The sequence below is a fragment of the Canis lupus genome, chromosome 16 (genome assembly GCF_048164855.1).
Source record: "Canis lupus baileyi chromosome 16, mCanLup2.hap1, whole genome shotgun sequence".
Taxonomy (NCBI): Eukaryota; Metazoa; Chordata; class Mammalia; order Carnivora; family Canidae; genus Canis; species Canis lupus.
The window spans coordinates 13,616,791-13,903,337 of record NC_132853.1 but is presented as its reverse complement, the minus strand read 5'-3'; the positions used below and the strand labels follow the sequence as shown (position 1 = coordinate 13,903,337).

Here is a 286,547-nt window from a genome sequence, read left to right as displayed (position 1 = left end):
GTTTAGAATATCTTGCAAAATCCTTGTCATGCATGTCCTCTTGCCCTGTCTGAACAGTCCCTAATGGTCTCTCACCCTTTTTTTTCCATCTCATGCTCTCTTGGCCAGCAACTGACCTCTTTAGACCCTGAAGACATCCTCTTTTCTATACAGGTTCATTTTACATGTGCAATTAAGGCAGAGTAACAGCTGCAGATGTGCAGGGGCAGTTGGTAAAGAAAGCCTCAATGCCAGAATCCAAATTAGATCTCTACATTGTGGTGGCTGTCAGTTTTAGTGAATGCTGCATAGAAGATTCCATGTGGGTGAGAAATTTGATGCATTGTCTCCTAAGTTCTTCTAGAAGCTTAGAAATCCATGATTTCTGTTGAGTCACTCTGTGGGTCAAATTATAGACCTAGACTCATTCAGTATATACTGTATGATTTGACATTGATAAGAGCAAAACAGCTCTCTACACATAGTATATAATTAAGAAATAAACAGCCTTCCGAATGTCCTCTTGCATCTACTTGAACTTGCATTTTAAGGTGTTACACGCTTTGATCTCATAGTTCCCTATTTTTGCTCAAACTGTTTTAGCTGGAATGTCCTCTTGCTAACTCCAAGTGCTCAAATTCTTTAAGATTTAACTAAAATGTTTCTCTTCTATAAAAGTTTTCCTGATCCTTCCCCATCTGAAGTTCCTCTGCTAAACTCATGCAACACTTTAACTGCATACTTTATGACACTTCTTTCTGTGATTTTCTTGCCAGGTAATTTCTCTCTAGAGATCACTAATTCTCTGCCCAGTGTAAATAGCTTCAGGACAGATTGTCTGATGCAGCTTTGCATTCTTATTGCCTAACATCACATTTTGCATACAGTAGGTACTCAATATTTCTGAAACAAATAAATGAACGAACCGGGCAACTTTGACCATAAGATCAAAAGTTTTTGGTGAAAAGAGACATGATATTGGGTTGTAGTAGTTGGGAAAGATTTTCTGGATAAGCTGGAATTTTTGCAAGACCAGGAATAATTAACAGAATTTGAAGGAAGTGTAAGTTTGAGTAAAATGTACAGAACTACTGCTGTAAGAATCTCTGCTCTCTTTATCCAGATGGGGCACTGAGAACAGTTAAGATAGTAGTTAAAACAATCCCTTCACTGACATAATGTCTTTTCTTGAAAACAGCTCCAAAGACTTTGGCAGTTAGGAGGGGTATACCCTATGAATAAATAAGTCTGGGCAAGATAAGTATACCCCACAAGATGCCATGTGACCCTCATTCTATACAGGTGAAACTCACCACCACCAAGGTTTTACTACTGTAACAGCGATCCAGCTGGTCTTAAGGGTTAACTTACTCCCAGATAAAACACTTCTTACTTGCTGGCCTAAGGCCCTTGATTTGTAACAGAACTAATTTACTTTCTGTGAGACGTGCCCATGACTTGCCTTGAGGAGTGAAGAACCAGAAACTTCACAGGCCGCAGAAGCCAGCAAGTCTGTCTGAAGCTGCCTCAGTTTTCTGATTAGCCTAACAATGTTATTTGTGAAATGATTTTCTTTTTCAGGTCACACAAATGATTTTACTAGCCTTCTTTTGTGTATTTGTAGACCTGACCCTCTGCAGAAAGAACACAGTACTCATGCACATCACAAAACAAGAACCGGATTCCCTTGCACAACCCCCAAGCACTGAGATAACATTTGTAGCTGGCACTATGCAGTCTGCCCGTGATAAAGAAATGCAGCAGGCCACTGTACTTTTTTTGCTGATTAACTACCCTAAACCCCTTTTAAATTCCTGGGCCAGGCAGAAACCTAGGAGTTGGCCTTTGGACAAGAGTCTGCCTTCTCACGTGGCCAGCCTCCTGAGTAAAGCTCAAATTCCTTTCCAATCAAAACTTGTCTTTTGACCTTTCAGGTGTCAGGCAGCTGAACTTGGGATTAGTAACAGGATGACTACTAGTCTATGCATCTAGGAAGTCCATCTTAAACAAGATCACCATGGACACCTCAACTGAAGAGATCCTCCTAGATAACCATTCTTGGATGAGCCCCAAGCTATCCTTGCTGAGTGTTCACTACACCTTGCTCAGATATTCCAACTGAAAGCTTTATGCACCTGATGATGAAGACACACTCAGACCATCTGATGTAGGGGTCTGGCCCAAGGTTACTTCCTACGAAATGGATCCAACAGGAAGACTGGATTAGATTAATGCCCTCATACTCCCTCCAATAAACACAGAAGGCAGGCTTTGTCCAAGAATGACAGGTGTTGGCAAAATGCCCTGGCATAGGAGAGCCCCAACCCTTTCCCTCATTTGATATATTACCCCAAATAAGACTATCTTTACTGAATCCTCTATGAAATAGGAGATTTTACATGCTTGGTAATAACTCGGGTTGTCTTATATGTTATTAGGAAGCAGACAGAGGACCCTGGAGAATCCTCACCTTGTTACAGGTACAGAAGCCAAAGAAATTTCTGATGAAGGGAGTGAAGAGGGTGCAGTGCTCTGCAGGCCCTGGTCTGGGAGAGCCTGGAAGGGGCCATATATAAGAAAATGAGTAAAAGATAGATGAGATCACCTTTGTTGTGGGACTCTATCCACTGCAGTGCCATCCCCTGCAGACCTCAAAAATTAGTCCTCCTAGGAAAGAGTGGGGCTTTGGGGAGCCACAAACTGATAAATAACCCAAGGTTTTAATGAACCCAATAATGATGCTTCACTCTGTGATGTTTTTAATTTTCTCAAAAAGGCCTCACATCCAAATCCTTACTCCACCTCTCATATCGTTCCATGAGGGTGTTAGGAATTCTATTTATCTCAGAGGACAGTGAAGTCCAGTAAATGTATCCATCCATTCTTTTTTTTTTTCCTTTCTTTTCAAAAAGTTTTAAAATTCCAGTTAGTTAAAGTACAATACAATGTTAGTTTCAAGTATACAATATACTGATCCAACACTTATATACAACACCCAGTGCTCATCACAACAAATGTACTCCTTAATCTGTATCATCTATTTAACCCATCCTCCCATCCATCTTCTTTCAAGTAATCATCAGTTTGTTCTCTAATAGATAAGAATCTGTTTCTTGGTTTGACTCTCCTTTTTTTCCCCTTTGCTCATTTGTTTTGTTTCGTAAATCTACTGATGAGTGAAATCAAAATAAAAGTGGTATTTGTTTTTCTCTGACTTATTTCACTTAGTATAATATTCTCTAGCTCCATCCATGTCATTGCAAATGGCAAGATTTCATTATTTTTTTGTGGCTGAGCAATATTCATATATGTTGTTAATTATAGCCATTCTGACAGGCATGAGGTGATATCTCTTTGTAGTTTTTATTTGTATTTCCCTCATGGTCACTGATATTGAGCAACTTTTCATGTGTCTGTTGGCCATCTGTATGTCTTCTTTGGAAAAATGTCTATTCATTAGCTAAAATTAACAAGTCAGGAAATAGCAGATGTTGGTGGGAATGCAAACTGGTGTAGCCACTCTGGAAAAAAGTGTGGAGGTTCCTCAAAAAGTTAGAAATAGAGTTACCTTATGACTCAGCAATTACACTACTAGGCATTTATCCAACGGATACAAGCATAGTGACTCAAAGGGGCACCCACACCCTAGTGTTTATAGCAGCAATGTCCACAATATCTAAAATATGGAAAGAACCCAGATGTCTATCAAAGAATGGATAAAGTGGGATGCCTGGGTGGCTCAGCAGTTGAGTGCCAGCCTTCCGTCCAGAGAATGATCCTGGAGTCCTGGGATTGAGTCCCACATCGGCTCCATGCATGGAGCCTGCTTCTCTCTCTGCCTATGTCTCTGCCCCTCTCTCTGTGTGTTTCTCATTAATAAATAAATAAAATATTTTTTAAAATAATGCATAAAGAATAAAGGATGCATAAATGGATAAAGAAGATGTGGTATGTAATGTGTGAATGTATACACACACAAATATACACAATATTACTCAGCCATCAAAAAGAATGAAACCTTGCCATTTGCAATTACATTGAGGGAACTAGAGGGTATTATGTTAAGTGAAATAAGTTAGTCAGAGAAAGACAAATACCATATGATTTCACTCATATGTCATATTTAAGAAACAAAACAGATGAACATAGGAGAAGGGAGGGAAGATTAAAACAAGATGAAATCAGAGAAGGAGACAGACCATAAGAGACTTTTAACTACAGGAAACAAATTGAGGGTTGCTGGAGGAGAGCTGTTTGGGGGATGGGGTAATTAGATGATGGGAATTAAGGAAGGCACTTGAAATAATGAGCACTGGATGTTGTATGCAATTGATGAATCACTAAATTCTACCCCCTGAAACTTATAATACAGTATATGCTACCTAAATGGAATTTAAATTAAAAATATATCTACTCATATCATTTGCTCATTTTTAATGGAATATTCATTTTTTGAGTGTTGTGTTTTTAAGTTCTTTATATATTTTGGATACTAACCCTTTATCAGATATGATATTTGCAAATATCTTCTTCCATTCTGTAGGTTGGTTTAGTTTTGTTGATTGTTTCCTTCACTTATTCCTGAGTTGCAAGTGTGGTTCAATATTCACAAATCAATCAACATGATTCATCACATTAATAAAAGAAAGGATAAGAACCATATGATCATTTCAACAGATGCACCAAAAGCATTTGACAAAGTACAACATCCCCTTATGATGAAAACCCTCAACAAAGTAGGTTTAGATGGAATATACCTCAACATAATAAAGGTCATCTACAAGAGATTCTTAGCTATTATCATTCTAAAAGGAGAAAAACAGAGCTTTTCTTCTATGGTCAGGAACAAGAAAAGATGTCCCCTCTCACCATTTTATTTAACATAGTACTGGAAGTCCTAGCCACAGAAATCAGACAACAAAAAGAAATAAAAGACATTCAAATCAGTAAGGAAGAAGTAAAAAGAAGTATTTGCAGATGACATGATACTCTATTTAGAAAATCCAAAAGATTCCACCAAAAAATTCAATAAAGTCACAGGATACAAAAATCAATGTACAGAAATCTGTTGCATTTGTATAAATCAATAATGAAGCAGCAGAAAGAGAAATTAAGGAATCAATCCCATTTACAATTGCACCAAAAACCATAAGATACCTAGGAAAAAACCTAACCAAAGAGGTGAAAGGCCTCTATACTGATGAAAGAAATTGAAGAGGACACAAAGAAATGGAAAGACATTGCATGCTCATGGATCAGAAGAACAAACATAGTTAAACAGTCTATACTACCCAAAGCAATCCGTATCAAAATACCAACAGCATTTTTCACAGAGCTAGAACAAACAATCCTAAAATTTATATAGAAACACAAAAAAGCCCGAATAGCCAAAGCAACCTTGAAAAGCAAAGCAAAGCTGGACAAATAAAACTTCTGGACTTCAATTTAAATTACAAAGTTGTAGTGATCAAGACAATATGGTACCGGCACAAAAATAGTCACATAGATCAATGAACAGAATAGAAAACCCAGAAATAAACTCATAACTATGTGGTCAATTAATCTTTGAGAAAGCAGGAAAGAATATCTAATGCAAAAAAGACAGTTTTTTTCACAAGTGGTATTGAAAAAACTGGACAGCAACATGCAAAAGGATGAAACTGGACCACTTTCTTATGCCATACACCCTATTTTTTATTGGAACATTTAGTCCATTTACATTCAAAATAATTATGGATAGATATGTATTTATTGCCATTTTATCACTTGTTTTGTCATTGTTTCTGGAAATTTTCTCTAATCCTTTCTTGTCTTTGTCACTTTTGGTCTCTCTTTTAAAACCCTAAGACTCCTCTTTAATATTTCTTGCAGGGCTGGCTTATGGTCATTAACTCCTTTAGTTTTTGTTTATTGTGGAAACTATCTCTCCTATGCTGAATGACAGCCTTGCTGGACAGAGTATTCTTGGCTGCAGATTTTTTCCATTCAGCACTTTGAATATATCATGCCACTCCCTCTGGCTTGCCAAGTTCTGTTGAGAGATCTCCTGCTAGCCTTATGAGTTTTTCCTTATAAGTTAAAGACTTCTTTTGTCTTGTTGCTTTAAGATTTTTTCTTTATCACCATATTTCACAAATTTAGTTGCAATAAGTTGTGATGTTGGCCTGCTTTTGTTGACATTGATGGGAGTTCTATGTGCCTCCTGAATCTGGTTGTCTGTTTCCTTCCCCAGATTACAGAAGCTTTCTGCTATTATTTTCAAATAAATTTTCTCCTCTGTTTTTCTCTCTTCTTCTTCTGGGACTCCTATAGTATGAATGTTATTACATTTGATGGAGTCACTGAGCTCCCTAAGTCTGTTCTTGTGTTCCATAATTCTTTCATTCAGTTGCATTACTTTCCATTATTTGTCTTCTAGGTCACTAATTTCTTCCTCTGCTACTTTTAGCCTGCTGTTCATTGCATCAAGCCTGTATCCAATCTCATTTATTGCACTCTATCTCTGATTGATTCTTTTTTTTAATAATAAATTTATTTTTATTGGTGTTCAATTTGCCAACATACAGAATAACACCCAGTGCTCATCCCGTCAAATGCCCCCCTCAGTGCCCATTCACCCCAACACCCCGCCCTCCTCCCCTTCCACCACCCCTAGTTCGTTTCCCAGAGTTAGGAGTCTTCATGTTCTGTCTCCCTTTCTGATATTTCCTACCCATTTATTCTCCCTTACCTTCTATTCCCTTTCACTATTATTTATATTCCTCAAATGAATGAGACCATATAATGTTTGTCCTCCGATTGACTTATTTCACTCAGCATAATACCCTCCAGTTCCATCCACGTTGAAGCAAATGGTGGGTATTTGTCGTTTCTAATGGCTGAGTAATACTCCATTGTATACATAGACCACAGCTTCTTTATCCATTCATCTTTTGATGGACATCGAGGCTCCTTCCACAGTTTGGCTATGTGGACATTGCTGCTATAAACATCTGGGTGCAAGTGTCCCTGCTTTTCATTGCATCTGCATCTTTGGGGTAAATCCCCAGCAGTGAAATTTGCTGAGTCGTAGGGCAGATCTATTTTTAACTCCCTGAGGAAACTCCACACTTTTCCAGAGTGGCTGCACCATTTCACATTCCCACCAACAATGTAAGAGGGTTCCCTTTTTTCATACCCTCTCCAACATTTGTGGTTTCCTTTCTTGTTAATTTTCCCCATTCTCACTGGTGTGAGGTGGGATCTCATTGTGGTTTTGATTTGTATTTCCCTGATGGCAAGTGATGCGGAGCATTTTCTCATGTGCTTGTTGGCCATGTCTATGTCTTCCTCTGTGAGATTTCTGTTCATGTCTTTTGCCCATTTCATGATTGGATTCTTTGTTTCTTTGCTATTAAGTTTAAGAAGTTCTTTATAGATCTTGGAAACTAGCCCTTTCTAGATACGTCATTTGCAAATATCTTCTCCCATTCTGTAGGTTGTCTTTTAGCTTTGTTGACTGTATACTTTGCTGTGCAAAAGCTTCTTATCTTGATGAAGTCCCAATAGTTCATTTTTCCTTTTGTTCCTCTTGCCTTCGTGAATGAATCTTGCAAGAAGTTACTGTGGCCAAGTTCAAAAAGGGTGTTGCCTGTGTTCTCCTCTAGGATTTTGATGGAATCTTGTCTCACATTTAGATATTTCATCCATTTGAGTTTATTTTTGTGTATGGTGCAAGAGACTGGTCTAGTTTCATTCTTCTGCATGTGGATGTCTAATTTTCCCAGCACCATTTATTGAAGAGACTGTCTTTTTTCCAGTGGATGGTATTTCCTGCTTTGTTGATATTAGTTGACCATAGAGTTGAGGGTCCACTTCTGGATTCTCTATTCTGTTCCATTGATCTATGTGTCTGTTTTTGTGCCAGTACCACACTGTCTTGATGACCACAGCTTTGTAGTACAACCTGAAATCTGGCATTGTGATGCCCCCAGATATGGTTTTCTTTTTTAATATTCCCCTGGCATTCGGGGTCTTTTCTGATTCCACACAAATCTTAAAATAATTTGTACCAACTCTCTGAAGAAAGTCCATGGTATCTTGATAGGGATTGCATTAAACGTGTAAATTGCCCTGGGTAGCATTGACATTTTCACAATATTAATTCTTCCAATCCATGAGCATGGAATATTTTTCCATCTCTTTGTGTCTTCCTCAATTCCTTTCAGAAGTGTTCTATAGTTTTTAGGGTATAGATCCTTTACCTCTTTGGTTAGGTTATTCCTAGGTATCTTATGCTTTTGGGTGCAATTGTAAATGGGATTGACTCCTTAATTTCTTTCTTCAGTCTCAGTGTTAGTGTATAGAAATGCCACTGACTTCTGGGCATTGATTTTGTATCCTGCCACACTGCCAAATTGCTGTATGAGTTCTAGCAATCTTGGGGTGGAGGCTTTTGGGTTTTATATGTAGAGTATCATGTCATCGGCAAAGAGGGAGAGTTTGACTTCTTCTTTGCCAATTTGAATGCCTTTTATTTCTTTTTGTTGTCTGCTCAGGCTAGGACTTCCAGTACTATGTTGACTAGCAGTGGTGAGAGTGGACATCCCTGTCTTGTTCCTGATCTTAGGGGAAAGGCTCCCAGTGCTTCCCCATTGAGAATGATATTTTCTGTGGGCTTTTCATAGATGGCTTTTAAGATGTTGAGGAATGTTCCCTCTATCCCTACACTCTGAAGAGTTTTGATCAGGAATGGATGCTATATTTTGTCAAATGCTTTCTCTGCATCTATTGAGAGGATCATATGGTTCTTGTTTTTTTCTCTTGCTGATATGATGAATCACATTGATTGTTTTACAAGTGTTGAACCAGCTTTGCATCCCAGGGATAAATCCTACTTGGTCATGCAGAATAATTTTCTTAATGTATTGTTGGGTCCTATTGGCTAGTATCTTGTTGAGAATTTTTGCATCCATGTTCATCAGGGATATTGGTCTATAATTCTCCTTTTTGGTGGGGTCTTTGTCTGGTTTTGGAATTAAGGTGATGCTGGCCTCTTAGAACGAGTTTGGAAGTATTCCATCTCTTTCTATCTTTCCAAACACCTTTAGTAGAATAAGCATAGTTTCCTCTTAAAGGTTTGATAGACTTCCCCAGGGAAGCCATCTGGCCCTGGACTTTTGTGTCTTGGGAAACAAGAGCTTTAAATGATACACTGGACCAGGTGGATTTCACAGATATTTACAGAACTTTACATCCAAATGCAACTGAATACACATTCCTCTCAAGTGCACATGGAACTTTCTCCAGAATAGACCACATACTGGGTCACAAATCAGGTCTTAACTGATACCAAAAGATTGGGGGTTTCCCCTACATATTTTCAGACCATAATTCTTTGAAACTTGAACTCAATCACAAGAAGAAATTTGAAAGAAACTCAAACATGTGGAGGTTAAAGACCATCCTGCTAAAAGATGAAAGGGTCAACTAGGAAATTAGAAAAGAATAAAAAATATTCATGGACACTAATGAGAATGAAGATACAACCATTCAAAATCTTTGGGGTACAGCAAAAGCAGTCCTGAGAGGGAAATACATCGCAATAGAAGCATTCCTCAAAAAATTGGAAAAAACTGAAATATGCAAGCTAACCTTGCACTTAAAGGAACTGGAGAAAGAAAAGCAAATAAAACCTACACCCAGCAGATGAAGAGAGTTAAAAAAGATTTGAGCAGAACTCAATGAAATCTAGACCAGAAGAACTCTAGAACAGATCAACAAAACCAGGAGTTGGTTCTCTGAAAGAATTAATAAGATAGATAAACCATTAGCCAGCCTTATTTAAAAAAAAGAGAGAAAAGGTTAATTAATAAAATCACGAATGAAAAATGAGAGATCACAACCAATACCAAGGAAATACAAACGACTTAAAAAACATATTATGAGCAGCTATACGCCTATAAATTAGGCAATCTAGAAGAAATGGATACATTTCTGGAAAACCACACACTACCAAAACTGGAACAGGAAGAAATAGAAAACCTGAACAGGCCGATAACCAGGGAGGAAATTGAAACAGTCATCAAAAATAAATAAATAAATAAATAAATAAATAAATAAATAAATAAATAAATAAAACAGTCATCAAAAACCTCGCAAGACACAAAAGTCCAGGGCCAGCTGGCTTTCCAGGGGAATTCAATCAAATGTTTAAAGAAGAAACAATACCTATTCTACTAAGCTGTTCCAAAAGGTATGGAATATTACCAAACTCATTCTATGAGACTAGCATCACCTTAATTCCAAAACCAAAGACCCCACCAAAAAGAATTATAGACCAATATCCCTGATGAACACAGAAGCAAAACTTCTCAACAAGATACTAGCCAATAGGATCCAAAAGTACATTAAGAAGATTATTCATCATGACCAAGTAGGATTTATCCCCAGGATGAAAGGTTGGTTCAGCACTCATAAAGCAATCAACATGATAGATCATATCAACAAGAGAAAAAACAAGAACTATATGATCCTCTCAATAGATGCAGAGAAAGCATTTGACAAAATATAGCATCCATTCCTGATCAAAACTCTTCAGAGTATAGGGATTGAGGGATAATTCCTCAGCATCTTAAAAGCCATCTACAAAAAGCCCACAGCAAATATCATTCTCAGTGGGGAAACCCTGGGAGCCTTTCCCTAAGATCAGGAACAAGACAGGGATGTCCACTCTCACCACTGCTAGTCAACATAGTACTAGAAGTCCTAGCCTCAGCAATCAGGAGAGAAAAAGAAATAAAAGGCAAAAAAAAAAAAAAAAGAAATAAAAGGCATTTAACTCTCCCTCTTTGAAGATGACATGATACTCTACATAGAAAACCCAAGAGACTCCATCCCAGGATTGCTACAACTCATACAGCAATTCAGCAGCATGGCGGGATACAAAATCAATGCCCAGAAGTAGTGGCATTTCTATACACTAACAATGAGACTGAAGAAAGAGAAATTAAGGAGTTAATCCCATTTACAATTGCACCCAAAAGTATAAGATACCTAGGAATAAACCTAACCAAAGAGGTAAAGGATCTATACCCTAAAAACTACAGAACACTTCTGAAAGCAACTGAGGAAGACACAAAGGGATGGAAAAGTATTCCATGCTCATGGATTGGAAGAATTAATACTGTGAAAATGTCAATGCTACCCAGGGCAATTTACACATTTAATGTAATTCCTATCAAAATACCATGGACTTTCTTCAGAGAGTTGGTACAAATTATTTTAAGATTTGTGTGGAATCAGAAAAGACCCCGAATAGCCAGGGGAATATTGAAAAAGAAAACCAGAGCCAGGGGCATCACAATGCCAGATTTCACGTTGTACTACAAAGCTGTGATCATCAAGACAGTGTGGTGCTGGCACAAAAACAGACACATAGATCAATGGAACAGAATAGAGAATCCAGAAGTGGACCCTGAACTTTATGGTCAACTAATATTTGATAAAGGAGGAAAGACTATCCACTGGAAGAAAGACAGTTTCTTCAATAAATGGTGCTGGGAAAATTGGACATCCACATGCAGAAGAATGAAACTAGACCACTCTCTTTCACCATACACAAAGATAAACTCAAAATGGATGAAAGATCTAAATGTGAGACAAGATTCCATCAAAATCCTAGAGAAGAACACAGGCAACACCCTTTTTGAACTCGGCCATAGTAACTTCTTGCAAGATACATCCACGAAGGCAAAAGAAACAAAAGCAAAAATGAACTATTGGGACTTCATCAAGATAAGAAGCTTTTGCACGGCAAAGGATACAGTCAACAAAACTCAAAGACAACCTACAGAATGGGAGAAGATATTTGCAAATGACGTATCAGATAAATGGCTAGTTTCCAAGATCTATAAAGAACTTCAAACTCAACACCAAAGAAACAAACAATCCAATCATGAAATGGACAAAAGACATGAACAGAAATCTCACAGAGGAAGACATAGACATGGCCAACATGCACATGAGAAAATGCTCTGCATCACTTGCCATCAGGGAAATACAAATCAAAACCACAATGAGATCCCACCTCACACCAGTGAGAATGGGGAAAATTAACAAGACCGGAAACCACAAATGTTGGAGAGGATGCGGAGAAAAGGGAACCCTCTTACACTGTTGGTGGGAATGTGAACTGGTGCAGCCACTCTGGAAAACTGTGGAGGTTCCTCAAAGAGTTAAAAATAGACCTGCCGGACGACCCAGCAATTGCACTGCTGGGGATTTACCCCAAAGATACAGATGCAATGAAACGCCGGGACACCTGCACCCCGATGTTTCTAGCAGCAATGTCCACAATAGCCAAACTGTGGAAGGAGCCTCGGTGTCCATCGAAAGATGAATGGATAAAGATGTGGCTTATGTATATAATGGAATATTACTCAGCCATTAGAAACGACAAATACGGCGCGCGCCCCGGGGTCGCCCCGGCTCCGGCCCCGGCTCAGGCCCCGGCTCCGGCTCCGCGCGCTGTGCGGCCGCGGGGCCCAGCGCGTGCCCGGCCCGGGGCGGGGGGGAACGGGGAGCGGGGAGCGGGGAGCGCGGCGGGCGCCCGGGGCGAGCAGCTGGGGCGCCGGCCGCGGAGCGCGGGGCGCGGGGCGGGGGGAGGAGCCTGAAAAAAAAAAAAAAAGAAAAGAAAAGAAACGACAAATACCCACCATTTGCTTCAACGTGGATGGAACTGGAGGGTATTATGCTGAGTGAAGTAAGTCAGTCGGAGAAGGACAAACAGTGTATGTTCTCATTCATTTGGGAAATATAAATAATAGTGAAAGGGAATAGAAGGGAAAGGAGAATAAATGGGTAGGAAATATCAGAAAGGGAGACAGAACATAAAGACTCCTAACTCTGGGAAACGAACTATGGGTGGTGGAAGGGGAGGAGGCCGTGGGGTGGGGATGACTGGGTGTCGGGCACTGAGGGGGGCACTTGACAGGATGAGCACTGGGTGTTATTCCGTATGTTGGCAAATTGAACACCAATAAAACATAAATTTATTATAAAAATTATTCTGAAATGTTAAAAAAAGATTATGGACAAAGTAAGGAAGTTGGCACTCATAACTGCTTTTTAACACCATTTTGGAATTCTAGTTAGTACAACAAGGCAAGACAAAAATAAAAGTCCTCCAGATTTGAAAGAGGATTAAGATATTTTCTTTTTTTAGAATCCCAATCTACCAAAATCTACTAGAACTAATAAGTGAGTTTGGGGGTTATTCTGTATGTTAGTAAATTGAACACCAATAAAAAATTAAAAAAAAAAAAAGTGAGTTTGGTGAGGTGAAAGTATACAGGGTCAATACATAATATATGAAACAGAATACATAAAAATCAGTGTATTTCAATATACTAGCAAAAACTTTGAAAATACATATTAAAACAATACCACTTAAATATTATTAAAAATATGAGATAGGAATAAATTAAAATATGTGCAAGACTTAATACACTGAAAACTACAAAACATTGTTGAAAGAAATATAGAAACACTAACTGAATGGAGAGATATGTCATGTTCATGGATCAGAAAACTCAGCATTGTTAATATCTCAATTCCTCCCAAATTGATCTATAGATCTTGGCACATGTTTTATAGAAATTGGCAGGCTGATTCTATGTTTTATATGTAAGAACAAAGAACGTAGAGTAGCCAAAATAACTTAGAAAAAGAATAACAGTAAAGACTGCTAACTCTGGGAAACGAACTAGGGGTGGTAGAAGGGGAGGAGGGCGGGGGGTGGGAGTGAATGGGTGACGGGGTTATTCTGTATGTTAGTAAATTGAACACCAATAAAAAATAAATTTAAAAAATAAAAAAAAAGAATAACAAATTTGGGGGACGTAAACTACTTGATTCAGGACACACTATAAAACTGCAGTAATCAAGACCATGTGTATAGGTGTAAAGAAAACACAATGATCAATGGAATGAAATAGAGTTTGGAAGTGCACCCAGACATATGCGGGCAAGTGATTTTTGTCAAAGTTGCCAGAAAATAGTCTTTTCAACATATGGTGCTGAAACAACGTGCATCCAAATGAAAAAAAATTGTCAATCCAATCCTTGTCTGGCACCATATTTTTAAAAAGCCATCCGCTTCTAAATGGATCCTAGATCTAAGTGTAAGCACTAAAACTATAAAACTTCTGGGAAAAAATAGGAGAAACACCTTTGTGACTTTAGATTAGACAAAGATTCCTTAAATAAGACACAAAAAGCATCAATCAAAAAGATTGATAAATAGTATATCATCAAAATTTAGATGTCAATTATTCAAAGGAAAGTGTTAAGAAATTAAAAAAATAAGACTGAGGGATCCCTGGGTGGCGCAGCGGTTTGGCGCCTGCCTTTGGCCCAGGGCGCGATCCTGGAGACCCGGGATCGAATCCCACGTCAGGCTCCCAGTGCGTGGAGCCTGCTTCTCCCTCTGCCTGTGTCTCTGCCTCTCTCTCTCTCTGTAACTATCATAAATAAATAAAAATTAAAAAAAAAATAAGACTGAAAAAATATTTGCAAAACACTTACCTGATAAAAGGTTAGTATCTAGAATATACAAAGAATTCTTACAATTCAATAAGAAGTAGAAAACCACCCAGTTTGGATGAGGGACAAAATATTTAAATAAACACTTCATCCAAGATATATGATGATGAATAAGCACATGAAAAGATTCTCAATATCACTGAGGAAATACAAAGTTAAACCATAATGAGATACTACTGCACATCTAATAGTTAATGTTAAAAATTCTGATATTAAGTTTTGATGAGAAATGGAATCTTTTGCCCATTTCATGATTGGATTGTTTGCTTCTTTGCTGTTGAGTTTAAGAAATTCTTTATAGATCTTGGAAACTAGCCCTTTATCTGATACATCATTTGCAAATATCTTCTCCCATTCTGTAGGTTGTCTTTTAGTTTTGTTGACTGTATCTTTTTGTTGGTGGGAATGTGAAATGGTGCAGCCACTCTGGAAAACTGTGTGGAGGTTCTCAAAGAGTTAAAAATAGATCTGCCCTACGACCCAGCATTTGCACTGCATTGCACCCAATGAAACGCCGGGACACCTGCACCCCGATGTTTCTAGCAGCAATGTCTACAATAGCCAAACTGTGGAAGGAGCCTCGGTGTCCATCGAAAGATGAATGGATAAAGATGTGGTTTATGTATACAATGGAATATTACTCAACCATTAGAAACGACAAATACCCACCATTTCTTTCGACGTGGATGGAACTGGAGGGTATTATGTTGAGTGAAATAAGTCAATTAGAGAAGGACAAACATTATATGGTCTCATTCATTTGGGGAATATAAAAAATAGTGAAAGGGAATAAAGGGGAAAGGAGAAAAAATGAGTGGGAAATATCAGGGAGGGAGACAGAACATGAGAGACTCCTAACTCTGGGAAACAAACTAGGGGTGGTGGAAGGGGAGGTGGGTGGGGGGTGGGGGTGACTGGGTGATGGCACTGAGGAGGGCACTTGACGGGATGAGCACTGAGTGTTATTCTATATGTTGGCAAATTGAACACCAATAAAAAATAAATTTATAAAAAATTAAAAAAAAATAAAACCTGAAAAAAAAAAAAAGAAATGGAATCTCACACTTTGCTGGTAGGAATGCAAATGGTACAGCTACTTTGGAAAACAGTTTGTTTCTTAGAATAAATAATATCCACCTACAAAGAGTTCAGAGATTATACCTGGTATTATCCAAGGGGAAATGAAGACATATATCTACACAAAGAACTGTATTCACATATTTATTGTAGATTATTTGCAATGGCTACAATCTGGAAACAACCCAAATGTTCATCAACTAAACAAATTGCTATGTATCCATACAGTGGCATACTACTTAGTGAAAAAAAAGGCTGGACTGCCAGTATAGCCAATATGCATGAATCTCAAAAGGTTTATGCTAATTGAATAAATCCAGTTATAAAAAGTCTGCATGCTGTATGATTTATGACAGCCTGAAAAAGGCAAAAATATAGGGACAGTAATTAGATTAGAGGTTACCATGAGCTATGGTAGACAGGATTGTCCACAAGGAGGCAGAGGGATCTTTCTGGAGTGGTTGAAATGTTTTATATATTCATGGAGATGGTAGATACATGATTATATACTTTTATCAACATACATCAAAATTTACTATTGAAATTATACTTTAGTTAACCCAACTTTTTAAAATTATACCTTGAAGAATCCAATGTGAAAAATAAATGAGAGAAAAAGTACCAGAATCAGCTTAGCTGGGGCCCTGCCTGAGCTCCACGACAGCCCCACTCCCTGGCCTTGGCAAATCATCTAAGTCCTCTGGATCTTATTTCCATCTGTATCATGGTGACTACTATCTTTCCTCCTTTCTTTGAGACATTGGGAGCCTGGAATGATGTCATAAACCTAATATTTCTTTAACAGAATCTGAAATATTAGGCAGATGAGAGAAACCCTTAAGGACTGAGATTGCTTGTCTGCCTCTGGCTTCTTGTGCAACCCCTGAGAGAGTTCATTTTTAGAGCCTCTAGGTGCTTGTTAGCTGCCAAATAGAGAGAGTCCCAGGATAGACAACCTGGGCTTCTGCCTCACACCTTTTATAAAACTTTGGAGACAGGCCACCTTGGGTCAGTTTAGCACTCATCTCCATCTCTACAAGACCCCAGTCAGGAGTAGTACCCAGAGTATTCACAGAAAGGTAAGCCCCACCAGGAGACTTCCCATGCTTCAGAGCTCCTAGTTTCCTTCTGTCTTGAGTAAGGATGGTTGGAGATCATTCATGGTCTTCATGTGGCTTTTTCCTTGTTGATAGAACAAAGAACTGAGTGATGCTTGGATTAAGGAAAGGAAGGGAAATATCATGGTGAGGTTTTCCACTATGAGTGACTAAAAGACTGAAGGTCAGAGCTGGCAAATAGGAGGACATGAGAGGAAACTGACTGGGGTAACGGTGGGGGAAATGAAGAGTCTGGTAGAGCCAAGGAGGCTATTTAGGTTGGTCAGGACAGATCCTATATTTACAGAATCTCATACCTGTAAGTGAACCTAGAGATAATGCTAAATACTCCCTTTCATACTACAGAAGAAAAAAGGGATGGATGGATAGATGGGTGGATGGATAGATGGATGGATGGATAAATGGCAAGGGCCTTGGGAAGCATGGATAATGGAAAAAAGGGATGGATGGATGGATGGATAGATGGATGGATGGATGAATGGATGGATGGATAATGGCAAGGGCCTTGGGAAGCAACAGGGGCTGGCAGGAAAAGAACAAGTTCTCCCATTTAGAACAAATTCTTGCATATATGAACTTTGACAAGTTAAAATTTTCAAGCCTCATCTTTCTCATTTGTAAAATGATTACCTATATTCAAGAATGTTTGCAAAGTTTAAATGTAACATATAGTGTAGTGACATATAATGAAGTATTATGTAAACATTAGCTTTCTGTTTTATTTTTCTTTTCATTACTTCTTTTCTCCCTCCATCCATCCTTCTTTTTTCCTTTCTCCAAGGTCTCAATGCTAGTAGAAACTTGTTTAACACAAATAACATAAGCACCTGGACTCCAACTCCACAACTCTTTCTACTGTGCTGAATTGCCATCCTTGTAAACCAGAAGAATGGGAGAGGGAGGGGGAGAGAGATAATAAGAGAGAGAGAGAAGAAGAAGAAAGAAGAAGAAGGAGGAGGAGGAGGAGGAGGAGGAGGAGGGAAGGAGGAGAAGGGGGGAAGGGGAAGAGGAAGAACGGGAGAGAGTGAGAGTGAGAGACTGACTGTGCATGGCTTTGTGGAGAGAAAGAATGACATATGGCAAATTGGAACAGAGAGCCTGAGGGGAACTGACCCTTGTATGAATAGGCAGGGTGGGAGATGTTTGGAGAAGTGGGGAATGATTTCCTTGAAGGCAAGAATGCCTTTTCTCCTTACATTGCTGCTTTTACGACACTCTGGCCAGGAAAGCTATATTTGATGGAGAAACCATGATCCTTACCCTACCTCCAGTATTCTGGAGGGCTGTATCCAGGAGATAAGTATTTCCTGTTTAGGGCAAGGGAGGCATTGTCAATCTGCTCTTGGTCTGAGTGTAGCCCTTGATAAGGCTAAAGTTTGCCTGAGACTGAAGTTGTGATAGAAAATATAACCCAAATGTACAGTGTCTGAGAGGTTAGTGGCTGACTTCCCACTGTGGGGATCAGTGGTAATCCCATAAGGGAGGTAGATTCTGGAAAGGAAGGCATAACCTGTAAGAGGCTAGCAGTCTTCTTTCTCCCACTGAGAGTCAGCATTGCCCAACAGAGCTTGAGCCCAACACATTGCAACAGTTTTCATAGGAAAGGACAGAATGGAGGTGCTAAATGGAATGCAGAGTCTCCTGCGGTAGGCTACTAGCATAATCTACATTTTTTGTCTTTTGCTATTGATTTTGAGTGACTTTCAGTGTGACTTTGAGTAAGTTACTCCTCATAACGGTTCAATTCTATATGTAAGTGCTAGAATGATCCAGTTTATTAATTGTCTCATCATAGGAAGGAAAGATCAATTAAAATTTTGGGCATAAGGAGGACTTCCTTGAGATGATGGGACAATGATCCAAGACTGGGCCTTGAAGGATGGAGTTTTGATGTGTGGAAGGGAAGAGTGTTCTATTTAGAGATGAGTACTAGCACAGTTATGAACAAAGGGTGGCCTAGCAGAGCAAGAGTCCAGCAGAAGGGGGCCCCAACGTTATCTTTCCAATATTGATGCAGTCACACTGAAGAACTTTAGACTTCATGGGTTCATTCCTCAGTTGTCCAGGCACTTGTTGGGTAAATCAAACTGCTACCATGTGTAACTGAGTGGAAACTAGCTAAATGTTCTCTGGGCCTTCAACTCCCCTCTTTTCCCTTGGGAAATCTCCTGATCTCCCACCCCACCCCTACAAAAATCATCAGTCTTCCCCATATCACTTATTAGCAATTCCAGTTCTCAGGCCGGGAATCTTGGAATCATCCCCTACCCTCTCTTTCTCTCACACCTCATGCCCAATCTATTAGTTCCACCATCAAAATACATGCAGAATTTTTCTACATTCAACAAATAGACAATTACCAAATAGAAGAATGGATGGGTGGAAGGGATCTTGACTTCTCTGAATAGCTGTAGTGATGCCAAGACCTGGAGGCTTAGGAATATCTTTCTTTGTTACACACAAGATCATTTATAAAGCCTCAGTAACAACATATCCAAGTTCTGTAAGAGATAGTAAAATGTTAAAGTGTGAATCTGGGGACTCAGACAGTCCTGGGCCTGAGATTCAACTTTACAATACTAGGTTACTTATTTAACTTTTTAAAACCTTGGTGCCCTGATCATATAGATATAATAGCAGTTACCCCATAGTGCTCTGTGAAAATTAAATAAAAATCAATATGAAGTTCTTTTTTTTAATTTTTATTTATTTATGATAGTCACACAGAGAGAGGGCGAGAGAGGCAGAGACACAGGCAGAGGGAGAAGCAGGCTCCATGCACCGGGAGCCCGACGTGGGATTCGATCCCGGGTCTCCAGGATTGCGCCCTGGGCCAAAGGCAGGCGCCAAACCACTGCGCCACCCAGGGATCCCCAATATGAAGTTCTTAGCAAAATATTCATAGTTTACATTTTAAAAATGTTGTCAGTGCTTTCTTAAATCGCCTTCGTGTCTTCCATATTTAGCCTTTGAGTATTTCTGTACTTTGGTCTGCTCCTGGCTCCTCTCTTTGCTCACTCTCTCTTACATCTCTTTTTGATCTCATAAGATCTTGTCCTCCTACCTTTCTTTATGTTGTTACTACTGTCTCATATTGTGATTTTTGAACCTCATACCTTCATCTATTCATTAAGTTGGTCAGAACTGCTATTCAGTCACTATATACACTGATATAATCTTAATAGCTATTAAAATGTTGTTAAATAAATGTCCTGCACCCTAGAGTAGTTTCTTCTACCCCAGCCCCCTCTCTGGCATCCCCTGGATCTCAGCCCAAAATAGTAATTTAGGGTTCATGTCTGGCATCATGGGGGCCTCCATGAGACTACTCAAGCTCTAAGCTGGTAGATGATTGCATCACATTCCCCAACATCCAGTAGACTCAGATTAGGTGTCTACTATGTGTCTCTCTTCCCCTTTGGCAGGTTCAGGTCTTCTCCTCCCACTACAGAACTTAGCAGTAGCCTATGGAGCCAAGTGCCTGGGGGAACAGGACAACTGTCACTGAGTTCATCCTTCTTGGCCTGACAGAAAACATAAGACTGCAACCCATCCTTTTTGTTGTCTTCCTTGTTGCCTATTTAATCACTGTTGGAGGCAACCTCAGCATCCTGGCTGCCATCTTTGTGGAGCCCAAACTCCACACACCCATGTACTACTTCCTGGGGAATCTGTCTCTGCTGGACATTGGATGCATCACTGTCACCGTCCCTCCAATGCTAGCATGTCTCCTGGCCCACCAGTGTAGAGTTCCCTATGCTGCCTGCATTTCACAGCTCTTCTTTTTCCACCTCCTGGCTGGTGTTGACTGTCACCTCCTGACAGCCATGGCCTATGACCGCTACCTGGCCATCTGTCAGCCCCTCACCTACAGCACCCGCATGAGCCATGAAGTCCAGGGTGCCTTGGTGGGCATTTGCTGCACCATTTCCTTTATCAATGCTTTGACTCATACAGTGGCTATATCTGTGCTTGACTTCTGTGGCCCTAATGTGATCAACCACTTCTACTGCGACCTCCCACCCCTATTCCAGCTCTCCTGCTCCAGCATCCACCTCAATGGGAAGCTGCTTTTTGTGGGAGCCACTTTCATGGGAGTGTTCCCCATGATCCTCATCTCAGTGTCTTATGCTCACGTTACAGCTGCAGTGCTACGAATCCGCTCAGCAGAGGGGAGGAAGAAGGCCTTCTCTACATGTGGGTCTCACCTCACCGTGGTTTGTATCTTTTATGGAACTGGCTTCTTCAGTTATATGCGTCTGGGCTCAGCGTCAGTTTCAGATAAGGACAAGGGGATTGGGATCCTCAATACTATCCTTAGCCCCATGCTGAATCCAGTCATCTATAGCCTCCGGAACCCTGATGTGCAGGGGGCCCTGAAAAGAGTGCTGATGGGGAAGCAGCCCCCTGAGTGAGAAGGCGGGGCATCAAGATGCCCCTCCCTCCTAGAGCACCCACTGACTTCCTCATGCTGAAGGTGTGTATGTGGGCAGCAGGTGTCTTTAGGGGTGGGTGGAGGGATGGATTGAGTAGATAATATGGACTAGAGTAGAATATGGTTTACCTTGGACTATGGAGAAAAGCTAAAGTTTGTAGAAGATAGATTAAAGACAAGTGGGAGAAAATGATAATGTGGGTCAGGAAATGGGACACAAATTAAATTTTTTAAATTTAATGTGTTAAATTGAAATATATTTAAATACTAATAAAAGCAAAATGTTTAAAGTAGAGTATAAAAAAATAAAGTAGAGTATATTTGTACTCAAGTATGGGTGTGATTTTTAAAAGATTCTTCTTCAGTAAATAAACCCAGGACTGTGAAACTAAATTGGGGTTTGGCATAGCCTAGCAATAGGGTGTCAGAACACTCTTCCAGAATCTTCTTCAAAGCAATATTACCAAATACCTGTTTTTGAAGCCAGTGTCCCCATCCTGAGTAGTCATTCCAGAGAACATCACATTTTCACGTCTACATGTAAGCTGACTCACAACTTCTGCATCAAAAACACGAGGATGGGGGGATCCCTGGGTGGCTCAGTGGTTTAGCCCCTGCCTTTGGCCCAGGGCGCCGTCCTGGAGACCCGGGATCGAGTCCCGCGTCGGGCTCCCGGCATGGAGCCTGCTTCTCCTTCTGCCTGTGTCTCTGCCTCTCTCTCTCTCTCTCTCTCTCTCTCTCTCTCCATGTCTATCATGAATAAATAAATTAAATCTTTAAAAAAAAACATGAGGATGGATCATCACATGTTTCAGGAGAAGAAGCACTCTGAATAGCAAGGTGTTTTTTTAATTGGCAAAATACGCTGATATGTAATGGGCATTCTGTTTAATATGTGTGGATACATAGTAAAGGTGAGGAAGGAAAAGAAAATAGAGGGAAATAGTGTTTACAGTTTACCAGTAAATGAGTATTGGAAATCAGGATTTTACCAAAAAAGGCAAAACTAAGGCAATCCAGAAAAGCACAGGGACTAGAATAGTAGCCCATTTCACATGCTGTCATGGCCATTTCTAGAATTTTTTCTTTGAACCATTTCAGACACTTTTTGGCCCAGGAGTTGGAAGTCTGAGAAGAGTGACCTTCATGCTTATTAATTGCTTGAGTAGGGCAGCATGGAACCCTGAAGAAGATTTCCCAGTCAAATGGATCTATCTGCCAGGTCCAACCAGGTGGCCAACCACCTGCCAGGTCCTGCTAGACAGTCTCTAATACTCTCTTATACCTACACTCTTGTCGCTCTGCAGACAGTGCTTCCTGATTGAGGCCCATGCTATCCAGTCCCACAAGGGCTCCCACGGTGGCCTCTGCACCTGTGTCCCTCCTCACTCATTGCTCTCCACACTGCCAGGTTAACCCCCGGGAGCAATATCTGTCCCATGTCATTCCATCCTGAAAGGCCACTGATTTCTTTCTGACCACCAGAGCACATCCAGAACTCTTTGGGGTGTGCATGGCCCTCCGTCAAGCCTCTCCACTCAAGCTTTACCTCTTAGCCATAGCCTCTCATTCTGGAAGGCCACTCCTTGCTGTGGGACTCCTCTGAAACAGTGTGGCCTGCAGAGCAAGACACCATCAGAATCTCTTCTGGATTCCTTGCAGCTTCTCTTGCTTTTCCCAACTAGATTATAAGCTCCTGAAAGACAGGACCCATTTTAAATATTATACTGTGTCCTCCAAACACCCAGCATAGTGCTGAGTGCAGAAAACAATCTTGCAGATCGATCGATTGATTGATAATAGGAAGCATGACATATGAAAAGAAATTTGTTTCCTACATGGGAGGTCAGTGAAACTGCTAGATGTCTTCAAAATGCCAAAGGAGCCTGGCGATCTGCTGGTTTCCCAGTGGCCGAGGCCCAGAGGCCCTCTGTGTCCCACAGCTAATGGGTCACTGCCTGGGAGGATAGCCAGAGACCCCCGGCTGCAGCTCAGGACAAGGTAGTCCACTGCCAGCTGGGTGCACTCAGGGTCACCTTCAGGTGCAAGGTGTGTTTTCCGCATCTTCCGTCTTCATGAATCTCACCCACAGGGCTATATTCCAAATGAGGGTAACGTGCTTCCTCGATTTTTGATGCAAGATTAACACAAGCGATGGCAACAATCTGAAAGAATCCATAATTCGGTAAAAAGTTGTTAGATTATAACACTATCAAATAAAATTAGGAAAGCGTGCCCCTCTCAAAGTTTAACAAAATTATTCTGATGAAGAAATTTTAAGACACAACTGGGACAGCTTTTGGCAAAATAAAAGAACTACAGACATTTCTAGGCCAAATGATAATAATAATAATAATACCCCAACAGGCTCAATATTTGGAAGGTATAGATATAAAGGAAAAGAAAAAAGAAACCTTTTTTCTTTTTTTATTAAATAAAGACAATCACTGAGTTTAACATAAAAGAGAGAAAGAAGCTTTCCTGACTGCATGTCAACTGATATGATCTCTCCTCAAAACTAAGAGAAACTGCCTAAAGCCAGTACCAAAGAAATGTCTCCTTCCTGCAGAGAATTAGAAAGAGCATTTGGTTAGCGCAAGGCGAGCATAGAGCCAGGGTGTGAAATCTGGTAACACCCAGAAACCATTTAACTTCAGGATCCACTTACTTCAAGCAAGCACATTACAGAAGAGGGCTAATAATAAATAAATAATCATATTTTATGACAAAGTGTTTTTCTTATATTCACATTTTAAAGTTAGCTTTGTGCAGTGGCAGTATCATAGCCAATGAGGTTTATCCAAGGCGCGATTATTGCTAATTGAAAACTAAAGTGAATAGGTTGTTTTAGGACTACCTTTAGGTATTGTGACTATTGTTATTTACCCCTAAGTCTTATCATGTTTCAGAAAGCTACTTCTTCCCCAGTGAATGCTGAAGTGAATAGCTTTTAACTTTGCTATGTAAATATGGGTACATAGTATATGTAAATATTTTCAATAAAAACAATGGAATATTACTCAGCCATTAGAAACTACAAATACCCACCATTTGCTTCAACGTGGATGGAACTGGAGGGTATTATGTTGAGTGAAATAAGTCAATCAGAGAAGGACAAACATTATATGGTCTCATTCATTTGGGGAATATAAAAAAATAGTGAAAGGGTATAAAGGTGAAAGGAGAAAAAATGAGTGGGAAATATCAGGGAGGGAGACAGAACATGAGAGACTCCTAACTCTGGGAAACGAACTATGGGTGGTGGAAGGGGAAGTGGGCCGGGGGTGAGGGGTGACTGGGTGACGGGCACTGAAGGGGGCACTTTGATGGGATGAGCACTGGGTGTTATTCTATATGTTGGCAAATTGAACACCAATAAAAAATAAATTTATTAAAAAATATAAAAACAAAAAGTATTTTTTGTTTAAAAAGAAGTGTGAATGAAAAAAAAAAAAAAGCAGTGTGAATAGGGACGCCTGGGTGGTTAAGCATCTGCCTTCAGCTCAGGAAGTGATCCTGGAGTCCCGGGAGCAATCCCACATCGGGCTTCTTTGCAGGGAGCCTGCTTCTCCCTCTGCCTATGCCTCTGCCTGTCTCTATCTGTGTCTGTCATGAATAAATAAATAAAATCTTTAATAAAATAAAATAAAATAAAATAAAATAAAATAAATAAAAAGAAGTATGAATGTATTGACAGGAAAAGCTGTATACCATCTATTGCTAAATTTCAGAAGTGATGATAATGTGATATGTGTATATGTATGGGGCAAAACAAAAAAATCCCAGATAGCAACATCCAGGCTGTAGATGGTGATTCCCTCCATGTAAGAGGATAGGACTGGAGAGAGCTGTGGAAAGTGAAGAAGCACTTTGCTTTTATTCTATGTGCTTTTATTTGAAGTTTTTCAGTGGGTTCTATAAAAAAAAGGTAAATTTTTAAAAGTGCTAATGGTGACAATGTGGAGTTGGGAGGACCAGGTGAATTAATACGTTCCAGATGTCATCAGTTACTTTGTGAACTTTTGAAGATATCCAGGATCCGCCTGTCAAGCTCAGAAGACGTCATTTTATGCACATGGGGCATCTACACATGAGTACTTGGAGATGCTTTCATATACATCCCATGATGCCTCCTTCCCCACATCCATCCTACCATCCAGAGGCTTAACCTTTTGTGCAGCACAGATAAAGGTACTCTTAGGATTCAAGAGAATTATAACAGTATGTCATTTTCTTTTATTATTCTATTAGCACATAACAGTATTTATAAAGGGCTTTGAATTTAGTTCTCATCTGAATATTGCAACTACATAGTTGAGTGTTACCCACAACCAGGGCCAGGATTGTAGAGTAAGAAAGCCAGTTTCTATTACCCTCACTTTGCAGATAAAAAAAAAAGCAAAGGTGCAGACAGGTTAAGTGATTTTCCAGAGACCAGAGACTTAGTAGGTAGGGTAGCCTGCAAGTGCCAGCTCCCGGCCCAGTATCTTTGCCTCCCTCCCCACCTGCTTCTAGTAAATCACCAAAGAATTCAAGACTAAACAGTGATACTAACTCTAGGTGCAGTGAGTCTCCGAAATGGGAAAGGCAGTATGGTTGAGTGAAGAGAGCCTTAGACAGAACATCTAGAGACCTGGGTTCTAACGTAGCCTTTTCTATTTTAGGCTCCATGAACTTTCCAAGCATCAATTCCTTTTATCTGTAAAAGTAGTCCCTTCCAAATATCTTGAGCTTTTTTCACACACGTTCTACGTAATAAATACTCAGACACACATAAGATGCCAAAGGCTGAGGGAAAATAAGGGACTATGGCTAATTACAAGGACAGGAGAGAAGGTTGAGAACAGCTGTGCAAAACCAGGAACAATTAATTCATGCACGGTGGACATGTGATGGATAAATGTTGGTTCTTGGTATTCAGCAACTGGAGAGATACCCAGATTGAAGGCGGTAGAGACAGGCAGAGACATGAAGGCCTGAGAGCTAACAATAATTGAAACAGGAGGAAAAGAGATTGGGAAGGAGCTTGGGACATCAGACGGCAAATATTTAACCTCGTTTTCTGAGTTTATGTTTGCAGGATCTGGGGAGACAATGAACGATATCAGGGCCTAAAAGACTTCAGACCTTTACCTGGTACTGGTAGCTAGTTGTCCAGGCAAAGGTATGAGGAAGCAAATATGAAGCAAGCATCTTCTACGTGCCAGGCAGCAAGCTGAGAAGCCCATGCTCCTCGTTGAATTGAATCAGCTGTGGTCAAATGGAGACAGCACTGGACAGAGAAGTCGGGAGACCCGGCTTCTGGGCTCATACCAGCTCATACCTGCTAGCTATGTAACACCTGACAGGACAGTTCCTCTCTCTGGGCCCTAATTTTCTCATCAGTGAAATGGGAATGCACTTCAAATGATTATTCTGAAGATTAAATGAATTGAAATACAGAATTATTGAGTTGGTAAGTGCAGTGTGAAGGTGATGCTAAAATTCCATTGGGTTTCCAGTAGAAGGCATTGCCATATTTCTAGAGTTTGTGTCCTCTCTGACACAAGGACCAGAGCAGATTTCCCCCTAAAATTCCAGATTTCCCAGCCAGTACTATGCCCTTTCTGTTGCACTGGCCTTCGCCTCCCTTGAATGAGTCCCTGATGAAAGACTCAGCCCTGTAGAAACTGCTGCCCTGCACCACCTCCCCCCACACCGTGGGTACTGGGAAGGAGCATGATTACTCTCTTGGGTCTCAAAACACCTCAGTATCTTCCGGCCTATTCAAAGAGGAAACTAACGGTTAAACTCTGCCAACTTCCCCCCATCTCTGCAGGACCTCGGGAGTCCCACCCAGCCAGCAACTGCTCTGCTGAAGGTCCCCACAGAGGTAGCCAGGGTGAGGATTGGGGAATGTAGTCCTTCCAAGTTCCACAAACAGAAGCTTCTAATTAGTTCCCAAATGAGAGTTCAGGATAATGCAGCCTAGGGGCTAAGGGAAAGTGCGATTTGCTGACTGTCTCCTGCAACTCTGCTAATAAGGCCAGAGGGAAGGGATGCCCAGAGAAGATTTTCTTTCTTTTTGGTCCTCAAGTCAGAAAGAAACTAGACCTTAGGGAGGTTAGTGGAGGAGGCCAATTAGTGTTGGGTGGTTGCAATAGCATCATTAGCAAGACTCGTTAGCAAAGTTGTGAGTAGAGGCAAGATGTATTCAAACCGGGAATGCCTGGCCAGGAGTCTCAGCCTCCCTGTAAACACTGGCCTCCCATTTCTTCACTGTCTATCTGATTTTCAGCATTTTGTTCTTCCACCTTTTTCACACCCACAACTCTCTTGTTCTCCCTCTCCTTCCATCACAACCTACTCATTTTCAATCTCATGTTAATAAATGCACCTATTTTGTGGTAAGAATGTATCATTTTATAACTGCACCAGGATTTCCTTCATCAAACTCTTGCCTTGACTCTTTAGGTTGTTTCCAGTTTTTCACTCTTGTAAAGACAAGGCTTTGATAAGTTTTTGCACAGCTCTTTTCTTTAATGGACCATATTAATGTATATATTTTCAACATTTTTATGAATATTGACAAATTACCAATAGATTGCACCATTTGACTTTTCTACCAATTCAATGCAACAAGGCTACTTTCCTAGTCCTGACCAGCCCTAGGTATTACCATTCTTAAAAATCTTTACAATGTGGTGGGTGAATCACTATTTCCCATTACGGTCTTAGTTTGCATTTCTTTGTGAGAGACAATGAACTGTCCTTCCTATATTAATGTAGCTATTAACTCTTTTTCATGTATCCTGCAAATGTTTTTCTTTTTCTTATATATTTTTTATTGGAGTTTGATTTGCCAACATATAGCATAACACCCAGTGGTCATCCCGTCAAGTGCCCCCCTCAGTGCCCATCACCCAGTCACCCCATCCCCCTGCCCCTTCCACTATCCCTTGTTCCTTTCCCAGAGTTAGGAGTCTCTCATGCTCTGTCTCCCTCACTGATATTTCCCACTCATTTTCTCTCCTTTCCCCTTTATTCCTTTTCACTATTTTTTATATTCCCCAAATGAATGATGTTTTCCTTATTTATATTTGTGTCTCAGTGCTACTGATGTTTGTGACATACAGACTTTTAAAATTTTCTATAGCCACTTATATATTTTACTTTATGATTTCTAACTTTGCTGTCACACTTGAGATTATTTTCCCTATCTAAAGTTTATGTAAATATTCATCTATATTTTCTATTTACATTATATTATTTTTTATATTTTATGTTTTATATTTTTACATCTCAAATTCATTTTTCATACATGATATGACATAGTGATACAGCTTTATTTTTTAATTCTATAACTTAGGTCCCAAGACTTTTCCCAATAATTTGAAGTACCTCTTTTTGTCAAACATTAACTGTTTTTGTGCACTTGAATCTGCTTCTGGGCTTCCCATTCTGTTCATACCACAATCTTTCAACCACTGTAGCTTTACAGTACAGTCATACACATCTCATTTTAGAAATCACCATATTCAGGTCGCATTCTTGTAGATCTCTTTCTTCCCAAATGGACTTGATTAGTCTCATATGTTTAACTATAGAATCATGTTTCTGATTGGGATATTCTACTTTTGGAATTTTAATTAGAATATGTAAAATTTATAGATGATTTTGGGAGAATTGACAGTTTTCCAATATTATATCTTTCCAGATAGGGACATGGTATCATCTGTTGATTTATTCAAGTATTATTTCTAAAGAAGAGTTTTGAAAGCTTTTAAAAATGAGAATTTCCACCTTTCTATTAAGTTTATTTCTAAATAAATCGTAGTTTTTCTTACTATTATGAAGTAAATATTTTAACATAAAATATGAATATTTTTGGAATTTTAATATATATTGTTAAACTACCAACAGGAAAGTGACAGTCTCAATTTAGAAATAATCCATGTCCATATCATCATACCATCACAAATACTGATTTTTTTATCATTTCTAATTTGAGAGGCAAAAATATGTAATGATTTTACTTTGCTTTTTCTGCTTACTAGTAAAGCAGAGTATTTTCTTCTGTCTGTTAACCATGTTTGCATTTTTCTATTTTGTAAATTACCTTTTATGTTCTTGGCCTATTTATCTAAGGAGATCTCAGTGTTTTCACTTCATTTTTTAATTTTTTGATTTTGTTTTGTATGCATTTCTAATAGATCTTTACAGGGTAAGTATATTAACCTTTTCATATTTTCTGCAAATATTTCTCAAAGTTTGTTGTCTTTTAATTTGAGTAACTTTTTACATAAGTTTTTTAAAACGTTCATGTAATCAAATCTTTTGATCTTTTCCTTTGAGTCTTCTTCCATTCTATGTGTTCCTAGGATATCTGCCATCATTGATGGTTGATAAATTCTTCTATGTTCCTGTGTACATTTTCAATTTTGAATTTTGTGTTTAACTCTTAAACTCATCCTGCATTTGTTTCGCCACATTGTATATGTGTATATACACATATACATAGTATATACATAGTATATACATCTGAATGTCTTTTTTTCAAATGAACTATCAATTGATTCAACATTATTTATTGAATATTCTACTCCCTGTCCCACCTATTTGTAATGCTTAATTTATGTACATATTAAATTATGAAATTATTATTAAATTATGAAATTATTATTATAAAATTATTATATTATTATAAATTATTATAAAACCCAAAATGTGTTCATGGTCTGTGTCTTCCATTCTACAATCATCTATTTCTGAATAAATATCAGTGTTTTTTTCATCCTTAAGACAATTTTTTTAAAGATTGATTGATTGATTTAGAGAGTGTGCATGAGCAGTAGAGAGAAGCAAAGGGAGAGAGAAAGGGAGAGGAATCCCAAGCAGACTCCCCAATGGGCACAGAGCCCGACATGAGGCTCACTCTCAGGACCCTGAGATCATGACCTGAGCCAAAACCAAGAATCAGACACTCAACCAACTGAGCCACCCAGGCTCCCCTCATCTTCAAGACAATTTTTATGACTAACTCACCAGATCCTAAAAAGAATTTTTTATAGTAGAAATATCACTTCTTTAATGTATACACATTTCAAGGGTTTTCCCACATTAATTGTTTTTGTTAATAATTTGGAGGCTTAAAAATTATTCTTGATTTTAATGTCATGATTATCTATTAAAATGTTCTTTTATATCTTCTTTCAGTATGTTTTTATTATTGTTAGTAACAACCCCTATTTATTTCCATTTATTTAGCAACTAGCCAGAGACTAGGGTTTACATACATCATCTTGTTTAATCCTTACCATAAAAGTCCCATGAAATAAATGTCAGAATTTTCATTTTACACAATTTTTATTTCACAGACCCAGCAGGAAAACTCTGACAGAAAATACCCTGTAACATTTTCCTTTTTTAAAGATTTTATTTATTTATGAGAGAGAGAGAGAGAGAGAGTGAGAGAGAGAGAGAACAAGCAGGGGAGGGGCAGCGGGAGCAGACTCCTGGCCAAACAGGAAGCCTGACATGGGGCTCGATCCCAGGACCCTGGGATCATGACTTGAGCCAAAGGCAGATGCTTAACTGACTGAGCTACCCAGGTGTCCCTTTTTCAGTTTGTTTAAGGGTATATCACCTGTTTTCTCTCAATCTCTGGCTGATCTTACTTAGTGCCCTCAAGACTATGCACACTGCCTATCCTGCCACACCTCCTAAATTGGATCAGTCACCAAATAAGCTGAAGAACTGCCAGTGGTGCCAATGCATAACAAATGCTAAGACATTGCTGCAACATTTCCACTCAGAGTTTCTTATGATACTTCTTTCACAACTGGCAAGAAGCAAACTCACTGACTTCCTGCTGAAATATGCAAAGTCTTTCAGTGTATTTCCAATGGAAGATTTTAAAACTCTCCTTGCCATCGACCTATGTTTGATCAATATTTTGTGACATGCATGTGGAAATAAAGACATGTAACCAGCCTTGACATCAGTCAGGTTTTGGTCATCTGGATGTATAGGTGAAGTGGGCTAAAATTCTAAAACTGAAAAATTCACAGCATAGCATTTTTTAGTGAGAATAAATGAGGTTTTTTCTTTTTTTAATTATCTAAATTTTAAGCACTTCAGAAGGGATGTGCAAGCCAGGAAAAGAATAATTTTTAAAGCAGGTTAGAGTAAGTGGTTTTATTTCATACTGCTTCAGAGGTTCAGGTATCTGGGGGTAAATTGGGTGGTTCTTGTTCAGGGTCTTGAGATTGTAGTCAAACACTGTTGGCAGGGCTACAGCCTCTGTAGACTTGACTGGAACTGGAAACTTCCATTCATCACTGTGTAGTCCTCTCCATAGGGATGCTCTTGCCATGGCTTCTGCCAGAGTGAGTGATGAGAGAAGGAGAGTAAGAGAGACAGAGAGAGAACACTGAAGATGGAAACCACAGAACTGAATCTTGGGAGGGACATCCCAGCACTTCTGTGATATAGTGTTTGTTAGAAGTGAGTCATCAAGTCGAGCCCACTCTCACAGGAACAGAAATTCCTTCTGGAGGAAGGGGAGGTGCATCAAAGAATTTGCAGACATATCAGAAAAGACTAATTTCCAAACATTTTAACAAAACTTTAAAATCATATTCATATAAACTTCCTCTGTGTTTTAAGAATGTAACTAGTGGTGTTCAGCTATAAATAGTGGAAGAAGCATGAAATAAAAGAGAATTTTATTATCTGACTGGTAGCATCTTGAATGACCTTTATTTTTTCTTTATTCATTTCTATATTTTCTAATAATCTTATGATAAATGTTGGTCAGCATAATAAAAAATAAGCTAAAAAAAGAATTTTATTTTATTGAATCAAGGTATGTTCAAGCAAGTATTAAGTTCTTTAATGGTACCCTAGGGAGAGAGATATGCAACTTTTATTAATTAAAAATCCATTCTATACTCCACAATAAATTAAATTTGAGGAAATGCATACAAATATCAATTTGAAAATGTATCTAAGTATTACACTGTCTGGGAACCCAGACACCTCCGTTTAGCTGTGCTCACTCTGGGGATGTCTGTTTAACTCTTACGCCTCCTAGACTGGACAGAGTTCTCCACAAGATCAAGAATTTGTGTATTATTTCTCGAAATTTCCCCAGAACCAGGCACACATGGTAGCCATCAGTAAATATTGTCTGAATGAACAAATGTTGCATCTCTCCTCATTCCTACCCTAACCCCTAACTCACCTTCTCAGGAAGAGTGATTACTTCTCCCCCTTGAGTGTGTAGTATATACATCTAAATGTGTTCTGTATCTTGTGAAGATAGTTATGCAAACAGCTAGATTCTGGATTAAATTGCAAATGTGGGTTCTAATATCTGTGTCTAATTTCATTCCTCTTTCTATCTCCAAATCCCAATCAGACAGTTAGTTTCCAGAAAGCATAGCACACATTTCCTCATATGAAAATCTAATGTAAAGACAGTAAGAATTTGACTTTCTGACCAAAACAGGCTCAGTATACCCTACCCAATGATTCACTTTGGAGACTGCTAAGGTTTTAGTATGCTTCTTCTTACTTTCATTTACTTGTGGCCATGGATGACAGTGGATGGTGACAAGAGCTGCTTAGTCAAGGACCAGTTCTCAGTTACACACCAGGGTGTTTCAGAGCTACCTGGCCAACTTGAAGGTGGAGCTGGCTCTGTGGGACACAGCTGGCAGGATGACTATGGCCTCTTGAAGCCTCTCTCCTACCCAAATGTCAACATGATATTTACCTGCTTTTCTATGGTTTCCCCTAATAATTTCCAAAATAACCCAGTAAAATGGACCCCAGAGATCAATCATTTCTATACTGATGTGCCCATCATCCTGGCTGGGAATAAGAAGGACCTTACTTATTAAGAATGCAAGAAGTAGGAGCAGTAAAACCAGATATTTTAAAAGAGGACTTTAATACCTGAATAATAAAAGTTGCCTGGAGAGAGAGTAAAGAAAATGTGATGGGGGAAGGGGAAGTAATAGTTTTTTAAAATTTCCATATCTCAAGAAAATGCCCATATTCAAAGCATAATGGATGAAGATAGATCTACCACAAGGCAATCATTGTGAAATTTCAAGTCACTGGGATTTAAGAGAATGTCCACAAGCTTTCAAAGTGAGGATGGGAGAGAAAGGAATTGTCAGTTCATATATGAAGGATAAAGATTCGGATGCACTTGCACTTCTTACAATGGCAGGTGAGGTAACTTGGACTAAGCCTCCCTATCCAGACAACTATAAAAACTGGGCAACATATTTTTATTTTTTTTAAAAGATGTTATTTATTTATTCATGAGAGACACACACAGAGAGAGGCAGAGACCTAGGCAGAGGGAGAAGCAGGCTCCATGCAGGGAGCATGACACGGGACTTGATCTCCTGTCTCCAGGATCACGCCCTGGGCTGAAGGCAGGCGCTAAACTGCTGAGCCACCCAGAGATCCCCTGGACAAAATATTTTTAAATATATTATTGAAGGTATCAGAGAGCTAATTTAAAAAAGTGCATAACTGCTAGGACAGAACCCAGAGGGAGATCCAGTCCCACAGAAATGAGCCCATCCAGGCTTTTTTCCCTGGAGCCCCTCACTGATTTCAGAGGGGGCAGATCAGAAGCTCAAGATCACCCAACCAGACCTTGGGGCCAGAGATAATGTGGACCTGTGCTATAGTCTCTGCCAGGGCCTGTGTATTTTCAGTTTACACTTTGCTATCAAAATGTAGCCTTTCTGCATCCCAACCCAAATAAAGGGGTTTTATTACTTTCTGAATGCTAATCCTTTTTCTCTAGGACCTTGAAGACTGAAAACTGTCAAAAGCACTTAAAGGCATATTAGGAAAGAAAAACTTTCAATATCAATACACTAAACACCCACCTTAAGAAGTTTAACATAAAAAAGAACAAGTTAAACTCAAAGAAGGAGTAAAGGAAATAATAAAGATGTGAGTTAAAATCAATAAAACGAAAGAATATTATCACAGAGATCAAGAAAGCCACCAGTTGTTCTTTGAAAAAATTGACTAATAAAATTGATATACTCTGACAAGGCTTATCAAGAAAAAAGAGAAGGAATCAATATCATCACAGATACTCCGACATTAAAAAGGTTATTTAATAAAAACATTAAGAAGATTATTTAATAAAAACATTAAAAAGTTTTTGGGAAAAAAACGTTTTTGGAAAGCTTTATTCTAAAAAAGTTAAAATTTTTGAAAGAAGAAATACGAAATCTGAACAGTGCTGTAATTATTAAAGAAATTAGATCTTTAATGAAAAACCTTTAACACAAAAAAAAAGCACCAGGTGAATTTCTACCAGATAGTTAAGGCATAAATAATGCCAGTTTTACACAATCTTCTCTACAGAATAGAAAAACAATTCATTTCCCAATTGTTTTATAAAACTTGAATAGTTTTGATAACAAAACCTGTCAAGGATATGAAAAGAAAGAAAAATTCAGGCAAATGTCATCATAAACATTATGGAAAAATCTTAAATAAAATAACGTAAAATAAGTCATTCATTTATAACATAGAGGCTTCAATACAATAGGGTGGATTTATTCCAGGGATGCCTAAGTGGCTCAGTTGGTTAAGCATCTGTCTTCGCCTCAGGTCATGATCCCAGGGTCCTGCGATTGAGCCCTGCATCGGGCTCCCTGCTCAGCTTGATTCTGCTTCTCCGTCTCTTTCTGCCTCCTCTCTCTCTCTCTCTCCCTCTCTCTCTCTCTCTCTCTCTCTCTCTCTCCAATTAATAAAACCTTTAAAAAGTAGGTTTATTCCAGATATGCAGAGTTGATGTGCCATTCAAAGATCAGGGTAATTCACCAAATTAACAGAGTAAAGGGGGGGTGGGAATCAATTGATCTTGTCATTAAATACAGAAAAAACATTTGGTAATATTAAATATCCATTCATGATAATAACATGGATAAAAGCATAAAAAGAAGGAAATTTCTTTAATCTAATGAGCAGTATCTACCAAAATGTACAGCAAATATCAAGCTTGCTGTGGACTGAATGTTTGTGTCACTTCAAAATTCATACCTTGAAATCTAATTCCTAACATGATGGTATTTGGAAGTGGGGCCTTTGGGAGATGATTAAGTCATAAGGTTGGAGACCTCATGAATAGGATCGGTGCTCTCGTAAGAGACCCCAGGGAACTCTCCCACACCTTCTGCCATGGAAGGACACAGTGAGAAGATGGGAGCTAGGAGGCAGGTTCCCACCAGACATCAATTTGGCCAGTGCTTTATTCTCATACTTCCCAGACTCCAGAACTGTGAGAAATAAATTTCTCAGTTATTCATAAATCACCCAATCTATGATATTTTGTTACAGCAGCCCAAACCAAGAATGTTGCAAGTTTTCCTTCTAAGTACAAAATCAAGCGCTATATCCACTTCTATTCAACATTGTCCTAGAGGTTCTTGCCAGTTTGATAAGGCAAGATAGTAATAATGATTATAATAATGAGAATAAAAGGAAGAACTACAATGATCACTTTTCATAAATTATATATTTGTATGTTTAGAAAATCTAAAAATTATATGCTAAGCCATTAAGATTAATAATTGAGAGTAGTAGGATTGCTGAGTGCCAACTCAGTTGCACTTCTATACACCAGCAACTTACACAAAGCTAAAAAGATAGCACTTAACAATAGCATCAAAAATATCAAATGCCCCAAAATATAGTTGATAAAAGATGTGTGAAACCTGAGTAGGAAATCATACAACAAAATGAAGAGAAAATTTAAACGACCAAAATAATTGAAGGGCTATTCATTTTCATGAACTGAAAAATATAATACATGAAGAAATAAATTCTCTCCAGATTGATCTATATGTTTAATTCAATCCCAGTTGAAATCTCAACAGGTATGTGTTGTGGGGAGGAGGGAAGCAGGGATACTGGAGAAGCTGATTCTAAAATTTTTCTGGAAAATGCAAAGGCCCAAAAATTGCTTGAGGAACAAGCCAGGATGACTTTCTCTACTGGATATTGAAATTTATTTGTAATAGCAACTAAGACACATGGTGTGGATACAAAGATAAGCAAATAAAATAATAAAACAGAATCCAGAGATCCCTGGGTGGCTCAGCGGTTGAGCATCTGCCTTCAGCCCAGGGTGTGATCCTGGAGTCCTGGGGTCTAGTCCCACACATCGGGTTCCCTGTATGGAGCCTGCCTATGTCTCTGCCTCTCTCTCTGTCTCTCATGAATAAATAAAATCTTAAAAAAAAAAACAAAACAGAATCCAGAAGTAACTTCAGTCAGATAGACTTAGGTTTGCAATAAAAGGTGGCATTTCAAAGCATTGGGGAAAGGATGGTCTTGTCAATGAATTGTATGGCACAATTGAATATCTAAACAGAAAACTGAGAAATTTAACCCATATCTCACACTACACACAAATGTGGGTTCCAGGTAGACTGTAGATCTAGTTATAGAGGCACAAACAACAAAGCTTCAAGGGGAAAATAAGGCAAAATATCTTTAGGACTCAGGATAGAGACAATTTTTTTAAGACAAAAACAACCATCATAAAGGGAAAAACTGAACAAACTGACTACATTAAAATAAAGAACTTCTGTTTGTCAGAAGATACCAATGAGAGAATGAAAAGGAAAGCCACAACCTGAGAGGAGAGCGCTCACACACACACACACACACACACACACACACACACACACACACACAAAACAACTCACTTCTCACTCATTAAGAAACATGTACAAATTAACCCAACACAAAAGTGGGCTTGGATACCACACAAGAAGACATCCTCATGGTCAATCAACTTATGAAAGCGCAGCTTCAGTAATCAGGGAAGTGCACACTCAGGTGGGCATTCTTCAAGACCTCACGGGCAGGCAGAGCTACTCCAGGAAGGAGAGAGGGATGCCAGGGCCAGGTCACTGGCCATCACCTGGGGCCAGATCCCCTTCCGCCAGGTGGCAGCCTCAGCACAAGGAAGCTGGGAGACTGCTCCTGGGCGTTTAAGGAGCCCTCTGGGACCCGGTCAACAGGTCAGGTATCCCTATGTGTGAGTGGGCGCTGGCCACCGGCCACAGGAAGCTCATGCCCATGGGTTGGTGACTGTGGATGTGGCAAGAGCTGCTTAGCCAAGGACCAGTTCTCAGTCACATGCCAGGTTGCCTGAGCGCTACCTGGACGACTTGGAGGAGGAGCTGACTCTGCCAGACCCAGCTGGGCAGGAAGACGAGCCTCCTGAGACGTCTCCTACCTCAATGTCGACGTTATACTGATCTGCTTCTCCATGGTTGCCTTTATAGTTTTCAAAATATTCCAGCAAAATGGACCCCAGAGATCAATCATTTCCACCCTGCTGTGCTCATTACCCTGGTTGGGAACAAGAAGGACCTTACTTATGATGAACGCAGGAGCCAGTGAAACTGGAAGACATCCCAAAATGGTCTGTAGGATGGGAACACCTTACTACCTGGGGTGCTTAGTAAGACCAAAATTGGGATGAGGGAGATTTTTGAGCTGGCTACACAAGTGGCTTTGTAAACCAGAAATAAGAAATGTGCCCTCAGTTGCCTGGGTAGCTCAGTCAGTCAAGTACCTGCCTTATGCTGAGGTCATGATTCCAGGGCCCTGGGATCCAGCCTGGAATGGAGTGAGTTCCCTGCTCAGCAGGGAGGCTGCTTCTCCCCCACCCCCTAACCCCCCTGGCTTATTCTCTCTTATTCTCTCTCTCTCTCTCTGTCTCGTTTGTGGATAAAAGTCTTAAAAAAATAAGTGCTTTGTCTTATAAAACCTCACTCTCCCACATGATGAAGCCCTCATATGGTTATTTTTACTTATTACTGACCTTAATTTATCTATCATCTATTGACCTAATATTATAAATCACAAGTCTTCTTGCCATCAGTATGTAACAGCCAACAGTGGTTATTAATGACTATCTGTGTCCAGCAGGCCCCTGTGACAAGCCTCCTCTAGACTCCTGCTCAGCACATCTGGTGCTAGGACTTTCATCTGGTGCTAGGACTCTCTCTTAATTTCTTGATTCTCTCTAGAAAAAGAGAAAGCTCCTGAATCCAGTAAATTAAACTGTAGCTATGTTATACATGCCATTATGGTCAATTTTAAGTATCAACTTGACTGGACACAGTGTGCTCAGATTAAATATTATTGTAAGGATGCCTGGGTGGCTCAGCGGTTGAGTGTCTGCCTTTGGCCCAGGGGGTGATCCTGGAGTCCTGGGATCGAATCCCTCATCGGGCTCTCTTCATGGAGCCTGCTTGTCTCTCTGCCTGTGTCTCTGCCTCTCTCTGTGTCTCTCATGAATACATAAATAAAATTTTTAAAAATTTATTATTGTAGGTGAGTCTGGGGGAGTGTTTCTGGATGAGACTGGCATTTGAATCAATTGACTGAGTAAAGCAGATGGCCCTGTCCTATGTGTGTGGGCCTGAATAGAGCAAAGAGCAGAGGAAGGAAGAATTTGCTCCTTTTTCTGCTTCACATTGAGCTGGGACATCTCATCTCTTCTGCTTTGGGGCTGGGATTTATACCACTGGGTCCCTTGGTTCTTAGCCCTTTGGAATCAGACTGAACTGTATACCATTGGCTTTCCTAGGTGTCCAGATTGCAGATAGAAGATTATGGGATTTCTCAGCCTCCATAACCTTTTATAATATACAATATTTTATGTATATATATATACACATATATGTATGTGTATATCTATGTATATGTATACATGTTTCTCCAGAGGAACTGAAGCTGGAGCCATAAGAGATACATACATAGTTACATGCATAGGTACAGAGATATACAGAGATACATAGATGGTAGGTGGAGAGACATGGTTCTACATCTCTGCAGAACCCTGGCTAATATACATGCCTGCTTATATTTCAGCTGCAAAGCACTCCATCGAAGGGCCGAAAAACTATTTCACTGACATAGCTCCATAGTTGTGATTATTTTGAAAATGCACTCTGCCCAGAAAGGCCTGAGTTCATGTGGCACAGTTTCTTTTCTTTTCCTTTTTTTTTTTTTTTTAAGATTTTATTTATTTACTCATGACAGAGAGAAACAGTGAGAGAGAGACAGAGAGAGGCAGAGGCAGAAGCAGGCTCCGTGCAGGGAGCCCAACGTGGTACTTGACCCCGGGTCTCCAGGATCACACCCTGGGCTGAAGGCGGCGTGAAACCGCTGGGCCACTGGGGCTACAGAACAGTTTCTGTTCTGTAATTTCTTTTTGTTGTTATTGTTTCAAGTTTTTATTTAAATTCCAGTTAGTTGCCATATAGTATAATACTAGTTTCAGGAATAGAATTTAGGGATTCACACTTATATATAACATCCAGTGCTCATCACAAATGCCCTCCTTAATACCCATAATCCATTTAACCCATCCTCACACCCACTTTCCCTGCAGCAACCCTCAGTTTGTTTTCTATAGTTAAGAGTCTTTTTACGGTTTGCCTCTCTACACCTCCCCATGTTTATCTGTTTTGTTTCTTAAATTCCAAATATGCATAAACCCATATGGTATTTGTCTTTCTCTGACTTGTTTCACTTAGCATAATACACTCGAGCTCCATCCATGTTGTTGCAAATGGCAAGATTTCATTCTTTCTGATGGCTGAGTAATATTCAAATTTCAATTCAGTAGTCAATATATACATATTGCAAATATCTTCTCCCATTCTGAAGATTGCCTTTTTAAAAAAGATTTTATTTATTTATTCATGAGAGGCACAGAGAGAAAGAGAGAGAGATAGAGAGGAAGAGACACAGGCAGAGGGAGAAGCAGGCTCCATGCAGGGAGCCCAACGCAGGACTCGATCTGGGTCTCCAGGATCACCCCCTGGGCTGAAGGGGGCACTAAACCCCTGAGCCACAGGGACTGCCCAATTGCCTTTTAGTTTTGTTGATTGTTTCCTTCACTGTGCACTATTGGATGAAATCCCTAGTTCATTTTTTTGCTCTTGTTATCCATTTAATTTCAAGTTATTACCCTGTGATTAGTGCTTCTGAAAATGTTACCCAAATCAGCATATTAACCCCGGCTTAGAGTATTTTTGTATAGATTTTCTAATAACCAATATTTTGTCTGTACTAAAAGAGTCTTTTAAGAAAAAGAGGGGGAAAGTACTTGAAAAGAAAGTAAGATGGAAAATTTATTTTTAAAGTTCTTTTTCTCTTAGTTTCCCTCAGAGAGACAAGCCATACAGTTGTCACCCCTAAACCCTGTCACTGGAAAGATGGCTCAACCTGCCTCCCTATAATGAGAGGTGTCCTAGACCAGGCCAGTGTTACTTTGATGTGCATGCAAAGAGGTTGGGGTTCTTATTAAAAAGCAGATTCTGAGCCAGCAGGTCTCGGGTGGGGCCTGAGAGTCTGCATTTCTAAGAAGCTCCAGATGAGGCCAGTACTCCTGATAGGTGGACCACACTTCTGTTAGCACATCTAAACAATATTGTTCTTTTCTGTCACTGTAACATGGCATTTCTCTACCATGGGAACCTTTCAGTTCTGCATTATGTGAAAGCTTGTTCAGAATCACAGGCCCTCCCAGATGTACTAAATCAAAATCATTTATGTAAGATTTTCACATAACTGTGTGCGTGGTAAAGTTGGAGAAGTTCTAGAAGTTGGTTCTGGAGTCTTACCTGATTTTCTACAGTAATAACCCTATTTTTTTTTTATTTTAAAAACTGATGAAGGGGTTTCCCAAAGTACTCTTTCCTGTTGAACCCCTTTCTTTACAAACCCCTCTCAATTTAACAAGACAGTATCTTTTAGGATCTCAATGAGAACATGCCTTAGAACTTGCAGGCACTCTCCTGCATCCTTTACAAAATCTGTTCCAGTGAGAATGATCTACTCAGATTATTCAGCTTGGCTTTCCCTCCTAGCTGTCTACTAACTTTCCTTCATTCATTAATCTTTGTCTGTGTGAGTTGAAACTTACAGCATTTTGAGCAAGTATGAGTTCCTTGAGCTTCTGGGTAGGTCCCGCATTAGGGGTCTCGGTTGGGGTGAAGTGATGGTAAGATATAAAGTCTGGAAACACCTCTGATGAACAATATAGGGAAAGGCCTCTGTGTGCTCAAGATTAGCCTCAGTTGAAAATCTCAACTCCAGGCTATTGGAGCTCCTTCCTATGACTCAAAGGAGGGGAATGTGGTCCCAGGGAGGTCTGAGGATGAAAGCACCTGTTCTGGTCTCCTGGGTGGCTCAGTGGTTTAGCGCCTGCCTTTGGCCCAGGGCGTGATCCTGGAGTCCCAGGATCAAGACCCATGTCGGGCTCCCTGCATGGAGCCTGCTTCTCCCTCTGCCTGTGTCTCTGCCTCTCTCTTTCTCTGTGTCTCTCATGAATAAATAAATAAAATCTTTAAAAAAAAAAAAAAGCATCGGTTCTGTGTTACCTTCTTTATTTGACAGTTTATATGCATTTATACCTCCTTTACGTCTTTTTTTTAAGATTTTTTTATTCAGGTTGTTTCCTGGAATTCAATATCTCTTATGGTTTGCCTCCCTACCCTGAGTTTTAAATCTTTGGCCTTGAGTGCTTCTGAGACATCTGAAAAGCATGAATTCCTGGGCCTAGTACAAGGTTCCTGTGGGCAAGTGGTAAGTCCATTCCAGAGGTGTAACATTGAGCCCTCCCAGCCAGGTTTAAATTTTCCTTATGGAATTTTTCAAGCTATATGTAAATCTTTTATTGGCTACACCAGTATTAATCATCTAATAAGAACATACCAACATAAGATATTGTTCCAAAGCTTCTGTTCATGTCTTATTAAACATCAGATTATTTTAATGAGGGTTATTTTCTAATAATTTAGGTAAAGACCTTTGTGGGAAATAAGGGCTATTATTTTTAAAATACAAAGAAAGAATAGCTATGATTCTCCTATTATCATTTTGGTATACTACATTCTTTTTTTTCAGTTTTATTGCGATATGGCTGACATACACATTACATACATACATATGTACATACATATATAATGACTTTTTTAATAGTTGGTTCATTGAGATGTCAGCTGGGAGATCCTAATAAAATTGCCTACATCTTTCAAAGAATACAGCCAGGGCAAGTTGTAAGTACTCCATAAGACTTCTGAGGCTTCCTGAGAGACTTTTCAAAATGCTCACTTCCCCTGGGGCCCTACTTACAGATATGCAGCCTTTATGCTGCATTCCATCACCTCAGACCTGACCCTGGATGCCTCTTGATTTCCACATTCTCAACTCAGTATCTGAAAAAGTATCTGTTAAACTCTCCAAATTCAGATGTTTTATCATTCCTGTCATTGAAGGGTAATTTCATCTTCTTCTTCTCATACTTTCCCCTATTTTTCTATTCATTCCAGTCTCTTTTCTCAAGCCTGAGGATGGTCTTATTCCAAAAATATGCAGTGGTACAAAGTCTAAGACCCTCTGGAGATGATTGGAATGGGGTGTGTGTGGTCATGGGCAGTGGGGTGAACAAGGAAAGCAAAAAGAAATCTTGTAATATTGGGATCAGGCATTCCATTATAAAATTAATCTCTCAGATCTCAAAATAAATAAAACCTACATTGTTAACACTTTATATACTTTTAATCTTTGAAGTTTAAAAGTTCTGCATTAATTTTTCACTGGTAGGTTCTCATTAAGTACTACCAAAACTTATGGGCCATGATTTCAACCATAACCTTGACTAAGTCTGAATCAAAGAAGATGGGGCTCAAAATCATTTTTGCAATGTCAGGATGAAAATCAATCCATACTTAATTATGTTCTCTTCTCTCCCTGCTACAGCAGCTCAAGAGGGTGCCTGCTAAAGCAGACAAAGCATATTTGTAGCCTTACATACAGCAGGGGTTCCCAAACTTGGCTGCATATTCCACCTGACTGCATAGGTAGTACTGATATGACCAGTCCATGAACTAGCAATTGGGAACCACTGGGCTACATTATACCCACAGTGTAGACTGAAAACACTTACTTGGGATGAAGTGAGAGCTGATTTCTCAAAGTCTCCAGTGTCTTCTCAAGGGGTGTTTCACCTGGCCCAATTACCTAATCCTTGGCATGAGGACCAAGGGCCTCCAGTTTCTTGTAATTCAGACCAACCCCCTCAATGAAGACAACTAAAAAAGCCAGATGAAATGTTAAAAATGTCTTTTTTAAAATTTTTATTTTATTTTATTTTATTTTATTGGAGTTCAACTTGCCAACATATAGCATATCACCCAGTGCTAATCCCATCAAGGGCTCCCCTCAGTGCCCATCACCAGTCACCCCCACCCCGCACCCACCTTCCTTTCCACCAGTCCTTGTTTGTTTCCCAGAGTCAGGAGTCTCTCATGTTCTGTCTCCCTTTCTGATATTTCCCACTCATTTTCTCTCCTTTCCCCTTTATTCCCTTTCACTATTTTTTATATTCCCCAAATGAATGAGACCATATAATGTTTGTCCTTCTCTGATAGACTTACTTCACTCAGCATAATACCCTCCAGTTCCATCCACGTCGAAGCACATGGTGGGTATTTGTCGTTTCTAATGGCTGAGGAATATTCCATTCATCCATTTTGAGTTTATCCTTGTATATGGTATAAGAGAATGGTCTAGTTTCATTCTTCTGCATGTGGATGTCCAATTTTCCCAGCACCATTTATTGAAGAGACTGTCTTTTTTCCATTGGATAGTCTTTCCTGCTTTGTCGAATATTAGTTGACCATAAAGCTGAGGGTCCACTTCTGGATTCTCTATTCTGTTCCATTGATCTATGTGTCTGTTTTTGTGCCAGTACCACACTGTCTTGATGACCACAGCTTTGTAGTACAACCTGAAATCTGGCATTGTGATGCCCCCAGATATGGTTTTCTTTTTTAAAATTCCCCTGGCTATTCGGGGTCTTTTCTGATTCCACACAAATCTTAAGATGATTTGTTCCAACTCTGAAGAAAGTCCATGGTATTTTGATAGGGATTGCATTAAACGTGTATATTGCCCTGGGTAACATTGACATTTTCACAATATTAATTCTTCCAATCCACGAGCATGGAATATTTTTCCATCTCTTTGTGTCTTCCTCAAATTCTTTCAGAAGTGTTCTGTAGTTTTTAGGGTATAGATCCTTTACCTCTTTGGTTAGGTTTATTCCTAGGTATCTTATGCTTTCGGGTACAATTGTAAATGGGATTGACTCCTTAATTTCTCTTTCTTCAGTCTCATTGTTAGTGTATAGAAATGCCACTGACTTCTGGGCATTGATTTTGTTTCCTGCCACGCTGCCGAATTGCTGTATGAGTTCTCGCAGTTTTGGGGTGGAGTCTTTTGGGTTTTCTATGTACAGTATCATGTCATCTGCGAAGAGGGAGAGTTTGACTTCTTCTTTGAGAATTTGGCTGCCTTTTATTTCTTTTTGTTGCCTGACTCCTGAGGCTAGGACTTCTAGTACTATGTTGGATACATATACTATGTTGAATAGCAGTGGTGAGAGTGGACATCCCTTGTTCCTGATCTTAGGGGAAAGGCTCCCAGTGTTTCCCCATTGAGAATGATATTTGCTGCGGGCTTTTCGTAGATGGCTTTTAAGATGTTGAGGAATGTTCCCTCTATCCCTATACTCCGAAGAGTTTTGATCAGGAATAGATGCTGTATTTTGTCAAATGCTTTCTCTGCATCTAGTGAGAGGATCATATCTTAAAAGCATCAAAGAATAAGTCATACAGAGAAGGGTAAATACTGTATGTTTCCACTTATATGAGATTCCTAGAATAGTCAGATACATAGAGATGGAAAACAGAACAATAGTTACCAGGAGCTGGGGAGGAAATGGGGAGTTATTTTTTACTGGGGATAGAATTTAAGTCTGGGAAGATGAAAAAAGTTCTGGAGGTGGATGGTCATAATGGCTGCACAACACAATGAGGGTATCTAATGCCACTGAACTGTAAACTTAAAAATGGTAAAAACTGGGGCATCTGGGTGGCTCAGTCAGTTAAGTGTCTGTCTTCGGCTCAGGTCATGATCCCAGGATCCTGGGATTGAGTCCCAAGTCTGCTTCTCCCTCTTCCCTTCCCCCCACTCATTCTCTTTTGTGTGCTCTCTCTCTCAAATAAATAAATAAAATCTTTTAAGAAATGGTAAAATTTATGTTATGCATATTTTACCAAAATCTTAAAAAGATTTTTAAGACAACTACCAGGCTGTCGGGGTTTTCCTAGTAGACACCAGGAGTGGACCAAGCCCAGAGAAGTCACTTAGCAGTGGGAGCCTACACACCTGGAATTGCTTTTTTCCTCCCTAGAGGCATTTGCTGATCCAAGGAGGCCTCTGAGAAGGCTGTTTGACCTGGGAGGACAACAGTGAAACATTTTCACTCTGAGCTGTGTTATAATCCTATAACCACTAAAATATTAAATCAATAATTAAAAATCGTCTCTCTCTCTCTCTCTCTCTCTCTCTCTCTCTGTCTCATGAAAAAATAAACAAAATTAAAAAAAATAGTTAAAAATCTTCTCACAAACTCTAGACCCAGGTGGTTTCAATGATGGGTTCAATCAAACATTTAAAGAATAAACAGGGCAGCCCGGGTGGCTCAGCGGTTTAGCGCCGCCTGCAGCCCAGGGCGTGATCCTGGAGATCGGGGATCGAGTCCCACATCGGGCTCCTGGCATGGAGCCTGCTTCTCCCTCTGCCTGTGTCTCTGCCCCTCTCTCTCTTGCTCTGTATCTCTCATGATTAAATAAAATAAAAATCTTTTAAAAAAGAATAAACAAATCTAATATATGCAAAGCTTTCCAGAGAATTAAAAAAAGAAGATATGACCCATGATTCATTTTATAGTTACAATAACTTTGACACCTAAATCTGAAAACATCAGAATGAGAAAATAAAGGTAGAGCCCAATCTCTCATGAACATAGATACAAAGCTCTTACACAAAATATTAATAACTGAATCAAGCCACATGCATGAAAGATAAGACATCATGGCCAACTTCAATTAGTCACAGAAATGCAAAGTTGGCTTAACATTAGAGAAGCAATGTAATTTTTCACATCATAAAGGAAAGAAACATGTAATTAATAGAGGAAGAATATTTGACAAAATTCAACATTCATGCATGACTTAAAAAAAGAAATCTCCTGGCAAACTAAGAATAAAGTTCCACCTTCTTTTTCCTTTAAAAACTTTTTTATTTTACAGTTTTATATTGGTTTTAGGAATGCAATATAGTGATTCAACACTTCAAAACAACAGCTTGTTCTCATCACATGTGACTCCTTAATCCCTATCAACCTATTTAACCCAACCTGCCACCCACCTCCCCTCTTAGTCATCAATCTGTTCTCTATATAATTAAGAGTCTATTTCTTTCTCTCTCTCACTTTCCCTTTGCTCATTTATTTTCTTTCTTAAATTCCGCATCTGAGTGAAATCATAGGGTATTTTTCTTTGTCTTATTTTGCTTAGCATTATACTCTCTAGCTCTATCCACGTCCTTGCAAATAGCAAGATTTCATTCATTTTTATGGCTGAGTAATATTCCATCGTATACATATGCCACATTTTCTTTGTTCATTCATCTATCGATGGACACTTGTGCTGCTTCCGTATCTTGGTTATTGTAAATAATGTTGCAGTAAACAGAAGTGCATGTACCCTTTGAATTAGTGTGTTTGTATTCTTTGGGGAATACGCAATAGTGCAACTGCTGGATTGTAGGGTAGCTCTATTTTTACCTTCTTGAGGAAACTCCATATTGCTTTCCAGAGTGGCTGCAGTCATTTTTTTTTTTTTGAAAAAGAAATCTGTTTTATTCCTCTGAACAGAGCTGGATGTGAAGGTGGCTATCTCTTGACTCCATATATCTCTGACACAAAAGTGCCCCCTCAAATATGCTCAGTTACTCGCCCCACTTCAGTCTTGGAGAACTGACAGTTATTGGGTGGGAAGGAAGGCTTAAGTCTCAGGAAGGTTTTTTTGAGACATTTTTGTGGGAAGTTTTGGGTCAAGGGGAAATATTAGACCCAAGAGTGGGTGTTCTATCCTCCATCTTCCTGGGGAAATCGAAATCCCAAAGGTCTTCTGAAAAAAAAGTCACCTCTCTCAGCGACCTAGGGAGGGAAAGAGCCCAGACCTACTGCCTGGATGTAAGGCTAAGGCAGAGAGAAGGACTGCATTACCAACAGGGCAAAGGGTTCCCTTTCTCCATATCCTCACCAATACCTGTTGTTTCTTGTGTTGTTGATTTTAGCCATTCTGGCAGGCATGAAGTGATAATTCATTGTAGTATTGATTTGCATTTCCTGATGTTAAGTGATGATAAACATCTTTTCATGTATCTGCTGGCTATCTGGATGTCTTCTTTGGAGAAATGTTTGTCCATATCTTCTAACTATTTTTCACTGAACTATTTATTTTTTGGATGTTGAGTTTTTTTCAGTTCTTTATGTATTTTGGATACAAACACTTTAATGGATATGTCATTTGCAGATAGATATCTTCTTCCATTTGGTAGGTTGCCTTTTAATTTTGTTGATTGTTTCCTTCTCTGTTCAGAAGCCTTATATTTTGATGTAGTGTCTGTATTTTATTTTTTATTTTATTTCTTTTATCTCAAGAGATATATCTAGAAGAAAGTTGCTACAGCCATGTCAAAGAGGTTACTGCCCATGTTCTCTTCTAGGTTGCTAATGGTTTCAGTCTCACATTTAAGACCTTAAATGGTTTTTAGTGTATTGTTGTATATAGTGTAAGAAAATGGTCCAGTTTCATTCTTCGTGTTGCTGTCAAGTTGTCCCAACACCATTTGTAGAAGAAATTGTCTTTTTCCCATTGGATAGTCTTTCTTACTTTTTCAAATATTAATTCACCATATAGTTGTAGGTTCATTTCTAGGTTTTCTATTCTGTTCCTTTGAAATATGTGTCTATTTTTGTGCCAGTGCCATGCTGTTTCAATCACTACAGCTTTGTAATAGAACGTGAAGTCTGGAATTGTTCTGCCTCCAGCTTTGCCTTTCTCTTTCAAGGTTACTTTGGCTATTCAGGGTCTTTTGTGGTTCCATACAAATTTTAGGATTGTTTGTTCCTGCTCTGTGAAAAAATTCTGTTGGTATTTTGATAAGGATTGCATTAAATGTGTAGATTGCTTTGGGTGGTAGAGACATTGTAACAGTATTTGTTCTTCCAATCCATGAGCATGGAATGTCTTTCCATTTTTTGTACCTTCTTCAATTTCTTTCATGAATGTTTTAGAGTTTTGGAGTACAGGTCTTTCACCTCTCCAAGAGGTGAAAGGTTTATTCCTACACTTACGTTTATTCCTAGGTATCTTATTATATTTGGTCCAATTCTAAAAGGATTGTTTTCTTAATTTGTTTTTCTGCGGCTTCATTACTGATGTGTAGAAATGCAAGACTGCTCTACTTTGATTTGTATCCTGTGACTTTACTGAATTTGTGTATCAGTTCTAGTAGTTTTTTGGTGGAGTCTTTTGGTTTTTCTATATAGAGTATCATGTCATCAGCAAATAGTAAAAGTTTTACTCCCTTACTGATTTGGATGCCTTTTATTTATTTGTTGTTGTCGTTGTCTGATTGCTGTGGCTAGGACTTCCAGTGCTATGTTGAATAGAAGTGGTGAAAGTGGACATCCTTATCTTGTGTCTTGTTCCTGACTTTGAGGGAACAGCTTTCAGTTTTCCCCATTGAGAATAATGTTAGCTTGGGTTTTTCATATATGGCCTTTATTATTTTGAGGTATGTTCCCTCTAAACCTATTTTATTGAGGGTTTTTATCACGAATGGATGTTGTACTTTGTCAAATGCTTTTTCTGTGTCTATTGAAGTCATCATGTTTTATATACTGTCTCCTATTGATATGATGTGTCATGTTGATTGATTTGTGAACATTTAACTACTCTTGCAACCCAGGAATAAATCCCACTTGACATGGTGAATGATTTTTTTAATGTATTGTTTGATTCAGTGTGCTAGTATTTTGTTGAGGATTTTTGCATCCACGTTCACTAGGGATATTGACCTGTAGTTCTTGTTAGTGTTGTCTTTACCTGGTTTTGGTGTCAGTGTAATGCTGGCCTCATAAAATGAATTTGGAAGCTTTCCTTCTTTTTCAATTTTTTGGAATAGTTTGAGAAGAATAGCTATTAATTCTTCTTTGAATGTTTGGCATAATTCACTTGTGAAGCCATCTGGCCCTGGACTTCTGTTTATTGGGAGATTTTTTATTCTTGATTCAATGTATTGATTATCAGTCTGTCCAAATTTTCTGTTTATTCCTGTTTCTATTTTGGTAGTTTATATATTTGTAGGAATTTATCCATTTCTTCCATTTTGTTGGCATATAGCTTTTCTTTTTTTTTAATTTATTTTTTATTGGTGTTCAATTTACTAACATACAGAATAACCCCCAGTGCCCGTCACCCATTCACTCCCACCCCCCGCCCTCCTCCCCTTCCACCACCCCTAGTTCGTTTCCCAGAGTTAGCAGTCTTTACGTTCTGTCTCCCTTTCTGATATTTCCCACACATTTCTTCCCCCTTCCCTTATATTCCCTTTCACTATTATTTATATTCCCCAAATGAATGAGAACATATAGCTTTTCATAATATTCTCTTATAATTGTTGGTTGTTATTTCTCCTCTCTCATTTTTTGTTTCATTTATTTGAATCCTTTCTCTTTTTTATTGATAAGCCTGGCTCAAGATTTATCAGTTTTATTGATTTTTTTCGAAGAACCAGTTCCTGGTTTCATTGATATGTTCTTTGTTTGTCTGTGTTTTTGTTCCTGTATCATTTATTTCTGCTCTAATCTTTATTATTTCCTTTCCTCTGCCGATTTTAGGTATTGTTTGTGTTTTTTTTTTCTAGCTCCTTTCAGTATAAGTTTGGGTTGTTTAATTGAGATTTTTCTTGCTTTTTGTGGTGGGCCTGTATTACTATAAACTCTTAGAACCACTTTTCCTGAATCCCAGAGGTTTTGCACTGTTGTGTTTTCATGTTTCCATGTACTTTTTGATTTCTTGGGGGAGAGTGTCACACCACACCTGAATAACAGCCCCCAGAGAAATGAGAAACATCCCCCTGTAACTTGCACCCAGAAACTCATTCCACATCCATTACAGGGATGGTAGGGTAACACGCCTTGTGAACAGCAATGCACACCCAAGTCTGGAGGCTGTCCCCACAACACAGACCCCAACATACAATTGGAGCCCTGCCACAGTCCCAGTCACCAACCCTGCTGAGATCCTCATCACCCTCCTTCCCACTTTCTCCCTCCTCCTTCCCACCTCCTTTCACCTCCTTCTCCCTCCCACCTCCTCCATCCTACCTTCTCTGTCCTATTGTTTAGGAGCATGCTATTTAACTTCCATGTGTTTGTGATCTTTCCAGATTTTTTCTTGTGGTTGAATTCCAGTTACATAGCACTGTGGTTAGATAAGATGCATGGTAGGACTTCAATCACCTTGAATTTGTTGAGGCTTGTTTTGTGCACTAATATGTGATCTATTCTGGAGAGTGTTCCATATACAGTGTAAAATTGTATTCTGCTGTTTTAGGATGGAATGTTCTGAGTATATCTGTAAGTCCATCTGGTCCAGTGTGTCATTCAAAACCATTGTTTTCTTGTTTATTTTCTGGTTACATGATCTGTTCACTGATGTAGGTAAGGTGTTAAAGTCTCCTACTATTATTGTATTAGTATCAATGAGTTCCTTAATGTTTGTTAGTAACTGTTTTATGTATTTGGGTGCTCCTATGTTGGGTACATAAACATTCGAATTTGTTATGTCTTCTTGTTGGATTGTTTGATATATTTGTTTGTTTGTTTGAGAGAGAGAGAGAGAGAGAGCAGTGGGAGGGGCAGAAGGAGAGAGAATCCCAAGCAGACTCTATGCAGAGCATAGAGCCCAACATGGGGCTTGATCCCACGACCTTGAGATCATGACCTGAGCCAAAACCAAGAGTCTGACACTTAACCAATTAAGCCAACCAGGCACTTTTGCCCCTTTATATAGTGTCCTTGTCTCTTGTTAGAGTCTTTGTTTCAAAGTATATTTTATCTGAAATAAGTGTTGCTACTCCGGCTTTCTTTTGACATCCATTTGTATGATAGATGTAGAAATGGCGACAATTTCAATCTGCAGATGTCTTTGGGTCTAAGATGGAACTTTTGTAAGCATATGGATGGGTCTTGTGATGTTGTTGTTTTTTAATCCATTCCATCACCCCATGTCTTTTGATTGAAGGAGTTAGTCCACTAGCATTCAAAGTAAGTATTAATAGATACGTGTTTATTGCCATTTTATTACTTGTTTTGTAGTTGCTTCTGACAATTTTCTCTGATCCCTTCTTGTCTTCTGTCTTTCACGTTTTGCTGATTTTCTTTAGTGATATATTTGGGTATCTTTCTCTTTATTCTTTGCATGTTGATTAGTGGGTTTTAATATATGGTTAGCATTAGGTTTGTATATAACCTCTTCTGTATATAGCAGTCCATATTAAGTTGATGATCATTTAAATTTGAACCCATTCTTTTTCTCTTCTCCCTATGTTTTAGGTATTTGTTACTATATTTTATATCCCTTTTTTGTGAATTCGTTGACTGATTTTTACGGAAATATTAATTTTTACTCCTTTTGTTTCCTTTTTCCCTTTTGTGTCACTTTTGGTCTCTCCTTTACACTCAAAGAGTTGCCTTTATTATTTCCTATAGGCTTAGTTTGATGGTCATGAATTCCTTTAGTTTTTGTTTGTCTGGGACACTATCTTTCTATTCTGAATGATAGCCTTGCTGGATAGAATATTTTGGCTGCATATTTTTCCCATTCAGCATTTTGAATATATCTTACCACTTTCTTCTGGCTAGCAAAGTTTCCATTGAAAAATCTTCTGCTAGCCTTATGGGCTTTCCCTTCTAAGTTAATGATTTCTTTTGTATTAATGCTTTTAAGACTTTTTTCTTTATCACTATATTTTGGGAATTTAATTACAATAAGTTTTAGTATCACCCGCTTTTGTTGATTTTGGTGGGAATTCTCTGTGCCTTTTGGATCTAAATATCTGTTTCCTACCCCAGATTAGGGAAGTTTTCAGCGATTATTTCTTCAAATACATTTTCTGTCCCCTTTTCTCTCTTTTCTATTTCTGGGATTTCTATAATATGAAGTTTATTGTGTTTGATGGAATCACTGAATTACCTAAATCTGTTCTGTTTTTATATAATTCTCTTTTCTGTCTTTTGTTCAGCTTGACTACTTTTCATTCTTCTGTCTTCTAGGTCACTAATTCTTTCCTCTGCTTCTTCCATTCTGCTATTCTTTGCATCAAATGTGTTTCCCATTTCATTTACTGAGCCCTTTATCTCTCCTATGTTATTCCTTGTATCTCTGTTAAGGGTCTCACTCATGTCTTCCACTCTTTTCTGAAGTCCAGTGAATATCCTTATGACCATTGCTTTAAATTCTCTACTAAGCATGAGAGCTAAGTTTTGCTTTGATCTCTGGCTGTGGTCTTGTCTTATTCTTTCATTTGAGATAAATTTATCTCTATTCTCATTTTGTCTGCCTCTCTGTGTCTATGTCTCTGTGTTAAGAAAGTCAGCTATGCCTTCTGCTCTGGAAAGTAATGACTTTATGAAAAGGAGTTCCTGGAGTACTCTGCAGGTGCAGTGTCCCCAGTTCATCAGAACTTGGCCTTGGCCCTTCAGGAGAGTGTCCAATATGTGTTTTTTTAATATAGCCTGCTGTTGTCTCTAAGTCACTTTTTCTTCCAGTATAGTCACCTGCATTAACTCTGCCTGTTGTGGGCTCTGCTTACTCTCTGTGGCATTTGTAGGACCCAGGCAGGCCAGCTTTGAGGGGGCATGCCTGCTCTGCCAGCTTTGAGCAGGGCTGCAGTGTGGGCAAAATTTGAGCTGGACCAGTAGTCCTATGCCAAATCCCCCAAAGTGCTATGGCAGCTAGGAGCTGCCCACTGGGGGGCCAGAGACTTACTGCTGGGTGCAGCTGGCAGGCAAGGGCTGGGCATGGCCAGACAGGATGCATGATGGTGGCTGGAGGTGTAGTAGAAGCTCTCTCTGCACCTTATGGCTGGGCACTGCATGTATAGAGCTTTAATAAAATTTGCCTTGATCTGTAGGCTGAGGCCAAAAGTGTCCATACAGCCCTGAGTCCTGGTGGTTCTGTGTTTATAGTAGGGGACAGTGAGAAGAAAATGGCACCTGACATTTTCCTCATTTTTGGAGAAGTCCCCCAACAGATTCTGAAATCAGTATGAACAGATCTGTTCCCTGTTTGCCCCCAGTATTATGTAAACTGCCATTTTTATGTTGCCTCACCACACAGGCTGCTATCTTTTTAAGGGCCATGACCCAGCTATCACTCATCCTCCCAGTTTGCCCAGTGCTGGGTCAGCTGGGGAAACTGAGTTTTAAAGTTCCAGGCTCCAATTCTCACTCTTTATCCAGAGCCAAGGAATTCAGTCCCTTGGGTTTTTAAAGCCAAGTGTTATGGGAATAAGTCTCCCCCCTGTGATCTGATGGCATGAGGGCCTGTTTCTCTGCCCTCTCCTTGTGCACAGCTCCCTCCTTCCTGCCAGCCAGCCTCCCTCCAACTTTCTGACCTCCCCAACCTTTCAGATGCAGCTTCTTCTCTATGTCTAGTTGCTCTGCCAGTCTTCAGATCTCTCTCTGGTTTATTGACTTGGATGTAGATAATATCTAGTTGTAAACGTGGGGTAGCATGAGCTCAGGGTCCTCCTACTCTGCCATCTTCCCAAGCTTCTCTTTTTTCAGAATCAATACTGTTTTTTTTATTATTTTTTCTTTTTTTAATAATAAATTTATTTTATCAATACTGTTTAAAAGCTATGGTCCTAAAATAATTGTAGCACAAGAAGCGGATAACTTAACATACTTAAAAAAATTTTTTTTACCAGTATGCAGAGCAAGTCACTGTTAATGAAAAATAAGTAAATAAAAAATTAAAATAAATGTTGGGTTGAGGAGATCTCTGGGTGGCTCAGCAGTTTGGCACCTGCCTTCGGCCCAGGGCATGATCCTGGAGTCCTGGGATCGGATCTCACTTCAGGCTTCTTGCATGGGGCCTGCCCTCTGCCTGCGTCTCTGTCTCTCTCTCTCTCTCCCTGTGTCTCTCGTGAATGAATGAATAAAATCTTTTTTAAAAATGTTGGGTAGAAATTTCTTTATTCTGTCTAGAGAATACATTTTTAAAGAATAAGCAGCAAAAAATGACAATTAAGAAAGTATCTAACTAAGCCCAGACGATACCCTGAGCTGATAAGACCCTCTCCATAATCAAAGTCATGGAAACAAGTGATACTTTGACCCCAAAAAACTCTAGATAGTGTCACTACAGTCATCAGGTCATTGAAAACAGTGTTATAACTCCTTGAGAAATCTGGGGAACAGCTATTCATTCTATAAATATTCATTGTTCCATGCTCACAGTATGAAATATGCTGTGATACTACAGAAGATAAGATGGATATAATGCCTTGCTACACAGAGTTTTTACCACCAAGGCAAACATAAAATTTAGGAGTACTCTGAAAAACAGTATTGGATCTGATGATTCCTTTCCAGAGGAAGCAATAATTTTTGTTGGGGAAGTGAAAGAAATTGAAACAAAGACAAATGTTCTTTTGTGAATGTGTGTCAGAAGCCACAGCACTGAATTTGTCACATTTTGTTTCTATCAATTTGTGTTCTCTTTTAATAAGGATAAGGTTGGCTATACTGAGATAACAATTACCTTCAAAATCTCAGGAATTAACACAACAAAGTTTATTTCTCAATCATGCTGTATGTCCATATGTCATGAAAGCTCTGCTCCACATATTCAAGAACCCAAGTTGACAGAGGCTTTACCACCTTGAACTGAGAACTCAACAACTGAGGTCCCTGAAGCAGGGAAGAGGGGAATAGAGGAGGTACATAGGTCATTAACTTAGACCAGAAACGACACAACACTTCTGCTCATAACCTGAACCTAAGTGTAGGGGAGACTGAGAAATGTAAAGGAATACATGGTGGTCCCTACTGATTCTTTACAAGTAACAGAAATCAACTAGTTTCCTTATGCAGAGAAAAAAAATATTGGAAGGATATGAGTGAGATCATAGTATCAAAGAGACAATGAAAGACTATCTTTGCATAGATAGGGCTCTGGAAGCCTCACAGGTTCTTGAGGACAGAGAGTCCCTGAGTATCTCTCCTGGGTACCACCACTAGAATGAGTGACTCTAGTCTTTCTTCAGTTCTTATATATTTCCACTCAGGAGTCAAAGTCCCAGAGACCATGTGGGAAGCATCCTCCAATTATCCCTTCAATTTAATATAGTGCAAAGTCAGGACATCTGAGTTGACTGCCCCAAATTAAGATCACATACAATGAGATGAAGGAATCTTTCCAAAGGGAATTAATAGCTCTGTTATAATTGGAGAATGGATATAGAGTAAGCATTGTGTTGATAGTGTCACTTTCATCTTTATCCAGGAAGTTCCACTTACTTCTTCCACACTAACTAAGTCCACAACCCTCCTATGAATACTGATCACTGTTTAAAGCAAGAAATCTAGGCTTAGAGAAGACCTTTTCTAAGAATTACTTTATCTTAGATGGAACTGGTGAGATTTAAATGGGTCAGGTAAAGAATCCCACCTCATGTCCAGGACATTAATGGGTCATGTGTTTCTCTCACTAGTCAGATAGCTAGTGGAGGCTCTAAGAAATCTGAATGCTAAACTCCAGAAGAAAGTCTCTGGGAAACAATAGTGAGAGTGCTACCCTCCTTAGAGTCTGAAAGACCTGGTACAAATCCCGTATCTTCCTTCCACTTACAAGCTGGGTGACATTAGGCAATTTATGCCTCAGCCTCAGTTTTGTCATCTCTAAAATGAATAAACAAGCCCAAATTTATGGAATTCTTGAGATATTAAATGACAATATATGTAAGCAATAAATGTTATGCCCAATAGGTATTCCATAAGGGTAGCTGCTATTATTATTATTATTACTCATTTTATTAGTTTCATTTTATCTCTTCCTTCCCAAGGTTGCATTCTTTGCTCATCTCAATGAACCCATGAAAAAGAGATTCTGGCCTTGAGATCTCTTCCCAGAGAGTCTTTTATGCCTTTGTTCCTGGGGCATTTTCACTGTGTACAAAACAGTGGTTTCTGGACTCCTCTACTAAGCTGCCCCATAGACCAGGGAGATGACAGCAAAGTGAGAATCTCTGGTGTCTCTCTTAGGAAAAAAAAAGACTGAAGACAGCTGATATAATACAGATAAAGAAAAAGATGTCAAAATATAAGAGGGCTGTAGAGTGGCTAAAATTAAAAGACTTACAATACTAAGTGTTGATGAGGATGTGGAGTATATGGAACTCTCAAATATTGAGAGTTGAGAACATAAACCGATACAGCTATTTTGGAAAACTATCAGGCATGGTCTAAGAAAGTTAAACATACTCTACCTTTTGGCACAGCAGTTCTCCTCCTAGGTATACATCGAGAAAAATGAAAATATGTCCACAAGAAGCCTTGTATAAGAATGTGCATGGCAGAAAAAAGAAATTGTGCATAGCAGCCTTATTCACAGTTGCTGAAAACTGGACATAAGCTAAATATTAATCAATAGAAGAATGAATAAGAAAAAAATTATCACTGTAAATCCATACAAGTGAATATTACTCAGCAACAAAAAAGTAACAAACTACTGACACATACGTCAATATAGATGAATTTCAAAAACATTATGTCGAGCAAAAGGAACCAAACCCCAAAGAGTACATACTATGTACATAGTGTATAATTACATTTATAAGAAGTTCATGAACAAGTAAATCTAATCTATGGTGATAGAAATGAGATCAGTAGTTGCCTCAGTGTGGAGGATGACTAGAAAAGAGCATGAGGACCTTCTGAGATAGTGAAAATATTAAGTATTTTGAGTAGAATGATCATAATATGATAATATGTAATACATTTTGTCAAAACATACTGAACTTACTGATCTATGCAGTTTACTGTATACAAATTATATCTCAATAAAGAAAAAAAAAGAAATATAAGGGCTAAAACACTCCACCAAGAGCAAGGGAAGAGACTCATCAAATTCATGTTAGAGAAAAATGCTTTCGTCATGGTCCCAGATCACAAAAATAGTCAGGGATGATGTTGTAGAATATGAGGAAGGTGTGGGTCTTGGCCGTGAGGCACGTAACAAGCAGGCAGCACCTGTGAAAGCATGGGGGGGCGGGGAGGGCCCAAGGGTGAAAATCGTGTAGTGGAGAGGGTGGTAGATGGCCATGTAGAATTCATAGGCCACTGTGGCCAGGAGAAAAATGTCTATGTTTCTTGCAGTCAAGAAGTAGAGCTGAACCAGGAAGCCTGTGTAGGAAATGAACCTGTTCTGAGTCTGGATATTCACCAGGGCCTTGGGCACAGTAGCGGAGGTGAAAAGGATGTCTGCACATGGCTGGTGAAGGAGTAGTACATGGGCATGTGGAGATGTGCATCAGTGTCAATGGCCAGAAAAATGAGCAGGTTTCCAGCCACAGTGACCATGTATATTTGCAGGAACATCAGGAAGAGGATGTGTTGCTGTTCTGGCCACTCTGAGAGTCCCCAGAGGAGGAAATCAAAGATGTTGGTCTGGTTCCCTCCTGTCATCAGCGCAGAAGCCAGAGAAAGAGACCGCCAGTGAGACCCATTAAAACTCTAAGCATACTTCAGGATAAATTAGAAATATACTTGCAATTGAGGTTAAAGGAAAAAATTATTTTTTAAACTTTTTGTTTAAACTCCAGTTAGTTATCATACAGTGTAATATTAGCTGCAGCTGTACAAGATTTAGCGATTCAACACATCCGTACAACACTGGTGCTCATCACAAGCGCACTCCTTATCTCCATCACCTATTTAATCCACTCCCACCACTCTCCTCTCTGGTAATCATCTATATAGTTCTCTATAGTTAAGAATCTGTTTCTTAGTTTACCTCTCTCTCCCCCGCCCCATGGTTGTTTGTTTTATTTCTGAATTTCACATGTCAGTGAAATCATATGGTATTTGTCTTTCTCGGACTGACTTCTTTCACTTAGCATAATACTTTGTAGCTCCATCCATGTCATTGCAAATGCAAGATTTCATTTTTATGGCTGAGTAATATTCCATTGTGTGTGTGTGTGTGTAATCACATCTTCTTTATCCTTTCATCAGTAATAAACATTAAGGTGCATGTGTAAAAAACATCTCCCAACAAAATCCAGGGCCACATGGCATCACAGTCAAATTCTACCAAACATTTAAAGAAGAGTTAATAATTATTCTTCTCAAACTATTCCAAAAAATTGAAAAGGAAAACTTCCAAATTTATTCTATGAGGCCAGCATCACCCTAACACCAAAACTGGAAAGATTCCACTAAAAAAGGGAACTACAGGCCAGTATCCCTGATAAACATGGATGCAAAAATTCTCAATGAAATACTAGCTAACTGAACCCAACAGTACGTTAAAAGAATCATTCACCACAATCAAGTGGGATATATTCCTAGGTTGCAAGGGTGGTTCAGTTTTTTCAAATCAATCAACGTGATACACCACATTAATAAAAGGATAGGAAACATATGATCACTTCAACAGATGTAGAAACTGAATTTGACAAAGTACAACAGCCATTCATGATAAAAACTCTTAACAAAATTTTAAGAGAACATATCTCAGCATAATAAAGGCCATATACAAAAAACCCACAGCTAATATCATCCTCAATGGGGAAAAATTGAGGGCTTTTCCCTAAGGTCAGGAACAGGACTACTCACTCTGCTTCTATTCAACATAATACTGGAAGTCCTAGCCACAGAAATTGGACAACAGAAAGAAATAAAAGGCATCCAAATCAGTAAGGAGGAAGTAAAACTTTGACTATTTGCTGATGACGTGATACTCTATATAGAAAAGACTCCACCAAAACCTGCTAGAACTGATACACAAATTCAGTAAAGTCACAGGATATAAAATCAATGTATAGCAGTCTTGCATGTCTACACATCAAAAATGAAGCAGCAGGAAAACAAATTAAGAAAACAATCCTTGGGCAGCCCAGGTGGCTCAGCGGTTTAGCACCTGCCTTCAGCCCAGGGCGTGATCCTGGAGACCCAAGATCAAGTCCCACGTCAGGCTCCCTGCGTGCAGCCTGTTTCTCCCTCTGCCTGTGTCTCTGCCTCTCTCTCTCTCTCTCTCTCTCTCTCTCATAAATAAATAAAATCTTAAAAAAAGAAAACAATCCTTTTACAATTGGACCAAAAATAATAAGATACCTAGGAATAAACGTAAGTATAGGAATAAACCTTTCACCTTTTGGAGATGTGAAAGACCTGTACTCCAAAACTATAAAACATTCATGAAAGAAATTGAAGAAGGTACAAAAAATGGAAAGACATTCCATGCTCATGGATTGGAAGAACAAATACTGTTACAATGTCTTTATGACCTGGGGCACCTGGGTGGCTCAGTCAGTTAAGCATCTGCCTTCAGCTCAAGTCACCATCCCAAGGTCCTGGGTTGAGTCCCCACAACAGGCTCTCTGCTCCCACTGAGCAGGGAGCCTACTTCTCCCTCTCCTGCTCCCCTTGCTTGTGCTTTCTGTCTGTCTGTCTGTCTGTCTGTCTCTCTCTCTTTCTCGGGCAAATAAATTAATTTTAAAAATCTTTTTAAAAACTGAAAAGAGTCTCTACTACCCAAGGCATTCTACACATTTAATACAATCTCTATCAAAATACCATCAGCATTTTTTCACAGAGCTGAAACAAACATTCCTAAAATTTGTATGGAACCACAAAAGACCCTGAATAGCCAAAGTAACCTTGAAAGAGAAAGGCAAAGCTGGAGGCAGAACAATTCCAGACTTCACGTTCTATTACAAAGCTGTAGTGATCGAAACAGCATGGCACTGGCACAAAAAATAGACACACATTTCAAAGGAACAGAATAGAAAACCGACAACTATGTGGTCAATTAATTTTCAACAAAGCAGGCAAGACTACCCAGTGGGAACTGGGCAGCAACACAAAGAGGTACAAAACTGGACCATTTTTTCACACCACACACAAAAATAAATAATATGCTAACTGAAATAAGTCAGAGAAAGACAAATACTGCATGATTTCATTCATATGTGTAATTAAGAAACAAAAGAGACAACCATGGGGGGAGGAAGAGGCAAACCAAGAAACAGACTCTTAACTGTAAAGAACTACTCTCCAAGAAATCTTGATTTCTATACTCCATGTTTTCTATCCCTGATGGTATGCTTTGTGCTATGAGTTTTAAAGATGCTAATACATGTTCCTTACTGTATGTATGGTTACCAGTGACTATAAAATAGCAGTTCACGGGTGCCTGAGTGGCTCAGTTGGTTTAGTGGGTGCCTTCAGCTCAGGTTATGATCTCAGGGTCCTGGGACTGAGTCCTGGGTCTGGGCTGACTGCTCAGTGGGGAGTCTGCTTCTCACTCTGCCCCTCCTCCCAACTTGTGCTCTCTCTCAAATAAATAAATAAAATCTTAAAAAAATAAAATAGCAGTTCAAAAAAATAAAATAGCAGTTCAAGCCAATGGCTGGCTTAGTTAGGCATCAGACTCTTGATCTCCGCTCCAGTCTTGACCTCAGGGTCGTGTGTTCAAGCCCCATGGATGTGGAGCCTAAACACACACACACACACACACACACACACACACACACATATCCACACACAAAATAGCAGTTCAGGAAGCAGGTATACATACTCTAAAATGTTGGACTTAACTTATTTAGAATCTTTTGGGCCAGAAGATCTAAAGATTGTCTTAAGAAGAGGAGTGCCTAGGTGGCACAATCGATTAACTGAGTAACTTGGTTTCAGTTCAGGTTGTGATCACAGGGTAGTGAAATTGAGCCCCACAGCTTGAGGCACTCTCTCCCTCCCCCTCTGCCCCTCCCTGCTTCACTCTCTCTCTCTCTCTCTCAAAAATAAATAAATCTTTTTATGACAACAAAGTAGAGATTGCAACATTCATGTAAAATTTTTGGTCCACATTTGCAAATTAGTGTTCTCTTGGCCAAGAACCATACGTATACTTTATCTTAAAGTCTTTTATGTTAATGCATAACAAACTAAATATGTTCTTAATTTAACAATATTATAATACCAAACCAACAATGCTAATTTTATTTTTTAAATAAAATAAAGTATATTCTAACACAATAAATTATTCAATATAAATTCTTGCCCCGTAACATTTCCAGCTGCATATAAACTTCTCAGCACATGAAAGGTCCTTAAAAGAATTCACAATGAAAATTTAACAACCAGAGTCCAAGACTCCTGGAGGTGGCTCAGTCAATTAAGCAGCTGCCTTTGGCTCAGGTCATGATCAGGGGTTCTGAGATCAAGCTCCACATCGAGTCCCACATTAGCTCCCTGTTCAGTGGGGAGTCTGCTTCTTCCTCTTCCTCTGTTCCCCCTGCTTGTGCTCACTCACTTGCGTGCTCTCTTTCTCTCTAATAAATAAAACCTCAAAAAACTAAAATAAAAATAAAACTTGTTTCCAATGGTTTATGCTGAAGAAAAAGTGCAAACATTAAATGTCTCATTTTATAGCTTAGTACTTCTCAGGTGCAAGGGCGAAGTCAGGCCACGACACTGATTTGGAATTGGCTATCCCATGCTGGAACGAGACAGATAAAGCTAAGCTCAGTGAGCACAGCTACACATCAGGTGATTATAGAGAAATGCACTCAACAGTCAAAAGAGATGAAAACAAGGTTCTGTTTTCACAGAGACAAAATGAATAAAATAGCTAATACTAAAAATCATGATAGTATTTCACAGGGAGGAGAAGGGACATTCATCACTGCTGAAGGCAGTGTGATTAGTAAAAAGGTTTACTTGAAGAATTTCTTCTCCACATTTGTCAGGAGTTAGAGAACTGCTCACCTCTTTGACCCTGGATTTTCTCTGCAGGGTCCTGAGAGATTGTCAAGGAAGAAAAAAGGCCCGAGTTGATATACCTTCTTAATAATTTGTTCAAAATGACAATAACAATTAAATAATTTGTGACATATCCACATCATGAGCATGCAGTTATTAACATTAACACCATGTAGTTTATTTTTTAAACTTAAGTGTGTGATTGGAAATGAAAAGGAAAATTTTTTATATTTCCACAATGCCTAGCATTGTGTGTATGTTGGAGGGGAATAAATGAAAATACTTGCTTTACTAAAACATAAAACCCTTTGCCAATATCTCTACATATTTTCTTTATACTTATCTTCTCTTTATACTAAATGTATATATTTTTAAAATTTTATTTATTAATTCATGAGAGACACAGAAAGAGAGGCAGAAGCATAGGCAGAGTGAGAAGCAGGCTCCCCACAGGGAGCCAGATGTGGTATTTGAACCCAGGACCCCAGGATCACACCCTGAGCCAAAGGCAGACACTCAACCACTGAGCCACCCAGGCATCCCAAAAATATATACATTTTAAAAGAATTTTATATGTATGCGTGTGTGTGGATAGATGGATGATGGATAGATGGATGGATAGATAAAGTTTGTATGACCTGGAAGGAAAGCATGGAACCTGGCTGTCAAAGCTGATTACCTTATAAAGGTGGGATATGAGAGGAAGTCAGGAGAGATTTTTTTTCTTTATATATCTCTGTATTTTTTATTTGTTATAACAAGTAAATATTACCCTTAGAATAGGGGAGAAATTGAAATAAAGAAATTTTAAACGTAAGGAGGTGAGTAAACAAGAACATTTTTTATTTTTAAGAAAAAATAAATTAAAAGGAAAAACAGTACTTAATACCACTAACATGTACACTTAAACATAGTTAAGATGCAATAAACGTAGGAGTGCATATGTCTTTTCAAATCAGTGTTTTCATTTTCTTTTAGGTAAATATCCAGTACTAGGATTGCTGGATTGTAGGGTAGTTCTAGTTTTAACTTTTTGAGGAAACTCCATACTCTTTTCCACAGTATGTATCCCCAACATTGTATGATGGTTCCTTTTTCTCCACATCCTCATCAACAATTGTTATTTCTTATGTTTTTTATTTTAACCATTCTGACAATGTAAAGTTGATGTTTCACTGTGATTTTAATGTGTATTTCCCTGATGATGAGTGATGCTGAGCATCTTTTCATGTGTCTGTTGGTCATCTGTATGTCTTCTTTGGAGAAAGGTCTATTCAGGTTGTCTGCCCATGTATTAACTGGATTATTCATTTTGGGTTGTTGTATTGTGTGTGTGTTGAGTTGTGTAAGTTCATTATATATTTTGGATATCAACCTTTTAGTAGATATATTATTTGCAAATATCTTTTTCTATTCACTAGGTTGTCTTTTATTTTGTTGATAGCTTCCTTTAGTCTGAACTCCTATGTTTATTGCAGCATTATTTACAATAGGTAACAACCCAAGTATCCACTGATAGATGAATGAATAAATCAGATATGATATATATGTACAATGGAATATTACTGAGCCATAAAAAGAATGAAATCTTGCCATTTGCAACAACATACATGGACCTAGAGGGTATAAAGTTAAGTGAAATAAGTTAGAGAAAGAAAAATACCATATGCTTTCATTCATATATGGAACTTAAGAAACAAAATGAATGAACAAAGGAGAAAAAGAGACAAGCAAAAAAACCGGACTATTAAATTCAGAAGACAAACTGGTGGTTGCTGGAGAGGAGACAGATGGAGGGATGGGTGAAACAGATAAAATGGGATTCAGAATACACTGATCTTGATGAGTACTGAGAAATGTATAAAATTGTTGAATCATTATATTGTACACATGAAACTAACACTGTGTTAATTATTCTTGAAGCTTATAGAAGTTGTTTAAAATGGTTAAGGTGGTAAATTTAATATGTATTTTATCACAATAAAATCTTTTGAAAAAAAAGAAAAGAAAATCATGCCTTAAGAATGTATATCTAGCAAGTCTCTGAAGAATCCCTTTGATTTAGTTACTGCCATTTTTCCATGGCAAACGTGTTTCCATTGTGTGGTAGTAGTTAGCATTGTTAAGCAACAGGAACAGTACATAGAACAACATATTATCACATGCTGTAACAACAACGATATTCTTAGGTCATTGGTCAGTATCCCCAGATCGATTTGAAACAACTACTAGCAACATGAGGAAAAGTGCCTCTTTATCATTGAGCTACAGTTATTTCATGTTTATCAGGGGAATGGAAAGACCAAGATGCCTTCTTAAAAAAAAATACAGGTCAGAAGGGCACAAGAACAAACCCTAGGACACCTAACATACAGTAACAGCCAGCATGTAGCCTTGGTTTGCTGAGGGCCCGGGGTCGGGCGGGGGGGGGGGCACTATTGCAAAGGCTTTATGTTCCTCATAACATTCCTATGAAGCAGGTTCTATTATTTTCCCATTTTACAGATGAGACACTGAAGTACAGAAAATTTGAGTAACTTCCCCAAGGTCTGTCTCACAGCTAGCCTTACTCTAAGGTCAGGATGAAGCCAGAGAACCCGGGGAGTGGATGCATGGACCCTCTCCCTACTGGAAATTTGTACAGGCAGTCTTTCCCTTCCATTCTGCTTCCTGTGGCTCCTCTGCATATACCGTGCCCCCCAGGTCCCTGGATTTGTCCACACTGCTCTCCCACACACCCACATCCTTCCATTCTTCTGCCATTTGAACCCCACTTCCTCCCAGAAATACTCCCTGAACACCCAAGCCACAGGCACAGCTTCTACTCTGGCACACACTGCCCAGCATTGCACTGCCTGCGCCTAAGCCTCCTTCCCTGGATCTGAATGTTAACTATCCACATGTTCCATTCTCTAACGTGAAAGGATCATCAGACCGTATCAATTCATCCCTCTCAATTTGCTGATGAGGAAACAAGCCCAGAGGAGAGAAGATACATGCCCAGAGTCCCACAGCTGACCAGGACTTGAACCTCACTCATTTCGAGACTGCTCTGACACTCCTGAGAGCCCAATGGGGCCAGGACCCCATGGACAGTGAACAATGTTTTCAAATGACTGAATAGTTGAGCTGGAGAGGTTCATCCCCTGAGACGTTGCTACCAGTTAGTTCCAAAAGTTTTACTGCCTCAGAAGAAATTGATGAGCCTGGGAATTAAGTTGCCCCTCAGATGCAGGAGGGCTGCTGCTGTCAGGCCAGAGGACAGAACAGTCAAAAGGCTTTGGAACAAGGAGCAGAAATCCTCTTGCCTTGGCTCTAGCTGGGCAGGGCTGAGGTCCTAGCATCTCTGACTAGGGCTGTGGGGTGACAGAAGGCAGCACTCCTGAAGCCCATCAAGTGGAGCTCCACAGGCACTCCCTGAGCCTGCTGTCCTGGGATGAATCTGCCAGTGGTTTTAACCCCTCCTCTCTCCCTAGACTTCTAGGTTAGGTGGGACTTCTGGGGCTGAGGTGGGCCTGGGGCTCAGGGAAGGGCTTTGGGTGCCCAGAATGGAAGACTGGGCATCGAGATCCCCAGCTCCACCTTGTCACTTTCCTAATGGCAGAGTCAGAAGAAAGAGCTCTCTCCTAACAGAGGAATCACAGTGAGGTCACAGCTTTAGGGTGATGGTTACAGGTCAGCGTATGTACAGCCAGGGAGAACAGTCCTTGCTGTGATTGTCAACAAGCCCTGTCCCTCTCGGGCCATTAGCACACCCTTTTAGAAAGAGGCAGAGGGGTGATAGCATCCTCTGAGCACAGGAGGTCACCACACCGAGGGGTGTCTTTCTCAATTCTGGATTCCCAGGTTCTTTGCTTCCCTCTCTCTTATTCAGTCTTTCTAGAAGGGTAGGAAGAAGACACCATGCTGGCTGATGGCTGAGGGGTCCTCATGAAGCCAGTGGGAGCAGAAGCCATCCTTCATGAAGTTTCCTAGTTAGTTAGTGAAACTGTGCTCCCAGCCGGCATGCCACTCCTCTCACTTCTGTTGAGGTAAATCTTCTTCAGGGCATATGTGCCTTAACTCTCCCCTTGCTGGTAGCAGATCAGCCTCTGGTATACAGTGTGGAAGACATAGGTAAGTGGTCAGGCAGGAGACTTGCTGGTACAGAGCAGAATAATCAATGGCAGAAAGGCAAGGGGTTAAATCAAGGGAGAGAGGGAGAGAGGAAAATGAGAAGTACCTGTCAACATGTGACAGAGAAGATGAGGAAGTGCACAACACTATAGTTAGAGTTCAGAGCCCTGGATTCAGAGCCGGATACTTGGCTCTGTCCTCAAGTTGCTGAATGACTTCAGACACAGTGTTCTCTGGGCCTTGCTTTCCATTTGTGACATGGCTGTTGGATTAGGTGATATCTTAAAATCATTGCCAGTTGCTGATACCAAGATAGGAAGATTAACTCTTTGATCGTGTTTTATTCATAAAGCTCTGAATGCCCTTCCTGCCTGGTGCTCAAGTACCTGCCTGGCATAGAGTAGATATAACAGGTAAGATTGCTGTGTAAATTATTAAAGAGAAATGAATGAGGAATTTGCAGAAAAAGCAGAGGAAGGAGCAAACCGTTGGAATGGGAAGGGCTCCTCTTGGGTTACAACTGGTTGAAGAGAAGGCTATTCAGGATGTCACTGAGAGAAGAATCTGGGCTGACTAGCAAGAGACTGGGGTCAAAGGGTTGAACAGAAATTCCCAGGGCTGAGGGGCACCAGAGTGGCTCAGTTGGCTAGGCATTCAATTCTTGATTTTGGCTCAGGTCATAATCTCAGGGTCATGAGATGGAGCCCTGCATCAGGCTCTGCGCTGGGCTTGGAGCCTGCTTAAGATTCGCTCTCCTTTCTGCCCCCCAATCCAGCTTGTGCTCTCTCACTCTCCCAAGAAAGAAACGAAAGAAAGAAAGAAAGAAAGAAAGAAAGAAAGAAAGAAAGAAAGAAAGAAAGAGAGAGACTATCTCCCAGGACTGAGAGTACTGGGAGCCAGCGATGGCTTCCCTTGTTTGCCACTGCCCATGCCCCACTCTGATAAGGCAAATGGAGACCTTCATCAAGAGTGAGAAGGAGGAAGCTGTTGGTGTTTGCATGTTGACTCCTGTGTGCCTGGAGGAATCCATGGAGGTCTCTACATCTCTGGCATTTTGGGGTGTAGGGGTCTGGGTCTTTGCGTGTATGTGGTATGTATGCCTATGGATCGATCTGTGTATCTGTCTACACTTCTGTCTAAATGACTGTTAGCAGGTGTCCATGTGTGCCCATGTGTATCTGTTCCTGTCCTGGTGGATGTGTCTGGTACATCCATGTGACTGGATTTATCAGGATATGTCTGCATCTCTGCACAGGTTCATATCTCTGTGTACTTCTGAGTCTTGTGCATCTGAGTGTTTATTGCAAAGGTGATCTTTCCTGCAAGCTGCCTGGGAGATGAGATTTCTGATTCTACATCCTATGTATCTCCACCTCATTTAAATAAGTCCAACACCTGCCATGCCTGGGCCTTAGGCAGGGGCTCTGAGTCAACAACAGCAGCTCTGCATGCAGAGGAACCAGTTCTGTGCCAGGTTTTCTGGGGGAGCCAATACAAATTTAGCTGATTTATCTCCCTTCACCATAAGTGTTTAGGGGCTGGGTAGAGGAGGAATTTGACACAAGAGATAGAGGAAAGAGGTATTTGCATGGGCTGGAGAAGTTAAGAAAGGAGGTGGGGCTTCTTAGAGGAGGTAGAGCCAGAGTTGGGCATTGGGAAACTGTAGGAAGAGCATTTCTGGTAAGCAGCAGTTCATGGAAAAGGCATGTGAGAAAGGTGTAAACGAGATATGGTGATGCTGCTGACCTGGCTAGAGCGGGGAGACGGAGAAGCATGTGGAAGCAGTGGAAGCTGAGACCACCAGAGGACCAAGTTGGAAAGCTTTGGCTGCCGGGCTGAGCCATTTGCACTGTACCTGATGGGCAGTGGGAGAGAAGCAGGGCAATAAACTGAGTAGAAAGAGCATGACCCAAGAATTCCCAGGGCCCTTATAGCTCTGGCTTTCTGTCTCTTTAAGGCTGCTGTCCTAGACCACAGAAAGCACACTGAATGTCTCTGGGTGAAGATGGATGATAATACATCTGTCCTTAAGACTGGGGACTTCTGGTCAGGAAGGAACTAAGCCCACAGACTCTGCAGACAGTACTGAAGCCTGGCATGCTCCCCTGCAGGTGAGAGAATTCAACATTCCTCTGCTGTCTTCTTGCCTTGGGTCCTATCTTCCTCCCTACCCCACTCCACTGGGCCTTACAGTGGAAGGGAGGAAGAAGCCACATTGTCAGCTCTCCCCACCCACAAAACACCGTTCTGCTTCACATTCTGTCCTCTGAATCCCCTTCCCACTCCCAGGTCTCTATCTGGTGATATCCTCCTTATTCTTCCAATTCCAGTTCAAATCTCACCTCTTCTTTGGAATCTTCCCTGAATCAGCCTAGCAAAGGAAATTACTCCTGCTTTGCCCATACAGTTAGTGTAGTGTTTATTATTGTGCATGGATAAGGTCAAGTACAATGGCTGACCTACTTGTATAATCTTAGAGACCAATACAAAGCCTGACCCAAAGCAGATACTCAACAGAGAGATGCGAAGTGTACAGTTGAACTGTTATACTGTCCCCAGGTAACTCCACACAGCCCAACCCCAGCAAGACCACTGTATCCAATTCCAGTTAAGAAACAACAATGACAAAGCAGAGGTGATCAGAATGGAAAAGGACCTGGAAATTAGGTCCTATAAGGAGGAATCTAAGGCACCAGGGGCTTTTGGGCTGGAGGAAAGAATACTTAGTAGACTTAGAATGGATTTTTTAAAATATTGTGTGAAGAGCTTCAGAGAAAGGAGATGAGTTGTTTAACTCCCAGTGGCCAAAACTGTGATAACTTGTAGAAGTTACAAGGAAGCAGGTTTCAGCCGAGATTCAGAAAGGCATCTTTAAATAACTACAGACTTCCATCAGTAGACTGGATTGCTTCTAGTAACCTCAGGGAACAGGGAGAAAGAGTCAGAAGTTGATGGAAAGGGAACTAACATCTACTAAGCATTACCTACTACAGACTTATATGTACATTGAGTACATATGTACTTGGCATCGTTTCATCTCATCTTGGCATCACCATGCAGGGAGGAATCATCAATATTTCCATTTTATAGATGAGGAGAGTAGAGATGAAATGAAGATGAGTTGATGTTTACAAAGCCAATCCAGATTAAAACCCAGGTGGCTCTTTCTGCAAACCCGGTCACCTTTCCTCTACATCACACAGCCACCCATCTGGAGGTGGGGAGGGAAGGTCAGGGGCTCTGCAGAGAAGAATCCTGTACCTCAAAAGGAGATATATGGCAGAGGTGCCAAGGCCCTGTCTCTTCAACACTTCGGCTCTATGCTGGGGAAAAGGATGGAGTTGGCATAAGTGGATGACTCCCTGGGACAGCCAATGGGTGACAGTGATAGAAAAGCAGAAAAATGGAAAAAAAAAAAAAAAAGGCTGTATCTGAGGCTTCTCCTGGGAGGCAACAAGAGCAGACCCTGCAGTTTGCCCATTCCCTCCTCTCTTTCACCTTCCCTTCCCCCTTTTATCTCTCATTGCTCTTTAAAAAGTTTCTTTCAACAAATACTTATTGGGTGAATTTTTATGCATAGGTCACTGGCAAGATGGAACAAACACAGGGCCTCCCTGCTAAGAACTCGCTAAGTCTAGTCTCTGGGATCTCGCCAAAGCCGGGCACTCTTTCCTGCGGGGGACAGACGAGGCTAGTAATGGAACATTTATAGAAACTTTGGAACAGTGGGAGAAAATGTGTTTCAAGGAAGAGATTGAGGGGGGGACAAAACCAGTGCCTTGTTTCTGAGGTTATTGAAGTCACTTGGTTAACTGAGAAACTCTGAAGTTTTCTGTCCGTTGAGGTCAGAGCAAAGACAAACCTTGCCCCAGTATCATAAGTGAATTTTACCTTCTTCATTCCATGCTTCCTCTACCAACAACAACTCCATACAAACTCTTTCCCTTGTCTGGATGCCCCCCCCCACACACATACACATACACACCCGTAACATGTCTGTAGGATAAACCCCTATTCATTCTCTAAGACCCAGTTCAAATCCCATCTCTTCTTTAAATTCTTCCCAGACTCCTCCAGCAGAATAATTTACTCCCATGTGGTTCATAAAATTAATAAACTATGAAACACCGCCAGCTGCCCTAGGTCAAACTGTAGGCAAAAGCTAAGACTTACCCTGTTCCCCATAGCACAAGGGTCAGCAAACTATGTCTTACAGACCAAATCTGCCCCCCTTTTCCTCTTTTGTAAATGAAATTTTATTGGAACATAGCCATAGCCATTCATTTATATACCATCAAAGGCCTTTTTCATGCCGCAATGGCAGAGCTGAATACTTGCAATAGAGACCGTGGTCCACAAGCCTGAAGAGTTTATTCTAAGATCCTTGACGGAAAAGCTTAATAATCCCTGAGTTAACACACAATGTGTGGTGAATAAATGAATGGCGAATGCTATAGGGTGTTTTATGAAGAAACTTCAGCTGGCATTCAGATGGTCTGGGTCCCAGTTCTGCCCCAACCTCTTGTTTGACTAAGCAAATGATGGTGCATGGTAAGCACATAGATGGCAGATAGGTAGACAGGTAGCAGTTTTGTATGCTGGGTGCTGTGCTAAGTATTTTAAAGTTCTTATCTGCTTTAGCTTCACAACCCACCCCAGGGGTAGGTAGCTGTTAGGATCTCCCCCAGTGAAAGAAGAAGAAACTGAGGCTCAGAGAGGTCGCACCCGGCCCAGTGGTAGAGACAGGTCTCAAAATCAGATTTGATCCACTCCAAGCTTGAAACTACCCACTACCTTCTGAAATCCCCTTTCTTCATGAAACGGGTGGGCAGTGTGGTCGCCAAGCCTTTTCAGCGGCAATTTAAAAACAGGACGTGGAACCCCACCACGCGGACGTCTGCCTAGAGGTGCCAGGACCCCGGCCCGCTCCTGGTCTGTGGCGCCCGCGCCTGTCCAGCTGCCCCATGGCCCCGGGCAATGCCACGGCAGCCGCCGAGTTCCTCCTCCTGGGCCTGCTGGATGGAGCCGACGTCCACCCGCTGCTCTTCCTGCTTTTCCTCGGTGTCTACTTGCTCAACGCGCTGGGCAACCTGACCATGGTGGTGGTGGTGAGGTGGGATGAGGCCCTCCGCTGCCCCATGTACTACTTCTTGGGCCACCTAAGCCTCGTGGACGTGTGCTTCGCTAGCGTCACGCTCCCCAGGCTGCTGGCCGGCCTGCTCCACCCGGGCCAGGCCGTGTCCTTCCAGGGATGCTTTGCCCAGATGTACTTCTTCGTGGCCCTGGGCATCACGGAGAGCTACCTGCTGGCAGCCATGGCCTACGACCGCGCGGTGGCCGTCTGCCGGCCGCTGCACTACCGGGCGGTGCTGACGCCGGGACGCTGCGCCGCGCTGGTGGCCGCGTCCTGGGCGGTGGCCCACCTGCACTCGCTGCTGCACACGCTGCTCATCTCCGCGCTCTCCTACCCGCGCCCCGCCGCCGTGCGCCACTTCTTCTGCGACATGACGGTGATGCTGAGCTTGGCGACCTCGGACACGGCGGCCGCGGAGACTGCCGTCTTCTCCGAGGGCCTGGCCGTGGTGCTCACCCCGCTGCTCCTCGTGTCGCTCTCCTACGCGCGCATCCTCGGCGCGGTGCTGGGACTGCGGTCGGCCGGGGGCCGGCGCCGCGCCTTCTCCACCTGCGGGGCCCACCTGGTGGTGGTGTCGCTCTTCTTCGGCTCTGTCCTTTCCGTCTACTTCCGGCCCTCGTCCGCCTACTCAGCGCGCTACGACCGCCTGGCCAGCGTGGTCTATGCGGTGCTCACACCCACCTTGAACCCTTTCATCTACAGCCTTCGCAACAGGGAGGTCAAGGGCGCCCTGAAAAGGGGACTCGGGTGGAGGGCTGCGTCCCAAGACTTGTGAGGGCGGGTCCTGATTCACTGGCGTTTCCATGATAAGAACGATTACAAAAGAACCTCTGCCCCTTCTTCTGGCTTTGCACAGCACTACTAGCATTTTGGATCCTACAGCGGCTTATTTCTGGATAAATTAAGAAATTAGGCCTGAAGCAAAGGTAACTGTGCTTATTTTACAGGGATGGGTACATAGCAATAAGCTAACTTCATTTCTGCATTGTCTGAACGTTTGAAATACAGGTTACTCTTAAATTTTGGAACAAGCAGGGGACTGGGGAATAAGCCTGGTAGCCTCTGGAGAGGAAGAGGAAGGAGTGTGGCCAGCAGCAACACAGTGGATGGAGAAGAAGCCAGAGAAGCAGTGTAGATGTAACAAGGATTTCAAAGAGGTTTTGTCTGTCTGTCTGTCTGTCTGTCTGTCTGTTTTTTAGGGGGAGAGTGTGCTACAGTATAGACCACACCCTTTTCAGACTGCTTTTCTGGAAACTTCAGAAAAGATCTAGTTTTTATAAAATTTTTTAAAATTCTGTTCCCTAGATAATATATCCACCATTTTCATGGCAGGAACTCAAAAATAGAAATAAAGATAAAATTCTCCTTGACTGTCACTCAATCCAACCTCCACTTCCATCCCAGTTACCAGCTCAATACCTCTTCTACCTTTCTCTCTCCAATTTTGACACATAAATAGTATCACTCTCTATTATTCTGCGCTTTTCCTTTTCATGAAATAATAGGCTAGAAGATCTTTTCTTATCCCTACAAATAGAAATTCTTCATTTTTATCTTCATGGTATAGAACCCTATTCTGTGATATTCCACAGTTTAATATTCTTTTATTGATAGATAGGCTTTCCCAGTGTCTCATTATTACAATAGTGAATGATATCCTTTTAATAAAAATAAGAAAAGATAACAATTAGTAAGGACTTACTATGTGCTAGGTACTGTCTTAGGTGCTCTACAATATGTTTCCTTTAAACCTTACAAGATTCCAGGAGGAATATATTATTATTATTCTCATTGCACAAAAGAGGAAACAGGCTCAGAGAAACCAATTCTGTTAGAATCAGCTATGTCTTCTATCTAGTTCTGGGCTCTGACTTGAGCTGCTGCTACATGGTCTTCTCACTCATTGTCCTGATAGCCTTAGGAGACACACATTAGCTCTCAGCTTCATCTGGACTCCACCAACGTGTGTAAGAACTTTTCAGATCTTCATGGCCCAACACAGTTGAGAAGATTCACATTTGTGTGCATGTTGAGGTAGAAGCAGAATTTTCGAGACTCTTCCCTAGACCAGTGCTGTCATGATATGACTGCCCCCACATAGTCGTGGGCCTTTCTGCAAAGTGCCTTCTCCCAGAGTACTACCAAACTAGTTGGGAAAGTCACTATGCCCTCCAATGTCCAAACCTATTTGAAGGTTCTATAATCCCCTCTACTTGGTTATTGAAGGATAAAGAGCAGGGCCTCACACTAATATCTGAACTCTCCTTAGAATCACTATTATTTTACATTATTCTTGAAATGGTATTCAATGCAATTAGAAAAGAGAAATAACAGAACTAAGTATTTGAAAAAATATGCATACTTATCAATACTGATGTTAGCTTTGATTGTGTATCTTTAGTACTAAAGATATTTAAGTGAAAATCCTAAGAAATTTAATAAGGTGGACTACTGTAAAATTATTATACAAAACAGTAACTCCTCTATGTACAAAAAAATTACTTCTCTAAAAATACAATAGCGACCCCCTCAACAGTTTTTTAAGTGTAAAATACCTATGACTAAATGTAGAAAGTAATATACAGTAATATACCAAATTAAGAAGTTTAGAAAGGAGAAAAAATGAGTGGGAAATATCAGAAAGGGAGACAGAACATGAGAGACTCCTAACTCTGGGAAACGAACTAGGGGTGGTGGAAGGGGAGGTGGGCGGGGGGTGGGGGTGACTGGGTGACGGGCACTGAGGTGGGCACTTGACGGGATGAGCACTGGATGTTATTCTATATGTTGACAAATTGAACACCAATAAAAAATAAATTTATAAAAAAAGGATGTTAGGAGCTATGTCTACAGAAAAAAAAACAAATTAAGCAGTTTACAGAATTCAATTGTTAAATGAAAACTTGAGTGAATAGAAAGATATTTGTTATTTATAGTTTGTAAGACTACTGTATAAATAGCCCACTCTAATTCCTAAGTCAATGTAATAATTCACTGTAACTCCAGTTAATTTACCAACAGATTTTTTATTGGAATTTAACAAAATAGATCTAAAGCATATCTGAAAGGATATATGTGTCAGGAGAGTTTTGGAAGAGAAGAATATAGAGGAGGGCTTATCACACCTTACTTAAAATTCACTGTTATAAATAGGATGACACCAACATAGCAGTCCAAAATGAAGTAATAATAATATAATAAAAAGGTATACATGAGTACTTAGGACATTGTAAAGGCAGTTTTTCACATCCATAAAGGTGAAGACAACTCACCTGCTGAGGAAGGGGGGAAGAGAAAAGAGGCAGATGCCCTTAAACAAAATTTTGGATTGATCAAAGGTGATGTGGAAACTAAAACTGCACAATAACTAGTAATATAATAATAATTGTTATTATTTATTATTATTATTGGATAGAAAAGCCCTTTTCAAGCATGTCAAAGAAAAAAAACATTATCATGAAGTAAAAATCCACTTATTTGTCTACTTTGAAGTTTTTGATCCTAGTAAGGAAAAAACACATCACTACCAAAGTCAGAAGTTGAATAACAGACGGAGGGAAATGTGGCTTACAAGATAGATAAAGTGGTATCATAAGAAAAAAGAAAATTGACTTAAGGCAAAGGACACGCACAAATAACATGCCAAAGGAACAGTGGCTAATCAGATGTTTGACCTCACTGATATATATATAGAGAGAGAGAAATTCAATTTAAAAATTGTAAAAATTTTGGGGCACCTGGGTGTTTCAGTCAGTCAGGTGTCCGGCTCTTGATTTGGCTCAGATCATGAACTCAAGGTTGTGAGAATGAGCCCCTGCTTTGGGCTCCACACTCAGTAGGGAGTCTGCTGGAGATTTTTTTCCCCTCTGCCCTTTCCCCAGATCATGAGTTTTCTTTCTTTCTTTTGTTCTTTCTTTCTTTCTTTCTCTCAAATAAATAAATCTTTTTTTTAAAATAGTAAAATCTCTTATTTTGATATCAGGTTGATAAATATTTGGGGAACAAAAAATCCAGTTTTGGTAACATGTAAATAAACAGCCTTGCTTATTCACTTTTGGAAAGAGTTTACCTTAGCAGAATTCCTTGGAGTCAATTTGGCAACTTCTATCCAACTATAACATGTTCTTGATGTAATAACAACCATTTCTAAGAATGTGTTCTTAGAAACAAAGAACAAGTTCACAAGAAAACATATGGACCTGGGATGCCTGGGTGGCTCGGTGGTTGAGTGTCTGCCTTCGGCTCAGGGTATGATCCTGGAATCCTGGGATCGAGTTCCATGTCAGGCTCCCTACATGAAGCCTGCTTCTCCCTCTGCCTATGTCTCTGCCTCTCTGCCCCATCCCTAGCTAAAGATACTCTCTGCCCCCCACCTCATGAATAAATAAATAAAATCTTATTTTAAAAAAACAGAAAACATATGGACCAGGAAATAATAAAGTCAAAGTATTGTTCAAAATAATAAAAAACTGAAAACAACCCAGATTATTTAAATAAATTATGGCAAATGCATCCATTCAACAAAAGACTATACAGATTCTAAAAGGATTCTATGTCTTTATATGAAATGATGAATTAAAATATATTTTATGTAACAACATGAAAAAATGGTATATATAATTTAGTCATACTCGTTACATGTAAAGTTGGTCTATACATAGAAATATTCTATGCACATAGAATATTCCTCAACTTTTAACTGCCTTCATAAGGGAGAGCAGAACTTTGGGGGACCCTCACATTCTCACTTTATTTATTTCTTTATTGTTTGGATAATTTTCAATGAGAATGTATTCTTTTTGTAATCAATAAAATTTTTTGAAGAAGAAATGAGATCAAAATTGGCATTATTATGAAGACTTCTTTTAATAGATGAGATGTTTTTAAGGCACACAATTTCAAGAAACATATGATAATATATTGAAATAAAATCAATTATTATTCTACATCTAGCAAATACAAGGCACTGAACTCATCACTGAAGAAATGAGAGAGCACCTGTCTTCAAGACACTTATAATTTACTTCATAAGAAAAAAAAGCAAACAAAGAAAGCATCACATAATTTTAGCATAATATTTAGGAGGAAAAAATTCTACTTAGGACTCATAAATAGATTCTAATCCTTCTGTCATTATTTGTGCTACCTTAGTCTATATATGGGCCACCATTTACTGCCCATAAGTCAAACAATTCATAACAGAATCACACAGTTCATTCCATATCATATGATTTTAATTCAAAATACAAATTATATTCCAAAATATAGATATTATCAAAAGATGTAATCTGTTAGTAACTGATAAGTGGTTGGTAAATCAAAGGGAAAAGAAATTGTAGAGTGTGGTAATTAAAGAGGTGACTCAATCAACACCTAAAATGAAAAATTAAGAACTGAATAGGTTAGCAAGGGAAGAAATGATGATCCTTGGAGAGTGAAAAATTACAAAACGATGTACGTAAATTGGGAGATATTCTTCATGGAATAAACATGTTTGGCGAAGCAAAGCAGTGAAATGGCTGAGAAATTTGGATTTATTTCTTAGAGAATTAGCAACTACTATGCATTTTTGTGTGCAGTAAACACTAAGGTTAAGTAGTATTTATTCAAATTTGAAAAATAATTACTAAGTGTACACTATGTGTCAGTCCTTGTGCTACGTCACCCCCAGAAACCGGGTAAGCCCAAGAGGCACGATGGACCAACCCCTAGTGACATGTGGGAAAACCCTCTGGAAGTGCTATTAGGGCAGTATTAGCTTGGGTACTACTAGACTTTACAGAATACTATTCATTGTCAATATTACACCTACTGTTTGAAAACATACTTTAATCTTTATTTTTTTATTGGTGTTCAATTTGCCAACATATAGCATAACACCTAGGGCTCATCCCGGCAAATGCCCTGCTCAGTACCCATCACTCAGTCACCCCAACCTCCCGCCCACCTCCCTTTCCACCACCACTTGTTAATTTCCCAGAGTTAGGAGCCACCCTCTCTGAAATTTTCCACTCATTTTCTCTCCTTTCCCCTTTATTCCCTTTCACTATTTAGCTACAAGTCCCTATCCCAAAGAAAGCTGAATTGTCCACTTTGAAAAGACTCTTCCCAAGGCTCCTTTTATGTCCTGATTCCTCAGGCTGTAAATAAAGGGATTCAGCATGGGGGTAATCACAGTGTACATAACAGCCATGATAGTCTCCTTAACGGTAGAATTATTAGCTGAGGGGCACAAGTAGAGACCAATGATTGTCCCATAGAAGAGAGACACCACTGAGAGGTGGGAGCCACAGGTGGAGAAGGCCTTGCAGATGCCCCTAGCAGAAGGGACTTTGAGGATGGAGGACACAATCCATGCATAGGATAAAGAGATCAACAGAAACGGAACAAAAATGATGAGCCCTCCCAAGACAAATATCACCATTTCATTTATCTGAATGTCAGAGCAGGCCAACTTTAGCAGAGCTGACATGTCACAGAAAAAGTGAGGGATCACATTATCAGCACAGAAAGATAGCCGAGCCATGAGTAGGGTGTGCAAAAGAGAGATAAAAGTGGTCAGCACCCAGGACAGCATCAACAAGGAGAAACAGAGCTTGGGGCTCATGATGGTGGTGTAGTGCAGGGGGAAGCAGATGGCCACATAGCGGTCATAGGCCATGGCCACCAGGAGGAAGCTCTCCAGGTCTGCAAAAAACAGGAAGAAGTACATTTGGGTCAGGCAGCCAGCATAGGGGATGGACGGGACTTGGCTCTGCATGTTCTGCAGCAACTTGGGCATTGTGACAGAAGAGAAGCAGAGGTCAGAGAAGGATAAATTGCTGAGAAACAAATACATGGGTGTGTGGAGGTGCGAGTCCAGCTGAATGAGGACAATGATGAGTAGGTTCCCCAGGACGGTGGTAACATACATGGCCAGGAACAGGGCGTAGAACAGGTCTCGCTGATCTGGATCAATGGGCAGGCCCAGCAGGATGAATTCTGAGATGACAGTTCCGTTGCCCATTTTCATGTTGTTTCTGTTTTACCTTTTTAAGATAATTTATATGAAAGTGTTAATGCACACACACACACACACACACATATGCCTGAGCTGCCTCTCCACCAGCTTTAATAGTACAAGGAGCAAGGAGTGTGCAAACCAAGTGGGGCTCTACCACAACATACCCATCAGCAGCTGAATCCTTCTCTTGATCTGCATCCAACACTCCTACTCTAAAGAAAAGCCCATCTATTTGTCTGTCCACCCAGCTTATACAACCCCTCAGCCACCCACCTCAGTGGTGCAGGAAGGAAGATGATGAGCCAAAACTGACCTGAGCCCATGTTCTGCATCTGCCTCAGGCTGGGGGCCACTGAGAACAGTGAGCATTTCCCCAAACTGCAGAATGACACAAAGGTCCGAGTTGCTGCAGATTCTCTATCATTGGCAAGCACTAGAACCCAGACCCTAGAACTTCAGATCCAATTGCTAACACTGAACTACCAGAAAAATGCCTCCTCCATTCTAATTTCTTTGTTACCTAGATTAATAATATCCCAACCCATGTGAAAGTCTTGTCTCTTTTCCCTTTTAAGACTTGACTGACCCAGGGACATTAGCTGGACAAGCAAGAGTTAGAAGGGAGTAGGAATGAGATGGACAGCAGGAGAAGCGGCTGAGATTGGGAAGACCCCAGTGTGCATACATAGCATTTAAGTGCCGGGCCCTTGAGCCAGTCATCCTGGGATCAACTTATACACCCATACCTGCACCATGACCTCGGCCAAAAAATTTAACCTCCCTTAGTCAGTTTCCTAATATCTTAATAGGAACACAACAGTACCTAATTTATTCAAAGGAAGTGAGGATAAAGTGTGGCATTGGTAAGACTTACCACTGTTATCATTAAGTTCTGTGAGGTTGCAGTATTTTCCCAAGTACCGCTATCCTCATCTCCACCACCCTGCACCACCACCCATGAGCACAGCACCTCAGTCAGTGCAAGTAGAGAAAATGGAAGGAGTTCTGTGGGATAGAAGAAACTACTGGTCCAGAAAGGACAGACATTTACAACCCAAATAGTGAGAATGTCCTTTCAAATCATGAGTCGAATCTATCCCTAGATAAAGATACTAATATTAGGATAAATTGATGGAGGGTGAGGAGAGCTAGCTTCATGGAAAGAGGCTCCCAGAATGGTCTCTTACATTCTGTTTACTGCACCCCCAAGCAAAATATTCAGGAGCCCACAGGAGTCAGACTCCATCATTTACTGGCTTGCGACCTTGGCAAATTACCAAATTCTTCCAACCTTACACTTCACCGTCAGTGGATCTTACATGTCTCACAGAATTGTGGGTTTGGAATGATTGATACTTGCAAAGTATGAAGTTCTCCACAAACACACAATTTATTTGTTCCTGTTAATAGCGCTGGTGACTCCCAGTTACACTCAGAGAGGTGAATCACTGTTGAAAGAGGAAAACGATGAGGCTGATGACTTCTAAACTATCCTGCAAGAGTTGTACTATAGAAGTACGGAATCTTAATTTAATCTGCCAAAGGAGATTTCAGAGTAACTACTTCTTCTGAACCCCTTCCCAGCTTACCCAGCTTGTCTCAGTGTGGCTCCAAAGCCTTCTTCATATTTGTTACTTCCCCATCATGCGTGTTCAGCTGGAGTCCCTACCATTGTCTTGTGACTCCTCTCTTCTACAATACTCTGACCCCTGGGATCCGTGGATCCCAAAGAAACTCATTAGTAACAAACACACTACTTGCCTCCACCCTTATTCCTGTACATTTCTGAATAAGTCATGTCCTGAGACAGAATTCTGGGTTTACTTTAAGTCGCATCTTCTCAAGAAAGCTTTCCCCACCCATTACAGGCCATGCTAATATCTCCCTTCTCTTACCTTCTGCAATATCTGGCCTTCTACAACAGTTGTCAGCATCAAATACTGTAGCACTTCGTTACCACTGTTATATATTGCCCAATGATTGCTTCCATATATACCAACCTTCTCCAGTGGTCTTTAATTAAGCTCCATGAGAGCAAGCATTGTGTCGATTGACTCACCCAGGAAATACTTAATCTATTAGTTCATTAATGCATTCCTTCTATAAATATTTACTGGGTACCTACCATGTGCAAGGCACTGTGTCCATGACTGTGGGAAAAACTGTGGCCAAGGTAGACATGGTTCCTGCCCTCAAAGACCATATAGTCTAGCTCATAGACATGGCAACTAAACAAATTGCCATAAGGCATTACAAATGTTATCATAGGAAAAATCAAAGATGTGATAAGAGTGTATATTAAGGACACCTAGCCTTATCCTAGCGTGTCAAGAGAGGACATGCTTTTTTAATGAAGTTTAAGCAGAATCCTTTTTTAAAAGGAAATGAAAGTATCTAGAGAGGAAATAGTATATGGAAAACCTCAGAGGTGAGAGGATCTGGAGCTTTTTAAAAGTAAAGGAAGTTCAGTGTGGCTGAAGTATAGTGCATGTGCTAGGAGGCAGGCAGAAGATGGAGGTTGTTGGGCAGGGGGCAGGTACAGTTTGGTGACTCCTCAAAAAGTTAAATGTAGATTTGCCATATGATCCAGCAATTCCACTTTGGTATATACCTAAAAACACTGAAGTTCTAAAACAAATACTTGTACATGAATGTTCATAGCAGCACTAGTCACAATAGCCCAGTGTGGAAGCCACCATCAACTGATGACTGGATAAAGAAAATGTAGTGTCTCCATACAATGGAATATTATTCAGCAATAAAATAAACAAAGTACTGATACCCACCATAAAATGGATAAACTTGGAAAATATTATGCTAATTAAAAGAAGGCAATCATAAGAGCGACATTATATGTTACTATTTATATGAAATATCAAGAATGGGCAAATCCATAGAGACATAAAGTAGACTGATGATTGCTAAGGAAAAATGGGTAGTGATTGTTAATGGGATTTCTTTAGAGGTAGTGAAAATGTTCTAAAATTGATTATGGTGATGGTTGCACAATTCCGTGAGTGTATAAAAAATAATTTTAGACTTGAATGGGCAAATGGTATGGTATGGTATGGAATTATATTTAACAAATCTCTAATAAAAACCAAGTCTTTATCGTTGGAGAAATTTGCATGTGGATTATATTAAATATATGTATATTGATGTTAAATTTCTCGGGTGTGATAATGGTATTGTAATTATGTATGAAAATGTTCTTGTTTCTAGGAGATCCTGAATGCTGAATTTCGTGGCTAAGTGTCTTGATGTCTGAAAATTATCTCAAATAGATTGGCTATTTTATTAATTTTTAAAGTTTTTATTTTAATTCCTGTTAGTTAACATACAGTGTTATATGTTTCATGTGTGCAGTATAGTGATTTAACATAGATCAGCCATTTTAAAAGAAGAAGAAAAATGAAAGGAGAAGAAGAAAGAGAGGGAGAGAGAGAGGGGAGGAACAGAATAAGGAAGGGAGAAAGAGAGAGCTTGATATGTGCTATAAATATGAATGAATGAAACATGAACAAATTTGAGCAACTGATGGAGTATAAGCAAAACAAACTAATTTGAAACTAAGCTTGGGGATCCCTGGGTGGCGCAGCGGTTTGGCGCCTGCCTTTGGCCCAGGGCGCGATCCTGGAGACCCGGGATCGAATCCCACGTCGGGCTCCCGGTGCATGGAGCCTGCTTCTCCCTCTGCCTGTGTCTCTGCCTCTCTCTCTCTCTCTCTCTCTCTCTCTGTGACTATCATGAATAAATAAAAAAATTTAAAAAAAAAAAAAAAAAAAAAAAAAAAAAAAAAGAAACTAAGCTTGTAGCTTTTGTTTTGAACATTGTAGGTGTGATGACACAGGATTTCATCTTTTAAAATCTCTATTCTCACATCTTGCTGTTAAAATAGAAATTCAATCATTTATAAATCTGTCAATTGTGTGGTCATTCAATTATCAATTCTTATTTTTCCAATTTTCTCTTTCCTCATTAACACTGAAGTTGAACATCTTTTCATACTGTTTATTCTTCATGAATTTTCTGTAAATATTTTTTACGTTTTAAGTTTTTATTTTAATTTCAGTATAGTTAACATACAGTATTATATTAGTTTCAGGTATACAATATAATGATTAAACAACTCCATACATCACCAGTGCTCTTCACAACAAGTGAATTCCTTAAACCCCATCGCTGATTTCACCCATCCTCCCCCTCACTTCCCCTCTGGTGACCATCAGTTTGTTCTCTGTAGTTAAGAGGCTGAATAATACCCAACTATGTATACATATATACCACATCTTCTTTATCCATTCATCTATCAATGAACAGTTGGGCTGCCTCCATAATTTGGCGCTTGTAAAGATGCTGCTCTAAACATAGGGGTGTGTGTATCCCTACGAATTAGTGTTTTTGTATTTGGGGGGATAAATGCCTAGTAGTTCAATTACTGAATCATAGGATAGTTCCATTTTTAACTTTCTGAAGGCCCTTCATACTGTTTATACTGGCTGCACAGTTTGCATTCCCACCAACAGTGCATGAGGGTTCCTTTTTCTCCATATCTTTGCCAACTCTTGTTTCTTGCATTGTTGATTTTAGTGCTCTGACAGGTGTGAGGTGATAGTTCATTGTACTTTCAACTTGCATTTCCCTGATGATGAGTGAAGCTGAGCATCTTTTCATGTGTCTGTTGGCCATTTGTATGTCTTCTTTGGAGAAATGTCTGTTCATGTCTTATGCCTATTTTTAACTGGATTATTTACCTTTTGGGTGTTGAGTTGTGTCAGTTCTTTATATATTTTGGATATTAACCCTTTATCAGATATGTCACTTGGCAAATATCTTCTCCAATTCCGTAGGTTGCCTTTTAGTTTTGTTGATTGTTTCCTTTGCTGTGCAGATGCTTTTTATTTTTGATGTAGCCCCAATAGTTTATTTTTGCTTGTATTATCCTTGCCTCTGGAGACATAGGTAGAAAAATGTGGCCAAAGACATCACTGCCTGTGCCCTCTTCTAGGATTTTTGTGGTTTCAGGTCTCACAGTTATGCCCTCAGTCCATTTTTAGTTTATTTGTGTGTATACTTTAGGAAAGTGGTTCAGTTTCATTCTTCTCCATGTGGCTGTCCAGTTTTCCCAACACCACTTGTTGAAAAGACTGCATTTTTCCTATTAGATATTCTTTCCTCGTTTATCGAAGATTAATTGACCATATAATTGTGGGTTTATTTGGGGGTTTTCTGTTCTATCCCACTGATCCGTGACAGTAACATACTGTTTTGATCACTGAAGCTTTGTAATATAACTTGAAATCTGGAATTGTGATGCCTCTAGTTGGTTTGCCTTTTTCAAGATTCCTTTGGCTATTCAAGGTATTCAGTTTGCTTTATTTTTATATTACTTGTACGTGCTTTTTGTATATTCTGGATTTTCATCTTGTGTCTGTTAGACATTTACTGTCTGTCAATTCTCTTTCAAGTTTGTTTATGCTTTTTTCCTAGATAACTTTCTTCTTTTTATATGGTCAAATATGTCAAACTCACATCACTATGTTTGTCAGTTTCCACAAAAACAATTCCTTTGAGAATTTGACTTGGATTGTACTGAATGTATTTGGAGAACTGATGTTGTTAAAATATTGAGGTTTCAAAATTCACCAAAATGCACAATTTTTAAATGGATTGATTTTATTTTTTTTAATTTATTTTTTATTGGTGTTCAATTTACTAACATACAGAATAACCCCCAGTGCCCGTCACCCATTCACTCCCACCCCCCGCCCTTCTCCCCTTCTACCACCCCTAGTTCGTTGATTTTAGTGTATAAAGATTACTCTTCAAAAGCCATTTAAAATGAGCCACCCCTGTGATTCCTGAGTGGCTCAGCGGGTTTAGCGCCTGCCTTCGGCCCAGGGTGTGATCCTGGAGTCCCAGATTCCGGTCCCACGTCAGGCTCCCTGCGTGGAGCCTGCTTCTTTCTCTGCCTGTGTCTCTGCCTCTCTTTCTCTCTGTGTGTCTCATGAATAAATAAATAAAATCTTTTTTAAAATAATAAAATAAAATAAAATGAGCCACCCAAGGGCAGCCCGGTGGCTAAGTGGTTGAGCACCGCCTTCAGCCCAGGGCGTGATCCTGGAGAACCAGGATCGAGTCTCACGTCGGGCTTCCTGCATGGAGCCTGCTTCTCACTCTACCTGTATCTCTGCCTCTCTCTCTCTCTCTCTCATAAATAAAATTTTTTTAAATTGTTCAATTAATTAATTAATTAATTAAATGAGCAATCCAGGGTCATTGTATATGTCCACCTATTGTGGTATTCTTTTTATCTCTCAGTAAAGTTTTAAAGTTTTCTTCTTATATTCTTGCACGTAAATTTCATTGCTATTGAGAACAGGGTCTATTTTTTCATTCTCTTTTTAATGAAATTTTCATTATAAAAGAAAGTTATAGGGGATCCCTAGGTGGAGCAGTGGTTTAATGCCTGCCTTTCCCCAGGGGCACGATCCTGGAGACTGGGGATCGATTCCCATGTCGGGCTCCCGGTGCATGGAGCCTGCTTCTCCCTCTGCCTGTGTCTCTGCCTCTCTCTCTCTCTCTCTGTGACTATCATAAATAAATAAATAATTAAAAAAAATACAGAAAAGTTATAGAAGAAAGTACATTAATAAAAATATTAATCTTTTTTCTTGTCACTATGTATCTGTTGTATGATGGCACTGAGATTTCAGAATTTATCCATTATAGGAACTAGTGTTACCTTAGCTGTCTCATGCATATAATAAACTATCTCAAGAAATACCATATTAAATGAAAATGTGCCATGCAATATTGTATAATCTACTTCTGTGGAGACACATATATATATACACATACATTTACAGAAGTGGTTGTTCAGGAAACTGGGTTGAAGGTGACATCATAAATGAAGATATAGAATAAAGGACAAAGAGTAGACTTGAGAGAACATAAAGAATCAATATTGTTTGTGCATGTTGAGCTTGAACTGTTCATAGAGCCTCAAGTGGATATGTCCAAAGAGCACATGACAATAACAGTTTGAAACTCTGGAGGAAAGTCTTGGCTTCAGATAGAGATGTGGAGCTCACTAGAATGTATTCGAGGATGAAAGTGGTAGGTTTGGATGCCATCGCTTAGAGGGGACAACTGAGGACACAAATGGACTGAGTTGGAAAACTAGTCCATACCATAAATGGAGATGACGGTTTTGTCTTTTAAAGGCTTCCCTCTTTCTTTCTAAATTGAAAGAGAATGAGAAGAAATCATAGAATCACTTAGTCTGGGATCTTACATAGACTCAACGATTGTCACACTGTGTGACTTGACAAGTAATTGAACATCATGCTTTCAATCTATGAAATTGTACCATATCTTCTCTATTCTTTGGAATTGTCATGAGGTTGAGGGAAGGATAAAAACATAGACACAAACTTCTTTTATAAGGTCCACAACACCAAACAGAAAAGAGGCATCCTTAAACTCTGAACTTGTTTACCAGCTTCCAGCTTCTTTCCCCATTCCTGGGGAAATACATTTTAGGTCCCATGGGTGTTGGTTATTCCCAGGTAAAGGCAAAATATTTTCTTATAGTCAAGGGCTAGAAAAATCCATTTCAGATCAGGCCAGGTCAGAAAACAGAGTGGACATGAAAATAAATATGTGTGTGTGGGGGGGGGGGTATTGTTAAGAGATAAAATGATGTGAATCTTGTGCAGAGAGAGGTAAGTAGGAGACATTAAGAGGGAGGCTGGGAGGTGGAGATGTTGGACCTCATTTAGTATTGATGTAAAAGTATAAAGAATCTTTTTTAAATTATACCACAATCAAAACAGAGTTCTGGCTTTAAAAAAAGTAGTCTCCCCAGAACATAAAGACTCCTAACTCTGGGAAACGAACTAGGGGTGGTGGAAGGGGAAAGGGCAGGGGGTGGGGGTGAATGGGTGACGGGCACTGAGGGGGGCACTTGACGGGATGAGCACGGGTGTTATTCTGTATGTTGGTAAATTGAACACCAATAAAATATATATTTATTTTAAAAAATAAAATAAAATAATAAAATAAAATAGAATCCCATAAATTAGTTAAAGAATGTAAGGCATGAAGGTCATTTAAAACAGGAGTTCTTAAAATACACTTTGCCAGAATCTCCTGGGGAACATAAAGAGGAGAACTTAGCCAGCAGGTCACCAAGACCCCTCTTCCCTAGTTCAGCTCCACAGCTCCACTGTACCTCTTTTACATATTGAATAATTATTTACCGTACCATTTTTACAGGCTTTCCATGGTAAGAGAAAACATCTGGAATAGTATTCCAATATTATTATATCTCCTAGATAGAAATATGTAAAAGTATCAAATGTTACCATCACACAGAGAAGGTAATTTTCTTTCTACAAATGACTCTTCTCAGGGCTCCCTTCATGTCTTTATTCCTCAGGCTGTAGATGAAGGGGTTCAGCATGGGGGTGACCACAGTGTACATCATAGCCATGATAGTCTCCTTAACAGTAGAATTATTAGCTGATGGGCATAAATAGAGACCAATAACTGTCCCATAGAAGAGAGACACCACTGAGAGGTGGGAGCCACAGGTGGAGAAGACCTTGCAGATGCCTATGGCAGAAGGAACCTTGAGGATGGAGGACACAATCCGTGCATAAGACGTGATGATGAGCAGGAATGGGATCACGAGAATGAGCCCTCCCATGATAAATATCACCAACTCATTAACTTGAGTGTCAGAGCAGGCCAGCTTCAGCAGAGCAGACATATCACAGAAAAAGTGGGGGATTGTGTTGGCACAAAAACACAATCTGGCCATTAACAGAGTGTGTAATACAGCATGGAACATGGTCAGCACCCATGACAGCACCAACAGGGAGAAACAGAGCTTGGGGCTCATGATGGTGGTGTAGTGTAGGGGGAAGCAGATGGCCACATAGCGGTCATAGGCCATGGCCACCAGGAGGAAGCTCTCCAGGTCTGCAAAAAACAGGAAGAAGTACATTTGGGTCAGGCAGCCAGCATAGGGGATGGACGGGACTTGGCTCTGCATGTTCTGCAGCAACTTGGGCATTGTGACAGAAGAGAAGCAGAGGTCAGAGAAGGATAAATTGCTGAGAAACAAATACATGGGTGTGTGGAGGTGCGAGTCCAGCTGAATGAGGACAATGATGAGTAGGTTCCCCAGGATGGTGGTAACATACATGGCCAGGAACAGGGCGTAGAACAGGTCTCGCTGATCTGGATCAATGGGCAGGCCCAGCAGGATGAATTCTGAGATGACAGTTCCGTTGCCCATTTTCATGTTGTTTCTGTTTTACCTTTTTAAGATAATTTATATGAAAGTGTTAATGCACACACACACACACACACATATGCCTGAGCTGCCTCTCCACCAGCTTTAATAGTACAAGGAGCAAGGAGTGTGCAAACCAAGTGGGGCTCTACCACAACATACCCATCAGCAGCTGAATCCTTCTCTTGATCTGCATCCAACACTCCTACTCTAAAGAAAAGCCCATCTATTTGTCTGTCCACCCAGCTTATACAACCCCTCAGCCACCCACCTCAGTGGTGCAGGAAGGAAGATGATGAGCCAAAACTGACCTGAGCCCATGTTCTGCATCTGCCTCAGGCTGGGGGCCACTGAGAACAGTGAGCATTTCCCCAAACTGCAGAATGACACAAAGGTCCGAGTTGCTGCAGATTCTCTATCATTGGCAAGCACTAGAACCCAGACCCTAGAACTTCAGATCCAATTGCTAACACTGAACTACCAGAAAAATGCCTCCTCCATTCTAATTTCTTTGTTACCTAGATTAATAATATCCCAACCCATGTGAAAGTCTTGTCTCTTTTCCCTTTTAAGACTTGACTGACCCAGGGACATTAGCTGGACAAGCAAGAGTTAGAAGGGAGTAGGAATGAGATGGACAGCAGGAGAAGCGGCTGAGATTGGGAAGACCCCAGTGTGCATACATAGCATTTAAGTGCCGGGCCCTTGAGCCAGTCATCCTGGGATCAACTTATACACCCATACCTGCACCATGACCTCGGCCAAAAAATTTAACCTCCCTTAGTCAGTTTCCTAATATCTTAATAGGAACACAACAGTACCTAATTTATTCAAAGGAAGTGAGGATAAAGTGTGGCATTGGTAAGACTTACCACTGTTATCATTAAGTTCTGTGAGGTTGCAGTATTTTCCCAAGTACCGCTATCCTCATCTCCACCACCCTGCACCACCACCCATGAGCACAGCACCTCAGTCAGTGCAAGTAGAGAAAATGGAAGGAGTTCTGTGGGATAGAAGAAACTACTGGTCCAGAAAGGACAGACATTTACAACCCAAATAGTGAGAATGTCCTTTCAAATCATGAGTCGAATCTATCCCTAGATAAAGATACTAATATTAGGATAAATTGATGGAGGGTGAGGAGAGCTAGCTTCATGGAAAGAGGCTCCCAGAATGGTCTCTTACATTCTGTTTACTGCACCCCCAAGCAAAATATTCAGGAGCCCACAGGAGTCAGACTCCATCATTTACTGGCTTGCGACCTTGGCAAATTACCAAATTCTTCCAACCTTACACTTCACCGTCAGTGGATCTTACATGTCTCACAGAATTGTGGGTTTGGAATGATTGATACTTGCAAAGTATGAAGTTCTCCACAAACACACAATTTATTTGTTCCTGTTAATAGCGCTGGTGACTCCCAGTTACACTCAGAGAGGTGAATCACTGTTGAAAGAGGAAAACGATGAGGCTGATGACTTCTAAACTATCCTGCAAGAGTTGTACTATAGAATTACGGAATCTTAATTTAATCTGCCAAAGGAGATTTCAGAGTAACTACTTCTTCTGAACCCCTTCCCAGCTTACCCAGCTTGTCTCAGTGTGGCTCCAAAGCCTTCTTCATATTTGTTACTTCCCCATCATGCGTGTTCAGCTGGAGTCCCTACCATTGTCTTGTGACTCCTCTCTTCTACAATACTCTGACCCCTGGGATCCGTGGATCCCAAAGAAACTCATTAGTAACAAACACACTACTTGCCTCCACCCTTATTCCTGTACATTTCTGAATAAGTCATGTCCTGAGACAGAATTCTGGGTTTACTTTAAGTCGCATCTTCTCAAGAAAGCTTTCCCCACCCATTACAGGCCATGCTAATATCTCCCTTCTCTTACCTTCTGCAATATCTGGCCTTCTACAACAGTTGTCAGCATCAAATACTGTAGCACTTCGTTACCACTGTTATATATTGCCCAATGATTGCTTCCATATATACCAACCTTCTCCAGTGGTCTTTAATTAAGCTCCATGAGAGCAAGCATTGTGTCGATTGACTCACCCAGGAAATACTTAATCTATTAGTTCATTAATGCATTCCTTCTATAAATATTTACTGGGTACCTACCATGTGCAAGGCACTGTGTCCATGACTGTGGGAAAAACTGTGGCCAAGGTAGACATGGTTCCTGCCCTCAAAGACCATATAGTCTAGCTCATAGACATGGCAACTAAACAAATTGCCATAAGGCATTACAAATGTTATCATAGGAAAAATCAAAGATGTGATAAGAGTGTATATTAAGGACACCTAGCCTTATCCTAGCGTGTCAAGAGAGGACATGCTTTTTTAATGAAGTTTAAGCAGAATCCTTTTTTAAAAGGAAATGAAAGTATCTAGAGAGGAAATAGTATATGGAAAACCTCAGAGGTGAGAGGATCTGGAGCTTTTTAAAAGTAAAGGAAGTTCAGTGTGGCTGAAGTATAGTGCATGTGCTAGGAGGCAGGCAGAAGATGGAGGTTGTTGGGCAGGGGGCAGGTACAGTTTGGTGACTCCTCAAAAAGTTAAATGTAGATTTGCCATATGATCCAGCAATTCCACTTTGGTACATACCTAAAAACACTGAAGTTCTAAAACAAATACTTGTACATGAATGTTCATAGCAGCACTAGTCACAATAGCCCAGTGTGGAAGCCACCATCAACTGATGACTGGATAAAGAAAATGTAGTGTCTCCATACAATGGAATATTATTCAGCAATAAAATAAACAAAGTACTGATACCCACCATAAAATGGATAAACTTGGAAAATATTATGCTAATTAAAAGAAGGCAATCATAAGAGCGACATTATATGTTACTATTTATATGAAATATCAAGAATGGGCAAATCCATAGAGACATAAAGTAGACTGATGATTGCTAAGGAAAAATGGGTAGTGATTGTTAATGGGATTTCTTTAGAGGTAGTGAAAATGTTCTAAAATTGATTATGGTGATGGTTGCACAATTCCGTGAGTGTATAAAAAATAATTTTAGACTTGAATGGGCAAATGGTATGGTATGGTATGGAATTATATTTAACAAATCTCTGATAAAAACCAAGTCTTTATCGTTGGAGAAATTTGCATGTGGATTATATTAAATATATGTATATTGATGTTAAATTTCTCGGGTGTGATAATGGTATTGTAATTATGTATGAAAATGTTCTTGTTTCTAGGAGATCCTGAATGCTGAATTTCGTGGCTAAGTGTCTTGGTGTCTGAAAATTATCTCAAATAGATTGGCTATTTTTTTAATTTTTAAAGTTTTTATTTTAATTCCTGTTAGTTAACATACAGTGTTATATGTTTCATGTGTGCAGTATAGTGATTTAACATAGATCAGCCATTTTAAAAGAAGAAGAAAAATGAAAGGAGAAGAAGAAAGAGAGGGAGAGAGAGAGGGGAGGAACAGAATAAGGAAGGGAGAAAGAGAGAGCTTGATATGTGCTATAAATATGAATGAATGAAACATGAACAAATTTGAGCAACTGATGGAGTATAAGCAAAACAAACTAATTTGAAACTAAGCTTGTAGCTTTTGTTTTGAACATTGTAGGTGTGATGACACAGGATTTCATCTTTTAAAATCTCTATTCTCACATCTTGCTGTTAAAATAGAAATTCAATCATTTATAAATCTGTCAATTGTGTGGTCATTCAATTATCAATTCTTATTTTTCCAATTTTCTCTTTCCTCATTAACACTGAAGTTGAACATCTTTTCATACTGTTTATTCTTCATGAATTTTCTGTAAATATTTTTTACGTTTTAAGTTTTTATTTTAATTTCAGTATAGTTAACATACAGTATTATATTAGTTTCAGGTATACAATATAATGATTAAACAACTCCATACATCACCAGTGCTCTTCACAACAAGTGAATTCCTTAAACCCCATCGCTGATTTCACCCATCCTCCCCCTCACTTCCCCTCTGGTGACCATCAGTTTGTTCTCTGTAGTTAAGAGGCTGAATAATACCCAACTATGTATACATATATACCACATCTTCTTTATCCATTCATCTATCAATGAACAGTTGGGCTGCCTCCATAATTTGGCGCTTGTAAAGATGCTGCTCTAAACATAGGGGTGTGTGTATCCCTACGAATTAGTGTTTTTGTATTTGGGGGGATAAATGCCTAGTAGTTCAATTACTGAATCATAGGATAGTTCCATTTTTAACTTTCTGAAGGCCCTTCATACTGTTTATACTGGCTGCACAGTTTGCATTCCCACCAACAGTGCATGAGGGTTCCTTTCTCTCCATATCTTTGCCAACTCTTGTTTCTTGCATTGTTGATTTTAGTGCTCTGACAGGTGTGAGGTGATAGTTCATTGTACTTTCAACTTGCATTTCCCTGATGATGAGTGAAGCTGAGCATCTTTTCATGTGTCTGTTGGCCATTTGTATGTCTTCTTTGGAGAAATGTCTGTTCATGTCTTATGCCTATTTTTAACTGGATTATTTACCTTTTGGGTGTTGAGTTGTGTCAGTTCTTTATATATTTTGGATATTAACCCTTTATCAGATATGTCACTTGGCAAATATCTTCTCCAATTCCGTAAGTTGCCTTTTAGTTTTGTTGATTGTTTCCTTTGCTGTGCAGATGCTTTTTATTTTTGATGTAGCCCCAATAGTTTATTTTTGCTTGTATTATCCTTGCCTCTGGAGACATAGGTAGAAAAATGTGGCCAAAGACATCACTGCCTGTGCCCTCTTCTAGGATTTTTGTGGTTTCAGGTCTCACAGTTATGCTCTCAGTCCATTTTTAGTTTATTTGTGTGTATACTTTAGGAAAGTGGTTCAGTTTCATTCTTCTCCATGTGGCTGTCCAGTTTTCCCAACACCACTTGTTGAAAAGACTGCATTTTTCCTATTATTCTTTCCTCGTTTATCGAAGATTAATTGACCATATAATTGTGGGTTTATTTGGGGGTTTTCTGTTCTATCCCACTGATCCGTGACAGTAACATACTGTTTTGATCACTGAAGCTTTGTAATATAACTTGAAATCTGGAATTGTGATGCCTCTAGTTGGTTTGCCTTTTTCAAGATTCCTTTGGCTATTCAAGGTATTCAGTTTGCTTTATTTTTATATTACTTGTACGTGCTTTTTGTATATTCTGGATTTTCATCTTGTGTCTGTTAGACATTTACTGTCTGTCAATTCTCTTTCAAGTTTGTTTATGCTTTTTTCCTAGATAACTTTCTTCTTTTTATATGGTCAAATATGTCAAACTCACATCACTATGTTTGTCAGTTTCCACAAAAACAATTCCTTTGAGAATTTGACTTGGATTGTACTGAATGTATTTGGAGAACTGATGTTGTTAAAATATTGAGGTTTCAAAATTCACCAAAATGCACAATTTTTAAATGGATTGATTTTATTTTTTTTAATTTATTTTTTATTGGTGTTCAATTTACTAACATACAGAATAACCCCCAGTGCCCGTCACCCATTCACTCCCACCCCCAGCCCTTCTCCCCTTCTACCACCCCTAGTTCGTTGATTTTAGTGTATAAAGATTACTCTTCAAAAGCCATTTAAAATGAGCCACCCCTGTGATTCCTGAGTGGCTCAGCGGGTTTAGCGCCTGCCTTCGGCCCAGGGTGTGATCCTGGAGTCCCAGATTCCGGTCCCACGTCAGGCTCCCTGCGTGGAGCCTGCTTCTTTCTCTGCCTGTGTCTCTGCCTCTCTTTCTCTCTGTGTGTCTCATGAATAAATAAATAAAATCTTTTTTAAAATAATAAAATAAAATAAAATGAGCCACCCAAGGGCAGCCCGGTGGCTAAGTGGTTGAGCACCGCCTTCAGCCCAGGGCGTGATCCTGGAGAACCAGGATCGAGTCTCACGTCGGGCTTCCTGCATGGAGCCTGCTTCTCACTCTACCTGTATCTCTGCCTCTCTCTCTCTCTCTCTCATAAATAAAATTTTTTTAAATTGTTCAATTAATTAATTAATTAATTAAATGAGCAATCCAGGGTCATTGTATATGTCCACCTATTGTGGTATTCTTTTTATCTCTCAGTAAAGTTTTAAAGTTTTCTTCTTATATTCTTGCACGTAAATTTCATTGCTATTGAGAACAGGGTCTATTTTTTCATTCTCTTTTTAATGAAATTTTCATTATAAAAGAAAGTTATAGGGGATCCCTAGGTGGAGCAGTGGTTTAATGCCTGCCTTTCCCCAGGGGCACGATCCTGGAGACTGGGGATCGATTCCCATGTCGGGCTCCCGGTGCATGGAGCCTGCTTCTCCCTCTGCCTGTGTCTCTGCCTCTCTCTCTCTCTCTCTGTGACTATCATAAATAAATAAATAATTAAAAAAAATACAGAAAAGTTATAGAAGAAAGTACATTAATAAAAATATTAATCTTTTTTCTTGTCACTATGTATCTGTTGTATGATGGCACTGAGATTTCAGAATTTATCCATTATAGGAACTAGTGTTACCTTAGCTGTCTCATGCATATAATAAACTATCTCAAGAAATACCATATTAAATGAAAATGTGCCATGCAATATTGTATAATCTACTTCTGTGGAGACACATATATATATACACATACATTTACAGAAGTGGTTGTTCAGGAAACTGGGTTGAAGGTGACATCATAAATGAAGATATAGAATAAAGGACAAAGAGTAGACTTGAGAGAACATAAAGAATCAATATTGTTTGTGCATGTTGAGCTTGAACTGTTCATAGAGCCTCAAGTGGATATGTCCAAAGAGCACATGACAATAACAGTTTGAAACTCTGGAGGAAAGTCTTGGCTTCAGATAGAGATGTGGAGCTCACTAGAATGTATTCGAGGATGAAAGTGGTAGGTTTGGATGCCATCGCTTAGAGGGGACAACTGAGGACACAAATGGACTGAGTTGGAAAACTAGTCCATACCATAAATGGAGATGACGGTTTTGTCTTTTAAAGGCTTCCCTCTTTCTTTCTAAATTGAAAGAGAATGAGAAGAAATCATAGAATCACTTAGTCTGGGATCTTACATAGACTCAACGATTGTCACACTGTGTGACTTGACAAGTAATTGAACATCATGCTTTCAATCTATGAAATTGTACCATATCTTCTCTATTCTTTGGAATTGTCATGAGGTTGAGGGAAGGATAAAAACATAGACACAAACTTCTTTTATAAGGTCCACAACACCAAACAGAAAAGAGGCATCCTTAAACTCTGAACTTGTTTACCAGCTTCCAGCTTCTTTCCCCATTCCTGGGGAAATACATTTTAGGTCCCATGGGTGTTGGTTATTCCCAGGTAAAGGCAAAATATTTTCTTATAGTCAAGGGCTAGAAAAATCCATTTCAGATCAGGCCAGGTCAGAAAACAGAGTGGACATGAAAATAAATATGTGTGTGTGGGGGGGGGTATTGTTAAGAGATAAAATGATGTGAATCTTGTGCAGAGAGAGGTAAGTAGGAGACATTAAGAGGGAGGCTGGGAGGTGGAGATGTTGGACCTCATTTAGTATTGATGTAAAAGTATAAAGAATCTTTTTTAAATTATACCACAATCAAAACAGAGTTCTGGCTTTAAAAAAAGTAGTCTCCCCAGAACATAAAGACTCCTAACTCTGGGAAACGAACTAGGGGTGGTGGAAGGGGAAAGGGCAGGGGGTGGGGGTGAATGGGTGACGGGCACTGAGGGGGGCACTTGACGGGATGAGCACGGGTGTTATTCTGTATGTTGGTAAATTGAACACCAATAAAATATACATTTATTTAAAAAAATAAAATAAAATAATAAAATAAAATAAAATAGTCTCCCATAAATTAGTTAAAGAATGTAAGGCATGAAGATCATTTAAAACAGGAGTTCTTAAAATACACTTTGCCAGAATCTCCTGGGGAACATAAAGAGGAGAGCTTAGCCAGCAGGTCACCAAGACCCCTCTTCCCTAGTTCAGCTCCACAGCTCCACTGTACCTCTTTTACATATTGAATAATTATTTACCGTACCATTTCTACAGGCTTTCCATGGTAAGAGAAAACATCTGGAATAGTATTCCAATATTATTATATCTCCTAGATAGAAATATGTAAAAGTATCAAATGTTACCATCACACAGAGAAGGTAATTTTCTTTCTACAAATGACTCTTCTCAGGGCTCCCTTCATGTCTTTATTCCTCAGGCTGTAGATGAAGGGGTTCAGCATGGGGGTGACCACAGTGTACATCATAGCCATGATAGTCTCCTTAACAGTAGAATTATTAGCTGATGGGCATAAATAGAGACCAATAACTGTCCCATAGAAGAGAGACACCACTGAGAGGTGGGAGCCACAGGTGGAGAAGACCTTGCAGATGCCTATGGCAGAAGGAACCTTGAGGATGGAGGACACAATCCGTGCATAAGACGTGATGATGAGCAGGAATGGGATCACGAGAATGAGCCCTCCCATGATAAATATCACCAACTCATTAACTTGAGTGTCAGAGCAGGCCAGCTTCAGCAGAGCAGACATATCACAGAAAAAGTGGGGGATTGTGTTGGCACAAAAACACAATCTGGCCATTAACAGAGTGTGTAATACAGCATGGAACATGGTCAGCACCCATGACAGCACCAACAGGGAGAAACAGAGCTTGGGGCTCATGATGGTGGTGTAGTGTAGGGGGAAGCAGATGGCCACATAGCGGTCATAGGCCATGGCCACCAGGAGGAAGCTCTCCAGGTCTGCAAAAAACAGGAAGAAGTACATTTGGGTCAGGCAGCCAGCATAGGGGATGGACGGGACTTGGCTCTGCATGTTCTGCAGCAACTTGGGCATTGTGACAGAAGAGAAGCAGAGGTCAGAGAAGGATAAATTGCTGAGAAACAAATACATGGGTGTGTGGAGGTGCGAGTCCAGGTGAATGAGGACAATGATGAGTAGGTTCCCCAGGACGGTGGTAACGTACATGGCCAGAAACAGGGCGTAGAACAGGTCTCGCTGATCTGGATCAATGGGCAGGCCCAGCAGGATGAATTCTGAGATGACAGTTCGGTTGCCCATTTTCATGTTGTTTCTGTTTTACCTTTTTAAGATAATTTATATGAAAGTGTTAATACACACACACACACACACACACACATATGCCTGAGCTGCCTCTCCACCAGCTTTAATAGTACAAGGAGCAAGGAGTGTGCAAACCAAGTGGGGCTCTACCACAACATACCCATCAGCAGCTGAATCCTTCTCTTGATCTGCATCCAACACTCCTACTCTAAAGAAAAGCCCATCTATTTGTCTGTCCACCCAGCTTATACATCCCCTCAGCCACCCACCTCAGTGGTGCAGGAAGGAAGATGATGAGCCAAAACTGACCTGAGCCCATGTTCTGCATCTGCCTCAGCCTGGGGGCCACTGAGAACAGTGAGCATTTCCCCAAACTGCAGAATGACACAAAGGTCCGAGTTGCTGCAGATTCTCTATCATTGGCAAGCACTAGAACCCAGACTCTAGAACATCAGATCCAATTCCTAACACTGAACTACCAGAAAAATGCCTCCTCCATTCTAATTTCTTTGTTACCTAGATTAATACTATCCCAACCCATGTGAAAATCTTGTCTCTTTTCCCTTTTAAGACTTGACTGACCCAGGGACATTAGCTGGACAAGCAAGAGTTAGAAGGGAGTAGGAATGAGATGGACAGCAGGAGAAGCGGCTGAGATTGGGAAGACCCCAGTGTGCATACATAGCATTTAAGTGCCGGGCCCTTGAGCCAGTCATCCTGGGATCAACTTATACACCCATACCTGCACCATGACCTCGGCCAAAAAATTTAACCTCCCTTAGTCAGTTTCCTAATATCTTAATAGGAACACAACAGTACCTAATTTATTCAAAGGAAGTCAGGATAAAGTGTGGCATTGGTAAGACTTACTACTGTTATCATTAAGTTCTGTGAGGTTGCAGTATTTTCCCAAGTACCGCTATCCTCATCTCCACCACCCTGCACCACCACCCATGAGCACAGCACCTCAGTCAGTGCAAGTAGAGAAAATGGAAGGAGTTCTGTGGGATAGAAGAAACTACTGGTCCAGAAAGGACAGACATTTACAACCCAAATAGTGAGAATGTCCTTTCAAATCATGAGTCGAATCTATCCCTAGATAAAGATACTAATATTAGGATAAATTGATGGAGGGTGAGGAGAGCTAGCTTCATGGAAAGAGGCTCCCAGAATGGTCTCTTACATTCTGTTTACTGCACCCCCAAGCAAAATATTCAGGAGCCCACAGGAGTCAGACTCCATCATTTACTGGCTTGCGACCTTGGCAAATTACCAAATTCTTCCAACCTTACACTTCACCGTCAGTGGATCTTACATGTCTCACAGAATTGTGGGTTTGGAATGATTGATACTTGCAAAGTATGAAGTTCTCCACAAACACACAATTTATTTGTTCCTGTTAATAGCTCTGGTGACTCCCAGTTACACTCAGAGAGGTGAATCACTGTTGAAAGAGGAAAACGATGAGGCTGATGACTTCTAAACTATCCTGCAAGAGTTGTACTATAGAATTACGGAATCTTAATCTGCCAAAGGAGATTTCAGAGTAACTACTTCTTCTGAACCCCTTCCCAGCTTACCCAGCTTGTCTCAGTGTGGCTCCAAAGCCTTCTTCATATTTGTTACTTCCCCATCATGCGTGTTCAGCTGGAGTCCCTACCATTGTCTTGTGACTCCTCTCTTCTACAATACTCTGACCCCTGGGATCCGTGGATCCCAAAGAAACTCATTAGTAACAAACACACTACTTGCCTCCACCCTTATTCCTGTACATTTCTGAATAAGTCATGTCCTGAGACAGAATTCTGGGTTTACTTTAAGTCGCATCTTCTCAAGAAAGCTTTCCCCACCCATTACAGGCCATGCTAATATCTCCCTTCTCTTACCTTCTGCAATATCTGGCCTTCTACAACAGTTGTCAGCATCAAATACTGTAGCACTTCGTTACCACTGTTATATATTGCCCAATGATTGCTTCCATATATACCAACCTTCTCCAGTGGTCTTTAATTAAGCTCCATGAGAGCAAGCATTGTGTCGATTGACTCACCCAGGAAATACTTAATCTATTAGTTCATTAATGCATTCCTTCTATAAATATTTACTGGGTACCTACCATGTGCAAGGCACTGTGTCCATGACTGTGGGAAAAACTGTGGCCAAGGTAGACATGGTTCCTGCCCTCAAAGACCATATAGTCTAGCTCATAGACATGGCAACTAAACAAATTGCCATAAGGCATTACAAATGTTATCATAGGAAAAATCAAAGATGTGATAAGAGTGTATATTAAGGACACCTAGCCTTATCCTAGCGTGTCAAGAGAGGACATGCTTTTTTAATGAAGTTTAAGCAGAATCCTTTTTTAAAAGGAAATGAAAGTATCTAGAGAGGAAATAGTATATGGAAAACCTCAGAGGTGAGAGGATCTGGAGCTTTTTAAAAGTAAAGGAAGTTCAGTGTGGCTGAAGTATAGTGCATGTGCTAGGAGGCAGGCAGAAGATGGAGGTTGTTGGGCAGGGGGCAGGTACAGTTTGGTGACTCCTCAAAAAGTTAAATGTAGATTTGCCATATGATCCAGCAATTCCACTTTGGTATATACCTAAAAACACTGAAGTTCTAAAACAAATACTTGTACATGAATGTTCATAGCAGCACTAGTCACAATAGCCCAGTGTGGAAGCCACCATCAACTGATGACTGGATAAAGAAAATGTAGTGTCTCCATACAATGGAATATTATTCAGCAATAAAATAAACAAAGTACTGATACCCACCATAAAATGGATAAACTTGGAAAATATTATGCTAATTAAAAGAAGGCAATCATAAGAGCGACATTATATGTTACTATTTATATGAAATATCAAGAACGGGCAAATCCATAGAGACATAAAGTAGACTGATGATTGCTAAGGAAAAATGGGTAGTGATTGTTAATGGGATTTCTTTAGAGGTAGTGAAAATGTTCTAAAATTGATTATGGTGATGGTTGCACAATTCCGTGAGTGTATAAAAAATAATTTTATACTTGAATGGGCAAATGGTATGGTATGGTATGGAATTATATTTAACAAATCTCTAATAAAAACCAAGTCTTTATCGTTGGAGAAATTTGCATGTGGATTATATTAAATATATGTATATTGATGTTAAATTTCTCGGGTGTGATAATGGTATTGTAATTATGTATGAAAATGTTCTTGTTTCTAGGAGATCCTGAATGCTGAATTTCGTGGCTAAGTGTCTTGGTGTCTGAAAATTATCTCAAATAGATTGGCTATTTTATTAATTTTTAAAGTTTTTATTTTAATTCCTGTTAGTTAACATACAGTGTTATATGTTTCATGTGTGCAGTATAGTGATTTAACATAGATCAGCCATTTTAAAAGAAGAAGAAAAATGAAAGGAGAAGAAGAAAGAGAGGGAGAGAGAGAGGGGAGGAACAGAATAAGGAAGGGAGAAAGAGAGAGCTTGATATGTGCTATAAATATGAATGAATGAAACATGAACAAATTTGAGCAACTGATGGAGTATAAGCAAAACAAACTAATTTGAAACTAAGCTTGTAGCTTTTGTTTTGAACATTGTAGGTGTGATGACACAGGATTTCATCTTTTAAAATCTCTATTCTCACATCTTGCTGTTAAAATAGAAATTCAATCATTTATAAATCTGTCAATTGTGTGGTCATTCAATTATCAATTCTTATTTTTCCAATTTTCTCTTTCCTCATTAACACTGAAGTTGAACATCTTTTCATACTGTTTATTCTTCATGAATTTTCTCTAAATATTTTTTACGTTTTAAGTTTTTATTTTAATTTCAGTATAGTTAACATACAGTATTATATTAGTTTCAGGTATACAATATAATGATTAAACAACTCCATACATCACCAGTGCTCTTCACAACAAGTGAATTCCTTAAACCCCATCGCTGATTTCACCCATCCTCCCCCTCACTTCCCCTCTGGTGACCATCAGTTTGTTCTCTGTAGTTAAGAGGCTGAATAATACCCAACTATGTATACATATATACCACATCTTCTTTATCCATTCATCTATCAATGAACAGTTGGGCTGCCTCCATAATTTGGCGCTTGTAAAGATGCTGCTCTAAACATAAGGGTGTGTGTATCCCTACGAATTAGTGTTTTTGTATTTGGGGGGATAAATGCCTAGTAGTTCAATTACTGAATCATAGGATAGTTCCATTTTTAACTTTCTGAAGGCCCTTCATACTGTTTATACTGGCTGCACAGTTTGCATTCCCACCAACAGTGCATGAGGGTTCCTTTTTCTCCATATCTTTGCCAACTCTTGTTTCTTGCATTGTTGATTTTAGTGCTCTGACAGGTGTGAGGTGATAGTTCATTGTACTTTCAACTTGCATTTCCCTGATGATGAGTGAAGCTGAGCATCTTTTCATGTGTCTGTTGGCCATTTGTATGTCTTCTTTGGAGAAATGTCTGTTCATGTCTTATGCCTATTTTTAACTGGATTATTTACCTTTTGGGTGTTGAGTTGTGTCAGTTCTTTATATATTTTGGATATTAACCCTTTATCAGATATGTCACTTGGCAAATATCTTCTCCAATTCCGTAGGTTGCCTTTTAGTTCTGTTGATTGTTTCCTTTGCTGTGCAGATGCTTTTTATTTTTGATGTAGCCCCAATAGTTTATTTTTGCTTGTATTATCCTTGCCTCTGGAGACATAGGTAGAAAAATGTGGCCAAAGACATCACTGCCTGTGCCCTCTTCTAGGATTTTTGTGGTTTCAGGTCTCACAGTTATGCCCTCAGTCCATTTTTAGTTTATTTGTGTGTATACTTTAGGAAAGTGGTTCAGTTTCATTCTTCTCCATGTGGCTGTCCAGTTTTCCCAACACCACTTGTTGAAAAGACTGCATTTTTCCTATTAGATATTCTTTCCTCGTTTATCGAAGATTAATTGACCATATAATTGTGGGTTTATTTGGGGGTTTTCTGTTCTATCCCACTGATCCGTGACAGTAACATACTGTTTTGATCACTGAAGCTTTGTAATATAACTTGAAATCTGGAATTGTGATGCCTCTAGTTGGTTTGCCTTTTTCAAGATTCCTTTGGCTATTCAAGGTATTCAGTTTGCTTTATTTTTATATTACTTGTACGTGCTTTTTGTATATTCTGGATTTTCATCTTGTGTCTGTTAGACATTTACTGTCTGTCAATTCTCTTTCAAGTTTGTTTATGCTTTTTTCCTAGATAACTTTCTTCTTTTTATATGGTCAAATATGTCAAACTCACATCACTATGTTTGTCAGTTTCCACAAAAACAGTTCCTTTGAGAATTTGACTTGGATTGTACTGAATGTATTTGGAGAACTGATGTTGTTAAAATATTGAGGTTTCAAAATTCACCAAAATGTACAATTTTTAAATGGATTGATTTTAGTGTATAAAGATTACTCTTCAAAAGCCATTTAAAATGAGCCACCCCTGTGATTCCTGAGTGGCTCAGCGGGTTTAGCGCCTGCCTTCGGCCCAGGGTGTGATCCTGGAGTCCCAGGATCCGGTCCCACGTCAGGCTCCCTGCGTGGAGCCTGCTTCTCCCTCTGCTTGTGTCTCTGCCTCTCTTTCTCTCTGTGTGTCTCATGAATAAATAAATAAAATCTTTTTTAAAATAATAAAATAAAATAAAATGAGCCACCCAAGGGCAGCCCGGTGGCTAAGTGGTTGAGCACCGCCTTCAGCCCAGGGCGTGATCCTGGAGAACCAGGATCGAGTCCCATGTCGGGCTTCCTGCATGGAGCCTGCTTCTCCCTCTACCTGTGTCTGCCTCTCTCTCTCTCTCTCTCTCTCATAAATAAAATATTTTTAAAATTGTTCAATTAATTAATTAATCAATTAATTAATTAAATGAGCCATCCAGGGTCATTGTATATGTCCACCTATTGTGGTATTCTTTTTATCTCTCAGTTAAGTTTTAAAGTTTTCTTCTTATATTCTTGCACATAAATTTCATTGCTATTGAGAATAGGGTCTATTTTTCATTCTCTTTTTAATGAATTTTTTCATTATAAAGGAAACTTATAGAAGAAAGTACATTAATATAAATATTAATCTTTTTTCTTGTCACTATGTATCTGTTGTATGATGGCACTGAGATTTCAGAATTTATCCATTATAGGAACTAGTGTTACCTTAGCTGTCTCATGCATATAATAAACTATCTCAAGAAATACCATATTAAATGAAAATGTGCCATGCAATATTGTATAATCTACTTCTGTGGAGATATATATATATATATATATATACAGAACTGGCTGTTCAGGTAACTGGGTAGAAGGTGACATCATAAATGAAGATATAGAATAAAGGACAAAGAGTAGACTTGAGAGAACATAAAGAATCAATATTGTTTGTGCATGTTGAGCTTGAACTGTTCATAGAGCCTCAAGTGGATATGTCCAAAGGGCACATGACAATAACAGTTTGAAACTCTGGAGGAAAGTCTTGGCTTCAGATAGAGATGTGGAGCTCACTAGAATGTATTCGAGGATGAAAGTGGTAGGTTTGGATGCCATCGCTTAGAGGGGACAACTGAGGACACAAATGGACTGAGTTGGAAAACTAGTCCATACCATAAATGGAGATGACGGTTTTGTCTTTTAAAGGCTTCCCTCTTTCTTTCTAAATTGAAAGAGAATGAGAAGAAATCATAGAATCACTTAGTCTGGGATCTTACATAGACTCAACGATTGTCACACTGTGTGACTTGACAAGTAATTGAACATCATGCTTTTCAATCTATGAAATTGTACCATATCTTCTCTATTCCTTGGAATTGTCATGAGGTTGAGGGAAGGATAAAAACATAGACACAAACTTCTTTTATAAGGTCCACAACACCAAACAGAAAAGAGGCATCCTTAAACTCTGAACTTGTTTACCAGCTTCCAGCTTCTTTCCCCATTCCTGGGGAAATACATTTTAGGTCCCATGGGTTTTGGTTATTCTCAGGTAAAGGCAAAATATTTTCTTATAGTCAAGGGCTAGAAAAATCCATTTCAGATCAGGCCAGGTCAGAAAACAGAGTGGACATGAAAATAAATATGTGTGTGTGTGGGGGGGAGTATTGTTAAGAGATAAAATGATGTGAATCTCATGCAGAGAGAGGTAAGTAGGAGACATTAAGAGGGAGGCTGGGAGGTGGAGATGTTGGACCTCATTTAGTATTGATGTAAAAGTATAAAGAATCTTTTTTAAATTATACCACAATCAAAACAGAGTTCTGGCTTTAAAAAAAAGTAGTCTTCCCAGAACATAAAGACTCCTAACTCTGGGAAACGAACTAGGGGTGGTGGAAGGGGAAAGGGCAGGGGGTGGGGGTGAATGGGTGACGGGCACTGAGGGGGGCACTTGACGGGATGAGCACGGGTGTTATTCTGTATGTTGGTAAATTGAACACCAATAAAATATACATTTATTTAAAAAAATAAAATAAAATAATAAAATAAAATAAAATAGTCTCCCATAAATTAGTTAAAGAATGTAAGGCATGAAGGTCATTTAAAACAGGAGTTCTTAAAATACACTTTGCCAGAATCTCCTGGGGAACATAAAGAGGAGAGCTTAGCCAGCAGGTCACCAAGACCCCTCTTCCCTAGTTCAGCTCCACAGCTCCACTGTACCTCTTTTACATATTGAATAATTATTTACCGTACCATTTCTACAGGCTTTCCATGGTAAGAGAAAACATCTGGAATAGTATTCCAATATTATTATATCTCCTAGATAGAAATATGTAAAAGTATCAAATGTTACCATCACACAGAGAAGGTAATTTTCTTTCTACAAATGACTCTTCTCAGGGCTCCCTTCATGTCTTTATTCCTCAGGCTGTAGATGAAGGGGTTCAGCATGGGGGTGACCACAGTGTACATCATAGCCATGATAGTCTCCTTAACAGTAGAATTATTAGCTGATGGGCATAAATAGAGACCAATAACTGTCCCATAGAAGAGAGACACCACTGAGAGGTGGGAGCCACAGGTGGAGAAGACCTTGCAGATGCCTATGGCAGAAGGAACCTTGAGGATGGAGGACACAATCCGTGCATAAGACGTGATGATGAGCAGGAATGGGATCACGAGAATGAGCCCTCCCATGATAAATATCACCAACTCATTAACTTGAGTGTCAGAGCAGGCCAGCTTCAGCAGAGCAGACATATCACAAAAAAAGTGGGGGATTGTGTTGGCACAAAAACACAATCTGGCCATTAACAGAGTGTGTAATACAGCATGGAACATGGTCAGCACCCATGACAGCACCAACAGGGAGAAACAGAGCTTGGGGCTCATGATGGTGGTGTAGTGTAGGGGGAAGCAGATGGCCACATAGCGGTCATAGGCCATGGCCACCAAGAGGAAGCTCTCCAGATCTCCAAAAAACAGGAAGAAGTACATTTGGGTCAGGCAGCCAGCATAGGGGATGGACGGGACTTGGCTCTGCATGTTCTGCAGCAACTTGGGCATTGTGACAGAAGAGAAGCAGAGGTCAGAGAAGGATAAATTGCTGAGAAACAAATACATGGGTGTGTGGAGGTGCGAGTCCAGGTGAATGAGGACAATGATGAGTAGGTTCCCCAGGATTGTGGTAACATACATGGCCAGGAACAGGGCGTAGAACAGGTCTCGCTGATCTGGATCAATGGGCAGGCCAAGGAGGACAAATTCTGAGACGACAGTTTGATTCTTTTCTGTCATGCTTTGTCTTCAGTATCTTTAAGAAGAAATTACAGTGTCCATTAAACCTGAATTTAAAAATAAACATATTTCTATGATACATGATCTGTTAAGTGTTCTGTAAAGTTACTTGGTATCACTCTCATCACAATAATTACCATTTATATCCAAAATTCTAAGATCAGAATCTCTATGATCAGAAATGACTTTTCTTCACTTCTCTTTATCAATATTCCACCTTTTATAAAATACTCCTATTACCTCTGAGATACATATATATTGGGTTTTTCTCATACCTAACTGACCAGACATCCTCACTAACTCTAATTACTTTCTGTTTTGTCAGTCTCTTCATGTTGACGTTCCATGGCTTTTTCTTAGACACTGTTCTCTTATAATGCTACATATACCACAAAGAAAAACTCACCTACTCCAAAAGACTGCACTACCATTTAAATGTCAGATGTAGATGACTATCTAATCTATAAAACTGTGTATGTAATTGCTTAATGATTATCTTCTTTAGACTTAGCACATGTATTTTAAGCTCAGAAAATCCTAAAAGAAGCTCATGAACTCACCCTCACCCTGCCCCTCTCCCAATCTGTGCCTCCAAATCTCTCACATATCAGTAAAAGAAACTCAGGCACAAGTCATACACCTGAGAGCTCTCTTTTGTTCCCTACTTTCTTTCATCCTCAATATCTAACCACCCAATATATCCTAAAGATTCTGCTGCATTAAACCTCTTTCTCATCCATCCACTCCTTATCTCAACCATCACTATCCTGGCTGGGCTGACATCATGTCTTGTCTGTACTATTGGAACAGCCTCTTCCCTCTTCACTCATCTCCCTGTTTCCACACTTGAATACCCTCTCCATCAATATCCTTCACTCACACGTTAGCATTCTAAGATGAAAATCTGATCATCATTCTTTCTAAAGTCTTAATGGATTCTCAGTGCTCTTAAGATAAAGGCAAAATTCCTTTCAAAGGAATTGCACAAAACATGCTTCACGACCTGACCCTTGTTGACTTCCACAGCTTCACCTGGCCCCATAGTGACACTCACATTCCCCTCTCCAGAAATGCTAGTCTTGAAAGGACACAATATCTTGCCTCCAGCCTTTCCCACTTGCTGTACCCTCCACCTAGCATCTTCTTCCCTCTGCTCCCTCTTCACCTAGATGCTCCTACTTATCCTTCAGGCATATTGCATGTCATTTACTCAGCTATACCTCTCCTGTTCCCTTCAGACCAGGTGAGACCTGCTGCTATCCACAGCATCCTGGACTTGCCCCTAAAGCACTCAATTCCCAGGGGATTGTTTACAGGGCTCTCCCTAGTGGATTGGAAACATTCAGGGAAGGCCACATCTGCCTTTTTTCTTTTTTCTTTTTTTTTTTTTTAGTGGAAAGATATTTTTTAATTTATTTTTTATTGGTGTTCAATTTACTAACATACAGAATAACCCCCAGTGCCCGTCACCCATTCACTCCCACCCCCCGCCCTCCTCCCCTTCTACCACCCCTAGTTCGTTTCCCAGAGTTAGCAGTCTTTACGTTCTGTCTCCCTTTCTGATATTTCCCACACATTTCTTCTCCCTTCCCTTATATTCCCTTTCTGACAAATACCCACCATTTGCTTCACATCTGCCTTCTATGACTGCAGAAGTGTCAGCACCTGGCACAGTGCCTGGACGTAGCCAACGTTTCATAAATATTTATTGACTGTGCTTCAGGCTGAGACATGCATTCCTTCAACTTTAAAGACAGCAAACTCCTATTAGAATATCTACTCCTACTAAGTCATCTCAGAACAAGAACTTGCTAGTTTTTGACACTTCATCATAGAATTCCCTGACATATCCTCTAACTCATGGAAAACTTGAAATACTTGAACTACACTGCTTTTTAACCTAAATAGACAACTCAGTATAGACATCCACACCATCACTATTTCCTTGTGTTGTATTCACATGATTCAGTGATATTGCTGTAAAAAAACCAAATGTGATGGATAGAGGTTTAGCAATTTGGGGAGAAAAGGAAGAAATAAAAGTAATTTCTGCCCACGAGACCTTACATAGCAATACTTATGAATGCTAGCATTAAAAAGAAAGACTAAATGTAGCTGCTGAGTATCAGCCAAAAATATTTCTAGAATGTGGAGAAGTTTTGGGAGGCAGGAATATGTAGAAGGGGAGGGTTATCATACCTGAATAACTATCCTACAGAACGTCATACAACCTGGGAAAGCAAGACCCTTGGGTTGGACGGACCCTAACAGACAGGCTCATTCACCCTCTGCCCAACTTACCCAGGGTGTCTGAGAATGACTCCAGCACATTAACCTAAGGTCCTGTTTCCCTTTATTTACTAAAACATGTGAAGTGACAGTCTCTGTAGTCATCACCTGTGTCTGCAATATCCCTTCTCACATTTCCTGTTCTATGTATCCCTGGGCCTGAGAGGCTCTGGGTCCCAGAGGCGTCTATATCCTAAAGGAACTCATTAAAGTAACAGAAATTATCCAAGACCCTTAGGACTAATGCTCAGAGTCCTGGAGCAGTGACTGATTACATCACTGATCACACCTGACTATACTTTAGGGGAAGGCGGGGAAGGAGAGAAGTCCATATATGGATGCTTAATCACTGCCTGTTTAGGGAATGGACAGTAGTCTTGTGGGGCTGTAACCTACATTTTGGGAGGTGAAGGAGGATGGCTGGAGAAGCCCTAGAAAGGAACAGGGACTGTGAATATCCTAAAACATCTAACAGTGTAAGAGGTTTTGTCTTATGGGCAAGAAGTCATCTGTGGTCTTTGAACAAAGTGCCACGAAAGACACATATTTTGGAAAGATTCCCAGGGTGGCATAATCTCTCACTGCAACCATTTCTCATAAACGTACCCAAGGGTAGGGACGCCTAGGTGGCTCAGTGGTTGAGCATCTGCTTTTGGCTCAGGGCATGATCCCTGGTCTGCAGATGGAGTCCTGCATCAGGCCCCCTGCAAGGAACCTGCCTTTCTATGTGTCTCTCATGAATAAATAAATGAAATCTTAAAAAACAAAACAAAACATACTCATGGGGAGACACAAACCTACAGCTAAAAGAAATTATAGATCTCTATGAACCAATCATCAGCAGATGCATAGAAAGTACTGGAATAAAAGATAAATCCCCCAGATTATTTTCTATTTTTTCTCATGCAGAGATAGAAACCTAGATTTTCATTCCACTGAGGTATGTTTAGCTTTTTTAAATCTCTGTAGGAAACCTTAATAGCACCCTGCCACCACTCTCCACATGTCAGATTACCTCCTAGTTTCCAGCTTTCTTACTCTGTATTGATCATAAGTCCGTAGCCAATATTTATAACTTTTTCCATACTTCCTCTACGGTTTACTTCCTCTTCAGCCACATGGTCTTTTATTTCATTCAGTCTTCATTCCTTAGGAGTCCAAATCCTCAGTGTTCTTGCTTTTATTTGGGTTGTTACAGTTTTCCATTAACTTTTACCAAGTAGTACTCCAAAGAATCTCCTGGGCACCAGGCATGGTCTTTCCTTTTTGTATAGAGAAATCCAATTTTCTATTATTAATTTGGATTGAATTACCCTAGACAATATGGTAACTCCTTTATTTGTCTGTTGGTTCAGTAACACACACACACAAAAAAAACTAAAATGGCGAACTGGCAGTGCCAGCTTCCAGTAGAATAGAGCCATTAAAGCAATCCTGGTAGAAGCATTCCTTAGGCGCTATACCAGAACCTTCGTGTACACTATTCCAGACTCTCAGACATCTTTCATTTCAGCTGCAGTAACCAGTTCTGCAGACTTCAACAAGCTTCAGAGAGATACAATCTAACTGTATTACCTTACCTTACACCTGCTCCACCTGTTTATTGCATCCTGCCATAGGGTTTTTCTGCTTTCATGGAGTAGAATATCACTAGTAGCCATTTTAATACTGATACATACACAACCTGAGAATGTAAGAGAGTTTAGAACCCATGTGCCAACCCTTAAAAAACAAGTGGCAAGAGGTAAGGAATATATGCTTCCCATTTTCACTAAGATGGATGGTTCTATGATGCATTTCATCAAGCCTTATTCACTCCAGTAGTGGCTAGCTTAAAAAGCCGCTCCAGTTATCGGTTCTCCTTTCTTTGCTATTTACACTCCTTTGTCTCTTCCGGTGAGAAAAAAATTTCAAATAAACTACTAGCAAGTAAGACTTTGTCCGCATCTTGGGCAACCCAGTCTACAGCGAAAATAAGAACTCTAAACCAGCAGTCCAAAATTGTTTGGTGGGAAGCAAAAACGTTTTGAGTACATTACTTGGTCTTAGATGACAAGTCAGTCCTGCTACCACCCCTTGAATCCCAGACTCATGAATCATGGCTCTGGAAGAAATAGCACCATATGTAGGTTCTTGATTAAAAGTATATACCATATTCTATAGGTGTGTACACCAATCTTTCCGGATGTGATCTCCCAACTGGCATCACAACTGAATCTTTGGTGTAAGGCAGATGCATTTTAGAAGGACAGATATAAGGAAACAGAGAATTAAACGCAAATTATATACAAACGTGTATATAAATATATACATAAAATACATAGTACATAGGTTCACCAAATATTTGAAGTAATTAAATGACCAGCATAGACTGGCAACTCCAGTGTAATACTTAGTAGCAGTACTTGGCACCCTTGTCATACTCCTGACTTTAATGGGAATGTCTCTATATTTTTCCCATTAGGCTTAATGTTGGCTTTTGGGCTGATTCAAACACACTATTACATCATGTTAACTACCTATTCCCATTACTTTGAGCATTTTTATCTATAAATGGTTTAATTTTAGCAACTGTACCATTTTCATTTAAAAAAAACTCTTTCCACATTTAAAATGATTGAAATATTTTAATTCAATAAATGAAATACAAAAAACCTCAGTAGCTACAACCATGGAGATGATCATTTAAACAATAAGAGGAAAATGCTTTAAATTATACTATTTAAACTTCCTTCATCACTATTTAAATTTCATTCATTATATAGCACTTCATCTCAGCATCCACAATTTTAACAAATGCTTGGAAAGATTTTTGTTCAGAAACAGACGCTGGTCTGACAGAAACACATTTGAAAATATTCTTTTTCTGGTCATAGTTTCCAACACACCTATGAACTCGGCCTCTAATCAGTCTTGGAAGTTCGCGATCCTGTTTTTTAAAAAAATAAATATCAATGGAGTTATTTACTTCATCCGAATTTCCATTTTTTTAAACTAGTAATATGACCAATTAAATATGAATCACACCAAAATGCTGTAATTCCCTCACCTGATTTAGGGCCCCACCACTGATAAGACCATTACAGCTAGGCATATATGGGTGCCTTATCACAGAGGAAGGATCTTCCCTTGGGTAGAGCTTCTTACAAGCTAGTGGGCTGTTGTTTCTTAAAAGACTGAGTAACTCCCAATGTAATGGTACATGAATTATTCACTTTATTAGACTGCTTAGAGTTCAACTTCCAGTAGACAGCTGACCAAGTAGTTCAGACCAAGTCTGAACAGCTGGATGAAATATTTTAAAATCTTCTTCTAGATACTAGAGAGATATCAATGCAATGAGGGATTAGAGAGGCTCCAATCTAGGAAAGTACAGGAGTCCAAAATGGGACTTGACACTTAGGGATGTTTCCCCTGGAGGTTATCTGTCAAGGATAGTCAAGGCAACTGAGAGTATAAGAAACTGAGCAGACCTTTGACAGGCTCCTAGGACTGAGTAATAAATAATGGAATCAGAGGCTACCAAGGAAGAGAGATTCTAGTCACCACTCCCACCCTCATCCCTGGCTTAGGGGTTGGGACCCACAAGTGCTATGCCTTAATGGGATCAGTAAAATGGAAAAAGACCAGGCACCATCAAATCCTCTCAATCATGAATAAAAGTAAAGTATTCTGGAATTACTTTCCCCAAATGTCATAAAAATCACTAGTTATAAAAGGTAGTAGTGGTAATTGCTAAATTGCTAATTGTGTATGTTTATATACATGCTCTATGATGCAGTGATTTTACTCCTACATATATGCTCAACAGAAATGTGTGCATATGCACAAGAGACATATATAAGAATATTCACAGAACATTATTCATAACAGCAAAAAATCTGGAAACTCGAATGCTGCCAACAGTAGAATGAAAAGCTAAAATGCTTTACAATGGAATATTGTGAATGGAAATATAAATAAATGGACTATAGTTACATAAAACAACACTGATGAATCTAACAAACATTGTGTTGAGGGAAAGACATAAAAGATGTATCATATAATAGTATTTATATAAGATTCAAAACTAAATAGAATTAATTTGTGATACTAAGTCATGATAGTAGTTGCTTTCAGGTAGGAGACAGGACATAGTGAATGAGAGGAGACACAGGATGAATGGGGTGACAGCAATGTTCTATTTCTTAGCCTTGGGAATGTTCACTTTGGGATATTTTATAGGTACTTCTTAGAATTGTACAATTCTGATTTGTATACTTTTAGGCATATGCTATACTTCAATAAAAAAATTAAAACTTAATAGACTAGAGAAAAATAAGCATTAAAGGTATTATAGAAATTAATAATATAATTACTATTTCTTGATCATTTATTATGTGTCAGATGCTGTATATTCCTATGTTTTATTATCTAATCTCCAAAATAATCTTTTAAAGTAGGAATTAGTCTCTCCATTTTACAGATTAAAACAACTCAGGAAATTAGTAGCTTACTCAAGGCCGCAAAGCTAGTAAATGGTGGAGTAAAAATTGGAATACAAGTCTGATTTCAGAATTAAGGGCTTTTTCAAAATTAATACCAAACTCTTCTACAAGTATGTAAATCTTACAAAATCCCCAGCCTCCTTGGTCACCTGCAGACTTGTCACCAAGAGTCTTTCCTATAACCCAGCCCACTCCTCGCCTTCCTCCAATTTCAGAACCACTATCCCTGCACACTCTGGTGATTATAAACTACTTACAATTTCCTCTACAATCCATGCTTTCTCTCAACATCATGTCTTTGCATATGCCACCCTCTCACCTAAGAATGCATTCCTCCCACCTCTCTCCTCCCCCAACCAATTTTGGTTTCATTTAGTACTCTTTAAATACGTAAGATAAGATAGATTACATTCTTCGAAATCTTTCTCTGATCTGCCCATCCTTCCTATCTTTTATATTTATAGCACATGGTACATACCTTTACCATACCATTTATCATACCACAGTATAACAATTATGTAATTCTTTCTGAAATTATAATAAACTCTTTGAGAGGAAGAGCTATTTAGCACTTTTTATATTATATCCCACTTTGTATCCCTTACATCTAGCACAGTACCTGGCATATAGCAGATTATCTATATTAACTGAACAAATAAACTTTAAGGTAAGAACTGAAGCCAAACAAAATGTTGAAAGTACTACTAAATTGTTAACAGAATTTCTACTGCAATGGAATTACAGCCCACACTTGTATGTTTTGTTGGCACAGGCTTTGCAAGGAATATTTGACATACTTACTATTTCATAAAATACACAAGACAGAGTATTTTTCCCATCTCGCATAAGGAAATTCTTCGAATAATATGGACCAGGTGTAACGGCTGAATCGAGAACAGCTAAGCAAAATTAAAATGGGGGTAGGGAGAATCAGTGCTGGTAAAATGTAAATAAAATTTAACAGTGAAGAGTGATGTTTAAATAACTATTCCTACACCAAACTCTTCTAGTTTTATTTATACAATAATAAAGATAACATCTTTAGAGGGAACAATATTTCTGAAACTGTTTTATACTAAGGAAAACAATATTTCTGGCCCTCCCCAACTCAGGCATTAAGTCAGAGCCCTTCTAACAACCTTTCCAGTTTTAACATTATCAATTTGAAGACTACTACCATAAATAACCAAATAAATCTTAAGTCACACAAATCAATGACATATCCAGAGTGAAGAAAATCCTAATAAACCATAATCTCCTTTTGCAACTGTTATTTTTAAGATCCTCTAGGTACTGGAATGCGTGGGTGGCTCAGTTAAGCATCTGCCTTCACCTCAGGTCATGATCCCAGGGTCCTGGGACTGAGCCCCACATTGGGCTCCCTGCTCAGAGTGGAGTCCGCCTTCTCTCTTTCCTCCTCACTCGTGCTCTCTCTCACTATCTCTGTCTCTCTCTCAAATAAATAAATTAAAAAAAAGATTCCCCTAGGTATTCCAATAGACATTCAAAACTATTGTTCAAATAGTATTACTGAGGTTTTTTGAAGTACTATACCTACCCAATATTTCAAAAAGAAGTACAGTTTTCTGTGCATGTTCACGCCAGTACTTCATGCTTTCAATAACTGCAGATATAATTCTTAAAGAATTATCTTTTTCCTTAAGCTTTAACTGGTATAATGAGCTTCCCTTTTGAAAAATAAAAACAGCATTAGAAAAACTTCTCATTTTTTTCATCATACTCTTTAACTTTCCACGTAGAGATTCTAGGTCCTTGTGTATAAAATGTATAAAGTATGTTTCAAAAACTATTGAAAATTTTAGTACATCCTTTAGTACATTCTAAATTAAAGACATTAGCACTTTATAGGAAGAGAAACCAGGATATACTTGGAGAAAATCAAGAAGAGAATTGTTTGTGTGGACATTCACTCACTCATTTATTTATTGAATTTTTAAGATAATTATTTATATGGACATTCATTCATTTATTAAATATTTTTAAAGCATTGTGTGCCAATCTTGTAATAAACTCAAGTAAGTAAAACATAGTTCCTTTCCCTAATGTGTCCACACCCTAAGAGGGGGCCAGAAACATTCACTCATTCATTCCAAAGGTACTTACTGGCATTTACTACGTGTCAAATGTGGGTAATGAGGAAATAGCACCGTACTTGAAACAGACAAGATATCTCATAGATTTTGCCCTCTAATGGAGGATTCAGAAAATAAATACATAATAGAATATCGGGAATTGATATATACTATGAATAAAAAAACAGGGTAAAAGGATAAAAAGAAACAGGAATTAATACTTTAAATAGGTTATTAAGTGAGGACTAAGGGAATAGCAAAGTTAAAGACCCTGAGATGGGAATGTGTTTGGCATTTTTAAAGATGAACTAAGAATACAGTATGTTAAGGTACTAACCTGCGGGGGTAGCACACTTCCTTTGTGAGGGTGGGGGCACATCAAACAACACTTGGTGGGACTTTTTCCAACTACAATTACCTTCCTTCCTCCTCCCCTTCCTAACCAAGACATGAATGCCTCCCATTGAGAGCTACTGCCATAATATGCAGCTGTTACTCAGGTAACTGTATCATATCATTCTTGTGTCCAAGGAAACATAAGGTTGAAAGCCACTATGATATATGCTGCATTAGTCAGGTTTCTAGCAAAAAAAAAATTTACTCCAAATGGCTTGTTGAAAAGACTTCTTATGGGTATATGGGCAGAACAAATACAGGGTATTTAAGCCCTCAAACCTAACAACAATAAGAGACTTCTGTCATTCCTAGGCTGAAAGGACAAGGGAAGAAAATAAAATCACATCTGTGAAAGCTGGACTCATGGAGGGGCTATATCATTTAGGAACAACTACTGCCTACAACATAACATTTAAAAAGGGAGAAAATGGGAAAACCCAACCTCCTCTCCACCCTCTGATTTCCTGCCAGTGACTCTCACTGGCTGACCCCTAACAAGAGCTAGCCTAGTGACCTCAGGATGATGCACTATGCAGGACAACTCATCTTTCCAGAGCACAGAGAAGACAGAGAGTAAAAAATCTATTGGACCAGGGGACAAGGAAAGAAGGTAGTGAACAACTAGCATACATAATATATAAAAGATATTTACAAAGAACAATTGAAGAAAGGAGTGGTGAGAGGAGGAAGTAAGACTGAAGTACAGGTATAGGGAAAAATATAAACCAAAGCAGAGTCATATTACAATGCATATCATGTTCAGAGAATCGTGAAGGGTCTGAAATGACTAGTCTATTAGAGAATTTGTAGATTATGGAATATGAAGCTGGAAAGATAAAATAAACTGTGGCCTGCAGTCCAAATCTAATCTGTTTTTGTAAACTTTTATTGGAACACAGCTAAGCCTATTCATTTATATATTGTCTATGGCTGCTTTCAAGCTACAATGGCAGAATTGAGTGTATAGCTAAGAAAGGCCATATGACCCATGAAGTAAAAAATATTTTCTATCTGACCCTTTATAAAAAGAGTATGCTAACCCCTGTTATATATAAAAAAAAAACTTAGACTGACATATGAAGAACTGGGAGAATTTCTGTAAGTAATGGATAAACTCTTATCATCTCCATAATCAGTCAACAGTGAAATTCAGAACCCGGTAGGACACTCTAAAGCAACTATGAAAAGGACCAGCCACTCACAACCTCTAAGGAAATATTCTGGAAACATTTATATACACCAATGAAACTAGATATTTGTCTTTATCATGAAATACATGCCATTACATTGATTTTAAATGCTCTTATCTTTGTTACCTAAATATTTCATATGTTTAAATGTAAATATTCCATATTTAAAAGTTTACCTGGAGAGTGCTTTTTTCTGGAATATCATCCAACATTTTCTTCTTAAACTGATTTTGTTGAAAGTTAGGCTTAACTGCCTGTAATGCACTGTTTTTGTCTAGACCTCCCATTGTAGAGCCAGGTATTTTTGAGGAATGTGCTTGTCTGAGTACTTCAGTTTCTCTTTGGTGAGATGAGTTAAGAGGTTCTGATACTCTTAACTGCTTCCCTTGTTGAGTTCCCCAACTCCTTGGACAAGAATTTATTCCATCATTTGCCACCAAGTTTGTTCTTTCGCACTGAGGCCTAACATCATTTCTATCCCAAGTTTTCCAGCTGGTCTTTTTGTTGCCATCTCTGAAGCTGTAATAGTTTGTTTTTAATATTAGATTTGTTTCTATATATTTTTATTTTAAAAAATTAATAGTGAAAAATTGTGGATTATAAAGTACTTTGTAACTACTGACTAGTTAGAAATTCCAAATACATTTTCACAACAACCCTACAATACATTATACTTCTCTTTTTGGGTGAGGAAACTGAGAGAAGGAAGTAACTTGCCTGATATTATACAAGTTACTATCAATCTGGAACTCTGAGAATCCTAGTCTCCCAACTCAGAGCCCAATGCTAAAAAGTATATTTTTAAACTACATAAAAGCTTTAATACGACAGTGGTTGTCTCTGAGTGGTAGGAGTCTAAGGATATCTGCCTACTTCCTTATATGTTTATTTTAAAATTTTCTACAAAGTAAAATTTTAATAAGCTAAACTATGGCTTAAAGGTGATTTTAAGTCACAAGGAGACACTGGGTGTTATACTGTATGTCAACAAATTGAATTTAAATATTTTAAAAAATTAAAACAAAACAAATCATAAGGAGAATAAATATAGACAGTGTAGATAACATTTGATTAGAAATTTTGTACTTTTACTATATAGCTTTAAAGCCTGACTTATGAATCTGTTGCAACATTTTAGCAGCTACATTAATCTAAGTGAGTTACATTAGGTGATGAGAACATGAAGTTAATAAGGCCAAAATCAGAAGTATAATCTCTAAGCAGATTAGTTAAGAGTTCCACAGGGAGAAACTAGTCCAGGTCACAAATTCTTATTTCTGAATAATTTTCCTGAAAAATATCACCAGTATCACAAGGGGGCAAATAATACAACTCATCCCTTGTTAAAGAAAATAATCCAAAGAAAGGTCCAGGTTCCCTAGCTACCAGGCACAAGTCCAGACTGTATGGGGCCTGAAGCATGTAAAATGTGGCCTTCTTAATTAGGTGCAAAATTAGGTATGAAAATAATGAGAAAAGAAATCACAAATAATTTCAAACTTTTAAAAGTTGATGGATATCACAAACATCACAATATCCAGGAAAAATACTACTAGTATTTTTATTAATTAACTGCCTGATACACCTCTATAAAAATTCTTCCTACATTGATAACCTCTTCACATGACAATTTTATTTTCAATAGAAAGAACAGAAACCAAAATTTACCTTTCCTCTTTTATAGCTATGAAAATTACATTTCTTATCAGTTTAGTAAAGTTTCTTTCCGCTTTACAACTCATTGGTAAACAGCACATCTACAAGTTCCTCCACATTTTTGTCTAGGAGGTGGTCCTGGCGTGGGGACAAGTCCTGGAAGAACTACAGTCCTTTGTTCTTCCTGGGTGAGCACACAGAACATCTGGCTGTTTCAGCAGCCAATTCAGCTCAGCCAGGTCCTCAACATCCCAACCAGACCATGAAAGGTGCTTAAGTTGTAGTGGCTTCTGAGCAGGGCAGAATAGTGTTTCCCTTGGATCCTTCTCCTTGGATCTAGGCATCCAATGAGATCCCCCAAGAACAAACTCTTATTGGGGCTACATGGATATGAAGGTAAAGCACAGGTTCTAAACCTAAGCACAGAACGAGTTAAAAGAGCTTCAGCAGATAACCAGCTGCCTAGTTGGGTTTTCTACTTTTAGAAAGTTGCTCCTGGATTTCTGTTGTTATATTCCAACTGTCTAGTAGATTATCTATTATTTCAAAGTGGAATATCTGATACTGTCTGTCCAGATTACAATCTGTTGCCTAACTCTCTAATGCCAGTCAAAAATGGATTTTCTTGTAGTACCTGCAGCTGAAACTGTGCCTCCAAGGACCATCTCAAATCACTGAATGGCCTAGTTAATAAGCCCTGGTCCTAAAGAAAGTAACTAATTGGTTCTGAGGAAATTAGCGTGATCAAAACTAATTTTAAAAAATACAAACTGTTTTGATGTATTTATTAACCATTAAAAGTTTCTCCCCTTTAAAAAATATGGTATCTCTAATAAAAGTGAAGATAATATTAACTTTACAGGATTGCTGTAAGGATTATTAAAATAACGTATCAAAAGCACTAAACAAGACTGAAACATGATATATATTTGATGTTGTTTTTCCAATATTTTGTTCGCAAAATTAGTTCCTTCAGTAGTTAGTAGTTACTCAATACTAAAATCCAACCTAACCAATAATCCATATCCTTTTCCTATCTATTTTTAATATTTAAGGATTAAACTTAGATCCTTATGGCAATGATCCAGAAGATGGTCCTCTTCATTTCCTGTGTACCTGCCATTGTTTATGCATATGCATTTTGATCATCTTTCTTTCTTATTCTGTTCTGTTTACCATGGAGCTGACTGTCTTACTAGGGTAAAATTGACTATTCTATTTGGTTGTCAATTTCTGAGTATATCCAACACTAAAAGACAATTATTCCTGACTCTTCACCTATTATCAATTATATTATTAATGATTCATAGCAGGGTGATAAATATTGGCAGAAATTTCATTATAATATGAAGAATTCTTTGGAAACATACTGACAAATTACCTATTTTTAAAGTTTTATATACCATTTTTAAAATTCTTTTATAAAAACATAGCTTATACTGCTATGGCTAGTTACTATTAAGTATAAAAACTTCCTAAATGTAATTTTGTCTGAGAAAGGAAGAAGAGAAGGAGGAGAGGGAATGAAGGAGATAAAAGGTGGGGAAGGAGAAAGTATCGAAAAAAGAAATCTTAAGTAAACTCACCTCCAATGACTTTTGCTTCTTTCAGTATTTGATTGAATAGACTTAGACACAGAATCTTGACTTCTCAGAGGATGAGAAACTGAATGTGGTATTACCCTTTCAAAGAAACATGTCTTATTAAATATTAATAGTTTGTTTCCAAACTAAGAAATGTAAAATATACACTGAAGAATAACATCAGTCAGTAACAGATACATAGAGTCACTGGTACATATTTTTCCACCTACCCTGTGTTCATTGTTTTCATTAAAGGAGGCAACTCTGGATTCACAGCTTCCCAGGCCCAATCTCAAAAGATACAAGTAACAAAGATAAAAAGTAAGATAGGTAGCCTTTTAAAAAAATAATTAATTCATACGTATTTAATTGGTGGGAAACTAAAAGTTTGAAGAAAAGGTCTTGAAAATATGGATGTGTTCAACAGTACTTTGTTGTGGAATCTGTCACAACCTACCTTATTAATTTTTATAGGTGTCTTTCTTCCCCATTGTATTTTAAGCAAAATTAATAGTTTGTATCTTTTCCACGATCAATTCTAGTGCAGTATCTTGTACTTTGTAGTATAAATTCATTGTAATCAATGTTTCTTAAATTTTTTTGACCCCAACCCACGGCAAAAAATAATTCATAAAAAAATACATCATAGCCCAGCACATATGCGCGCGCGTGCGTGTATACAAAGGAGTGATGTGTGATGCACTCTGTGTGTGATGCACTCTGCATTTTCTATTCTCTTCTATTTCTTTCTTTAAAGAAGCAGAGCCATATATTAGTAAGTTTTTTGAAGGCAGAGACCATATCTATTACAGACATAAATGTTTCCTGACCAGACTAATGGATCAAGATAAAACTTGAAAAACACTGATCTAGCCTTATCTCTTACCCAATGTAAGACTCTCATTACATCTCTGACAGATAGTAATCCTGCTCAGTTGGACAGTTCAGTACTTCAGGAGGATGAACATTTCCCTATTGAGTAGCTTCAAATGTTATTTTTCTAGGACAACATTCATGCTATTCACAAAAACATTTTAAATGTCAGAGAATTTTTTAGATGGCATAGGATAACTAGATAAATGCCCATTTATGCATATCCATGTGAATTTTTATGTTTTATCCATAAAAATGAAAATAATCTTTTATCCATAAAAATGAAAATAATATAAAATTCCTACTATGAATTCCTCAAATGTAGAAGAAAAGAAAAGAATCATAGCTTTACAAGCAGACTAAGGCCTATGGTTGCATGCTGGATGGAATTAACATATATATATCTCAAATATATATATATTTTATTAACATATATATCAAATACATATCAAATACGTATTTGTTAAGTATATATAAAAATATAACATATAATATATAGAGAGAGATTGATTTTAAAATTCTAGTTGCAAAAGATCCTATGAAAGATTTTTAAAGTATGTTCAAAAACCTATAAATGTATATAACCAGCATATATTAAGTATATTTCAGAAAGCCTGCCTGTCCATGCCTTGTTCTGAATAGAAATAAAAGGTCAGCAGATATTAAGACCTCTCAGCACCCACCACCACAGCTAATTGTTGCAGAGATGAGAGGCCTAATAATAAAGCTAAACTAGAATTTTAATGACCTTAACTGAACCAAAGCTATCTCTAGAATTTAATCAAAAGATATAGAAGGCAATCAACAGTGGACTCTGAGAACTAGAACTCAAAGGCTATGTTGACTCCCAGCAAGGACATGGGCTAGTTGAAGTTATAAGGAAGCCAACTCGATGAGAGAAATGAAGCAACAAATGAAGAAAGGCAAAAATGTTATCAGAAGAGAAAAAGGCCAAGCAGTAAAAATTTCAGGTTTCTATCCTTCCTAAGGTCTAAATTTTCTCTCATTTTTCCTGTGCTCACATGCACCCATATCCCAATTCCTGAGATAACCCGAGTGTCCCCATTCTTTATCACCACATGCCTAAGCCACAATATCCATATAACTTGGAAAAGAAAAAACAAATCTTTACAATGTGAGCTACAACTTCATTAGAACAAAGTCTCCAGATCTAAGATACTCCATTTAAATGCGAAGCCACCCTTGTAGACAAGGAAACTCAAACTACTGTACTGGAATGTTCAGAAAGAGCCAAGTAATCCCTATATTTGGATAGAGGAAAGAAGAAAAAAAATAAACTTTCTATTTCCATTATAATAAAATAAAAATGGTAATTTTCTACATTCCTAATTCTTATTTTCTGAAAATTTTCACCTTATTTTCTTACCTGGTGGTAGAGGAGGGAAATCATAACTGTCGGAAGCAGTACTGACACTTGGATCATTTGTAAGTGGATTGGAAGTTAATGGCTGTCTATTCCTCTTCTTCTGATTGAACAATGGTACAGGCAAACAGCCTAAATTCAATGTACCAATAAATTAGTACAAAATAGGCAAATAATCAGGTCTAGTTATAGGATAACTGAGTATAACAACTACTTTGTCTACTTCTATGTGTTATTTTATATTTATTACAGATTTATTTCTACATCTTTGAATTGGTCTTTACATTCTTTTTAAGGTCCCAAATAACCTCATTTGTCTCTGTAACAACTCCTTTCCTGTTCTACATTAACACTGGTTTAATTTCTCTTGTTTGGAAGTAATTCCCATTTCCTTCCTCACGCCTCAACCCTTTCCAAATCCACTTTTTGTTTTCCTTATTTTTCTTCTGCGCTTGCTTATTACCATGTCAACTGGAGGGGACCCTGCAAGTACAATAGAGGTGAAGGAGAACCAAACTCTAACCCATGCTTTCTTTCTTTTTTTTTTTTTTTTAATTTTTTTTTAACCCATGCTTTCTAAAACACTAGGCACTCTTTGGACTATGAGAGCACACCCTTTAAGGCCATGGTTCTCCATCTTTAGTTTGACTAAGATTTACATGGAGTTGTGCTTAATATGCCAGTTCCTAGACCTCGCTCTCATATATTTTATTCAACAGATTTAGTTTAGAACCTAAAATTCTGGGCAACCCAGGTAGCTCAGCGGTTTAGTGCCGCCTTCAGCCCAGGGTGTGATTCTGGAGACCCGGGATCGAGTCCCACGTTGGGCTCCCTGCATGGAGCCTGCTTCTCCCTCTGCCTGTGTCTCTGCCTCTCTCTGTGTGTGTCTCTCATGAACAAAAAAACAAAACAAAACAAAAACAAAAAACAACAACAACAACAAAAAACCCTAAAACCGCAATTTTAGCATGCACTCCAGGTATCTGTAATGCATATTTTCTGTGGATCATTTTGAGAATGCTTCAAGTGGTAATACTCACTCCACATGAGCATAAATAAATATTACTTCCAGGCCCTCCAGATGGGAGGCCTGAGATCTCAGGTCAAGCAAAAGAAGGGATCTCAGACCAAAAAAAGGGGTCCGAATAGCTTGCGTGGTGCCTAGATAGGACCCAAGCTTCCTAAATCTCAGTTCAGAGATCTTGCCACTCAATCATACTCTAGTTGGTCCATCAACGTGTACTATGGGAAAATAAAGACTCTGTGATAACTGTCTGATAAAAAGGCTGGGAAAATTATGTGAGCTCTGAAATCAGACTGCCTGGGTTTGAATCACAACTTCAAACTATAAACTTGGGCAATTTCCTTAAGTCATTGTGCTAATATGACATAACAGAGAAGCAGGCTAATCTGGTGATTAAGAGCATGGATGCTAGAGCCAGATTCCCAGGTTCAAATGCTGGCCCTGCCACTTCATAATTTACTTATTTAACCTCCCTGTGCCTCAGTTTCTCATCCAGGAAACAGGGATGATAATAGTAATACCTATCTCAGAGGACTGATGTGAGGATTAAATAAATTAGTACATATAATTAAATGGATAGAATACAATACAGCCACCATAAATAATAGCTATTCCTGTCTTCACTGTGCATTATCATCAGTCCCCTGGTTCTCTTCATTCTACTAACTAATAAATTGGGTAAGCAGAAATGGCAGGGTAAGTTGTTAGGGAGACAGAAATGCTTCTGGAAATATTTTAAATAAGTCGCAAATACAAATAGAAATAAATCTATTTCTTTGTTTTCAGCTTAAAAGTGAAAAACAACTCAAGTACATAGGGTTTCTAGAAAGAATACTAGGGTAAACCCAGGAATATTTCATTTTACTCCCACCTCTATCACTACAGGTTTTGTCTAAGTTATTTTAGTTCTTTGGACCTCTAAAGTAAAGAGGCTAGACTGTATGTTCAAACTTTTTAAAAGGTTCCTTCCAAAATGTTCCATCTATAAACTACACAAGGTTTACATGGTATATAAAAATATAGAGGGATCCCTGGGTGGCGCAGCGTTTGGCGCCTGCCTTTGGCCCAGGGCGCGATCCTGGAGACCCGGGATCGAATCCCACATCAGGCTCCCGGTGCATGGAGCCTGCTTCTCCCTCGGCCTATGTCTCTCCCTCTCTCTCTTTCTCTCTCTGTGACTATCATAAATAAAAATTTTTAAAAAATATATAGAAAAACTAAAATAAAAATATAATAAATATTATTGAATAAAATGAATACCTGCTGTACTTCGAGTTGAACTTTCACTTGGGTTTCTCTTCATTTTCTTCAATACCAAAATCTGAAACTTTTCTTTAGCAATCCAAATTTACAAATGAAGCTGACAAAACCTTCAAAGAAAGAAATTTGTAACTCCTATGGTATCAACAAAAAATCAAGTTCCCAGCCTAGTAATTCACCGAAATTATGATTTAACACTCTGGTGTTATGCTATATGTTGGCAAATTGAACTCCAATTACAAAAAAAAATTTTTATCTTGACGAAGTCCCAATAGTTCATTTTTGCTTTTGTTTCTTTTGCCTTCGTGGATGTATCTTGCAAGAAGTTACTGTGGCCGAGTTCAAAAAGGGTGTTGCCTGTGTTCTTCTCTAGGATTTTGATGGAATCTTGTCTCACATTTAGATCTTTCATCCATTTTGAGTTTATCTTTGTGTGAAAGGGAATATAAGGGAAGGGAGAAGAAATGTATGGGAAATATCAGAAAGGGAGTCAGAACGTAAAGACTGCTAACTCTGGGAAACGAACTAGGGGTGGTAGAAGGGGAGGAGGGCGGGGGGTGGGAGTGAATGGGTGACGGGCACTGGGGGTTATTCTGTATGTTAGTAAATTGAACACCAATAAAAAATAAATTAAAAAAACAAAAACAAAAAAAATTTTTTAAAAAAACACCACTCTGGTTTCAAATCTAATAAGGGAAATACTTTACAGAATCTTTTGCTTCCTGAAATAAGAACTTACCATCTATTTCTCCAACTTTGTTAGGAATGGATTAGGACTGGGGTGGCTAAAACCTGGCTTCCTAAACATATGCGGATTCTCACACAGTCTACATCATGTATCTCAGGACCAAGCACCCACAATGAGACAGTTCTGAACCAGAATTACAAAGAAGGGAATGGACTACAACACGGGCAAAGCAGTGTGCTTACAAGGCTGGGGAGGAAACATAAAACAGCTGAACTAGCCCTGTGAGAACACGCTCTATCTCACCTTAGAACACTGGGCAGGTCACCTCCTTTGGCCATTAATTTGAGATCCCTGTATTATACAGCACCAAAGACAAAGGCCTCAATACCCAGAATAATTGTAACGGCGAGTTTCTGCTGTCTTTATAACTTCGACATGTGAACACAAGTTTTCTTCTACAACAAAATTCGTTGTGGTTTTTTTTTCCATGTTTAGCCTCCTAACATATTTCAATCCCAATCCAACAAACACCTACCACATGAAAAGGCAAAATACGAACCTCGATAAGTTATTTCTGCTCCTACATTCACTATCCAAGGAGGAAAACGGGCATGAACACAATTTAGGAACAACGTAAATCACACTGAGGTAAACATTAATTTCCAGACGTCACTTATAGAAATAAAACTTGGGAAACCCCAAGAGGCAGCGGCTGCCTCTGCTTTGTTTTCACATCTTGGGCTTGAAGCCGGACACAGATCCAGGCCTTTAGGAAATATTCTTGAAGTCATTCTGGGGAGCAAGGCAGGTTCTGGCTTTCTTTCCTGGGCACAGAAATATCAAGCGAACTCACACTCCGCACCAGAGAGGGGCTCGCAAGGGCTCTTAGGCTTCTGAGTACCACACGAACATCAACAACGGGCGACGCCCTCCCCCACCGTGGGCTCTGGGTCCCCGAGATGCCCGAGCCCAGCTTCTGACTGGGCCCCAACGGCAGGAATGCGGTCGGCAGCGGCGACGTGCAAGAAGTCTGTTCGACGTCTACACGCGGCTACAACGCGCACACACCCCACCCAAAGACCTCAGCCGGAGTCCGGGGGCGCCTACTGTGGCGCCTCCTGGGCCGTCCAGTCAGGGCTGTGTTCTCTTCCAACGACCTGTCCCTGACCCAGGGGCTGGGGCAGTTTGGGAACTAGGGACAAACCTGCCTTCCCCTTCTGGGCCCTCCGGCCAACAGGACCCGCAGCCTCAACCTGCAGGTTTCTACGCCTCCAATAACCGTTGCTGGGTCGCGAACACACTCCAGTCAGCTACCGGCCGACGTCCCGGCCTCCGAAAAAGCGCGAGAAGTGGAGCTTTGCGCAGGCGCGCCGCTACCCGCGCCTCCAACTGCGCAGGCGCAGGGGCCACCTGGCACAATGGCGCCGCCCTGTCTGTGGAGGGTGAGAAAGCCACCTGCCCCCCACTCTCGGGAACGAGAACGTTAGCGCACCTGCCCCTCCCATTTCGCACGTGTGAGGCCCTCGGCGCAGGAAAGGCCCTAGGGACAGACCCGCTCTGTTGGCCGCTGTGCCGTACCCGGGCCTGGTCGCCCAACACTCAGCGCACACACATTTTTATAGGTTCTAGACATCCGTTTTTAAGACGCTGGGAGTTCGCCCAGAAAAGAATAACTCAAAGGCCTCAAAACCAGGTCATAGGGTTTGCTTGACCTTGCTTGGGCAGGGCTTGGAATTAAAGTCGCTTGGAGTCCGGTGGGAGAGCTGAGGCCTGGGTCTAGGGGACGGCCTGCCAATCCGCCCACCCGAGGGCAGTCAGGAAGGCTGGGCCTGCGCTGCGCGAGCACGGTGAGGAGAACCGCCACGGAGACCCGGGAGAGCGAGCAGCGCGGTGCAGGGACCGTGGGGCTCCTCCACGCCCCCACCTCCCCCCACCCCCGGCAGATGGTCACTTGCCGGCCCCCTGCTCTTGGCTAGTTATTTACCTCCTCTAATCCTCTATCTCCCTTCTCAGTAAAACAGCAATAACTAATCAAAACCGCCCTCAAAGTGTTAGGAGTATTAAGAGTCCTGGCACACAGTAAATGTCCAAGAAATGTTAACCCTTTTTAAGTCAAACAGTAGCTGCTATCTTCTGAATACCTACTATAGGCCAGAAATGGTCATCTTAGCTCTGTCTGGAGTCAAAGGTCATATTTTGTTGTTACTATAACTTTTGACCATTTGAAGACTGGGGTGGGTGAATGAAAACGTGCAGAGGGTCTAGAGATGAAAGGAAGGTTATCTGCACAGGCCTTGGACTATGAAACCATGAGGCGTATTGGTACAGTTGACCCTTTAACAACACAGGTTTGAACTGGGCAGGTCCAGTTATACATGGATTTTTTAGAGTACAGCACTGCACATGTCTTTTCTCTCTCACAATTTTCTTTTTTTCTTCTTTTTTTAAGAGAAATAGAAAAATAAGGGAATTTTTTTTATTTTTATAGATTGTTTGATTTAATTTAATTTTTTATTGGAGTTCAATTTGCCAACATATAGCATAACACCCAGTGCTCATCCCATCAAGTGCCCCCCTCAGTGCCCGTCACCCCGTCACCCCTCACCCCCCACCCACCCCCCTTTCCACCACCCCTTGTTCCTTTCCCAGAGTTAGGAGTCTCTCATGTTCTGTCTCCCTCCCTGATATTTCCCACTCATTTTCTCTCCTTTCCCCTTTATTCCCTTTCACTATTTTTTATATTCCCCAAATGAATTTTCTTAATGACATTTTTTCCCTCAGCTTACTATTTATTATACAAAATATGTATATGTATATATTACCTTACCACTGGTAAGGCTTCTAATGAACAGCAGTCTGTTAGTAATTTAAGTTGTTGGGGAGTCAAAAGGTATACAAGGATTTTCAAGTGCTTGGAGGTCAGCACTCCTAACCCTTGCCTGTTGGAGGGTCAACTTTTGTAAGATTAGGTCAATGGAGAGGGGTGGAGGGATGGGGTAACTTGGTGATGAACACCAAGGAGGGCATGAGATGTAATGAGCACTGGTTTTATAGAAGACTGATGAATCACTGAACTCTACTTCTAAAACCAGTAAGATAGTATATGTTAATTAATTGAATTTAAATAAAAAATTGTTTAAATAATGAGATTAGGTCAAAAGAAGGAGAATGAGGGGCACATTGGTGTTTCAGGTGGTTAAGCATTGGTCTCTTGATTGCAGCTCAGGTCATGATCTCAGGGTTGTGAAATCAAGCCCCATATCAGGTTCCCAGCTGTGTGTGGAGCCTGCTTAAGATTCTCTATCTCCTTCTCCCTCTGCCCCATCGTCCTCTCTTAAAAAAAAAAAAAAAAAAAAGCAGAAGGAGAATGAGTATGAATGCCAAACTAAGGAATAAAGTTGAAGGAAGTGTGTGTGTCTTCATTTAATTTGGAAAAGAAAAGATTTCACATAATAAAATTTCTGAAAAGACTTGTTAGTTGTCATGATTCCAAAGAGGAGATTTTTTTTAAAAAATGAGTAAAAGCTTTAGGGAAGCAGGTTTTGACCTGATATATACATATACACGCATAGCCCACACACCCACACACCCCCAAAATGGATTTCTCATTTAAAAGAAAATACTTTAAGCCCGCTATGAGCAGCATGCTGGGCCACATCTGTCAGGACTACAGACATGAGCAATGTGGAATCTTTACTAAGAGTGTATAAACTTGTCTGTTTTATCCCCTATCTTGCTCTGGTTGCATTTATTTATTTTCATCTGAAAAGTTGATCAGGATGGATGACAGCAAGAGAGCCACAGAAGAAGGAAAAAGTTTAAATAGAGTAGTTTGATTACATGACTGCTGGACAATTGCATTATGTATGAGACACTTTATATGTGATATTGGAGAGAAGATCCTCCGTATCCCCTAGTCATACCATTTTGTAAATGAAATCTTAAATATGTCTCCCACAAAACTTTTTGTATAAATTTATTGGATGACCAAGACTATGAAAAAATTATTCTCCCTGTGTTTTATATTACATTATTTTACTAATAAATCAGCCACCACCTTCCCTACAAAGCATTTGTATTGCTAGAAATTATTAGGCTTATTCTTTTAAATACTTAGTACATTAAATACTCAACCTAATAGTGAAATGGTGATAACTAGAAAGGGTTCCACTTTGTATGTTATCAGTTCTTTGAATTCTCAAAAAATAATTAGACTAATAAAAATTTGTAGATTTTGTAGGACTAAAAAATTTAGTGTGCTTTGGGAAACAGGGAGTTAAAAATCTTTTGGAAGTTAACTTGGTATAAGAGTATGAAAAGCCTCTGGTGCTCTAGTTCTAAGGAAATGCTCTCCTTTTTTTCTAATAAAGCTTTCCGCAGAAGACAAACTCTGTACACAATAAACAAGGTAAGTATAGGACAGAATTACTGCAATTAATTAACTCTCAACAAACTTGTTCATTTTGACATGTAAGGGAAACTTTATTTATGAATGTTGAATGTGCTTCAAAGTGCTGATCTGTTAAAATTCCATAAAACAAGCCATGAAATGCAGGTCATTTGTGCCAGTTACGAGTAAATAGCCAAGGCAGCATTTCCAGAGAGACTAGGGCAAAGGACAGAACTAAATACAATCAGCAGAAGAGAAACAAAACATTATCAAGTGTTAATAATTCACCATAGTTACAACTCTTAAAACCAAAGTAAACAATACAACTATCATTTGTTTATATGTAGGCTTGTTTTCAGCATCTCTACCCTGAAGTGTTCGGTGTACTTTGATGTGGATAGAAAGTCAAGGCTACAGGGGCTTTTTCTTAGGTTAGAATAGTAATTTTAATGTGTAAATTTAGATTTCATTACGTTGTTTGCTCCTTCTCTGCATTATAATCTCTTAAAGGAGTAATATAAGGATGAGTTTATTAAATATAATGAAATATTCACATTTTGTATTCTCCAGCATGTGTTTTGTTTGTGTGCTTGTTTGTCTCCTGAGCACGCTGTAGTAACTGTTTATGTGAATTCCAAAAGAGAAAAATTAGAACTTTGGGGAAGTCCAAAAATAACAGGAAGCATCCTGTTCTGTAAAAAACACTGGGCTTTTAATCAGAAAACTTGGGTCCCAGGCCCAGATTTCTCCTGGTAGCTGAGAGACTTTTCCCTTAGCACTACAATGGGAATGTCAATACCCAACCACCCTATCTTAGAAAGTGAATATATGAAGAAACTGAGATAACATGTGGGAAATGTTGTTAAAAATGAAACTTCTCTGTGGTTGTAATGTATTATTCCTGTTGTACCCCTATCAGACAATCCGGCATTACTAGTACATAGTATTTCCAGTACCTGAACGTATTTGACTTTCTGGATGGTTGAGCATGAAATCAAATCCAATTTAGCTGAGTCATTTCTCCAAAGGGATGTAATCATCTTAGTATTCTGGATAGTTCCCCTAATAAAACCCCCTACTGAGTAACACATCCCAGTGAAAAGTCTGCTCTGCCAGTAAATTAGACTGTGTATTATAATAAACTCATAATTTGGTTAGTATATACAGCATGCCCCAAGACATTTTCAGGTATTACACAGGCCTGAAAATTACTCCCTGCTGCTTTTCCTTTAGTATTAAGGCAAACAGTGAGGAAGAATCCTAAAGAAATTGACAGAATTACCACAAACTTCATCAGAAGCAAATTAAAGCATATTTCGAAGTAGATTTCTAGGTCCTAGGGATCATTTATTTGGTTCTTGTATCTCTGACCATGAAAAGGCATACTGAAAGAAACAATGCTGCTTCCATAGGAGGCCCTTAGGACCTGCCTTTGGCTGTTTTATGGAGGTGAGATTCAAATGCCCTCCGATATGAAAAGGATCTGAACTCATTTCAGAGAAGAAATATTTTTAAATGTGAGTGGAAACATAAATAACAAATAATACCATGCATATTATGAGCCACTTCTTTATTTTTATACATTTTTTAAACTTTTTAATTTTTGAGGATTAGAAAGGTATAAACTATTTTTACTATTACAAGTGGTCATAGAAGCACCAGTAGGGGACATTCTAGCTGAAAGGAAAACAGAATTTTTGTATTAGTATGAGATGCTAATTTATTATTGCATTTAGATCTACTGACCATGTGAGGGAGTAAGAAGTTAAACAGCTGTATCTAGTTCATCTCTGCATATTTTAATCCAAATATGGTAAAGGGCAGGGCTAAAGAAGGGAGTGTCCCTATAATAAACAGGGCTCAGAACTTGTGATAGAATATTAAATTATTCTCCACTCAAGAGAACTCTGCACTTTGCACTTTGGTTAAAGTCTCATTTGGATTTAAATTTCTAAACTTTTCTTAAGAAATTAAGTTTTATTTGATCTCTTTTCTGAATTGCAGAAATCAGACAAAACTACTTGATAAAAATGACTTCTTATCATGTTACTGAAGATCCTATTAAAAAGGTTGCTATCTTTGGAGGAACTCACGGGAATGAATTAACAGGAGTATTTCTAGTTAAGCACTGGCTGGAGAATGACACTGAGATTCAGAGAACAGGGCTGGAGGTAAAACCATTTATTACCAACCCAAGAGCAGTGAAGAAGTGTACCAGATATATTGACTGTGACCTGAATCGAGTTTTTGATCCTGAAAATCTTGGGTAAGGCTACATTTTGTGTTGTATGCATAGGTGCATGTATGGGTATGTGTGTGAAAAGTGGTATATGTGAATGAGAACATGTATGGGTAGCACATGATATACATGCCCGTACATATAATCACTGTTGTGAATAAGATCACTTTCACTTTTAATCATACTCCGCTGTGAATTACTCAGCTATGTAAACTGGGCATTCACATGCTCTTTTATAAACTTTTCACAACGTAAGACAATTCTTAACTGATTTTCTTTTTGAATGCATTCTGTATAGACGGAGACAATAAATAATAATGGCTTTTATTTTTAAACCGTATCTTTAAAGAAACAGATCAAATAGTCTTTTGTAATTTATTAGTGTTTTGCCACTATGCTTGCGTACATATTTGTTAGCTTTCTAGGTGGTTGACTACTATTTTTTAATGCAACTAAGACACTTTACCTGCATTTTCTGAACTTAAATTGCAGCTGGTTTATAATACGTTGCACACAATGTATGCAATAGTAACACTCTAGGTATTATTCATAACACATAGTATAAATAATATTATTTCCCCTTTGCTTACATCTTTATAGCTCTTAGTGTAGATATATAGGGCTGTTAGTATTTGCTTTTTACCACTTTCTTTTATTTACCTAAAAATATTATTAAACACCTACTCTTCACGGGGCACTGTGCGAGGTACCATGGGAGTACAAGGCTATGTACAAAATGGTTTCTGCCCACAACAAGTTGGAAGACAACCAAGGTAGAAGATGTGCAAAGGAGCAACTAACACAGCACGGATTTAAGTACCCATTTTCTAATAAACACTTCAGTTTAGAGTTTCTTAAATTTAATCTCACAGCTGATGAAAATATGGTTACTGCTTTTAGTACAAATATGCCTCACTTTATGAAATAGAGGTTTTCTAGAGAAAAGTATACATTAGTTATGTTTTGTGAAACAAATATTTTTACTAGCATACATTTAAATTTCAGGAATGCTTTATCTTCATGACTGAGGTATGTCGATACAATTAAGGTTTATCTGGTCACCTAAAATAGGTTTTAACTAGCTCTTATATTACAAAAATTTGTTGAAGAATAACTCGTTTAGTTAGCATGTTAACTTCTCAAATAATTCTGAAATGGACTGGGGTGAGTTTTCTTACTATAACCACTCAATAGTAGGCATTGTCTTTCTCTTTTTTTTTTTTTTTTTTTGGTAAGATTTTATTTATTTGAGAGAGAGAGAAAGAAAGAGAGAGAGTACAAGCAGGGTGAGGAGCAGAGGGAGAAGCAGACTCCCTGCCAAGCAGGGAGCCCAATGCAGGGCTCCATCCTGGGACTCTGGGATCATGACCTGAGCCAATGGCAGATGCTTCACTGACTGAGCCACCCAGATGCCCTAATAGTATGCATTTTCAGTGAGAGCAGTCTTTTAAATTTACTTTCTAGTTCTTATAGTTCAACACTATTCAGAGGCTAGACAGTTCTCTCTCAGAGTGATTCTGAAAGTTACAGAATAGATAAGTTAATTCCCTTCTCTTGTCTTCCCTGTCAAATTTACTCCTTTCCCTATATTCACCATCTCAGTGATGTCACCAGTACCCATCAAATCCCCCATGGAAATCAACTTGAAACCTTCCCTGTTCCTCAAGCCCTGTGTCTAGTAAGTTACCAAATCTTCCCATTTATTCAAATATTGAATATTTTGCAAATCCAATCTTCCTCTTCATTTTAACTTCCTTAGTTTATTTCTTCTGTGGACAGTTAGAGTAGCTTCCTAAAGAATCTCTGTATCTCGCCTTACTCCAATCCTTCCCGCCATTGACTCTCGTAGCAGAGAGATCATCCAAACCAGACAGATCTTATCATGCCTGTCTCCAGTTGAAAATTCTTAAAAATCTACTATCCAGTGTAGATTTAAGTAACTTGGTATTGCTGTTATGACTTTTAGGATCCTGCCCCTACCTATTGTTTCAGCTTCATCTCTTGGGACTCCCCCTATGAAACCCCAGGCAGGAGAATGCAGTGTCCATTATCTTTCAAGACTCTAAGCCTTAGCTCTAAGCAACTGGGCGGCTAGTGATGCCATTTATTCACACAAGGAAGAATTAGAAGCAAATCAATTGAAGGTAGAGTAATCTAGTACAGTTTTTTCATGAATTAACATTTAAAATTCATATCTAGGTGCACTTGGGTGGCTCAGTTGGTTGGGCGGCTGAGTCTTGATTTTGGCTTAAGTCATCTCAGGGTCCTGGGATTGAGCCCCACATTGGGGGGGGTCCATGCTCAGCAGGGAGCCTGCTTGAGACTCTCTCTTTCCCTCTCCCTCAGCCCCTCCCTCCCCTCTAAAATAAATAAATAAATCTTAAAAACATTAAAATGCATATCTATCCATTAGGAACTATGTTTGGTTGCATATAATAAAACCTGAAAACAGTGGCTTAAATAAATGTTTTCTTTTCTTTTTTTTTTTTTTTTTTACAAATAAATGCACAGGTTGGAAGTCCAGAGCTGGTTGCAGTGGTTCAATAATATCATTAGTATCACAGGTCTCTTCTATCTTCCCACTGCACAATCCTTGTATGTAGCCTTTGTCCTCATAGTTTTGCTTTACAGTCAAAAATGGCTGTTCCACCTTCTTGATTGCATTTCAGTCAGGAATTACCCAGGTTCAAACTGTAGGGCCCTTGAAGATACTAGCAAAAATGAGAAACAGAAAGAGATGGAATTACAGAGAAGTGGTTGAATTTAATCCTTGTTTAATGAGGAAAAATAAACTTAAATCACCATCATGTACAGTAAGAAAAAGTGTATCCTAAAGATTAAGGGGAGGTAGAGACTTATTTGAGAATTCGATAAAAACTTATCCCAGAAAAAGAATATATATGCATATGCCTGCAAATTTCTGCATTTTCTTAGAGTTTACAGACTTTGTAAAGTTTGCCGTGGGCCACTAGTAGTCCCTGACCTCGGTTAGAATCCCTAATTAGATAACATGATCACCTAAGCTTGACTATTTTTGTGCAGTAGAAAATTAGCTACAGGACAAAAAAAAAAATTATGTGTGTGCTTGATAATCTAGCTCTATAAAATAGCCCAATACACATAACATTTTAAAAATTAGTAAGTTAATGAATGAATTTTGTTCAACATTGAAGTCGAATGGCAAATTCTATTTGAAATGCCCTTTCTGGGATCAGCCACATAAATGAACTATTGTTGTGAGCATACCAATGCACCATTACATAAAACCACACGGAGAAAAAAAAGGAATTTTTTATTTATGAAGTTTTCAAATAAGTTTCTACTTTCCTTACAGATTTTTTAGATTAAAGTTTTGGCAACTGGCTCCTGATACACTGTGTTCTTATTGTATATTTATGTTATCTTAGCCACAGATGTTGTTAATCTTCTTCTTTCTCCTAATAACAGCAAAAAAGTGTCAAAGGATTTACCATATGAAGTGAGAAGGGCTCAAGAAATAAATCATTTATTTGGCCCAAAAAACAATGAAGATTCCTATGACATTATTTTTGACCTTCACAACACTACTTCTAACATGGGGTGCACTCTTATTCTTGAAGATTCCAGGAATGACCTTTTAATTCAAATGTTTCATTACATTAAGGTAATGTCAATGTTATTAATTTATAAGTTAGCATAGTTCCTGTACTTTTTAGTCAATTATAAGATGCTGAACAACCAGAAAAGGGTCAGAAGAAGGGGTCCAGGAGAGATGAGGGAGTAGGAGGGGCACCAGAATAAAGGCAGTGTTGACAGGCAGAAACAAAGGTGAGGAAATGAGTAAAATAATACATAGAATAAATAAAATAACAAGACAGTTGTGGATACTTGAGTCTTTAAGATTATAAATCTTTTATCCAGATAGCCACCAAATCATAGGCTATTTGGTAAAATTAATACCAACATTTAAAATGGTGTGGTTGAAGTAGCTCAATTCTAGTTCTAGGAAGCTCAAGAAATAGTCACTTACTTTTGACTAAAGGCCAGTGATAGAAAGAGTGGCTCTTTTTAGTTCTACCCTTGTCTGCATTTGATCCTGATACCCCAACACACATCTGTTCTTCCAGTACTTCGTAAAGCTAATCATTTTAAGGCTCAGAAATTTACAAGATGAAAAATTCAGCAATCCTATAGCTAGCAAAAAAATGCTAGAAAAAATAACAACCAAGGAAAACCACAAATAATGAAATATATGTCTATTTCTATGTAATGGATTCTCTTCTTTCCAGAGGACTAGTCTAGTTTAGTGAAAAGAGTTTGATCCATGTAGCCAGGAGAATTTAGGCTTATAATCCTTGCTTTCTCATTCACTAACCTTGGACAAGACACCCCACTCCAAAACCTTGCCTTCCTTGTTGTATAAAATGGGCATTATAGCAACACTTACCCATATGGCTGTTAAAAGCCTTAAATAAGTTAAAGTATTTAAAGCATTTAGCCTCACACCTAGCAGATAGTAAAAAATAATCGTTATTTCTGTTTCCCTTGAGTTCTGGTGGGAGTAGTAGTTCTGGTGGGAGCTCATAATGCAGCAACTCTTTGTTGCTCATTAAAGGAAGAATCGAATGCTCCAGTTGCCAGGCATAGAAGCAGCATGGCTGACGTCACCAAAACCTGGAAGCATATCTTGAATTCTCATTCAGATAAGTGGAGATGGGGGAATTCACCTAACATCTGCACAGACCTGGACTATAGGGGTAGAAACAAAATTCTTTATGTGACCAATATGAGGCTAAAAACTGTAACCAGTGGTGAAAACAAAAATAACCAAATCCATTCAGAAGGAAAATTTATTTCATATTCTTTGATCATGGTCCTTGAGAATTATTTAATGTACCTGCTATCAGAAAGCTATGCAGAATTCAATTTCATATGTCATTCACTACTGTGTTTTCAAAGCAATAATAACAGCATTGAATCTTAGAGTGTTTCATAAAGCTGTCTTACTAATCTTAGTTGATGTAGTAAAACATATTGAAGGCATTATTGACTCTCTAGTGGCAAAGAGAACAAAGTGTATGGTCTTTACATAATAAGAAAGATGTTTTAAATTCTTTTCAGAATTCTTTGGCTCCATTACCCTGCTATGTTTATCTTATTGAGCATCCTTCCCTCAAATATGCAACCACTCGTTCTATAGCCAAGTATCCTGTTGGTAAGTCATATTTCCCATTGTCACAATTGCACAAAATACGTCCTATGTGAAACTCTGAGAAAATTATTTCTTGAAGAATATTTATAGTTACCTTGCTTATCATTATGGCTTATAACTGTCAAGTAATAAGCAGACTAACTCCAGGCAGGCTCTAATTATATCAGATTTCCTCAATTTCATTGAACATCTTTCTACATTCCAGGAGAGAAATAGTGAGCTGAGGAAATTTGAATCTTTATAATGTTCAGTAAACATGCCTACCTTTTGTGCCTAAAAAGAGATCATTTCTGTCTTCCAAGACTGTTCACTATACAAACACTCTTGAAAAATAAGCTGGAACCAAGGCAGTCAGTGTCTTGCTGGCAAGACATGCAGAAACACAAAAGACCCACGAAAATTTTTCTCTCAACATTCCTCTTAGGCACCTGATTTGCAGTCATGTCTCCCACTAACTGTTTGCTATCCATTCACTTGTTTGCCCTGTCAGTTCCTAGGCTGTGAATTCACCTTTGCCTTCTAGCAACTTCCAACATGGAGGCTTGCACAGACAGTCTCTTTTATCTATATTCCACTCTCTTCCTGAGTGACCTGCTAGCGTAATTGTTTGCAGACTATACTATAGTAATTAAAATTGCTGTCACATCTTAAAATATTTTTGTTAGATCTCAAATGATTTTAACCAAGAGCAATTTTATTTATTTTTTTTAATTTATTTTTTATTGGTGTTCAATTTACTAACATACAGAATAACCCCCAGTGCCCAAGAGCAATTTAATTTGAAAACAAGTTGTCAGGGTAGCCGGGGTGGCTCAGCGGTTTAGCGCCACCTTCAGCCCAGGGCGTGATCCTGGAGATTCGGGATCCAGTCCGCGTCCGGCTCCCTTCATGGAGCCTGCTTCTCCCTCTGACTGTGTCTCTGCCTCTCTCTCTCTCTCTCTCTCTCTCTCTCTCTCTCTGCCTTTCTCTCTGTGTCTCTCATGAATAAATAAATAAAATCTTTAAAAAAAAGTCAAACAATGTAAACAAATTTATTTTAAAAAAAGAATTTATAGTTATCTTGGTTATTCAATTGTTGATAATTTGGTGCAAAATCAGGGATCTCTTGGGGTAAGCTAAATATTCACACATAGGTAATTATTTGAAACAAACCAAATGCTTAGCAATAAAGAATAGAGGTCTTGTTTCTGGGACACCAAAAAAATCAAAAGATTTCTGCACTTTGAAACGCAGTCTTGGTCTATGATATTTGTGGGGTGATGCTGCTCTTAACCAAAACAAATACCTACCGATATGTTTGGGCCTGAAAAATAGAGCAAAACCTTTCAAACATTTCAATATGAGAGAGTATTATGATCATCATAAATAATTAGAAATATTGTATGTTCTCCCTGTAACTTTGCTATTTTATTTGGAATATTTTTATACCATCCATTCATTGGGGGAAAAACACTTAATGATCAGAGAGAAACAATCTCCAACTCAACATTTTATAATATACCCAAAACTGTTGCCCCATACAAATTTACTTTAGCTTCTACTAGCCTCCGACAGGGACCACCTTTGCATTCTATTGCCAAGGCAGCTGAAATGTTGCAGGATCATTCTAGATAAACTTTATTATAGAAAGAAGCAGTTTGCTGCAGCCAGCCGCTCCTAGAATCTTCTTCAGTTTCTGTTTCTGTCTCTCACCTGTGCATGGGCGCACACACACATGCACACACACACACACACACACACACACACAAATGGAAGAGAAACTAGACAGAGTCTTCTACTAACTCTCCCAGATCCATCATGGCCTCATTTGAGACTCAGAAGATTTACTCTTATGACCATTACTTCTTTAGCTCCACTCAGACTATGCTGTGGCCATTTTCTACAAATTTAAACATTCTTCTCTGATACAGGATCTTATGTCAAAGTTAATTGCTGGTTTAGAAAATATGGCAACCCTATTATATTTCACTCACAATCAGAAAGGAAAAAACCCTTTAATAACTGACTCTTCTGGGTAAGACACCCACTCTTACCCATCATATCTGCTCTCCACATAGGACTGCCCACACCACACCTTCTATCTCACAAATGGCTTAAGCAGGGATCCCTGGGTGGCGCAGAGGTTTGGCGCCTGCCTTTGGCCCAGGGCGCGATCGTGGAGACCTGGGATTGAATCCCACATGGGGCTCCCAGTGCATGGAGCCTGCTTCTCCCTCTGCCTGTGTCTCTGCCTCTCTCTCTCTCTCTCTCTCTGTGTGTGTGTGTGACTATCATAAATAAATAAAAATCAAAAAAATTAAAAAAAACAAATGGCTTAAGCAATAAAATAAATTTATTATTTTATCTAATAGCTCAACAGCATTATGAGGGGGTAGGTTCTTTTTATCTTTCTAGTCTACCATCTTTAGCACCATTTTTTTTAAGCAATCCATGGCCACAAGATGCCCACTGTAATTTTAGGCATCATATGCCAACAAGACAGTATCTAGTGGGTTTAAGAAAGTTCTTAGGAACTCCCCTCACAAACCTTCTGTTGTAACCATTTGTCAGAACCAGGTCACATATCCATTCTCAAGAACTAGGGTACTGGGAGTACTGTGATGACTTATATTACTCACATTTACACCTGAGCTTGGGAAAAGTGCCCTTACCTGGAAGATTGGATACCCAACCAAAATCAGGACTCTGTTAGAAAGGGGGAAGGTGGAATGGCTTTTGGATTGGCAACTAACAATGTCTTCCATAACATATCCTTGAATACATTTTTGCATGTCTGTTCAAATCATTTATACACAAGATGCATACCTCGGCCACACTTAACACTACATGCTTAAACATAGTCGAAACGTGTATACAAGAAAGCTAAGCACAACAAATAAAAAAATGAAGATCAAATACAGAAAAGTTTTGTGAATTAAGAAATAAAAGAAGTGGGTGAAAATAAAATGGACAAAAGGAATGTATATGAATACATATGAATTGAGTGAAAGAGAATGAATGATTTTATACTTGGTCAATGGTTTAAAAGTAGAGAAGGTAAGAACTAGAAGGATGACTGTATGGGAGACTGGAACAGGAGGGGAGTGACTAAATATTTCATTTAGAGGAAGAGTATTTTGTAGATATGAGGATGGATTGGGTTTGGAGTGAAAAGAAATGGATACAAATCCATTCTAAGGAAAACTAACACTATTGCACTATCATGTCAGGATGGGTTGTTATGCTAAGGGCAAGATTGTTGCTCTAGGGTCACATAGATTGTCATGTTGACTTACATCCATGGCTCTAGATTTCTGTGACTTAAATGGATGACTTTCTTCCTGTCAAAACTAAGGAATAGTCTATGACAGTTTCTCTTTGTGTCCACCAATTATTTTGTCAATATAAATTTGTCTACTCCAGTTACGTTTTCAATATTATGATATTTAAATATTTTGACAATATTTAAGGAAATTTAAAGAAAAATGACGCAAAGTTTTACTACTCTAATATAATTCTTTGATATTTTTCCATGATCTCTCCCAGTCTTAATTCACTATGCTCATAACATGTACATGTAAATGTTCTGCTTTTATTTTTTGCCTAACATTGTCTCAAATATTTCCCGTGATGCTACATGGTCTACCTTTCTAATAATTTTAATGATAGGATCATAGATCTTGATATATTAAAATGCTCAACTTTATAATATATTGTAATACTTATATAAATGTATATAATGTACTTATATAAATACTTATATAAATGTATATAAATGTGACTATTTCCCCTCTGTACCGAGGTATAGAAGTTGGTCCCCAACCTCAAGGGGTTCTGAGAGCTGATATTTTGGATCAAATGAGAAAAATGATTAAGTATGCTCTTGATTTTATACATAATTTCAATGAAGGTAAGTAGGAGGTAGGAATTGTTTCCTTGTTAGTGTGTATGTGTATAAATAAATCAGAAAAAAAGAGCTGGAATGAGCACACATAGTGACTTAATCACTAAACATTGAAATAGCAATTGTCAAATTTGCCATGATCATGATAATAGATGCTTTTTAAAAATGTTATTCACTTCAGCCATTCCTCAATGACTAGAATAGACACATTTAAGAAAAGCAACTACCAGATAAAGCTCCCCAAATAAAATTCTCATTTTCCTACTAATTTCCAGTACAAATGTCCATTAAACATATGAAAAGGTGTCCAATATCACTAGTAATCAGAGAAATGCAAATTAAAATGAGAAACTATTCTCTCCCATTAGAGTGAAAAAATATGAAAATCTGATAATATTAACTGTTGGTAAGGGCATAGGAAAAGAGGGTGCTCTCATCTATGCTAGTATAAATTGGTAAGGACACTTTAGAGAGAATTTTTACAGCATCAACTTTTTGAAATGCACAAATCCTATGACCCAGCAATTCCCTATCTCAAAGAAACACAAGCACATGGATACCCAATAGGTCATATGCAAGGGTGGGTATCAGCTTCACTAGTAAGAGGAAAACAATATAAATGACCTGAATATTGATCCATCGGTGAGCAATTCAATAAACTAATGTGGAAAGATCTTCAAAATACATTGTTAATTACAGAAAGCAAGCTACAGACCAAAACATGCAGCATACCAATTTTCTTCAGAATAATAATGATAAATGCTTACTAGAATACTTATATATATGCTAATGCACAGGAAAAGTCCTAGAAGAAAACACACCAAACTGGTAACAGTGATTACTGGGGAGGGGAGGAAAAAACAGGTTAATTTTGTTCTGTTTTGAAGTGAATGATGCATTCATGTGTTATTTGTGTAATTAAAAAATAATTAAATGAGGCTGATGGTGGAGTGATATATGGAACTCTACTATCTGCTCATTTATTTGGTAAACCTAAAACTTCAGGAAAAGGTCTATTAATTACTAAAAATAAATTTACTTTAAAATTTTAAAATAAGGTGTAATTTTTTTGTTTTTAGAATAAGGTGTAATTAAAATAAAACCAAAGAGACCTGAAACTAATATAACACTGTATATTAACTATCCTGGAATTAAAATTTAAAAAATTTAATAAAACTTTTAAAACTTAAAAAAAATTATTTAAAGAGAGAAAGAGAGAGACTATGTAAATAATTATTCCAGAAGGCTGAATTGAAATTATTGTGGAGTGGGTCATTATAGAGACAAAGCTGGAGAAGAGTTCAGTGTCATGGGGCATTTAATTCCTTAACGGTAGATTGTGCACCCTATTGCAATCACAGGAATTTCTTCTGTACTTGGGAATCTTTTGACTCCAAAGTCATAAAGACTGAAAATCAGCTTTTTACCATCTTTATCTGAGAAGAGGGTCTATAGTCTCAAATAGACCTGGTGTTGGGAAGGCAACCACTAATTCACAAGAAACCCTTCAAATAATAAGTGTGGGACTACAATATGTTAAGAAATTATGTATCCAGGTAGAAGGCCACAGATCTGAATGGGAAAACATGGTTTCCAAATCACAATCCATAGACTTCTACCCCAGGGGTTGGGGATCTCTTGCTATTCTAAGAGCTCTGGGACATTCCAGGACAGTAGCTCCAGAGCAGTTCTGTTTTTTTGCTCTTTCCTATAACATTTCACTTAAGCAAAGGATTCTGCAGTTCAAAAATTTTAAACCACTATTAATTTTGACTTTCTAGTTTGGTGGATTTTTAACTAACATGGAAAGAGCACCATAATCCAAAGAATGCTGACAAAGGGATAACCACCTAGAGAAAAATCTCTAGAAATGTGCAGAAGAGCTCCATCCTTGACTCTGTGCTACTCAAAACTATTAGTAAGTTGGATAAAGATATATGTGACATACTTATATATAAATGAAAAGTGGCAGGAAGCTTGCAGGAAAATATCCAGGGTCAAAAGGTGGACCCAAAAAGTCCTGACAATTTTTAACAGTTGCCCAAAGCAAATGTTTTAAGTTAAGTACATTTCAGGTGTAAAGTTTGCTTTTATGTTTAAAAAAAAAAAAAAAAGCCCAGAATAAAGGAGATGATGGTCTCTCTTCTGCATTGAATAAACATCACTTGGGGAACTGTGAATAAATTCTGAGTCCATATTTCAGGAGGAGCATCTATGAACTAGAGGTAGGCCAAGGAGAAAATTGAGAATGCTAAAGAGTTTGAAAACCGTAATAAGAATAATCCCTAAGACGTGCATAAAATTTCAGTTTACAAAGCACCTTCCCATACAAGCTCATGAATGTGACCACATATGAATAGTGAATAAGAGTGTTCAGACTGGCAAAAGAAGACTTTATATTAGAGTTTTAGAAGTACTATATTGGAAAACAATTAGATGTTTTCTGTGACTCTGAGGGCAGAATAGAATCAGTGGGATAAAGTTACCTAGAAACCGAAATTTCTAATTAACAACGCTAACAATGGAATGGACCACACTTTGTGAGACTGTCCAAGCCAGAGTAAGATGACCACTTGGCTGGAAAGATATAGAGAAGACTCAAGCACTGATGAAGTTGGGCATTTGAGGCTCCTTTGAACTCTGAGATTTGAAGTAGCAAAAACATGCTCCTTTGTATTCTAGCACTTTTTCCTTTCCTCCCATGGACCTTCTGCTTTAAGGAGATGACACCTAATAAGTTTCCATCTTCACCTGGAGAATGGGGTAGATTGTAAAAATGGCCACAAATTGTTCCCTGAGTCTGTGCTTTTACAATGTGGTGTTTTAGATCCTTCTACCAAGAAATGAAGTCTATTTCCCTACCTGCTGAATCTGGCGTGGCTGCGTTATGTGTTTTGTGCCACAGGAGAAATGTGAAAAGGACTTGTGCGCTAGAGCTTACTCTCTTGCTCCCCTTAGGCACCCTGTACTGCCAGTACGTGGGTCAGCCTCGCCTAGCCTCACCTGCTGAATAATGGGAGGTGATGAAGCAAAGAACTCAGACACCCTAGCTCCAGCTGACAGCCTGTCGAATGCCAGACATGAGAGTAAGACATCATAGGTCATCCAGCCCCCAGCTGACCTGCCAGCACATCACAAATGCATGAGCAAGCCAGTCAGAAATCAGCAAGCCAGCCTAAACCGGATGAACTACCCAAACAACCCGCAGAACCATGAGCTAAATTGAAGGTCACCATATGACACCACCGAGTTCTGGGGTAGTGTGTGAAGCAGCAAAAGCTAAAGGATACAGAAGCAATCACAGGATCTCCACAGTCCAATCCTGGCTGCGCTTTCTGCTCTAAAGACAAAAGAAGATTTTCCTTTGAGTTGCCAACATACTACAGTATCGGGTCGTCCTGGTTGCTCAGAGTTGTCTGACATACACGTAAACTACTCCTTTTCCAAGTTTCTGGCCGTTGGGCTGTTTAATGTTGCTGCATCTTTGGAAGTAGGACCCCACTATTGACAGGCTGCGTGCATCCTGAGGTCTCACAATACTTAGTTAAGAGAGATGGGGCCTGCTGCTGAAGTCATCTAACCTGCCGGAAATCCTCCTGAGGTTCTATGATCATAGAATGTCAGAGTTGGAAGGGCCTCCAAGATAAGGCAGTTCAAAACTTTCATTGGACAGGTGAAGAAAGTGAGCCTCAAGAAGGGAAGCATCTTGCTTGAGATTGCACAGCTAGGTTAAAGCCTGGGTATCCTGACTCCCATCCTAGCCTCCCTTTCTCCTACACTGGCTTCTCAAGTTCTGTTTTCTACATCTATCCTTTAGTGTGTTTGTGCACAGTGTACTAATAGAAATAGTTTGAGAACTTCTTTTGGTCAAATGTTGTTTATGAATATCCTTAACTAACATGGTATGTTCTTCCTGTAGTTGTCTATCTTCATTGTTTGGTTGCTGTTGTTCCCTAAAGTGTCAACTTCCTTTTTTTCAAGAAGCATTTTTAGTCACTAATTATACATATTGTTTTCACCATAGGAAAAGAATTTCCTCCTTGTGCTATTGAAGTCTATAAAATAATGGAGAAAGTTGACTATCCCAGGAATGAAAATGGAGATATTGCTGCTCTGATCCACCCTAATCTGCAGGTAGCATTTGCTGTTTTTTTGTTTAACATTCAAAATAATGAGACCCAACTTTCAAAAAGAACTTTATTTTTTTAAAGACTTTATTCATGAGAGACACAGAGAGAGAGGCAGAGACACAGGCAGAGGGAGAAGCAGGCTCCATGCAGGGAGCCCAATGCAGGACCCAATCCTGGGACTCCAGAATCATGACCTGAGCCAAAGGCAGACGCTCAACCACTTAGCCACCCAGATGTCCCCAAATAGAACTTTACACCTTATAATCCATTTTGCATACATTAGCACATTTGGGTACTCAAAAACACTGCAGTGTAGGTAGAGTATTCAGACCTTCATTCAGTAAATGTTTATCGAGTAGAGCTTGGGCTAACTCTGGGGATACATCTGCGCACATGGCCTATACTCTTGTGGTATTTATGGTATTGATATCCCAAACTCTAAACTGTGGTTTTAGAAAACAAGATAACCAGATGCTATACCAGAATAATGAGGTAGAAAGGAAGGGGTCTGACAAGGCCTCTCAGGGAAGGTGAAATTCCTGCCCATTGCACTTGGAATTATTTTATCTATTTAAACACAAGAAAACTGAGGCTGACAGAGGCTTCCAGTTATGGTATGAATCAATCGTGGGATAAAAGGCACAGCACAGGGAATATAGTCAGTGGAGGTGTGATAGGGCTATATCATGGCAGATGATAGCTACACTTGCAGTGAGCAGAGCAGAAGGTATAAACTATGTTGTACACCTGAAACTAATGTAACATTGTGAGTCAACTACACTCAAAAAAAAAAAAAAAAGAAAGAAAGAAAGAAAAGAAAACAGAGGTTCAGAAATTAGATCTTTCCCGTAGTCATACAGCTATCAGTGGCAGATCCAGAACTAATGTTCTTTGCAGTTGACCACGTTGCTGCCACCTCCTTGTGATCAGCACTGAATAAGTTAGAGCAAAACACTCAGAACCTCTTTCTTTGCAGTGTTTTCCGCCAGCATTCCTCACTTTCCTCAGAACCCCAGTATCTCTTCCTTGTCTTGTTTGATCAATTATTGGATAATTAAGGGAGAACAAAAGGCTCTTGGGAGGGTGTCAGAGGTTTAAATCTGGAAAAGGTAAATGTAGAAAAAAGGAGGAGCAAGGATTCCAAAACCTAAAACATCTGTTCCCATCATGAGTCCCCTACTCACCCTCAGACATCAGAGATGGAAGAGACCTGGCGAGTTATCTAGTCTGGGGCTTTCAACTCTGGCTCTACATGCCTAGAGAGCCTTTGAGACATAATGGTGCCAGGATCCCACTCAGATCATCTGATCTTATTGGCCTGGGTAATCGAGGTAGAAAGCCACTGATCCAGACTTACAACTTAATAAAGTAGCCTGCCCAAAAATACAGACAAGTGGAGCAAATTGTGCTTTGTGGCTTAGTGGGATCCAGGTAGAAACCAGAAGAAGGGGCACAGTGATTTAAAGGAAAGAAAGATAAAGATTGAGGGAGAGAGAGAGGAAGCACTACAGGTAACAAAAATAGCAAGCGCAGAAACAGGCCAAGATGTAGGTGTCATAACTGGCTACAGCACAGGATTTTTGTTTTTGATATTTGTATTCCTCAATGATCCTTGAAGAGTATAAAAATCATGCTGTAGAGGCTGAGAAGTGAGGCAGAGATCAGTAACAAACAGGGTTAGTAGTAGATCTTGAAAGGAAGGATGGTATTGATCCAACCAAACAAGTGATTCATTAATTATTGCAATAAGTATATTTGAATGACTGCTAAGCCTGTTCTGGGCCCCAAGATTCCAGATAGACAAGGTCCCTCACAGAGCTTGCATACTAATCAGGGGAGAACAGAGCATGAATAAATAAACAACACATAAACCAGATCATTTCAAATTGTAATGAGTACTATAAGAGAAATAACAGAGTAATAGAGCCTAACAGAGGGTTCCTGTTAGATGGAATGGTCTGAAAGAGCTCCGTCTGAGATGACGGCTTTGAATCTGGAACCTGAACCATGAGAAGTCAGCCACGTGGAAGACAAGTCCAAAGGCCCTAAGGCTGGAACAGACTTGGTGTGTTTGAGGAACAGCAAGACCAGTGTCAATGGAGAGTAGGGAATGAACAGAGAGGACAGTAGACTCTGGAGCTAGAGACACAGTCCAGGTTTTGCTCTAAGAGTGATGGGGTTCTCAATCAGGGATGTTCACTGGAGTGATCTAGAGGATAGACCCACAAAGGCTTGGAACCTGTTACAAAAGCTACCAAAGCAGTGCTTCTCAAACTTGGGCTGCAGGAGAATCACATGAGGAGCTTTGAAAACATCTTGATTGCCAGGTCCCATCCCCAGAGATTCTGATTTAATTCATCAAGGTGGACACAGGAAATGCATTAGGTTCACCGGGTGATGTTCATGTGGCTTAGGTTTGGGTAGCCCTGCACACCCTTGGAATTCCCACAGGTGTGGCAAAGAAGCAGCGTCACTTGTTCTAGAAGCACATCTCTGGCTGAAAATCACTGCTCCAGAGAAGTTTCCAACACACTGTCCTGAGGAATCACCTGGGGCTGTAAAACACAAAACCAACCAATAGTGACCTATAAATAAGTAGTGTGAGGGTAGCGAAGGAGGCGTGTGGTAGAACCATGCACCTTCGTTACATATTGTATGATTACCTGACTCTATTTTATGCCTATGTCTGAACTCATAGAGCTATGCAAAAAATGAATAAATTTTACCGTATGTAAATTTTGAAATAACTTTTTTTTAATTAATGATGCCTGAGCCCTGCCCTTGAGATGCTGATTTCATGCATCTGTAATGCACCCAGCCCCTCTACTAATCTATATTTTTTAAACATCCCAAGTGATTACAATGTGCAGTCACGGTTGAGAAAATTGCCATGATGCAGTGTTGCCCAAATTTTAATGTTGTGCCTGTGAATCTCTGGGGATTTGTTAACGTGAAGATTTTGATTTAGTAAGTTTGCAGTGGGGAATAAAATTGTGCTTTTCTAGTAAACTCCCAGGTGCTGCTGGGAAATGTTAAAAGTACAAACTCTGAGGCCCTACCCCTGCCCTATAGAATCTGAATCTGCGTTTTAACAAAATCCATACACCATCTGCAAACATGTCAGAGTTTGGGAAAGACTGGTTTAGGGTTCCTGTGATGTGACATCATTAGTGCGTGAGGGTTCAACGGTCCAGATCCCTAATGCGAGACCTTTCCGATAACTCAGTTGTTACCACGGGGTACATTCACCTTATCTTAGACTTGCCCCAGCCCATCCCCTCCTCCCCTCTGGAGCTCCAACCAAATAGAATCCCTTTGCAGGCAGGCATAATGGTACACACCCCAGCAGTATAATGTCCAGCACACTAAAGGCTCTTAAATGGATATTTCCTAAATTTTGCTGAACAGAATTCAACTTCAGCTAGCAAGAGATAGAATATACACTTTGGGAGACGCACATTTAGTTTTGCCCTTTAATATTCTACTGCCTTTGACAACATTTAAGGCAAATTTGGTATTGAAGCAAACTCTAATTACACGTATCAGTTATAAAAATTAAATGGGCAACTCTTACAACTGCTGCCCAGATTAATGGCTCAGTCTCAGCTCAGAACACTCATGTGCTTCCCAACACATCTCTCAGGCATCTCCTTTTTTATACAATGCTATAATTTGTTATTTGTCTAGAGCCCAACTTAAGACTTTAAAAGCAAGAGGGAAGACCCAAATGTAACTTATATATTTTAATTGTTTCCTGAAAGGATCAAGACTGGAAACCGCTGCACCCTGGGGATCCTGTGTTTTTAACTCTTGAGGGAAAGAGTATTCCATTGGGCGGAGACAGTACTGTGTACCCAGTATTTGTAAATGAGGCCGCATATTATGAAAAGAAAGAAGCTTTCGCAAAGACAACCAAACTAATCCTCAATGCAAGAAGTATCCGCTCCTCTTTACATTAGGAATCGTTTCTTACTTACCTGTTATACAGTATCTTGAAAAGTTTGTAAGCTCCTGAAGGCAGGATTGTTCTTTATTCAACTACATACCCATAGCACCTAGTCCAGTGCCTTGCACACAGTGGGCATTCGGCAAATTTTCTGAATGAATGAGAAATTAATGAGTATCTTTTAAAAGTATCATACTAGGTACATAGCTTATTCAAAGAGGTGCATTTCTCATTTCTGTATAGCTCCTTCTATATCATACTTTGATAGTTTAAAATTCTGAATAAACCGCTTCTAAATTCAAATTTCAAAATTGAAATGGATACTATATAAAAATTATTAATTTGAGCATAGAATTAAATGTGTTTTCATATTACTAACTTGAGCATAGAATTAAATGTGTTTTCAAGTAATGTATAAGTGCTACTGGAAACTAATGATGCAGACTTGCTATTTTTAAATTTTTCACATTTGAATTAATGATAATGTATTAAGTACCCATCTGTCAACTTTAGCAATAGTTGTGATATCCGTAGGAGATTTTTAATTGTTCTTTTGAAGATGAAATGTGAACAAGAAATGAGGGCTGATTTATAAAGGTGACATTAGGGCTAAATCAAGAAACTGAATGGTCCTTTGACCACAGACAGTGACCTACACAAAGCACCGCTGCTCTGACATGGTCTTGTTCTGCATTGACCTCAGGGAGTGAGGAGCCTCCTCCAAGACATCTCACACGCCTCTTGGGAAGCTAACATTCCTTCCCAACCTGTATGCATATTTCTTCCAACTGTTACTTCTCATTTTGAGGGAATGCATTTGTCCTTGTTCCCAGCCAACATGTGAGGAAGTCTTTGGGCTCCTGTAGCATAGGTGGTAAAGACAGAAATAGCAGAGGGCAGCAGACACTAGTGGAAGTGTGACCCAAACTCATGTCTCTGGTTCAACATGCATTCTTTCAAGAAAGCGCCCATGATCGAAATGGCCAAATCCCTCCCTGTCACCATTCTTCTCCTCAAAGGTCTTTGGGCTGAAACAGGGCCTCTGTCACCCTCCAGTCCCTGCAGGAGCCTCCCTTGCCTCCTCTCCTAGGCCCCAGTGGCCAAGTAAAGAGAGTTTTTATTGTATGATTTGGACCCCAAGGAACCCATGTTTATGGTTTCAAATGTATGTACTAAGATCATACTAATGTTGTCCGAAGCAAAGATATATGTAAATATCTCGTTCCTCCAGAGTGAACAAACGCCATTAAGCTAATTTCATTTTCATATTCAGTGTTTTATAAAATACAAGTAAGCTCTTTCTCAGCACCAATATTTTTGTACTGTGACAAAATGATTTTTATTGCAATAAACTCTCTTCCTTCTGAATTCTGAAGTTAAAGTTCAATTTATCAGTGAGCTTTTGCACAGAACAAGTTTTACCAATCTTCCTTCAAGATTTTACCAATTTTCCTTCTCCTACTGCAAAAGTTCATGTTTTATGTCCGAGTCCAATTTTTCTGGGTCAGTTTTTTCCAGACGTAAACATTGGCAAGAATGCTTTACTCTTCCATCAAACTTTAGTCACCTATAAAATTCACAACATAAGGTCTTAATTCCTCTGGCTCAATATTTACAGTATTCAGTTTCTGGTTAAATGTGATTTTTTTTTTTAATCTAAAGCATATTGCTGTTTGGCTTTAGCCACTTTCAGTTTTATTCTATTTTGATTATTTCTAACAATCCACAGACTTGGTTTTTGCATTTGTAAAATGGGGGTGATCATAATAGTGTCCCTCTCTAGGGATTATGGTGGAGAATAAGTGAGCTGATGCAGATGAGCATTTAGCACAGTGTCCAGCACAGAATAACAGTTATTCAAGTTCAAATTCCTACTACAAGAGGCCTTTTGTGATTTGTCCATCCCTCCCCCACAAACTCTCTACACGCTTCGCCCTTTAGGTCCTTTCTGCTCTAGCCTGCTTCACATTGTTTCATTCCCATATGCCTTCACACAGACTGGCCCTTCCACCCACAATCCTCTCCTTCCTTCCTCTACCTTATTCAGCCCTCACTCTAGCTAATTCCTCCTCTTCCTTCAAAATGCTCTTCAACTCTCGTTTCATCTGTGAAGCCTTCTTGGCCCGTCCCTTTGCCCCTCTCTGCTTCCATCCCATCTTGAAGACATTATCCATGTCTTTTTCATTGTCTGCAATCTAGTAATTGTCCAATAAAGTTTGGTCGACTACATGGGTGTGCTTAAACATCCCTCCTCTGCTGAGCTGTCTTCATATTCCACCAATGTCTTTGTCTTCTTTCCTTCCTTTGCAGCCACTCCCAGAGTGTGCCTGTCATTCCCAATTGAAATTCACTTCATTCTACACTCTTCAGACATTCCTATGTCCCAAAGGATGTGGGGGGGGGGGGGGAGTGGGCGGTGAGATACACCCTTTTAAGCCTGCAACACCATTGCAAAAACAGGGAAATGTTCACATTTAATAATTCCTCTGTGTAAAACCTTTTAGTGGCTTCCTCTTACCATTGGTATGAAATCTCAAAGCCTCACCACAGCTGAACAAGCCCTACGTGCTCTGGCCTCTGCCTCTCCAGCCCTGTTTCATGCCACTTGTCCCTTTGCTCCCAGCAATTTGGCTGCACAGATTCCTCCATCCTCAACTGCATCAAGCTCCCTAGTATCTTGAGGTCTTTGCCCACATGTTCCCTCTTCTTGAAACCCTGACCCACCACTACACTCCCTTTACCTGGATGAGACATATTCTTTTTTTTTATTTCAATTCAATTAATTAGTATATAGTGTATTACTAGTTTCAGAGGTAATATTCAGTGATTCATCAGTCATATGTAACACCCAGTGCTCATCACATCACGTGCCTCCTTCATGCCCATCACTCCACTACCCCATATTCTTAAATGTGACTCGGGCTAGGCTAGACCACTCTGTTATATGAGCTCATGGACACTACTGACTGGCACTAACTAGTAAACCTCAGAGAACTGGGATCCTTGGCCTACCAAAAAACGTGACCTTTATGTGCAATTCCATGTCTTTCCAAGTCTTAATTTCTCCACTTATTAAACGGAGATAGAATACTCACCAAACCTACAAATCTGTGTTATTAAGATAACCAATGTGATTGGAAAAGTGATTTATTTATAAATAGGAAACACACAATCTTAAAGGTGTAAGTTACAAAATATCTTTAAGAATGTGATTTTTCACAATATCAAGAGCCATAAAACTGTTCGTATCCATTGACCTCGGCATCCCACTCCCATAATATATCTTACGACAGAGGTTTCTATCCTTTTACTATTGGTCCACCCAGAATGTTCTCATGGATAGCACATTCCTAGATTATAAATGGAAACTTATTTGAGCTAGGATGTACATTATGTACAATTCCCATTTCTTTGTCACTCAAGAAGACACATCCCAGTGAAGGATGTTACTCTAGGAGTCTTTTGAATTAAGTAAATAACTCACCAAATGCAGCAAATCACTCATTAATAAATTATTTGCAAGTTCTGCAACCCATCATGACACAGCAGTGTCTTGGCAATCAAGTTAAAAACTGCCATCCTTATGAAATAGCTCAAAAGAATTTTAAAAATGCATATATGTATGAGTTGGCCAGTAATGATAGTATTATCATTGCTTCCTGACAAAGATCCTGTGAAGTGGACAGAAAGGATTTATATTTTCTGGTCTCCACAGGGAGCCATGATTTTATTTTATTTTATTTTATTTTATTTTATTTTATTTTATTTTATTTTATTTTATTTTTATTTTTTCTTCCAAATCTTACTTTTTACTTTTTTTACTTTTTATTTTTTTTATTGGAGTTCAATTTGCCAACATATAGCATAACACCTAGTGCTCATCCCACCAAGTGCCCCCCTCAGTGCCCATCACCCAGTCACCCCAACCCTCCGCCCACCTCCCCTACCACTACCCCTTGTTCATTTCCCAGTTAGGTGTCTCTCGTGTTTTGTCACCCTCACTGATATTTTCACTCATTTTCTCTCCTTTCCCTTTATTCCCTTTCACTAATGTTTATATTCCCCAAATGAATGAGATCATGTAATGTTTGTCCTTTTCCGATTGACTTACTTCACTCAGCATAATACCCTCCAGGTCCATCCACATGGAAGCAAAAGGTGGGTATTTGTCGTTCCTAATGGCTGAGTAATATTCCATTGTATACATAGACCACATCTTCTTTATCCATTCATCTTTTGATGGACACCGAGAGGAGCCATGATTTTATATCTACACAAAATAAGTTGATAGCCAGCAGGACATGATGGATAGAGCACTGCTTGGGGGTCATGTGGCCTGAACTGCTAACACTTTCTGGCTGATTCCTTGGGCATCTCATTTCAACTCCCTTAGTCTCCTTTGACTCAAACTGGTTCTGGAATTGTTGAGTGGTTCAAATGGGGTACTGGCCATCAATACACTGTCAGATGTAAACGTATACAAAGGTGACCTAAATGTCTCAATGTGCTGACTCTGTCCTAGGACCGATAATACTATTTCAGGTACAAAAAGTGGGCTTCTTCTTCTTTACAGACCACCCCTTGGTCTTCATGGTGGCATACCTAAGACAAGGATAAACTATGATCATAACAAGGCAAAATAAATATTTATTAGAAATCATAAAAGCACTTCTTCAAAGGTGCTAAAATGTTCTTACTCTATTTGTGACTAGTTAATTAAACACAGAGTTTCACACACACACAACACTGAGAACAAGTATGTGAATTAAAATTTACAATGATCAGGCACATTCAATGAGAACGAGGTGACAAGTCTATGTTTGGGATCAAGATCACAGTATAAACATGTAAATCAATGCAAAACTCAAGTATGGCTTATAGACCGGGATAACGGCCCATCGACCCAGGCCCCGCCCGGAGCCAGAAGACACAGTTCAAGCAGGCCTCAGGGAAGGAAAGGGACTTTAGTAATACTGGACTCTCTTAGGCAGGAGCCTTCTAGGAGCTTAATACTTCACAGTACAACCTTGTCCACTTTCTGCTACATCCCAGTGAGGAAGGCAAGCACCATGTTTATTCTAAACATACATCACACGATGTCAAAATAATAGATCCTTCCTAAGGCAGTGTAGGCAAAGGAAAATTCTCAGCCACAGCCATTATCTGAGCATGGGAGATTCCATCCTTGGGAAATGCCCACCCCTTAAATTACTGAAATATAAATCATGAAGTTTTAAGATGTCCCAATATGACCGTGGATTCAGTGCGGTGTGTGTGTATGTGTGTGGTATGTACACAGCTATGTGCACACTTGAATTTCAAATCTGTCATAGGGCTCACTGGGACAATGGAAACTGCCAACATGAATCATCTGAGCAAAAAGCCTTAGCCGCCTGACATAACATGTGTGGCAAGCACAGAGTGGGGTTCAAATTTCCTGAATGTGCTAAAAAAACAAATGGTGCTGGGAGATACCTGTGGCCCAGGAGTCAGAACACTGCAGCTTCAACAGCTCTGATGTGACTTCCTGCGTGGTTTTAAACAAATCCATTTTCCTTTCTGGGCTTTAGTTTCCAGGTGTAAAATAAGGGAACTGATTTTTCAAACCAATGATCTTTGACTCATTGCTTCCTTTTGCCTTGGTAAACCTACCAAGGCCCAGATAATCTAGGCCAAAACCCTTTGAGAGATGAATATGGTACAAAAAATGTCCCTGCCAACATATTCCATCCAGACTCACAGAGAACAGCTCTCCAGATGTGTGAGAAGACCAAGATCCCATTATTAATTTCCATCTGCCTCACCCCCCTGTCCTAGCTTGTATTAAGTCAGAAATGGAGAGTTGTGTGACTTTATCCATTATTATCCAAATCAAAACAATTCTGAATTCCCAGACCATGGCACCATGGATCCAAATGGCTGCCCTTCAGACCAGGACATTTGCTTTGGCGGTGTACAAGTAGGGGACTCCAGATACAGGAGGCTGATCTCCAGGCTAGAAGGATCTCAAAGTCCATCCATCTGATTGTAATCTTTAACAGCATCCCTAATAAGTTCTACTTAAACATCCCCAATATCTGGAGCAGTTGCTAGACTGAATGGAACCAAAATCTTTGTCCTTGAAATTTCCTTGGCACCATTCCCACCCATCTGGAATGCATGTGCTCCTCCTGCCTCCATGATGATCCTCCTCCCCCAATCTTCCCTTTCCAGAGAACATGCCTAGTCCCTGCTACCCCTGCTCACAACCAGAGCTTGATCTGAGCACCACGGCTTAGAGCCCTGGTTGGCTTCAGCTGAGAGTGCAGAGGCTGCCGCGGACTGTGCGGGTCTCAGGCTCATCCTCGACCCACCTCACCTCTCCCAGCCCCGGCCCCCAAGGGGCACAAAGGCCAAGCGGCCACTCACCCAGAGAAGTTGGCACACAGAGCAGCCCAGAGTGGACTGTTTGGCCAGCACTCCTCAGTTTGCCTCACGGCAGATTCACTAGCCAACTGCCAAGTTGTCTAAAGGCCAAATTTAGTTTTATGCCTTTTAAAATTAAAATTCATGGTTAATATCTTTATAATTCCACCTCTAAAATTCCCACATGAATCCTTTTACCAGATACCTAATGCAGAGGGGATTTTATGGTTGTTTAGGTGCCAGTGACCCAGAAGTCTTCCATCCCCACTTGACCTCTGTTCCAGACTGACTCTGTGTAATTTCGGGGGGAGGAAATCAGAGGAGAAGGCTCTAAAAAGCAGCCCTATGTCTTGGCAAATACTCCTTTCTCACACTCCTTCCCCTCAGCCTCAAAATTCACAGTTAACAAAAATATTTAATACCAGAGCATTTCAGGTAGTTTGTTAAATTCCTCCAATGAGAAATACTGACGTAGAATAGTAACCTCTGAGATTTAAGACCATATAAACAGAGCAGCTGCTATTTCTGTGTCAGACGAAGCCACACTCCCAGCTGGGAGGCATGTGTGATGACAGGGCCAGGACAAGGACAAGAGCCAAGCTCTTCCACCCAGGTCACAATGGCCCACACAGACCCTGCCTGTCACATCTCCTGTGGACTTTTTTGTGTGTAAAGAAAAGCTTTTTGTCCCTGCTCTGGCCACCCCAAGGCCAAGTATATAATACTTATATGCAGCCCCAAATCCCCAAATCTGTTTCTCAGCTTTTAAAATGACATACTTCATCTGAAGTAACTTTCCTCCAAAACTGAAATGTCTTTTCTCTATTGAAAATAAAAACCCTGTGTTAATTAGTCTACTAAAAACGTCTCTCGGTTTGAGACAGTTGGAGCCTTGGGGTCCCAAAGCACCCATTCCAAGGGTAGTTTCCTGTTCCCTGAAGGGTTGGGAAGGGCAGTCCCATAGTTCAGTCCTCTCCTCCCCTAGGACATCCGACTGAGTTCAGCGCCCTGTTTGTTCTGGGATGGGATCAAGAATCTCTTAAATTCAGGAGACCCAGTCACAGGAAGGGAGACAGTGGAATGTGTGGGCCCCACCCATCAAGCAGATGTTGTCAGGAAGGAAATTCTGTTCCCCAGGCCTCTCTGCCCCTTCCCTGCCACCCCTCTCTCCAAGCCAAGCTGGCCTGCAGTTGCTGAGCCCAGTGGCCTCACCCTGGACTTCAGGGAGTCCTCCCAGGCTCAGGGCTGCCTGCTATGTGTTTGCACAAACCCTTTGCTGAGTAAAGAAAAAAAAAAAAATCCAAGGTGTTTCCCACTCAGATCGACAGCCTCTCAGTTCGGCCACGCACTCAGTGTAAAGGTGCTTTCCGTTCCTGGGCACTCGTGCGAAGGCACCATGGCTCTGTAGGCCTCAGCGCAGACCCAGGACCAAGGACCCAGGACCCAAGACCCAGGACTCAGCCTGCAGCATCAGACGGCCCGTGCTCACACCAGCTCTGGATTCTGCTTCTACACTGAAGTTTCCGGAAATTCATCTATTTCATCAAATGCATTGAGGGTGGTTTTGCTGTTGCTCCTGGAAGAATCTTGGATTTTGTTGAAATCTGCTTAAAAATACAAAACACCAAAAAACACCAAAACCACTATTTTAGAAAAGCAATGCTCTGCAACGAGGGCTTCCATCTCCAGTGTACCACCTAATTCTTTTTCACCACCCAATTTTTAAAATTTATTCCAGCTAGGGTTGTACAATGTCACAGCTGAAAAGGACCTGAGAACCCATTTAATTCAGCCCTCGCATTTTGCAGATGGGGAAAATCAGGGCCCTCAGACACAATTTGCCCAAGGTCACATGGCCAGACAGGCGTGGCCATCAGACTTCCTGACAGCAACAGTACCTGTTCGTCGCCCAGGCCCTGGGTCTTCATTGAGGAAGGAGACATGCGTTTTCCATTCAGTCCACTTCACCTCATTGATCCTGCAAGTGTAATAATCATTCTCACTACTTCTCAGTTGCACCTCATTAAATGCAAACATGGCATTTAGGGTGTTCCAGACAGCTCCCCTCTGTCCATCCTGGGGATCTGGGACCCTGGCCTCACATGGTCATGTCAGATTTTTAGAGTTTGAAACCCAGGCAAGTCTCCATTTCCCCATACTTCTAGGAGTCAGTCCCCCTCCCAGTGTGTGGGGCCCAGACACTGTCAAAGGGACATCTTCAGACAGCAACAGCTGTGCCTTACTGGTGAGAGGCAGTCCCTGGGAAGGAGGAGAGATGGCCCAGGCTGAGATATGATGGTGTGAGGACTAAACTTGAAGAAGTTTAGAAGTTTAGAGTTAAGGGTTAGGGTTGTACTTGGAGAAAGTGGTTAGGGTTCAAACCCCAATAAGAATAAGCAGAGTCTAAGGCTCTAGATTGCAACTGGAGGCAATGGTTTGGCTGAAGTTCACATTCAGGGAACATCTCTAGGACGAGGGTGTGGACATGAGAGATATTGTTTGGGTAAGGGTTATATAGCTGGGAATGGTGGTGAGCATGGTAAGGTTACATGCAGAGGGCAGTGTGTAAGGTCAGGCAGCCAGACAGGGGAGGGAGAGGTAGACTCATCCGAAAAGTCGGTCATGGCATTGGCAAGTACTTTTCAAAAGCCAAAAAGCTTGATATCTGTCCAAAGTCACTGTCTCACTTTCCATTTGACAGTGACAAAACATGCCTCAGGTCCCCTGGTGTCACACAAACCCACACAGGGTACAGAGAAGGACAAGAAGTGCCAGGCCGGCAAATCTTTCCTAAAGCAGATGCTGGATGAGGGGAGGCCCTGCGGGCATCAGCCAGGGGCAGAGAGGCGAATGCTGCCAGCAGTCTCCTTCCCTCTGCCTTCGGAGCTTGAGAAGCCTTGTCCCAGCGCCAGCGACCCCGCAGGAGCAAATTCCATGTCCTGAGCAAATTCCATGTCACCGTGGATTGGGAAGCAAGTGGCAGCACTGTTTCTCTGACACCCACTGACTCATCTCCCTTTCCCCACCCAAAGACCGCCCCCAAGGCCCCCCCACCCCCCTTTGTTACCGCAAACACAGCCGGAAATCTTCCTCTGCTACTTTACACAGCTCTCCCATCCGGAATCTGCTCCGCAGCCATTCTGGTAACATCTTCTCAAACTCCAAAATCGTCCTGGCTCTCTGGGGACATAAATAGGCCTAATCAGGCACATCAATGCAGAGCCAGCCCAGGAACACAGCTCCGTGTGAATGTGCAGGCAGCCACCCCACCCCACACACACACACACACACACACACATACATGCACACCTGCCACCAAACAGCCAGCTCCACCTCCACTGAATGCTTAATGCATAGATCCTGAGGGTTCAGCTATTCCACAGAATTCAAAATGAAAACCAGGAAGTTTGGGAAAGGTATGAATTGCTTTAAACACAACATACAGGCGCCTCGGTGGCTCAGTGGGTTAAGCATCTGCCTTGGGCTCAGGTCATGATCCTGGGGTCCTGGGATGGAGCCTCATGTTGGGGTCTCTGCTCAGTGGGGATCCTGCTTCTCCCTCTGCCCCTACCCCCACTACTGTGCTCGGTCTCTCAAATAAATAGATAAATAAAATCTTTTAAAAGAAACCACACAACATAAACAATGTTTCTGGGAGTCCAGGAGCTTCCTAACTGAAAATATTAGGATCCTGGGATCCTACGGTGAAGAAAGGTGCAGACATGACATAGTTCCACCCGCATGCCAGGCTTGGAATGACCTCAGCAGTTTTGCTGTCGATAATTTGTCAAGTCTCTTCTGAATGCAATCGACAAACCCATTAAGAAGGCCATAATCATTGGAAACTTCCATGTGTCAAATCAAAGCTTTTCTCCCTGTTCTTGCCCCATATACCTCAGTTCTACCTTCTGGGGCCACAGAAGGAAGCTGTTCCTTCACAAGTAGCTCTGCAGATATCTGAAGAAACTCTCACCTTCTTCAACCCTAGTCCCAATACCATTTATTGAGACACAGTTTCCAGTCCTCTCCCAGACCTGGAAACCAGCTCTGGACCATCCTGTGGGTTAGTGTCCTCAGTGTGTAAAGCCCCCAGCATGTAAGGAATGTTGCAGCCAGGACTGAGGAGTGCAGAATGGTCATCTCCATTGCCCTATACCCTATACTCCTCTTAATGCAATCTATATGCAAGTCGTATATCAACATCCACATATCACACCATTGACTGAGCAGAGCATGCCCATATGCCTGAGTTTGTCTCACATGTGCTGTTGTCCAGTCACATTGCCTAGACCTTATACTTAAGGAACCTAGACAGAGTTTCCCAGAACCTGGCCAACCACGCAGAGCTTGTGCAGATTCCCAGGCCCCGCCGCAGATCCACTGGCACAGACAGTTGTCAATACCATGTGCTGAACTGAGTCCCTGTGAAGACCCCCATGCCGAGTCTCTGCCAGGCTCACCTGTAGACGCCAGATGCGCTCACTCTCCTTGGAGACATTCTCCACTGTTTCTCCCATCAGGGCAATGAGCATGTTGAGGAGGAGGACAAAGGTAAGGATGACATAGGTGATGAGCAGGAACAGAAAGAGGATGGGGTACTTGGAGTTCTGCTGTATGTTCAGGTCACCCAGGCCTATGGTGAGCTTAAAGAGTTCCAGCACCGCGTCACTGAAGCTGCCATAGGAGCTGCAGTCCTTGTTGTCACTGGGACACTTCTCGATCAGCGAGGCTAGGGCTGGGAGGACACAATAGGGTTTCTCCTCTGGCACTGTGCCTGGCTAATTACCCAATAAACTCATGCATACTTGCACATACACACATGCCCCCCCCCCCCAACACACACACACACACTGCAAGCCTACTGCCTCATCCCCTCTGGTCATTTAGATTTTGCCTCTAGCCTCAGCTTCCTGGAAGCTTTACCATGCGGGTCCTCTGCCTTGATCTCCTGCAGAAAGCCCTTCCTGCCTAATGAAGCCCACACTCTTCTCTCCCTCCTCTACCCTGCCATTCAGCCCTTGATCACTCACAGCCTTGCAGAGTTGCCAACTATAATCTACATGTATCCCTAGTTCTCCAACTTCCTGTAGCCTGGGTCATCTCCTCCAAAACCATAAGGTCCTGAGTCTCTTGTTCATGCTCTGTAGGGAGATTCCCTGGCCAAAACCTGGGCCCTTTTCTTCTCTTCCTTCCAACATGCCATAGCAGTGGCTCATTGCTAAATGGATAGATGGATGGATGGTCAAATTAATCAGTGAGTAAATGGGTGAATGAATAAACAAGCTAGTGAAGGAGAAAATAAATAAGCACACCGTGGCCCAGCAAAAACCAGAAGATGGGAATGCTGCCTAGTTTCAAATGCCAATGATCATGAGGGGGGGTGGGTAGTGGTGGCATAGGGGCATGGGGGAGAACTGGCATGGGAAAATACAATGATACCTCTCTATGTAGAAGTTAGAAATAAAATCAGGTTGTACAAATGAAGAGACTTTAAGAGGGGGCTCCCCATCCCCAGTCCAGGAGAGCAGAGGCTCCCACAGATATATCTGAAGCAAACTGCAAATAACATGATGTGGGGGAGCCAAAGGAGCTTACCTCAGTGCATTAATTTACTCCTATTTTTCAAAAACCATCAGTTACATTTCTGCAAACTTCTTAGCTTCCCTTCTATAAAATGGGGCCAAAACCATCTGCCAAGCCTCTCTCAGGTTGTGAGGGCCACATAAGATGCTGGATGTAGACGTGGGAGGCATCCACACAGTGTGGGTAGACAAGAGTGACAGGTCTGGTTCTAAGCCTCCATTACCTTATGATCCAGGATGATGACTCCCCCTTGGTGGAGATACTGAGACAAGTAAAAAGACAATGCTTGGAAAATGCTAAGCATGGCAAATGCTCCACTGGTAGGTGACATAACTTGCTGAGGTTGCTGTGTGCTTTGTCATTTTAACATCTGTATAAAGTGCTTTACAAATGTGGAAGTTCCTATTATTTATAAATCAATTACCTACTCCAAATCCAAGTAAGAACACGATATATACAAATAAGAACTTCAGAACATCATGCAAAATGACCTATAAAGGGAGAAACATGATTCAAGAGTAAGCTTTGGTCACATATTCCCTAGATCCTGATCTCCTTACTGCTTCCCACCCTCACCCAGCACCCACCCTCACCATGCCTTCCCTCAAACCATTCTCCTTCCCCTAGCCAAATCCTGCTGGTGCTCCAAAGGTCTCCTCTGAGCCCCATCTCCTCCAAGAAGCCTTCCCTCCTGTTCCTGCTCCCTTCCCTCCTCCCTCCTGGAACACAGTCTGCCTCTGTCCTTCATGATTCAGCCCATACATGAGCACATTTTTTCAGAGAGTCTCATGTCTAAAATCCTCACACTTCCTGGGGGCAGTGATGTGCTGGAACCAGCTCACGCCTGCTCATAAGAGCTGATGGTTACATTTTCATCAGTTTTGTAGGCTGGTTGTTAAACAGAGCCATTATTAAAAATTAAATCACATAAACTTATAATTAAGTAAATTATAGTAAAAACAAAGATAATAAATATTCAAACCTCATCACTCATTTTATAATTACCTAAGCTATTAGGGCTATCTACATCTCTGACAGCCATGGCGTACATACTGTGTAATGAGTTACTGTGCATCTCTTTCCAACTCTGTGTTCATCGATGCCATAGTGGTAGCTGGAAATCAACCATGGAAGGATTTACACCATGGAAATTTACACCATGGGACAAATCATAGACTCATTACTTTGCAGATAGTCTAGATCTAGATTTGACAGTAATGGAGAAAATGTTAAGGCAGATTAAACTTTAAAATGTGTCCTATTCCTATCTGCAGCTGTTGTGTCGTGAATAACACAGTAACATTAATGAAATAATCTTAGGATATTTGAAAACTTATCCAATTCAGCAACTAAGTGGCTCCCATTGTTGACAAACAGGGGAAGTTCCCACATAAGGCTGCACTGCTTCACTTTCATCTTACTCCTTAAACTAAACAACCACCACACTGATGTTGCAATAACACTCTGTCACTTGCAACCACAGATCAGCAACAGACAGAGGAGTCCAGCAAAAATCAACCAATTGTTCTGCCACATTCAACTAGGTATGTGGAATTGATAATAAATAGCATTATACAGTTCATTATTTGTTAATGATGTACTACTCATCCTTTCCATAATAAAACCTATCATAAACACAATACCTGTGCATGTGTAGGCATTTTTCTCAGAGAGCTGGCTGTTAATTAGTTACCAGCACACCACTGCCTGGGGGTGAGGACCAATTCTCCATACAGTGTATTCCTTCCGTGCCCAACAAGCCCAGGTACCGCAGCCGTTTTAAGGTCTGGACACTTAAAGCTTGAGCAAAGGGGGACAGTGCTGTTTGGGAGAAAGAGCAGAGGCTTGCCCACAGGACCAGCTTCTTTTGCTCTGCAGACCTGTTTCCCCATCTGAAAAACGGCCATTTCCTGAGGGTTCCCCCACTGTGGCGCCTGCATGTCTGTGATGCTCGGAAGCCTCCAACGCACCTTCTGGATCATGACGCTGTACATGCCCATGGACTGGAATCCCCGCGTGTAGTAGAGCATGTTTGCCCAGCCCAGGGCCATAGCCAGCACAAGGCAGGCAAGATACTCCTTGTAGGCAAACAAGTACAAGAAGACAGACAGTACCACGAGCACAGCCTGGACAAAACTGTTCAGGAGACACAGGAGACAAGGGCCTTACTCACTCCTCCTCAGCATCAGGGTAGACACTCAAACCCCAGCCTCCCGTAAACCGTTGCCCCCTTCCCTGTGCCAGCCCCCTGGTGGGTAATGCTCAAGTGACTGGTGAGGCTGCCCCAGGCCCTCTGGACTATGTCTAAGATCCAGCCTCGCAGATGCCATTGCCAGGTGTGAGTCAGAGCTTGCAGTGGGCTGGCTGCAGCTCACCGGGACTTTCTAAAAATACAGACCCCTGGGACTCAAGGAGATTCTGGTTCAGAAGCCCATATTTTTTAAATTACCCATGTGATTTCTGATCCCCCGCATAGATCAGGGAACCATTGGGTAGACTAAGGATACAGTACACGGTTGCATTTTTAACAAAAATGCCAAAGGCTGACAATGTCTATACTTAAAAGACAATCATAACAAAAGTCCCCCACATCCTACTTTTTAAAATCTTTTTTAAAACTATAATATATGCTAAATGGTAGATATGCTAAACAGAGACTGGTTGCATAACAATATGAATGTATTTACCAGTATTGAACTGTACACTTAAAATGGTTAAGATGGCAACTTTCATGTTATGTACATTTTACTACCATTAAAATCTTTAAAGTTCAATATATAACAAGCAAACAGGATTAAAATCTACTCCTAAACAGTGCTACATCATCAGTTATGCAGACGTCTAGATCAAAAGCTCCGTGGCTTATAACTTCAGACAGTCTCCACGATCATAAAATATCTAACTAAAGTTAGGACACAGGCAAACTTGTTTCTCTTGTGCAGCGAAAAGCAAATGTTTGGGTAATCGATGCAGTTTGGATTGACATAAGGAAATATGTATCTACCTTCCTCATCACTAAAAAAATATGTAAGAAGCAGAAGAGCAGGACAATGATTGGCGCCTTTCATCTGCACTAAATCCAGTGGTTGTATAAATGGATTCTTCTCTGGAATTATCATATTTTCTCAAAGGTGGGAGACTCCCATGTGGCTTCTCTCATGGGGCAGGGCTGCACCTGTTCCATCCACTTACTGCAGTAACTGGGTACCCCACTTGCCCATGGAGATGAATTCTGTTCATGACTCTAGAAGGAAGGTACCTACTGGTACACCGAGGTATCTGGAAACAGTGGGGCAAGATTTAAAGTCCTGTAGATCCAGCTTCCCAAATGCTCAGAAGAGGGACTTTGGTGGGATCTACAGAGCTATAGAGACCAACATTCTTCATCCTACCCTGCAAATCCTGCCCAGTTCTCATGGCTGCAGTGCTGAATCAGCCTCTGTCCATTTAGAGACAGGGGTCACGTAAGCCTCTGATGTCAGCTGCACATGACCTAATTCGGAGAGGCTGCTGAGCTGGGCTTTCCGGCTAGGGCCCTGTGGTAGCCAACCCTGCTTTAGCACAGGGTGAGGAGGACTCAGAGGCTGGGAATGGCTTCGACACCACTGAGGCTCTGCCTGACTGTTAGTTGCTCACTTCCCTGCTCTGGGCTTCAGTTTTCATGCCTACAGATGAGACTCGATGATTTCTCTAGCGCTTTCCAGTCCGATCTGATGGAGTTCAAGATGGCAACCTCTAGACCCCATACAACTAGGAGGAACAGGCCGGGCTATGCCTTCATTAGGAAATGAACAGCGGGGCTTTTCTTCTTCCTGCCTTCTCTGCCCCACCTGCCCCCCGGGGCTCTGTGGCAGGGTGGAGGCAGTCATCACTGTGACCTGATGGTGGGCAGTGTACCAGAGTCTTCTAGTCCTCTCCGTAGGCACCCACAGGTTTCTCTTACTAGAAGTGAGAGGAGGTCCCTCGCCATCAGACAATGGCAAAATGACTGGGACATGGTGATGTGGGAGAAGGGCTGTTCCAGACAACACAGCAGCCACCATGCAGGACTTCAGCCCTGCCTGTGCAGTGGTGACCAAATGGGACAGATCTACTTACAAGACAAAGTGAAACCAGGCATCAGAGAGAATGGATTGCAGATCTGAGGGTCTCAGCAGGAAGATGGCGATGCCCTGAGGCCAAAAAGGAAAGAAAAGCTGCACCCTCTCCATGCCTCTCACTGGAGGATCTGAGGAAGGCCGTGTTTCCTCAGGACCAGGACTCAGTGAGGGGGAGGGTGTGAAGGCCAAGCCAGAGCCTAGGTGAGGGATATGGAAGGGTCCTGTGCTTGGGAGCAAAGGCAACTCCAGGCTAGGAGTGGCTACACCCCCAAACCTTCTCACATCTCTTACTCTCCCCCTCATGCTCACCCAGACTCTGCGAAGCAGCACAGTCACGCAATTCCCTGCTATTCCCCAAATACGGCCTAGCTTCTAAAACCAAAAACAAGAAACAACAGGTACTGGTGAAGATGTGGAGAGGAAGGAACGCTTGTGCACTGTTGGTGGGAATGCAAACTGGTACAGCGTGGAAAACAGTGTGGAGGTTCCTCATAAAGTTAAAAACAGAACTACCCTGCCATCCAGTGATTGCGCTACTGGATATTTGCCCAAACAATATAAAAACACTAAATCAAAGGGATACATGCACCCCTATGTTTACTGCAGCATATTTACAACAGCCAAAACTACGGGAGCAGCCCAAGAGTCCTTGATAGATGAATGGATAAAGAAGATGTCCTCTCTATATACAGTGGAATATTAGCCACAAAAAAAGAGTAAAATTTTGCCATTTGCAATGACATGGGTGGAGCTAGAGAGTATCATGCTAAGTGAAATAAGTCAGTCAGAGAAAGACAAATACCGTATGATTTCAGTTACATGTGGAACTTAAGAAATCAAACAAAGGAGCAAAGAGGAAAAAAAAGAAAAAGACACAAAACAAGAAATGAACTCTGAACTATGGAGAACAAACTGACGATGACCCGAGGGGAAGGAGTGGGGAGGATGGAGGAATTAGATGATGGATATTAAGGAGGGCACTTGTGGTGAGCAGTGAGTAATGTAGAAAATTGTTGAATCACTATATTTCACACCTGAAACTAATAGAACACTGTATGCTAACTACACTGGAATTAAATTTTTAGTTTTAAAAAAAGACAAAAAATTATATGGCTTAGTTCTCCCACCTCTGAGCCTTTTTTAACGCTGCCCCCCATGCTCACCCTATAATGACTTCCTCTCCAATGTCCTCACGCCAAATCCCACATCGCAAACTAAATGCCCTCTCTGCTTTCAAGCTTTCCTTCCTTCTCCTGTCCCCACACAAACCATCTCGCTTCCTCTGAGGGCTGGTCTGAATCCCACACAGGTCCCTTTTCGTTCTCTATTTTAAAGTCCAGGTGTTTGTGTAAAATCTCCTACAAGACTGTGAGTTCAAAGAGGATAAACTTCCTCCCTCCCTCTCACATCCCTCAGGGCTCCATATACAGAAAGTGTTCAGAATATCCCTGTTGATTCATTGGTTGGATGGATTGACTGATAAGCAATTGACTGAGAGACAGATGGAAGGACGGAAAATGGACGAAGGATAGAAGGACAGTGAGGAAGAATGCTAGGCATTCAGATGAATGGCTGAGTCAACAAGAGAGGTGATGGAATGGGTGAATGGAGGGACAGGAGGATGGGTCACAGTGGCTGAGAAGGCAGACAAATGGCTGATAGATGGACAGAGGGATGAGGGCTGGAGGGATAAAGAGGCAGGACAGACCTGCTGATTTATTTATTCTCGTTTTGTAGCTAAGAAATCTAAAGCTTAGAAAGGAAGCAAGGCGGCGCCTCCCCAAAGCCCTCCGCCCTCCGTCCTAAGGCAGAGGGGAGTGGATCAAAGCAGGCCTGTTATCTCCCTGCCTGCCTTGCAGCAAGTCCCGAGGGCTTAGCAGCCCACTCACCTCTTTCACAGAAATGCACATGGCCCAGATGAGCACGAACATCCTTCCTAACAGTTGCAGCCACCCCATCTTGTGTGTCAGGGCCAAGGGGTGTGGGAGGGCCTGGGAAGAAGGGAAGGAATGGATGGGTGCAAGATGGGGAATGAGAGGGCGGGCAGGGGTAATGCCAGCTTTGGGGGTATGACGCACATACACATGCAAACCCTCTAGTTGAGCCAGAAGCCAGCACGGAGCCCAATCTCTGTATAGTGTGAGAGAAAGAACAGCAGCTCCCTGCCCGTCCCCACCCACAGTGGAACCCAGGACTCTATAGTGAGGAACACAGTACTGCCCATGCTAACAACCCCTCACTCCTCAGTGTCATTTGTTCATCTGAACCCAGCCACTCACAGGACGCTCAAAGCCAAAACTCCGTGCCCCGTGTAATGGATGGAAACTGAGGCCCAGAGTGGGGGCTCCTCTCATTTCCTGTGGCCCAATCAGCTCGAGACTTAGGTGGAGCCTGGATCTCCCAACCTTCCAGACTTCCCTCACAATAGCTAAGCACTAGAAACATACTCAGTTCCCTAGAAGCTGTGAAGGGTGACAACTGGGGAATGCCGTGCAAGCGTCTTGGTCATTCCGGGCCTCAGTTTCTTCATCTCCCCCAGCTCATTCCAAGCTCCCGGAGCTCTGACCGCCCCCCCTCCCTCCAGGGGCCCCGTACCTCCTCCTCCCGGGGGCGGTAATAGGAGACTAGAGTCAGGGTGATGTTGTAGAAGAAATACAAGCAGAAGGACAAGAAGAACATGTACTTGGCGAACTTCTTCCACTTCATATGCAGCAGCGTGTGCAGGGGCTCCAGGGTCAGCATCTCGTGCCGGTTCTGGGGGTAGAAAGCCACCAGCACCTTCAAGGCGCCGCATTCCGAGGCAGCTCTGAGTCAGCACCAACCAGGCAGACGGGGCAGTCTCTCCCACGGACCGGTTTGGCTGGAAGCGTTGGGAAGGTAACTTCCAGCCCCTGAGCTCCTTCCCAAAGCCCCCAGGCAGCAGTCAACCCCTATGGGAGCTGGGCTCCAGCGGGAGGACCTGCTGCTCAGCGGGGAGCATGGCCTATGGGAGGGAAGGGCCGTCACTGGCCCCAGCTCGGCCCCCTCACTGTGTGACCTCGGGAAGTCCTCCAACACTCCTGGGGCCTCAGTTCCCTCATCCCTAGAACTGATATCAGTCAAACTGCCCTACCAACCAGGCTGCTGTGAAGGTCCAGGGAGACCCCAGACAAAGCAGGCTCCGGTAAGCGTGACTCTTGGTAACATGTGGACGATGCAGATCCAATCTGCTGCCTCACTTCCCCCCAAAAGCTGAAAACCTCTCACTGCTGATCCTCTCTCTTTCCCTCCCACTTCACTGATTTTCCTCCATCTTGCCTCCTCCAGGAAGGCCTCCCTGATTGCTCTAGCTGTGCCTTTCCCTGGGGGAAGGGGAGATTATAGAACCATTAAGGAAGAGGGGGAGAGACGAGATGGAGAAGACCAATACCAATCATCCCACCCCCACTCTCACACTGCCCAGGATTCTGGGGCCAGGAGACCCCCACCACAAAAGTGTACAGTGTAAGGCCAGCTGGGAACAAGTAAACGCAGCACCTGCTCTAGCCCTGCCCTTTCTGCATTGACTCTGCCCAGTGAGGCAAAGGAATGGAGGACTACAGACATGTCCAGCTAGTGGCACAGGTCCTTCCAGTGCCCCCAAGCACCTGGCCTGAGGCCCAGCCCCTCATCCCCTGCTCTTGCCCAGCCCTCCCGAGGGACTCACATCAATGTTGGTGTTGTAGACGATGATTTCCAGCACTGAGTTGTCTGTTGTCGTGTCCACATTGGTGAGGTCATAGAGTGAGGATGACACAGGCCCATATGCCCAGTCGGTGAACTTCCTGGACAGGCTCCGGAGTGGCTTCTCCTTGATCTCACGACTGAGGATATACTTCAGGATCTGGGGACAGGAAGAGCCACAGCCACAGAACAGGGCTGGGAAGATGCTCCCACCCAGGTGGACTGTCCCACCTCTGCGCCTTCCACTGTGACCCCCAGGCTCCACATCATCTGCAGAATGGGTGTGAACCTCACTGCTCTGCCCAATTCACCAGGGACTGAGAATACAAGGGACAAAAGGTGTGGAGGCCCTCGGCAGGACACGGAAAGCTACACAACCAGCTCCTAGACCCTTGTACTTGTTGAGGACCCCATTGAGTGAAGAAGCTGGGAACTGATGGGTTTGAGAAATAATTTCTGTTTGACCTGGATGTGAGAAGAAACTAGAAGTTTTTCCAGCTTCCCTACCCCAGCCTCAGTCAAGACCATTCTAGCTGAGGCTCACAGGGAGTGATATGAGATGCCAGCCTGGCAGAGAGACCTGAGAAACCCCCTCTCCAGGTAGTGATCCTCAAGCCCTGCCGCACAGTAGAGTCACCAAGGGACACACAGCAATCCCACACCACCCACTAATTCAGTCCAAATCTCTGCAGGGGGCACCCAGATATCTGTATTTTGTAAAGTTCCCTGGGCAGTTCCAAAGTGCAGGCAGGGTAGAGAGCCACTGCCCCCCAGCTCACTGCTTTCCAAAACTGGGGCCAGGGCTTCCTGGGGCACCAACCCAAGGCCCAGGAAGAGGGTCTTGTTGGGGAGAACAGTGTCAGAGCCCCGATCTCCCACAACCCCGTGGTGTTCCAATCTCATCTCCTATGGGATCCTTGGTCCTCAGAATCCAGGCAGAGAGCTCCCAGACACAGGGCAGGTCTCCCCACCCTAAGCCTCAGCCTTGGAGAGCCCCAAGGAACAGGATCTGTGTCTTCAGCACCTCTGCACCCTGCCCTCCCAGCATAGTGGCCAACTTGGACAGCGTCCAGAAAGGTTTTCCAAAAAACACTGACTAAAGAAGAGAAGGGGCCAAGAATGCGGGAGTCACTTCCCCAGGACTTATCCCAGAGGAGCACATTATCCTCTAGAGAATCAAAGGGTCAGGGGCCATGCTCCATGCAGGTAGAGGACATGCCACAGCAGCTAGTAGGAAGCTCCACTCTCAACACTAATCTGACTCTCCTCCAAGCCCCCCACAAACCGTGTCCCCAGGGGTGACTGGAGATGGTATGCAGGGTGGGAAGGCACACAATTCCTCCTCTGTCAAAGCCAATCTCCAACCCTTCCTTCCCCCACAAGAGAATGAAAAGGTCCCTTGTGGGCCCCAGCCCTGACCACTGGGACTGGACCCAAGGCCCTCAGGGTACCCGCCTCCCTGTCAGCTGCCCTCAGGCTGGCACAGCTGTGACAGCTCAACAGCCCCTGCACCCACCCAGTCCTCCCAGAGCCTCCCAGCAGCCTCAGCCCCCTCCCAGGGCTTGGACACATGGAGGCTAAAAAAGCAAGCTTCTCTGAGCCTTGTCCGCAGGCCCACCTGAGTCCTGACCTTGATCTCAGACCAAGCCGTGACTCCAGGCACCAATAGAGATGGGAGCTCACCCCCACTCATGTCTTCGCAGAGGTCAAGCCCTGGGTTCCTTAGCCACACCCCACAGAGCACAAAGGGCCACAAGCAAGCACACCCTCTGCTGGGGACTTGGCTGAGTCTCAACAGCCAGACAGGGGTCTCTCCAGATTCGGGCCACCCCCTGGCTCTGGGTCCAGAGCAGCCGTTCTGGGACTCCTGTCCTCCTGAGAGACCAAAGGCCCAAGGGTCAGGCATAGCCCCGGCCTGGGTGCCTAGCACACAGGAATCCTCAGCCACAAACATGTGAGGTACTGTGTCACCATGGCCTTAAAATGCCCCCTCCCCGACCCCAGCCGGGAACTCCAGAGCAGGGGACAGAAACACAGGGTGTTAGCCCCTGAAGCCCAGAGGGAGGGCCCTTCCATGCTGCCTCTCTGAGTCAGAACAAACCCACCTCAGGTCATAGAAGCACTTCCAGACCTGAGGTTGAGACCCTACCCAGGCCAAGATGTAATCGGTGGGGTCCCCAGAAAGGCCCGAGAGCCAGCAGAGTAGCAGTGGGTCTCCCTGCCCTCCCCCAGCTCCCGGGCCCCACCTCGGCCTTGCCCATCTTGGCGGCCAGCTGCAGCGGCGTGAGCCCATCGTTGTTGTGCATGGTCTCCAGCTCCCAGGTTCCGCTCCTCAGCAGGATCATGTCGTACATGCGCTTAACAAAGTCGTTCTGCGTCTTGAAGTCCTCGGCCACCGTCACCAGCGCGTGTAAGATGTTGTTTCCCCGCGAGTCCTGCGAGGTGATGTCCGTCTGCTCATTCTCCATCAGCAGCTGCACGATCTCGGGCTGGTTGGTGCACGCTGCCAGGGCCAGCGGAGTCTCGCCTGGGGACCGGGGAGCACTGCAGCTCAGTTCCCTCCTGGCCCACCCCCGGGGTCCCCAAGCCCTAGGACTGAAGCCTGTGTGCCCCATGGGACTGACCCCTGAGGCTCCCTGTACTTCTCCCCATGTCCCCCTTGTGTGGGGAGAGCAGGGAAACTAAAGCTGGATCACTGCCATAAGCCCCTAACTGGTCTCCCTCCTACCACCCCGGCCCTGCATCAGTACCCCCACAGCAGCCAGACTGACCCTATTAAAACAGAAGACTCCCCTCACCCATACTAAAAGCCCAGGTGCCAACAAATGCCCACAAGGCCCTATATGCTTGGACGCCATCTCCTCTCCTACCCCCACTCACTCCTTTCTGGCCTTAGTGGCCTCCTTCCTTTTCCTAGAACATACCAGGCATTTTCCGACCTCAGGGCCTTTGCAAAGGCTGTTCCCTCTGCTTATAGTGCTGTTTCTCAGGGTCTGCTTTGTTCATCCCCAAGCCTCCTCCAAGTCTTTGCTCAAATGTCACCTTTTCAATGAGTCACCCTAACTGCACTATTTGAAATTGAAATCTACTTCCTTCCTACCCTGGAACTCCCTCTTCCCCTGGCTTATTTTTTATTTCTTCAATAGCACTTACCATTTTCTAACATATTACACATGTGTTCTTATTTATTATGTTTATTACATAGTGTTCTTATTTATTGCCTTGTGTTACATAGTGTCCTTATTTATTATGTTTATTATTGATACTTTTCCTCTAGTCTACCTCAGTCCCATGAGGGTAGGGAGTCTTCATTTTGTTCACTGATGTATTTCCAACACCTAGAACAGTGCCTGGTGTATATAGTAAGTGATCAATAAATGTTTGTTAAGAAAAGATAAGGCAGGGATCCCCGGGTGGCTCAGCAGTTTAGTGCCTGCCTCCAGCCCGGGGCATGATTCTGGAGACCCAGGATCGAATCCCACATCAGACTCCCTGTATGGAGCCTGCTTCTCCCTCTGCCTGTGTCTCTGCCTCTCTCTCTCTCTCTCTCTCTCTCTCTGTCTCTCATGAATAAATAAATAAAAATCTTAAAAAAAAAAAAAGGAAAGAAAGAAAAGAAGAAAAGAAAGGAAAGGAAAAAAGAAAAGAAAAGAAAAGAAAGAAAAGAAAAGAAAAGAAAGAAAGAAAAGAAAAGAAAAGAAAAGAAAAGAAAAGAAAAGAAAAGAAAAGAAAAGAAAAGAAAAGAAAAGAAAAGAAAAGGCAGATGACTCATCGGTGTTCACACAGCCAGCCTAGGAAGGAACCAGGCCTGGACAGCAGGTCTCCTTCTGCTCCCCTTCCAATTTCCCTCGGGTTCCCATTCTTCAGCCCACCTGTCACATTTCCCAAACACTGGCTCCAACAGGAGCTGATGCCAGACCCTGGACAGACAGGACAAGACCCTGACCTCACAGCTGCTCAGACCCAGCTGATCCTGCTGATTAAAAAAACCACCCAGAGGAGAAGACAGGTCAGTGGCTGTCAGTCCAGGGATGGAGTGGGAAAAGGGGTCGACAAAGTTGTGGGGGCAAGTTTCGGATGTGATGGAACTATTGATACCCTGTCCTAATCATGGTGGTGGTTGCACAGGCCTGTGCTTTTGTGGAGCTGAACAGAACTGTCCATTAAAACGGGAATTTCACTGTCTCTAAATTACACATCTTTTTTTCACCCAGAGCATCCTGACCCCTACTGCTTTTGGACTGCCTGGCTTGTCAGTCAGAGGGTGTTGCTCTCTTACATGTTAGTGCATTTTAGTGGCCCCGGGGGGCACGGGGCAGAGGCCCAGCTGGCAGCTCCGAACCGCCCTGGGCAAGTCCTCCCCGGGCCAGAGGCTCTGTCCTCCCCTGTGACACGGGGCTTTCTCCCTGCTGTGTGGCCTGCTGCTCCCTGGCCAGGGCTGCTCAGGGGCCCGCCTGTGCACCCTCTCCAACCGGCAGCTGACACCCCAGAACCAGCTCCCCCATCCTCCCAGCCTCTCTGGTCTGCCCTGGAGGCCCAGTTAGGAGGCTCCAGCCTTGCGCGCCCCGTCTCCACCACCTCCCAGTCTCCCCACCCCCCACCCCCGTCCGGGGGCTGGCTGGGCCTCGGACTCCTGCCGCAGGCGGGGTGGGGGGACACCCACCGAAGTAGAAGCCTTCGTGCTGGTACTTGGGGTTGAAGAAGACCCCCCTGGCGTGGGCATTGACGTCGGCGCCGGCGGCGATGAGCAGCGCGGTGAGGTCCCCCTGCCGCCGCTCGATGGCTATGTTCAGCGCCGTCTGCCCTGCGAACGGGGGTGGGGGGGATGGGGGGGGCGCTCAGTGGCTGGGCTCCGGGTGACTACCCGCTCTGGACCCTTGTCCCTCCCGCCTCTATACGCTCCGCAGAGCCTCAGCGAAATGCTAGCTGCCTGCCCCGCGCCCCGCGCCCCCAGGTCCGCGCCCGCACCCCGCTCCCGCTCCCGGCTCCCGGCTCCCGGCTCCGTGCCCGGGCCAGGGCGGGGCACGCCGGGGAGCTCTGCTTCTTCCCCAGGGAGGCTCACAGTCTCACTGGGATTTAGGAGCTGTGGTCCTGGGAGGCGCGAGGGCTGCGGTACCCAGAGGGCAGGAGCTCCTAACACAGCCGCAGGGGAACAGGTGATGGTTCCCAGAGCGGCCTCTAAGCTGAGACCGCTGGAGTTTAGCAAGGCCAGGGGGGCTGGCTGAGGCCTCATATTTCAGGCGAGGAGGTCAGAACTTCCTCCTCCGTGCTATGGGAAGTCACAAGGCACTGAAGCAGGCAAGTGACATGATCAGGGTTTTGGGTTTTGGACATGTGTATTTTCTGATCACCCTGGATGCAAAACTGGAGGATGCATTAGAATGAGCCCGGACTTGGAAGGAACTGTCGCTCCAGTGGGGAAAGATGGTGAGGCCCAAAGGCGCTTAGGAGAAAGACCTCAGAATGGCCTGTGGGGAGGGGAGAGAGGGGATGACTGGTTTAGGAGCCAGGAGAATGGTGCCCCGACGACAGCGGAGGAACAGAACAGGGGAGAAGCAGCAGGAAGGGGCTGGAGGGACAATGACGTAGTTGGTGGAGCCTGTGGAATCTCCAGATGGAAAGGACCGGAAAGCTGGAGGAGGGGAAGAGTCTCAGAATGTCCCACTAGAAACAGCATTTTCCAAAGAGCTGCTGCCACACCGTACACAAAAATAAAGTCCTGGTGGATTAAAGAAGTAGGCATTTTATTTAAAAACTGAAAATTCATTTATAACTAGCCTTTTGGTAGGGGAGAACTTCTTAAGCAAATCCAAAATGCAGAAACAACCACAAAGAAAAAACCAACATGTTTGCTTACCAAAAAATAAAAAAAAATTAAAATAAAAATAAAAAAAGAAGAAGAAGAAAAGAAAAGAAAGAAAGAAGAAAGAAAGAAAGAAAGAAAGAAAGAAAGAAAGCAAGCTTTCTGTATTCCAAAAGACATCTTATAGAAAGTTAAAAGGCAAGTGATGGGGAAGGGTTGAGACAGTAGTTTTTTTAAAGTTCCTGATATGCTGACCCCTTACAAATCAATAGACAAGCAGCTTAAAAGAAAACTGAGAAAAAATTAACAAGCACCTTACAGAGAAGAAAATACACATGGCCAATAAAGAACGCAAAACATATTTGAAATCACTGTTGATCAAGAAAATCAGAATCTAACAAGTTAACATTTCTCTACTTTTCACTGACTAGAATGGCAAAAGGCAAAAACAAAAAGCAAAACCAGAAAGGAATAATTACCAGCATTAGTGAAAGGTGAGGGAATGAGTGAATAAGTACTTTGTATTTTGGGGAGAAGAAATTAGCATCTTTTGGAGGCAACTTTGACCATTATTATAAATTTTAAAGTTCATGCCCTTAAAGACATGAACAGAAATCTCACAGAGGAAGACATAGACATGGCCAACATGCATATGAGAAAATGTTCTGCATCACTTGCCATCAGGGAAATACAAATCAAAACCACAATGAGATACCACCTCACACCAGTGAGAATGGGGAAAATTAACAAGGCAGGAAACCACAAATGTTGGAGAGGATGCGGAGAAAAGGGAACCCTCTTGCACTGTTGGTGGGAATGTGAACTGGTGCAGCCACTCTGGAAAACTGTGTGGAGGTTCCTCAAACAGTTAAAAATAGACCTGCCCTACGACCCAGCAATTGCACTGTTGGGGATTTACCCCACAGATACAAATGCAATGAAACGCCGGGACACCTGCACCCCGATGTTTATAGCAGCAATGGCCACGATAGCCAAACTGTGGAAGGAGCCTCGGTGTCCAACGAAAGATGAATGGATAAAGAAGATGTGGTTTATGTATACAATGGAATATTACTCAGCCATTAGAAACGACAAATACCCACCATTTGCTTCAACGTGGATGGAACTGGAGGGTATTATGCTGAGTGAAGTAAGTCAGTGGGAGAAGGACAAACATTATATGTTCTCATTCATTTGGGGAATATAAATAATAGTCAAAGGGAATATAAGAGAAGGGAGAAGAAATGTGTGGGCAATATCAGAAAGGGAGACAGAACGTAAAGACTGCTAACTCTGGGAAACGAACTAGGGGTGGTAGAAGGGGAGGAGGGCGGGGGGTGGGAGTGAATGGGTGACGGGCACTGGGTGTTATTCTGTACGTTAGTAAATTGAACACCAATAAAAAATAAATTAAAAAAAAAATAAATAAATAAAGTTCATGCCCTTGAACCCGGAAAGTACAATTCAAAGTATTTTCCTAAAACATGTGTGCACTGAGCACAGGGTCACAGGCAAGAATGTGTACTGGGATATTGTCATAGTGAAAAATTGGGAAACATCCAACTATCAACAGGGGAATAGGGAAATTAGCTACAGGATAGCCACAGTCAGACTAAGCAAGTAGAAAAGAAGCATACTTGCATATTCTGGGATGAGGAGGCATCTAAGGCATACAGTTTTTTTTAAAAAATGGCAAGTTGTAGAACAATGAAAACAGATAAATACTATTCTATGTTAAATAGGTGCATGGATAAATGAAACTATTTCTATGGACACATATATACATGCATAAAAAGCCCTAGGAAAATCCTCAAAGTCTACACACCATAATAATTTCCAGAGAGGAGAGTGGAAAACAGGTAAAGGGAAGGCACATGATGTGATGAGCAGAGTGTTATACTATATGTTAACAAATTGAATTTAAATAAAAAATTTTAAAAGCAGCAAAGAAAGAAGACAGGCAAGGGTTTGTTTGTTTTTAACTTAATTAAAATATTGGAATGTTTTACAATGAAACTCTATTCATGTGTTATTTATATAATTAAAAATAAATTGTTATATTTAATCTTGATGATGGATGTATAATTCATTATATTAATTGCAAATGTATGTTTAAAATTTTTAATGATAAATTTTTAACTGAATAAATTGGTTTTAAAAAGGCAGATTTCTGAAGCCTCTAATAAAGTGCTAAAAATAATATTTTAAAAGTTGTTTTTGGATCCTCTTAGCAGCATAGGGAGGAAACATTAGCCTCTGCCAGAGGGAGGAGCTGAGACCCAGAAAGGCAGAGTTATATGCCTAAAATGAGGAAAATGTTCCCCTGGTGATACTGGAGCCCCTCAGCCTTAGGCAGCAGGAAGCACCCACCCAGGACACTGAAAGGAAGGGACCAGCAGGTGCCATCAGAGGGAAGACTGGGGGGTTAGTTTCTAGAAAGACAAATAAATGGCTCCTCCCACCAGGCTGAGAGAGAGTAAGTGCTCACAGCCCCCAACAAGCCCACTAGCAAAAGACAAAGTCATGAAAGAAGGAAGGGATAAGGGGCGACTAAGAAGGGAGAAAAGTAAAGAGTTGCAGTCAGGACAGCAAATCCTTAATAGTAATCTTCATTTATTCACTCATTCAAAAAACATTTATTAAGGACCTTTTACATGTGACCCCAAGTCCCAGGGAATTCACTATGGGTAAGATAGGCACCCTCCCTGGCCTCAAGGGGAACATGCTGCCAGAAAGGGGTGTTAAGTCCCTGTATACGGACAAGAAGAAAGGAGGTTCAGAAGGGGACTGAAAAGGGAGAGGAATTAAGGCAGGCAAGCTTGATGCACTGGCCTAAACCTCCCTGGCTAAGGACTAGTATCAACTCCCTCATGATGGGCTGAGAACGTCATATGTAGCTCATCCAGTTTTTCTCTCCACTTTGGCTACCAGGGAGCTCACTGTGCGGTTCAGCACTCCCTTGTAGCCATCTTCCCTGGATTCCCTCTCTTCTAATCAACAGTGCTGAGTTTTCACAATCCTTTACTTTTTCTCATCTATAATGAAAACCCTGTGAAAGTCTGCTGTTTAAATAAATTTAAAAAAAAACAAAATGACTTTCTCCCATGAGAAAAGTTGAGAGCTCACGCTAAACAGTTCCCCTGCAAAGAGCAATGTTTCGTGCCCCCTGGTATGTCAGCAAGATAGCATCCCAACATCCCCAAACCCATCATTTTTGCACCTCATTAGAGCCCAACAGGATGCTTACTGAGTCCCAAAACTCCAATGAGGATGAGGATGCCCCGTATGATTATTCAGCACAGATTTGCTGGACAGGAAAACACAATCCCACGTTTGGTCTCCTGCCCCCTCCCTAGTCCATTTAAGAGAGAAATCACAGAATCAAGACCCCAATGAGTCGGTTAGTAAGAATGATGATGGTGATACCAGCAACTGCTGAGTGTTGGCCTTGCCCAGATGTCTGGCACCATCTCTGGCCTTCTGCCCGCTGCCCCATATGCCACCAGCATCCCCATATCGGGCTTCTGCCCGTGCCCTGCTCCTGGCCTCTGCTCGAAGGTTACCTCCCTGCTGGCCCACTCGCCATTGCCCATCCCCAGTCACTCTATCACATGACCATCTTGTATTTTCTTATCATAACATTTTCCTCTAGTTACTTTATTCTGAGCAGTGGCCTCTATCTGTCTCTTTCCCCATGCACCCCAGTGCCAAAAAACAGGGCCTAGCATGTGCTCAGGGCTCCAAACTCTGCAGAGCAAAGGATGGAAGCGAGGAGTGCCTGCTGCGTGGTGCTGAGGCGTGCTCTGCCCTTGGTGCTGCTTGGTGCTCGGGCCTGCGGGACAGCGGGGAGGCTCCCCACCCCAGAAGTCTCTGTCCGCACAGCGCCCCCTCATAGGCAGCATACCTTCATAGGCCTCCTCGGTGTAGGCGGCATTGACGAACCGGTCCAGGATGTCGTTCTCCTCGGCGAAAGCCAGCAGAATCCTCACAATCTCCTTGGTTTTGGTGTTGATGTTTAACAAGGCCTTCATCAGGCAGGTCTTCCCCGTGTCAGAGGCCGTTAGCTTGTGCATGAGGAAGTCTGCAGGCAGGGTTGTGGGGTGAGCCGCACCAGGGGCCCCGGCTGCCCCTGGCCCTTCCCGCCCAAGGTGGGGAGGCCAGGGTGTGCGGGCTGCAGCCTCAGACCTCCAGACCCTGCTCCATGCTCTGGCCTCCTGGGGCCTGTGCTACCTCCTCTCCTTCCCCCTGAGGGCCTTATCTGAGGCTCTGCCTCCTGCACTGTCTCCCCTGTGGGGTGCAGTCTCACCCACCGCATGCCTTCCCACTGTCCACCTCACTGCTGACACCCCGAAACCTCCAATTGGCCTCCTCCTCCTGGGAGCTGGCAAATAAAGCTTATCACTTCCCTCACAAGCTACTCCCCAGTCCCTGAGATAGCTTGGGCCCCACCTTCCAGCACATCACCAATGGCATGATCGTGCCTCCCTTTCTCTCATTCCGCTTGTCCTTTATTCTGGCCATTTCCACTGCTGAAGAGCTGGTCACCTCCCCCCGCTCGGCTGTGGCAGCCCCCACTCTGCCTGAATAGCACCCTTCTCCCGCCCTCCATGCAGCAGCCAGACCATGACCTTCACCTATCCAAGCCCTCCCATGGCTCCCTATTGCCTTCAGAGGCAGGTTCAAAGTCCACAGCCCGGCATTCTGGGCTCCTTGCATGCCCCCCTCATTGGCTGTTGTGAGGAAAGGCTGACAGCAGGAGCCCGGCACTGACCGGCCACATCCAGGCCACGACGCCGCTTGCAAAGCTCCTGCAGCTCCACCAGCAGCTCCAGCAGCTCCCCCACGCAGCCCTCTGACACAGCTGCAAAGATGCGCTTCTTCAGCCGCTTCTTTTTTCGCCTCTGCTCTTCCTTGGCCACGTTTGCACTGAGGCCAGAATGTATTTCCAATTCACCACACAGGTACCACCAACCTGCTGTGTCCCCGCCCCACAGCAGAGCCCTGTGTCTGCGCAGAGCCACACTGGCCTTTAGCACCTCCCCGGCCTGTCACAATGCCCCAAACCCCCTCCGTTAGTGCTGGGGCCCTGGGATCTGCGTTGCCCTCTGCAGGCTTCCCTCCTAATCTAAATGTGATCACATTTTTTCAAAATATATATTTGGATACACATAGTAGAGATGATTAGGAAGGACAATTAATAGCGATTACCTTAAAAAGTATGAGATTAGGGGAAGGAAAATCTCACTTTTATCTTTTGTGGTGTTTAAATTTTTAAAAATCTCTCTCTCCCTGACCCCACACTCCAAACAGACAACCATGACAAGTGCATATTTTTGTGTGTATTCTTATAAAAGTCACATGATGTTTCATGATTTATATGCATATATTTTTAATACGAGATTGTGTTCCAGTTCTTGTTCTGCTGTGTACTGTCATTGGAATGTTTTATAATGAATGGGTAATACTTTTTATAGTTTATAAAATGTAATACTCCCTCCTCCACCGCAAAAACCTTCCTACACACCACAGCTATGGACGCAGGCATTTGTCCCATCCCCCTGGCATGGAAGCTTCCTTGCCTTTCCTGGGTCCTGATGCCCGTGCCTCTGATGCCCACCTGGTGGACACAGTGGGAGGAAGGGAAGGGCCGGGCTCACCTGGGACTGTTGGGATTGGACGGAGTCTCTGTTACATCATCCTGGGGAGACTGTGGTGAGTCCATGTCATCGCAGTTACCAGAGAGGCTGGAGGATGGGGAAAGGAAGAGAGAGAGACAAGTTTCAAACTGGCCCATGAGAACATGTCACAACCAGGCCTGGCCACCTGGCCCAGGGTGAGTCACTGCCTGCCCTGGAGCTGAGGGCTGGGCTGGGATGGGGGCAGCCGGGGAGGCCAGTACTCACCACTGACGGATGTTGGAGTCCATAGGCTTGGAGAAGATGGGGGGAGAGGTCTTGGAGACAGTGGGGTTGGGATCAAACCCTTCTATCTCCAGGAAGAAGTGTGCACTGTGGGGACACCCAAGCAAGGTCATTAGAGCTGGCACAGGGACCATCTGCCTGCATGCCCTGCAGCCCTACTGCTGAGAGTGCCCCACCACCCAGAACACTTGCTCATGGCCTGCTCCACACTAAACTCTGTCCCTCATGGCCTCACTTGACCCCCACAGCAGCCCTTTGGGATGGGTACCGTTCCAATCACCCACACTTTGGGTGGGCATGCGGAGGCTCTGAGGTCAAACACCTTGCCCAAGCTCACACAGCAAGTAGGTGGTAGAGCCTGGATTCAAAGCTGGGTCTTGGTGATTCTTGTCACTAAGTAGATGAGTAGAGGCCCAGGGTCTCTGTCGGGATGGCCTAACATCTGAGAGGGACTTTCCTGTCCACAGGTGCCTCCAGGTGCGGAGGACTCACCAGAGATGGGGGACATGGCAACCAGAGCTACAAATCCCCCCATCATCCCCACGCCGCCCTTCCAGCCTCAAGTCTGAAGAAGAACCCTTCCAGGGCTGCCATCTACAAGGGCCTTTCCTGACTGCCAGGGCACATTCAACCCCCATTGATCATCTCTTATCTTGTTGGCACAGAAAACAGTCAGATCTAGAGCAGTGAGGGGGTATGAAAGTTCAGGGGACAGGAGATGCCTTGTCAAGAAGGAAAACCCAGGAAACCACTTTGGACAGTGGATGTGAGGGAAGTAAAGGGCACACTTTCCCCCAGGGCAGCAAGAGACCTGGGCCTGTGACCTGACAAAGCCCCAGGGAAGCAGACAGACTCAGTGCCCAATGAGAGGCAAGACACACCCCGAGATATGACTCCCCAACCAGACACAGCCTGGCCTCACCTTCAGACACGCCCACAAACACAGACACACGTGTTCTCAGAACCCACTATCACACACTCAGAGAAAAGCCTTCCCAAGACAACCAGGATGACGAGCATCAGGATGAGGGTCAGTTGTGGCAATACCCCCACCCGGTGATGGCTGCATCATACCTGCTGGCTCTGTGACCTGGCCTGGATGGTGGCCTCCTGACCAGCTGGTCTCTCTCCTAAGTGCCTTTGCTGCCTACCTCCTTCCCAGGCCCAGAAAGATCAACAAGCCCCCTCCCTTTCTCACAACACCATGGAAGAGGTCCCAAAGTACAATCCCAGCCATATCAAGTTCAGAAGAAAGGGCAGCAGGGAAGGGATTGTGGCCCCATTCTATCAATGAGACAACTAAGGCCACTGTCACCATCACCCCAAGGATAGAAGTCAACTTTCTCAGAGAACCTGACTCTTGATTCTGGCTCACGATTTACATGACTATCCATGCTGCTCTCCCCTCAGCCCTCTGGATCTTCTTCCAGCCAAACAGCTCTAGGGATTAGCTGCAGGTGGAGACTGTCCAACATAGCCACTTCACAGGATGGGGCAGTCATGAGGGTGTCCCGGGTCTTGCCTGGGGAATCCCTCTCCTCTCCTCCAGGTACAGACAAGCGTAGGAGACTCAGAACAAATCCTGAAGTGAAGCATAAATGGGACAGGGCTGGCTGGCACATTGGCCTTCACCCTCCTGTCTTCTGCTCATCAAGAGCAACCTTCTGAAATGACCTAAAATCAAATCCTTCTTCCAAAAGAGAAGTAAACCCCTGACTAGGAGCCCAAAACCTGGATTCTAGTCTGGCTCTGCCTCTGCCTCCTGTGTAACACCAGGATAGAAAGTGGTTGGGCCAGATAACCCTGGAATCTGGAGCCAGGACAGCTCTAAAATCATCTACAAATGGACTGTGCAGCTAAAGTGGGCATCAGAGGTCATCTGGTCTAATCACCACTCCCAACATCCCTGAAGTGCCCCAGAAATGCCACCTTAAAGCTGTCCCTGCTTCATGAGAAAATGCTCCGCATCACTTGGCATCAGGGAAATACAAATCAAAACCACAATGAGATACCACCTCACACCCGTGAGAATGGGGAAAATTAACAAGGCAGGAAACCACAAATGTTGGAGAGGATGTGGAGAAAAGGGAACCCTCTTACACTGTTGGTGGGAATGTGAACTGGTGCAGCCACTCTGGAAAACTGTGTGGAGGTTCCTCAAAGAGTTAAAAATAGACCTGCCCTACGACCCAGCAATTGCACTGCTGGGGATTTAACTCCAAAGATACAGATGCAGTGAAACGCCGGGACACCTGTACCCCGATGTTTCTAGCAGCAATGTCCACAATAGCCAAACTGTGGAAGGAGCCTCGGTGTCCATCGAAAGATGAATGGATAAAGATGTGGTCTATGTATACAATGGAATATTCCTCAGCCATTAGAAACGACGAATACCCACCATTTGCTTCGACATGGATGGAACTGGAGGGTATTATGCTGAGTGAAATAAGTCAATCGGAGAAGGACAAACATTATATGGTCTTATTCATCTGGGGAATATAAAAATTAGTGAAAGGGAATAAAGGGAAAGGAGAGAAAATGAGTGAAAATATCAGTGAGGGAGACAGAACATGAGAGACACCTAACTCTGGGAAATGAACAAGGGGTAGTGGAAGGGGAGGTGGGCAGGGGGTTGGGGTGACTGGGTGATGGGCACTGAGGGGGGCACTTGGCAGGATGAGCACTGGGTGTCATGCTATATGTTGGCAAATTAAACTCCAATTAAAAAAAAATAAAATAAAAAGCTGTCCCTGCTTGTCTGGGTATCTACTTAACAAATATTGAGCACCTACTGTGTACCAGGCACTGTTCTAGAAGATGGGGATTAAATGGTGTACCAATGGGCAAAAATCTCTTTGAAGAGCTACTGTTCCAGTTAATTGGTCAGAACTGGCCCCAAGGATTGGACCAGGGCATAGCACAGTGAGGCCATTGCTTTTCCTGCTCCAGAAAACACTGACCTTCAGCTATAAGATTCTCAACAGGATGAACTACACTTGCGTTGTCCTTAATTCTCCAGAACCTAACAGTTGTTCTGACACTCAGAAGACTTAGCTGAACAGAAGAGTAGAACATGGATAGGTAATGTGTGAAAGATAAATGAGAGAAAGGATAAAATAGCTGGTTAGATAGATGGACAGCTGAGTTGGATGGATGAATAAGATGGATAGATGGATGGGTACATGGATGCAGGATACTTGGAAGGATAGATGGATGGACACATAGGTATATGGAAGGATGGATGGGTGGATGCCATGGATGGCGAAGGAATGAGTAGTTCGATGGGCAGATTGGTGGGTAGATGGAGAGGCTGGTGGACTGGACCAATAAACAGAGAGACCAACACAAACGTCAAGTGACTCCTGTTGGGCTCCCAGTTGCCCAAAGCTCTCAATCTCTTTTTCTCCATCCTGCATAACAAGCTGAGGAAAGGTCCTTTGCCTCTCCTCCAACTCCTCCCCTTCTCAGGGCCTCCTCCCAGAGTCCAAAGGGTGGGCCTCCAGGATGGACCCAGAAACCAGATCATGACAGCATCTATCCATTCCAGGCCTGGAAACCAAAGGGCCTGAGGAAGGGTAAGAAATATATCCTCATCTTATCATGAAGTGTCCTCTTTTGTGCTGAGGGACTGTGTTGAGCCACCAGGACACTTACTCATCAACTCACCCACTCTCTCTCATTGTCTCACCTGCTTCTACAATGATCCACCTACTTACTCAAAAACTACTAATATGCTCTGTGTAGGGAATGAGGGGAGCAGGGAAGGAAGAGATGACCCTTCCAGGGACCCGGTACTCAGAGATTTGTGGCTTGAGAAGATCCCCCAAAGCAGAGAGAACAGCATGAGAAAAGCTTCCATGGCAGAAAGGCAAGGACTATGTCTGAGAATGTAAGTCTTCAGGGCCGGGAAGGAGATTGGTGAGAGCCAGGCTGGAAAGATCCCTGACTGTGAGCAAGGACCCAATTACTGGGACAGGGAGCTGCTAGACCACAAGGGCCCATCCCACACTTGCCCTATTTGCCTCTGCACATGCCACATCTCACCTGCCTCCATGACCGATGGTGAGGTTACCATGTGACACCCTGGCTTCTACTCTGCAGCATAGGCGGTTTGTTTATTCCTACTTTTCATCCGGACCAAAGGGCACCACAAGGGTGTTGTTAACTCAAGTGCACACACAGCTCTGCACCATCTCTCCTTCATTTCTGTCCCTGTGAAGATGATGAACTACCCCTAAGCATCCCCAACGGTGGGGAGGAGGCTGTGTGACCAACTACTTTGTCCCAAGAAATGCCCAAGTGCTCTGATCTCCAAAAGGCCAGCTCTTCCATGTCTCTCTCCCAGCGCATCACCCTGCCCAGGATCCAGTAAAGAGGCCACAGTGGTAGCTACTCATGAGATATAGCATGAGGTATGTCCCTACCTAGACATGGTGGTACCTTCCATCCCACCATTAGTCCAGATTTCCTTACTGGTCAGACTGGCCTTCTTTATTTACATTGAATTTTTTCTTTTCCTTTTCTTTCTAGGCTGAGTCCTATACTCAGTTTTGAGGCAGATACTCAAACCTTCAGGGCACAGGAAGAAGTAGGCACGTGAGGGTCCTCAAAGAGCCCTTGGGAAGAAGACGGTGCTACTGCTTCATGAGACAAAGGTCACACCTCATACCCAGGCCCTTGGCTGTGTGAGGCCACAGGTAGAGCTGAGTCTGGAGCTAAGTTTGTGAACAGGGATAGGCTCAAGAAAAGGCAGCTTGACTGTGGGAAGATCCTGGCATTTTCCTGAAACCATGTCCGCAATCCTGCCCTGAGGTCCAAAATTCCCCTAGGAATGTAAGAAGGTGGGGGAAGGGAAAGAGAGGCAAGAGGGTGGTGTTTGGTTAGCTCAGGGATAGGTCTGTCCTTACCCAGACAGTCAAGCCCACCCAGACCTAGGCTGCCCCCATGGCCCTGCCAATACCTGTCTGAACTTCATGTCTGCTCAGTTTTCTCTCCTGCACTCCAGGATCGACCTACCCCTGGATGTCCCTTGGGTACTTCTCAACCAACATTCACTCCTGAACTCGGCTTGTCTCTCCTCATCTTGTTTCTTCTCCTCTGATGTCCTCATGTCACAGATGGCCCCATCATCCCTTCAGGTCCTCTCACCAAATGAGGGGGAGTCTCTTGGTTCTTTTCCCTCCTTTCTCATAGTTGATCCTGCAGACCCCATGATTCTGATAACTTTCTGACCTGATCCTCTCTTCTCCATCCCTGATCACCCAGGTTCAGACCTCCCCACCTGTCACTCAGGCTTCCCAAGAGCCTCCAGTCATCTCCTTGCTCCCAGCTTCCCTTCCAATCCATCATTCACACAGATTACCCAGAGTATCTTTTCCAAAATACAAATTTCACCATGCCCTCCCTCTCACACAGAATCCCCACTGCCCTCAGGTTTGTTCAAACTCTTTAACCAACCCCCAAGCCCCAGCCCCAGTGGGACTCATATTCTCCACGATTCCTCCACCCACCCAGCACTCCAGTTATGCTGATCTTCACTGATCCCTGCCCCAGCCTCTGTCTGGGATGTTCTCTCCTTCCTCTCCCATGCAATCACCCATTCTAAACCACCTCACCTGGGAAGTACTCTGAGACTGCCCCCAGGGTTGGAATGACCCACCTCTTCTCAGACCCCATCCCACCCAGTTGCCAGGACACTTCCACATTCTTCTGGGTGCCCTTCTCACCAGGCTGTGAGCAGGGATGGGCATTCTTTTTCTCTGTGTCTCAGTCTCCCCATTCTGGGTCCTAGTGCACAGAAAACCTCAGCAATTATTACTCAAAATAACAGACAGGAGGGCTAGCACCTATCTCACCTCTGGCCCAAGAGGGGCCTGGGATGGGGCCAGAGGAGGCCAGACAAATGAGCCAACTACACTTGGGGGGGTCCCACCTGCGTTCAACAAAAGCACAGCTTGTGGTAGGAATGAGGATGCAGGCTTGAGGGCCTCCAATCTGCTGAGGGGCTGGGGCACTGCCACGGAGGCAGTTCAGGGGCCAGGGAGGACCCTGGAAAAGTCCTTTTCCCCGAATCCCCAGCTGGGAAGTAGTTGTAAGTGTCCCAGCCTTCCTCAGCTCCCAGGGGCCCAATAGCGATGATGATGAAGAAGCTCCAAGTAACAAAAACACGATCAGCGTGTGCAGAGCACCGACTGTGCACCACATGGCGCGAGCCGGCGATGCCAACAAATCGTCACCCCATGAGATGCCTTTGCTGGTGTCCCCATCACATGGGTGATGTCAAAGAGCTTGAATAAGCTGGTTGGGCACACGGGACAGGAAAGCAGTTGGTGTCTTCACGTGGGGATCCAGGCTACCAAAAATCTCCATGCACCTCTTTGCTCCTTGTCTTGAGGACGGCTCCAGCAATCCCTTGCCTCACCCTGAAGCCTTTCTGAATGTCACTGCTTCCACGCCTCTGGCCCCTCCAGGAAGGCCTCCCTGATCATTGCCATTGCACTGACTTCCCCGGCTCAACACCCCCACCCCCCGAGTATGCTGAGCTATTTCCCCACCTTCCCCCCATTTATACCTAACTGGGCACCAGGTCACCACAGATGACACCGAGAGTCTGGTGTCGACCCCAGGCAAGGGCTCCCTGAGGCTGGGCACCAGAATCCCTCCTGTGCCCCCACCACACAGGCCCAAGCCTGCCAGTCCTACCTCTTCTTGGTGGGGGTGATCTCTGCTGGCCTCTTCTCCTGCAGGATGGCAGGGTTCCCACTGGGGACGGCGGCTCTTCTGCCCATGAGGGGCACCATCTCCTTGGGGTGGGCATTCATGGCTGGAACACAATCACAGCATAGATGCTCAAGTTGAGTGGGCCTGAAGGTCCTCAGGGGCCTTCAGACTCCCATGTGGCACCATGTGACCCCTGCTCATACCCACTGGATGAGGAGCTCACTACCTTCCCAGGCTGCCAACTCTTCCCAGAGACAGGGAACTATCCCCTCGATTTCTCCTGCTCCTCGCTCTAGCACTTTTGCTCCTGTGCACCCTTGGAGAGCCCAACAGAGCCTCCAGGTAGAGACTGCCATGCCCATGCCATCTCCACCCACCAATCTTCAGGTGGACTCCCAAGAATTAGCTCTGCTTTTCAATGTCTCTATCAGATTTTGTGTTCAGCGATGTCCTCGTCAGAACAGAACTATCACCTCCTTTGCTCTAGACACTATGCTGCTAGTAATACAGCCTCCAGCCTCTTTGTCTCATCTACCCAGAGCTGAGTACAACCAGTCTTGTGGCTATCTGTCCATTAGACTCCCTTCTCACGCAAAGGGAGCAGCTGAGCCCCTTCCACAGAGACAGAGGAGACAGCCCCTCAGTCCTGACCTGCTTTACTGATGCTCAGTAAGGACTGGACCCTGCGCTAGGCTCAGAGGGATGGGCTGGGGAGAGGGATTGACGTGTCTTTGGAGAACTCTAAGGGGATCTTAGAGGTTTCTCTATAAAGGAAGGCCAATCCAGGCAGAGGGGACAACCTAAGCAGAGACGAGGAGTCAAGAAAGTTAGCAAGTAAAATAAAATAAAATAAAATAAAATATAAATAAATAAATAAATAAATAAATAAATAAAAAGAAAGTTAGCAAGTGGCAAGAAGCTGGTGTGGCTGCAGAGTCTGGGGGGTTCCTGGGGCCCACTGGCAGTGAGAGGCTCCAAAGCAACTGGAGCCATGCTGTGAGGGCCTGGACCCCAGCGAGGAGCTCTAGCTGGTCCTAAGGGCCACAGGGCACGGGAGGGCCCTGGGTTACACAGGAGACAGCAAGTTAGAGATAGCAGACCACATGGGGGATGAAGGAGGCTAGATCATGGAGCTAGGAGAAGACCGCTGTGCGGGCATTGGCATGAGGAAGGCAGGGCTGACTGTGTGGGATGAAGTGGACAGGGCAACATCTCGTGCAGACAGGAGGTGACTCTGTAGTTCATGAGGGGCCTTTCTGAGTTTGAACAGCCCTCAGAAAACTCCCTCAGGGCCATCAGGTCACGGGCCAGATTTCTTGCTTTCTTTCTCTCTTTTTTTAAAGATTCATTTATGTTCATGAGAGACATGGAGAGAGGCAGAGACACAGGCAGAGGGAGAAGCAGAATCCATACAGGGAGCCCAAAGTGGGACTCGATCCCGGGACCCTGGGATCACAACCTGAGCTGAAGGCAGATGCTCAACTGCTGAACCACCCAGGCGTCCCCCAGATTTCTGTATGAAGAGCCCAGCGAGGTGGGTAGAGCTGGGACCTCTGGTCATTCTGGCCCAAATAGGAAAGCTTCCTGGAAAGAGCGTCCAGAGCAGTTTGTCATCAGACTGCAGAGAAGTTTGGAAATGGGGCAGCTGCCCTCCCCCAGTAAGCAGCCTGGGGAGAGGAGGAGTTGTCCAGGGGAAGGCTGTGGCCTTGGAGTGCAGGGACCTTGAGGCAGAGACCTCTGGAGAGGGGCCCTGAGGCCAGACAGGTGGAGTGTCCTACCGACAGACAATCATGAGGATTTAGGGCTCTGACTCTATCTGCAGTCACAGGTGGAGATGGCTGGCCTTCACCACCTTCCTCAGCCCCAAGTGGCCTGTGGATAGATTGGCCTAAGGGGCTGAGCTAACCAAGAGTGAAGAAGAGGGTGGAGGGCATGTCTCCTTCCCTCCCTGTGCCTCTGTTTTCCCTTCTGATAAATGAGCTGAAAGGATCCCAGGGACCCTACAGCTCTCACCTATGTCAGCCAACTGCTCCATCCCCCATGAGTTGGGGAGTCCCGGGGAGCTGGGGCAGGAGAGGGTCAAGAGAACTCAGGGCTGGAGCTATAATTAGCGGTGATAATTAGCTCCCTGAGTCACCCCACAAACCCTGCCTTCTCACCTGTGGGACTCTCTCGCTGCCTTGCCCTCCCTCTCTCAGGGATTGGGCTTCCTCACTCTGGCCTCCCAAGCCCTGATACTGGCTGAAATGGCCTTTCTTGGAAGACCGACCAGGCCTGGGGGCTACAGGGAGCCCCTGAAGCTCTGGCTCAGCACCTGTGAGGTGCCTGGGCCTTGTCCCTCTCAAGCTCTAGGCTACCTCTGTCTCATCCTGAAACCCCCTCACACTCCTCCCCTGGAGAGCCACATCCTAGGGCCTGCTACTGGAGACAAGAGCCTCCCCTTTCCCCCTTGGTGACTGTGAGCTCTTCCCCCTTGCCCAAGATCTCCAAACTCAGGCAAGTTTCCTGGGTTCATCAGAACCTGTGCTCTGGCACATTCCCAGGGCCCAAATCTCACACTCCCCTTTGTTTCTCCTGCTAGAGATCCAGGCTTCTTCCCCACTCCTCCCCCAAGGCCCATCAGCAGAGTGCAGATACTTAGGTCCCCACTCTAGGGTCCCCTAGGACCTTGGAAAGTCCTGGCTGCCACGCGTGGTGAGGACTCACCTGGCAAGGTCCAGGCAGTGGTGGCTGCCTTTGCTCTGAGATCACCGCATGTCCTGGGTCCAAGGACCCCCGGAGGGACTGTGGCTGAGGCAGCAGGAGGCACTCATCATAGGCAGAGAGATGGCTGAAATGAGGCGTCGGAGGCAGAACTGGCTGGGCCACCTGCCCTAGGCACGAGGCAGGCCACACCCACCAGCCATAGCTGCAGCGCCTGCCCACCCACATGCCCTGCCTGAGTCACCCCCACACCCACAGGGCAGCCCAGCCTAGGAGACAGCAGGAGAGGCAGCAGGTGCCAAGGCCAAAGTTTTGGTCCCAACCCTTCTCTCTTGTATTTGATGCTTCCCATCACGGGCCCCAGCTTCCCAGCTGGGAAATTGGAATTATAATACCTACATCACAAGGATGCTGTGAAGAGTCAAAAAGGTCATGCTGGTGGGAGAGCCTAATGAGTGGTCGGTCGAGTGCTCTGCCCCGAGCCTTAGGAGGAAAGGCCACAGCTGAGCACCGGCCTTGTTGATCCCAAGGTGACCAGCCCCAAGACTTGGTGATCTGTCCTTCAATGTCTAGGATCAGATCCTTTTAGAGACAAAGGAAGTCCCCATTCAAAGCTTACCACCAGAAATTACACACTTCCGACCTTGGTGACAGACAGCCTCGCCCCTTTCTGGCTATATGACCTTGAGCAAGTCTTTTCACCCATTTCCTGTCTGTGAAATGTGCATAATAAATCTACCTTGCGGAATTACTTAAGAAAACACATAGGAAGGACTTGAACAAAGACCAGAGTACAGAAAGAACTCAATAAACAGTGACAGTTATTAATTCTTCCTGGTTTTATCATCCCAGTCCATTCTCCAAGCAACCACCTGGGCCACCTGTCTCCAGGTCAGACTTCCCCACAGATGGGGAGGATTCTGTGCCCTCCCTCCTCGCCCAGCTGTGGCTGTGACGGAGGCAGGCAAGGCTGGGTAGCCCTGACTGTCTCTTGTCACTCAGTAATTGCACACCTGTTCCCTCCGGCAAGACAGGACAGGACAGGGAGGGAGCAGGAAGTCTTGCTGACAGGGATGGCACCAATGACTGATGAGGCAGGGATTTCCCCAACTGCCATCCCTCATCCCATCCCTCATCACCACAACCTGCCAGGCCTGGGGAGAAGCAAGAGGCAGGCTCAGGCTTCTGCCTGTGGGGCAGCTGAACCTGTGGCCAGGAAGGGACAGGAAACCTGGTTTCAGGACCAACAGGCTTTATTTTAAAAAAAAAAAGATTTTATGTATTTATTCATGAGAGAGAGAAAGAGAAAGAGGCAGAGACACAGGCAGAGGGAGAAGCAGGCTCCCTTCGGGGAGCCAGATGTGGGACTCAATCCTGGGACCCTAGGATCACACCCTGAGCTGAAGGCAGACGCTCAACCGCTGAGCCACCCAGGCATCCCAGGACCAACAGGCTTTCATGTGGGTGAAGTAGGGGCTACTTTTGCAATTTTATATCAAGGGGTCCAGGAGTTCCCACACACATCTCCTGAAACTCCTTCACGAAAGACTGACCTTGGATCAATCATAGTCTTCCCCCTAATAATTAATTTCCCCTTCTGACTCAGCTCCTTGTCCTTCTTGGCTGGCTTCTTGCTGCCTCAGAACCCTAGGGATGAGGCTATTGCCACATTTCAGTGTTTACATTTTGCCTGGTGTTAGCACTTTTTATCAAAGTGCTCAGGCTGGAACTGCTCTAAGGGCCCCTGACCTCTACCCGCAGGCACCTGCTGTGCCCAGCAAGGAGTAAGAGGAGCCCCCTCTGCTGCGCCTGAGGCAGGGAAGCAAGGGCCAGCATAGGATTCAGAACTGGAGAAAGGGGTCTCTTAGGAAAACTGTGGGCCACACAAGAGACAGGCTCAGGCGGGAACCATGACCCCCCAAGTGAGTGGTAAGGACAAAAAGGGCTAAGGCCACTGAGGTGGAAGGAAATCTCCCCCACGGGGGAAGCGAGGGATGGGCCGAGGGAAGGGAGAGCCTTTGGGCTGGACTTGGGCTGAGGGAGGACAGTGTGCGCGCTGAGCAGAGAGGCAGGAGCGGGCCTGGGAGGCGAGAGATCCAGGCACGTTCGAGGAGTGGTGCCAAACATTGTTGGCAGGGGTCAGACAGGAACTGCAGGTTGGGCCCCAAGCCACTGAGTCAGACCTGACCCTTTCATCACAGGAGCCTACACTGGTCCAGCCTCACGGGGCACACAGTCCTCTGGAAGATGCTGCCACCCACCTGCTCAGGCAGGGGACCGACCCCGCTGAACAGAGGCATCAGGCATCCGCCTGGGCTCAAACCAAAGGCAACATTCCAGGCCGTGGAAACCCTGGCTGCACTCGCCAGGGGCTACAGGAAAGGCTGATTCCCCCCATGTTGGGGACCCACACAGCCCAGTGGCAGGAGCAGGGAGCTGGGAGTCTGGCCTTCTCCTCCCAAGCCTGGAACCCCTTCAAAGCCGGCATTGCCCACTCAGCCGTGACCGCCACATGGGTGACTTTGGAGTCACAGCTGCATCAATGTCCAGATACCCAGAAGGACCAACAAGCTTCTGCCCCCTGCAATCTGGCTGCTCATTCCCAGGAGCAGCCAAGGGCCATGCTCTGCCCACCCTTCACTGGGGACTTCAACTCCTTCCACAACAGCGACAGCGCTCTGAACAAGTAGAGCCCAAATAAAAAACCAACAGTGACAGAAGGGACCTTTTAAATGGGCTTTGTGTGCAGAGCAAAGCCCCCGAAGGGAGATGCAGCCCAGCCCAGGTGGGATGTGGCAATGAGAGGGAAAGGGCAGCCACTGGGTATTTCCACCCCAACCCCAACCCTGCTTCCCGGAGGCCCGGATTTTAGACAGCCCCTAGACATCTGCCAACATACCCTATCTGGGCCCCCATCTCACCAGACTGGGGTCAGGGTCTGTCCACCCTGGACTGTAAAACACCCAACAGAGGACATACCAGGCAGGGATCAAGCACACTTTCACCTCCTCCCTGCACCTTCCAAGCCCTGCAGGCAGCTGGTCCTGCTGGCAGGTGCATAAGCTCTCCCTCCAAGAAAGAGGAGGAAGAGAAGTGGTCTCTGTGGGGTGAGTGCACACAGGGATGGGCCGACCCCTTGACCTGCCTAGGGAATGCCCCAACTTGGTGCAGTGAACAAGGAGGAAAGGGAGCCAGGCATAGCTCCAACCATAGCCTCTGGCCTGGCAGATCCACCCTGACAGTGGTCAGGAGAGGCTCTGCATCCTGGCATCCTCCCCATCGGGGATGATGGCTTGTGGCTCATCCTGCCTCCAGGTGATGGAGGGAGGGACATGAGGACAGAGAGAGAGAAATAAAGATTCAGTGACAGATAAAAGGGCAAAGAACAGGCTACTTGCATGTGTGACCTTCTTTAAACAACCCAGGTTTACACAAAAGGTTATGATCATCATTCATTTTAGAAAAGAACATCCACAACACTAAGGAGAGCACTTGATGGAATGAGTACTGGGTGTTATACTATATGTTGGCAAATTGAATTTAAATTAAAAATAGGGCAGCCTGGGTGGCACAGCGGTTTAAGTGCCGCCTTCAACCCGGGGTGTGATCCTGGAGACCCGGGATGGAGTCCCACATCTGGCTCCCTGCATGGAGCCTGCTTCTCCCTCTGCCTGTCTCTGCCTCTCTCTCTCTCTCTCTCTCTCTCTCTCTCTCTCTCTCTGTGTGTGTGTGTGTGTCTCTCATGAATAAATAAAATCTTTAAAAAAAATTAAAAGAACACCCACAAGATTCCTTCCAGCTCTAAGTAAGTTTGAAGGTTGACCCAATTTGAAGAAACTTGCAAATATCTGACATCTACATGACCCTTTTGGAAGAGGGCCTATAGGAAAAGGGAGGTCCCACAACAGGAAGCAAAAGCCCTCGTGTCTCTGTTCCCCAAGGAGGGACTGGCATGCCCCAGCCCATTTTTCTGCCAGATAGCCTGGCACCATGGTTAAGTTCCAGGCTTTAGAGTCAGACTGTCTGGGGTCAGACCCAGGCAACGGTTTTTATTGGCTGTGTAACCTTACTAACTATCCTAGACTCAGTAGTATATATACACACACACATACACACACACAGATCACAGAGTCCACTAGCTATGCTAGCCCAATGACTGGCACAAATTTCACACTTATTATGATACTTATATATTTATTTATTTACTTACTTACTCATTTATTTGATGGATGACAGGTGGGATGGAGGTGGAAGTATGTACCACTATAGGGGAGTGGGACTATGGTCACTACAAATGGAAGGTCATTAAAAAATTCTTGCCACATGCTTTTGAGACATGGTTCTGTATTTTTATCTGAACAGCAATAGAGTTAATGTTTTTGGAACTGTGAAGTATCACACAGAAGGAAGAAGTCACTCTGGAAAAACCTGATTCTGGCAGAGCAGGAATAGGGCCAGCCTCCCCCACCTTCTCTGACAAATAAATGACATCACCCCCAGACCACTCTGTTCAGGGGAGGTAATTAAACACAATACAGAGAACAGCTTCAACATTTTACATCAAAGGACATGCTTTGTTCTAAGAAGTGTTTTCCTGGGCCTCATTTGCTTTTACTCAATAAAATAAATCAGGGGTATCACATATGTCCACACAAAGGTTCATCATTCATGATACTTAACAAAGTCGGTAAAAACATGAGAGCAAAATCCTTTCCTGGTGGGAGACTCACTTGCAGACAGTGGAGGGTATGAAGTATGAAGACTATCTCTTCCTATGCATCACCAATGCTTCACACAGCTTGTCCAGATCAGGCAAGGAAAGTGCCTAGGCAGGCACAGACCAGGCCAGGCTGCTGAGAGTGCCCTATTGTTCCCTACACAGCCCCTCGGCAGCAGTGGGATATTCTGAGGCCCAACAATGTTAAGAGAACCCTAGACAGGTCCCTCACTTCTCCCCTAAACCAACAGGATCCTTGAAGATCTCAGCATCTTCTGGCTTGAGGGACCCTGCAAAGTGCCTCAGATGAACTTCCTCCGGTTGGGCAGGGTGCCTTTCTCTTGTACTTGCATCTCTTAAAAGGGGAACCAGGGAAAAGTTCTTCCAGTTTCTTCCTGAAACTGAAGGGTAAAATACCATTACTGCCTTGGATGCAGCCAGCAGGAATAAACACTTATTTGTTGGCCTTACCAACTTGTTGGTCTCTTAAAAGGAGACCAGACATGTTAGTGCTTCCTAAGGTACATGGAGAGGTGCCATTTCCTCTTCCCTTGCCTGCTTAAGGAGCCTCATCCACTCTGGAGGATCCTAAATGCTATTCCTTCACCTCACCCTGACTTGCAGGGGCCTAATGAGAATCTCTTGCTTGCCTATCTCAGTCTCCATTTCCCCCCTGCCCACATGGGAAGAAGAGTAGTTCTCCACATAGCAACATAGGGGCCCCCATGGTATCTTCACATCAGGTCAGCCGTAGGGTGATGAACACCAGACAAAGAATCAGGACTTGGGGACCAGGCCCCACCCGGGCATAGAAGATTAGGAACAATGCCAAGGAAACTATGGTGACACTAGGCCTTGAGGTATATAGATAGATATAGATAGATAGATAGATAGATAGATAGATAGATATAGATAGATATAGATATAGATATAGATATAGATATAGATATAGATATAGATGATATATTGGCTCTCATGTGTGGGCAAGGAACTCCCTAAGAGAACCCAGGTGTCACCCCCATGGCCATCTTCAGCTTCCCAGCCACCTAGGCAAAATGACAACCAAGAGGGAAAGCTGCACATGTTCTCCTCCCACTCCCAGAGTCCTGGTCAGCCAAGTCCTCTTTGGCTACACCAGGTCTAATCTCTCTGGAAAACCAGCTTAAATTTATACCTCTCACCCTCAGGCCATGATTCAGACTCCTCTGCTGGTATCTAACACTGACCATGTGTCAAATGCATCAGGAATATGGGAGGCTGAGCCCATCATGACCACTCCAGCTGAATTCTCCCAGTCTTGGTGTTTGCCCCAGGCCTACAGGCTGACACTGGCCTGCCCCCAAACACAGTGCGATAGCAATTATCAACCGCCCAAGGAGGATCCATTGAAGGAGGATTTCATGGGGATATGAGCCAGGCCTCTTAGAGACACAATCTTCTAACTGGCTCAGTGTTGGGGACACTCAGCCTCAGAGACTGCTAGGCTCACCTCCAGTCCAAAGGCCCTCAAAGGAGGCATGGGGCTCCCTGTGCCCACTTCCCACAATCCTGATGCCAAGATTCCCTTGAGTGCTCTACCTAGCTCAGCTACTAACTGTTTCTTCCTTGGCCTGTCTCTCATGAATTCCTTCACTCTTTTTCAGTCATACACATGGTGTGGGTGGGAGAGTTCCTTGTTATCTGAATTATATGACTAGTCATTACTAAGGTGTCCACTGTTACAAAGTTGTACAAAAAACAAAATCCTCAGGAAATACTCACTAATTAATTATAAATGTAAAATCATGGAACCTCATGATTAGACATCTCCTACATCAACCCACGTAACATGAATGTGTGTATCTCTGCTACTTGGTCAATATACTTATTATTATCACAGTGAATGTGCAATGTTATAAACAGCCAACAATGTCATGCAAACACAATGCAAATCAACTGCAAAGTAAAACAGCAAATCTTTAAATGATGTGAAGTTTCATGAAATCAGTAAGAAAGATGTTGGAAAACTGCTCAAATTATAGGCAAAGCCATCTCTGAGTGGCTCTGTAGCAAAGTTAGACCAGTAACAATTGAAGAGATAAGAAGTATCATGACGTGACACAGGAAGTGCTTTCAATGAAACTCGTGGGAAAATTATAGGATTACAGGAGGCTCTTGATAAAATAGATTTCTACTTCCAGCCCTGATGGAGTATCTAATATTGGGTGACCCACTATGCTCTAAACAACCATAAAACAGGACAATATATATGCAGTAAATGTTTTCAGGCATAGGACACAGACTAAAAACTGCAATTGCTGAAAGAAGCGAAATTCACAAAGTGAGCCCCATGATTGCCCTGATGCTTTGCTTAAGGAAAATTTCTGAGTATGCTGTAGTAAGCTGGAGTACAAGCAGAGCATGGCAGTGCCTCTGAGCTAAGGAAGGAGAGATCAGAATTTTGGGTAGCTGAAACAACTAGAATCTGTGAGACAGGCACAGAAGAGGAAGAAGAAAGTGGGATGGAGGTCTAGAAGTCTCTGGGCTTGGGGCTTGACTATACTTGCACAATGTGAGACTGCATAAGGCTTATCAGACTGTGGCCACTATAGGGATAAAGGTTAGATAGAAACCCTAGAAGCTGAGCAGTACTGAGTGGAGAGACCTCCTTACCTTTTCTCTACTCTGAGGATCAGGCTAAAAATACCAGAAATGCCCTACTTACTCTATGTACCTATAGTAAGGTCTATGAGGGACCCACCCCAACAAAGCCTAAAATCAAGCCCTGAAAAGATCCTTAGTGGAAACAGTTTAGAGGTTGAGTCCCAAAAGTTTTATGGAATTGGCAAATACTTTGGCATTTCACATATCTACCATAATAAAGTTTAAAACTAAGCCTATACAAGTTTAGAGTGATTAATCAATAATTGAACTGCCAACTAAAAAATTCAATCCAGGATATCTACAACATATTATCCACAATGCCCAGTATACAATTAAAAGTTACTAGACATGCAAAGAAACAGAGAAATGTAACTCACAATAAGAGAGGAGGAAAAGCAGTCAATAGAAACTGTCCCCAAGATGGCCAGATGTTGGATTTAGCAGAAATTTAAATCAGCTATTATCAACATGTTAAAAAAAAAAAGGAAAATAGGATCTTGATGAGAGCACAGCTAGAGAATCTCAGTAAAGAAATGAAAACTATAAAAAAAAATAGGAATTCAAAAACCAAATAGTATAATACTTGAAATGGAATAGTCACTAGATGAGCTTAATAATAGTTTGGAGATGGCTAAGGATAGGATCAGTGAACTTGAAGACAAAACAAAAAATTACCAAATTTGAGAAACAGAGAGAAAAAAAATCAAGGAAAAATAAACAAAGCCTCAGAAACCTGTGGGACAATATCAAATGATCTAAAATACACGTAGGGGCACCTGGGTGGCTCAGTCAGTTGAGCACCCACCTCTTGATTTTGGCTAAGGTCACAATCTTGGGGTCCTGGGATCGAGCTCTGCATCAGGCTTCATGCTCAGCAGGGAGTCTGCTTGAGGATTCTCTCTCTCCTTCTGCCCCTCCCCTGCTTGCTCTCACTCTCTCTCAAATAAACAAATAAAGTTTAAATAAAATAAATAAAATAAAATACATGTGACTGGAGTCCCAAAAAAAAGAAGATAGGGAGAATAAAACAAAATATATAGTTCCCCAATTTGATGAAACATTGATATACAGATCTAAGAATCTAAGGCAAACCCTAAACAGGATAAAACCAAGAAAATCAAACCTAAGTACATTTTAGACTGCTGAAAAACAAAAATGAAGAGAATATTTTGAAAGCAGCCAGAGAAAAAAAGATAAATTACATACAGGAATTCAAATAATAGGCACCATTTCATCCATTCAAAAACAATGGCGGCCAGAAGATAATGGGAAAAAATAGTGTTGGAAAATTTTCTTTAAAAGAAAAAAAAAAATCGGGATCCCTGGGTGGCGCAGCGGTTTGGCGCCTGCCTTTGGCCCAGGGCGCGATCCTGGAGACCCGGGATCGAATCCCACGTCGGGCTCCCGGTGCATGGAGCCTGCTTCTCCCTCTGCCTGTGTCTCTGCCTCTCTCTCTCTCTCTGTGACTATCATAAATAAATAAAAATTAAAAAAAAAAGAAAAAAAATCTGTTAACCCAGAATTCTTTATTCAGTGAAAATATCCTTCAAACATGAGAATGAAATTTACATTTTCAGGTAAATAGAAGCTGGCATCAAACTGATTGACAGTGATAGAAATTAGATAAGTAGTTACCCAGGATGAAGAAGGTGAAACTGATTGCAAGAAGGCATTAGAGTACTTTGTGGCACAACGGAAATGTTCTATATCTTGAGTGGGGTGGTGGTTGCCTGAGTGCACATTTGCCAAAACTAACCAAACTATACATTTAAAATGTGTGCATTTTGTTGTATGTAAATTATCCATCAATAAACTATTAAGTTTATAAAACATTAAAAAAATGAGTTTCTCTAAGAAGCAATATCAAATGTGAAAGATGCAGTATTATGCTATCAGGCAGGTTGATCTGAAAAATTGTGCCCCTTCCCCCACCCTACCAAAAAAAAAAAAATCCCAAACTGTCAACACCTGATTCATTCTCTATTCAAGAATTAGTAACATCAGCAAAATGGTAAAGTAGGTCACTCCCAAAACCTAGGCCTCAACAAAAACATCCAAAAAACAGAAACTTTGAAACCAATGTTTCAACTCTGGGAAATAGTCCAACGTTTATAGCAACCAAGCAAATGCTGAATCATTTTTAAAAATCAATGTAAAAGTGATAAGGAACTGAAACTATAGAACTCTTACCAAAAAACATAGGAGAAAACTTTCAAGATATTGAATTTGGTGATAATTTCTTAAATGTTACACCAAAAGAATAAGCAACAAAAGGAAAGAATAGATAAATTGAGCTTCATCAAAATGAAAACTTTCACATCAAAGGACAAGTCACAGAATAGAAGAAAACACTGGCAGATGATATACCTGATAGAGGATTAATATCCAGAATGTATAAAGAACTTTTATAACTCAACAACAGGAACAAAAGAAGTATTTAAATGAGCAGAGAGCTCAAATAGACATTTCTCCAAGGAATATTTATAATGACAAATGAGCATATGAAAAAATGTTCAAAATCATTACTCATTAGGGAAATGAAAATCAAAGACACAATGAGATACTGATTCACATCCATTAGGATGGCTAAAACAACTACCACCACTGCAACAAAAACCCAGAAAATAGCAAGTGTTGGTGAGGATGTGGAACCCTCATGTATTGCTGGTAGGAATATGCAGTAATGTAGCTGCTTTAGAAAACAGTTTGGCAGTTCCTTAAAAAGTTAAACATAGAATTGCCATATGACTCAGCAGTTTCATTTCTATCCCAAAAAACTGAAGAAGGGCACTTGGGTGGCTCAGTCAGATAAATATCTGACTCTTGATTTCAGCTCAGGTCATGACATCAGGGTCATGAGATTGAGCCCCACACCGTCAGGCTCCATGCTGGGTGTAGAACCTGCTTAAGATTTTCTCCCTCTGCCCCACCTCACCTCTGCCTCTCTATGAATAAATAAATAGTTTAAAAAAGAACTGAAGGAAAAAAGTCAAACAGAATCTTGTACATCAATGTTTATAGCATTATTCATAATATCCAAAAAGGTGGACACAATCCTAATGTTGATTGAACAGATGAAATGGATAAATAAAATATGATATATACCTACAATGGAATATTTTTGAGCCAGACATAAAAGGTGTGGTTCCATTTATGTGAGGTATTTATCCTAGGCAAACTCACAGAGACAGAAAGTAGAATAGAAGTTACCAGAGGCTGGAGGAGGGAGAAATAGGAGCAATTGTTCAATAGGTACAGAGTTTCTGTTTGAAATATTGAAAATGTTTTGGAAATAGTAGCGAAGGTTGCATAGTATTGTGGATGTAATTAATACCAATGAATTGTACACTTAAAAATAGTTAAAATGGCAACTTTTGTATTGTATATATTTTAGCACCATTTTCTAAAAGCTAAAAAGAAATAATTAGTGCAGAATTATAATTACAACTCAAAATGTATTCAATTCAAACTAGGTTTGCTTCATTTTTAAGTAAATGTTCTCAATTACACCTTTAATTTAACATGTACTACTAGATGTTTACCATTAACTAATAAAGGACCTTTTTTCTGGTAGTGATTTTCTGCAGAGCATTTCTGCTTTATGATATACTCGTTACTCTTCCCATTCTTCCTCTGCCAGCTGGATGCATTCATGGAAGGTGAGATTTTGCCAATACCTGCTTGTGTCCATAAGCCTCACAGAACTGAATATAGACACTGAGTATGAGGAATGGGAAGAGGAGACAGGGCAGCCCACAACGAGGCCAGCTGTCTCAGATGGCTGTATATGAGATGGACTGCTTCCACTGGGGCACTTGAGGACAGATGCCTGGACCAGGGTGTTGGCGGAGCTGGTGAACATGGGCATGTGGCAGTTAGCTGTACAGAAATGTGTGAGAGTACACAAGAGTGCCTGTGATTGAGTGTGTGCAGGTGGTTGGCCCTCTTCCAGCATCCAGGCTATGGGGTGAAGAAGTCCAGCAAGGAGCAAGGAATCCCAAGGCTTTACCTGCCCAACATCAGGCCACCTCCATGCCACATCACCCTTCCCTCACACCTCACCTCTGCCTGACCGCAGGGAGAAGCTCAGGGTGCGCTTGATGCCCTCACAGTTCCCAGGGTCTTCATTGATGATACCTACATTGGTGTTCCAAGTGGTCCAGTTGACCTCATCCACCCTGCAGGGCAAGGAGACAAGGGAGCTGATGGCTTAAAAGCCATGCCTAGCTTCCCACATTGAGGGCTTGGTGCCACAAGTCAATCCCAAAAAGCCCATAGACCAGGATGGGGAGACATAGCTGATAGAGGGAGGGTTGTGAGGGTCCTGCATTCTGGACACCACCCTCAAAGCTGTGTTCTCTGACCACATCATAAGGCCCAGGGACTTTAAATGCTGTATTCTTGGTTCTGACCCTGATCACTAGATGACCCCTTTTGGACACCTCATTTTCCAGTAGGTTTCCTATGCCCACATTAAGTCCTTGATGCCTGCAGCTGAGCCTCAGGGTAGTCCCTGTACCTACCTACAGCTGACTTGGGAGAGTCCCCTATGTTCATGACTCATCCCAGGAGGCCCTTAGGCAGGTTTCTGTATCCACAGCTAACTCCAGGTGAGTTCCCTATGCCCCCAAAGTCCCAGAATGTCCTCTGTACCCATAGCTGGCTCTGGGTAGATCCCTGATACCCATAGCTAAGCTCCTGAGCTCCCTTAGCTTGATTTCCTGCCTGGGCATTACCTGAAACACCACCTGTAGTCATCCTTGCCGTCAGGTGTATACCCCACCTGCAACAGCTTGCCTGAGCGGAAGGCCTTCCTCATACACTTAAGGAAGCTCTTCTCCGTGTCCAGGATGGTGATAGCTCTCTGTGAGAGGGCAGAGAGACAGAGGGCTTAGTCAGGGGCTGCCCTTGGCTGCCAGCAGGGCTTCCAAGATCAGCCTCTCCAGAGTTTCTCCCAGCCCCAGTGCCCCCAAGCTGGACCTCTAGCACCTTCTACATCAGGCTTGTTTTCCAGCAAGTACACTGTAGCCCAGCAGGTATATACTCCAAGCTCAGCCCATCCAGCCCAGACCTGCCCAGGCACTGCTGGTGCCTGCCAGGTTGGGTTGGGGCAGGGCCTCCCATGAGTGATGTGGAGTGTCCAGCCCCAGACTCTTCCCTGAAGTGCCCACAGAGGGGCAGATAGTATAGTTGTTAAGAGCAGGATCACAAATGGGACTACTTGGCTTGAATCCTGATTGTGCTACTTCCTGCAGATAGTCCCCAACTTAAAATGGTTCAACTTAATGATTTTCAATTTTACGATCGTGCAAAAGTACTATGTGTTCAGCAGAAACCATACTTCAAGATTTGAGTGTGGATCTTTTCCCAGGATAGCAAAATATGGTACAATCCTATTGCATGACTGGACTGGGAACTCCCAGTTCAGTCATGCGATCACAAGGTTCAACAACCAGTACACTTAGAACCACTCTGTACCCATACAACCATTCTGTTTTTCACTTTTATTATAGTATTCAACACATTTCTTGATTATAAATCCAATACCTTATTATAAATAGGCTTTGTGTTAGATGATTTTGCCTAACTGTAGGCTAATGTTAATATTCTAAGCACATTTAAAGTAGGCTGGGCTATGTTGTGATATTCAGGAGGTTCAGTGTATTGAATATATTTTTAAATTACAGTGGTTTATTGGGATGTAATCCCACTGTAAATTGAGGAAGATCTGTAGTTAACTTGAACATATACCTAACATCTCTACACATCAGTGCCTTTATTTAAAAAATGAGAATAGTAATGGTAGCCACTTGATAGCATTGTTGTGAGAATTAAATGAGAGCATTAAAACACTTAGAACAATACCGTGTATAGAGTTAATGTTACTTAATAAGAATGATAATTTTATTACTGTGCTAGTAATAAAAGGTAGATGTGGACTAGATGGCTAAAAATGCAGCTGTTAGGACTCATCCCATTTTAGCTTCTCCCCCTAAGTCTGGTCTCTGGTGTCCATTCTAGACCAAGCTCCTGTGAGGTGCGTACCACATGGGGCTGAGCCCTCCATCTCCTGCCCCTGGGGACTGCCCAGCCACAGTAAACACAATGTCTACGAACACTAATTGATGATGCTTGGGAGGGAAACACTGCAGGAGAGATCAGAAGGAAGTCAACTAGGGGAGATGCTGCTGCTTGATCCCCCAGGACTGACTGTGCTCTCTGCCCTTCCTCAAACCCTATAGGGTTTCATATATCCAGCTGTGTTAAGCAGCAGACACAGCAGTAGACACCCTCTTGCTACACTTACCTGTAGTTTCCATATGTTCTTGCTCTCCTGTGCGATCTTGTTGACAGTCTCACCCATGAGGGCAATGAGCATGTTGAGTAGAAGGATATAGGTGAGAATCACGTAGGCCAGCAATAGGATGATGAAGACAGCCTTGAAGTCATAGTTCTCGGTGAACTCCAGGTCGCCCATACCGATGGTAAACTTGAAGAGCTCCAGACACGTGGAGTACAGGCTATTGTAGGAGCTGTCAGGTGGCCGGCAGCCAGGCCCTCGCCACCTATGCAATGTGGACTCAGTCGGCACAGAGTTATTCTTCCCATCCTCAATCAGCGTCACCACCGCTATAGGGCATGGGGAGGGAAAAGTGCAGCTGGATGGAAGCCAAGACAGATCCCCCAGCAGACACACCACCATATCCCTTGATGGGTCTCCAGCAGGGATGCTGCTTGGCCATATGGCATCTTTGTGTGGATTTAGAAAGAGAAAAACAGCTCTCTTCTCCAGAACTATCAGGAAATTGCCATATTATAGTTGACCTTTGAACAACATGGGTTTGAACTGCATGAGTCCACTTATATACAGGTTTTATTCAAAAAATACCATATAGTGTTTTTGATTCAAAAAAATACCATAACTATTTTCTGTATGATTTTATTAATAACATTTTCTCTAGCTTATTTTATTATAAGAATACAGTATATAATACACCTAACATATAAAAACATGTGTTAATCAACTGTTTATATTCTTGGTAAGGCTTCTGATCAACAATGGGCTATTACTAAAGTTTTGGGGGAGTCAAAAGTTATTTACAGATTTTTGATTGTGCAAGAGATTGATGTTCCTAATCTCCATGGTGTTCAAGGGACAACTATATTGTTTTGTTACAATAAGAACTTTATTGTAATCTGCTAGGAAAAAAAACTGTTAAAATAAATATGCAAATCTATATATACAATGTGAATAGAGTCATCTTTGTGCAGCACATGACCTGCCTAACTTTATATATCAGTCCCGAATCCACACCCAGCTTCTCAATCATAATCTTTCTGAATGTGCCCCTTAGAAGGTGACCCAGAGTCAGCCCCATTCTAGAACGATGGGGACTAAGCAGCTCAGAACAGAATAGCCTCTTGCTGTGTGCTACACTTTTCTTTGGGAAATAGAATCTGGGGCCTAAGAGCTTTTGTAGCAGTTATGCCCCACGGTTACTTCATATCCAGTATCCATTAACCTACATGCCAAGTCCCTTCCGTGGGTATTGATAGACCAAAGCCTTCAGACCAGGTGCCAGAGCCCACACACATCTCTATCAGTCAAAGCTGTCCATAACTCTGAGACAGAGATTCCAAAACAGGCTGTGGGGTGGGGACAGGGGAGGGTCTATGTGAACCATGTAAGTGCAGGACTCAGATGAGGATCAAAGCAGAACCAGGTGCCCAGAAATGCTGTGAATATGTCAGAAGGACACAGGAGCCAGCTTGAAGAGGCTCCCAAAGATGATTATTCAGACAATCTCAGCATCAAGATAGATGGTGATGGTAAAAATTACAACCTATTTAACAAAGTGAGAATCCATGAAAAATGAAACAAAACCAGAAAAGAATCTGTGAGGGCATGATGAAATAAATAACAAATGCATGTAGAATGGAAAACTCTTCCCTACAATAGAATGCTAGCTAATAAATGTAGAAGGAATGACAGAGTTAGAAAATCATCATCTGGCAACCATTAGAATTAAGTGATTCAGGTGAGAATCATCAGTGGATTCTAACACTACCAGTTAAAAGTCTGATGAGAAACAGGATATTTACCTAGTCCCAAAGCACCTCCTTACAAATTACTTATTGATTCCAAAGGGAAAGATAATTACTTTACAGGAATCTAGCAGACCCATCAAAACCAAGTAATTAAAGTAATTAAACGTAACGTCACTAGAGATGGGCTAAACAAATGTGGGATTCCTGATACAATGCACTGAGGAAGACACATATTCCTTGATATTTGAATAAAAAATGCACAACTGAATCTAATTGTGAGGAAGCATCAGACAAACCCAAATTGAGAAACATTGTAAAAACTAACTTTTACTTATCAAAAATCTAAGGTCACAAAAGACAAGGAAAGACTGAGGAGCCACTTCAGATTAAAGGTAACTAAAGAGACATGACAACTGAATGTAGTGCATGATCTGGAATTCTCACTTCTGTAAAGGATATTATTAGGACAATTGGTGAAATTTGATAAGGCTGGTAGATTAGTTTATACTATTGTATTGATGGTTATTTCCTTATTTTGATCATTATACATTGTTTATGTAAGAAAATCTTATTGTTTTTAGGAAATGCAGGCTTTATCCAATAGTAAAGGGCTGATCATGTCTGCAGCTCACTTTTTTTTTTTTAGTGTGGTGGTGGTGATGGTGTGTGTACATGTGTGTGCATGTGTAGCAGAAAGAGGAAGTAATTTTTAAATGTAAAATTTGGGGAACTGGGTAGTAAGTACAGAAAAGTTATTTGTACTATTCTTGCAACTTTTGTGAAAATATGAAATAATGTCAAAATAAAAAGTTAAAAGGGAAACTTGGATGGCTCAGTCAGTTAAGTGCCAATTCTTGATTTTTGCTCAAGTCACGATCTGCGGATCATGAGGTCAAGCTCTGTGCTGGACTTAAAACCTGCTTAAGATTCTCTCTCTCAAATGAGTGGGAAATATCAGTGAGGGTAACAGAACATGAGAGACTCCTAACTCTGGGAAACAAACAAGGGGTGGTGGAAAGGGAAGTGGGAGGAGGGTTAGAGTGACTGGGTGACAGGCACTGAGGGGGGCACTTGACGGGATGAGCACTGGGTGTTATGCTATATGTTGGCAAATCGAACTCCAATAAAAAAGTATATACAAAAAAAAATATTCTCTCTCTCCCTTTCCCTCTGCCCCTCCCCTGGTCATTCTCTCTCTCTCTCTCTTTCTCTCTCTCTTTCTCTCTCTTAAAATAAAATAAAATAAAATGTTAAAAAAAAAACTAAGCCAAAATGTAGCTATACTATAGGCAAGCAGAACTTCATACCTCTAAAATTTCTTACAATATTTTATGAATTGCATTTCCAGGTTTCCTGACCATTTCTGTGTTCTCTATTTTCCAGCTCTGTCACCTGCAGATACATAATCCCAGGGGGCCTCTCCCCACCCAGCCCCTGCAGAGTCCTCAGGAAACTGAGGTGAATAGGAGCTCTGCCCACCACCAGCCCTGAGCAAGCCCATTACCTGTGGAAAACCCGAACAAGAAAACAAGGTAGACAAACATGAAGCGACACAAGTCTCTCAGGATCATCTGCAGGAGAGAGCAGACTTGTCAGAACCCCAGTACAGTCCTAGGCAAGGCCAAGGGGAGGGTCAGGACTATGTAATCCTGGTTGTTTATCTTGAGCCCAAGTGAACTAGAGAACATGCAGGAGGGTTTGGTTTGGTGGTTCTCAGTTCTGGTGTCATGGGGAAATCATCTACACCTCCCCACTCCTTGGCCTTTGTTCTAGTGGGAGAGAGGTCCTGGTATATAGAGGAGTCAGGTTTCAAAGGAGCCCCAAACCTGGGTCAGGGCCAGGTTGCCTGATTCTTGAGGAATTAGCTGGGAAATTGGGTCCTGAGCTAAACCAGAACCTTCCCAGATATTGTAATATCCACAGAGGGTGGACAGAGTTTGTAGACCATGTCCCACATGCCCATGGTATAAACTGACTCTGTGGAGAACTACCTGGACACCGACACCCACCTTCTCAATCATAACAGCATAGATGCCCATCTGCTGGAAGCCGCGGGTGTAGTAGAGCATGTTGGTCCAGCCCATGGCCAGGGAGAACACCATAGAGGCCACGTACTCCTTGTGGTGGCAGAAGTACAGCACCACGGTCCCCAGCATGAACAGTGACTGCACAAAACTGAAGGTGGAGGGATAGGAAGCTTCATCTACAAGCACCGAGGAGGCCTGATCCCTCAGAAGCACAGACCACAGGCTGTGGCACAAGCTAGGGTTGGTTGTCCTGTCTCCTTTAGCCCATGATTCTCAGTAGGAACAACATCTTCTCCAAGGGGGCAAAACTTGGTTAGGGGGTGCAGAATCTTATTCTCTTTTTGTAGAAAGCACAAATATTAATACAGTACATAGACAACTATACTGTATATTTGTGGTATTAGATTTCATGAAAGGGGCAATTAGGAAAAAACATCTAAAAAGGCAATAATGAAGAAAGAATAAGAAACAATTCTTAGCAGTGAGGAAGGACAGGCCATGCTCTCCTGAAAAATCACAGGTAGAGTCTGCTGGTCACACCCTCAAACTCAGAAGCAGAGCCAGGCAAGATGTCCCTCAGCAAGTTGGTTGCCCAGGTAGGATCCATGGATAAGGCAGAGTAAATCTGATGATCCTATGACAGAGTCTGCCTAGTGGTACCTTCACATATTCATCCCAGGTCTCCCTGTTCATCATGGCCTCCTCCTGAAAGTTCCCCCACCTACATTTATACTGTAGACTACACCAACCACCTCAATTCCCATTTATGTGAGAGAACCCACCAAAAAACTACCACTGTGCTGATGTGAGTCAGGAAACTGGTGTCAGGAGACTGTCTCATCAATTGGAATTCTGCTGCAAAAGAAAACTATTCCCCTGTATTTGCAGGACCTTGGCCAAAATAATAACTAACCCTAGTTGAAACAGGTAAAGAGTTGTCCTGGGTGGTAAATGGAGCCCCCACATATGAATTTGGTGAGCAGTGGACAAATGAAAACTGACTTAGCAGACCCAACAAAACCAAATCCAAATATATATTGGGGAAAGCTGAGAATCAACTGATTTAATCAAGGAATCTCAAAAGGCTTAGGGACCTCTGGAGAATAGATGAGGAGACCTAAAATAAAGAAGAGGGGAGGTTTGTCTCTGAAGAATATAAAAGAAGACTGTTCGACCCATTTTCATCAGACAGTGAAAGCATTGGCATTTTACCAAAAGCAGGAGGCAATATGATTTTTATATTATATAGATTATAGAAAGCCCTCTATTCTACTCAGTTCTCAGAACTGTGGCACCAGATTTCTTCCCTCCAGGTAGAAGATTGAAAAGATGCAATTTACTAACTAGATATTCCCCAATAACATGAGAGACTTGTAACTCTGGGAAATGAACTGGGGGGGGGGGTGGTGAAAGGGAAGGTGGGTGGGGGGTGGGGGTGACTGGGTGACGGGCACTGAGGGGGGTACTTGATGGGATGAGCACTGGGTGTTATTCTATATGGTGGCAAATTGAACACCAATAAAAAATAAATTTATATTAAAAAAAGATATTCCCCAATAAATAGCTTACCTAGACTAGTTTAGAGTGTAGCTCAAAATTGATAAGCCCCATTCATACATTGAGAGCTTCCAATGAGTTTTTCAGTTTTCCACTTTTACTCATGACCAGATATCAAAAATCTCCAGATATCCTCAAACATGAAAGATAGGGCAAAACAAGAAAATGGGAAACAACAACTTGGAGAAAATAAAACCCATGCAAAAAGAAGAAAAATTTACCAAAAGCTGTTTCAACAGTATTAGAAAGACAAAAGAAGATATTCATCAATGAAATAAGAGTAAAATGCTTAGAAACAAGAATGGAATGCTCCTTAGAAATAAAGAACAAAGAATTTTTAAAAAGAGCATTTAGAAATTAAAACCTTTATATAAAAATAATAAACTCAATGGAAGGATTGGTAATTAAAGTTGATTTGAACCTCCCAGAAAGAAAAGCCAAAGATAAAGAGATAAAACACAAGTGAGAAAATATAAGAACTGGTTCAGACTAGGTCAGGAGGTTCAATATACATATCATAGGGTTCCAGGAGAGAGATCAAGAAATAAAAGACATAAATTTCCAGACTGAAAGAGTGCACTATGTGTCCAGAACATTGAGTAAAAAAATCCACATCAAGACACACCTTTAAGTTTCAGAACACTAGAAACAAACAGAAGATACTATAGATCTACAAAGGGAAAAACCAAGCCAGGTCTTAAAAGATGATCCAGAATCAGAATGGTTTTGAACTTGTCATCTATAATACTTGAAGAAAGGAAACAATGGAAAGATATCTTCAAATTTTTAGAAGAATTTTATACCCAACCAAGCTAGCAATCAAACATGAAGGTATAATAGAATATTTTCAGACATTCCAGATTTAAAATAAATTTTATTCCCTTCCTCTCTATTATGTGTCTTCTCTCTTTGGCTTAGGATGCCTTCTCCCAAAACAACGGAGTTAATCAGTAAAGAGGAAGACATAGAGTTCAGATCAGGAGAGAAGTGAAAGGGATCTCGAGGTGCTAGTGAACAGTAAACACCTTGAATGTACATGTGGGAGCAATGGGACTCAAGAACCAGGTATGATGAAAGCTGTCATCACTGTGCTCTCCATAATGAGACCATCTTTTTCACCAGAGGACAATATAAAGGATGTGCTCAAATAAAACAAGGAAATCAAGAAAGAGACAGGAAGTTTAACCCAGGAGGATAGCAGTGAGCATCCCAAGGCTGGTGGCAAATAGGAGTCCCAGGATGACAGCTAAGCAGCAGGCCCAGAGAGAAACCATCCCAATTAGAAAGAGAGGACAACACTCTGGGAGGAATTTCTTCAAGAAAAAAAAAGGAGCAAGGGATTCCAATTACATAATTTATGTGACCAATTTTGAGAAAAAATTGTACTGAGAGGCTTCAAGATGTGTGGGATAAGTTAATAGTTGATACAAAGAAAACTAAACAAGTGAAAACAAGACAGTTACCAACTTTAGGAGAAACGGGGGAAAAGGTATGGTATATTATGAAGCTCAACTGTGAATACCACTTGTAGAGATATAATAACATAGATTACTCAATACCCAGTAAAACAAAAATTACTAAAAACAATATTGGACAGCTAGAGGAATGGAAGCAAAAGGCAAGGAAGTATAAGGATGCTAAATCCTCATCTACTGAGTGAGTAAACATCAGAAAAAAGAGTTACAAGAATGAAAAGTGATTGTCTCTGGGAATGAGGAATGCAAGGAATGGGAAGAGTTAAGATGAGGAACTCATACACTGGCTGTAAGCTTTTCAGTAGTCTTCAATGTTTCCCTATGTGCTACCCTACGTGGGTAGCTTTGAAAAAATAAAATAAACTTCTAACCTGCCTACAAATGATCTTCTTCAGAATAGAATCAAAGTTATTGGCACAATCCTATGTACAACAATATTGCTTCCCCTAGTAAAGCAAACCAGCATTGCACTAACCACCCTGCCCTTTTGGGTTAAGATGTGAGTATCTCAGAGAAAGACAAGTACCATATGATTTTTCTCATATGTGGAATTAAAGAAACAAAATAGATGAACATAGGGGAAGGGAAGGAAAAATAAAATAAGATGAAATCAGAGAGGAAGACAAACCATAAGAAACTCTTAACTATAGGAAACAAACTGAGGGTTGCTGGAGGAGAGGTGGGTAGAGGGATGGGGTAATTGGGTGATGGGCATTAAGGAGGGCATTTGATCTAATGAGCACTGAGTGCTATATGCAACTGATGAATCACTAAATTCTACTGAAGCTAATAAAAAACAAAACAAAAGTGTAAGCATCTCAAGATTATGGTAAAATGATGGGGTTTGTGAGTCCTAGGGACAAGCTAGCAACAACTGGATGAGAAATCAACTTCTTGCATTTGCAGAATAAAGGAATTATTGCATTATCAGGAATAAAGGAATATTGCATTATCAGGAATAAAGAGAGAGGCCTCAGGAATGAGGAAAAATGGGGCGCCTGGGTGGTCAACAGTTGAGCATCTGCCTTTGGCTCAGAGTGTGGTCCTGGGGTCCCGGGATCGAGTCCCACATTGGGCTCCCTGTGGGAAGCTTGCTTCTCCTTCTGCCTGTGTCTCTGCCTCTTTCTCTGTGTCTCTCATGGATAGATAAATACAACATCTTAAAAAGGGGGGGGCACTGGAGATCAGAGTAAAGTCCATAGAAGAGATCCCAGGAGATGAACCCATCCCCTTCTGAAGGCACTCTTTGTATCCTGGGTCCTCCAAGGAAACTTCATAAGGTTCCAGCTTATTTTGTGAAGGAAAGAGGTTCTCAGTGACATCCACATTGTTTTATAGCTATGCTTTTGCTTATCTGTCTCCCCCTAAAGCAGCATACCTCCCCAAGTGGAGGGCATTTGGCAATATCTGGATACAGGGAATATTTGGCTGTCAGGGACAGGGAGAGTTCTATTGGCATCTGGGATGGAGAGGCCAGGGATGCTGCTAAACATTCTAAAATGCATAGGACAGCCCCCACAATAAAGAATCATCTAGTCCAAAATTACCATAGTGCTGAGGCTGAGAAACCCTGTTCTAAAGATTGGAAATTCCTTGAAGACAGGAATCATATCTAGTTCATCTCAGTATCCCAGTGCCAACTCAGTGAATGCCAAATGGTTAGATGAGTGGATGAAAGAAAATGAACAAGGCTTTTCAGGCTATAACTCAGAATGTAAAGCACATGAACTCATGTCTGTCATTCACTGGCACCTGATGCATAGCTGATATAAGGTAGAGCCTCAGTATTCACCAGTCAACACACATTTACTGAGGGCCTTCCATCATTCATCCAACATGTTTGTGAGGTCCTACTATGTTCCAAGCTCAGCATATGTGAAAGGATGGGTGAGAACTGATGGCTATAATCTTAGGACTGGGCCAAAAGATGCTGTCTGCTATTGAGGCATAAGAGTCAAAGTGTCACTTACAAAAGCATCTCACTGTAGCTGTCCACAAACAAGGTCTTCAGCGATGGCCGCCTCTGCAGGAAATATTGAATCTGCAGGTAAATAGAGAGTGTAAGATCCCAGGAAAGTCTAAATGGTGAGCATTTGCAATGTTTCCTTAATGGCCTACAATGGAACACAGGAGTGCATCAAAGCAGAGATTCTGAAGAGGGGAGGACAGTGAGGCTAATGGGGTAATGTCATGTAACTCAGGAGAGATATTTTAAAATAGAGAATGGAATTACAACTATACCTAGAAATAAAGACAGGAGGGAAATTCACCAAAATATCATTAATTGCTGCATTTGAATAATGAGATTGAGAGTTTTCTTCTTTTTAATATGTGCATTTTTTCCTAATTTTCTTTAATAACTATGCATTATAGTAAAAATTCTTTAATCAGCCTCCATTGAACTATGTCACCAGAATAGCCAACGCTCTCCACTCCCTAAAAACATTCCAACTGACGCCCACAATGAGTGCTGGTGGCTAGGAGATCCTTTCCAAGACACACCCACACGCTCTACTTCTTCCCCCCAGGTTAATACTAGTTGCCAAGAGAGCTTTTTGTCCACTGCACTTGCTACTGTGGCTTTGTATTTTAGTATAATATAAAATATGAGTACAAAATAACAACAGTAGTTTCTGTGAAGACAGAGTGATTTGGAAAGACTCCTTAATGGTGAATCACTAAGAAAAATTTGGTGTACCTTAGATCAAAAAGATTACGGGGGGAAAAATCACAATAATCTCCAATTATTTATAACAGTGTAACGTGTAACAGTGGCCCTAATTTCAAAGAAAAGACTATTCACATGTTAGAATTGCCAAGGAATATGCACATATTTTCAGGCAAAATAAACTGATGCCAGTATATGTGTAGATTTCTTTCATTATTTTGAACTTTACATATTGTTTTGATTAATTGGATAACTACCTGTCATGATCCTGTCACTTAAGAGCTGACAACTACAGTTGACCCTTGAACAACATGGTTTTGAACTGCTAAGGACACTTATATGCAGTTTTTTTTTTCAATAAATATAGTATAGTGCTGTAAATCTATTTTCTCTTATGATTTTTTCTTATGATTTTAATAACATTTTCTTTTCACTAGCTTCTTTAATTGTAAGAATATAATATATAACATATACAAAATATGTGTTAATTGACTATATTACTGGTAAGGTTTCTGGTCAACTGTGGGCTATTAGTATTAAATTGGGGGGAGGTCAAAAGTTATATGCAGATTTTTTATCGTGGGGAGAGCTGAACTCCTGCAATGTTCAAGGGTCAACTGTGCATTCAACGAGGAGTCCTGACTATCTTCCAACAAGACTACCCTGGGCCTGCAGGAACCCATGGGGTAGACCCTCAGTCCCCAGTCATAAATGCCTGGAGGGCTCTCATTTTCACCTGTGTATCTCTCTCACGAATTAAAGAGTGAGTGAGCAACAAGTGAGTCTCTTGGCTTTTTGCTTTGGTGATAATGGAAATTCAGTGTGGGAAGGAATGCTTACCCCTCGGAAAAAAAAGTAGACTCCCCCTAATACAGAAAGAATCTCGCCGGTGACTCGGAAATAGTCTCCAACAGTGTGTTTCAGCTTATAGGGAGGCTGCAAGGTGCAGAGAGGTTAGAGACTCCATTCACTCATTCATTTACTCAACAAACATTTACCAAGCCCTGTGATTAAGAGTCAGCCCCTGCCCAAGAGGCTAGCCTTGTTCAAGAGATAGGCATAATTAAAGACAGTGCATCATTGGGGACACCTGCAAGGAGGCCCCTCTGTGGGACCAGATTCCCAAAGTGGTAGCCTCTAGGTGCCAAGCAGACTATCCTTACAGTGCTGTGTTGCCTCCCAGACAATGTCCTCAGCCTGGAGCTCTTCTGAGAAGAGGCTGATGGCAGAGGTGGAAGCAGTCTTATAGACCCAATGCCATATGCTTCCTGTTTCTCCCACAGCCAGGGTGAACCCCTGTCAAGGTTTTCCATTGATGGTGGAAGATGAGATGTCCCATATACATGTCATCCTTGTGTCTCAGACACTTTTCTAGGGCAAGTTTCCTTTCTGCTTGTCACTGACGTTTTAAACACTGCTTCGCTAGCTTGTCTTAATCGGCGTGTTTCTCTTTCCTCATAAAATGAAATTATTAAGAGGCCTTATGAGGTCAAGAGAAGTCAGGTTTCACCTAACTGGGAAGTGGAATTTTAAATCAATTTTATAAGCAAGAAGTCCTGTGTATAAAGGCAGCAAATTAAGTGCTTGGGTATTGAATGGAAAGGATTCAATTCAGTAACTCAAAGGAGTCCATGGCTCCTGGCAGAGGAAGAAGTCTGGTCTTAGGCTGATTTGATGGTGGCCCAGGACCTGGCACAGAAGATGTGCTCAAAAGTATATGTCCAGGGAATGAACAATGAGCAAGTGAGTGAACAAAAGTGGGATGGCAATGGGCTGGCAAGTGAGTGGGTCAGTGGGATGGCAATGGGCTCAGGGCTCATGCCAGCCCATGACCTTGCAGACAGCCAACTCAGGGAAGAGTTGCTTCTGGAGCCCTAATTCTTTCATCTTTCTAACCTGTTATCCCTCCTCTGCCACTAGGGGCCTCGGAGACCATCCATTCAGCCTCAGCCAACCAGGATGCTAAAGGAGGGACCGAGAAGGGGGAGGGGAGTGTTGCCAGGACAGCCTGAGAGATGGAGGGCTGAGCACAGGGACATAAGGAGCTCCAGATGATCCTTCCATCTTTCCAGCATGCTAGGAAGGAGTCCAGGGTCTGGCCTGGGCCTGGGTCATAGGGGGGTCTTATAAGAATGTCCATCTCTCTCCCCACTCCCTTGTCTTGAGGCTGAGCCTCAGGCCGCACCAAGCCATCCACAGGCCTGTAGTAGGCTGCTGTAGTGAAGATGATCATATACAAGCAGTAGATGAAGAAGTTGAAGTAGAAGATGCGCTTGACAAATCTGTCCCACTTATCCTGCAGGAGTCGGTTCAGTGGTTCCACCAAAAGCATGTCATGGCGATTCTAAGGGGAGCAGAAAGAGGTGAGGCTCACTCCCCAGCCAGATACCACAAAAATCTCATATCCAAGAGACTTCCGTTAAAGTTCCAGTATCCCTAAGATGGATGAGCCAAAATCAGGTCATCCTAACCTTTGTAGGCCATTGAGCCCAACCCCCAGCCCAAGCTTAAGTTTCCTCAACAAGGTCCCTGTTCAGTGTTTTCTTCAATATCTTTGGGGATAGGAAATTCCTTGCTGACTCGAGCAGCCTGCAGAGAAACACTGTCAGGAAGATTTATTCTCTAGAGTCATGTTGGTCTTCTCTGCTTTCTACCAGTTGTCCCAGTTCTGTACTCAGGGACCCCAGTACTGCATGTTCACCCAAGAGACCCTTCAGAGTTATGAAGATGGCAGCCATGGCCCCAGAGCCCTCTCCTCTCTAGTTCAAACACCCGAGCCTTTTTAGAGCCATTTCCTACACGGGCTAGTCCTCTGGGAACATTTGCATCCAAGATTCTGAGTCCAAGGTCCTGATTCAGCATGGCCTCCCAGGTGGAGGCTGACAGGGTAGAGCAAAGCAGGCCAGGCCTCTATGTCCTCTGGACTTTGCCCCTGTAAACACAGCCCCTACCCTGTGAGCTGTGGCAGCCCCTCATCATTGACAGCATAGACTCTAGCCCCCAGGTTTGCCTCAGGGGCAGGTATCAGCTCAGCAAGGACAGACAGGGAAGTTGTGGCAGGACATACTTTACATTAAGTGGCTCTGGGACCCTCATTTGGAAACAAAATAATTAAGTAAGATGCCAACCTCACACCTACACAAAAATAAATTCTAGATAAGTTAAGGAGCCAAACATAAAATAACTACAAAGGAGCTAAACAAAAATATTGCAGGATATGTGTATGTATAATCTTGAAGTGGAAGAGACCGTGCAAAGCAAGATACAAGTCACAGAAGCTACAAATGAAAAAGACTAATTTGACTCTCAAAATGAAAATCTTTTATAAGCAAATGATGTCTTATATGAAGCTAGAAGCCAAGAGACAGCCTGGAAGAAAATAAAATATTTTTAACATAAGCAATAGAGAAAGGATCAATTCATTCTATGGCAAGTGCACCTGCAAACCAAAAGGAATGGGCCCACAGTCCAGTAGAAGAGATGGCCAAGGACAATGAACAGGAAATCTACCAAAGGAATATGAATGGTCAGATAACTATACTAAAAATTATCTACCTCACATTAGTCAAGAAAATGAGAATTAAGACATCAATAAGATAGCATTTTTGCCCCCAAAAACTTAAATCAGTTTTTGAGAAGATATTGATAATATCCTGGTTGGCAAGGACATGGGTAGATGTATACCCACTGCTAGTGGGCAAGTGAACTGATGCAGTCTTTCTGGAGGACAACTTGGCAGCACCTATTATAATATTAAAACATACATATTTCTTCAATTTAGCAATTCCAATTCTAGGCATCCTAGAAAAATTCCCAAACCATGCCAAGTGTCCTGCAGCATTGTAGTAGCAAAAAACTGGAAATAACTCAAATATCCTCCAATGGAAATTTATTCCTCACCCCTACTCTGGAACACTATACAGCCAGGTTTTTTTTTTTTTTTTTTTAATGAAGCAGGCCCATATGAACTCATATAAAATGATCTACAAGACACACCATTAAATGAAAAAATTGATTGTTCCACATTTTGTATAGTATGATCCCATTTAATGTAAACAAAACGAAGCTACATGCTTTTATATGGTATAAAAAGAAAATTATTTTTGTCTACCTGAAATATTTATGTTTTTATGAGAAAATCACCCTACATTATTTGTATGATGAAGGAAAACATTCAGTGGGAATAAACAGGGAGATGAGGCATCAGAGCCTAGGCCCCAGGCAACAGATTATCACTGATGAAAGGATAGACAAAGCTAGGGTAGGGGACTGGGGCAGAGTGAGGCCAGAAGCCCACCTTACCCGGGCCCCGCCCTGGCGCACTCACCGGGGTCTCACTGCTGCTGTAGGCAATCACCTCCAGCACTGAGTTCTTCTCACAAGTGTCAATGCAGGACAGGTCATAGAGCGACGAGTGCACGGGCCCGTACGCCCATTCAGTGAACTTCCTGGACAGATGCCTGCACTCAGGCTCTTGGATCTCTCTCTGGAGAATATAGGCCAAGACCTACCATGGGGATACAAAAGCCTGTAAGAGACCAGCCAGCAAGCAGCCCCACCACAGGTACATCCCCACTACGCCACCAGTTCTGCCTCAACAATAAGTCTGCTTCCTAGCTCAGAGACTCAGCTTAGCCCCAGGAGAGCCCTCACTTCTATCCATCAGCCTCCTGACCAACTTGCCCCCTGCCTCAGACCTCAACTACAGCCATATCAGATCCATCATCACCTGATCACACCTGCTCACAGCCACTTCACCCTTGGCTCAAGCCACCCCCGCACCCAGGTGCCAGCACCCCACCCCCACTCTGTCTGGTTGGTGCTGTTCAGATGTGAAAGTCAGAAATAGTCAGGTGTGGTGCTGACTTCCACTCAGCATTTCACAGTTCCTCTGGCTACCCTACTAGCCCCTGTCCTACACCTTCTGGCAAGTGTCACAGAAGGAGGGCTCTGCAGGGTGGTGATATCAGGTGGCAGCAAGGCAGGCAGTCCTCTCCATGGCACCCTCAAAAGTTGCACCCCTAGCTCAGGCAAGACGCCTCCCCCTACCCCAATTTTCCCACTCCTGGCTGCCAGAGCCAGTGGCGTCAGCCCCTTCTTGTTGGTGAGCCCCTCCAGCTTCAGTGTAGGGTGGAGCTTGGCGCCCAGGATGAGAATCTCATTGTACATGCTCGTCACAAACTTGGTATTGTCAGCTGTGTTGTCGGCCACCTCTACCAGTGCGTGCAGCACGGTGTTACCCACGGAGTCCCTGGCGCTGATGTCTGCAGGTTGCCAAGAGTTCTGCAGCAGGAACTTCACAATGCCCAGCTGGTTGGTACATGCAGCCAAGGACAGGGGCAGCTCACCTGCGGCCAACACAGGCATAGGATGGGCCTCACGAATAGTTGAGTTTGGTCCCTGGACCACCCAGCCTCCAAATCCCTCTGTCTCCACCCTAAACCTCCCCTTAGTGATTGTCAAAAAGCCAAGCATCTACCACATGGTCTCCCTACCAAAGTAGAAGCCAGGCCGCCCTTTGGTTTTCTTAAAGAAGTCCCCATTGGCTGCAGCCTGGACGTCTGCCCCGTTCTCCACCAGGAGGGTCACGAGCGCCATGTTCCGCCTCTCAATGGCAATATGCAGGGCTGTCTGGCCTGTGGAGGATGGGTGCTATTGCTTTGTACTCACAGTCCTGTGCTTGGACAGGTGCAGGGGCAAGACTGGGGCAGAAAGTGCCAGAAGACTCCCCTGCACAAGAGGAGAGCAGGCCAGAATGCCCAAAGGGGGCCCAAGGAGTCCCTGAGGTAGGAGTAGAAATCCCCAAGGGAACAACAGACTGGGAACTGGAGTAGTCAAAACTGCCCAAGGTCAAGGAACAGTAGCAGAGAGAGTAGCCATGGCTTCCAGAGGCAAAGAACACCAAGTCCACAGAGAGGAGGATGGGACCAGGATGTATATGAAGAGAAACCAAGTCCAGCAGGTGGGGGAGGCAAGGACCCCCTGGGACCAGGAGATGCCATCTCAGTGGCTGGTCCAGGGAGCAAGGAGCTGAGAGACTCGCCTAGGCATGACAATGCCTCCTGGCTCCAGGCATGCTTGCGGACAGAGCCATGCCAGACCCTGTCCTCGTCCTCACCCTTGTAGTAGCTGTCTGTGTAGCTGGCGTTGACCAACTCCTTTAGGCTGTCCGTCTGACGGGCAATCTCCAGGAGCAGGGGGATGGTGTCATTCTGCCCATCATGCAGGTTGAGCATGGCTTTCAGCAGACAGGTCTTCCCTGTCTCTGGGTCTGCAAGACAAAGTGAGGGTCAGAGCAGGGCATAGCAGCGGGGCCTCTCCCAGGAATCTGGCCTTCCAGGGCTACCTTTGAACTCGCTGTCCATGAGGTGCTTCTTGCTCTTCTGCAGGAAGAGCAGCAGGCTCTGCAGCTCCTCACAGTTATTCTGAGCGACAGCCTCAAATATCTTCCTGCGATCATAGAGCTTGAGGCTCTTCTCAGATCCAGCAGTCACAGAGTCCTGGGACGGCTGCCTATGGGCCAGAAAATACCTTCATCCAACTATTCTGATGTGCCTTCAGAGCTTGTCGGGGAGCATGACTAAAAGCCAGGGCAAACTAAAAGGGGAAAAAACATGATACAAAACCCATCCCTTAGTCTAGGTGACTGTCCAGGAAACTGATATAATAAGAAACCGTGAGGTATATGTGCCCTCATTCTGTCCCCACTCTGTCTATAGGCACCATCTAGAAAGTCTCTCCTGCCACTGCTTCCTCTCCTACCCAAGCCACTCACTTTTCTGCTTGCTTAGGAGCTGGGGCTCTGGAGGCAGTGGCCTGGAGGGGGCTGGAGGCAGGGGTTGCAAAGGTTTGGATAGCCCCTGACAAGTGAAAAAGTGTCCCCACACTACCCAGAGGTTAGCCAGTCTATGCACCCTCCCTGACCTGCCTTGGTAGAGGCCAAAGAGCTGGTGGGCTCCTCACTAGAACTGTTCTGCACCTTCTCTCTAAAAGCCTCCTGGTGGGCACCTGATGGCTTGGTCAGTTAAGCATCTGCCTTCAGCTCAGGCCATGATCCCAGGGTCCTAGGATCAAGTCCTGCATTGGGCTCCCTGCTCAGTGGGGAGTCTGCCTCTCCCTCTACCCCTCTCCCTCTACCTCTCTCTCTCTCTTTCTCTCTCTCTCATGCTCACTCTTGCTCTCTTAAATAAATAAATAAATAAATAAATAAATAAATAAATAAATAAATAAATAAATAAAACAAAAATCTAAACATCTTTTAAAAAAATAAATAAAAGCCTCCTGGCTTTGAGCTTTTTAACTTACAGACTAAGTGTTTAGGGCTGGTGAGCATTCAAGGCCTGGACAGCTAGAGATCAGCCTACATCTAAGATCAGCATATATGCCAGCATCCATGACCACGTGTCCCCAAACTCCTATGAGTGCAGATGCTGGACCACATGATTGCTGAAGGCTCCCCAGCTCCCTCGTTCTATGACCTACAGCTTAAAATCTAGAGCACCATGTGGTATTTCCATAGCTGGGGCCTCAGCCAGGTGAGCCAGTTTGGCTCCTGGTGAGGAAGGGGCCGAGGTTCCAGATACAGCTTACCTGGCACAGGTGGGGCCGTCCTCATGTTTCGGGATCATGACAACAGGACTGACTGTGATGGCTGGGCAAGAGGCTAGCTGGCCTTCTTCATAAGAGCAATCCATAGAAGCCTCCTCTGAGTCACACTTTCCAAAAAGTCGGCTGCGGCTCTTAGCCGTAGGGAAGATGTGGGGCTTGGCTGGAACTGGCCTGGAATTAGGGTCTCCATCCAGGGGGTCTAAGCAGGAGTCCTCTTGGGGCGGGTCCTCAGACCCCCCTGAATCGGAGCTTCCCCAGTTCTTCATCCTTGCCAGATCCTTTGTGGCCAAAGAGGCAGCCTGCAGGCAGCCACCAAGATCAGGTTTGTTCCCAGCTTGAGGACTACATGACTCTAGTCCTCATTTGCCCCCATTGCTTTTACAAGGAGAAGCCCCTGTGAAGCAGCCCCAGAGGTCAAACAGCTATTGGCACTAACCCCCCCAGAAATGAAGCTTCCAGAGGTGCTGTACTTTCTAGCTCAGAGCCCCAGGGGTGAGCAGGCCTAGCAGCCCCACAGGCATTGGGATCAGGAGTGATGGGTCCCCCAACCTGGAGCCATCAGGCTCTGAAGGACTTGAATGTACTCTCTCCTCTCTGGGTTTCAGGTGCCTCATCTGCAAAGTAGGATGATAACCATGGCTCTGCCTCCCTCCAAGATCAGAGTAAGGGGGGCAATGGAAGAGCTGTCACTGACTGTGCACTCTGGGGAGAAGTCTGTGATGAGAATGGCTCAACCCTAAAGAGCAAGGCAGGCTGTGTATCTACAGACAAGAAGGCAGCAGAGACCGGCACACTCCCACTCCTCTGCAATGGCCTCCTGTGCCCTGTGTCCCGTCACCAGCCATGTGCTCAGCTGCCTGTGCTGTTCAACCTGGTGGCTATAACTGCTGAGTCTGTAGGAGATTTTTTGTACTTTTAGTCATTTTTGTGAAATTAGCATATTTCAAGCCTCCTTGAACTTTTAAACTTTAAGTGATTCAGGGCTGGTTCAGGCCTTCTAGGTCTGAACATGTGGAGTTCGGGTGGCAGCTCATACCAGCACATACGGCCATGAACTAGTTTTGATACTGTTTCCCACTCCCTTCCTAACTTCCTCTCCCACTCTTCCCTCCATCCAGTGGGGCATCCCCTCTCTCTAGTACCCAAGGCTGTCCCGCATCTCAGAGGCCTTTGCTCCTGCAGTACCTCCTCTTGGGGCCCAACAAATCTCCAAGCTCTGCACTGCCCATGCTCCCAACCCCTCCTGAGTGGCCTGAGTTGATTGCCCTTCATCCTTCAGGGTTCTCTTTGCACCATCCATTATGCAGTCTAGCAATTTTATCCAGCACTGACGTATCCATACCCAGCGACCTCCTGAGCAGGGAGCTTTCTTGATCCCCCTCTTGATGGAAAAAAAAAAAAAAAAGTTGTGCTGGTCACTGTGGGGGACAGGAAAGAGATTACATACAGACCTTTTTTTTTATTCCCATTTGCATAGGAAGTAAGCGAGATTCATGTTCCAGCAGTGGCTAGATTCCAGAAAATGCCACTGAAGGAATGGGAGGCGCCCCAAGACCTGCATTTTCAAGTGTACATTCAGGCAGTGAACACTCAGAACACATGGCTGGGCCTTAACAATAAATCAGCTATGATCTGATGCCCAGATCCTTGGGGGAAGAAAATGAGGCAGCATCACCACTCCACATCCTGTGAATAAGATAGGCCCATTTTCCCTCCTGCCTGTTGTTCCACTTTGAGGAGGGCCTGAGTATTTCTCTGGGTCATCCATCAGATGGAAACTGCAGCAGGAAGTGTTCCCAGCCACAGAGAATCCCATTTCCAACCACTCACCCATTTGTTCATTCCATCGCTCAATACCCATCTGCTGAATCCTACCGGGTATCCAGGCCTGTGCTGGGGGTACAGAGAGCATTCAGGCCCCATCTAAGACAGAAACCAGGTGCTGGCTGAGGCAGAGATATCACAGGAGGGGGGCCAGGGTCCTGAAGAAGGATTCTGGAGGAAGTGACAGAGGATCTGGGCCTGGAAGGAGAGCAGGGTTGGTCTGGGACTGAAGGAAGAGGATGGGGATCCCAGAATACCTGATGGAGAGCAAGCCAGTGGACTGGGAGGCAGGCAGTCGGGTTGGAACCAAATGGCTACTGTCCTTGAATGTCAAGGAACAGGATGTGGATGTTATTGTGTAGATGGCAGGAAGCCATGAGAAGCTTCAGATGAATGAACACCAGCAGTCGTCTATGCTTTCAGAAGATAACTCTCTGGTCAGGATTGTTCATACTAAGGGGAGCCTGTCCCCTTTAAAAGGCACAGGAGATGAGTAAGAATGAAAATAATTAACATGCTTGAGCCTGTGCTGTGCCAAGATGGTGTTCTAGCACTTCCCATGCACTCACTTCATTTTCATATCTCTAAGAGGTAAATATTTGACAGATGAGGAAACTCAGACACAGTGGTTACACGAGGCCACACAGGCAGAGTGGGCACCTGGATTGGACACGCAGTAGCCTGACCCCAGAGCATCTCCAGCACTCCACCACCTCTCTGAAGGCTCAGGCTCTTCTCAGCCATTAAACTCAGCCCTAGGTCTCACCTCAGGGTGGGGTAGGGGCAGATCAGACCAGGGTCCCCCAGCCCTGGGCCAGGCAGGCAGGGATGGTGCCCTTTCAATCAGAAGCCCCAGCCTGTAGCACCTTCCTGCTCAAACAAGCATCCCTAAAAGCTCAAAGCCCAAAATGAAGTATAAGTAAGATTTGGCCATATGCCAGGCCTGGCTCTCCCAGGGCTGACCCGTTGGATGGGACTGGCCACAAAATGAAAAATAAACCTGCTGCCTGACTCACAGCTCTTAACATCCCAACAAGAGTACCCATTAGCAGGAGCCTCCACAAAACCTTTCCATGGTATTCCTTTTTGCCTCTTCCTCTGGTCTGAATCTAACCAAACCCAAGAAACATGAAGCAGCCCACACAGTGTCATCATTCAGTAGGTCAAGAAACCCCAAATCTGTGCTGCATGCCTCGCACCTAATTCCCTACTGGAAACCAAGCTTCTTCAGGAGCAGAGGGAAGGACAGGGACCAAGAAGCCATTTCCTCTGGGCTGTGGGGTAGACAGGAACAAGGTAGTCTGTCCAGCACATGAGCTCCATGGCAATGTACCTGTCACAGTGGAATGTTCTACAATGATGGGGGAATTTCCAACCATGACTTGGAGTGTCTGATGGAGATGGTGGTTCTGGTTTATGAAAGATTCACAAATAGCAATCTGGACTAAAGGACAGACCTGAAAAAGCGACCCTGCTTAGCAAAGACTTGGTTTAGCCTCTGGGTTTTTCTCAACTCCAGAGCCAGGGAGGACAATGCCCACCATCCAGGAGAAGCCTCTATTTTCTCCCCAATCCAGATGAGACATCCTGGGTGTGGCTCTCCTGCTCCCTCTCTGCTCAAAGCATCTGTCTGCCTCTAGCCTCCCTGCAGGCTCTTGGGAGCTGGTCCAGGACCCAACCCAGATCATCTTTGCCCTGTTGGCCTACATGAGTATTTCCTAAAGAGATATGGAGATCTGGGAATACCCAAACTATGGATGAAGATCCAGAGGAACTCTACCCAAAACATAGAATAAGTGGAGCCTAGACAAGAACCCAGGACTCCTGCTTCCCAGCCCAGCACCACTTCAGTCCAGAGAGGGCGATCCAGTGAAACCTCCAGCCACAAACCACTGGCCTTGGCAGGAGCCATGGCCTCTTCACTCCAGGATGGATGTCCAGGATGACTCTGGTGCAAATAATACACATTGACAATAGCAACCTCCACTATCACTTGCCAAGTGTTTACGATTAGCCACGCTAAGTGCACCACAGCTGTAGCTTCACTTAAGTGTCACCACCACATTTGAGGCAGCCACTGTTATTATCCTGTGTTCAGAGGGGGTAAATGAGGTGCTGAGAGGCTAGTTGAACTGGGCATAGTCACACAGCTGGATAGAGGCAAGGCTCAGCTTCTGACAGCTCACTATGCCATTCTAAAAGCTAACATCTACATTAGCCATCAAACAATAAAAAGGACTCACCAGCTAGACTCAGGCACACTCCAGACACGGCAGGTACCAGCAAGCTCCAAGGCCGTTGTTATTTGAAGGGAGAGTTGGATTCGTGTGGGGAGAAGAGTTGCCTCCCCTGCCTCTGTGAGGGTCCTTGGCCCCTCCCCAGGTCGCGGTTGTTCTGCACTGGCAGGGATGAACCGTGGGTATGCTCTGGCACTCAAGGAAAATGCTTCCAGCAATGGCAGCAGCTGCTGTTGCCGTGGCTCTGATTCCCAGAGGATCCCAGAGCTTTTCCCATCATTTTTGCCCTTTTTCAGAAACCACTTAGTGGCTGCCCCGCCTCCAGCCATGCCAGTGCTGTGGTGCACTTAGCCACACACAGCCCTGAACCAGCCAGAGCTGTGAGCTCAGCTCTCACGGAAAAGGAGGGCACGGTTCAGCCCTCCCAAGCCCACCACTCCTACAGACAGGATGGTCTGGGGGTAAAAACTCAACAAATTCACTGCTCCAGTTTGAAAATGTAGAAGGAATGGAAATGGTCATGTCACCCAGTCCTGGCCTGGCATTTAAGGACCTGGTTTTGAATGCTGGCTTTGCCACCAACTCTGTGGAAGTTTGGATGAGTCCCTGCCTCTCAGGCCTCTCATTCCCTGTGGAGCCCTGGTGTAGAAATTGGAGTGGGAGGTCCCAAGCTTGCTCAACTGGGATTCTTCATGGAACCTCATGGATTATTTTCTGTGTCTATTTCCTCATTTCACTTAGTATGATCCTAAATGCACAGGAGAAAAGTTAATACAGTAAGGCTTAATACCCTCCCAGAACATGGCTGAGAAAAGCTGCAAAGTCCTTCTGAGCATGCATACGGTCTGCAGCCCAAAATGTCCTGCAGAACCCATCCTGGCAGCTGCCTATAAGAACCCTATAGGATTCCAATAAGCCGCAGGCCCCACGCACCCTGAAATGAGCAGCCACATGCCAGAAAAGCCCATCGTAGCCCTACTTGGAGTATCTCACAAGGTTGAGCCCTGACTCAAGAGAGTAAAGTGCAGGGACTCCTGGGTGGCTCAGCAGTTGAGCATCTGCCTTGGGCTCACGGCATGATCTCCAATCAAGGGACTGAGTCTCACATCAGGCTCCCCACATGGAGTCTGCTTCCCCTCTGACTATGTCCTGCCTCTCTGTGTCTCTCGTGAATAAATGAATAAAATCTTAAAAAAAGAAAAAAGATAGTAAAGTGCAGACACTGCATGGATTTTGCGTGACATTTTATAGTTTACAGAAAGACTGCACAAACCCACTCCCCCATGCCACATAACAGCCCCGGGCAGTGGCAGGGCAGGGATTGCCATATTCATTTTACACATGAGACATCTATGTAATTAGCTGATTGCCCAGGTCATGCTGTTGGTCTGGGCATGAAGGCCAACGCCATCTCAACATGCCATACCATGCCCCCTGCTTGGACATCTTTTTATGTGTGTGCCATTTTATCTGTGATACTTTAGCTTCAATAAAAATGAACCTTGGAATTCATTCCTTTTTTTGAAATTTTGGTAAATACATATAACATGAAAAATACCATTTTAACCATTTTAAGCATACAATTCAGTAGCATTAAATACATTCATAATATTGTACAGCCATCACCACGACCCATGTCCAGAACTGTTGTCATCTTACAAAGCTGAAACTCTATACCCATTAAAAACTAACTCCCCATTGTTCCCCTCCCCCAGCCCCTGGCAACCATTCTACATTCTGTGTATGAATTCGAATACTATAAGACCATCACGTAAGTGGAATCATGCAGTATTTATCTTTTTGTGACTGGCTTATTTCACTTAGCAGAATATGCTCAAGATTCATCCATAGCAAATTGCAGAATTTCCTCCCTTTATAATGCTGAATAATATTCCATCATATGTATACAATGCATTTTATTTAGACATTCATCTGTCAATGGACACTTGAGTTGTTTCCAACTTTTAACTATGGGATGAATTATGCTGCTATGAACATGGGTGTACAAATACCTCTTTGGGTCACAGCTTTCAATTCTTTGGGGCATATACTCAGAAGTGGGATTGCTGGATCATGGAATTCGTCCTTAATCATACATAACTATCTGTTATATATATTTGAAACTCACCAGCAGTGATTGCCTCAACCTGCAAGTTCTCTGGGGTCACTGTTCCTTCTAACCACATGTGTGGGCCAGAGGTGCTGAAGGGAACACCTCAGTATGGAGACTGACACGCCTATGCTGTCTTAGGGATGGCCTCTGGCTCGCATACTGCTTCAGCCAGGGCCAGGTCTCAGCCGGTTGCAGCCCTGGGGCATGAGTGGAAACATCTGAGAAAGGCACTGAGACAACTGGCCAGCACACAGACCAAATCCAAGAAGGGGAAGGTTACACTCTCCACCAAAACTGTCCCCTTAGCTTCCAAGGTGATTTCTGCCTCCAATGAGGACAACACAGATCACTAAATATGTCCCCTTTGTAACAGGCATTGGGTGCTGACCACATCCCCAGGGCCTGCATGGTACCATTCATGCTGTAAGGGCTACCGGGGAAATTGTGGCCCTTCTCCTCCTTCCCTGAAAGCTTTTCCTCAACACATGGGGACTCCGCAGGACTGATCCTTATATCCTCCCACCCCTCTCTGAGACCCCCACTCCTCCAACAAGCCAGGGACCCCCCTCATCCAGGGGTCCAGCCCTACCCTCTCCACTGGGCTCCATCCCTACCTCCTGGAATCTCCAGATGAAGACCACAAACCCCATCTACTCAGAACATCCCAAGAAAGACTCCTCTGCTCTCCACATTCCCTCCTGTCAATGTTCCTGCCTAAAGAGGCACCAACTTTCTTGTGCTCACCAAGCCTGACATACTTTGTCATCTCCAGCCTCTCCTTCTCTGTCTTCACTGTCTAGGCTACATTTCTGTGGCTCATATCTATCCCTCTCTGTAGCTGGCAGCTACCTCCTCTCACCTGAGGCACCAGAAGTGCCTCCCTTCCCTGGCCCAGCAGGCTGGCCCACCACCTCCCAATCCCCAGTCCTGGAATATCCTCCGGACTGTGCACCCTTACTGAACCTTATCCCTCAGCCTGGCACCCTGAGCCCACAGCCCCCATCTCCACTCCCAGGGTGGTGCAGCCCTTCCTGCCACCTAGACACATCCCCTCCCCAGCCACACTAACTGTGCCTGCCTCCATGCTCTCCCCCTGCCCACCTTCTGTTCGTGTTTGTGCTGTGCATCTCATTAACTCATCTTTCAGGCCCAGGTGGCAGGTGAGACCCATGGATGCTGAGACTCTAAGCCCTCAACTCCCAGCTCCTCCAAAAAGCCTCCCACCAAGGGCCCAGCCAAAGTGCCCACCTCTATATTACAGAAATCTCAGACTATACCTTCCTATAGCAACTGGCACATGTGATCACAATGACAATAATAGCAGTGGATGCTTATTAAGCCCATGCAGTGTGCCATGTTCTGGGCTAAGCACTTTAGGCATTAGCTCATCAAACTGTCACAAGGTTTCATGAGGAAAGTTTGATTTTTGTCCTAATTTTATAGATTAGGAAATGAAATATAGACAGGCTACGTAACCCACCCAAGGACAGTGACAATCATCCCAGTCTTGTCTGAGGCTTCCTAAAGCTTGTACCGAACTTTAACTTCTCTGATGTTTGTTTCTAATTTCACAGATTTTAATGCTCCAGGGTGACAATGCTCTTGCCCCATCAATTTTCCTTCTCTAAGCCTAGCTCCATGCCTTGCCCAAAGTAACACACTGCAAATATTTATTGGCATAGTTTTTTTCCGAGCAAAACCAGCACTGAGTGGTTCTACTAAAACTCATGAAATAGTGGTAGAGACAAGACCTTGGGGTGGAGCACTGCTGCCATCAGCATAGTTTTCTGGGTCATAATGTACAATAAGGTGTTCGTCGAGCCCCCTTCCACCCCAGCTTCCATAATCTATGCAATGATGTACCCATTAAAACCCTTAGTAAGTAGATCATGTTTTAATGATGAATTCTGGGAGGGGGCATTTACTCCAAGCTCAGGTCTGATGGGGACAAGAGGCAGTGAAGGAAGTGCTGGAGGCCCCACCAGCAAGTGGGTGAGCCAAGTCGGCTGCAGTTCACCCAGTGTTACCACCAGGGGGCACACGGACTTCAACTGAGTCTTTGACTCTGGCAATTAGAATCCTAATTTTCTTCCTCCATCTGGGTTTGGATTGGAAGCCAGACTTTCTGATACAACTAGAAACCAGCAAACTCTCATGTGCTGAAAAAGCCTGATCACCGAAATCAGGAACTGTCAGCCTGACATTTCTGGGAGGAACCAGGTAGGAACCAAGAAGCACTAGTTCCAGCCCCAGGGAAAGTGGTAAAGGCACCACTGCAAGTGCCTATAACCCACTCAAGAACAGTACCAACTCTACTAGTCTTGTCTTGAGCTTTCTAAATCTTCTGTTGACATTTAACTTCCCTGATTTTTGTGTCTTGCCTCCCAGATTTTAAATGGCTTCAGGGATCCCAGATCCAGATGGCAAACAGCCACCCTGGAAGAAAACTGCTTTCCTTTCTGCATTTGATCTGTGCATTCATGTCACCAAGTCCCCATATGAGTCAGTTCCCATGAAGAGCGGGGCTCTGTGAAAGGGGTTATCATGCTCCAGAAGTGAATGGAGCTGGCCACCTAAGCCAGGAAGGAATAAAGCATCAAAGTGAGAGCCAAGCCCTTGCTATGCAGAACTGGGACCCAGAGTGGGAACTGGGAACAAGAGGGAGAAAAGATCGAGGGTCAGGAGCATGGGCAGAGGATGGAGGTGGGAGAGGAGGCCCAGCTGTGCCAGACACCCACTGCATAAATTTGGGTTGATAGCTGAAGCTCTGGGTCTGTCTTCTCATCCACAAAATGGGTGAGAGCACCTGCCCTACCTGCTTTACGGGGCTTTTCTGGGGATTATTAAGGACACGGGGTGTGAATGGTCTCTGTGAGCTGGTAAAGCCCTAGGCAAGCATGAGGGATTATGGTTCTCATCTTCATTATTTCAAATGAGAACCACATCTGCTGACTGTTGAGCTATATCCGGCCATTAGCTCGAGGTTGTGACTAATTGTTTTTTAATGAAAAAAAAAAACACCCAAGATTTGCTTAATGTTTCATGACTCACACACTGAGTGTCTGTCAACCAAGAATCTCTCCATTTCAAAGATGTGATCTGTCCATCTAACCGCGGCTGAGACAAGAGGTCAGGTACAAACTGCCCTCTTTCCTGAAGGACCACTGAGCACTAGCAAACCCACAGCAAGTGAGCAGGGTGAGCAAGATGGTCTCTGCCCTCAAGGAGGTCAGGATGCATGAGGACGAAGACAGTAGGCTCTCTCTGACATTTTACTGGCTGGGGCACCCTATGACAGGCACAAGCCAGGAACCAACAGGCCATGCCAACAGCAAACACTGATTGGGGTCCTGGATATCAGCTATATTGATGATCCAGTGACAAATATGCCGCCAGGGAGACTTTGTAGCAGGCAGACGGTATTTGAGCTGGGCCTCAGACAAAGCATAATGTTCTGCCCTGGGGAGGGCATTCCAAACATGGGCATCAGCTTGAGATTAAGGAGAAGGACAAGGCAGAGAACACCTTAAGAGGAACCCTTCCCTCAAGTAGCTTTCAGTGTAGCTGAGAAGAAAAACAGAGAGCATGAAAGCCATATAAACATTATATGGTCTAGGCATAGTCAAGGGCCAAAGGAAGAATTATGTGTGGCAGGCTCTGCCCCCAGCTTGGTTAGGGCCCACCGTCTCTCACAGACTGTCTTCTAGGCCCCTCCAATTGGGCCTCTGCCTTCTGTAATACCCATTCTCCAATCTTGAGTCTATATGGCCAGCAGTTATACTCCTAGGACCCATGAAGCCTGCCCTCCTCTCCACTGCCCACAGGAGAAAGTCCAAGCCCCTCCATCTGGCATCCAAGACCCTTCACAGTTTGGCCAACATTTCCAGTCACAAATCCCATCACACCCTTTCATATGCCCTATGACGAAGCTATACCAGACAATTCATCACACTCTGCTCCTGTCAGTCTTTCATGTGAATGAATGCATTTGCTCTCTCAGCCTAGAGCGCTGAAGAAAGTGGGCTCTGGGGTTGAATCTTAGAGTTGTGATCTTAGGTAGGTTACTTAACTTTTTTGTGTCTCGTTTTCTTCAGCTGAGAAATGAAGATAATAGTACCCACCTTCTAGGGTCACCATAAAAATCAAATAGGTCCAAACAAGAAGAGTTTAGATTAGTTCCTAGTACAAAGCAGGTACTCAAAAAACATTATTGTTGGTATTGATGGACTGAAACTCTCCAAGGTTTAGCTCAATGTCACTTACATAAAGAATGAATTGTTCTTCCTTCTGCACATACATAAATCTGTCCTAGTATTTATTTCATTCCCTAGTGATGGAAATTCAATAACTCATCACTGTCCTGAAATAACACCCAGGTCCTAGGGGGTGCCAATAAATGTCTGGATCTGTGCTGGGTGCAGCTGAGGCTTCTCAGGTAGTCTGTGCTGTGGTGGTAGTAGTCAGGATACACTACATTATGCTATGGTAACAAACAATCCCCAAATCTCAGTGGTTTCAAACATCAAAGGTTTATTTGTCAGTCACACTGCATGTTGCTCATCTGTTGGTGAGGGTTCTACACTATACTACCCTAACATGGAACCCAAGCTGACAGAGCTTCCATTCTCTGGGACACTACCATAATTTATGATATTCCCAAAGCTGACAAGTGTCTTATGAAAGGAACAAGGCTCTGGAAGAATGAGCTTTAGTTTCTGAAATCTAACAAGCATGGCCAAGTGGATTAATCTAAGAGCTTTGGACAATCACGTGATTCATAAAGTGACATTTACAAAGAGACATGACTACTTCCCAAACTCATAGTTGCCCAGGTGCCTCAGAGTCAGGCCTGCCAGAGCCTTGGGAATCACTCTTAGGAATCTGAACTAGACACAGCAACAATGGCTTTCTCCTGGAAGCCATGCCATTGTCATTCCTACCAACTACAGGAAGGTATAAGATGTTCTAGATCGGTTTTCTGGAGAGCTCCTCGGCAAGATGGCAGAAGATTAGGGGTCCTCAACTCACCTGGTCCCACAAACTAACCTAGAAAACTTTCTAAACATCCTGAACACCTACGAATTTGACCTGAGATTTAAAGAGAGAACAGCTGGAATGCTACAGAAAGAAAAGTTTTCGCTTCTAACAAAGTAAGAAGGTGAAAAAAATAAAAAAAGAACTGAAGTGGGGGAGGGGCCCCACGAGTAGCCGGGCCAGCTCAGAGTGGCGAGAGCCTCCGGGACAGGAAAGCCCAGCCCTGAAGAAGTGGGAACTTTAAAAATCCACGCTGGAGTTTTCCTGGACAGAAAAGTGCTCAGTGGGGAAATCGGGCAGAATCTCAGGAGGTGCAGTGAAGCCTGCAGATTCCCAGAGTCACTAATAAAGGAAGCGCACCCGGAGGGAAAGCTCACTGCAAACTGTGGACTGATTTCCCTAAAGGGCTGGAGCACACAGCAGAAGGGCATTTGGGAGAAGCCGGTCGGTTAGGCGGGGGTTCCCAACGGAGGTGTCTGTGCCCTGTTGCCTTCGGGAGCCGCCCACCTCAGGAGCGTGTTTCCAGAGCACAGGGCCCAGATCCCAGGGTGCTGAGCGGACACGGCCTGCAATCCTGTGCTCCCCCTGGCACAGGCGGAAGCGAGGAGGGCACAAGACAGCGAGGACTCTCCTGCCGCTGGGCGCCTCCAAGCTGTGCAGATCAGCGCCCCCGCACTGCCCCGGGAATATCTAAGCCAGTGTGGACTGGGAGACTGCGTTAGTTACTAGTGGGGTGCTGACTCCAGGGCTGGAATTCTGGCTGCTGCTGCCATTGTTGTTGTTCCTCCTTGTTTCACCTTATGCCTGGGAGGCAGGGCTGCTGGGAACAAAGGGCCTCTCACCGAGGTAAACAGCTCCCACTGAGCCCTGCACCGGCAGGGGGGCGGAGGACAGGGCATCTCTGCCCTGGCGCACACACCTGAGAATCAGCACAGCAGGCCCCTGCCCCAGAAGACTACCTGGAAGTAAAAGGGAAGAGCAAGTTCTTTACTAAGCAGCACTGGAAAGCTCCAGGACCAGGGGAAAATCAAGGGAAAATAGTATATAGAACTAGAGGGTCCCTTTTTTTCCCTTCCTTTTTCCCTTTTTCCATTATGACTCATTTTTATACCAGACTAAAAATTTCCAATACTTTTTCTCTTTTTCCACCTTATTGGAACTTTATCAGGATAAAAAGCTTTTGCACAGCAAAAGAAACAGTCAACAAAACTAAAAGACAACCTACAGAATGGGAGAAGATATTTGCAAATGACATATCAGATAAAGGGCTAGTGCCCAAGATCTATAAAGAACTTATTAAACTCAACAGCCAAGAAACAAAAAAATCCAATCCTGAAGTGGGCAAAAGACATGAACAGAAATCTCACAAAGGAAGACCTACACATGGCCAATAAACACATGATAAAATGCTCCATATCATGTACCATTAAGGAAATCCAAATCAAAACCATAATGAGATGCCACCTCACACCAGTAAGAATAAGAAAAATTAACAAGACAGGAAACAACAAATGTTGGAGAGGATGTGGAGAAGGGGGAACCCTCTAGCACTGTTGGAGGGAATGTGAACTAGTACAGCCACTCTGGAAAACTGTGTGGAGGTTCCTCAAATTGTTAAAAATAGAGCTACCATACGACCCAGTAATTGCACTACTGAATATTTACCCCAAAGATACAGATGTAGTCAAATGCCAGGACACCTGCACCCCAATGTTCATAGCAGTAATGTCCACAATAGCCAAACTGTGGAAGGAGGCATGATGTCCTTCAATAGATGAATAAAGAAGATGTGGTCTATATATACAATGGAATATTACTGAGCCATTAGAGAGGATGAATACCCACCATTTGCTTCAACATGGATGGAACTGGAGGGTATGATTCTTAGTGAAGTAAGTCAATTGGAGAAGGACAATCATCACATGGTCTCACACATACAAGGAATATAAGAAATAGTGAAAGGGATTATAAGGGAAAGGAGGGAAAATGAGTGGGAAAAATTAGAGAGGGAGACAAACCATGGGACTCCTAACTCTGGGAAATGAACAAAGGGTTGTGGAAGGGGAGTTATGCAGGGGGATGGGGTAACTGTTGAACTTGGGTGATGGGCAATGAGGAGGGCACTTGATGGGATGAGCACTGGGTGTTATACTACATGTTGGGAAATCGAATGTCAATTTAAAAAAGAAAAAAGAAAAAAGATGCTCTGGGATCCCTGCAGGGATGCTGACTCCCATGGGATGTTTCTGCAAGCCAGGAATACGTAGTGGGCCAGCAAGGCCTTCACTAAGAGAAAGAAAAGCTAGTGCCTGCAAGATGAGGGGTTCTTTTTCATTAAATTGGCCACCCTCTCTGACAGGAACATGCCCAGCCACATCCCTTCCCTTGGAAGACTTCCCAAGAATGTACAGGGGCAAAAACACACTGCTGCCCAGACATATGCCTAAAAAAGTATCCTGCTAATTAATGCCTAATCAGACCCTTCGGAAAAATGTATCTGAATGGCAGAGCTATGTGGCATCTATCCCCATTGCTGATCACGCTACCCACCTTTCCTGCCCTGTTCTGTGCCTTCAAGCCAGTTGTGTTAAGGATCTGGAGCAGCTCCAGGGATATCTGGGTGGCTCAGTTAAATGTCTGCCTTCAACTCAGGTCATGATCCCAGGGTCCTGGGATGGAGTCCCACATCAGGCTCCTTGCTCAGCGAGGAGTCTGCTTCTCCCTGTCCCTCACCCCTATCTCCCACTTGTATTCTATCTCTCATTCTGTCTCAAAAAAATGAATACAATATTTTTTGAAATAATATAAAAGAAGGATCTGGAGCAGCTCCACTGCAGCAGGCTCTCCTTGGAAGGGGAAGCGTGTGGTGAGGTCAGCACAGACCCTTGCCTCTTCATCTCAGCCACTCTGCTTTACTATCTTGGGCCACTCCTGGCGTCAGCTAACCAGCCATAGCTAAGGGAAAACAAGAATGGGAGAGGGGCCTCAGGGACACACAATCCAGTAGGCAAAGACTTTTCCAACAGTGCCTGTGATGCAAGTCTGGGCTTCATGTCCCAAAGACAATCATTCCAAAAGCCAGAAGGGGGGTGGGTGTCTTCTTTTCTTATTTGGAGCCCAGAGCCACCAGACTTTTTGGGTGTCTAAGGTCCACATTTACTTTCCCTTTGTTTACAGGTGAATCACAGAGGAGCCTACTGACCAGGATGCTGGGCTACTGTTCCTTTTCTTTTTTTTTCCCTCTTTTTTCCACATTTACATTTGTGAGTGGTTCCCTAGCAAGTCTCTTGGAAAGCACGGATTTGGGATCCAGTTGATGACTCTTGGCTGAATTATTAGAGTATGCCCTGAAGGTAGGTTCTTGGTCAAGACAGTGCCTTGGTCAAACAAGCTTTGCTTAAAAGCTGCCCACAAAACTGTCCAGGAAGAGGATGAGCCAAACGTCATGTCAGGAATGTGAATTAGATAAAATTTCCAACAGTCCTTTGGCCAAAGAATGCACTAAGACTCCCTCTGGTTAAGATTTTTCTGGAGCATGACCAGTGCTGCCCCCACAGCTGCATCCACATCCTGCCCAAAGGACACTGGGAAGGGAAAAGCCCTCTGCACCTCCTGCTTCAGCACCTCATTCCTGGACAGCGCACTCCCACTGCCAATCACCCGCTCCACACCCCATTCCTTGAGCTGTTGAAATGGAAGCATGGAGTGCAGGTTTTGGACAATGCCTCGGCACAGGGCTCTGGTCACATGCCCCAGGGTGAGATCAGAGGAAGAGATTCTGGTCACTGAGGCTAGCTGGTCCGGTAAGTGCCTCTCCCCCAACACCGTTGGAGTGATAGTTAGGCAGGTGTCTCTCTGCTGTGCAGCTGCCTGGATCATGCGTGAATACACAGTGGATTCTTCAACTTCTAGACCTTCCAAAAACAGAAAAGACCTGTGTGAGTTCATGCACCCTTTGGGATAGTCTGAGACAATACAGAACTCTTAGAGGGCAGGGGTAGATCTACTTGCTGCTCCTCCTCACCATGGCTAGCTGTTTCCTGGCTCAGGGACTCACATAGTCTAGTTAGCTATGCTCTGCTCCAGACATCAGCCAGCTCTCTCACTGCAAACCCCAGCCTAGACTTCAGGGAGAGATCTTGTAAGTGTTGCTGTGAGCCCTAACTATCCCACAACTAAGCATCCCACATCTATGCTCCCAAGGGAGGCAAATGCACACACTGATCAAAAAGCATCATCACAACTACTAGTAGACTTATTAGCAGTGTCAGAAACCCCAGGACCACAGCGCTGATGGCAATCTAGCCCAGCCCTCATCGGAGGTTGAGAACCACCAGTCTAGACCAATGCTTTTCACATTTAAATATGTATATGAATCACTTAGGGATCTTATTAAAAAGCAGTTTCTGACTCAGTGTGCCTGGAGTGGGCCCTAAGATTCTGTAGTTGTTATACACTCCAAGAGGAAGCCAGTGCTGCTGGCCCAAGAACCACATTTTTGAAGTAGAAGGTTCTAGACCAGTGCTTACCAACACTTAAAGGCATAACAATCACCTGAGGAGCTTTTATAAAATGCCTACCCCACCCTACCCCATGGCCAAATCATCAGCATTCTGCAGGCAGGACTAGGACATCAACATTGTTTTTAAAACTTCACAAGTGTTTCCGGTGTGCAGCCAGTGCTGAGAGCTGCCACCCCAGAGTTACCATGAAGTTTCATCAGCAGCACATTTAACTTATACAAACTCAACTATACATACTTGAGGATGTGAGAGAGAGAGAGAGAGAGAGAGATAATTTAAATTTCATAGTCAAAATGTGATCAGAAAAACTCTAGTTAAATATGCCAGAATCAGGGCACCTGGCTGACTTGGTCAGTAGAGTATGTAACTCTTGATTTCAGGGTGGTGAGTTCAAGCCCCCTATTGAGCATAGGGCCTACTTAAAAAAAAAAAAAAATGCCAGAATGAATATTAGTGTCTTCCCCCACCTTCTAGAAATTCTACTAAAATCTCAGAAAAATCACATGCTTGGTGAATAACCTAGCACATGCATACACATATATAAATCTGTAGGACTAAAGCCTTGGAAAACTGCTGGTTCAAAAGATATGCACATCATATTCCCCTCCTTAGAAGCTGGACCAATACACACTATTACTGCAATGTTTAAGAGGGATTATATCTCCATATCCTAGGATCCCTCATGCATTGAAAACTTCTAAAAAATAGATAAATAATATAAAACCATGAAACTAATGGGGAAAAAGAGAAAGGAAATGAAAAAGAAAAAAATGGATCAAACAGAAAGCTTTCAAATAGAAAAGCTCCATCTGGCTGGCTCAATTGGTAGAGCATGTGATTCTTGAACTCAGAGTCATGAGCTTAAGCCCCACATTGGAAGTAGAGATTACTTAATAAAAAAAACTAAAAAAAAAAAAAAAAAAATAGAAAGCAGAGAGACTAGGAGATACAATGATTAAATGCAATGTGGTATCCTGAATTGATTCCTGGAACAGAAAAACGACATTAGTGGAAAACTGTCAAAACCCAAAGAAAGTCTATAGTTAAAAAGAAGAAAACAATGAACAATGTGTTTACATATCCTTGATAAACATTGCCAAAAGAATGTTAAGGAAATGTTAAAATAAAGTGTTCTTCCTCACTGGGAAATATCTGGACCATGAACCCAGCTTCGGGGGGCACCTGAGGGAAGGTGTATACCAGCTGGAGGCCTGAGAGATCTGGTTCTAGACCTGACTCTGCATCTCTTGACTTACCACCTCATCCAAATCTATTGGTGGCGATTAAATGCTATGAGTTGCCAAATATTCACATCATAGGCCTAGAACCACAGACCATCAGAGCTGAAAAAACAGAAAAGGGAAGGGACTTGCCAAGTCCCTTAATGACTTAGGACAGAGCTGAGAACTGAGGCCACTAATTGGGTATACCACTACACTATGCTTATTTAACAAGCAGTTATATCACACTTATTATGGGCCAGACATCATTCTAACTGCTTTGCAATATAACTTATTTGATCCTCGAAGTCCTTTGAGGTAGGTCTAGGATAATCCCTTTTTCAGATGAGGAAAGTGAAGAATAGAGAGGATAAGTAACCTGCCGAAAAGCACAAGGAAGTAGCAGAGCTGGGATTCAAATTCAGGTCACCTGGCTCCAGAGTCCCTGATCTAAACTACATGGGAATCGAACTCCCTGTTTTCTAACTTCTGGAAAATAATGCAAACCTAGGGTACTCTGAATAGAGAGAGAGTTTTATTTTTTTATTTATTTTTTAAAGATTTATTTATTTATTTATGATAGAGAGAGAGAGAGAGAGAGAGAGAGAGAGGCAGAGACACAGGAGGAGGGAAAAGCAGGCTCCATGCCGGGAGCCCAACGTGGGACTTGATCCCGGGACTCCAGGATCGCGTCCTGGGCCAAAGGCAGGCGCTAAACCGCTGAGCCACCCAGGGATCCCTGAGAGTTTTATTTCTATATGTTATGCTTTAATATTTCTATTTCTGGTTAATAAATATAATACCTTTTATCTCACTAAACCTTACTGTATTTGCATCTATATATTTTTTAAGACTTTATTTGTTTATTTATTTATTTATTTATTTATGAAAGAGAGAACACAAGACGGAAGGAGGGGCAGAGGGAGAGAGAGAAGCAGACTCCCCGCTGAGCAGGGAGCTCAATGCAGGGCTCCATCCCAGGAACCTGGGATCGTGACCTGAGCCAAAGGTAGATAGATGGTTGAATGACTGAGCCACCCATGTGCCCCACATCTGTCTATCTACCTATTTATTTATTTTAGAGAGAGAGGGGATGAGCAAAAGGAGAGAGAGAAAGAATCTTGAGCAGACTCCCTGCTAAGCATGGAGCCCGCTGCAGGGCTTGATTCCAAAACCCTTAGATCATGACCTGAGCCCAAATCCAGAGATGGATGCTTAAGCAAGTGAGCCACCTGGTGGCCCTATTTATTTATTTTAGAGAGAGAAAGAGTGCACATGAACAGGAGGAGGGGCAGAGGGAGAGAAAGAGAAAGAATCCTCAAGCCAACTCCATGTCAAGTGTGGAGCCCTAGAGGGGACTCGATTCCAGGGCACCAAGATCATGACCTGAGCTGAAATCAAGAGTGAGATGTTTAACTGAGCCACCTAGGTGCCCTTGCATCTATATATATTTTTTTAATCAAATTATATAATTGTAGAAATTTCACAAAAGTTTAAGTTACATATAATATTAACCTTCAAAGTCCTCAGATACATCTTCAAAATATGTCTTCATATGTCAAATATGTCAAAATATGTCTTCAAAACAAGAACCATGAAAATGAAAAAGACTTCTTTTTGAAAGGATCTTACAAAGAAATCCATCTCTTTCAGGTGTAAAACTAACAGTCACTTTGGTGTAAAGATAAATACTGGTCAACTCTGCCAACAATTGATAGAGCCACCCAGTTAAACCAGTATCTAAACACAGGGCTTGCCTGAAGATTCGTTTTTTTTTTTTTTAAGATTTTATTTTTTTATTCATGAGAGACACAGAGAAAGAGAGAGAGAGAGAGAGAGAGAGAGAGAGAGGCAGAGACATAGGCAGAGGGAGAAGCAGGCTCCATGCAGGGAGCCCGATGTGGAACCGGATCCCCGGTCTCTAGGATCAGGCCCTGGGCTGAAGGCGGCACTAAACCGCTGAGCCACCCAGGCTGCCCTTGCCTGAAGATTCTGATGACTGGTTCTGCATCTTGAAAACCTTCTCTGGCTCAAGGCTAAACAAAATCAGAGTTCTCTTCTTTTAATGAAGCATTCCTGAGGGGATCTCAGCAAAAGGGGCAGAATTCCCTGAAATCCTGACACCCCTGGCCAGCCTGAAAGGACTGATAGGAGTCAGGAACACTTGTCTGCACAACTAGCTCACAACATGAGCTTCCCATGTGTTCTCTCTTGCCTGTGCCTCACCTTGTCACTATGCTCAAAGTTTCCTGGAGTGACCCCTATTCAGAGCTCCTACAGGTAGGCCAGTGCATCTAATGAACACAATTTCCCTAGGCCTGCATGGCTGATCAGAAATTTCATTTCTACCTTAAGTGCTTGGAAATGGAACCTCTCCTAGAAGGAGGTTATATATTTCTCTGTAAATGAAGAGCAGAGAAAGGCCCAATCTATTCTATCCTGAAGAAAGCAGGAGGACATCAGATTCCCAGGGATCCTTTCCAAGAAAGGGAGTCAGGAACTACTTGTCAGGAATAAGTGCTATGAGGATCTTATAATACTATAAAATACCAGGAGTCTTTTCATTCATCCATGTTTGATCATTTTATTTTCAGATGTCTGTAGTCATCAGAAGGAAAACCTTGAATGCAAGGGACAGTGACCTACTAACAGAGAAAGTAACCAGTGGGCAGGGGAGAGCCAGGAGACTACTATGACATTCCAAAGTCAAAGGGGGAAGGTGCCCCCTCAGAAAATAATAAGTGACAGCAGCTCAGAAGATGAGAGGAAAGAAGGCTCCAAACCCAGATCCTTAAAGAAGGAAGGAATGTGCTGGAGCCTGAATGGGTCTGACATCATGAATAACACAGGCAGCACAGACACTGCCAATAGGAAGGACAAGCAGAGAATACATCACGGTGTGGGCAACGTCTTACCTAGATCCATCATCCACTGTACCAGCATGTGGACAAACGTGGCCAGCACGTTGCCCCCATTGAGTGATGCTGCCACTGCCAGGTAGGTCCTGTCAAAGTATGGGAAGTAGGTAACAGGAGCTGCAGGGTCTGGAGTCTGCGCCGGCTGGAATCCAGAAGGCATGGAGGTTGCCAACTGAACTGAGGTGCTGATGTTGAGAACTGTGGTCCAAGGAAAGCAGAAGTTAGGCCTGGCTGCCTGGCTCAGGCATCATAGGTCACAAAGGGCAAGGGAGAGTATGCTGATTTAAAAAATACATCTTCCACTTGATGGGCTGAGCACTGGGTGTTATACTATATGTTGGCAAATTGAACTTCAATAAAAAAAAATAATTTAAGAAATTTTTAAAATTTTTAAAAATTAAAAACAAAATAAAATTTTAAAATATGTCTTCAAAGGGATCCCTGGGTGGCGCAGTGGTTTAGCGCCTGCCTTTGGCCCAGGGCGCAATCCTGGAGACCTGGGATCGAATCCCACGTCGGGCTCCCGGTGCATGGAGCCTGCTTCTCCCTCTGCCTTTGTCTCTGCCTCTCTCTGTGTGTGTCTCTTATGAATAAATAAATAAAATCTTAAAAAAATAAAAAAATAAAAATAAATACGTCTTCAAATTCTTTAAGACTCCTTTCAGGAGGTAGAGCCTTATTCCCCCCACTGCCTGAGTTTGGGCTGGCCTGGGGGACTTGCCTCTGATGAGGAAAATAAAGCAGAAGTGACCCTGTGTGATTCTGGGGCCCAAGTCATAAAAGGCACTGAAGCTTCTGTCTCAGATCACTTGCTCTGGGGAAAGGCAGGCACCAGGTCATGAGCAGCCCTGCAGGGAGGGCCATGTGGCAAAAAAAAACTGAGGCCTCCTGACAAAAGCCCCAGGAATGAGCTGAGAAGCTGATCCACAGGCCTGGTCAAGCCTTTGGATGACTGCAGTCCCAGCAGAGCAACAGTGTGATTGTAATTTCATGAGAGACCTTGAACCAGACCATCCAGCCACACCCAGATTCCCAATTCTCAGAAACTATGAGAGATAATAAATGTTTGCTGTTTTAGGCTACTAAGTATGGGAGTGATTTGTTACACAGTAATTTACAAGGATTTGCAGCCCAAGTATTTGACTTTCTGGGGAGGTCTCATTCATTTTCAGCAAGTGCCACCTCCTTCTCACAACCATGGTGTTTTTCTTAACCTCCCTCTATCAGCAGGAAAAAAGCTCCCAGACTCAGTACAGAGGGGATGATTTTCTCCTCTATTTGAGGCCAGGGCCTGTGGACTGACTATTCCAGAAGTCTCTTCTCTTCCGTTTCTCACAAGACCAGGCCAAAAAGCCTGTTCTTCTCAGTCTGTTGGGGTCTAAAATAACTGAGGTCAGCATGTAACTTTCCTATCTATAGAAGGTTAGAGGCAAGGAGGCTGAAAACAAGTCTCAGAAAGCCAATAATCTCTACTGTCTGCCACATCAAGCCTTTCACCATGACTTTTTTTTTTTAAGATTTTATTTATTTATTCATGAGAGACAGAGGGAGAGAGAGAGAGAAAGAAAGAGAGAGAGAGAGAGAGAGAGGCAGGCTCCATGCAGGGAGCCTGACATGGGACTCGATCCCAGGTCTCCAGGATCATGCCCTGAGCTGAAGGCGGCGCTAAACCGCTGAGCCACTGGGGCTGCCCCTTTCACCATGACTCTTTACCAGAAACAATATGCACTCATTTCAAGGATGGAGAGGCCAACCAACTTTGCCCATGGACACAACAAAAGAGCACAGCCAGCAGCCCCAATCTGGAACCAGAGACTACAACCAGCTCAGTGAAGAGGGAACCTAATTCTTACTTTTTCCCATTTGAATAGCCCTCACTTACTGTACGGAAAGCACATTTACATCCAGGTACAGGACAGTCCTCTGTCAAGGAACAGCCTACAATTTGAAAACCACCAGGATAGAAAAAAAAAGAGCCAGGTTCTTTACAGGCACCATCCCAGTATGTCACCAAAACTGTCCACGAGAAACATTTCATTGCCCTCATTTTGGATGATAACAAGGGCTCAGGAAGAAAAGCAACCTATCCAAGGTCATACCAGAAGAAGAAGAGGGCTAAATGCTAACCCAGGCCAGTAGGCTGGACTCCAAAGCCCACATGAGTTCCCTGACATTCACACTTTGAGATGAAAGGCTATAAGGCAAGAAATGGTATATTGGGAAAATTAAAAGTCACAGAATAAATTTAGCATATTTTCCTGGAGCATTGATTTTAGTTGAAAATTTGGGAGAAAAGGTTTTGAACAATTTTTGGCCTTAAAAGATTTTAACACATGTATGTGCAAACAAAATTGGCAGAATTTCACTTTTCCCTTACAGCTAATTTTGAATTAGGAGGAATTACTACCCAAAATAAGACAAAAACAGTCCTTGAAATGTTATTTCCTAAGGACATCATAAAATAGGAATAAACTGCATAGAGAAGGCTGGTCAGAATTTTTTTTAACTCAGGGTTGAATTGTTGTAGTTCTAACTGATGGAAGAAAAAAGATCTGGTAACAAAGAACTCAGGTAAGGGGATCCCTGGGTGGCTCAGCGGTTTCGCACCTGCCTTTGGCCCAGGGCGCGATCCTGGAGTCCTGGGATCAAGTCCCACGTTGGGCTCCCGGCATAGAGCCTGCTTCTCCCTCTGCCTGTGTCTCTGCCTCTCTCTCTCTCTCTCTCTCTCTCTCTCTATGTCTATCATAAATAAATAAAAATAAATCTTTAAAAAAAAAAAAAAGAACTCAGGTAAGATGAATGCATTCCCCATTCCCCTTGATAACGAGGAGGGGCTCTCCAGAGTGGACCTACTCAGCCAGGCTTCCATGAGGATAAAATGAAACCCCCATTCTGCAACTACCCTGCTTGGGCAGGCAGGCCCCACTTCTCCCCTAGCCCAGGGAGGGGCAAATGTGCTCCATGAGCTAAGAACGGCTTTTACATTTTGTTTATATAATACTTATTGAGATATAATTCACCATAAAAAGCAAACTTTTAAAGGGTATAATTCAGTTGTTTTTACATTTTGTTTACATAATACCTATTGGGATATAATTCACCATAAAAAGCAAACTTTTAAAGTGGTTTTCAGTGGTTTTTAGTATGTTCATGATTGTACAACCATCACCACTATCTAATTTTAAAATGTTTTCATTACCCCAAAAAGAAAGCTTGTATCAAAAAAAAAAAGAAAAGAAAAAAGAAAGAAAGCTTGTATCCATTAGTACTCACTGCTCCCGTGGCCCCCAGCTTTCCATCTCTATGGATTTGCCTGTTCTGAACCTTTCTTAGGAATGGAACTGTACAGCACGTGGCCTTCTGGAACTGGCTTCTTTCATTCCTCTCTTTTACTCCCAAGTGTGGCATTTTAGCTATGTGGATAGATCACATTTTAAAAATCTATTTATCAGTTGGTGTGTATTTGGACTGTTTCTACTTTTTGAATTATGAATTATTATACATAATGCTGCTAAGAACATCTGTTTGAAGTGTTTCTGTGGACATGTGTTTCCAGTTCTCTTGGGTGTGCACCTGGGAGCGGAACTGCTGGGTCACATGGTAAGTCCGTGTTTAACTTCTGAGGAACTGTTGAGTTTTCCGAAAGGGCTGCAGCATTTTCAAATCCAAGTGGCATGTTCTTACATTTTTATTTTTTTTATTTTTTTTTAAAACAATTTTTTTAAATTTTTATTTATTTATGATAGTCACACACAGAGAGAGAGAGAGAGAGAGAGAGGCAGAGACACAGGCAGAGGGAGAAGCAGGCTCCATGCACCGGGAGCCCGACGTGGGATTCGATCCTAGGTCTCCAGGATCGCGCCCTGGGCCAAAGGCAGGCGCTAAACCGCTGCGCCACCCAGGGATCCCATGTTCTTACATTTTTAAATGGTTGAGAAGAAATCAAAAGGAGAAGAAAATTTCATGACACATGAAAATTCTATGAAATTCACATTTTAGCATCTATAAATGAAGTTTTATTGAAACACAGCTATAGGGGCAGCCCCAGGTGGCCCAGCGGTTTAGCGCCGCCTTCAGCCTGGAGTGTGATCCTGGAGACCCGGGATCAAGTTCCACATCAGACTCCCTGCATGGAGCCTGCTTCTCCCTCTGCCTGTGTCTCTTCCTCTCTCTCTCTGTGTCTGTCATGAATAAATAAATAAAATCTAAGAAAGGAAAGAAAAGAAAGAAAAGAAAGAAAGAAAGCTATAACCCTATTCATTCATTTATGTATTGGCTATGGCTGCTTCCATACCCCAACAGAGTTGAGTTGTTATGACAGAAACTATATGTCTTACAAAACCTAAAATATTTACTATCTGGCCCTTTACCGAAAAGTTTACCAAGCCCTTCCCTAGCCTGCGGCCTCCACCTCACTGTGACTCTCTTACACCAAATACAGAAAGACTCTACACTTCTAATCAGATCGGATGGAACTTTCATTGACGAACACACAATAACAAACACCCTAATCTACTCATCTATTTTTTTGGTCATGGAGTTATACAGAAATCAGCCAACTAGAGAGAATCATTTCCTTTACCTGGCCCTAAAGAGGAAAAGCACAGACTGTGGTCAAGGACCAAACTTCCCCTGTTGGGTTGTAAATCCCTAGAGGAGGGGCTTCACTTGGAGGAATGAGGTGGGAAACATGTTTTTCCATGTTTACAGAATAACAATCAACAGAGTGCTGAGGCTGCTGGTTACATATGCCCCTTGGGCTCTCACACAGAGCTGGAGCTTAGGAGGCACCAGCAGAAGTCTGAGGGGCAAACAAAAGAAAGACTTACCTGCATCTGTCCTTTTGGCCATACAGGAATACACGGAGGCCTGTAAATCACCCAAGGCCACGCCCACCGGTGTCCCCTTTGGGATTTCAAACCAGGCACGGGAAGTTCTGCCTGCCACACTGCCGGCCTCAGCGATGTCTGGGAGCAGGTGGACAGGAAAGCCTGAGGCCCTCAATCTGCAATCCAGAAATGGGCAGTGCACTTACTCAGAGCTGGATTTTTTTTGGTCTTTGTTGTTTCCAGGAAACTCAATGAAGGAAAGCACTATAGGGTACACATACGAGAAGGGAGGTTAGAATCCAGTGTTTTCACAGAGGGCCTCTTTGGCTTTTTTAAACCATAAGAAACAGACTTGCATTTTTTAAAAAGTAAACACTGGCTTTCAAAAGCATGGCATTGGCCTTCCCAGAAGAAGACAATCAGTTCAAGCCGGAGTGATCAGGAGAATTAGATAGGAACCAGATATCATTTCCACCCAGCCTCCTATGTTTGAAAGACACACAAATACTCTACAAAGCAGGCGGGGTGGGGGTGGGGGGTCAGAGTTTCAGCACAAAGTCACAGTTGGTTATAGCACAGGCCAAACCAAAGTCAAACCCCTCAGTTTCCTGAATACCAACTGCATTCATCACTCAGGGTTAGTAAACATGGGGCTGTTTTTATAAAACATGCTTAGAAAGTCCTTTACCTGAACTACCACATGCATTTTGGTTTTTTTACAGAGCTCAGAATTTGGACCCTGAAGGAAGTGAACTTAGAGGGCACTGGATTTCTGGATCTGAAAAGGCAAATGAATCCTTAAAAAGAACTTTTAAAAGACATCCCTCAAAACTACTACTTTCATTTCTTAAGCTTATTTTAAATTTTCTTACACTGAAAGCTGTTCTTTGAAATCTTCAGGCTAGGTCCAAGTCACAGAGTACTGGGGAGGCCAACCTAGGTCTGGGCCAATGTGGAGGAGCAGGACAGCATGGTGTAAGGGGTACCCCCTCCAAGGGTTCACTCACAGCCAGGCCCACCCATGCCTGGTGACTGGAATAGGCTGATAAGACAATTCCTGGCCTCTTGGAATCCTCCACTATTATTCCCAAATTGGAAAGCACCACTATATCTCTCACATTAGAGCTTCTGGCCTTTAGCCTAGAGTCAGCCTGCAAGGATATACTCACATCTCTAAGTTCCAGCTTTGGCTCTGAGTGTTGAAATATCCCCAGCTAGCAGCATTCTGGTCGCACATCAGGGATCTTGGCAAGCCACACAGCATGGCAACCACATAGTCATGGATGGTGCCAGCAGCATCGTAGGACTTCAGCAACTCTGGGCTAGTTTTCATATCAAAAACAATTCACAGTAGTCTAATAATAACTTGAAAGCATATACTATACCCAGCTGCAGGCAGTGGACTAGATGTGGCATAAGCTGGGTGGGAGCAAGCACCCCACGTCGTGGCTCCACAACAGCTGAATCTCCCAGGGTGAGGGCCTCCCAGCCACTCAAAGCAAAGCTGGCTGGAGTCCGCCTTAGGGGAGTGGTCTCAGGGAAGGCAGCACCATGCTTGAGAAAGCAGGATATTGGCCATTCTTAGCAGCTCTGACCCCACCATGAACTTACACACAACCCCTTTGCAAGTACCTTGCTCTCTCAGCCTCTTTCTTTCCCCCTCTGATTTAGAATCAGATAACCAACAAAGAGCCTTCTGAGAAGTTAAGCAGTTCTAGACCAAGTCTAGGTCTTGCGACCACATCCTTTGCCAGGCCACCTCGCTGAGGGATATTCCAGCAGGTGGAGTGATGTGGACTGGCTGGAGATATAGCCCTCTGGCCACTCTCATTTCCCTGGAAATGCAGCACCCAATTCCAAAATCAGTTGTCCGTACCTATTCTTCAAAAGCCAGAAGATGGTTGCACAGCCAAATCCTGAGGCCACACTGAGATGGGACTCTGGCTGGGGCAAAGAAGCTAGGAACCCGCTGCTACACCGGCCATCCTGCCATGTGACCAGGTGGCTCACGGCTCCAGGCTCAAACACAGGAGAAACTCTTCCCTCTCTCCATTCACAACCTGGAACAAAGGCGATTATCAAAAACAGAGTAAAGAACAACTGACCAGCAGCAACATGTCCTTGAGACCACTCTGCTAGGGAGGTTACAGCATGACTTTATCACCTATGATAATGCTTCATTCACACACATGTGTTCTGATATCAGGGCACCTGGGATCTACCACCAATGGCTGTGTGACTCTGGCCAAGTCACCTACTCCCTCCATTCATTCCACTTCTATGTTCCCTTTAATTCCTGTTTTTTTTTTTTAAGATTTTATTTATTTATTCATGAGAGACATACAAGAGAGGTAGAGACACAGTAAGAGGGAGAAGCGGGCTCCCCATGGGGAGCCCGATGCATGACTCGATCCCAGGACCCCAGGATCAAGACCTGAGCTAAAGGCAGACGCTCAACCACTGAGCCACCCAAGTGCCCCCCCCCACTTAATTCCTTTTTTTAAAGTTGATATTATATCCCCTCCCACCCTGTAAGAAAAGAAATTTGGTACGCCTTCAAGTCCCCTAGTCTCTGTCCTTCCAACCCTTATCACGATGATATTACCTATACTTGATTCCAGATGATGATGGATATATTTCCTCTTTTCCTTTGGTCCTAGGTAATTGATTTTTAGATATCGAACTTTACTCAGGAATCTGGCCATCTTTACTTATCTCACTTATCTCTGGAAATCTTCTGGATTTTTTTCTCTGCTCTTATTTAAATATTTTACCCAAAACTAGTTCCAGATAGTTTGTTCTATGACAAAATATCTAAAGGCCTATATGGCTCAAAATATTTTTTCATATCCTTGTATTTGAAGGACAGTTGTAATATTCTAGGTTCTAAGTTCTTTTTCTTCAATACTTAAAAACACTTTGTATATTTGTAATAGATTACCACAAATCCTTGCTACTCCTTCCATTAAGGGATAGAGTCTAAGTCCTCTTTCCTTATCTATGCTGGCTGTGATGATTTGCTTGACCAAGAGAATGTAGGTGGAGTGAAATCCTAGGACTCCTAAGGTTAGGTCAAAGAAGCCTTGCAGCTCTCACCAGAGCCTCCTAGAGTACTCACTCTGGAGGACGCCAGCCACTCTACTTTGTATCATCTACTTCTACAGGCAGATTGAGCTACTCTACATGGGGTTGACAGAGGTTGCTCTGGGGGAGCAAATCTGTCCCACTACCCTGAGGCTGCCATACATGGAGAACTCACATGCAGGAATCTAGGAGGCCATCCTCAGCTGAGTCTAGACTTCCAGGCTTCCCCATGAAGGCATCAGGCATTGAATAGAGCCACTCTTGAATCCTTCAGACCAGTCTGTCTACTAGATGAATACCACTAAGCAACCTCTGTCAACCCCATGTAGAGTAGCTCAGTCAGATTGTAGAAGTAGATCATACAAGATATGATAAAATCCAGAAAGGGAGACAGAACATAAAGACTCCTCAGAAAGGGAGACAGAACATAAAGACTCCTAACTCTGGGAAACGAACTAGGGGTGGTGGAAGGGGAGGAGGGCGGGGGTTGGGGGTGAATGGGTGACGGGCACTGAGGGTGGCACTTGACGGGATGAGCACTGGGTGCTATTCTGTATGTTGGTAAATTGAACACCAATAAAAATAAATTTATTATAAAAAAAAGATATGATAAAATCGTTGCTGTTTTAAGTCACTGGGTTTTGGAGGTAGTTTGTTATGCAACAATAAAGTACCAATATACAGGACGCCTGGGTGGCTCAGTGGTTGAGCAACTGCCTTTGGCTCAGGCTGTGATCTCGGAGGTTCCCAAGATCAAGTCCCATATCAGGCTCCCCGCAGGGAGTCTGCTTCTCCCTCTGCCTATGTCTCTGCCTCTCTCTGTGTGTCTTTCATGAGTATATAAATATAAAATCTTTAAAAAAAAAAAAGAACCAAAATACTATTCCATTGCATTTTTACATAGAATGTTGCTGTTGAAAAATATCTAGTTAAATGCTTCTAATTCTTTCATATAGAATCTGGTCTTTCATTCTGTAAGCTTTTGGAATTTTGTCTGAAATCCTTAAAAGCTCACTACATCTAGCTGTGAGGTTTTCCTGCTCTCTCTTCTTTAACATTCCATGGGCCCCTTTGGTCTGGACAGTTAAATTTTGTTTTATCGATTATGATAAATTTTCTCCATTAATTCTCCAAATATTTCCTCCTCTACCACTTTTATTTTTCCTTTTCTGGATCTCCCATTATTCAGACACTAGTGCTTCGATTTGTATCTTCAATATGTCTTACTTTTTGTTTTATATTTTCTATTTCCTTTTCTTCTTTCTTCCTTCTGAGAGATTTCCTAAATTTGCCTCTTTCATTCTCTAACTTGTTCTGAAGTTCTATCCATTCTGCTATTAATCTCATCTATTACATTCTTTATTTCAACTATTATATTTTTATACCTAATATTTCTGCTTGGTTCTTTTTATGTTTTCTTCTTAATGTTTCTTGCTAATATTCTCCTTTCCTTTTTTTTAATATTTTATTTATTTATTCATGAGGGACACAGAGAGAAAGAGGCAGAGACACAGGCAGAGGGAGAACCAGGCTCCATGCAGGGACCCTGATGAGGAAATCGATCCTGGGGCTCCAGAATCATGCCCTGGGCCAAAGGCAGGTGCTAAACCACTGAGCCACCCAGGGATCCCCAATATTCTCCTTTCATATATATTTTAGTATGTATATCAGGCTAATTTTAAATTCTTAGACTATATATTCTAATAGTTCTGCTTCTGAAAGAATCTCCATCTGGGGTGCCTGGGTGGCTCCAAGAGCATCCAACTCTTGGTTTCACCTCAGGTCATGATCTCATAGGTCATGGGACCAAGCCCCACATTGGGCTCTGAGCTCAGCAGCGAATCTGCTTGAAGATTCTCTCCATCTGCCCCACTCATGCTTGTATGTGCTCTCTCTCTCTCACAAATAAATTTTAAAATATATCTTAAAAAAAAAATCTCCATCAAATCACTCAGCACAATGTCTTTCTTATGAAATAGCTGTGAACCTCAAATATCTTAATTGTCTTGGTCCATGAACTCATTTTGTCCTGGGAGTATTGGCTACTCTGTCAGGCAGTGTAAATGAGCTAGACCTCAGTCCCTGTCAGCCCCAAAGGGTCAGGGGAGGATGGATAAGACCTGGGGTGGATCCATAGCTAACCCATACCATCTTGCAAAACACCTCCTCAGGTCAGGGATTCCATTCTGCCCCCCAGGATGGAACAATGTTTTGAGAGTCCTTAGATTATAGGTCACCAGCCCTGTGATTTGGGGAGAGTGATTTGCTTTGATTTTATTCCTGAAGACACCTGAATTGCTTTGGGTATGGGGAAAGGTTCTGCTTGTCCCAAAGCCATGACAATCCAGGGGAACCAGCAGTTCCCCCCTGATTTATCCCCACAGGCAAGGCAGTTTGCTTCTTGCCTCAGATCCAAACCATCAATCCACATACACCAACTCAAAATAGCCTCATCACCCTCAGTTCTCTCACAGTGTTCTCCCCTTGCTTTGATGTTTTTCTCTTATGATTCTTTTGAAACCAGTCATGGGGGAGAGAGCCACCAGTCAAGCTCGCTCAGCATTTTGGTAGCAACTGTATCTGGAAGTCCAGAAGTAGAGGACACTTATAACTGTTTCCTGGGTCCTGGTATCTCGTTGTCATGTGCTAACTTTATTGTCAAACTAGTAGGAAGGGGAAGGGTTAGGGTGTGTTGTGTGTATTAAATGAGTTAACACATGTAAAGTATTTAGAACTGTATCTGACGCAGTACTCAATGTTAGTGATGATAATGATGAAATGAATCTTACCTTCTAAACTCTGTCCATGGTCTAACACGTCCAACAGCCTTTAAGAAAGAGAATACACCCTCCTACATATCTTTTGTTCTATCCTCTCCTCATATTAGGGAGATTTCTCACACTTCACAATGTAACTACAACCACAGAAGCAGAATGAGAAAAGAATGTTGACAATCAAATGCCAATTGAGAAAAGTTATCAGCAGCAAGAACACTCCAGATGCAATGGACAGAGATGAGAATCTGGCCTCCATGTGACATGAGAACATTGCCTGCCATAAAGCAAAGCAGGGCAAAGCCCCACATACAACTGTTTCGTGGCTATTTCTGATCTCAGGCCCCAGATTCAGAAGCCAAAACCATTACATTTTCTTATAAATTTGTTCGTTCAGAACCAAAGAAAACACTTAACTGCCCCTCCCTCCTTAGTTTCAGGCCATGAACATCCATTCATTCATTCATATGTGCATGACTGAATGATATGTGTATTAAGTATCTAATATTTATTAGGCACTGGTTCCGGTCCCTGAGAATACAGCAATGAACAAGGAAAAGTCACTACTTTCATGAAGCTTATACACTAGGGATATAGAATATAAACAAGCAAATGTATAATACCAGATACTTTTAATTGTTGTGAAGAAACATATAGCAGCAATAGATATTTGGAGGGTGAACAGGGAAGTCCTCTCTAAGGTGACATGTGAGGAGGGACCTGAATGGAGTAAGGAAGTGAGCCATTAAGCATGTCTGGGGACACATACTACAGGTGGATGGGTCCAGGCAAAGGCTCTGAGGGATCTTGTCAGTCTCTGCTTGGTATCCCTGGCCAGTAACCAGAGGAGCAGGGAAGCAAGTTACAAATCTTGTACCTGAAGCATATTTAGTTTCACCTGGGGTGTGGGGATGGGGGGGCTCCTCAAAGCAATGCATCTTCACAACCATATACTACCTTTGTACTTAAACTTCAAGCTGGATTCTTATTCCAGACCTAAAGCTGGATCTCTACAGCTTTTTTCCAATCCCTTTTTCCTCCTCCAAAACCCTTTAAAAATTTTTTTTGAACTATCATTTTTATTTTGTTTGCCTTATAAAACAAATATGGAGTTCTTACCATGTAGCGGGTATTATTCAAAGCACTTCAAAAATATCAATTCATTGAATCTATATAATAGCCTTATCACAGATATGATAATTATCCCCTTTGTATAAGAAAAATGAAGCACAGAAAAGTTAAAAAAAATTTGCTAAAGGTCACATAGCTACTAAAGTGATAGAACCAAGATTCGAATTAAATCTGTTCCAGAATTCAGCTTGATATTTGCTTACCTCTTTCTTTCTTTCTTTCTTTCTTTCTTTTCTTTTCTTTTCTTTTCTTTTCTTTTTTTCTTGGCAAAGAATTAACATATTTTTAATTTTATAATTACACAAGTGGTAAGTGAATGCATTCTCAGTATAAGATGTTCAGATATTACAGATAAAGCCAAAGGCCTGCTTATATCCCTACCTGGGTCCCAGCCCCCTTCCTGTCCCTGTTAGCCCTTGTGGATAACCACCTAAAGTTTTTACACTGACACCACATATTTGATTTGGTTTGGTTGACTTTATTTTATTTTCCGTTTTTTTTTTAAACAAATAGCACTAAACTATATTTCTTTTCCTAGGAGTTGTTTTTATCATCCAACAAATGTTCTGGAGTTCCTTCCATGTCAGTATACATGAATGTACCTTATTCTTTCTAACTACTGCATATCCTTCTACAACATGGGCACACTAACATTTATTCATACATTCCTCTGAGATTAAATGCCAGCTTTCACTACCATAACAAGGAGGCAACAAACAACCATGAGTAGGCGTCCTTATGCACACCCGTGTAAGACTAATTTTCCTGAGCAGATTCCAAGTAGCAGAGTTGCTGAGTCATAGTACTCTCTTATTTTTAACAGGCCCCGCCAAACTGTCCTCTAAACCAATTTTCCACTCCATTTGCCAACTCTTGGCATTTTCAGACTTTGATGTATTATAATCCACTGGGTGGAAAATGATTTCTCGCTGTTGTTTTCTTCTACACTGCCCTAATTACTAATGATATTGAGCATCTCTTCATATGCTTATTAGCCACTTGTTTTTCCTCTTCTAGGAACTGCCCATTGGTATCTTTTGCCCATTTTCCACAGGGCCATTTGTCATTTCTTTGTTATTAGTTTTTTATATGTACCCATATTCAGACTAGCAAACGTTTTTGCCCAGTCGGCTGCTTGCCTTTAGTTTGGTTTTATGATCCCCACTCCTCTCCTGCTATTACTGAGCCTAGAAATGGAGTCTACAGGCATAACCACAGGCCTCTCAGAAGACACTCTCACCGCCTTTCCTCTCTGCCCGCTGGCTGGCCTATGCCCTCGTGGAAGCAATTAGCTCTCTGCTCGGCTCACTGGTGCCTGTCTATGTTGACTGCCTTGAGTGTGCCTTGGAAGGTGAGGGCTTCATCTGCTCGTTTCTATGTCTCCCATGGGGTCTAGCATGGAGCCTTATATATTGTAGTTACTGAAGCCAAACTAATCTGTGGCCACCTTTAAAAACACACTGACTGGGTTCCCAAATATGATTTCACTCAACTCTGCTAAGAAAGTATTATCATCGTCAAACAGTGGGTTCCCTCCTTCCCAGAAGTAGAAAACAAAACAAGGAGGCATGTGGGCTGGCTCAATGAAATATTAAGCAGCTCTCTCCAACAATGTGGGCAACGGTTTGTGTGGTTGTTACAGAGTCCAGGAAACAGGCAGAAAGAGAAGTTGATGACCAGACCACAATCTTTGGACGTCTGTTGTCCTTTTTGGGAAGGGCTTTAGTATTAAAAGGACATTTATTCTCATTAATGCAAAATTAAGGAGTTTAAAAAGCTTTTACAACCTAGACTCCCTCTGAGAGGCCAGCTCTAACACCGTAATTAGCCTTCTCCCCCATTACTGATTGGAGCCAAGCAGCTCCTGTGGTCCCAACCAGCCTGACAACAGACAGATGAGAAAGAGGGAAGGAGTAAGAGGTCTTGCACTAGTTTCCGCAGTCACCCAGGCCCTCCTGGGGACTAATCAAAGGATGTACCCCTAGACATCTGTCATGCTGCTGAGAGGCAGATCACCACTCACGTGGCCCAGGGGAACTGGAATCACTGGCTCTCCAGGCAAAAAGGGGTGAATCCAAATTCCAAATCCCTTTAACTACAGCCCCCAAAGTAGCCATCTGTCCTCTACTTAAAATACCTGCGGTGAAATGTTGATAGCTTTGAAGCAGGTGAGGGATATGTGTCAGTTCATAATAGAATTCTCCCTACTTTTACATCTATATAGAATTTTTTATAGTTAAAAAGAGTCCTTTAACGCTTGCTTTAACAGGGACTCATAACATCCAAATCCTTCCTTGGATATCCTTTTGAGAAGTTCCTCCATTCATGGAGCTACTGCACCCTTCTGCAGCTCTGGCCCTCCAGGAAGCCCTTAAGAGCCCAGTGTCCAAAGTCAGACAAACCTAGGTTCAAATGCTGGAGTCACCATGCTGCCACGTGACCCTGAGCATATTAACCTTCTCTGAACCTCCACTTCTCATTGGCACAATAATGTAACCTACATCATAAAGATGTTGGGAAAGTTCAATGAGATCATACGGGTAACATCCTGAGCCCAGTACCAGGCATGTAAAGCACTCATTGCTATTTTGTGGCTTAATAAGTCTCCTCCCGGAGGTCAAACAGAACAGGTCACCTACCTCTGCACCGTGGCAGACCTTCTGATGTAAGACAACCAACAAAATAATATTTAGCACCTGAGCCCATAAAAATAATGTCCTAAAATTTAAAAAATCACAAGTATCTGTGATTATGGCAAACAACAAAAATCATGCCCAAATTCAAAAGTTTCCTCTGTGTTTCGGTATCTCCTACAACTACACTCATCTTCAGTTGTCTGCACTGAGGCTCTGAGACACAATAAAGAGAAAGCTGTGGAAATTCACCCTACTGAATCCTATGAGAATCAGAGAAAGTGCACTTGTCCCTCACCCTGTTTATGGACAGTGTGTGAGTGGAGAGTTTGCTTATTCATCGCACATTTGTATGAGAAAGGATATACACAAAATACAAGAGTCGGCATAGGCCATTTCATTCCCACTGCAGGTGACCTGATCCTTCAGAGGAGTGACCTCTGCAGCACTTTGCTATCCCACAGTGATTGCTAGGAGCATATGATCATCCCCAGAGCCCAGAGTACCTTGGTCTGTTTTCCAAAACATGACTCCATGCATTTGTCCTGACACTCCAATGCCACAGACTTCCTGGAGCAGCTGCCGAGGAAGGGCAGCAAGGCATTCATTTAGGGCTTGGATGATTCTGCTCACATCCTGCTCTTGCCCCTGGAAACAAAACAGGACACGTTGGGCAGGGGCACACAGACAGGCAGGGGGAGGAGGGCAGAGGCCTCAAGCAATTTCCAGGGTAGTGGGTGCCAAGCTAATTCCCCTGGGGTTACTTCCAGGACCTGCTGGCTAGCCTCAGGGATGACATGTGGACTGAAGGTTCTCCACCACATACAGAAAGGCCTGCTGCAGGAATGTAGTGGGCAAGATTCCACTGCCTCCCACACAGGTGAGGCACTGCTGCGGACCAGGTTCAGAAATGGCCAAGGCTCTGCCTTCCACTGTGAGTGAGTCTAAGCTAAGGAAAGCACTGCCTCTGCCCTATAGGAATAGAAAGACTAGCAAGAAGGATAAGAAAACTCAAAAAAGACCGTAATATAAGAAGACGCTAAATGTCTATCACAAGGCACACACAGGGTTGGGATACAGGAAGGATGGAACACAGCAGGGAGGAACCTAGCAGGAAGGGTGTAGCCAAGAAAGGCCTCATGGACTAAAGTACTTTAAGACAAACCCTAGCATTTGCTTCTATTTGGACTTTAGCTCATGCATCTGGCAAACATTTCCTGAGTGCCTTTAGAGCCAGGCCTTAGACTTGGCAACAAACACCCCCTAGGCAAGGCAGGCAAGGAAGTAACCCAGAGAATACCTGGGCAGAACACCAGTGAGATGGTCCATGTCAGAGGCTGGTGGGAGATGAGGCTATAAAAGAGGAGAGACTGGACCCAATAGGGACTTCAAGCCCCAGGATGAGGGGCTCCTCCCAAATCCAAAGGGAAGCCCCTCGGGTTTTCTGAATGGGATAATACCACCATCAGAAGATTAATTAGGCAATGATATAAGCTACCCAGAGAGACACTGATAATAGAGATTTTTTGGGGGTGGAAATGAGATGTAAGGAAGTCAGGACAGGGCAGCCCGGGTGGCTCAGCAGTTTAGCGCCGCCTTCCGCCCAGGGCCTGATCCTGGAGACCCCAGAATTGAGTCCCACATCAGGCTCCTTGCATGGAGCCTGCTTCTCCCTCTGCCTGTGTCTCTGCCTCTCTCTCTGTCTGTCTCTCATGAATAAATAAAATCTTAAAAAAAAAAAAAAAAAAAAAAGACAGGACAATCTTTTCCTGATTTGCCTTTTCTTCTGATTTGCTGCCTCCCTAGGAACTTCTCTAGGCAGAATAACTTTGAAAAACAAAGTCATGAGAGATAAGGAAAATGTAATCAAACAGCATACTAATATCCATGAGCCAGGGCAGCCCTGGTGGCTCAGAGGTTTAGCGCCGCCTACAGCCCAGGGTGTGATCCTGGAGACCCGGGATCGAGTCCCACGTCGGGCTCTCTGCATGGAGCCTGCTTCTCCCTCTGCTTCTCCCTCTGCCTGTGTCTCTGCCGCTCTCTCTCTCTCTCTCCTCTCTGTGTATTCTAATGAATAAATAAAATCTTTATTTAAAAAAATATCCATGAGCCAAATGGTCCTAAGAGACAAGAATATGAATAGAATATAAGATTTTAAAAAGGTTAAAGGTCTCTGGAGTCAAAAGCGAAAACACAATGAAATATCTTAGAGAACATGAAATGCCAAAACCAATCAAGCAGTATATATCCAAATGGGTGGGAGGTACAGTCTAATATAACTTCAAAAGTAGCTGACTCACACCAAAATATTTAGGTTCCATGACCATCTCTTCTTTTAAATTATGAATTTCCTGTTAAAGACTAGAAGTCAGACTCCAAGACCCATCCCATCCCAGGAGATGCCTCTAATCAGTAAGAAGTCTCAAACAGCTAAGGAGGCCACCACAAAATATATACTTGGAAAAGCAACCCAGATGACATGATTGTTTTCCTGATGGTTAAGTAGATCTCAGGTGGGTGCCAAAACTAGTGTGGAGCCCAATGTGGGGCTTGAACTCATGACCCTGAGATCAAGACCTGAGCTGAGATCAAGAGTTGAATGCTTAGCCAACTGAGCCACCCAGGCATCCCATGATTAAGTAGATTTCAAAGAACAAGAAAAGATCAAGAATTAAACAGGCATGTTTAAAAGAGTCATACCTATTTGATTAACATTTGAGCTTAAGGAATTTTTTGAGTATTTATTATTTTAGGTAAATATAAATATTTAAGAGAATTTGACCTAGGTCACCTTTGTAATGTATGTGTGTATGTGTGTATACATACATATTATATACGTGTGTGTGTGTGTATATATATATATATATACACACATATATATGTATAACTAAGGTAGTTAACTGAAATGGCATTAAACATTATTCAAAGTCCTCAAAATGATAGCTACATGTTAGACATATAAATGGAAACAGCTTTATAAGCTAAATTTAAAAGCTTAAGTAAGAACTAGGGTTCTGAATTTAATAAATTGAATACTTAATTTTATTTCAACCAAAATAAAATGTTTCTGGCACACAAAAATCACCTCAAGGCACAAAATAAACTTATATTTAACAACTAGAAGGACCCATGGAAAACTCAGAAGAGAAGAGAAATGTGGCTCAGCTCTTAATAAATGCCTGGTCTCTGGGGAACTGAAAAGTTTATGGTCTTGCAAAAGCATCAAGCCCCAGGCTCCCCTCCCTGGGCAGAGTGCAGCCCTCCCCTCCTGGGGACAAACCCCTCACATGCCCTGTCAGACTGCTGGCTTTGGGCAGGGGCACTTCCAAACTATCATGATCAAAGCAGCAGGAAAAAAGGATGGTGGGGATGGGTAGGATGAGGCAAGGAACGCAGAGAGAGCGCAAATCATTTTCCTGATGAAGCCCACATTCTAACATGCAGAACTGACCAGACAGTGAGACACCAGCAGAGAGGAGGTACATGACTGGGCACTTGAATTGAGATGTATTTTAAGTATAAAATACATACCAGGCTTCAGATTTAATATGAAAAAACACAATGTCTTACTAATAATTTTTTTCTTATTAATAATTTTATATTAGTTATTATATATTGAAATGATAGTATATTGGATACACTGGAGTAAATAAAATATGCACTTAAAATTAATTACAGCTGTTACATTTTACTTTTAATACTAGAAAACTGAAAATTCAGGTGTGGGTCATATATGTGGCTAGAATTTCTTTTGGATAGTGCTAGTTAAGAGTTCCCACATGGCCTCAGATGGTGTATCAACCCAAGACAGAGGAGCCACTGTTTAAAATGGACCCAGGGTGGATTCGTTTCATAGGTGGGGATAGTGGAGGAGGGAAATGGACCAGGTGGGAGTGAAGACAAGGGGACAGTCAGTGTTCAGCAAGTAGTTTGAGTTTTAGTGGTGAGTGTGATCAGGGAGTAGCTCTCAGACAGTGGGCATACCTATAATGTAACAGGAAGAATGCTGTCTCCATTCCTTGGTTCAGAATATCCATCTCTCTATAACCAAATCAAATCTTAAAATTTTAAATTTGATAAAAGAACTTAGAAACTCAATGTCCCCAACACACCCCTCTTTACAGATGAAGAAACTGAGGCCCAGAAAAAAGAAATTAACTCAGAAAGGGTCAACAGAGACTCCCTCAAAAATCTTGGTATTTTATTTGCAAATCTTGGTATTTTTATTTGCAAAGCCTGACCTTCCATACAGCTGCCAAGCTTGACCTTGGTGTATACAGTACTTCTTAAGAGTGAAAAGTATGGACATAAGGACGGGGTCATAGGCATTTCCATAGTTCAGTGGTGCTCACTCCAGGGATGATTTTTGTTCCCTAGGGCCCATTTGGCAATATGGAGACATTTGGGGGTATCACAACTGGGTAGGAAGGATTTACTGGCATGTAGTAGGTAAAGGCCAGGAATACTGCTGGATATCCTACAATGCACAGGACAGCTCCCCACAACTCAAAGTATCAACATTGCCAAGGTTGAGATATACTGCTACAGATGAATTATAGTGTCCCAGAGCACAAAACACATGTGGAGGATGCAAGGGGGGCTCTTACTGGCCTCTCCTAAACCCTGCATTAGGTAGGTGTGGCACACTGTGTGCCTGTACACAGAACAGCCTGCCAAACGCTGTGGGAAGCAGGGAAAGCAGTTTTCAAGAAGTGGCCCTATTTCAGGGCCCTTGGGTGACTCAGCTGGTTAAGCACCCAACTCTTGATCTTAGCCCAGATCTTGATCTCAAGATAGTGAGTTCAAGCCCCATACTGGGCTCTACACCCACTGTGGCGCCTATTTAGAAAAACAAGAAAGAGTGGCCCTATTTCAAGAGAAAAGGCAGTGAGTGTCTAAACCCATTCCCTGTAATCTCAGCTCTGCGGCTCATCCCCACAGGGTCAGAGCTGAACATGCCTCCATTTCATACTCCATGTGGTGAAATAATCATTTTTAAATACCCTGATGATTGGGGCACCTGGGTGGCCCAGGTCGTGATCCTGGGGTCCTGAGATCGAATCCCGAATCAGGGTCCCCAGAGGGAGTCTGCTTCTCCCTCTGCCTATGTCTCTGCCTCTCCACCAAACCAGCTCTACAAGAAATATTAAGGGGGACCCTGTATAAGAAAGAGGGAACCCAAAGAAACAATCCACAAAAACAGGGACTGAATAGGTAATATGATGACACTAAATTCATATCTTTCAATACTTACTCTGAATGTTGAATGGCTAAATGATCCCATCAAAAGACTCAGGGTATTGGATTGGATAAAAAAAAGCAATACCCATCTATATGCTGTCTACAAGAGACTCATTTTAGACCTAAGAACACCTACAGCCTGAAAATGAAGGGGTGGAGAACCATTTACCATTCAAATGGTCCTCAAAAGAAAGCAGGGGGGAATCTCTGGGTGGCTCAGCGGTTTAGCACCTGCCTTTGGCCCAGGGCGCTGTCCTGGAGTCCCAGGATCGAGTCCTGCGTCGGGCTCCCAGCATGGAGCCTGCTTCTGTCTCTGCTTCTCTTTCTCTCTATGTCTATCATGAATAAATAAATAAAATCTTAAAAAAAATAATAATAAAGAAAGCAGGGGTAGCAATCTTCTTATCAGATAAAGTTTATCCCAAAGACTGTAGTAAGAGATGAAGAGGTACACTATATCATACTTAAAGGGTCTATCCAACAAGACCTACCATGAATATTTATTCCCTAATGTAGGAGTGGCCAAGTATATCAATCAATTAATAACCAAAGTAAAGAGACACTTAGATAATAATACAGTAATAGTAGGAGAGTTCAACATGGCACTTGCTGCAAATGACAGATATTCTAAGCACAACATTACCAAAGAAACAAGGGCCTTGAATAATATGCTGGACCAAACAGATTTCATAGATATATACAGAATTTTCCATCCAAATGCAACCCAGGAAATTAGAGAAGAATTAAAAAGATTCATGGAAACGAATGAAAATGAAGATACAAACATTCAAAATCTTTGGGATACAGCAAAAGTGGTCCTAAGAGGGAAATATATTGCAATACAAGCCTCCCCCCCAAAAATTGGAAAAAACCTAAATATACAAGCTAACCTCGCACCTAAAGGAACTGGAGAAAGAACAGCAAGTAAAACCTACACCAAGCAGAAGAGAGATAATAAAGATTCGAGCAGAACTCAATGAACTAGAGACCAGAAGAACTGTAGAACAGATCAACAAAACCAGGAGCTTGTTCTTTGAAAGAATTAATAAGATAGATAAAACATTAGCCAGCCTTATTAAAAAGAAAAAAGACTCAAATTAATAAAATCATGAATGAAAGAGGAGAGATCATAACCAATACCAAGGAAATACAAACGATTTTTAAAATGTATTATGAGCAGCTATATGCCAACAAATTAGACAATCTAGAACACATGGATGCATTTCTGGAAAACCACAAATTACCAAAACTGTCTCTGCCTCTCTCTTTGTCTCTCATGAATAAATAAAATCTTTAAAAACAAAAAAATCTTAAAAGTAAAAAAATATATCCTGTTGCCCCAACCAAATTTTGAGTCTCTATGAAAATGCTAAAAAAAAAAAAAAAAAAAAAAAAGGCTAAGTGCTCCTGAACTCTTTACCCTCTGAAATGTTTCTGACCAAGATGGACTCTGAACCCTAAAGAACTGAGTCTAGATACGTGGCAAGAGGTTGTGAAAAACAAGCTCTTGGGAATGAGGCTTAGAAAATCCAGGTTTGTGGCTGGAAAGTGCTTAGAGGCCACCGATTTGAACTGGGAGAACAAGCAGGATTGGGGGGTGGGGGGAGTCATAAAGTTATACAGAAAGTTCCTGGATATTAATTTCTGTTGTCAGTTAACTGAACATAGAGCTACCTTTTTCAGGGAATTAATGAAATCCAGCTCTAAGGACTGATGATCTTTCTGAACCCACATCTCCAAATAGATCCCATTATGGTGAAATTCTCCATTTCTACCCTGTAGCTTTCACAAGACACTAGTTTTAATGTATAATGATCCATCGGATCTTTTTCTCTCTCTCTCTCTCTTTTTTTTTTTTTTTTTTTTTTAAGATTGTATTTATTCATGAGAGACAGAGAGAGAGGCAGAGACACCCGCAGAGGGAGAGGCAGGCTCCCTCCGGGGAGGATCCCAGGACCCCGGAGTCACGCCCTGAGCCACCCAGGTGCCCCCCCCCCGCCCCCAACCTGTTTCTAACATTTTAATCAGCTCATCTCCCCTGTCTCTCCGCTGTCCTTTCTCCAGGGCGTCTCAGCCTTTGGGTCCCGGTGTCTCGCTGCCCGTGTCTGCCTGCCCCAGACCACAGTCCCCCTGCGGAATGAGCAGAGGCCGCTGAGGCCCGGGTTCCACAGCTTAGTTCCTGAGGAAAATCCACATTCTGCTCTGGGGAACAAACTGAAGCCTGAACTTGAGGACACCGGCAGGTGGGAGGTGCAGAGGGGCAGACAGGAGGAGGCCCGAGGTCACTGCACAGACCAGGGCAGCAACTTCCCGCGGGTCAGAGTACAGAAGGTGGAGGGCAGGGAGCACCGCGGGCCGCGGAGCCACAGCGAGGCCCGCGGAGGCCAGACGGCCCGGAGATCGCCGTCGGCAGCGGGGCAAGCTCCCGGGACCGAATCTCACGTCTCACGGGTCCGAGGGAGCTACAGCAGGGAGGCGGAGGTCGGGCGGGCTGGGGAAGTCAGGGAGGCTTCCTGCAAGAAACAGGGTGTGGAGGAGGCCTCCTCTGAGGAACAAGAGTGGCTCCCTGAGGCGACGCAGCTCCGGGACGCTGCCTCACCTGGGGCGCCGCCGCCTCAGCCCGCGCAGCCCGGGCGCAGCTCGCTAGTACCACGAACCCAGGTGGGTGGCCGGGCTCGGCCTCCAGCAAGGCGGCCTTCACAGACGTGGTGCCCAGGTCAATACCGAGAGTGACCACCCGCGCAGCCATGGCCCGCGACAGCCCCGCAGCCGGCGTCTGAGGCGGTGGCGCCCCCTCCCGCGCGTTCCACCGGCTTCCGGGCGCCCGGGCGGGGCGGGGCGGGGCGGGGCGGGGCCGGCCAGGCCTTCGGCCACGCCCAACACGGAGGCTTCTCGCCTTCCCATTGGCCGAGGAAGGCGGAGCCCCGCGCGGGAGGCGGGACCTAGAGGGAGGCTCGCCGCAGTTCCGTAAGGCGCGGGTTCTAGGACGGGGGAGACGGTCCCTGGCCTCGTTCGTCGAGGTAGGGCAGGGCTCGCTGACGGGCACTGGGGCTCCGGGAGCCTCTGTGTCCCCTAAAAGTGTCTGAAGCCTCCCACGCACCCGAGCACCCATCCCTGCCAAAGCGCCTGCGCCCCTCTGCTCCGCCGCCACCCGCCCAGTCGTGGGGCTAAGACTAAACTACAGCTCCCCGAGTGCACCGCGCGGAAACCTGTACGCCCAGGTCAGGTGACTACAGTCAGGTGACTTCTGGCCCGCCCTCGCCCAAAATCCAGCTGACGGGGGGCAACACGTCCAGTCGGAAACGGATCCGGCGTCCGGTGTGCTTGGTTCCCGGGCCTAGGGGACCTCGGGCGAGAGCTGGAGCGACCCCGGCAGCCTCCCCCACTTGCCCGGCGGAGCCCCAGAGGGCTGAAGATCGGCACTGTAAGTCGGTTGGGGATCCTGCCGCGCAGGGTTCCGTCACCCAGCAGCAGTCCTGGCCTCGAGACACCAGACGGCTTCCAGGCGGAAAGGCCCGCACGGTGGTGATCGGAGGCAGGGGACACTGGGCTGCCGAGGTGGTGTGGGTGGCCCTACCCCAGGGCGAGTCCGAGCCCCTTCCCTGCGTTCTGGTTAGTTGCCGCCTGAATCCGCGTCGCGGAGTTTGCAGATTACTTCGGAGAAAGGAGATATTGGAAAAATCATTCCACGAACTCCCGTGGGTGTGCCGACCGCGGGTCTGTTTTCGGGGGGACTGGGCAGAATGAGACCCTGCCCTGCATTTCGGAGCATTCAGGCTGGAGGAAGGGAGGACAACTGATTGGGCCCTGCCTTTTCCACTAGAATTGAGAAAAATAACCACCCATGCTTTATGAGAGTTTGCTAGGTGCCCGAGGCAACGGTATTAGTCATTTTACAACACTGTGTATCAACCTTTTTTCCTAATCAGCTACTCCCCACTAGGAAATTTTAATACTACTGATTAACTCTGTTCGAGTACTGTGGCCCTTTGGAGGGCTACAAGCCCTGTTTTGCATTTCATCTCATTTCAGTCAAATGATGAAGTCTCACTGTCCTTGTTTTCACATTAGGAAATAGAGGAGGTTAAGTAGCACCCCAGAGTCACACAACTTCTAAATGAGAGGCCCCAGCTCCAAACCTGTGCAGTCTATCTACAGGGCACACATTCCTTGACACTTTCTGTATTCTACAAGAGGAGACTCAAGGAGTTCCGGGTTGTAAAACAATTGACAGGATTAAGTCAGATACCTGAAGGAGCTGGGGGCCCCGGACCCCAGGCTGCTCCTGTGATGCATGGTTCGGGAGTGGGAGACTTCTTAAAGTTGTATCTGAGTGAGGCCTGGAAGATAGAACTTAAACAGGAAGAGGGCCAGGCCGAACAGAGCCCATTGTCATGAAATTCTCCAATTCTACTTTGTAGCATTCACAAGACACAGTTTTAGTGAATAGCTATCACTCTACCCTTCTTCTGGCACTTTAATAAACTGAGCTCTCGATGTCTGTCCTGATGTCTTTTCTCCACCCCTGAGGCTGGGGACTTTTGCTGACCAAATATTTGAGTTTCTCAGTCCACATTCCACTCCTGCAGGATGAGAGAGGACCTGGTTAGGCTTGATTCATATCTGATTTCCAGAGGAAAACCCAGACTCTACCCTGAGGGACATTCTGAGTCCTGAACTAAGGTCACAGGCAGGTGTGAGGAGCAGAGAGTGACAAGAGACCCATGGTCATTCCATAGACACAGGAGACCAATTCCCTGCAGGTCAGAGTATAGAAGCTGGGAGGTAGAGAGCATGGGGACACAGCACCAAAGGTGAAGACTCCAGAGAGGCCAGAGGGAGGAGGTCAGTGCCAGGAGGTAGGAAAACTCCTCTGAGATAAGACCTAACAGATCAAAGGGAGCTGCATCAGGCAGAGAGGCCCTGGAGGAGACAGGGACAGGTGGAGGTCAGGCAGGCTGGAGCCACCAGGGAGACTTCTCTGAAGGTAGGGGAAGTCCCTTGAGGCCTTTTGGGAAAACTGAAACCAGAGGGGTTTTTCCACATAGACCTCCCATAGCCCTCGCCACAGGAATCCCAGAAGTTGTCAGGTGGGAGGGCCGAGGCTCTGCATGCTCAGGCAGCACATATAGACCAAGTTACAGATACCCGTGCCGACCTGCCCCATCTTGACACGTGGTTCCCCTGCTGTGCTTTGGGGTTACAGGTATTCTGTAGTGTGTCTCCCTCACTTAACCAGCTTCTTCTGGGCTAATCTGGGGCTTGTCCCTTGCTGGGTCCCCATTATGAGTCATCCCTGCCGCTCCTGGAGAGGTGACCCTTGTCAAATGAGAAAGTGTCAGTGGTGCCATTAGCCACTTAGACTTTTGTCCCCGGACAGAGAATGAAATTAATTTCTTTAAGGTTCATAGGTTCACAAAGTCAAACATCTGACCACAGTTTGGATAACTTTTGGAGAAAAAGAACCCTCAGCCAATAAAACTGCATTCCTTCTTTTTGTTAACTAGGTTACAAGAAGCAGTTAAAGAGGGAAAAATTCAGTGTTTGTCTACTTTCTCAGAGTGGAACCTTACACAACACACTTAGCCTCTCTGAGCCCTTGTCTCCACCTGTCAAAGAAAGCTAAGTTCCACACCTACCCACCCCCCTCCCCCCAGTCACCTCCAAGCTGGTGATGCAAATTGCATGAGGTCACAGGTGTGAGGTGAAAGTGCTTTATGAACTGTCTGTGCCATGATTCCAGGTGGCATATTGTCCATTTGTTGCTGAGCTGCTCCCACTTTAACCTGAACTTCTCTTGCGGTTTTTCTTTCTAGTTCTTTGAAATTGAGAAACATGATAAGGAGTTGGCTGATTATTTGTATCCTTCTTCCCCTGCAGCTTATAGAGAAATGTGGTAAGTTTAGAAATGGGCCATCAACTTTGTAAAGAGGGAGATGGTGCAATAGAGTAAGTAGCCTGACCTGATAATAGCCAAGGGTGTAGGACTGTCCAGCCTGCACTGGTCTGCTGGTGATGGAGCAGAGCCAGGTCTTCAGGAGTTTCACAAGGATCCAGATGATTCCACAAATAATTGCCCATCTTCTAGGAAGTGCTTCCTACCTTTTCTGTACCCCCAAAGTCAAGTTGTGGAGCTCCAACAACTCCCTGCTCTGTGGACCTCACAGAGGAATTATAAGTCCTAGGAGATGCTGCAGAAGCAAATGAATAGGCCACCTTGTTGTAAGATGAAAAAGCTTCTCAGGGAGAAACTGAGGAACAGGGTACAGCAGCCCAAGTGGGGCTAGGAGCCTCACAGAACACAGGCTGGATGTCAAAAAACACCTGAGGGGGCATCTTTGTGACATTTAACCTTCAGAGCAGAGCCCTGAGAGACGTGCATCATTCTATCAATTCTCCCAGTGCTTAAAACATTGCTGAAATTCCTCCCATGAGAAAGAAGGAAAGTGTTTAGCACTCCTAGGATGGCAGACCCGTTATTTTGATCATCAGTTTGTCTCTTGTCCAAAAACTAATATACTGGGCAGCCCCCGTGGCTCAGCGGTTTAGCGCCACTTTCAGCCCGGGGTGTGACCCTGGAGTCCTGGGATTGAGTCCCACATCGGACTCCCTGCATGGAGCCTGCTTCTCCCTCTGCCTGTGTCTCTGCCTCTCTCTCTCTCTTTCTGTGTCTCTCATGAATAAATAAACCTTTAAAAAAAAAAAAAACTAATATATCTGGGGCGCCTGGGTGTCTCAGTCAGTTAAGTGCCTTTGGCTCAGATCAAGATCCCAGGGTTCTAGGATGGAGCCCCATGTCTGGCTCCCTGCTCAGCGGGGAGCCTGCTTCTCCCTCTCCTCCCCCTCTCCCTCCCCCTGCTCGTACTCGCGCGTGTGCTCTCTCTCTCTCTCTCTCAAATGAATGAATAAAATCTTTTTTAAAAAATCAAATATATCTTTAAATCCCTGACTAAGGATTTCGAGTGAATCTTATACAAACAATACAAATCCTGCAGAAGCTTCCAGCGAGCCATACACAGTGGCTGTACCATTTGTTATCTGGCCTCTTGAAGGCTCTTCCAGTTTTGTTAAACCATCAGTCATGTCACTTTGCAGTTACATCTTGTGAATAAACAATTTCCAAGGTGGTGCCGTGAAGCCTGGTATTTCTCAATACAAATTCTAGAGCCCCACTCCAGACCTGCTAGATTATTTATATTCTCTGGGCCTGAGGCCCTAATGTGTGTCACACCTGCACTGTGAGGCTTTAGATAAAGCCCAGGGAAGAAGAACCACCACCACCACCTCCATTATTTTTTTTTAAGATTTTATTTATTTATTCATGAGAGACACAGAGAGGCAGAGACACAGGGCAGAGGGAGAAACAGGCTCCCAGCAGGGAACCCAATGCAAGACTCGATCCCAGGACCCTGGGATCACGCCCTGAGCCAAAGGCAGACACTCAACCATTGAGCCACCCAGGCGTCCCCACCACCTCAGTTATTACAGAGGGGGAACTTAGGCTCAGGAAAGGGTAAAAGTCTTCCCCCAAAGTCACAGAGCTAGAAAGTAGCAAAGATTGGACCTGCATAGGATCCCTGCTCCATTTTATTTCTTTGCCTCCTTTCCAGCCTCATCATCTAAAACTTCAGATCTCAGTTTTTTATTTTATCCCTGGAGGGAACTGAGGACAGAGAAACCCAGACCCTTCGCCACAGCCGCTCCCCGTATAAGGACCATCTTGATCAAATTGAGCTCCTTTCCCCTGTGGACTCCCTGCCAGTTCTAGATTCATGCCACTCCTTAGTCCTTGCATAACCCTGAAGGTCCTGAGGTGAAGGAGGTGAGGTGAACAGGTGCCTGGGGCTTTGAGCACACCTGCAAGCAGGTTGGAGTAGGCGTGTGGGCCTCCCAGGGAACACAGGAAGAAGTCAGCGAGAGGCTAACTCACTCTGGTTCTGTGGCCAAGTTGCTGTAGGGTACTCGGCCTCCCAAACCTGCTTCACTCCCAAGGCCCATTTGTCTACCTTATCCTGCATTAATAGCTTAATGCCAAGAGGAATAGTGATAGTGAGACTGATAGACAATTTCCCCCTGGCTCCCCAAGCATGGTCAGCCCTCAGGAAGGGGATCGGTGAGCCCAAAGGGATTCTTTACAAACAGGATAGCTGGGCCCTGTGTGTCTCTTGAGAGTAGAGGAAGGGGCTGGACCAGGTCTGCAGGGCCATTTGAACTCCATGAACAGAGGAGACCCCTGTGCTTTCCCATCTTAAGTGTTTTAAGTCCTCATTTTCCAGTCCCAGATCAATGCTTGAATTCCTGTGTGACAGTTTTTGGGTTCCATTGTTCTAGAACTATCTCTGGGTAACTCAGCCTCAGAGCCTGTCAGTGTGGGGAAGAGGAAGCTACTGTGTTTCCTGCTCAGGCCTGTGTCCACCTCTGTCTCTCTGGCAGCAGAAGGGAAAAGAACGTAATGAAGGCTCAGGTTTCCAGGCCCATCACCTATCCTCTCAGGACCTCCATGTCTTCTTCTAGAAGATGGGGGTTGTCATGAGCCAGAGCTCATGAGGTCAGATGTCAGGGACTCACATCCCGGTTTCCCCTGTGGGCTTGAGTTCCCTGACCTAATGGTTTGGATCCTTCCAGGGTCGACAGTTGACTTCACTGTTCCTGCTACAGTAGAGCTGGAAAATGGAAGCTCAGCCAACACCAGCATCATCCTTCAGTAAGTTCCTGGGCCCGGCTCTGGATTCATTCATCCCATGGCCAGGTCAAGGCTGACTCCTGGCTCCATCTGTTCATATTTCAAGTGTAATGCCTTTGCCTCTTCATTTTAAGACAAGTGGATATTCTGTATGGTATTACCAAGTCCCTTCTTTCCTGAGAAGATAAAATAAGCTTTAAAAACTTAAAAATAAAAATTTTAAAAACTTAAAAATATATAAGAAAAAGACACGCCAGAGAAAGAGAGATGATAGCAGGTGTCTGGAGACTGGGGCCCCAGAGTTTCTCTACTCCCAGCCACTGAATCCTTGTTTCTGGTCAGAGGAGAAGGAAGGAGGCTTTCCCCTGTAGACAGGAGCCTTTTCCCCAGCTGAGAGATGGCCTTGAGCCACCTGCAGTTGATGCCAGACCTCAGAGTGATCCTTTTCAAGGCTCTGAGTATCTGATGAGAGCCCTGAAGGTGAAGGGGCAGGGACCTGAGCTTCTCAGCAGCACTTCTGAAAGCAGAAGTGACCCATATATGGTGGATCCCATTCATGGCAACATTCCCACTTGTTGAGAGTCTCAGCCTTATCTGAGAGTCTTACTGGCTGACCTCTCCTGGTTCAGGCATGAGGAGCCAACCTAGTACCGAGTGCCAGAGAGTCTGCCTCCCCCTCCATATCCTTCACTGTCTCTCCCTACTCTTACCTCCCAGCCATGAGAATCCCCCACGATTGGGATCCCTGGGTGGCTCAGCAGTTTGGCGCCTGCCTTCGGCCCAGGATGTGATCCTGGAGTCCCCGGATCAAGTCCCACGTCAGGCTCCCTGCATGGAGCCTGCTTCTCCCTCTGCCTGTGTCTCTGCCTCTCTCTCTCTCTCTCTCTCTCTCTCTCTGTGTCTCATTAATAAATAAATAAAATCTTTAAAAAAAAATTAAGAATCCCCCCACGATAAAGAGCTGGAGCCCTGTCTGTACCCTTCTCCCTTTTCTTCACCTTCCTGGGAAGTCTGATTTCAAACCTGAGCTTTGGTAGCAACCTGCATTCCATCCCAGCCCTTGCCACCTTATAAATCTGACAAGCCATCTCCTCACCACATCGCCCCTCTCCAGAATCCTTCAGTGACTTTCCATGGCCTTCCAAATTAACTCCAGGTCTGTACATTCACACTTGAGGACACCACCAGCTACTCCCATCAGACACCTCTCCTGGCTTTCTGGGGACACACCGGTCCCTGCTCAGACCTGAGCCCTTGAAAGCCTTCTCTACCAGAGCAGATGCATGGTCCTTTTGGCCTCTGAACACCTCAGTTGGCAGTCACAGCCAATTCCCCACTTTCTCATGTTCTCACCTGGCCCCCCTTGGGGCTCTTGTCTCCTGATACAGATAGAAAGCCCCTAAGGAGCAAGGACCCCACCCCTACCACTCAGGGCCTAGCATATAGCACTTTTAGCCCAAATTGCTTGAGAAGTGACAGATGGAAAATCCCTAATTGCTTGAGCAGTAACAGGCCCAATGTGAAATCCAGAGGGTTAGTTGAGATCTCACAGTGTCCAACTACTCAGCAGTAATCAGACTCTTATCCTCCACAGGCATCCATTAAATGCAACCTTGGTGATCACTTTTCAAATCACATTTCGTTCAAAAAATGTTACTATCCTTGACCTCCCTAATGAAGTAAGTAATGAATTTCAACTACTGGGTAACAAAATACTTTTCAAGTAAGTGCTTGTAGAAATAGGCCACCTTGTTTTTCTACTGTGGGCTGTCCCTGTTCCAGCATTCTAAAAATCTCCGATTTTGGCTTTGTTCATCTCTTTGAGGATGGGCATTTTATGCCATGTAGATGGAATTAGGAAGGTGGTGGTAAGAAATGTAAAGCAAAAAGGGTTCTGGGAATGTAGAAGAAATTCTTAATAAGATGGCTGCTTCTAGAGGGTATTGGCAGACCAGCAGTATTGTCCCTGCTTGAAAACCTTTTAGAAATACAGAATCATGGGTTCCCTCCCCAAACCTACTGATACAAAACCTGCATGAGTAAGATCCCCAGTGATTTAGGCCCACACCTAAGTTTGCAAAGCACTCATCTGATATTCCATTGGTTGAGTGTTATTTCCAAAAACCAGTGCCAGGTGCCGTCTAATGATAACTATTCATGGCCCTTATGCATTTATCTGTTCATGTATACGTTGCTTCTACCTTAACCAACATTTGACCCAATTACCATTGATCAGATAAAAATATCAGTAGGGGAGGCAGCAATGTAGAGAATAAACAAGAGTTTAAAAAAAAAATAGACAAGATAAATGCAGGGATTACTGTGCAGCATGTCACAAGGCCCTGTGCGGTTGTAGAAACGGGCTGCAGGTTGGCTCTGAAGCCCCCGGCAAGAAAACAGTACTGAAGCATGTGATCAGATAAAGAGTATCAACCCAGAAGGGCCTTGTGTGGGAGGGCATTCCCCTCTCACTCTCTGGTGAACACCACACCTCATTAGACAGCCATTTCTCACAACTTTCACCTGCCCCAGGGTGAGAAGCCTGCTGCAGGGTAAGAAAGCCATTGGTTCTTACAGCAGGTCATGGCACCCAGCTGAGATCTGGTTTGATCCACAGATCAAATTTAAAGTCTGAGAAATGATGCTGATTACCTAGCTTAGGGCCAGACATCCGAATGAAAGTATCTTTTCAAAATCAGTGAAAATCAAGCATGTCTTAAGGGAAAGAAGCCTGACACAGAAAAGCCTACTCTGTATGCTTCCTTGTGCATGAAGTACAAACTGTCAAGGCCAATCTATGCTGTTGATCAGCATAACACTTTCCCCCTGGGGATCAGGTGGACCTGGAAAGGAGCAGAATGGAGCTTCTGGAGCGCTGGAAGTGTTCCATTTCTTGACCTGTATGTTTGAACTGGGTTTGTGGTTGTTACTTCATCAAGCTGTGATGTGTGTACTTTTCTACACATATGTTGCAGTTCAATTTTTGGAAAATTTTAATGGTGGATAACATTGTATGTCAGCTATAATTTTAAAAAATCCATGGCAGGAGTCAAATCCAGTTATAGAATGGTCTCTATGGGTACTGACCCACTTTCCAGGGTTCAGCCTATATGGCCCCTTCCCCATCCAGCTCTAACCACTCCTATCTACTACTCCCTGTGCCATTGGAAACCACTGGTTAGAACTTGGGGGTCAGGCAGCCTCGGACCCTGACCTATGAGCCTTGGACGAGATACTCCATCCAATATGTGATAAATTCCTCATTTATAGGCAAATAATGTCTCCTTGACAGGGTTGTGAGGATTAAAAGCAGTAGCAAGTATAAGATGCCTAGGATTTTACGTGGTATGTAGAAAGAAAACACTCATAAAAAATAGTGGTAAATTTTGCTGTAGACCTAAAACTGTTCTTTTTTTTTTTTTTTTTTTTTTTTTTTTTTTTACCTAAAACTGTTCTTAAAATAAACTTTATTGGGGCGCCTGCGTGGCTCAGTCAGCTAACTGTCTGACTCTTGATTTCAGCTCAAATCATGATATGATATCATGAGATATCATATGGGTCATGAGATTGGGCCCCACATTGAGCTCCATGCTAAGCGTGGAGCCTAATTAAGATTCTCTCCTTCTCTCTCTTCCCATCCCCATTTGTGTGTATCTGCTCTCTTTCTTTCTCTCTAAAAAAATTAATTAAAAATAAGGCTTATTAATTAAAAGAAAAAGATAGTGATAGTTACAGTTTCCTTCTGCCTTGTATCAGTTGGTTTCTAGTTGACCAATTTTCTTTCTACCTAGTTCCTAAAGCGATTTAGTGACCACTTACAGATATACGAACAACATGGCCAAGAAAACTAGTTAAAAATAAAAAATAGCCAAGAGTGGTACATGTCATGAAGATGTGGCTTGCAAGAGGTGGGCAAGCTACACCGTGAATCAGACTCTGGGCTTTGCAGCAGCCACTTACAGCATTTCACTTGTTCTGCCAAAGCCTCCTGATTTCTGATGCTAAAAACAAAAAGACAATCCTTCCAGGTCCTCATAAAGAAGCCACTGAATTCTAATGGCTGCATCCTCACAATGCCTGTGGTATGGGTGAGGGTCTGGGGCCTAGAGCAACGTCCACAGAGCAAAGAGAAGGAGATAGTTCAGGGAAGGTATCATGCTGCTTGGAAGATTTGAGAATGTCAGGGAGAGTGAATGAGTAGGAGATCAAAGATTGCAGGGGTTAGCCCGGGTGGCTCAGCGGTTTAGCACCACCTTCAGCCCAGGGCCTGATCCTGGAATCCCGGGATCAAGTCCCACATCAGGCTCCCTGCATGGAGCCTGCTTCTCCCTCTGCCTGTGTCTCTGCCTCTCTCTCTCTCTCTCATGAATAAATAAATAAAATTAAAAAAAAAAAAGATTGCAGGCAGACTCTGAGTACTGTGTCTTGGAGCAAAGCTTTTGATATGTATCGAGCAGAAGTGAGTGTTCTCCCTGACAAGTGTCTGTTGTATGTACCTCTTCTGTCTGTCACTCAGCAGCCACACTGGGAATGGGGCAGAGGAGCCCTCCATTATAATGGAAGTAGAAGTAATAGCAGTCATAGTATTTTTTGGACATCATGCCAGTCATAAAAACTCTGTAGACACTTCTGTTATCCCCTTGTACAGGTGAGCAAACTGAGGTCAGAGCTTGAATAACTTGCCTGCGATCGCATGGTTAGTGAAAAGAGAAGAGCTTTCCCACCTCCTCTGGGAATTGAGGCAGGGGAGGGCCTAAGGGCAGGGCTGTTCTGCTCAGAACATCTAACACGCAGGTATTGGGGCGAGGGAGGGTAGTTGGTCCAGTGTTTCTCCCTCTTATGAGTAAGTTCCTGGAAGGCAGGGACCACATGTGATCCATCCCACCATTCCCTAAAGTGTAGCCTAGAGCTAGACACTCAGTGAGGTCCTCATAACCCTGTAGCACTAGATCAAATTTAGTTTTCCTAACAGGTTGTGGTGCCTCCGGGAGTGACAGAGTCCTCTTTCCAAGTGACATCTCAAAATGTTGGACAAGTTACTGTTTATCTGCACGGAAATCATTCCAACCAGACCAGGTAAGCTGACCTTAGCCTACGTGGGCCTTACACGATGAGATGGTAGACAGGCAGTGTAGGGTCCGTGGGGGTATCCTTCAAGCCCAGCCTCAGCTCATCTGTGACCAAATTCTTTCTAGCCCAAGGATCCGCTTCTTGGTCATCCACAGCCATGTCATTAGCATCATAAACCAGGTGATCGGCTGGATTTACTTTGTGTCCTGGTCCATCTCCTTCTACCCCCAGGTGATCACCAATTGGAGGCGGAAAAGGTAACTGCTAAGCTTTCTGTGAAGTTACTTGAGGCTGGTAAGATGGGAGGCATTCCGGAGAGGCTGCAGGCAGCATGGGCTCAGGCTTTCCTCCTCTGCTCTTCTCTCTTCTTGCCCTTTCTATAAGTGTTCAGTGCGAAAGCTCTAAGAGCCTGTGGCAGGACTTGCAGCTCTGGACATTTGGTCTGTGGCCCAGTTCAGCCCCCCACTATGACAGCAACAAAATGGGGCTTTTCAGGGAAATGGAGAATGGGCAGTGTTGGGTGGGGGGGGAGTCCACCAAATCTCTGTTCTTGATCCATCCAGCACTGGAGGAATTAGTCTCAAGTCTTACTGCAGGGCCAGAGCTGGCCCTTCAGCCTTGGATGTTAAGCAGCCACCCAACTCTGACTTTAGAGACAGGGTGGGCCTGGAGTTGTATCTATGCACAGCAAGGACCCAAGCTCTCCTGCAGCCTCCCTAGCCACATGGGCCTCATTGGGGGCTGCTGAGCTGGGAGCCAGGGAGGAGATGCTTCCTCTCTGGAGGAGGCTTCCAGGACTTCCCACTGGGGCCAGGACTTAAAGAGGCAGGATACAAGCAGGGGGGTGGGGAGCACGGGCAGGGGGCAGGAAACCAGTACTCAAGAGGGTGGGATTGATTGAGATGTGGAAAGGGAGCTGAGGATGGTGCTTTTCTTGGGAGAGCTGTATCCCCTCCTCTCCTCCCCAGTCTCACCCTTTGCCTTGCTGTCTCTTCATCACTCCATGCCACAGTGTCGTTGGTCTAAGCTTTGATTTCGTGGCCCTAAACCTGACAGGCTTCGTGGCCTATAGCGTGTTCAACATTGGTCTCCTCTGGGTACCCTCCATCAAGGTACGGCACTGCCTGCCCCCTGCAGCCCTGCCCAAGCTGTTTGGTAGCCTGGCTGCACTTCACCCCCAAGCTTCTCCCAAACCCTCAAATAGGAGCAGTTTTTCCTCAAATACCCCAATGGAGTGAACCCCGTGGACAGTAATGACGTCTTCTTCAGCCTGCACGCCGTCGCCCTCACCCTGGTTGTCATGGTGCAGTGCTTCCTGTATGAGGTGAGAGATGAATCTGGTGCCTACCCCACTGGAGGTTGCCTAGGCCAATGCCTGCCACCCCCACTTGCCACCCATACCTTCCACTTTACAGAAGACACAGAAACTCAGCAGCTACTTACTGGACTAATAGACTTGGCCCTGCGCTGGATACAGGGGACACCCGTGATGAGCCCAAGCCCTCAGGCCCCCTGGCCTGGGGTGAGGGACACAGAGAGGCAGTGATGACCCAGCAGATTGTGAGCTAAGCAGGAGGGAGGACACAGAAGTTAGGGTGGGGCAGCCCCAGCGGCAAGGCAGAGCTATGAAGGCCTAGGGGCAGTGAGAGAACTAGGAGCAGGTGAGTATGGCTGGGACTCAGGGTCCTGGTGAGGGGCACAGGCTCCCGAGGGTCTGTGGGGCCAGTCTCCCCACAGCTGTATTGCTGGAGGGCTGTTGGGTGTCTCAGCAGGGAAAGGCACCATTAGGCTGGTTTTGGGGGTCACTGACATGCATGTTTTCTCTTACTTCCCTGGGGGTACACTGCTTCCCTTGGGGAGCTCCCTCTGCACATGTAAGATCAGCCAGGGACTGCTTGGCTCCCATCTTCATGAACCTTCTAGGTATTCTTACCCTTTGCTGTGAAGCCCAGTGAAGGAGGCCTACCTTGGGAAAAGGTAGGGGTGAGGGATTGGTTCAGAGATGATCAGACTCCACTTGGATCAGGGAATGATCAGGCCTCTGGTGTGTTACAGGCCACATTTCCAGCTCCTGGTGGCCTCCAAGAGGCCCCAGCTCTGCAATGTGGGAACAAGGAGAAAATGGGCTCTGAAAAGACTAGGGACTGAACTAGAGACCCTAACAGTGACAAGGGTGTGGTGGGCACTGGGTAATCTGTGCCCCTCTCCTCCCTCCCCGCCACTTGTTCCCTTTTCTTGTCTCTGTCACCCTCAGCGGGGCACCCAGCACGTGTCCTGGCCTGCCATCAGCTTTCTGGTGCTCTCGTGGGTCTTCGTGCTTGTCACCATGATTTTGGCTGCAGTCAGGGTGATCACATGGCTGCAGTTTCTCTTCTGCTTCTCCTACATCAAGCTCGCAGTGACGCTGATCAAGTATTTTCCACAGGTACCTCTGGGGCCTTCCTTACCCTTCACGTGGCCATTAGCGTGAGTGAGACAAGATAGAGAGCCCAGATCCTGCTCCCGTGGGGCAGCTTCTAGCTGGGGTGAGGAGATGTAAATGGAGAGTTGCAATGGAAGCCATGAGCCCAGCCAGAGCAGAGCCAGGCAGAAAGCTGGCCAGAAAGACTGTTGCATTCCCTGGAGCCATGAATCACCTGAGAAAGTCAGTGGAGATTTCTCTGAGCTCATGCTCAGCTCTGGGCATCAGGTGGTACAGGTCACTTGTCTCCCCATCCCAGTCTTTCCTAAGGACTTCAGTTCTGTCCCCATTGCTCTGACGACCCTGACAAGCAGCAGCAGGACACTTGGGAAAGATGGAGAGGAGGCAGCCCAGCGCTACAACCTCTGACCTCCATCTCCCATCCAGAGACCTCATGCAGGATCCACCTTAAGGGTCCTCAGCATGCTACCCCAAGTACTAGATCCTGCTCAGATTCAGAGACTTAGAGTTCAGCACACTTTCCCCCTTTGCCCAAAGGGACCAGGACACAACGAGGTGGGAAGTAGCTGCCAGTGGTGGGCACCCCCACTGAATCTAGGGCCTCCTCTAACTCACCCCATTTTCCATGAAGACCCCTCTTCAGTTTCCCCAGTGCAGAGAACCTTGTATTTCATGGGCTCAGAAAGGAGAGTCTTTTGGCCAGAGTCAAGGCTCATCTCCTGGAGGGCAGGGAAACAGATCCAGGCTCCTAAGGGTGAGCAGGACTCAATTTTGTGGGCAAGAGAGGAGAGGGCATTCCAGGCTGGGGGCAGCCTACAAAGCAGAGAAGTATGAAAGGCAGTGAGGAGCAATGTTGAAGCTAAAAAGGTAGGACCAGAAAAAAAAAGTGTATTATAAAAAACAAAAAAGGTAGAGTCACGCCTTACGGGGTTGGGGAAGAAGGCTTCAGAGTGGGGTGGAGGAAAGTCTTAAGGAAAGTAAGGCCACAGTCCCTGAGTGTGGGAAGGCTTGGGCCTGGTCAACCCAGGAGGCAGGAGCCCCACTTGTTGATGTTTGGAATTGCCCCAAGACTGGAGAGATGGCCCCAAGCATGAAAGAGGGTAGGAAGAAGGGGACTGACAGGTGGCCGACTGAGACAAGACCACTACGGACCACTACCTCTTGGCTGATAGGACAGTTGCCCCAGTTAAGTCCAGAGCGTTCTGGCATTGGAGGAAGGATATATGGCAGTGGCAGCAGAAAGTGGGATGCCCAAATGCACCCACCCACTAGACCTAGAAAGCCTGAGATGGAAGTCCCCAGAGCCCAGTCAGAGCTAAGGTGGGAGCCAAGTCCACTTTACAGATGGGGAAAACTGAGGCTAGGAGAACTCTAGTAACTCTTCCAAGGTAACCTCCAGACCAGGCAACTGACTCCCAGCTGTGTTCATAAGGACAACATGAAGTCCAGGCTGAGTTTCTCCTTCATTGGAGGTGAGAAGAAAAATCAATTGCTGGTTTGTCCCAGAACAGGGAAGATGAAGATGGAGAGGCAGCATCTCCCCCTCCTTTGCAGTTGTGAGGTGCAGGAATGGGAGGATGAGCTGTTTGCCCACACGAGACTTCTGGACCCGCCCATACTGTTCCCTGGGCTGGTCATCGTGTTCTTTGCTGCTGAGGCCCAAACACATGAGTGGGAGGAATTAGAGCTGCTCTTGTTGGGAGAGGGTCACAAGTTATAAGAGGCAGCCACCCAGCCCCCTCACCACCGTCCTTCTATCTGACACAGGCCTACATGAACTTTCACTACAAAAGCACCGAGGGCTGGAGCATTGGCAACGTGCTTCTGGACTTCACTGGGGGCAGCTTCAGCCTCCTCCAGATGTTCCTCCAGTCCTATAATAATGGTGAGTCAGCCAGCAGGCAGCCGCCCATCTGGTGGGCTGAAGGCACAGGGGGGCCAGGCTTCCTGGGATACCGCTCCACCCACCCCCAGCCCTTCAGCCAGGGACTCCAGGCCAATCCCAGCAGCCCAAGTGGGGATTTTGTAGCTGGAGGATTTGTGGTTTCCTGGGCAGATGAGGACACCCCCCACCCCACCCAAGAGCCCCACATGCTGCTGTTTCAAGAGCTGCCAACTTAAAACCAACTCAGTCCCCTATGGCTGTTCACAGACCAGTGGACACTGATCTTTGGAGACCCAACCAAGTTCGGACTCGGCATCTTCTCCATCTTCTTCGATATTGTCTTCTTCATTCAGCACTTCTGCTTATACAGAAAGAAACCAGGGTACGACCAACTGAACTAGTACCCAGGGACCCAGCATAAATGGTCCTGGGCCCTGTGCATGCCAGGAAGGCCAGGGCAGAGGCTGGAGTGCAGGGCTGGCTCAGTGTGCTGCCAGTGTTGAAGCATTGTATTCCTCGGGGCCAAACACCTTACACACAAACCAGCCTGCCTTCAGCCAGGACTTTCCCGGACCAGGCTGGGGAGGAGCCTCCCTCTGAGACAGATACCAGACTCTGAGATGGAAAACCACACCGCAGATGGCCCCTTCCCAGGCCTTGCCAGTCAGGCATCTGGCCCTCCTGCATCTTGATGCCACCGTCTTTATTTTCTTTAAGGCTTCAGGCAGCACAAACGGGTTCTGACAGCCATCCCAGGCAGGATTGGGTGCTGAGCTTGGAGCCGAAGGCCTTGACCTAAGCAGCCATTGTTTCTGGGAGCAGCTTGAAGGACTGACCCCGCAGGTGTGAGCCAAAGGCATTTCGCTGCCACTGCTATTCCCAGAGACCCAAGCAGCCAGGTGGTGTGGCCAGTGGACTCAGAGGTGTTGGTGCTAGAAAGGACAGGATTTGGGGGTTAGGCCCTTCCCCGAAGGCCACACTGAACACTCACCTTCCTGATGCTGTTTCTACATAATTCAACTCCCCCAACTGTAATCACAGGTGACCCAGGCTAAGGTCTGGTAAAGAAACTAGATTTCTAAGCCTTGAAGTGACCAACAGATTGGTTCTGAGCTAGGCTTGTGCCCAACCCCTCTGGATCCTTATCACACTAACCCCTTTTGGGTTTTTTGGAGGGATGTTCTGGAAGTGGGTGGCTTAGTGTCTCCACCTTCTGCCTACCTCTACTTTCCCAGAGTCAGGGACCCTATTTAATCCCCTTTGACTGCTCCTTATCTTGTGCTGGTGTGTAGGGTGTGTGGATGCGCATGTGCACACGTGCACACACACACACACACCAGTCTGCCTTAGAGGCCAGGAAGACCTGACAAATGGTGAGAGAAGCTCCCCTGTAGGGGAGGAGGGCTGGCCCCCTTCCTTCACTTACCCCAGATCCTACCTGAGAGCAACTTTTTGGCTGTTCAGGAGTCTCTCATAAGGACTTGAGACCACTCACACAATCCTCATGGGCCCAACCCTTATTCCAAACCTCCTTCCCTTCTATCCCAGGCTGTCCTTCCTGTGGCAGGAGGGGAGGGTGCCAGGATGTGCCTTGTCAGTTCACGTTCAGACCTTTTACTACAAGATTAATGTGAGGTGCCTATATCCTTAATTAAAATGATTTGTTTCCTTTCTGCACACTGAGCACTTGCCAGATGTGGGAGGTAGGTGTGTTGGCTTCAGAACCAATTCTTGGGGCTTAAGGAGACAACCCTACTTACTTCATGTAAGGAAACACTGGAGTTGCAAACTATGCTGATGGCGAGGTGGCTGCATGCCGACCGGCATTCATCAGGGGAGCCCTCTTGGGTAGTGCAAGATGCCTGCCTGCTCAGGGCCAGGTAGGTCACACAGGTACCATTACCAAGGGTATGTTGCTCAAGCTGGAGTTAAGGAGCATGGGTTGGATGGGTTAAGGGTGCTCTTATGGGCGGGGGGGTGGGGGGGGTGGGCATTTTATTTTTCAAATTATTCTTCTATCCAACTATCCAAGAATTTAGGATCTTGTTTCCCTAAAACAGTTTCCAGCCTGACCAACCCCACAGACGTATTTTATTTGGGCTACTCTGTATGTTACTGGGTACCACACTGTAAAAATAGGAGATTTCAGGTTTCTGATGGAAAATTTGAAAAACTCGATTTGGCAGTTACAGATAAGCCCTCAAATGGCAATCATTCCCAGAGCTGGTCGTGCAGCCAGTCCTGGGCCAAGCAGAGGCACTGGTGTTCTCCAGCTTACCCCCATCTCATCAATCCTACCTGTGATAAACTATGCTCTCAAGAGTCTTGGCGGGGGGTGGGGGTGTCCCATGAACCCCTTAGTGTCCATGAGTCCTCTCCCGGGTGGAGCACAAGCTAAGTTACACAGGGGAAGTCAAGAGTTCCCTGCCCCACTTCCAGGGAGGTGCTCCCAGACGTTCCCACAGATGTGGCTCTGGCCAAACAGCAACAGGCAGGCCTGGCAGCAGCTGGGCCTCATCTCAGAAGTGGTTGGGGGCCAGGCTCGTCAGCCCTACAACCAAAGCTCTAGCCACCATCCACCCCCAGACATCCCTAGCCCCATGCCTCAGCAAAACCCCTTGTGAATTCCAACACTGTTTATTTGGACCCAAGATGTCAGGTATGGGGTAATTTCACACTGCCCCATTTCCATAGGAACCAAAGTAACACATGTTGTTCCCAGATACAAGTTAGTAAGCTAAATTCAAAAGTAAGATTGGCATCTCCAAATAGGTAAAAATGCTTTTGTATCAAAGTTGTGATTTAAAAAATATAAAGTTAAACCCATAGGCATAGAAGGAAATGGCAATCCTGAGAACTGCCCTGAAATGTCAGCCTTGAGCTTCATCTAAATCTTGTACACAGGTGAACCCTGGGGAGGCTAGTGTCCCTCAGGGAAGTGGGGGTGTGAGGGGGTGAACCATAAGCCTGTCTGGCTTCCATTCAGGCAGTGTGTCAAGCCCCTCCTGGGGAAGGAAGGGAAAAACAGGGTACAGTCGCTGCAGAGTTGAGACACAGAGGCATGGCCGAGCCCTGCAGCCAGGCCTCTGTAGGAAAGCCCGGCCCCACCTGGCATTCTCCAGCTTTGTGGGGGACCTCCTGCCCATTTGGGCACTGCTAAGGCCATGCAGCAGGGTCTGGGGGCCAAGCCTATGGTCGCTGCAGATTGACTACAATTCAACTCCAGGCCCTTATTTTAAATTCTCAGTGTCTGAGGATGAGAGCTGGTCCCAGAGCTTCAGGCCAGTGGGAGGTGGGGAAGGAAGGCTGGGTCAGGCCCCAGGGACAGGCCTCTGGGACCAGCTCTGGCCCTTTGGAGCTGGGGCCCAGCATGCAGCAGAAGCCAGGATGAGGGGCAGACAGAGCATGGAAGTGGTGTCACTGTAGGCAGGCAGGCACGAGGCAGGGACCACAGCGGGCTGCTAGGACAGCATGGACTGCTGCACTGCCTTCTGCAGCGACTGTCGGGTCACTAGCAGGCGCACCACCTCCTCCGAGCGCTTGGTGAGCCGCTTCCGGGCTTGGTCGTGTGTGACCATGGTCATGTCCCAGCCATTCACCTGGCCCAAGGAGAAAATACAGCCTGCCTCAGTTCTCTGTCCTCTGGGATCTGGAAGCAGGATGGGCTTTAGGGTCCTGGGTCACCCAGGCACGCTGATGTCTCTGTGCTGGGGATGCCAAGCACCACAGTTGAGGCATACAGAGGAGAGAGCCAGCTCCCTCTGGCAGCAACACCAGCATGCGCTCCCAACAGTTTCAGTGAGTCTCCCAGGTGCCCCAGGAGGCAAGGGCAGCCCCCAACCCGAGTGCTTCAGACCCTCTGGCCCAAGCCTTGATCTCCTCCTTTGGGACACATGTTACCTGCATAATCTTGTCTCCAATCTGCAGCCCAGCAATTTCAGCAGGGCCTCCTTCAGATACTCGTGTGACATAAATGCCCTGGAAAGAGACAGCCCAAGTCAAGCCCCAGTGTCACTGGACTAGCCCCTAATCCAGAGAGCAAAGCCCAGCCATCCAACTGACTGCACCAAGTCTGACCCTAGTACAGGCTGTGCCAAGACAGTCGAGGGGAAAGCAGCGATGCCCCACCATGCTCTGGTCCCTGCTGCTCGCCTCTTCCTGTTCCTCCTGGGCTCTGAGTGAGCCTTCCTAGGGCTGGGAGGTCTGCTCCCCACCCCCATCCCTACTTATCATTTCTTAAAAGGTCTTAGGATTTTTGAAAGACCAAGAGGTCTACTCCTTCCAAGAAGGCCCTGGAAGTACCCACCATCTCAGACCTTTGTCCCCAGTGGAGAGGTCCCAGGACCCTGGTCCCCCTCACCTTGTCTGTTTTATCTTCTGAGAAGGGATTCTGGGAGGGATCCTGGTCAATTCCACCTCCAATGCTGAAGCCCAGTATTAAGTTCTCACCTTGACGCAGCTTGTGAATTTCAACTCTTTGCTAGCAAAGGAAAAAACAAATTGGGGGCAGGTAAGTATGTGGACAATGAATCTGCTCTGTGTCCAGCAGCAGCCTCAGGCTGCTGTGCCAGCTCAGACCCATGCCAATGGGGGTGGAGCCCAGAGTCCTCTGTAGGATTCCACCCGGTTACCAGCCACCAGCCTGGGAGACTGGGGGCCTGGGAGACTGTGACTCAGAACTCAGCCACAACCACCTACGCAATATTCTGTTCTAGCCTCTGTCCCTTTCCTGTTAATCTCAGGCACCAGCCTTAGTCAACATGTACTCTAAGCCCCTCTTGATCCAAGAGTCAAGATGCTGTGACTGCTCTACATGGGGGGCCTGTGACCCAGGGGAGGGACCACACAGAGCAGAAGGGGACAAGGCTTGAAAAAGAAACGCCAGTGCCTTGCTGAGGCAACTCATTGCTGAGCCAGCCTTGTTGAGGGCAAGACTATAGAGATGCTCCGGAAAAGCAGAGAAGTTCAAACTTGCACATGAAGGAGAGGAAGGGCTTGTCCTGGCTAAGGGACAGAAGCACAGGCTTGAAGGTACTAAGGATACAGGTCTACAAGAGGAGTGTACAGCACTGGAACTGAGAGGTGAGGTGAGACTGGGGCCAGATCAGAAAGGCTGTGGAGTGCAGGCCCTAGAGGCTGGCCCTGAGGGAGGGGGTTTCTCTGTAAGCCCCAGACCCTGTTGTGTGGTGTAGGAGGCAGAGGAGGGTTCTAAAGCTCTCCCACCATAGTCCCCAAACTGCCAGGGCCCTTTCAAAGTTCTCAGCAGGCACCCTCCAATCACCAGAGTGTAGGGGCTAGCTAGACCAGATCACCCCACCCCAAAAGTTGAGTTTTAAAAGGAAGAAAGAAAAGAGTGCCTTGATCTGGACCTGAAGAGCTTCACAGAAGAGGGATCATTTGCACCAGACCTTGAAAGGAGTGACAGTTTAGACACCTGACTTTGATTCTGGGCCCACTAGAGTTCTCAGGAGTTCAGGAATAAGGTTGGTCCTGGTCAGATTTGATACTAGAATGACCACCTGGGCAGTCAGGAGGAGGAGAATGGATGTCTTCTAGAGGTGGGATGTGGAGGCCAGGGGACATGACTACTTGGAAAATAGATCAACAGACTTGAGGACTGCTCGTGGTAGAGAGCAGTGAAAGGAAGCACCCAGCCAAGTGGCCTGGCTGAACACAAACATCTCTCAGCTGGGGACACTGAAGGGGAAGCATTTTGGAGTGCCATGAGCTACCCAGGCAAGTGTCCAGACAGAAGGCAGATGAACCCATGGAGCCACAGCTCAGAGAAGAAGTCAAAATGGTTTTAACATTCTCAAAATATTAACTACGTGGGATAAGGCAGTGACTAGGAAGGAAACCTCCCCTAGCCCATTCTCAATCCAAAACACAAGCAGGATGTGCTTGCTTCGGCAGCACTTATACAAAACACAAGCGGGAGAGGCCAGACACGTTCCTAGTCTTAACAAGAATTGGGACAGCGTGGTCTTACAGTTTTGAAGAAGGTCCGGGGGAGGACCAGCCAGGACAGAAGAGAGGGGAAGCAGGAAGTATGACCCCTGAAGCCCACTAGACATAGGTCCTCAAGTCCAAAAGCGTGAACTCCTGCAGGCCTGCTCCACCTCCTCCAACACACACCTTTGCCCCACCCCGAGATTAGAAGAGAGTACAGGCCCTTGGGCTGGAAGACACGGGCGGGTCCCTGACTTACTGGGTGAGATGAGGCGGCTTACTGCCTCTTTCTTGCGCCTCCCCTACACACCCCTTTTCTTCCACCTAAGAAGCAAACCTGGCCGCTTCTCTCTGAGGCAGCTAGGAATCTAGAAAAGCGAGGTTGGTGCAGTTAGGGTGAAGTGTAGGGCAGCAATCTGCAGGTCCAGAAATGTTTCTTACTAGCCCCGGCCAGAGCTGGTTCTCTAAGCTCAAGTTCACATGCCAGCTTAATCAGTGCCGGCGCCTGACTCAGGAGTTCCCCTGCAGACCCAGCTGAGATAAGGCCGCCCGTCCCTCGGCCCTAGGACTGGGACTTGTACCTGACCCAATTCCTGCCAGACAGGCCTTTCTTCTCGGAGATCTGGGTTCTTCCTGGGGACTTTCTTTAGGGCTGGGCATCAACAGATTTCTCCTGGGACTCAGTTTCCCCATCTCCGCCTCCCGAGTTTGCCTTCAGACCCCACCCAGCTTTGGCACTGACGTCCCCGGCTCTCTCCTTCCCTTTGTTGGCTGCCCTAGCAGTTAGCACCCAAGACCAGCCGGTGGAGGGGAGCCAGGGGCCGAGGCTGGCCCAGCGCCGGGCGGGGAACCCGGACTTTGTCCCAAGGGGTGAGAAGCCAGGGAACGTCTGCAGCAGGAGCCCGCCAGCGGCGTGTGCCCTCACTGCGGAGCAGCGGGGCCGGGTCCGAGCGCGCCAGGCCGGCGGACAGTCGGGCCTGCCCCTCCGCCCCGGCCGCCTCCACCCCCAACTGTCCCTCGGGGCGGCGGCGGCGGCGGCGGCGGCGTCTCCCGCAGCGGAGGAAGCACTTCCTCGTTCCCGGGGCAGCGCCTCCCGGCTGTCCCCGCCCCGCCCCGCGGCTGCCCGCTGGGAGCTCAGCCGGGAACGGGCGCTCTCCCCGCACCCCGCGGCTGAGGACCTTCTCCGCCGGCTGGACGGAGCCCAACGCAGCGGCGGCAGGGCGCGGGGCTGGCCTCGGGTCCAGGTGCCCGGCAGGCGCTGGGGTCCCGCCGTCCCTGGCGCCCGCCGGGGAAGACCGCGGTCCCGCGGGGCAGAGCCAGGGCCCGGGCCCGGCCGCCGCTTGGCAGCCGCCCGGGCTCAGCGCTTCGTCGGCCCGTGTGGGGCGTCAGTCTGCCGATCTGCACAACAGGGGCGAGCGCACTCACCACCACGGCGGTGACCGGCTGGCCCGGGATGTAGGACATCTCGACCCGCAACCGGAGGCCAGGCGCAGCTCAGGGACGCCCGCAGCCAGAGTCCCAGCGGCCGCGCCCTGCCGGCTTAACAAAGGCGCCCGGGCTCCGCCCGCCCCTCAGGAGTCGTTGACAAGCCCAGCCAGTCAGCGGCCGGAAGTCCCCGTGCGTGCGTAGGGGGCGGGGGCGCCCGCGGCGTGCGCGGCGGGGGCGGGAGCGCGGGTTCGGCGCGTGCGCAGCGAGAGCCCTCCCGGCACCCTCCAGCGCAAGATGGCGCCGGGCGGGTCTGTGCCGCTGGCCGTCTGAAGGAACGCCGCGTGTCTGTGTCTGTGTCCGCCGCCGTGTTGCAGGTAACTGGGCGAGCCGGGGCAGGCCGAACCGAGCCCTCATCCCCCTCTGCGTCCTTGGAAGGCCCGAGATCCAGGAGTGGTGCGAGGCCTTGGGAGTCGGGGGCGGGGGGGGGGGGCGGGCGGCGTGCTCGCAAGTCGCCAGGCGCCGGAGGCCATTTGTCCCCGGGTTTCCTCCGCAGCTCCGCGGGAAAGTAGAGGCTGAGCCGCGGCGAGTGCGATGGCCGCTGTGGTGGCCAAGCGGGAAGGGCCGCCGTTCATCAGCGAGGCAGCTGTGCGGGGCAACGCCGCCGTCCTCGATTACTGCCGCACCTCGGTGTCCGCGCTGTCGGGGGCCACGGCCGGCATCCTCGGCCTCACCGGCCTTTACGGCTTCATCTTCTACCTGCTCGCCTCCGTCCTGCTCTCCCTGCTCCTGATCCTCAAGGCGGGAAGGCGGTGGAACAAGTACTTTAAGTCACGCAGACCTCTCTTCACCGGCGGCCTGGTCGGCGGCCTCTTCACCTACGTCCTGTTCTGGACGTTCCTCTACGGCATGGTGCACGTCTACTGAACCAGACTGGGAGGACTGCGTCAGAGATTAACACCGTGTAGACTTAGTTTTTAAATTGTTGAATTCGCTGCTTGTTCTGTAACCTGATAATTTATATCTGAAGACGAAGAGCCTGTACCATTCTTCAGATTAAATGAAGCGTGAGACACTTCGTGGAGTCTTTTCCTACCTTAACTCATAGCCCATGTCTGCCGTGGGTGCAGAATCGCCAGGGTTTGGCTCCTAGAGAGCTGGGTCTGGGTCTCAGCCTTCTGTAATTTCCTTGCATTTATACATAGGCCATCCAGAGAGACTACTAGGGCCTAAGTAAAGAGGGACTTACTGTTAGCAGCGTTTCCCACATGCCAAAACATGGTGCCTTGTACCCTGTACACCCGTTGTCTCATTTCATTCTAGCAATATCCTTGTGGGGTAGATAGAATTAGTATCCCTCGTTGATGATTCTGAGGCTCAGGTTACACGGACCTCTGCCACAGAGAGGCACAGCTAGAAAGAGGCAGCCAAGTTCCAGATACAGGTCTTTTAATTGCTCTTGCTGCACTGGCTGAGTGTACCGTTTTTCAGACCCCAGACGTCCCTCTCTGTACCCACTGCTTTCAGGCATGAGTCGTGCCATTTCAGTTCCATTT

General features: G+C 43.2%; 14 protein-coding genes and 1 pseudogene across 38 annotated transcripts; 6 read left to right on the top strand and 9 right to left on the bottom strand.

The window, feature by feature from the left end:
• Positions 1 to 20,224: 20,224 nt before the first annotated feature.
• On the top strand, positions 20,225 to 21,172 carry LOC140605642 (olfactory receptor 3A10). Its single transcript, XM_072777732.1, has one exon. The coding sequence runs from the start codon at positions 20,225 to 20,227 to the stop codon at positions 21,170 to 21,172; it is 948 nt and encodes a 315-aa protein (XP_072633833.1).
• Positions 21,173 to 23,952: 2,780 nt separating this feature from the next.
• LOC140607694 (U4 spliceosomal RNA) lies at positions 23,953 to 24,085 on the top strand (annotated as a pseudogene).
• Positions 24,086 to 71,307: 47,222 nt separating this feature from the next.
• On the top strand, positions 71,308 to 72,523 carry OR1R1 (olfactory receptor family 1 subfamily R member 1). Its single transcript, XM_072782168.1, has one exon. The coding sequence runs from the start codon at positions 71,308 to 71,310 to the stop codon at positions 72,250 to 72,252; it is 945 nt and encodes a 314-aa protein (XP_072638269.1). The 3' UTR covers positions 72,253 to 72,523.
• Positions 72,524 to 77,393: 4,870 nt separating this feature from the next.
• On the bottom strand, positions 77,394 to 78,499 carry LOC140607426 (olfactory receptor-like protein DTMT). Its single transcript, XM_072782167.1, has one exon. The coding sequence runs from the start codon at positions 78,487 to 78,489 to the stop codon at positions 77,542 to 77,544; it is 948 nt and encodes a 315-aa protein (XP_072638268.1). The 5' UTR covers positions 78,490 to 78,499; the 3' UTR covers positions 77,394 to 77,541.
• Positions 78,500 to 86,553: 8,054 nt separating this feature from the next.
• On the bottom strand, positions 86,554 to 87,817 carry LOC140607425 (olfactory receptor-like protein DTMT). Its single transcript, XM_072782166.1, has one exon. It carries the CDS (start codon positions 87,791 to 87,793, stop codon positions 86,852 to 86,854), a length of 942 nt encoding a protein of 313 aa, XP_072638267.1. The 5' UTR covers positions 87,794 to 87,817; the 3' UTR covers positions 86,554 to 86,851.
• A 7,809-nt stretch (positions 87,818 to 95,626) lies between these two features.
• Positions 95,627 to 98,302, bottom strand: LOC140606097 (olfactory receptor-like protein DTMT). The gene has a single exon (XM_072778997.1). It carries the CDS (start codon positions 96,858 to 96,860, stop codon positions 95,919 to 95,921), a length of 942 nt encoding a protein of 313 aa, XP_072635098.1. The 5' UTR covers positions 96,861 to 98,302; the 3' UTR covers positions 95,627 to 95,918.
• A 2,380-nt stretch (positions 98,303 to 100,682) lies between these two features.
• LOC140606096 (olfactory receptor-like protein DTMT) lies at positions 100,683 to 110,373 on the bottom strand. Of its 2 annotated transcripts, none has more exons than XM_072778995.1 (2): positions 108,918 to 110,373; positions 100,683 to 105,629 (listed from the first exon to the last, which is right to left on the bottom strand). In XM_072778995.1, the coding sequence occupies exon 2, from the start codon at positions 105,611 to 105,613 to the stop codon at positions 104,672 to 104,674; it is 942 nt and encodes a 313-aa protein (XP_072635096.1). In that variant the 5' UTR covers positions 105,614 to 105,629; positions 108,918 to 110,373; the 3' UTR covers positions 100,683 to 104,671. The 2 variants fall into 2 exon arrangements, with proteins under 2 accessions (XP_072635096.1, XP_072635097.1); XM_072778996.1 differs by having other exon boundaries at positions 108,941 to 110,373.
• Positions 110,374 to 110,509: 136 nt separating this feature from the next.
• Positions 110,510 to 125,892, bottom strand: SPATA22 (spermatogenesis associated 22). Of its 4 annotated transcripts, XM_072778988.1 has the most exons (10): positions 125,741 to 125,885; positions 124,840 to 125,067; positions 123,849 to 123,958; positions 121,568 to 121,696; positions 119,538 to 119,598; positions 119,311 to 119,406; positions 116,245 to 116,587; positions 113,948 to 114,077; positions 113,191 to 113,288; positions 110,510 to 110,831 (listed from the first exon to the last, which is right to left on the bottom strand). In XM_072778988.1, exons 3-10 carry the CDS (start codon positions 123,889 to 123,891, stop codon positions 110,646 to 110,648), a joined length of 1,086 nt encoding a protein of 361 aa, XP_072635089.1. In that variant the 5' UTR covers positions 123,892 to 123,958; positions 124,840 to 125,067; positions 125,741 to 125,885; the 3' UTR covers positions 110,510 to 110,645. The 4 variants fall into 4 exon arrangements, with proteins under 4 accessions (XP_072635089.1, XP_072635088.1, XP_072635090.1 ...); XM_072778987.1 differs by lacking the exon at positions 124,840 to 125,067 and having other exon boundaries at positions 125,741 to 125,892; XM_072778989.1 differs by lacking the exon at positions 124,840 to 125,067 and having other exon boundaries at positions 125,745 to 125,885.
• Positions 125,893 to 125,901: 9 nt separating this feature from the next.
• ASPA (aspartoacylase) lies at positions 125,902 to 149,683 on the top strand. 4 transcript variants are annotated; one of them, XM_072778993.1, is made up of 8 exons: positions 125,902 to 125,978; positions 128,907 to 128,944; positions 130,931 to 131,192; positions 134,613 to 134,808; positions 136,266 to 136,359; positions 140,138 to 140,245; positions 144,264 to 144,373; positions 148,131 to 149,683. In XM_072778993.1, the coding sequence occupies exons 3-8, from the start codon at positions 130,957 to 130,959 to the stop codon at positions 148,326 to 148,328; spliced, it is 942 nt and encodes a 313-aa protein (XP_072635094.1). In that variant the 5' UTR covers positions 125,902 to 125,978; positions 128,907 to 128,944; positions 130,931 to 130,956; the 3' UTR covers positions 148,329 to 149,683. The 4 variants fall into 4 exon arrangements, with proteins under 4 accessions (XP_072635094.1, XP_072635091.1, XP_072635092.1 ...); XM_072778990.1 differs by lacking the exon at positions 125,902 to 125,978 and adding an exon at positions 126,025 to 126,383; XM_072778991.1 differs by lacking the exons at positions 125,902 to 125,978; positions 128,907 to 128,944 and having other exon boundaries at positions 130,795 to 131,192; positions 140,144 to 140,245.
• A 3,255-nt stretch (positions 149,684 to 152,938) lies between these two features.
• Positions 152,939 to 189,374, bottom strand: TRPV3 (transient receptor potential cation channel subfamily V member 3). Its single transcript, XM_072778985.1, has 18 exons — positions 189,256 to 189,374; positions 186,532 to 186,652; positions 179,812 to 179,916; positions 179,566 to 179,652; positions 178,680 to 178,834; positions 177,813 to 177,989; positions 172,769 to 172,909; positions 170,352 to 170,632; positions 168,089 to 168,265; positions 166,999 to 167,157; positions 166,293 to 166,394; positions 164,402 to 164,475; positions 162,274 to 162,439; positions 160,728 to 160,794; positions 159,181 to 159,455; positions 157,788 to 157,900; positions 156,619 to 156,698; positions 152,939 to 156,324 (listed from the first exon to the last, which is right to left on the bottom strand). The coding sequence occupies exons 2-18, from the start codon at positions 186,648 to 186,650 to the stop codon at positions 156,230 to 156,232; spliced, it is 2,373 nt and encodes a 790-aa protein (XP_072635086.1). The 5' UTR covers positions 186,651 to 186,652; positions 189,256 to 189,374; the 3' UTR covers positions 152,939 to 156,229.
• Positions 189,375 to 193,839: 4,465 nt separating this feature from the next.
• On the bottom strand, positions 193,840 to 230,543 carry TRPV1 (transient receptor potential cation channel subfamily V member 1). Of its 5 annotated transcripts, none has more exons than XM_072778964.1 (16): positions 224,064 to 230,543; positions 219,979 to 220,295; positions 218,735 to 218,901; positions 218,507 to 218,659; positions 217,884 to 218,024; positions 217,438 to 217,736; positions 216,716 to 216,895; positions 214,574 to 214,732; positions 213,229 to 213,324; positions 211,691 to 211,761; positions 206,671 to 206,836; positions 206,166 to 206,232; positions 202,920 to 203,242; positions 201,349 to 201,476; positions 200,675 to 200,790; positions 193,840 to 194,370 (listed from the first exon to the last, which is right to left on the bottom strand). In XM_072778964.1, the coding sequence occupies exons 2-16, from the start codon at positions 220,260 to 220,262 to the stop codon at positions 194,198 to 194,200; spliced, it is 2,523 nt and encodes an 840-aa protein (XP_072635065.1). In that variant the 5' UTR covers positions 220,263 to 220,295; positions 224,064 to 230,543; the 3' UTR covers positions 193,840 to 194,197. The 5 variants fall into 5 exon arrangements, with proteins under 5 accessions (XP_072635065.1, XP_072635067.1, XP_072635066.1 ...); XM_072778966.1 differs by having other exon boundaries at positions 193,840 to 194,364; XM_072778965.1 differs by lacking the exon at positions 224,064 to 230,543 and having other exon boundaries at positions 219,979 to 224,050.
• Positions 230,544 to 230,680: 137 nt separating this feature from the next.
• SHPK (sedoheptulokinase) lies at positions 230,681 to 274,894 on the bottom strand. Of its 10 annotated transcripts, none has more exons than XM_072778970.1 (12): positions 274,754 to 274,894; positions 268,161 to 268,416; positions 265,521 to 265,748; positions 265,219 to 265,431; positions 263,807 to 264,140; positions 262,767 to 263,211; positions 254,823 to 254,964; positions 246,571 to 246,754; positions 245,864 to 246,016; positions 244,695 to 244,870; positions 239,863 to 240,063; positions 230,681 to 235,118 (listed from the first exon to the last, which is right to left on the bottom strand). In XM_072778970.1, exons 7-12 carry the CDS (start codon positions 254,854 to 254,856, stop codon positions 234,706 to 234,708), a joined length of 1,161 nt encoding a protein of 386 aa, XP_072635071.1. In that variant the 5' UTR covers positions 254,857 to 254,964; positions 262,767 to 263,211; positions 263,807 to 264,140; positions 265,219 to 265,431; positions 265,521 to 265,748; positions 268,161 to 268,416; positions 274,754 to 274,894; the 3' UTR covers positions 230,681 to 234,705. The 10 variants fall into 10 exon arrangements, with proteins under 10 accessions (XP_072635071.1, XP_072635072.1, XP_072635073.1 ...); XM_072778971.1 differs by having other exon boundaries at positions 265,219 to 265,375; XM_072778972.1 differs by lacking the exon at positions 262,767 to 263,211.
• On the top strand, positions 262,502 to 279,294 carry CTNS (cystinosin, lysosomal cystine transporter). Of its 5 annotated transcripts, none has more exons than XM_072778982.1 (12): positions 262,502 to 262,783; positions 265,374 to 265,453; positions 268,183 to 268,261; positions 269,835 to 269,919; positions 273,213 to 273,316; positions 273,436 to 273,567; positions 274,323 to 274,422; positions 274,515 to 274,634; positions 275,565 to 275,735; positions 277,500 to 277,617; positions 277,885 to 277,999; positions 278,335 to 279,294. In XM_072778982.1, the coding sequence occupies exons 2-12, from the start codon at positions 265,393 to 265,395 to the stop codon at positions 278,414 to 278,416; spliced, it is 1,167 nt and encodes a 388-aa protein (XP_072635083.1). In that variant the 5' UTR covers positions 262,502 to 262,783; positions 265,374 to 265,392; the 3' UTR covers positions 278,417 to 279,294. The 5 variants fall into 5 exon arrangements, with proteins under 5 accessions (XP_072635083.1, XP_072635082.1, XP_072635084.1 ...); XM_072778981.1 differs by having other exon boundaries at positions 262,503 to 262,981; XM_072778983.1 differs by having other exon boundaries at positions 262,506 to 262,981; positions 277,885 to 279,294.
• A 941-nt stretch (positions 279,295 to 280,235) lies between these two features.
• Positions 280,236 to 285,239, bottom strand: TAX1BP3 (Tax1 binding protein 3). The gene is made up of 4 exons (XM_072778962.1): positions 284,992 to 285,239; positions 281,978 to 282,097; positions 281,518 to 281,595; positions 280,236 to 281,216 (listed from the first exon to the last, which is right to left on the bottom strand). Exons 1-4 carry the CDS (start codon positions 285,028 to 285,030, stop codon positions 281,079 to 281,081), a joined length of 375 nt encoding a protein of 124 aa, XP_072635063.1. The 5' UTR covers positions 285,031 to 285,239; the 3' UTR covers positions 280,236 to 281,078.
• EMC6 (ER membrane protein complex subunit 6) lies at positions 285,207 to 286,069 on the top strand. The gene is made up of 2 exons (XM_072778963.1): positions 285,207 to 285,368; positions 285,548 to 286,069. Exon 2 carries the CDS (start codon positions 285,586 to 285,588, stop codon positions 285,916 to 285,918), a length of 333 nt encoding a protein of 110 aa, XP_072635064.1. The 5' UTR covers positions 285,207 to 285,368; positions 285,548 to 285,585; the 3' UTR covers positions 285,919 to 286,069.
• Positions 286,070 to 286,547: the final 478 nt, after the last annotated feature.

Coding starts and splice junctions, on each gene's coding strand:
- SPATA22 (XM_072778987.1), bottom strand. CDS start 123,891: ATGAAGAGAAACCCAAGTGAAAGTTCAACTCGAAGTACAGCAG. Junction 119,407..119,537: donor ATGAAAACAATGAACACAGG/GTAGGTGGAAAA, acceptor TTTCTTTGAAAG/GGTAATACCACATTCAGTTT. Junction 113,289..113,947: donor ACTTCTTTTTGAAATATTGG/GTAGGTATAGTA, acceptor AATTTTGCTTAG/CTGTTCTCGATTCAGCCGTT.
- LOC140607426 (XM_072782167.1), bottom strand. CDS start 78,489: ATGAAAATGGGCAACGGAACTGTCATCTCAGAATTCATCCTGCTGGGC.
- LOC140606096 (XM_072778995.1), bottom strand. CDS start 105,613: ATGACAGAAAAGAATCAAACTGTCGTCTCAGAATTTGTCCTCCTTGGC.
- TRPV3 (XM_072778985.1), bottom strand. CDS start 186,650: ATGAATGCCCACCCCAAGGAGATGGTGCCCCTCATGGGCAGAAGAGCC. Junction 178,835..179,565: donor TCCAATCCCAACAGTCCCAG/GTGAGCCCGGCC, acceptor TTCTGGCCTCAG/TGCAAACGTGGCCAAGGAAG. Junction 164,476..166,292: donor TGTGCATTTCTGTGAAAGAG/GTGAGTGGGCTG, acceptor TTTTGGCCTCAG/GGCATCGCCATCTTCCTGCT.
- EMC6 (XM_072778963.1), top strand. CDS start 285,586: ATGGCCGCTGTGGTGGCCAAGCGGGAAGGGCCGCCGTTCATCAGCGAG.
- LOC140606097 (XM_072778997.1), bottom strand. CDS start 96,860: ATGAAAATGGGCAACCGAACTGTCATCTCAGAATTCATCCTGCTGGGC.
- CTNS (XM_072778979.1), top strand. CDS start 268,101: ATGAGGTCAGATGTCAGGGACTCACATCCCGGTTTCCCCTGTGGGCTT. Junction 269,920..273,212: donor TCCTTGACCTCCCTAATGAA/GTAAGTAATGAA, acceptor TTTTCCTAACAG/GTTGTGGTGCCTCCGGGAGT. Junction 275,736..277,499: donor TGATCAAGTATTTTCCACAG/GTACCTCTGGGG, acceptor TATCTGACACAG/GCCTACATGAACTTTCACTA.
- TAX1BP3 (XM_072778962.1), bottom strand. CDS start 285,030: ATGTCCTACATCCCGGGCCAGCCGGTCACCGCCGTGGTG. Junction 282,098..284,991: donor AGCCGGTCACCGCCGTGGTG/GTGAGTGCGCTC, acceptor TTCCTTTGCTAG/CAAAGAGTTGAAATTCACAA. Junction 281,596..281,977: donor CAGAAGATAAAACAGACAAG/GTGAGGGGGACC, acceptor GTCTCTTTCCAG/GGCATTTATGTCACACGAGT.
- LOC140607425 (XM_072782166.1), bottom strand. CDS start 87,793: ATGAAAATGGGCAACGGAACTGTCATCTCAGAATTCATCCTGCTGGGC.
- SHPK (XM_072778969.1), bottom strand. CDS start 262,306: ATGGCTGCGCGGGTGGTCACTCTCGGTATTGACCTGGGCACCACGTCT. Junction 246,755..254,822: donor GTTTTGGAAAACAGACCAAG/GTACTCTGGGCT, acceptor CCTTTGTTCCAG/GTTGTGAATGGAGAGAGGGA. Junction 235,119..239,862: donor ACAGTGGATGATGGATCTAG/GTAAGACGTTGC, acceptor TGTTTTTGGAAG/GTCTAGAAGTTGAAGAATCC.
- TRPV1 (XM_072778964.1), bottom strand. CDS start 220,262: ATGAAGAACTGGGGAAGCTCCGATTCAGGGGGGTCTGAGGACCCGCCC. Junction 217,737..217,883: donor GCGGCCTGGCTTCTACTTTG/GTAGGGAGACCA, acceptor TGTTGGCCGCAG/GTGAGCTGCCCCTGTCCTTG. Junction 200,791..201,348: donor GACTACAGGTGGTGTTTCAG/GTAATGCCCAGG, acceptor CTTGCCCTGCAG/GGTGGATGAGGTCAACTGGA.
- LOC140605642 (XM_072777732.1), top strand. CDS start 20,225: ATGGAGCCAAGTGCCTGGGGGAACAGGACAACTGTCACTGAGTTCATC.
- ASPA (XM_072778993.1), top strand. CDS start 130,957: ATGACTTCTTATCATGTTACTGAAGATCCTATTAAAAAGGTTGCTATC. Junction 134,809..136,265: donor AAATGTTTCATTACATTAAG/GTAATGTCAATG, acceptor AATTCTTTTCAG/AATTCTTTGGCTCCATTACC. Junction 144,374..148,130: donor TGATCCACCCTAATCTGCAG/GTAGCATTTGCT, acceptor GTTTCCTGAAAG/GATCAAGACTGGAAACCGCT.
- OR1R1 (XM_072782168.1), top strand. CDS start 71,308: ATGGCCCCGGGCAATGCCACGGCAGCCGCCGAGTTCCTCCTCCTGGGC.